The 288358-nt window shown below is 40.4% G+C and overlaps 6 protein-coding genes across 14 annotated transcripts; 2 read left to right on the top strand and 4 right to left on the bottom strand.

Moving 5' to 3' along the window:
- Window positions 1–10794: 10794 nt before the first annotated feature.
- LOC136158188 (olfactory receptor 6C74-like) lies at window positions 10795–14599 on the top strand. Its single transcript, XM_065919962.1, has one exon. The coding sequence runs from the start codon at window positions 10798–10800 to the stop codon at window positions 11812–11814; it is 1017 nt and encodes a 338-aa protein (XP_065776034.1). The 5' UTR covers window positions 10795–10797; the 3' UTR covers window positions 11815–14599.
- Window positions 14600–18812: 4213 nt separating this feature from the next.
- On the bottom strand, window positions 18813–19769 carry LOC136158187 (olfactory receptor 6C2-like). Its single transcript, XM_065919961.1, has one exon. The coding sequence runs from the start codon at window positions 19767–19769 to the stop codon at window positions 18813–18815; it is 957 nt and encodes a 318-aa protein (XP_065776033.1).
- Window positions 19770–37057: 17288 nt separating this feature from the next.
- Window positions 37058–38044, bottom strand: OR13A1 (olfactory receptor family 13 subfamily A member 1). The gene has a single exon (XM_065919960.1). The coding sequence runs from the start codon at window positions 38042–38044 to the stop codon at window positions 37058–37060; it is 987 nt and encodes a 328-aa protein (XP_065776032.1).
- Window positions 38045–69044: 31000 nt separating this feature from the next.
- Window positions 69045–111102, top strand: ALOX5 (arachidonate 5-lipoxygenase). The gene is made up of 14 exons (XM_065919959.1): window positions 69045–69285; window positions 75633–75831; window positions 78035–78116; window positions 88144–88266; window positions 94156–94262; window positions 96208–96380; window positions 100466–100612; window positions 104638–104841; window positions 105588–105674; window positions 107290–107468; window positions 107772–107893; window positions 108255–108355; window positions 108672–108842; window positions 109983–111102. Exons 1-14 carry the CDS (start codon window positions 69136–69138, stop codon window positions 110160–110162), a joined length of 2025 nt encoding a protein of 674 aa, XP_065776031.1. The 5' UTR covers window positions 69045–69135; the 3' UTR covers window positions 110163–111102.
- Window positions 111103–113808: 2706 nt separating this feature from the next.
- MARCHF8 (membrane associated ring-CH-type finger 8) lies at window positions 113809–220530 on the bottom strand. Of its 4 annotated transcripts, XM_065922800.1 has the most exons (9): window positions 220407–220524; window positions 188239–188320; window positions 168268–168447; window positions 136497–136547; window positions 122955–123037; window positions 121882–122727; window positions 120271–120451; window positions 118173–118320; window positions 113809–117527 (listed from the first exon to the last, which is right to left on the bottom strand). In XM_065922800.1, exons 3-9 carry the CDS (start codon window positions 168367–168369, stop codon window positions 117223–117225), a joined length of 1716 nt encoding a protein of 571 aa, XP_065778872.1. In that variant the 5' UTR covers window positions 168370–168447; window positions 188239–188320; window positions 220407–220524; the 3' UTR covers window positions 113809–117222. The 4 variants fall into 4 exon arrangements, with proteins under 4 accessions (XP_065778872.1, XP_065778868.1, XP_065778869.1 ...); XM_065922796.1 differs by lacking the exon at window positions 121882–122727; XM_065922797.1 differs by lacking the exons at window positions 121882–122727; window positions 188239–188320 and having other exon boundaries at window positions 220407–220530.
- Window positions 220531–237383: 16853 nt separating this feature from the next.
- On the bottom strand, window positions 237384–288056 carry ZFAND4 (zinc finger AN1-type containing 4). 6 transcript variants are annotated; one of them, XM_065922795.1, is made up of 11 exons: window positions 287652–288043; window positions 282138–282438; window positions 265013–265088; window positions 264037–264104; window positions 259943–260129; window positions 252893–253040; window positions 251700–251764; window positions 245953–246259; window positions 245191–245245; window positions 239268–239385; window positions 237384–238289 (listed from the first exon to the last, which is right to left on the bottom strand). In XM_065922795.1, exons 2-11 carry the CDS (start codon window positions 282319–282321, stop codon window positions 238154–238156), a joined length of 1344 nt encoding a protein of 447 aa, XP_065778867.1. In that variant the 5' UTR covers window positions 282322–282438; window positions 287652–288043; the 3' UTR covers window positions 237384–238153. The 6 variants fall into 6 exon arrangements, 4 of the variants coding, with proteins under 4 accessions (XP_065778867.1, XP_065778865.1, XP_065778864.1 ...); XM_065922793.1 differs by lacking the exon at window positions 251700–251764 and having other exon boundaries at window positions 245953–247125; window positions 287966–288056; XM_065922792.1 differs by lacking the exon at window positions 251700–251764 and having other exon boundaries at window positions 245953–247125.
- Window positions 288057–288358: the final 302 nt, after the last annotated feature.

Below are 288358 nucleotides of genomic sequence, written 5' to 3'. Positions count from 1 at the left end.
TACAGTCATAGTTTTTCTCCATGACTATCTGATAAATTCTGGACCATTAAGACAATACAAGCTGCACCAATCATCCTCTAGCACTTTCTGTGTTTGGAATACCTAGACATAATTATTTCCATTCTACAATGTATCATGAACAACAAACTTCTTTGGTTGTGTATCCATCCCAGAAGAGAGTCAAAAAGATGAAACAACAAAGGACAATTTCTTGTTTAATGACCCTGTTATCAGTCACTTTTCCGTCAACCAGACACCCCACTTCATATAGGGAAGGATCACAGCAGTCATAAGCGAGAACACATTCATATGCCCTTATGATATAATTATCACAGGCTTATTTACCATCACCAGTGAGGATGCTTGGGGTCCAATGGACACATCTTTGGAACTCTCAAATTCATTAGAGAGGATTTTTTTTAATGGTATAGGAGCTAAAATCACAACAGAGCCCCAGAGGACATTTAACTGCTTCATATTTAGAAATGGAAAATTCCAGCTGACATATGTTATAATCACCCTTTCACTGCATATCTACTATCTTTCTCAATAGGCTGCACAGTCCTCTGTGAAAGTCCTTAAAGGTAGATTTTGCACAACTGCCCTAGAGTTGTAAAATTGACAGAATCACAAATTACATATGTCAAGAAAGGCTTAAACAACAGAAACACTTTTTTACATTAAAATTATCTTTACTTTTTTATCTTTTTAACCTGGTATTTTCTTTATTGAGGTATTATTTGCATTCTATAAAATGTACCACATTTAACTGTGCGTTTGTGCAAGCTAAGTCGCCTCAGTCATGTCCAACTCTTTGCAACCCTATGGACTGAAGTCCACTAGGGTCCTCAGTCCATGGGATTCTCCAGCCAAGAATACTGGAGTGGGTTCCAATGCCTTCCTCCGGAAAATCTTCCCCACCCAGGGGTCGCACCTGCATCTCCTACAACTTCTGCGTTGCAAGCGGATTCTTTACTGCTGAGCCACCAGGGAATCCCACATTTCACTCTACAGATCAGTCATTTTTCATATTTAAACAGCCATTTGACCACCAATGAGTCTAACTACAAACATTTCCATCTCATCAAAAGTTTGCTTTGCCCCTTCTGAGTCACTAGTCCACATCAAGAGAAAACATCTTTGATTACTATCATCAAAATTTCCTTTTGTCTCTTCTAGAAGATCACATAAATAGAACACAGCGTGTGTCCCTTTTGTCTGGTCTTTTTCCTCAACATATTTCTAGGAGTTATCCATACTATTTCATGTATCAATAACATCCTTTTCCATTGCTATGTAGTAGTCCACTACAAACTTTGTGTATATGTACACCACAGCTTTCCATGCCTCCATTGAAGGTCACTTGTTTTCTTTCCAGTTAAGGGCTACTATGAATAAAGCTGTTATAAATATTTTTATATAAATCTTTCTGGAGTTATACCATTCATTTTCTTCTGAGTATATAACTTGGAGTGCAGATACTGAATTAATTATAGGATAGTTCTTAACACTATAAGAGATTGTAAAACAGTTTCCAAAATTTGGTGTAGGGCTCTCAGGAACGATACATGATAAATGGAGGTGTTACACATTTGCCCCAATACTTGATTTTGGAAGTTGTTTTCCTTAAGTATAGTTGATTTAAAACTATTATATTCTGTTCATTTCAGATGTATAGCAAAGTTATTCAATATTTTGTAGATTATATTCCATTATAGGTTATTACAAGACAATTGATATAACTTCCGATGCTATTCAGTATATGCATATTGCTTATCTATTTTTTGTAGTAATTTGTATCTGTTAGTCCCATAACCCTAATTTTCCCCTACATGCTTTCCTCTCCCCTTTGATAACCACAAGTTTGTTTTCTCATCTGAGAGTCTGTTTTTCTTGTGCATATACATTCATTTATATTTTTTTTTAGATTCCATATGTAAGTGGTATTATATAGTATTTGAGTTTCTCTGACATATTTCATTAAGCATAATATTCTTTAGGTCCATTCAAGTTCCTGCAAATGACAGTATTTCATTCTTTTTATGGTTAATATTTCATTGTATATATACTACATCTTCCTAATTCATTCATCTCTTGATGGGCAACTGGTTTGCTCTCATGTCTTGATTATTATAAATAGTGTTGTTGTAAACATTGGAGTGCATGTATGTTTTCAAATTAGTTACATCAGGTTTTTTTGGATATATACCAGGAGTGGAATTACTGGATCATATGGTCATTCTGAGCTAGCCTGATAGCTCAGATGGTAAAGAATCCACCTGCAATGCAGGAGACCTGCATTTGGTCTCTGGGTTGGGAAGATCCCCTGGAGAAGGGAAAGGCTACCCACTCCAGTATTCTGGCCTGGAGAATTCCATGGACTGTATAGTCCATGGGGTCACAAAGAATCAGACACGACTGAATGGTTTTCACTTTGGTTTCCCTGATAGCTCAGTTGGTAAAGAATATGCCTGCAATGCAGGAGACTCCAGGTTGATTCCTGGGTCAGGAAGATCCCCCAGAGAAGGATTAGTTTATCCACTCCGGTATTCTCAGGCTTCCGTTATGGCTCAGCTGGTAGAGAATCTGCCTGCACTGTGGAAGACCTGGGTTTGATCCCTGGGTTGGGAAGATCTGCTGAAGAAGGGAAAGCCTACCCACTCCAGTATTCTGGCCTGGAGAAATCCATGCACTGTCTAGTCCATGGGATCGCAAAGAATCAGACATGACTGAGTGATTTTCACTTTCTTGGTCATTCTATTTTTAGTTTTTTAAGGAACCTCCACACTGTTTTCCATAGTGAATACACCTATTTACAGTATATCAACAGTGTATGAGGGTTCCTTTTTTTTCACATCCTTTCCAAAATGTGTTATTTGTAGATCTTTTGATGATAGCCATTCTGACACGTGTGAGCTGATACCTCATTATGGTTTTGAGGTCAGAGGACACAGAAAAATTGATCACTCAGGCCACAATAGCCCAAGTGAGGTACCCTGTAAGAAAAGTAGACTTCCAAGCCAGTGATTACTATGGCAACAGCTTCCTGTTGGCTCAAACGATAAAGAACCTGCCTGCAATGCAGGAGAACTGGGTTCATCCCTGGGTTGGGAAGATCCTCTGATGAAGGGAATAGCTACCCACTTCAGTATTCTTGCCTGGAAAATCCCTTGGACAGAGGAGCCTGATGGGCTACAGTCCCCAGGCTTGCAACGAGTCAGGCACAACTGAATGACTAACACTTTCACTTTCACACTTCCTTCACAGTGAGTCATGCATCTCATTCTCCTTGTCTGTATCTTGAAGAAATTCAAAACCCACTTTACAAATTCTTTAAAACTGGAGCCCATTATACAGAGTGAAGTAAGCCAGAAAGATAACACCAATATGGTATACTAACGCATATATATGGAATTTAGAAAGATGGTAACGATAACATTATATGCAAGACAGAAAAAGAGATGGATATCTATACATATGTATATGTATGTATATACATATGTATATCTATACACAGATGTATAGAACAGACTTTTGAACTCTATGGGAGAAGACGAGAGTAGGATGATCTGAGAGAACACCATCAAACCATGTATATTATCAAGTGTGAAACAGATCGCCTGTCCAGGTTGGATGCATGAGACAAGTGCTCAGGGCTGGTGCACTGGGATGACCCAGAGGGATGGGATGGAGAGTGAGGTGGGATGGGGGACCGCGATGGGGAATACGTGTAACTCTACGGCTGATTCATATCAATGTATGACAAAACCCACTGAAAAATAAAAAATTAAAAAAATTAAAAAAAAAGAAGTGTGAGGTTAAAAAAAAAAAAAGACGGCAGAGAAATAGGATGGGGAGACCACTTTCTCCCCCACAAATTCATTGAAATTGAAGGGCTAGAAAAGATATCCCATGCAAATAGAGACCAAAAGAAAGCAGGAGTAGCAATACCCATATCAGATAAAATAGACTTCAAAACAAAAGAGGAGAAAAGAGACAAAGATGGACACTACATAATGATCAAAAGATCAATCCAAGAAGAAGATATAACAATCATAGATACATATGCACCCAACTTAAGAGCGCTACAATATGTATGACAAATGCTAACAAGTATGAAAGGGGAAATTTACAACAACACAATGATAGTGGGAGACTTTAATATCCCATTCACGCCTATGGATAGATCAACTAAACAGAAAATTAACAAGGAAACACAAACTTTAAATGATACAATAGACCAGTTAGACCTAATTGATATCTATAGGACATTTCACCCCCAAACAATGAATTTCACCTTTTTCTCAAGTACACACAGAATCTTCAGGATAGATCATTTCCTGGCCATAAGTCTAGCCTTGGTAAATTCAAAAAAAATTGAAATCATTCCAGTCATCTTTTCGACCACAAGACAGTAAGATTGGATGTCAATTACAGGAAGAAATCTGTTAAAAATTCCAACATATGGAGGCTAAACAACACACTACTGAATAACCAACAAATCACAGAAGAAATCAAAAAAAAAAATCAAAATATGCATAAAAACAAATGAAAATGAAAACAAAACAACCCAAAAGCTATGGGACACCGTAAAAGCAATGCTAAGGGCAATATTCATAGCAATACAGGCTTACCTCAAGAAACAAGAAAAAAGCCAAATAAATAACCTAACTCTACACCTAAAGCAACTTTAAAAAGAAGAAATTATGACTCCCAGGGTCAGTAGAAGGAAAGAAACCTTAAAAATTAGGGCAGAAATAAATGCAAAAGAAACAAAAGAGACCATAGCAAAAATCAACAAAACCAAAAGCTGGTTCTTTGAGATAAACATTGACAAACTATTAGCCAGACTCATCAAGAAACAAAGGGAGAAAAGTCAAAACAACAAAACTAGAAATGAAAATGGAGAGATCATAACAGACAACACAGAAATACAAATATCATAAGAGACTATTATCAACAACTATATGCAAATAAAACGGACAACTTGGAAGAAATGGACAAATTCTTAGAAAAGTACAACTTTCCAAAATTGAACCAAGAAGAAATAGAAAATCTTAATAGACCCATCACAAGCACAGAAATTGAAACTGTAATCAGAAAACTTCCAACAAACAAAAGCCCAGGACCAGACGGCTTCACAGCTGAATTCTACCAAAAATTTAAAGAAGAGCCAACACCTATCCTACTCAAACTCTTCCAGAAAATTGCAGAGGAAGATAAACATCCAAACTCATTCTATGAGGACACCATCACTCTAATACCAAAACCTGACAAAGATGACACAAAAAAAGAAAACTACAAAAAAAAGAAAAAGAAAAAGAAAGCTACAGGCCAATATCATTGATGAACACAGATGCAAAAATCCTTAACAAAATTCTAGCAAACATAATCCAACAGCATATTTAAAAGATTGTACATCATGACCAAGTGGGCTTTATCCCAGAGATGCAAGGATTCTTCAATATGTGCAAATCAATCAATGTAATACACCACATTAACAAATTGAAAAATAAAAATTATATGATTACCTCAATAGATGTAGAGAAAGACTTTGACAAAATTCAACATCCATTTATGATAAAAACTCTCCAGAAAGCAGGAAAAGAAGGAACATACCTCAACATAATAAAAGCTATATATGACAAACCCTCAGCAAACATTATCCTCAATGGTGAAAAATTGAAAGCATTTCCCCTAAAGTCAGGAACAAGACAAGGGTGCCCACTCTCACCACTACTATTCAACATAGTTTTAGAAGTGTTGGCCACAGCAATCAGAGCAGAAAAGGAAATAAAAGGAATCCAGATAGGAAAAGAAGAAGTAAAACTCTCACTGTTTGCAGATGACATGATCCTCTACATAGAAAACCCTAAAGACTCTACCAGAAAACTACCAGAGCTAATCAATGAATATAGTAAAGTTGCAGGATATAAAATTAACACACAGAAATCCCTTGCATGCCTATAGGCTAACAATGGGAAAACACAAAGAGAAATTAAGGAAACAATTCCATTCACCATTGCAACAAAAAGAATAAAATACTTATGAGTGTATATACCTAAAGAAACAAAAGACCTATATATAGAAAACTGTAAAACACAAGAGAAAGAAATCAAAGAGGACACAAATAGATGGAAAAATATACCGTGTTCATGGATTGGAAGAATCAATACAGTGAAAACGAGTATACTACCCAAAGCAATCTATAGATTCAATGCAATCTCTATCAAGCTACCAACGGCATTTTTCAGAGAACTAGAACAAATAATTTCACAATTTGTATGGAAGTACAAAAAACATCAAATGGCCAAAGCAATCTTGAGAAAGAAGAGTGGAAATGGAGGAATCAACCTGCCTGACTTCAGTCTTTACTACAAAGCCACAGTCATCAAGACAGTATGGTGCTGGCACAAAGACAGAAATATAGATCAATGGAACAAAATAGAAAGCCCAGAGATAAATCCACGCACCTATGGACACCTTATCTTTGACAAAGTAGGCAAGAATATACAATGGAGAAAAGACAATCTCTTTAACAAGTGGTGCTGGGAAAACTGGTCAACCACTTGTAAAGGAATGAAACTAGAACACTTTCTAACACCATACACAAAAATAAACTCAAAATGGATTAAAGATCTAAATGTAAGACCAGAAACTATAAAACTCCTAGAGGAGAACATAGGCAAAACACTCTCCAAAATAAACCACAGCTGGATCCTTTATGACCCACCTCCAAGAATATTGGAAATAAAAGCAAAAATATACAAATGGGACTTAAATTAAATTAAAAGCTTCTGCACAACTAAGGAAACTATAAGCAAGGTGAAAAGACAGCCTTCAGAATGAGAGAAAATAATAGCAAACAAAGCAGCAAACAAAGAATTAATCTCAAAAATATCCAAGCAACTCCTGCAGTTCAGTTCCAGAAAAATAAAAGACCCAATCAAAAAATGGGCCAGAGAACTAAACAGGCGTTTCTTCAAAGAAGACTTACAGATGGCTAACAAACACATGAAAAGATGCTCAACATCACTTATTATCAGAGAAATGCAAATTAAAACCACAATGAGGTACCATTTCACGCCAGGCAGAATGGCTGCTATCCAAGTCTACAAGCAATAAATGCTGGAAAGGGTGTGGAGAAAAGGGAAACTTTTTACACTGTTGGTGGGAATGCAAACTAGTACAGCCACTATGGAGAACAGTGAGGAGATTTCTTAAAAAACTGGAAATAGAACTGCCATATGACCCGGCAATCCCCCTGCTGGACATACACACTAAGGAAACCAGAATTGAAAGAGACACGTGTACCCCAATGTTCATTGTGGCACCGTTTATAATAGCCAGGACATGGAAGAAACCTAGATGTCCATCAGCAGATAAATGGATAAGAAAGCTGTGGTACATATTAAATGGATAAGAAAGCTGTGGTACATACACACAATGGAATACTACTCAGCCATTAAAAAGAATACATTTGAATCAGTTCTAATGAGGTGGATGAAACCGGAGCCTATTATACAGAGTGGAGTAAGCCAGAAAGAAAAACACTAATATAGTATACTAATGCCTATATTTGGAATTTAGGAGAATGGTAATGATAACCCTGTATGTGAGACATCAAAAGAGACACAGATGTATTGAACAGTCTTTTGGACTCTGTGGGAGAGGGCAAGGGTGTGATGATCTGGGAGAATGGTATTAAAACATGTAAATTATCATATGTGAAATGAATTGCCAGTCCAGGTTCAATGCATGAGACACAGTGGTCAGGGCTGGTGCACTGGGATGACCCAGAGGATGGGATGGGGAGGGAGGTGGGAGGGGGATCTAGGATGGGGAACACATGTACACCCATGGAGGATTCAACTCAATATATGGCAAAACCAATACAATATTGTAAAGTAAAATAATAAATAAATAAATTTTTTTAAAAAGAAATAGTCAGTGAAGAGTCATAGCATCATAATATTGGCAGAGGCAGGAAGATGCTTGAGAGAGGTAAGCAGATTTCTACCATCTCCTTTCTCAGGAACCAATTTATTCCCAAAAGCCTTTCTCACAGCTCTATCACTTCAGCTCTTTCTCACAATAAAATTTGTTTTTTTAACCTCCAATTCTTGGCCTCAGTGTACACATCACATGCAGAAATTTTAGTCTGGAATTGTACTTCACATCAGTAGCAACATTCGAATTGGGATTTAGGAGCCCTTAGGAAATGAAGTCATATGTTTTCTTTGAAAAAATCTTGGGAGAAAACTCTGGACATATGGGAGCCCATGTCATCACAGACAAAAGAAGATAAATACAAGGTTTGTGCAAATAATTTTTATTCTCAGTCGTGACCAGGTGGCTGCACCCAGGGCACTGGCCTTGCCTTTATTTCTGGCCCATGTCCTTTCAGCTCCCAGCAAGGGAGCCTGTCCTTGCTACTCACTGGCTGAGTACATCCTGCTTGGTAACCAAACACAATCTTGTTGGAAAACTATCACAGAGGCCCCAGATATGCATGTCTGGAGCATCTTGACATTAATGCAGTGGACCAAGCAGGCTTCTGCACATGGAAAGGTGAGCATATGGTGGAGGAGGCCAGTGTAACAAAAGGAGACTTGGAGCAGATATGTCAGCAAAATTATATGCTTCAGCAGAAGAATCTTTGTCTCAGCATCACCCAAGCTGGGTTCAGAAGAAGACCCCTGCTCTTATTACCTGATATAGGATGAGGCAGCAGTGTTGCATGTTAGATGCTCTGTTAACCCACTGAGGGAGGCAAGTCCAGACCTACTGTCAGGACTCTAAGTAGTCCCAGAGTCAAGTTCTCACCCAGAATTGCAGGCCATGATATGTGGTTGTTTTATTCAATTCTGCTTCTTTCTGGGACTTCGGTGGTCAAGGCTTTGTGAAGCCTTGTTGTGGTATGAAAGAACCTGGGCTTTAGAAATAGGATTTCCTCGGTCGGGGACACTGGGAACATGGGATGCATATTCACCCAACTCGGTGACAACAGGCTGTGACACTGAGCTTCCTTTTCCTCTACTTTCTGCTCAGCCCAGAACAAGCACAGGATTTCTTGGAAGAGAATCACTGCAGGAGGGGGAAGCTTTACCCCTCATGAAATGATGAGTATATTCCTGGCCTCAGAGACAGTGGTACTTTGGAGGACCGCTGCAGTTAATGGAAGACACGCAGTTGCTCCTCCAGGCTACCCTGGGGGCATTGCCACTCTGGAATGAGCAGTTTGGTTGTATGAGCACAACTTCTCAAAACTTGACCCATGAGAGGTTAGAAAGAAAAATTCACTCCATGTTGCAGTCTTTCAGCTTATCATAAAGATTCTAGAGCCCAACACTCTCAAATAGATAGAATTTAGTGAGGAGACTGAAGAGAGAAAAAGAATGCTCATTGACCATTGATATGAGCGATGCCATACTGGTGCCATGTTCCCAGACCATCCTTTATAAACTGGCCAATCTCGTGAACTGCTATTACACTTCATCGCACTTACATGCCAGCAGGAGCCTCAGAATGACAGGGTCCATCCTGGATTTACAACTTATGCTGTTGAGCAGCCCCAAATACCTCTGGCCTCCAGCCTCTTCTATAAATTGATTGTTCTGAAGAAGATCATCTCTAAGGCCTGTGTTGTTTGTAGGTCAGCGTTAATCAAAGATTGGAGAAGGAAATGGCAACCCATTCCAGTATTCTTGCCTGGAGAACTCCATAAACAGAGGAGCCTGGTAGGTTACAGTCCTTGGAGTAGCAAAGAGTTAGACACGACTGAGCGACTAACGCACAATTAATTAATGATACTAACAGGATGATGGAAAATTCAAGATAAATACACTTAAGCTTCCACTTGGGCTTGGAATCATCAACAATATATTTCTTCATATTTTAAAATATTTTGGTCACAGCGTTTGGAAACAGCAGGAGCTCTGGATCCTAGGAGATAGAGCTAAAGTTCCACGTAGGTGACATAACTCCCCTGGAACTCTCTTAATCCTCAATTTCTCATTTTATAGAAGAACAGGCGAGGAAAACATAATAGCTAACATGATTAAGGTGGATAGAAACAGAAATATTGGATTTTGGCGACCAGCAAAGTATCAGGCAATGGTAAAGTCCTCATCAAGTGATTATTTCACCCATAGAGTTTGTTGTATATTTTAAATTGGATATTGAAAGGAAGTGTTACTACTATTACTGTTGCATATATTTACAAACTGATAATACTGTAAAACATATAAAGTGGTAAAATAAGCCAATGTCAATAAGGGCTTCCCCGGTAGCCCTTGATAAAGGTAATGGTAAATAGTAAAGAATCCACCTGCAGTGCAGGAAACCTGGGTTCAATCCCTGGGTTGGATTAATGAATAAATGTCAATAAGTCCATCTACTGATCCAACTATATTTAAGAGTATAATAATGATCCTAATATTGAAATTTGACATTAAGGGACATATAGGAAATGTGGACATTACATGTCAAGTGAGTTACATGTTCTATCTTACTTAATTCTTGTAAGAACTTGGACAAGCTTCAGAAGGTGAAAGTGAAGTCCACAAAAGAACATTCCAAAGATGATCTGTCTCTACAAAGTTGGACTCAGTATTGAGATAGTATGGAACTGAGCTTCTTCCAGGGCAAGAATTGATTCACTGAACCACGCTGCTAGGTGCCCAATTCCTTTCTGAGGAGCCAAATACGTGTTCTTATGCTTCTCTAAAACTTTTGAGCTCATTGTAATGCCTTTATTTTAGGTGAAGACCAGCAGGTGATGCTGAGTGGAAAAAGATGTCCACGGAAATGAAGAATGGGACAAATGTCCAAGAATTTACCTTGGAGGGCTTTCCTGCTGTCCAGCACCTGGGCAAAATCCTCTTCCTGGTGCACCTGCTGGCATACCTGGCATCCATTGCAGGCAATGCAGTCATAGTCACCATCACCTGTGCTGACTCCAGGTTACAGACACCTATGTACTTCTTCCTACGCATTTTCTCTTTCTTTGAATGTTGCTTCACAAGTGCTGTTATTCCTAAGTTTCTAGTCATCTTTCTTTTCGGCAAGCAAACGATTTCCTTTGCTGCCTGTTTCACACAAGCCTTTGTTTTTGTATTTCTGGGAGCATCAGGGTTCCTCCTCATAGCAGTGATGTCTCTGGATCGGTACCTGGCCATTTGCAAGCCTCTTCATTACACAACCATCATGAATCTGAGGACTTGCTGTCTCCTGGTCACAGCCTGCTTTGCTTTGGGCTTCACTCTCATGGCTTGTCTTGTGGTGAAGGTGTCCCAGTTATCCTTCTGTGGCCCCCATGTCATACCTCACTTCTTCTGTGACCTCAGCCCCCTGATCCATCTCTCCTGCTCTGACACCAGGTCAGTTGAAACATTGCTCTTTGTCCTTGCTTTGTGTGTCCTTTTGACATCCCTCATCATAACCATCACTGCATACACCAACATAGTCATCACAATCATTGGACTCCCATCAGCCAAAGAGCGGCAGAAAGCTTTCTCCACCTGCTCCTCTCACCTCATTGTCCTCTCTCTGATGTACGGCAGCTGTGTCTTTATATACATGAAACCAAAGCAGGTAAACAGGCTGGACTCCAACAAGGAGGCTGCCCTTGTGAACACAGTGGTGACTCCCCTGCTGAACCCTGTCATCTACACTCTACGGAACAAGCAAGTCCACCAGGCTCTGAGGGAGACCAGGAGCAGAATGAAAATATCAAGATTTAAAAAAAACAGTCACCTAGCCTTGGGCTGGAAGGCTTCTAAAAACCATTCATCTTCATTCCAGAATTCATAATTAAGAGTCTCTTGCAGACCTCACTTAATCTGTTCACTCGTCCCCAGTAAAATGGAAATATCTGTGTTCTCAAGGCCACATTTATCATGGTATTTCTTCCTAAATATACCACATATTGATGGCAGCTGACTTTAATTGCCAAATCCTTTAATGTATTTTTACTCTTCCCTCTGTTATAAACCATGTGCTTGAAATTTCCAAAGTTTAGCCATTTTTGCCCAGGTTGAAATGTGTCTATTTTTCCTTCAGAAGAAACACCACAAAAAAAGATTGACATATTTTTCTTTTGTTTGTTTTTTAAACCAATGTCTGAAGTTAGATAATCACAAATACATTTTATGAAATCCATCCCACATCATGATTGGATCATACTTATCTTGAAGTTCCTGTTACAGAATTTATATTTCATCTTATTGACAATCAAGAAATACTAAACTTTCTCTTAAAAAATCACTTATGTGTTATAATTAGCTACATATTATATGCCATAGCTATGGGTGTTGTATTAAAAAGAGATTGGAAATGCCAAGGTCAAAGTAGCAAAGTGGGTACAGAGAGTGTTACAAAAATTGGGAGAAAGAGAACAATAGTTTAGGAAGTAGCAGTGGGAATGGAATACACAAAGACCAATAGTAAATTCTGAATCATCTTGCATTGGACAAGCCTGGGTTCTAAGCTTGCTACTAACTCATCAAATTCCCAAAACTCATCAGGTAACTTATCCATCAAATGTGGAGTTTGGGCTAGATAATCTCTAGAGTCCATTTGAAAATATCATGGAGATAGATAGATTCCAGATGCTGCAAGAATCTGGAAATTATTAATAAGTTCCACTGTGAGAGGTGAATTACCGGAAAATGTATTGAAGTTGTTGAGGTCTAGTATTTCAGGAACAAATCATGACAAATCTACTGAAAAGGGGGTAAGCCAAGATTTTAATCAAGATTTTATAGTAATTTACTTAATTTAAACTAATCAGTTGTACTTTTCATTTACTTGAGACAATGATTAATGTGTGAGTCTGACAAGTAGAAAATTAAAGACCAGAAAGCTCAAATTGAATTTGTGGATCCAGGCTGGCCATTGCCCGCCACAGGTAATACCCAGTGAAGGACGAATTCTAATATGAGGATTAATACATTAGATTCTGGGGATGTAAAATATTTTCTTGAGACAGACTCCTGAGTTAATTTTACACACAAAAAAAATTCCAATAATAATTTTTAAAACATTAAAATATTTCAAGGAGATAAGATTAAAACACAAAAAGCTGTAGATATTTAATGTATGCAACTTGATGTGTTTGGAGATAAGGATACACTTGTGAAACTGTCATCACTCTAATGCCATAAACCTATCTATCACCTCGGAGAGTTTCAACCTGTTGCCTTTGCTGTTGTTTTTTCCTTATATGGTAAAAGCACTTAATATAAGATCTACCATCTTAGAAAAAATTTAAATAGACAACAGAACATTGTTAACGATAGGCTCTATGTCATACAACTGTCCAGAGCCCCTTTATTTTGTGTAACTAAAACTTTGTTCCTTTATTAATACCTCTCTATTTTCTCCTTCCCCCTGCTTCTGAAAACCAACACTCAATTTCCTGCTCTGTGTGTGTGATTAGATTCCACATATATCTGAGATCAAATAGCATTTGTCTTTTGCATCTGGAATATTTTACTTAGATAATATCCCCCAGTTACATCCATATTGTGGCAAATAACAGGAGTTTCTTCTATTTTTAAGGCTGAAAAATATAACACTACATATATATATATATTCCACATATATAATATATATATTCCACATATATAATATATATCTATATATTCCACAAATTCTTTATCTGTTCCTCTGTAGATGCACATTTAGGTTATTTATATATCTTAGCTATGATAAATGCTGCAGTGAACAAGAGTACAGTTATCTCTTTGAAATCCATATTTCAATTTCTTTAAATATACACCATTGCAGTCAGAAAGGGAAACCCAAGTGACATATGGAATTTTTATCAATGTTGATGCAACAGAGACTATGAGCAAACCTTAAAGATACCTGGGTCTCATTAGGAGAATTTACAATACAGTTGGATAGATGCTGAACTTACTATATAAGTCTGAGGAAGTTCATTGGTTGTTGTTGGAAGCAAAATATTGTCATATTAACAGGGAATGAATTGCATGAATTGTGAATGGAAACAGTGTAATAAGTGCTCTCAAAGACTATATTATCCTTGTAGCATCTTCAAATAAAATTAGTCATAATTACCCTAGGGTGTACAAAATACCACACAACACTATGTGTGTAAAAGTACAATTAGATAGTTTCTTATGAACAAAATATCACAAAGAAAAAGTAAAGAAAAAATCCAGTTTAAAATAACACCAAAAAATACATGGGAATAAACTTAACAGAGGAGGTAAAAGACTTACATGCTGAAAACTGTAAAAATTGATAAAGAAAATTGAAGATGATTCAAGGAAATGGAGAGATGTCCCATCCTCTTGGATTTAATTCAGTTTAGTTCAGTCACTCAGTCGTGTCCAACTCTTTGTGACCCCATGAACCGCAGCACACAAAGCCTCCTTGTTCATCACAGATTCCCGGAGTTTACCCAAACTCACGTCCATTGAGTCAGTAATGCCATCCAACCATCTCATCCTCTGATGTCCCCTTCTCCTCCTGTCCTCAGTCTTTCCCAGTATCAGGGTCTTTTCAAATTAGTCAACTCTTTGTATCAGGTGGCCAAAGTATTGGAGTTTCAGCTTCAACATCAGTCCTTCCAGTGAACACCCAGGACTGATTTCCTTTAGGATGGACTGGTTGGATCTCCTTGCAGTCCAAGGGACTCTCAAGAGTCTTCTCCAACACCACAGCTCAAAAGTATCAATTCTTTGGTGCTCAGCTTTCTTTATAGTCCAACTCTCACATCCATACATGACTACTGGAAAAAACATAGCTTTGACTAGATGGACCTTTGTTGGCAAAGTAATGTCTCTGCTTTTTAATACACTGTCTAGGCTGGTCATAACTTTTCTTCCAAGGAGCAAACTTCACTGATGCTCTTCTCAACTTAAATGAATGGTTTATGTATGTGTTTTGTTTTTTTAATTTTCTATAATTACATCCTCGAATTTGCTATTCTGTCATCCGTAATGTCCAATATGCTATTCATTCCATCCAATAAAATTTTCATCTGAGGCATGTTGTTTTGACTAAAAGAAGGTGCACTTTCCATTTTAAAAGCCCCCATATTGAGGTATGATTGACGTATAAAAAGCTGTGCATCCTTAATGTGTACAACTTGATGACATTGAAGATAAGTATGCACTCATGAAACCATTATCACAATCATGGCCATAAATCTATACATCACCTCCAAAAGTTTTTACCAATCCCTTTAGCTTGTTTGCTTTTGTAGTTAAGAACACAACATAAGATCTGCCCACTAACCAACAATTTAACACAGTACAGTATCATAACACTAGGCCCCATGTTGTACAGTGGTCTAAAACTCACTCATCTTGCAGTGTTGAAATTTGCATATTTTGATTAACACCTACCTCCCTCTATCTGGCTCACCTCAGACCCTCTTAAACCACTGTTCTACTCTCTGTCCCTTGAGTTTGGCTATTTCAGATTCCTCATTTTAAAAAAAGATCATATAGTATTTGTCTTTCTGGATCCAGCTTGTTTTATTCAGTACAGTGCTCTCTAGATCCATTCATGTTGTCATGTATTTTAGGATTTCATTCTTTTACAGTTCAATAATATTCTGCTGACATATATACCACATGTTTTTATCCATTCATCCTCCAATGGTCACAAGTTATTTCTATATCATGGCTATTATGAACAATGTTGCAAGGAGTCTGGGAGTGCAGATGTCTCTTCAATATCTGGATTTCAATTCCTCATTTATTTATTCTTGGCTACATTGAGTTTTCATTGCTGTGTGTGAACTTTTTCTAGTTGCAAAGAGCAGGGGCTGCTCTTCATTGAGATGTGAGGGCTTCTCATTGTGGTGGCCTCTCGTTGCAGAGCACGGGCTCTAGGCATGCGAGCTTCACTAGTTGTGGTACATGGGCTCAGCTACTCAGCAGCATTTGGGATCTTCCCAGAGCAGAGATTGAAATCATGTCTGCATTTGCAGGCAGATTCTCAATCACTAAACCACCAGGGAAGTGCCTGGATTTCCATTTCTTGAATACATACCCACAAGAGGATTTGGAAATCATATGGTAGTTCTATTTTTAATTTTTTAATGAACTTCCCTACTATTTTTCACTCTGGCTTCACCAGTTTACATCCCCATCAAAAGTGTACAACAGGGGCTTCCCTGGTGGCTCAGTGGTAAAGAATTCACCTGCCAGCACAGGAAATACGTGTTTGATCCCTGACCTGGGAAGATTCATGTGCCTCAGAGCAACTAAGCCCATGCACCACAACTACTGAATCTGTGCTCTAGAGCACAGGAACTGCAACTACTGAAGCCTGCACACCCTAGAGCCCATCTTCCATAACAAGAAAGCCACTGCAACAAGAAGCCTGCATACCACATCTAGAGAGTAGCCTCTGCTACCTGCAACTGGAGAAAAGCCTGTGAAGCAACAAAGACCCAGCACAGCCAAAATAAATAAACAAATAAATAAAATTACCTTTTAAAAGTGCACAACAGTTTCCCTTTCTCAATATCCTGATCAACACTTCTTGTCCTTTGATTATTTTGGTAGCAGACATCTTCACAGGTGTGAGATGAGATCTAACCATAGTTTTGATTTGCATTTCCCTTTTGATTAGTGATGCTGAGCATTGTTTCATGTGCCTGTTAGTCATTGGTATGTCATCTTTGGGAAAATGCCTACTTAGGTCTTTTACAAAGTGCTTATTTTATCAGGGTTATTTCTGGGGGGTTTGTCACTGATTTGTATGTTTTCTTTATATATTTGGGGTACTTAAGGCTGTGTATGGCCCCAATTCAGCATTACCTCCTCTCACTACCCTGCACACAAGGCTCACCTTAAGCTAGCCCCTCCTAGCCATGCACCTGCATGCCCTCAATACCCCCAACCTCCTCTGCCATGTGCCCTCATGTGAGGAGATCCTGCTGTCAGTAACTACACAGTTCATTAGTAGTTCTGGGGAAAGTCATTGTTGACACAACACCTCAAGCCAAAGGAGCACACCAAGTATGAGAAAAAAAGAGAAGCCTACACACAAAAAATACAGGGATCTTTACATATGCATGTGTTTTTAGTTGCTCAGTCATGTCCAACTCTTTGTGACCCCATGGACCATAACCCACTAGGCTCCTCTGTCCGTGGGGATTCTCCAGGCAGGAATACTGGACTGGGTTGCCATGCCCAACCAGGGGATCTTCGCAACCCAGGGATTGAACCCAGGTCTCCCGCATTGAAAGCAGATTCTTTACCATCTGAGCCACTAGGGAAGCCCAATGCATATGCTTAGATTGGACAAAAATGTGTTCTGTAAGTTGAGTAAATCTGTTCTTCAAATTCTTATATAATCTTGTGCCAAAAGTCTTTCCAACATGGAATTTTATTATGTCTGCAGTTACAGAATAATATGGTCAGAGAAAACCACTGTGGCTATCAACAAACCAAGACAGGTAAATTCCAGTTCTGGAGTTTTTCTCACCATTTTGACCCCAAATCTATCATTTGCTATCAAAAGCTTGACTAATTAAATTACAGTTGTAATTCTTTCATTAAAACATCCTGTCATCTCTCTGCCATGCTCAAACTGTATTTCTATTATAGCATGTACATGTGTCGTATCAGGTAGCAACAGTGTTATTTCACATTAGAACTAACAATGGACACCCAGAGGTTATTGTATCAAATCTCTCATTCATAAATATAGATCCTTGTTATAGATTTACTTGACAAGACTTTCAATTACAGTTAGACTTATTTCCATCTATGATTAAACTTCTTTAAACTTTCTGTAGTTTCCCTTCCTGTGTTCCTTCTTCTTCAGGTCTTCTGTAGTGAAATCAATCTGGCAAAGCAGTAAAACCAATGGGAACTTTCAACTACAGACATATAAATTTTCATCATAGTGGGAACTAGAGTTGTAAGGATTTATATTCTACTTATATACAACATATTCAACATTGAAATAATTTTATTGAATCATTTAAGTAATTTTTATCATTATGACAGTTATGTACATACATGTCCTTCAAAACTCAATATAGTGACTGTGTTACATCTATGCCTGAACCAATTTGATATTCTTAATACTTGTGAATTTTGCTCTCCATCCCCTTGCACTCATCACAAGTAGATACTTAAAACCACATTTTCCCCACTTTGAGATTCCACATGCATCAAATGGAATTATGTATGTTGGGTTCTTCATTAAAATTTGTTGAATGTTATTGATCTAAAACAAATAAATAGGACTTCTCTGGTGGTCCAGTTGTTAAGAATACACCTGCCAATGCAGGGGACACAGATTTGATATCTGATCCAGGAAAATTCCACATGCTGTGGGGCAACTAAGCTCATGTACCACAACTAGTGAGCCTGCACTCTCGGGCACGTGAGCTGCAACTACTGAGCTCACGTGCCACAACTACTGATGCCTGCACACTCTAGAGTTAATGCTATGCAACAAGAGAAGCCACTACAAGGAGAAGCCCACACCACAACCAGAGAGTAGCCCCCATTCGCCACAATTAGAGAAAGTCTGCATGAAGCAATGAAGACCCAGCATAGCCAAAAATAAAAATAAATTAATTTCAAAAACTAATGAATAGACGAAGGTCCAGGAAGATTTTTCATCTGAATATAAAGAAGAATATTAGTAATTGCAAATAGTGGACATTCATAAGACAAAAAATTTATTATAAGAAGAAATAAGCAAAACCTTAAAGAACATATTTGCAAGTCTATATAGGAGATTCCAGAAATAGGAGGGAGACTGCATTAGATGGAAAAGGTGGATTTGCCCTCCACGAGTCTGTGGTTCTATTTCTGTAATCGCACCCTGGTCAGGGCATTCCTCAGAGCCTGGTGGACCTGCTTGTTCCTCAGAGTGTAGATGACAGGGTTCAGCAGCGGGGTCACCACCGTGTTCACAAGGGCGGCCTCCTTGTTGGAGTACAGTTGATTTGTTCCCTTTGGTTTCATGTATATAAAGACACAGCTACCATACATAAGGGAGAGGACGATGAGATGAGAGGAGCAGGTGGAGAAAGCTTTCTGTCGCTCCTTGCCTGATGGGAGATGCATGATTGTGACTACTACGTTGCTGTATGAAATGATGGTTATAATGAAGGATGTTGAAAGAGTAAACAAAGCAAGGCCAAAGGCCAACATTTCAATAGATCTGATGTCAGAACAAGAGAGATTAATCAAGGGCCCCAAATCACAGAAGAAGTGAGGAATAACATGGGAGCCACAGAAGGACAACTGAGAAAGCTTTGTAACTGGAACCACTGTGAGGGAGAATCCCAAAACTAGGCAGGCAGTGACCAGAAGAGAACACATCCTCGGGTTCATGATGGTTGGATAATAAAGAGGCTTGCAAATGGCCATGTACCGATCCAAGGATAATACAGCCATAAGGAAGGAAACAGTTGCTCCCAGGAAAAGAAAGAAAAAGGCTTGTGTCATGCAGGCAACAAAGGAAATTTTTTGCCTCCCCAACAGAAAGATGGCCAGCAATTTAGGAATAACAGTGGTTATAAAGCAGCATTCTGAAAAGGAAAAACTGCTGAGGAAGAAGTACATAGGTGTCTGGAGGTGATGGTCAACCCGAGTGATGGTGATGATGAGTATGTTTCCAGTGATGGAGGCCAGATACATCAGCAGGTGCACCAAGAAGAGGACCTTCCCCAGGTGCTGGACAGCAGGAAACCCCTCGAGGATGAATTCCTGAACTTCTGTCCTATTTCTTGCATCCCCCATTAATGACTTTTCCATTTCTTCAATAAACTCTCTTTGTGTTATGCAGTGTCATGATTAAGGAATGAGGAATCTTATTTTATTACATATATAAAATAATGTAGGTATGGTGACTAGATTTATTATTTTAAACATTATATTTTTGTATAGTTTTTGCCCATTAATAAGTAAAAATAAGTGATTTCTGTCTTTGATTATGTTTACTGAGACACAGCCTAAAATCTTGGATAAATAAGAACTGCATTGTAGCTACACGTTTTCATAAAATCATTTTAACAGAGCTAGTCATTTTTCTAAATAGTCTATTGCCAAGCAGAAAAAAGTCCTTTTAGTTGTGTATCTACTTATGCAACATATTCCTGGTAAGATATCTCTTATACCATGCATCTTCAAGATGAATATAGCAAAAGGAAAATTATAGCCTTAAAAAAACTTATGGTCATGGAGTCTGTCACTGCACAAAAAAAAACCCCCCTTGATAAACTTAGGATTTGACATCTGTATTTATAGCATCACTTGCAGGAAAATTTCTGGTGGTCTGAGTTGTAGCTTTCTAAAGTAAGTCAGATTAGAAGAGTTAACAGAGAGACTCTGATCAGATTGCTGGAGAGCCAACCAAGGTCAGTTTTCTACAAAGCCTGAGACCAGCTAGTAAAAGAGGAGAATTTTTCCTTTGTCCTGTGCAGGCTTCCCAGGTGACACTAATGGTAAAGAACTCGCCTGCCAATGCAGGGGGTATAAGAGACACAGGTTTCCTGAATCCCTGAATCCGTAAATCAGGAAGACCCTCTGGAGGAGGGCATGGCAACCCTAGACAATCCCAGGGACAGTTAAACCTTGCAGGCTACAGTCCATAGGGTCGCAAAGAGTCAGACAAAACTGAAGTGACTTAGCACTCACACAGTGGTCAGTCTAGGGGAGAATCAATATCTCCTGACCCTTTCAGTTTATATATTTGGGGAAATGGGCTTCCCTGGTGGCTCATATGGTAAAAAAAAAAAAAAAAAAAAAAATCTGCCTGCAATGCAGGGGACCCAGATTTGATCCCTGGGTTGGGAAGGTATCTGGAGAAGGACATGGCAACCCACTGCACTATTCTTGCCTGAAGAATTCCATGGATAAAGGAGACTGGCAGGCTACAGTCCATGGGGGTCACAAAGAGTCAAACATGACTGAGTGACTAACATTTTCACTCAGTTTGAGGACAAAAAGAGAGTACATGCTTTGACTCCCGCAATTATTTTCTGATTCATTTTCTCTCCAATTGTCTACCTAAATAAAATAATACCTTTCACTCTCTAATCCATAAATTTCTCTTACATGAGCCTTTCTCATGCAATTAATGTTAATCTTTGATCTCTGAACTAGACCATCTGATACAGCCCAGTATGTAAGACCAGCTTAAAGAGAAGCAGACTTTGCTTCAGTTTAATATAAATAAATTACAAAATTATCCAATCACACTAAGGTCATGTACTCACCCACACACAACTAACAGTAACCAGAGACTTTTCCTCTACTCTTCTAACAAAAGAAGATGCTGGTTTAGGCAGAAGGAAGGGAGGAAAGAAAAAGAAAGAAAGGCATAAAGGAAGAAAGGAAAGAGTGAGAGAGGAGAAAGGAAGAAAGGAAAGAGAGTAGAAAGGAAAGAAGGAGGGAAGAAGAAAGGGAAACACCTGTATTTGAAATAAGCCTAATTTGCCCCAGAGAAAATTTCAACATCTGTATCATGTCTGCTAAGCATTCTTCTTCATATGAATCCGGAGTTTTCCACAATTGGAATAAACCAAAGTGACAGTTCCATGGCAATCTTTCCTGATGAAATTCTGGGAAAGAAAGAAGAGCATATATTACCCGTGACACTCTACTGGAATCTGGGAGTGAGTTCTCTAGGAATTTCAAAAAGCTATCATACTCTCCTTGCAGGCTCCCAGTTCCCCAGACTCCCATTCTGCTCCTACCTCAGCCACCACCAGCAGGAGACGTCCCTGGCTGGGAAACGTTACAGGGCATTGTGAGAGACAAGAGTCTCCTCTCAAACTGGTCCCTGCTACACACACTTCTCTAAAATTTCTCAAAAATGACTTGCAGGGCAGATAAAATGCATTACCACTCCCCACCTCTCCAGTTTTGGGAAAATGCGCATGTCTCTGGGAGCAGAGATGAAAGTGAAATGAATTTTCCCACCTATATTTTAGCTGGACTGTCTCTTGACACCACTTAGGATCCACCAGGCCCAGTGGGCACACCTGACCTCATTAGAAGAAGATAGAAGAAAGCCTTCTAGAGGTCAAAGCTGCTCCAGGATCCCTGGTGACTGCTAATTGGGCACTGTTGGAAATATAAAATTAGAGCACACACATTACAGTTAGTCTTTCATTATGTATGCAACTATAACAATATTGACTCACAAAGGTCTGGATATTCCTCCTGAAAATCTTCAGTGGTGGACTACATATAATCCTCCTAGAGTTTGTAAACTCCCATTGCATTATGTTACTAAGGTGGAGTCAGATGGAGAATTTGGATTTATACATGGCCCTAATAAAGTAATATTCTCCCTTATTCTGTTATAGCAGTGTCAAAGACACCAAATAAAATAAAATATTTCAATAAGAGCTAGGGTCTCATAACTTAATACCAAAAAAATGTCCAGGTTTCAGTTGATAGTAACTAGTCATAACAAGAACAAGGATGATTTCAACTCAAAAGAAAAAAAGACAATAAAATTAACACCAATATCAAGATGACAGAGATACTAGAATTACATGACAAGGACTTTAAAGTGGCATTATGAAAAATGCTTCAACAGGGGCTTCCCTGGTGGCTCAGCTGGTAAAGAAAAATGCTTCAACAATAAATTAAAAACATACTTGAAACAATTTTTTAGAAAATTTCAGTCAGGAAATGGAAGGCATAAAGAGTAACCAAATGAAAATTTTGGAACTGAAAAATACAATAGCTAAAGGTTTTAAAAATTCAATGGATGGGCTCAACAGCACAATGAAGGGGAAAGAGAGGGGAATCAGTGAAATGACAAGAACAATAGAAATTATGCAGTAGGAGCGACAAAAAGAAAACAGACTGAAAAAAATCTAAACACAGTCACATGGGCCTTAGAACTACTTTAAAAAGATTTAACAATTTTATCTTTGAAGTCTATAAAGATGAGAAACGGAGTAAGGAATTTATGTATACAAGCAACAAACATGTGGACATCGAAACTAAAAGTACAAAGCACTTACAATCACTCAGGAAGAATGAAATGCTTCTGTGTGAATCTAAAAAAAACATGTGTAGAACTTATATAATGAAAACTACAAGCTACTGAAAAAGAAAGATCAAAATAATAAAGAGATATACTATGTTCATGCATTTGAAAACTAGAGAGGAGAGATCAAGGTGGCAGAATAAGAATACATGGAGCTCACTTCCCTCCACAAGCACATCAAAAATACATCTATGTGTACAATAATTCTCAGTGAAAACTAACTGGAAACTAGCAGAAGGACTCTTACACAATCAAAACTGAAAGAAAGATATATCCATCATTGGGTAGGAGAGGAAGAAAAGTGAGTTGGCATCTCTGTTCCTGGGAGGGGACTCAGAAGAAAAGGGAGATTGTACCTGCACTGGGGACTGGGCAGGTCAAGCACAAGACTGTGCATCCCAGTTCTGGGATCCCACATGGAGGAGACAAACCCTCTTGCCTGGTTGGAGGACCACTGGCACAGATGGAAAAGAAGCCTAGACTCAGCTCACGAGGAATGTGTGTACAATGGCTTGCCACTAGGTGGGGTGGGAAGACGTCTGCCCTAGTGATCCCTAGGTTTCCCACAACTCCCTCACCACATGACCCAGCCCAAGCTGAGGAAACACTCTAGCCAGGCTCACTCCATGTACTGAATCTGAGGTGGCCAGCGCCAGAGAAAAGGTTTATCCTTAGAATGCAGAGGTGATCCATTCCCACATAAGAGCCTGGGTAACAGTGATCATTGATGGTGCTTTCTCAAGCTGGGCAACCAGTAACCACTAGTTTTGTTTTTAGTGGTGGCTGCACCAATGTACATTTCCACCAACAGCATACAAAGGTTCCCTTTTCTGCACATCCTTACCAACATTTGTTATTTGTGTTCTTTTTGATGATAACCATTTTGACAGGTGTGAGATGATATCTCATTGTGGTTTTGATTTGCCTTTCCCTGATGATTAGCAAGGTTGACCATCTTTTCATGAGCCTATTGGTCACCAGCACTTCCCCTTTGGAAAAATGTCTACTGAGTTCTGCCAGTTTATTAATCTGGTTGTTTCATTTTCTAATGTTGAGTTGTATGAGCTGGTTATGTATGTTGGATATCAGCTATATCATTTGCAAATATTTTCTTCCATTCAGTAGGTTGTCTTTTCATTTTTTCAATGGCTTCCTCCACTATGCAAAAGTTTTTAAGTTATTTAGGTCCCATATGTTTATTTCTGTTTCCTTTACTTTTGGAGATGGATCAAAAAATTTTGCTATTTATGTCAGAAGAATGTTTTGCCTATGTTTTCCTCTAAGAGTTACATAGTATTCAGTCTTACATTTAGGTCTTTAATTCACTTTGGGTTTTTTTGTATATGGTGTTAGAGAATGTTCCAGTTTCATTCTTTTCCATGTAGCTGTCCCATTTTCCCAGCCCCACTTATTGAAAAAACTCTCTTTTCTCCATTATAAATTTCCTCTTTTGTTGTAGACTATTGTTCAGTTTCTAAGTTATGTCCGACTCTTTTCAACCCCATGAGCTGCAGCATCCCAGGCTTCCCCGTCCTTCACTATCTCCCGCAGTTTGCTCAAACTCATGTTCATTAAGTCAGTGATGCCATTCAACTATCTTATCCTCAGTCACTCCCTTCTCCTACCCTCAATCTTTCCCAGCATTAGGGTCTTTTCTAATGAGTTGGCTCTTCACATCTATGGCCAAAGTATTAGAGTTTCAGCTTCAGCATCAGTCCTTCCAATGAATATTCAGGGTTTATTTCCTTTAGGGTTGACTGCTTTGATCTCCTTGCTGCCCAAGTGACTTTTAAGAGTCTTCTCCAGCAGCTCAATACAAAAGCATCAATTTTTCAGTGCTCAGCTTTCTTTATGATCCACCTCTCACATCCATACATGACTACTGGAAAAACCATAGCTTTGACTACATGGACCTTTGTCAGCAAAGTGATGTCTCTGCTTTCTAATATGCTGTCTAGATTTGTCATAGCTTTTCCTCCAAGGAGCAAGAATCTTTTAATTTTGTGGCTGCAGTCACCATCCACAGTGATTTTGGAGGCCAAGAAAATAAAATCCGCAGCTGTTTCCACTTTTTCCCCATCTATTTGCCATGAAATGATGGAACTGGATGCCATATTCTTAGTTTCCTGAATGTTGAGTGTTGAGCCAGCTTTTTCACTCTGCTCTTTCACTCTCCTCTTTCACTCTCCTCAAGAGGCTCTTTAGTTCCTCTTTGATTTCTGTCATTATAGTAGTATCATCTGTGAATCTGAGGTTATTGATATTTCTCCCAGGAATCTTGATTCCAGCTTGTGAGTCATCCAGCCCTGAATTTTACATGATGTACCATGCATAGAAGTTAAAGGAACAGGGTGACAATATACAGTCTTGATGTACTCCTTTCCCAATTTTGAACCAGTCTGCTGTTTCATGTCTGGTTCTAACTGTTGTAGATTAAGTGACCATAAGTGCGTGGATTTATTTATGTGTTCCCTATCATATTACATTGATCTGTATGTCTGTTTTTGTGTCAGTACCATACTCTTTTGATTGTTATAGCTTTGTAGAACAGCCTGAGGTCAGGAAGCACGATTTCTCCAGCTCTGCTCTTCCTTTTTAATTTTTTTTTTTTTTTTTTTTTTGGCTAATCTAAGTCTTCATGTTTCCATACAAATTTTAAAATTATTTTTTCTAGGTCTATGAAAAATGCCATTGGTATTTTGATAAAGATTGCATGAATCTGTAGATTACCTTCAGTTGTATGACCACTGTAACAATATTGATTCTTCCAATCCAAGAACATGATATATCTTTCTGTTTCTGTTGTATTCAATTTCTCTCATCAGTGTCTTATAGTTTTCAGGATACAGGTCTTTTGCCTCCTTAGGGAGGTTCATTCCTAGGTATTTTATTATTTTTGATGTGATGGTAAACATAATCATTTCCTTAATTTTTCTTTCTGATATTTCATTGTTAGTGTATAGAAATGCAACAGATTTCTATATATTAATTTTGTATCCTGCAAATTTATAGAATTCTTTGATGAGTTATAGTTTTCTGCTGGTGTCTTCAGGATTTTCTATGTATAGTATGTCACCTGCAAACAGTGACAAATTTACTTCTTCCTTTCCAATTTGGATTTATTTCTTTTTCTTCTCTGATTGCTATGTTAAGGATTTCCAAAACTATATTAAAAACAGTGCCAAGTGAAAAAAGAAATGAGAAAAATAAAATAATATCATTTACACAAATTAATAATATACACATACGAAACAAATATACCTTTTCACAAGAACACAAATTTTTTTAAATCTATATTAAAAGGGTTGCATATGGAAGAGAGAAAGGACTTACTAAAGGGGAATAAAACTGAATATATTTATAAATAAAAAATGTAACAGAGTTCTTGCATGGATGAATAATGATAATTCATCATGAACCAAAGAAGGTGTTAACTCTCTGTATTCAAGGAAGAAGAAAGAAATAAGGAAAGGAAGGAGGGAAGGGAAGAAGGAAAAGAAAGTCTCTGTTGATCATAATTCATTACAATTCAGGAAAATGAAGCATTCTAAAAGTTCTCAATTTCCTGATTAGTCTATCATAGTCTGAGTACAAGTGTTTAAAAAGGAAAAGACAGTCTATAGGAGCACACAAAGGCAAAGCAACTCAGTATCATACTACCAACATGCTGTGACTCAGATATATGGATATAACAACATGCTAAAAGCATGAGGCTTGCTTACCCCTCAGAAGGAACAAAGCAAGACAGAATCATGACTTAGTTCATGAATGTGACATGGAGCCAGTGTAAAGAAATGTTGTTCTCAGGAACCCAAATTCCCTCCTCCAAGTATGATTCTTTAGAAAATACCAGGAGCACTCTAGCCAGGCTGCCGAGATAGTACAGTGCAGTTGTGATGGCTGGCTGATGGGTAGTGCTCTCCTCTGAGGAGAGTCCTGGGCTCACCCTAGCTGGCAGTAGTGGACCAAGGCCTAGCCACGCTTCTGGGTTATGTCCTCTTCCAGGAGGAGTGAGCCAAATACCTTTTGCTTGCCTTTGATAAAAGTAATCTCCCCAGCCTCCTTTTCCAAAAGAAGAGGGGTTCTCAGAGTATATTTTTTTCCATTTATTTTTATTAGTTGGAGGCTAATAACTTTACAATATTGTAGTACATTTAAAAGATAAACTAAGAATCTGTTTCATGCAATGGAAACTAAACATGATAGGACTTCTCCAGTCTTATGGCGTGCCCTTTCTCTGTAAACAATTGCCTACGCCTGCTGCACAGAGCTCTAAAAAATCCACATTTGGGAAAGTGACTCAAGTATGCTGTCTCTGATAACTGAGTGGCAGACAGCACTGTACCAATTCAATAGATCTGACAAAAGTTAACAGGATCTAAATCTTGTGTCCTTTGCAGAGGCTAGTGTAGTAGCATTTTCCAAAAACTTTCAAAAAGTTTGCTCTTCCAGGTCCATTGGTCAGGTTGGCCAGGAGCTTCAGCAGGTTTGCCACTTATTAACACCTTATTGTCATAACCAAGGACAGTACCAGAAGCTGGAGCTCATGATAAACTATAATATACATTGATGGTTAGGAGCTTATGCCCTTAATTCATGGAGCTTTCTTTCAAATCCTATCTCCAGCACCCATTCATTTTGTGACTTGACCCTGTTACCTAACCTCTTACAGCATTGCTGGAAAACCGGAGAAAAATTGTGGGTGTACTTCATCCCAGATCAGACATACAGAGACTCTCATATTGGATGAAGTTGTCATAGTGGCAAAAGCAGCATAGCAGCAATCATGAACCTTTCAAATGTGAGAGAGGACATCTCTGGTTGGCTGTAGTTCAGAGGTTCTCACCCAGGGATAATTTTTCTCCCTTCCCGCTCACCTCCCAAGATTTGACATCTCTAAAGACACTCTTGACTCTCTTAAACTAGGGTTTGTCTTACTGGCATCTAGGTGGTAGAGGCCAAGTTTGTTGCTAAATATCCTACAATGCACAGGACAACCACCACAGCAATGATTCAACTCAAATGTTCACAGTGTTGAGGTTGACAAACCCCAAAGAAAAATGAAAGCCAGCCTAAAACACAACCATGCACCCACCATAATGTCTTGGCCCAGAGGTCAGTCAGAAATGTGGCTAAGACTGAAGTTCATGAAGCAGCCTCCACAGAGAGGGAGCTGGATGCACCACAGGCCCATATCTTATTTTCATCAGCAGACCCTTCTTTTGTGGGTGTTGGTGCTGGTAGATCAGTCTGATTCCAATCACTTGCAGGAGGTCTGCTTGAGTCAGGGAAACCAAAATGGCAAGGGCTCATGGTTGGTGAATCATTTTAAAGAAGGAAGTGGTCGCCTTTTCCCCTGACTGATATTTATTATCAAAGACAAAAAACAGAGAAAAGGAAAGAAGTGAAATGTTTATCAGTTCCTCTCTGTGACTTTTCAAAGGACTGATAATGTGAAGTCATAGAAAGGGCTGCCTGCTGGATGCCTGTGGGATCATGAGTCTATCTGCATCAAATCACGAAGACTAATAATTTTTAAAGATAACACATGAAAGCAAGAAACACTTCTCAGTATCAGCTAAATGAGGTACATTGGTGTTGTGCATGCGTGCTAAGTCGTTTCAGTCGTGTCTGACTCTTTGTGACCCTCTGGACCAGAGCCAGACAGGCTCCTCTGTCCATGGGATTCTCCAGGCAAGGATACTGGAGTGGGTTGCAATGCCCTCCTCCAGGGGATCTTCCTGACTCAGGGATTGAACCCATGTCTCCTGCATTTGCAGATGGGTTCTTTACCACTAGCGCCACCTGGGAAGCTCTCACATTAGTGCCAGTTCTCACAAAAAGAACAAAGTTTCAGTTGCCAGGTGAGTTAGTGCTCGGGGCTGGTGCACTGGGATGACCCAGAGGGATGGGACGGGGAGGGAGGTGGGAGGGGGATTCAGGATGGGGAACACATGCAAATTTATGGCTGATTCAAGTCAATGTATGACAAAAAACACTACAATATTGTAAAGTAATTAGCCTCCAACTAATAAAAAAAAAAATGGAAAAAAAAAAAGAAACAAAAAAAATAAAAAAGAATCATTTGTTCTGAGAAGACAAACTCCAAGCAAGACAAAACTCAGTAGGGAGGGAGGTGCTACCTGTACCAGAAGGGCTACAGAGAGAAGGAGCAGTTGTTCAAATGGATAATATAACAGAACCTGAGACAGGGGACTCAACTGAACAGGAAAGTGAAAAGTTTGCCTAAAAGCAAAAAAATGGACCTGTTTGAATTTAAAGAGCAGGAAAAAAACATTGGGCCTAAAAGAAGATGGACTTTGGGAGCTGGGAGAGAATCTAGGACTAAAGAAAGGTTGATGATCTATCTCCATCAAGGAACTCTTTTTTTGGCCTTTCCTGGGTAGGGGTGGTGTCCCTCAGGAGCCTGAGGCTTCCTGAGATAAACAGGATCCACTTTACATCGGGGACCACTGAATGGTTTCTCATTCATCTGTCCCAACTTCTTATCCTCACCAGGTCATTTTCACAGTCAAATCCTTGGCAGGCCCAGTGGCCCCTTTCTGTGTGGTCCCGTGTGGTCCTGCCACTTAACCCGCACTCACCCTTTCCAGCTAACCACTGAAAACATCACTCTGAGATAGGCAGGGGTGGGGAGCTGTGACATCCAGGCTTCCTTGACTGCTCCTATCCTTGGTGATCATTCACCAATAGCAACATTTTAAACTCACATAGCACTTAATACTTTCGGCTTAAGTTCTCTCTCTCAGTCTTGGCTGCATCTCTAGGTTGAATTATTGTCCTCATTATTCTTACAAGTAAATGAGAGCTCAGATGGACTGAGTGCTCTGAAAGAGCCCGAACATGAACCCAAATCTTCTTCCTCCCAGTTCAGGGCTCTTTCTACACTATACACATCTCTGGGCATCTGCAGCACCACTACACTACACCCTGTAATGCAGCTCTCTTCATGCCTTTTCTTTTTATATTCATTAGTACGGGTACTAGTGTCTTCTTAATTAGGTTACCAGTTTTCTAAGGATATGAGTCAAGTTTCATATTTCTGTTTTGTCAAATGAGTAATGCTCTGTTAAATACTCAATAAGTGTCTAAGCATTTTATTTGCTTTTTAACCCATTACAAAATGTAGAAAATATAAAAATTATAATCAACCAAGATGAAAAACACGTATATTCTTCAATGCGTGTTGAAAATTAGTGAACACACTGAGTCATTAGTGGTAGTTTTCAAAGCCCTGTTCATTGCAAAGTCTCTGAGACCACTGAGGGCTTGAACGTGCTATTTGGGTGTCAGAATTCCATTAGAGGTGATTAGACTCAGTCCCTACCAACCTATGTACCATTGCCTCAGTCAGCCTGTGGTTCATCAAATTCTTGAATTTCATGCCTCACATCACTATGCTTCTGTTGAAGGCCAATGAGAATACTGGATGAAGAATCATGGACAACTCATTCCTTATAAATCAACGTCAAATTCTACTCTCAGGCTCCATATGCAATAGCGAAAAATATATGTTTTTCTTCAACCTCAAAGATTCAGCTAAATAGTCATGACTTGCTCCTATCATTTTTAAAGGGACATAATAAACAGAATCAATCTTTCAGTCCCATTAGACACAGAGGACTTGTCCACCCTGTAGTATTCTGCAACAATAGGAGTGTAGCATTGCCTTCTTGCAAAACTGTGTAACTTTTAAAGCTAAACCATAGCAGTAGTCTCCACTCCAGGTCAATAACGTAGGTCAGGTACTCATGATTTGAGAATAAAGAAAAGAAAGAATAAGAAATCACAGGCATTTTTCTAAATGCTTAGCCCAGAGTTTATTCTATTTTATTTATTTATTTTTTATTTTTTTCCCATTTACTTTTATTAGGTGGAGGCTAATTACTTTACAATATTGTATTTGTAAGGCCCTGGTTTTTGTAAGGACTGGTTTTTGGATACATTGACATGAATCAGCCATGGATTTACATGTGTTCCCCATCCCAATCCCCCCTCCCACCTCCCTCTCCATCCCATCCCTCTGGGTCTTCCCAATGCACCAGCCCTGAGCACCCGTCTCATGCATCCAACCTGGGCTGGTGATCTGTTTCACCCTTGATAGTATAGTTGTTTCAATGCTGTTCTCTCAGAACATCCCACCCTCGCCTTCTCCCACAGAGTCTAAAAGTCTGTTCTGTACATCTGTGTCTCTTTTTCTATTTTGCATATAGGGTTATTGTTACCATCTTTTTAAATTCCATATATATGCATTAGTATACTGTATTGTTCTTTATCTTTCTGACTTACTTCACTCTGTATAATGGGCTCCAGTTTCATCCACCTCATTAGAACTGATTCAAATGAATTCTTTTCTTTTTTTAATTTTATTGTATTAGTTGGAGGCTAATTACTTCACAACATTCAGTGGATTTTGTCATACATTGACATGAATCAGCCATAGAGTTACACTTATTCCCCATCCTGATCCCCCCTCCCACCTCCCTCTCCACCCGACTCCTCTGGGTCCTCCCAGTGCACCAGGCTCGAGTACTTGTCTCATGCATCTCACCAGGGCTAGTGATCTGTTTCACCATAGATAATATACATGCTGTTCTTTCGAAACATCCCACCCTCACCTTCTCCCACAGAGTTCAAAAGTCTGTTCTGTACTTCTGTGTCTCTTTCTGTTTTGCATATAGGGTTATCGTTACCATCTTTCTAAATTCCATATATATGTGTTAGTATGCTGTTCTTTATCTTTCTGGCTTACTTCACTCTGCATAATGGGCTCCAGTTTCATCGATCTCATTAGAACTGATTCAAATGAATTCTTTTTAATGGTTGAGTAATATTCCATGGTGTATATGTACCACAGTTTCCTTATCCATTCATCTGCTGATGGCCATCTAGGTTGCTTCCATGTCCTGGCTATTATAAACAGTGCTGCGATGAACATTGGGGTACATGTGTCTCTTTCAGATCTGGTTTCCTCAGTGTGTATGCCCAGAAGTGGGATTGCTGGGTCATATGGCAGTTCTATTTCCAGTTTTTTAAGAAATCTCCACACTGTTTTCCATAGTGGCTGTACTAGTTTGCATTCCCACCAACAGTGTAAGAGGGTTCCCTTTTCTCCACACCCTCTCCAGCATTTATTGCTTGTAGACTTTTGGATAGCAGCCATCCTGACTGGCGTGTAATCGTACCTCATTGTGGTTTTGATTTGCATTTCTCTGATAATGAGTGACGTTGAGCATCTTTTCATGTGTTTGTTAGCCATCTGTATGTCTTCTTTGGAGAAATGTCTGTTTAGTTTTTTGGCCCATTTTTTGATTGGGTCATTTATTTTTCTGGCATTGAGCTTCAGGAGTTGCTTGTATATTTTTGAGATTAATCCTTTGTCTGTTTCTTCATTTGCTATTATTTTCTCCCAATCTGAGGACTGTCTTTTCACCTTATAGTTTCCTTTGTAGTGCAGAAGCTTTTAAGTATCATTAGGTCCCATTTGTTTATTTTTGCTTTTATTTCCAATATTCTGGGAGGTGGGTCATAGAGGATCTTGCTGAGATTTATGTTGGAGAGTGTTTTGTCTATGTTCTCCTCTAGGAGTTTTATAGTTTCTGGTCTTACATTTAGATCTTTAATCCATTTTGAGTTTATTTTTGTGTATGATGTTAGAAAGTGCTCTAGTTTCATTCTTTAACAAGTGGTTGGCCAGTTTTCCCAGCACCACTTGTTAAAGAGGTTGTCTTTTTTCCATTCTATATCCTTGTCTCCTTTGTCAAAGATAAGGTTTCCATAGGTTCGTGGATTTATCTCTGGGCTTTCTATTCTGTTCCATTGATCTAAATTTCTGTCTTTGTGCCAGTACAAATGGATTCTTTTTAACGGCTGAGTAATATTCCATAGTGTATATGTATCATAGCTTCCTTATCCATTCGTCTGCTGATGGGCATCTAGGTTGCTTCCATGTCCTGGCTATTATAAACAGTGCTGCAATGAACACTGGGGTACACATGTCTCTTTCAGATCTGGTTTCCTCAGTGTGTATGCCCAGAAGTGGGATTGCTGGGTCATATGGCAGTTCTACTTCCAGTTATTTAAGGAATCGCCACACTGTTCTTCATAGCGGCTGTACTAGTTTGCATTCCCACCGTGTAAGATGGTTCCCTTTTCTCCACACCCTTTCCAGCATTTATTGCTTGTAGACTTTTGAATAGCAGCCATTCTATCTGGTGTGTAATGGTACCTTATTGAGGTTTTGATTTGCATTTCTCTGATAATGAGTAATGTTGAGCATCTTTTCATGTGTTTGTTAGCCATCTGTATGTCTTCTTTGGAGAAATGTCTGTTTAGTTCTTTGGCTCATTTTTTGATTGGGTCTTTTATTTTTCTGGCATTGAGCTGCAGGAGTTGCTTGTATTTTTGAGATTAATCCTTTGTCTGTTTCTTCATTTGCTATTATTTTCTCCCAATCTGAAGGCTGTCTTTTCACCTTGCTTATAGTGTCCTTTGTCATGCAAAAGCTTTTAAGTTTCATTAGGTCCCATTTGTTTACTTTTGCTTTTATTTCCAATATTCTGGGAGGTGGGTCATAGAGGATCTTGCTGTGATTTATGTCGGAGAGGGTTTGCCTTTGTTCTCCTCTAGGAGTTTTATAGTTTCTGGTCTTACATTTAGATCCATTTTGAGTTTATTTTTGTGTATGGTGTTAGAAAGTGTTCTAGCTTCATTCTTTTACAAGTGGTTGACCCGTTTCCCCAGCACCACTTGTTAAAGAGCTTGTCTTTTTTCCATTGTATATTCTTGCCTCCTTTGTCGAAGATAAGGTGTCTGTAGGTACTTGGATTTATCTCTGGGCTTTCTATTTTGCTCCATTGATCTATATTTCTGTCTTTGTGCCAGCACCATACTGTCTTGATGACTGCGGCTTTGTAGTAGGGCCTGAAGTCAGGCAGGTTGATTCCTCCAGTTCCATTCTTCTTTCTCAAGATTGCTTTGGCTATTCGAGGTTTTTTGCATATCCATACAAATTGTGAAATTATTTGTTCTAGTTCTGTGAAAAATACCGTTGGTAGCTTGATAGGGATTGCACTGAATCTATAGATTGCTTTGGGTAGTATACTCATTTTCACAATATTGATTCTTCCAATCCATGAACACGGTATATTTCTCCATCTAATTGTGTCCTCTTTGATTTCTTTCATCAGTGTTTTAAAGTTTTCTATGTATAGGCCTTTTGTTTCTTTAGGTAGATATACTCCTAAATACTTTATTATTTTTGTTGCAATGGTGAATGATATTGTTTCCTTAACTTCTCTTTCTGTATTCTCATTGTTAGTGTATAAGAATGCAAGGGATTTCTGTGTGTTAATTTTATATCCTGCAACTTTACTATATTCATTGATTAACTCTGGTATTTTTCTGGTAGAGTCTTTAGGGTTTTCTATGTAGAGGATCATGTCATCTGAAAACAGTGAGAGTTTCACTTCTTCTTTTCCTATCTGGATTCCCTTTATTTATTTTTCTGCTCTGATTGCTGTGGCCAAAACTTCTAAAACTATGTTGAATAGTAGTGGTGAGAGTGGGCACCCTTGTCTTGTTCCTGATTTTAAGGGAAATGTTTTCAATTTTTCACCATTGAGGATAATGCTTGCTGTGGGTTTGTCATATATAGCTTTAATTATGTTGAGGTATGCTCCTTCTATTCCTGCTTTCTGGAGAGTTTTTATCATAAATGGATGTTGAATTTTGTCAATGGCTTTCTCTGCATCTATTGAGATAATCATATGGTTTTTATCTTTCAATTTGTTAATGTGGTGTACTACATTGATTGATTTGCGGATATTAAAGAATCTTTGCATTCCTGGGATAAAGCCCACTTGGTCATGATGTATGATCTTTTTAATATGTTGTTGAATTCTGTTTGCTAGAATTTTGTTAAGGATTTTTGCATCTATGTGCATCAGCAATATTGGCCTGTAGTTGTCTTTTTTTGTGGCATCTTTGTCTGGTTTTGGAATTAGGGTGATGGTATCCTCATAAAATGAGTTTGGAAGCTTATCTTCTTCTGCAGTTTTCTGGAAGAGTTTGAGTAAGATAGGTTTTAGCTCTTCTCTAAATTTTTGGTAGAATTCAGCTGTGAAGCCATCTGGTCCTGGGCTTTTGTTTGCTGGAAGATTTCTGATTACAGTTTTGATTTCCGTGCTTGTGATGGGTCTGTTATGATCTTCTGTTTCTTCCTGGTTCAGTTTTGCAAAGTCATCCTTTTCTAGGAATTTTTCCATTTCTTCAAAGTTGTACATTTTATTGGCATAGAGCTGCTGGTAGTAATCTCTTATGATACTTTGCATTTCAGTGTTGTCTGTTGTGATCTCTCCATTTTCATTTCTAATTTTGTTGATTTGGTTCTTCTCCCTTTGTTTCTTAATGAGTCTTGCTAACGATTTGTCAGTTTTGTTTATCTTTTCAAAAAACCAGCTTTTAGCTTTGTTGATTTTTACTATGGTCTCTTTTGTTTCTTTTGCATTTATTTTTGCCCTAATTTTTAAGATTTCTTTCCTTATACTAACCCTGGGTTTCTTCATTTCTTTCTTCTCTAGTTGCTTTAGGTGTAGAGCTAGGTTATCTATTTGACTTTTTTCTTGTTTCTTGAGTAAGCCTGTAATGCTATGAACCTTCCCCTTAGCACTGCTTTTACAGTGTCCCATAGGTTTTGGGTTGTTGTGTTTTCATTTTCATTCATTTCTATGCATATTTTTATTTCCTTTTTGATTTCTTCTATGATTTGTTGGTTCTTCAGAAGAGTGTTATTTAGCCTCCATGTGTTTGAATTTTTAATAGTTTTTTTCCTGCAATTGAGATCTAGTCTTACTGCATTGTGGTCAGAAAAGATGACTGGAATGATTTCAGTTTTTTTGAATTTACCAAGGCTAGATTTATGGCCCAAGATGTGATCTATTCTGGAGAAGGTTCCGTGTGCACTTGAGAAAAAGGTGAAATTGATTGTTTTGGGGGTGAAATGTCCTATAGATATCAATTAGGTTTAGCTGGTTCATTGTGTCATTTAAAGTTTGTATTTCCTTATTAATTTTCTGTTTACTTGATCTGTCATAGGTGTGAGTGGGGTATTAAAGTCTCCCACTATTATTGTGTTTTTGTTAATTTCCCCTTTCATACTCATTAGCATTTGCCTTACATATTGCAGTGCTCCTATGCTGGGTGCATATATATTTATAATTGTTATATCTTCTTCTTTAGCCCAGATTTTAAAGCTGAAATTTCTGCATTCAAAACAAAGTAGTAATTGCATGTGTCATACTCATCAAGCTGTATGCATTAAGTATGCACAGTTTTTATACATAAATTATCCCTTAACAAAGTTGTTGAAACAAAGTGATGATTCGAATAGTATGTTTCACTTTGCGTGTGCTGAGAAGAAAAGGGAGAAACAAAAACAACAGCAACAGTTTTCATTAGAATCAGAAACTATTTTTAAAGTGTAATTGGCTCCGGAGGAAATACTTGGGGTAAGATAGCAGGAGTAGGTTTCTTAGGAGCGGGTGGTCACCTTAAGAAATTCTTCAGCCTAGCAATTCTCGAAGTGCTATAAGGTCCACACTTGCTGCCTAACTCTTTTAAGGTCCACACACCTAAATTTTTGGTGTCATTGCAAGATTTACAGTCTGAACATGGTACAAACCAAAGAGAAAAGGAAAACACTTCCGTACAGTTGTAATTCTACAACACAAGGCGCCTTCTCTTCTCCCGGAGATCTTTGTTTCCCTGCCAACATGGTAACGACATTACTTCGGGGTCAGACCATGAGACCTCACGTACTGGAGGCTCACATTCAACCACAGTCTTCATGTCAGCCAGCCTCAGGGCCTCAGAATTTGAAGCTCACCCATTATTTTGGGTAGAAGAGACAAATTTACTTACTTTCCAGGCCAGAAACTCACTCATCAGACCCTTCATAGAAAGGTCAATTCCCACTTAAACTGCAGTCTCAAAGAAGAGCTTCAGAAGACACAGGCTAATTTCTGAAGAAGGGGGAAAGCTTCCTGAGAGCTGCTCTGACCTCCTTGTTTCTCAAAGTATAGATGAGGGGATTGAGAGTAGGGCTCAACATGGTGTATAGTACACCAGCCAACTCGCTCTTCTCTGCACTGTAGTTGGAGACAGGGCTTATGTAGGCATAGAAGACAGCAGTGTAGTACATGCACACCACAATAAGGTGGGAAGAGCAGGTGGAAAAGGACTTCTTCTTCCCCTCCACAGTGCGCATCTTTAGGATGCTGGAGATGATGAAGCCATATGACACGATGGTCATCAGGAAGTTCAATATACCATAAAAGGCATCAGCCAGGACAATCATGATGCTGTTCACATAGGTGGAGCTACAGGAGAGAAGTAACAGAGGAGGGACCTCACAGAAGAAATGGGTGATAACATTGGGGCCACAGAAATTCAAGTGCAGCATCAGGCCAGTGTGGATGGCCGTGTTGAAGGCACACAGTACCCACACACCTGCGGCCAGCGTGCCACAGAATGCCTTGCTCATCAAGGTGCTATAGTGCAGTGGGTGGCAGATGGCTGCATACCGGTCATAGGCCATGACCGTGAGGAGGAGCAGCTCAGAAGATGCAGCCCAGGTGAGGAAGTAAAGCTGGGCCATGCAGCCCCCATAGGAGATGGAGTTCTCCTCTAATACTAGGCCCTCCAGTGCCTTGGGTATGACGGAAGATGTGCAGATAATGTCCATAGTTGCCAAGTTGAAGAGGAAAAAGTACATGGGGGTATGGAGCCCGGGGTTGAAGGCGATAGCCAAAATGATAAGAATATTTCCTGTGAGTGCCACAAAGTAGAGGGAGAGGAAACAGCTGAAGAAGAGCACACTGTATTCTGGGTGCTCTGAGAAACCCTGCAGGACAAATTCTGTCACCAGAGTCTGGTTACTCATGGTCCTCAGGCTGAAAGGGGTTTCTGGGACTATGAGGTGAATCTCCGACCACAGTTTCATGTGATTTCAGGGCTAGAGACAGAAACCAGAGGTGTCCTAAGGAAAGCTGTTACCCTGTTTCATTCATACCCAACAAGATGCACAAGCAATGTTAAATAGATGTATTAAGACTGAGTCAAGATAAACACAAAAATATAACAATAGGCAAAGGGTAAAACATTCAGTTCATAAAAATCAGGTTAAAATGTCCAACTGAACTCATGAAGTATCACTCAACCTCAAAGAAATGCGTGTTAAATAAACAATCCACTCTTTATCAGCCATGATTTGACAAAGTTAGAAATGCATGATATTGGCTGACATTAGCACAGGTGCCAAGATATAGGCCTCTTACAATTCATATTTCATTTGAACCAGAACATTCACTTCTGGGAATTTATCCTAAAGAAATAATGAAGAAGATCTTCAAGTTGTCATTACAGCATTATTTATAATAGTGAAAATTTTAAAGTAACCTATACTCTTAAAGATGAGTCTATATGATACATTGATATAATATATTGCAGTGTACTTATCAGAATGACATTTTAGAATGCTTATGAAATGCTGATGTTTATGAGAATAAATGAAAAAGGTTCAAAGTAAGTGTGTACAATTTTTGATCATTCTGAGTTTTAAAAAGGCATGTCTGTATGTGTACCTGTAGGGAAAAAAACAACTGGTGAGTGATAGACTAGAATTTGAACAGTGAGGATGGATTGTAGTTGATTTCCTGTCCTTGTTTTTGCTGCTCTGTATTTTCTGATTTTTCTATTTACTAACTTTTCTAAAAGGCATATATATCATAGAATTCTCATTCTAACAATTCTTCTGTAGCTCCCCATCACTGACAGATGAAAGGCTCCCACCTGCTACTCCTGGATCCACCTCCTCTTCAGCCAATGTCTTCCCGGTGGTCTCACCCCTCAAAGCCAAAGCTCCAACCACACCCACAACTCCTAGACTTGTCAATGCATGAACTATACTAGGCTTTTGTGGCTTCATTCTTGCAACCCACTCAGCCAGGTACGCCCTCCTTCTAATGAGCCAGCTTTCTTACCAGTACCCCACACTTTTCAAATATCCCTTCCCTAGAAACAAAGGACCACTTTCTCCTTTGTAGCCCTTCAGAATCCTGAACTCACTTCTATTGTAAAATCCATTACAAGTCACTTCGTGATCAAGGTATCCAAATATCTGCCCTATGGTAGGTATATCTGCCTCATTTCTCTCTGGGCATCCTTTTGGGGCACTCAGCCCAAGGCCTGGCATGGAACAGGTGGGCCCTCTGATATATTTGTTGAAATAACGTTGGAGAATAGTCTAGTATGGAGAAGGAAATGGCAACCCAGTCCAGTATTCTTGCCTGGAAAATCCAATGGACAGGGAAGCCTGGCAGGCTACATGCATGGGGTTGCAGAGTCAGCCATGACTGAGCGACGGAGCACATAGTCAAGTATAAATAAAAGCAGAGTCCTTTCTGTTCTCAACACAGGGTACATTCTGTATTGTTTAACATGAAGTGTTTAACCACATTTGTTTCTTCCTTCTTTTCAACTTTTATTTCATTAAAATAGTTAATTAAAGGAAGATGCTCACTTTCAATTCAGCGTTCTGTTTTTTATCAAAATTCAGTGAATGCAACTATCTCTGAAGCATTAAAAGGTTTACATGAAATGACTAAATTTCACCTACAATTGAATTATATCACCATCTTTGTAAGGTGAAAACTGCTTTTTTTCAAGAAGAGCATAAAATTCCTCTGACTCAGAGCAATAGGCTATGTTAGTGTGGAGTCTGTTCAAAACAGATGCAAATGATGGAGCACCACCTGCTTCTTCTCTGCAGCAAGGTATCCTGTCAGTTAATCAGCTTGGTGGATATAACCAACACAATGTGATTCAGCTTATTTCATTTTTGTTTGGGACAGAAAAATAATATATACTACTTTTTCCCAGTTTGTGTTGAGGATCTGGAGATAATATTTGCTTCCTCTGAAACTGTTTTTGCTGCCCACCAATCTGATAAGTGATTCCTGTTTAAGTCCAGGGACTCCTGTGAGCCTGAAAAACTGGGGTAGACTGAAAAGGAACAGAGCTGGGTTTGCCCCCATGGATGTCACTATACAAGGTTTCTGTATTTCCCACTAGTGTCCTCCCTAGAATTCTAACCATCTGATGCTTCCAGTTATCACTCTCAGTCACTCCACAGTACAGACCACAAACCAGAGATTCAAGATGCTGTGGCCACTCCTAGGAGGAGACAGATGCTGAACAGTGGTGTGCAGGCCTATCACGTACCGTTAGTGGAGCATCAAGAGAACCAATTATGAAGGAAACTTTAAGCCTGTTCCTTCTCTGAATTCAGCTCCAGAATGAAGGTTTAAAATTTTTAAATAAACTACAATATAAATGGAAGTTTTGAACAGGTACTGAGTACAAGGATGTTTCAAAGAACTGATTCACATTCAAAGAACAAATAACCTCTCAGATAATTGCCCTCTTATTGTAATTTCCAAGGCAGGTGGACATCCTCTCCATCCAACTGATTAACAGAAAGATCAAAGAGTCAGGGCACCAAGACTCTCTCTGAGAATGACCTTAAAATCTCTGTTGGACCTCAGCAGGTCATTTCCTCTCCTGGAAACTTTTGTCTCCTGAGGTTCAGAGGGCATTGGCTTTAATTCTCATCAAGCATCACAAGATTATTACAAAGATGCAAGGGGGAAAAGAGATTTCAGGTACCAACAGTCAAGTTTTAACACATTCTACATTCAGACAACATGGCTCCCCAAATGCAAGGTGATAAGGCATTTAAACAGTGGTCATTTTCCACACTCACCAGGCCACTTGGCACACCATTTTCAATGAAAAGACAAATGCATCTTGGATGATTTAATTGCTTTAAAGAAACAGTATGCAGTGTCCTCAGAATTCCTGAAATTAAAAACATTTCATTGAGGGTTTCTTTGGGGTTGTTTTTTTGTTTGTTTGTTTTCTTTTTTTTTCCTTTCTTTCTTTCTTTTTTTTTTTTTTTTTTTTTGGGCGAAAAGGTAGATTGAATTTTCTGTGGAAGGCAATTTATTTTTAGTGAATTTTTATCTTAGTTTCAATTTACTACTCTTAATTTTAAAAATGGAGAATTATTACTATTTTAAGATATTTCAATAACAATGAGTAAATTGACTACTTTCATCATTTTCATATCTGAAGGAGTTTAAAGATGTTCACAGACACCATATAATTAATCCAATGTCCTATTATATAGGAAGATAAACATTCTTATTATAAACGTAATCCAAGAACAGAAAACTAAAACTCAGAAAATGTCAAAATCTCATATGTTCAGGTTTAAATCTGAAAGATAGTTTGACGATGACCCAGTTTAACCTACTTATTATAAAATCACAAAGGCATCTAAGTGACTTATCTTAGTCACACAGAGCAGTAGTGATGAACTTGATATCTAGTACAGGGCTTTGGAATTCTATCCTAGAATTTTTTGCTATGTAATTTGTTAGTTGCCCTGCTGATTCCAACCTTGCCAAATGTCAAAAAAAAAAGTCAAGAAAAAGAAAAATCAACCAATAATTTATATGACAATTTATTAGGAGCAAAGTGTGGAAATGCAAACACTAAACTCTCAGCGGGTTTTGTCAACCTATTTGTTCCATTATTTCACTTACTGATTCAGTGGCAATTATACACAGTGAGAAATCCATACATGTTACTGAGTCTGGATCAGCTAAACAAAATTTTAGATCTTTTATACAGTTAATGATCCAAACTAAGCAGACTTACAGTTATGAGCAGAATGAACCACCTTCAGAATATTGTTAATTATTGTGAAAAAATTCCTTCAGCTTTGTGGATTTTAAGTATAGGCGTCCCTTCTCTGTCAACTGCATCAAGGCTGGAAACGTGGTAACACTGAGGCAGTGTGTAATCTAAGTCAAGAGCAGTCTAGACAAGATGAAAGCTTTCTTTCCCTATTTAAGCTGTTATTGGCAAGATTCTGTGACTCTTCAGCAAAGTTTGTCACTGGCTGTGGGAGACACTGGGGAGAGATATTCTCAGTTATTTCTTTCTCTAAGTGGACCCTGAAGGAGCAATTAAATTAAGTGTCTCTTTGCTGGGTACTTAGCTGTCATCACTGTTCATACAAAGGCCAATTCAGACTTCTGATTCAAATATATGAAAAGGGGTATAAGTCTGAGCAGGGGGCAGAACCAAATCTGTCTCCTAGTTCACAGAATCTGGGACAGAGCAGATCCAAGTTCAGGTATTGAGAATAATGTGCTCACACTTGTGGACTGGGGAGAGTGTGCTGGCAGGAAGCCAGCATTTCTGGACTGACACCCTGGAAGATAGAGGCATGTAGCAAACATCCCCATGCTCCCTTGTGTAAAACAGCCCTACCTAGGATGAGCTGGCCCCTCACCGTCCAGCATTCATACCTTGGCTCTATTCCCCAGCTATCTTCCCTTCCCCATCCCCATATTTTCTCTCCCTACCCAAATTCTCCCCAGATCTAACTCTGTCTCCTCTATCAAGCCTCTGTGACTCCCAAAAGGGAAATGATCACTCTGCTGAATTTCAGCCATTGTCAGGGTTTCCTTTACCATGCTTTCTTGGGAATGACATCGGCTTCAGGGTCTTTACAGACCCAAGGTCCAATCCCAACCCTGAAAGTTCCTGGTTATGTGACTGTGGGCAAGTCTCCTAACCACTCCAGGACTTCATTATAATAAAGATAAGACCTACCTCATTATCACATTACCTAACACATGAAAAGGGTTTGGTAATATTTTGCTTCCTTTTCCCAACTTGGCATATATTTACATAGATCTGTTGTTCTATTAGTTAGCAATCAGAGAACAGGCTAGATATCTATTATCTGACACTCTGAAAATTCCTTGAATGTAACTGGCACTTAACACATGACAGTTGGTTAAGTGATTGATTTATTTGGTTGGAGTGTTAAGTGGGTTTGCCATTAAAAGGCACTCCAAAGAGTTCTAGTTTTATAAACAGTATGATATACTTGGACCCAGCTCTAAACTACTTGACTCTGCTGGTTAAGTAGCTGTGCTGTTGTTGTTGTTTAGTTGCTAAGACATGTCTGACTCTTTGTGATCACATGGACTGTAGCCTGCCAGGATCCTCTGTCCATGGAATTTCCCCAGTAAGAACACTGGAATGGGTTGACATTTCCTTCTCCAGAGTATCTTCCTGACCCAGGGGTCAAGCCCACATCTCCTGCACTGGCAGGTGAATTCTTCATCATTGAGCCACCTGAGAAACCGAGTAGCTGGGTAAATTTGTATAATTCTCACAGTCCCTCTGAATCCAAAAATTTTAGTCTACAGAATAGGAATAATAATATATACCTTCAACATATTTCCTTAGACTAAAAAGCAAGCTATATATGAATCAATTTTAGTCATTAGTATGGGTGGGTCGATCATCAATAGAAATAATTACATAGAAAAATTCTGACTTGGCAGTGTTAAGTCCAAGTAGGTTATCTATTTTTCCAAAAAAAAAAAAAACGAAGATATATAAAGAAAGAATCCCTTTTCTATGATGTTACTGATATACTACCATTCAGGAATAAATGTGTATTAGTTAAGGGCTAAACTGCTACAATGAAGAGACCCAAATATGTGGTGGCCTAATTTTTTCTCGAAAAAAGCAAGAGAAAAAAAGAAAAGAAAAGAAAAAGAAAAAAAGAAAAACATCTATTTCTGCTTTATTGACTATGCCAAAGACTTCAACTGTGTGGATCACAATAAACTGTGGAAAATTCTGAAAGAGATGGGAATACCAGACCACCTGACCTACCTCTTGAGAATTCTGTATGCAGGTCAGGAAGCAACAGCTAGAACTGGACATGGAACAACAGACTGGTTCCAAATAGCAAAAGGAGTATATCAAGGCTGTATATTGTCACCCTGCTTATTTAACTTATATGCAGAGAATATCATGAGAAATGCTGGGCTGGAAGAGCACAAGCTAGAATCAAGATTGCCGGGAGAAATATCAATAACTTCAGATATGCAGATGACACCACCCTTATGGTAGAAAGTGAAGAGGAACTAAAAAGCCTCTTGAAAGTGAAAGAGGAGAGTGAAAAGGTGGGCTTAAAGCTCAACATTCAGAAAACTAAGATCATGGCATCTGGCCCCATCACCTCATGGTGATGGGGAGACAGTGGAAATAGTGTCAGACTTTATTTTGGGGGGCTCCCAAATCACTGCAGATGGTGACTGCAGCCATGAAATTAAAAGACGCTTACTCCTTGGAAGGAAAGTTATGACCAACCCAGAGAGCATATTAAAAAGCAGAGACATTACTTTGCCAACAAATATCCGTCTGGTCACGGCTATGGTTTTTCCCATGGTTATGTATGGATGTGAGAGTTGGACTATGAAGAAAGCTTGAGTGCCGAAAAATTGATGCTTTTGAACTGTGGTGTTGGAGAAGACTCTTGAGAGTCCCTTGAACTGCAAGGCGATCCAACCAGTCCATCCTAAAGGAGATCAGTCCTGGGTGTTCATTGGAAGGACTGATGCTGAAGCTGAAACTCCAGTACTTTGGCCACTTCATGCGAAGAGTTGACTCATTGGAAAAGACCCTGATTCTGGGAGAGATTGGGGCCAGGAGGAGAAGGGGGCAACAGATATATAAAAATCAACTCAAAATGAATCAGAGACCTAAATGTATAAAAACCTAAAACTATACAACTTCTATAAGAAAATATAGGAAAATGGTTTTTAATTTTTTGATTAGACAAAGATTTCTTAAATGCAATATCAAAAGTATGATCCATAAAAGAAAAAGAATTAATAAATTGTACTTCATCAAAACTATGTAAGTTTTGCTCTTCGAAAAAAAACGTGTTAAAGGTAAATCCCAGATAGAGATAAAATATGTTTAAATCACAATCCTGGTAAAAGACTTCTATACAGAATGGGAAAGAAAACTCAAATCTCAATAGTAAGACAACAAACTATCGAATTAAAAAAAAAATGAACAAGAGATTTGATCAGATACTTCACCAGAGAAAATATACAAATAAACCTATGAAAACATGTAAATGTGATTAGTCACCAGGAAAAAGCAGATTAAAATCACCATGAGATACTCATACACACCTAAATGGCTAACATTAAAACAACTATACTAAGTGTTAAAAACACACTGCTAAAAAAAAATACACTGCTGATAAAAATGAAGATGGTATAATCACTTTGGGAGACAGTCAATTTCTTAAACACTTACCATCCCATTCAAGTGGGCATTTAGCCAAAAGAAATGAGAATGTACATCCTTACCAAAACTTGTATATAAATGTTCATACAGCTTCATTTTACTAGCCAAAAACTGGAACAAAACTGAAATGTTTAAGGGTGGGTGGAAGAGATAATTAGGGAGTTTGAGACTGACATTACACACTGCTATATTTGAAAAGAATAACCAACAAAGGCTTTTGTATAGCACAGGGAACTCTGCTTTATATTATATAAAAACCTAAATGAGAAAGAATTTGAAGAAGAATAGATATATGTATATGTATAACTGAATCACCTTGCTGTACATCTGAAACTATCACAACATTGTTATCAACTATACTTCAATATAAAATTAAAAGTTAAAAAATAAATAACAAAATATTTTACTAAAGTATTACTAAAAATACTTTAGTATTAAAGGTTTACTAAAAATGCAAACCATCAAAAAAACCACAATGTTTATCAACATGTAAGTGGATAAACAACAGTGATACAATTGAAAATCTCTCAAAAATAAAAAGAATGTACAATGGATACATGCAATTATATGACAGAATCTCAAAGTAACCAGATTGAGTGAAGAAAAAAAGGTACATACTACATGATTCCACCTATATACAAATTCTAGAAAAATATATACTATTCTGTAGTAACAGAAAGCAGATCAATGGTCGCCTGGGGAAGGAATGAGGAATGATTAGGAGAAAGCATAGGGCAATTTTTTATAGTGATAAATATGTTTGTTAATTTTCTTGTTTCTGAGATGGTTTCACCTGTGCCTGAGCTTTTCATATTGTAAACTTTAAATATGCGCAGTTTGTTGTATGTCAATTATATTTCAGTGCAGTCGTTAAGAATTTATTTTTAACCACCACCAACAACAACAAAAACCCTACCTGACAGCAAGTTGCAGTTGTCTAGGAATGAATCAAAATAAAGGACTCAGAATGAAGAAGCTATGGCAAAAAAGAAAAAATACTAGGAGTAAGCATGACATGCATTTAAATATAAAATCATCACTAAGCAACTGTGGAATCTGTGGTTACAGGACAATAAATATAGCAATATAATACAAATGGTTAGAACTAAAATTCTATGACAAAGAATTTTGACACATATTGCCTAATTGCCAAGCAAGGAAATGTTTTTACAACTACACCCATACTGTTTTGGTATTTCATCTTTGCTAAGTGAAAAAATATGTTCTTGTTTTATATTATATTTATTTAATTAGAAAGGTTGAACAGCTTTTCATACATATTAAATTTGCATAGCTATTATTTTTCCTAATTATTTGCTTGGAGTCTTACTATATTTAGAAGTTATTATCTACTGCACATTACAAATAGCTTTTGTTTAGTGTGTGTATCTGTGTGTACAGAAATTTTGAACATTTCATGTAGTCAAATTAAAAAGTCTTTCCTGTTGTGAGTTTTGGCTTTTCTCTCTTGCTGGGAAAAGCATTCTTTACTCTACAATGTTAAAAAATAGTATTTCTACTTAGCAATTTTGAGGCCTACTATTTTATACCTAAAACTATAAGTCAACAATTCCTCAAAACTTTAACATAGAATTATCATGTGACTCAGCAATTCCACTTCTGGGTATATACTCAAAAAAAGCAAAAGCAGACATTCAAACAGACGCTTGTACACACATGATCATAGCAACATTATTCCCAATAGCCAGAAGATGAAAGTATCCCAAGCATCCATTTATAGATGAATGGATAAACATTTGATGCATACATAACATGGAATATTAGTTTTAGAAATGAAGAGAATTCTGGCACATACTGCAAAATGAATGAACTTAAGACATTATGCTGAGTGAAGTAAACCAGTCGCAGAAGGACAAATACTCTATGATTCCCCTTATATAAAGTACCTAGAGTAGCCACCTTCATAAAAATAGAAAGGAAAACTGTGGTAATAAAGTTCTAGGAGAAGGGAATGGAGAGTTATTGTTTAATGGGTATGAAGTTTCAGTTTGGGAAGACAAAAAAGTTCTGGACATGGATGGTGACAATGGTTGCATACAATGTTAATGAACTTAATGTGACTGAATGATATAGTCACAAACGGCTAAGATGGTAAAATATACGTTATGTATATGTATATTTTACCAAAATTTTTTTAAAGTTGTGATTCATCTAAGTATTAAGATGGGAAGATGGTAGCCATTAGTCTAACCATTTATTGAAAAAAATCATCTTTTCACTACTGCTTTGAAATGCAGTATTTATCTTCCTTCAAATTTCCACCATTATATTGAAATTTTCAATTCTTATCTGCCTATTTCTCCTTTATTAACAAACTATTTTATTTATTGTAGTGAAATGATATGTACTAACATAGTATCCAGAATGTTTTTGACTCTTACCTTATCTTTACCCAGCAGGAACTTTAAAATCACCTTGTGTAGTTTCAAATATAATCTTGGTAGCTTTACTGATGTTACAGTGACTTATGAGTCAATTTAAAAGGATTAGACATTTTCACAATATTGATCGTCCTCTCTAAGAGTTAACCATTAACCATGGCTTTCCATTTTAATCTCCTGTTTCATATTTCTTAGTAAAAGATTAAAGGTTTTCGACGTATAAATCTTGAACACATATTACCAGGTGTATTTCTAGTTATTTTATCTTTTTTGTAACTTTTATAAATAGGTTTTTCCTCTATTATCATTCTTACTTAATTTTGCAAAATTTTATATTTCTTGATTCACTTATTGTTTCTAAAAGAAATGAGTTGAATTTATCTGTTTGCACTTATATTTCCTGCAGTTTTACCATACGAAATTTGGTGTTATATTAGTATATTGTATTATTCAGCTATGGCTGTCATATAAAATACCATAGATTGGGCAGCTTAAAGAACAGAAATGAAAAATCTTCTCACAGATCTGGAGTCTAGAAAATCCAAGATCAAATACCATTCAATTCCATATCTGGTGAGAATTCTTCCATCATGACTGCCTCATGGAATAGACTTACAGGGTAAGTCACTTCACACTTCTGAACTTCTTCCCAGTTGTCAGCGGGGAGTAACAACTAGAACTCACCTCTACCACCTCTCAAAGCCATCATGAGAAGCACAATAAAGTCCTGTTATATGAAAATGCTCTGTATTATATGAAGTGTTATGCAAATGTTAGTTGAAACTGTTATCAATTGTCTTGTGGATCAAAAAAATTTAAACTCTAAATCTAATCCTTTGAAGGAAAATATTATTTTTCATTCATTTTACAAATCACACCTACCTTCTCACCCCCATCTTTGGTTAAGAGCTAGGATCCTGTGGTTAGACTGCCAAGATTCAAATCCCAGCTCCATCACTCACTAGCTATGTGACCCTGGGAATGCTCTTCGGTCCCTCTTTATCTCAGTTTTGCCATCTGTAAAATGATGGTCAGAATAGTACCTGCCCAAATAAGATGCTCGGCACAGTGCCTGGCAGCATATAACCCAAGTAAAGGTTAGCTAACATCACACACACGATTGACACTTTCAGGTACTGGGTTTTTAATCATACAGGATGATTTTTCTTCTTTAAGATTTTTTGGAACTTTCTTGAATACTGATTGCACTTCTCCCATACTTTAGACATTTAAATCACACACATCCATATATATACAAACATACACACACTGCTATTCAGGGGATATTTTAATTTGGGCTTCTTTCTCTGTAAAACTGAGTAATTTATTTACTTGCTGGGAGGTTAAAAGCATACATGAGCTAGAGTGTGTAAAATTTCTTAGCACAGAGTACCTAAAAAATTATTAGTTCCCTTTTTCCCTACCTACTTGTCACTACAAGTCATCATGGGGATCACATGTGTGAAAGTGAACAGAATTGTATGTTAAATTTCTTAGCACAGAGTACCTAAAATTTTATTAGTTCCCTTTTTCCCTACCTACTTATCACTACAAGTCATCACGGGGATCACATGTATGAAAGTGAACAGAATTGTTAAGATCTCACATTGCTCAGCCTCTAGTGGGAGATACAGCTGATAAACAAGGAAAAACAGAAGACAATGTTAAGTAAGTGCAATGAAGAAAGTTCATAAGGGTGTTAAGAGATAAAGACAGCCTGTGGTCCTTTCAGATGGCATTAGGGCAGGACTCTGAGGAAAGAGAGAGATGCTCAGATTTTTGGAGTAAATTATTTCTCTTATGCTTGTTCAATCCGAGCTCATAGATTTAGTCTTCTGTGATTAATCTTGGGATAAAAAAAGTTCATAAGGGTGTTAAGAGATAAAGACAGCCTGTGGTCCTTTCAGATGGCATTAGGGCAGGACTCTGAGGAAAGAGAGAGATGCTCAGATTTTTGGAGTAAATTATTTCTCTTATGCTTGTTCAATCCGAGCTCATAGATTTAGTCTTCTGTGATTAATCTTGGGATAAAAAAAATTTAGACACATTTCAGTCTGAGAATTTGACTTGTTCTCTTTTTGGAAAAACACACTAATCGCAATTTGAATTATTCTCTTTTTTGAAAAAAAAAAAACACACTAATCACAAATTCTATTTGAATCTTGTCCTTCATGGATCAACAAGTATCTTTGTACTTAGTTGAGAAGTTCCAAAGGCAAAAACCTTCGTTAGCTTCTCCTTCCGAGTATATAAATAGAGTAGCTGAACTGAGCTGCAGATAGTAAACCTACCCTGGTCTTAGGAAAGGAGAGCATAAGGCAAGGTAATGCAGTGTGGATTCCCCACCCAGCTTCTTACTTAACAGCCTTAAGGGAGAGGAGACAGACCAATCAGCTAGAGTCTGATCCTATTCTGAAAAGCACAAAGGGAGAAAGTGAGGGAAGGGGAGGCTCTCATCAAAAGTGTCTGAGCTCCCATCACAGACTGAAGAAGGTAAAATAGACATTTCATTGCTATCCTTTCAGCAGGATCCTTACAAAGAAAGACACTCATGCTACATAAGACTTAGTTTTATCCCTCTTATTCTTCCTGGGAGAGAACAAATGGCAACAAATAAACAAGGAGGAGTTGATAACATCTACCCTGAGGGGAAGTCGATCAGAATTAAGAAGACATCTATCCTAGGACTCTGGTGCTGGGATGGATGTCTAGACAAGACTTTTTTTTTTTTTCTTTCTTTCTCTAAATCCCCAATGAATGAGCATTTCTTTTTTATGCTCAGTGGTAGACAATGTTTAATTCTGTTTAACAGCAAATGGGTCAGGAGGAACTGAAATGAGCTATAAACATTTGGAGCCAGAAGACAGAGTGGCCCTACAAAATATCCTCCAGAGAAAAAGGACTGCTTAAAGGACCCTTGCCCAGTGATGTTCTTGGCCAGCTAGAGCACCAGGGCTATTGTCCTGCAGGAGTGTTGGTCCTGTTGCAGTTAGGAATGCCGTCGCTGCAGGGCTTCCTGTGGACGTGTCACCAGTTCCACTCCATGATTCATGGCATCACATGACCAACTAGAGGGGAAGTTAGAGTTATTCTCTTGAGTTTAGGCTCATGCTGCCTGTCTGCTCTGCCAACCACAAAAACCATACTTTCCAAAACTTTCCTGGTGGTCCAGTGGTTAAGACTTCACACTTCCAATGCAGCGGATGTAGGTTCAATCCCTGGTTGGGGAACTAAGATCCCACATGCCACACATCATGGAAAAAAAAACAACATACTTTCTTAGCAGATTTCAGGCTCTCCAGTAAGAGCCTACCTAGGAATTATTTACAGCTTCTCTATGACTGGCATTGTGCTGGAGACCAAGACATGAATAAGACAATCCCTACCCTCAACTACTTCAGAATACGTCAAAGGAGATGGAGACAATAGCAAATACTGACAAGATGGAGAGGCAATGCTCCAAATTATGGCAAGAGCCGAAGTCGTGAGAACTCAGAATACATGCAATTAACTCTGCCTGGGGAAGTCAAGTAGGGCTCCATGGAAGAAGCAACATTAGTGCAGGTTTTTGGAGGAGGAAATCCAGAGGCAAAGAAGAATAGGAGTATTTCCTACCAAGGGAAGGAAATGTGCCATAATTTCATGGGATAAGAAAATGTAGAGTGTTCAAGAAAGAACAGAATAGGTGAAGCAGAGTAGGTCAGCTTTATTCATCAATGTGTCTAGGCTACAGTACTTAGTTATTCAGTCAAACTCTGGTCTAGGTATTTCTATGAAGATATTTTGAAGACATAATTAATATCTACAATCAACTGACTTTATGTTAGAAAACATTATCCTGGATTATCTGGCTGGAACTGATTCAGTCCTTTGAAAGGCTTTAAGTACAGAAATGAGTTTTCCCTAAGAAAACAGACATTCCAGCAGCATCAGCACCTGCCTGAGAATTTCCAACCTGCCTTCCTGATAGCCTGACCCACAAAAGTCAGGCTTACCCAGCTCTTACAATCACATAAGACAATCTTTGTAATAAATCTCTTCATTTGTACACATATCCTTCTGACTCTTTCTCTGAAGGAACTCCTTCAGATATACATGGAAATGTAAAGGAGTGAGTGGATGAGGGCAGGTAGAAGATAGTAAAGGTCCAGTGCACAAAGTAAATACTTTATCTTAAAGGCAAATGATTCTCAAAGTGTGTTTCCACCTGCATAAATGACCGAGAGGATAGGGATGAGGGGAAGGAATGAAACAAGGGAAAAGCCAAGAACATTAGTTGACTTTATATTCAACCAGGGTGTCTCCACTTTTATCTGTTTCCTTACAGGATTTCATTTGGGGAAAATAAAATAAGGAACTCACTCTTTAGGTTATGGGAGTAAGGATGCAAGAAATATTTCCAAAACAATAACATGAAGAGCTCCACAAACATTCTCCAGAGTGAAACAATCATAACTTGTGAAAATTAAAACAAAACAAAAAATATTAAAGTGAATGGAAATTGTCCTAAAGGCATGTAGCAAATGAAGACACATTTATCCAAGAAAATCTGTTAATTGCAGTAAGAGAAGTGAGAGTCTGTGACATTTAAGCCTTGACATGCTTTCTCCCTCCTTTCCACCCAGCCCAGTGAAATCAAAATTCTACTCTGATGATGTGTGGCGAAGAAGATAGGACTGCCCTGTTACCCGGTTCCCAGACTAGAGTTATAGTTTCACCCTGAGGGGCAATCACCATTTCTCATCTCATCTGGCTCTACATTGCAAAAGGTCTATTCCAGGCAAGCTTGGCAGAAAAGTCTTGAAGCTCGTTTCTTCCACTCAACCTCTACATTTAGAAACTATCCCAGGTGCAGCAGACTGAGAAGGATGGACCTTGAATGATCTCACCTTGGATCACTTATAGGGTGGAAATTACATGCCAAAAGAAATGGTTCCATACCAGGAGATGCAGAAGAACAAGGGCTACTGCCCTACTCATAAATAAGGAAATCCATCTGAGAAAAGTACGCCACTGCCTCCAACCCAGGTCAAGAGCAGTGGCATGGAGAATCTGCTCACAGAGAGAGAGGTAGGACAACAAAGACCTCCATGCATCTCCCTAAGGGGACTACCTTTATTTGGAGGAGACCATGGGGAAGTTCAACCCTATTCTGTTCAAAAACGGGAGATTTTGGTGGTAAGCAATTAAGAAGAGGATGGCAGCTTTATGAGAACAACAGTCTAAACCATAAACCAACTAGACATATGTAAGAGAAACTAAGTAAGGAGACAGTTAAGGAGAGACTTCCTAGGTTTAAATAAAATTCAAAGGCAGGTTTCAAAGACTACTCCTGTAAGTTCAGCTCAGTTCAGTCGCTCAGTCGTGTCTGACTCTTCATGACCCCATGGACCACAGCACACCAGGCCTCTCTGTCCATCACCAACTCCCAGAGTTCACTCAAACTCATCTCCAGTGAGTCAGTGATGCATCCAACCATCTCATCCTCTGTCATCTCCTTCTCCTCCTGCCCTCAATCTTTCCCAGCATCAGGATCTTTTCAAATGAGTCAGCTCTTCGCATCAGGTGGCCAAAGTATTGGAGTTTCAGCTTCAGCATCAGTCCTTCCAATGAACACTCAGGACTGATCTCCTTTAGGATGGACTGGTTGGATCTCCTTGCAGCCAAGGGACTCTCAAAAGTCTTCTCCAACACCACAGTTCAAAAGCATCAATTCTTCTGTGCTCAGCTTTCTTTATAGTTCAACTCTCACATGACTACTGGAAAAACCATAGCCTTGATGAGACGGACCTTTGTTGGCAAAGTAATGTCTCTGCTTTTTAATACACTGTCTAGGTTGGTCATAACTTTCCTTCCAAGGAGTAAGTGTGTTTTAATTTCATGGCTCCAGTCACCATCTGCAATGATTTTGGAGCCCAAGAAAATAAAGTCTCTCACTGTTTCCACTGTTTCTTCATCTATTTGCCATGAAGTGATGGGACCGGATGCCATGATCTTAGTTTTCTGAATGTTGAGCTTTAAGCCAACTTTTTCACTCTCCTCTTTCACTTTCATCAAGGGGCTCTTTAGTTCTTCACTAATTCAGGTTAGACTGTGGAGCAATTTATGCCTCAGAGAGCAATTAACCAGTGTTCAGTGGAGCTTAACAGTGGAGTGTGATGCAAAAAGAGGCAGAAAAATTGAACAGATCAGGGAGACAAAGAAAGCACTGCTAAAATCCTGTCATCCGACCTTAAGAATACACATGCCCAAGGCTGTGCCCCTGAAGAGTGACATCAGAGCATTCCCCACATTGCAAGTGAAATAGACTTCACATATGTTACAAGCAAGTCAATCAAATCAATAAAAAATAAATAATCAAATGACAACTCTGGATGATGAGACAGAAACGAGTATCCAGAATTTCTTTTTTTTTAATTTATTATTTAAAACATCCAGTTCTGAACATAAAATGACCCATACAGAAGAAACAAGGCAAGCAACAGAAACTGCCTTTGAAAGAGTCCAGATATAAGACATAGCATAGACACATCAAAGCAACAATTTTTTAAATGTTCAAAACACTAAAGGGAACCATGCTTAAAGACTAAAGGAAATTATGGTGAAATGTCTTGTTAATTAGAGAATATCAATAAAAACACAAAAATTCTAAAGTTAAAAAGTACAATCAAAATAAAAATTTCACTACAAGGGATCAATAGTAGACTTGAGCTAGTAGAAGAAATAATCAAAGAACTTGAAGGCAGACCAACAGAGACTATAAAGTCTGAAGATCAAAAGAGAAAAAAGAATAAAGAATAATGAACAGAACCTCCGAGTAATATTGTTGTTGTTTAGTCGCTAAGTAGTGTCTGACTCTTTTGTGATCCCATGAACTGTAGCCCACCAGGCTCCACTGTCCATGAGGTTTTCCAGGCAAGAATACTGGAGTGGGTTCAGAGTAATATGGGAAACTATTAAACATACCTACATACACCACTAAGAACATTCGAAGGAGAGGAGAAAGAGAAATGTACAAAAAAAAATTCAAAGAAATAATGGTTGGAGATCCCCAAATTTGATGAAAAATATTAATCTACACATTCAAGAAGCTTGAGGAAATGTAAGAAGGGTAAACACAACGAAATCTACACTCAGATACCTCATGGTCAAAATGTTGAAAGGTAAAGAGAAAATGTTGAAAACAGCAAGAGAAAACAACTTGCCACACACAATGAAACCTCAGTTAGGTTAACAACTAACTTCTCACTAGAAACAATAGTGGCCAGGAGGCAGTGAAATGGAGATTCAAAGTATTGAGGGGAAAAACTGTCAATAAAGAATCTTACATCCATTAATATGGTATATGAAATGCTAGCCAAAGTAATTAGGCAAAGAAAAGAAATAGAAGGCATCCAAATTGGAAAGGAAGAAATAAAATTATCTTTCCTAACACATGACATGATCTTATATGTAGAAAACCCTAAAGATTCTACACCCCCCAAAAAATAAAATGTTAGAAAAAAATAATTGAATCCAGCAAAGCTGAAGCATACAAAATCAACACACAAGAGCTTCCAGTTCAAGGTGGTGGAGTAGAAGGGCATACGCTCATCTCCTCCTACAAGAGCACCAAAATTGCAACTAGTTTTTGAACAACCATTGACAGGAGGATGCCGGAACCCACCAACAAAAAAAAGATACTCCACGTTCAAAGACAAAAAAGAAGCCACAGAGAGATAGTAGGACAGGGGCAATCATGATAAAATCAAATCCCATACCCTCTAGGTAAGTAACACACAGACTGGAGAACAATAATTCTAAAAAGAAATACTCACACTATTGTGAAGGTTCTGAAACCCACATCAGGCTTTCAGCCTGGGGATCCAACAAAGGGGATTCCCTCCCCAGGGAACGGCCTTGAGAGCCAGAAATATTTGACTATAGGCCTTCCAGAGGACTGAGAGAAACAGAGACTCCAGTCTTGAAGGGCACAAACAAAACGTTGCATACACCAAGACCCAGAGGAGAGGAGCAGTGACTCCACAGGAGACTGAACCAAAACTACTTGCTAGTGTTGGAGACCTCCTGTGGAGGCGTGGGTGGACAAAGGCTAACCACGGGAATGGGGGCACTGGAAGCTCCCCCTTGTGTAAACCCTCTTGGAGTTTGCCATTAACCCTACCAAAGAGCCCATAGACCCTAGGACTGGATCACCTCAGGCCAACTACAGGGAGGAAGTGCAATCCCATCCATCAGCAGATAATTGGATTAAAGCTTTACTGAGCAAGGCCCTACCCACCAGAGCAAGACCCAGTTTTTCCCATCACCACTCCATCCCATCAAGAAGTTTACACAAGCCTCTTAGCCTCATCTCTCAGAGGGCAGACAGAAGAAACAAGAAGCACAGTCTCACAGCAACGAAAACAAAAACCATTTTACAGAAAGTTAATCATGATGAAAAAGCAGAAAATTATGTCCCAGAGAAAGGGACAAAACCCCAGAAAAGCAACTAAATGAATTGAAGATAGGCAACCTTCCAGAAAAAAATTCAGAACAATGATAGTGAAGATGATCCAGGATCTCGGGAAAAGAATGGAGGCCAAGATTGAGAAGATGCAAGAAATGTTTATCAAAGACCTAGAAGAACTAAAGAACAAACAGAGAGGAATAACACACTACAAGGAATCAATAGTAGAATGACTGAGGCAGAAGAACAGAAAAATGACCTGGAGGACAGAATGGTGGAAATCACTGCCACAGAACACAATATAGAAAAAATAATGAAATGAAGACAACCTAAGAGACCTCTGGGACGAAATTAATTGCACCAACATTCACATTATAGGGGTCCCCGACAGCGGAGAGAGAGAGAGGACCTGAGAAAATATTTGCTGAAAACTTCCTGAACATGGGAAAGGAAATAGTCAACCAAGTCCAGGAAGCACATAGAGTCCCAGAAAGGATAAACCCAAGGAGCAACACACTGAGAACACAGTAATCAAACTGATAAAAATTAAATACAGAGATAAAACATTAAAAGCAACAAGGGAAAAATCACAAATAACATAGAAGGGAACTCCCAAGGGGTTATCAGCTGATCTCTCAACAGAAACTCTATAAGCCAGAAGGAAACGGCATGATATATTTAAAGTAATGAAAGGGAAGAACCTACTACCAAGAATACTCTACCCAGCAAGACTCTTCAGATTTGATGGAGAAATCAAAAGCTTTCCAGACAAAAGTTAAGAGAATTCAGCACCACCCAACCAACTTTACAACAAATGCTAAAGGAACTTTTCTAGACAGAAAACACAAGAGAAGGAAAAGACCTACAGAAAATAACCCCAAACAATTAAGAAAACAGTAACAGGATCATACATATCCACAATTATCTTAAACATAAATGGATTAAATGCACCAACCAAAAGACATAGACTGACTGGGTGGATGAAAACATGTGCATGTATGCACTTCCACTCACCACATCACTCTGCTTGACGCCTGCCCCTAAGTTGTATGCAATTATTCTAAATTGTTAATCATGTTCCCATTATGGCTTGCAGTTGTAATTGTCTTTTATTTTTGTCTGGCTATTGATTGTGAAAACCGATAAACATTATGATTATGTAACTATACTCACTAAACCATTGTATCATGATTGGTCAACAGAAAAATAATAGAACTCTACATCACCAAAACTAGGATCTAAGAGAAAAACCTGTAATCACTTTTAAAAATCTAGATACATATCAGAATTATCTTGAAATTTTTGAAAAATACAATGTCCAGTTATTGCTTTTTTTCACCAGAGCTCCAGATATGTTTCTCATGAGCAGTCATGTTTAAAAATAACTGGACTATATGATGATCTTTTACTTTTATCTAGTTTGTTTCACTTTTTCTATTTCATATTCAGGGCTCCCATTTCATTTAGTTTATGTTCTCCAATTTCTCCATCTCTTCTTTTTTTTTTTAATGTTCTTTCTCAAGCTTTTATCAAGTGTAGTAGAAAGCTTTTGTATACATATATATGTATCAGTTTAGTTCAGTTCAGTTGCTCAGTCATGTCCGACTCTTTGCGACCCCATGGACTGAAGCACGCCAGGGCTCCCTGTCCATCACCAACTCCCGGAGTTTACTCAAACTCATGTCCATTGAGTCAGTGATGCCATCCAACCATCTCATCCTCTGTTATCCCCTTCTCCTCTCACTCTCAATCTTTCCCAGCATCAGGGTCTTTTCCAATGAGTCAGCTCTTCCCATCAGGTGGCCAAAGTATTGGAGTTTCAGCTTCAGCATCAGTCCTTCCAATGAATATTCAGGACTGATTTGATCTCCTTGCAGTCCAAGGGATTCTCAAGAGTCTTCTCCAACACCACAGTTCAAAAGCATCAATTCTTCTGCACTCAGCTTTCTGTATAGTCCAACTCTCACATCCATACATGACCACTGGAAAAATCATAGCCTTCACTAGACGGACATTTGTTTCAAAGTAATGTCTGCTTTTTAATATGCTATCTAAGTTGGTCATAACTTTCCTTCAAAGGAGTAAGCGTCTTTTAATTTCATGGCTGCAGTCACCATCCGCAGTGATTTTGGAGCCCAAAAAAATAAAGTCTCTCACTGTTTCCACTGTTTCCCCATCTATTTGCCATGAAGTGATGGGACCAGACACCATGATCTTTGTTTTCTGAATGTTGAGCTTTAAGTCAACTTTTTCACTCTCCTCTTTCACTTTCAAGAGGCTTTTTAGTTCTTCTTCACTTTCTGCCATAAGGGTGGTGTCATCTGCATATCTGAGGTTATTGATATTTCTCCCAGCAATCTTGATTCCAGCTTGTGCTTCATCCAGCCCAGCATTTCTCATGATGTTCTCTGCATGTAAGTTAAATAAGCAGGGTGACAATATACAGCCTTGACATACTCCTTTTCCTATTTGGAACCAGTCTGTTGTTCCATGTCCAGTTCTAACTGTTGCTTTCTGACCTGCATCCAGATTTCTCAGGAAGCAGATCAGGTAGTCTGGTATTTCTATCTCTTGAAGAATTTTCCACAGTTTGTTGTGATGCACACAGTCAAAGGCTTTGGCATAGTCAATAAAGCAGAAATAGATGTTTTTCTGGAACTCTCTTGCTTTTTCAATGACCCAGCAGATGTTGGCAATTTGATCTCTGGTTCCTCTGCCTTGTCTAAATCCAGCTTGAACATCTGAAAGTTCACGGTTCATGTATTGTTGAAGCCTGGCTTGGAGAATTTTGAGCATTTCTTTACTAGCATGTGAGACGAGTACAATTGTGTGGTAGTTTGAGCATTCTTTGGCATTGCCTTGCTTTGGGATTGGAATGAAAACCGACCTTTTCCAGTCTTGTGGCCATTGCTGAGTTTTCCGAATTTGCTGGCATATTGAGTGCAGCACTTTCACAGCATCATCTTTTAGGATTTGAAACAGCTCAACTGGAATTCCATCACCTCCACTAGCTTTGTTTGTAGCGATGCTTCCAACGGCCCACTTGACTTCACACTCCAGGATGTCTGGCTCTAAGTGAGTGATCACACCAACATGATCATCTGGGTCATAAGGATATATATGTATAAGTGAAAGTGAAAAGTGAAAGTGAAGTCACTCAGTTGTATCCGACTCTTTGCAACCACCATGGACTGTAGCCTACCAGGCTCCTCCATCCATGGGATTTTCCAGACAAGAGTACTGGAGTGGGTTGCCATTTCCTTCTCCAGGGGATCTTCCCAACCCAGGGATCAAATCCAGGTCTCCCGCGTTGCAGGCAGATGCTTTATCATCTGAGTCACCAAGGAAGTATATTTTAGAAAACTTATGAATTTTTGCCTAACTAAAAAAATTATGACATTTTTATTCCACTTGTTTGACTTAGTATGAATAGAATGCTAGATTTCTAATTCAAAAATAGATATGCAACAAAGGTTTGCTGTATAGCATAGGAAACTATAGTCAATATCTGTAATAACCTATGATGGAAAATAATTTAATAAATAATATATATGTATTTGTATAACTGAATCACCTTGCTGTGCACTGGAAACACTTAAGTCAACTATACTTCAATAAAATAAATATATTTTAAAAGTACAACCACAGTAAAAAATCAACACACAACAACACAACATGCAACAACTGTTGCATGTCCATACAATAATGAACTATCTAAAAAGGAAATAAAGAAAGCAATTCCACTTACAATAACATCAAAAAGAATAAAATACTTTGAAATAAGATCAACCAAGGAGATAAAAGACTGGTACACAGAAAACTACAAAACATTGTTGGAAAAAAAAAAAATAGAGACACAAATGAAATAAACATCTCATGTTAATCTTGTTAAGATGACAGTACTACCCAAAACAATGTACATATTCAATCCAATCCCTATTAAAATCCCCACAAGGTTTTTTTACAGAAACAGAAAGTCCATCCCAAAATTCATATGGCATGGCAAGGGACCTTGAATAGCCAAATAATCTTGCAAAAGAAAAATAAAGCGGGAAGCACCACAATTCCTGATTTAAATTCTTATTCCAAAGTAATCAAAACAATGTGATATCAGCATATGTTGAAAACTTATCCTACACCACATACAAAAATTAAATCAAAATGGATCAAAGACACATAGGAAACAAACTTATAGTTGCCAAAGGGTCAGTGTGGAGAAGGATAGATCGGGAGTGTGGTATTAACAGATGCACGCTGCTATATGCAAAATAAACAGCATGCGCTTACTGTTAGCACAGGAAACAATACTCAATATCTTGTAATAAACTACAAAGGAAAAGAATTCAACAAAGAATATAGATACATACATATACATGTATAATCAAAAAAGTTAAACACAGAATTACCATATGATCCAGCAACTCCACTTCTGGGTATACATTCCAAAAAACTGAAAGCAGGGATTGGAACAGATATTTTACACCAATGTCCATAGCAGCAATATTCACAATAGCCAAAAGGTAAAAACAGCCCAAATGTTCATCAACAGGGAATGGATAAACAAAATATGGTATACTGGAATATCATTCAGCCTTAAAAAAAGGAATAAACTGACACATGCTACAAAACATGTTAGACATTATGCTAAGTGAAGTAAGTCAGACACAAAAGGACAAATACTGTATGATTCACATCTAGGAGGTATTTAGAATACTTCAAGTTCATAAATACAAAACAAATTGGTGATTGCCAGGGGCCATAGACAGGAGGGAATAGAGAGTAACTGTTTCATAGATACAGAGTTTCAATTTGGAAAGCTGAAAAAGTTCTGGAGAGGGAGGCAAAACATCATAATGTACTTAAAGCCACTGACTGTATTGCCGGGAGAAATATCAATAACCTCAGATATGCAGATGACACCACTCATGGCAGAAAGTGAAGAGGAACTAAAAAGACTCTTGATGAAAGTGAAAGAGGAGAGTGAAAAAGTGGGCTTAAAGCTTAACATTCAGAAAACTGAGATCGTGGCATCTGGTCCCATCACCTTATGGGAAATAGATGGGGAAACAGTAGAAACTGTGTCAGACTCCAAAATCACTGCAGATGGTGACTGCAGCCATGAAATTAAAAGACGCTTACTCCTTGGAAGGAAAGTTATGACCAACCTAGATAGCTTATTAAAAAGCAGAGACATTACTTTGCCAACAAAGGTCTGTCTGGTCAAGGCTATGGTTTTTCCAGTGGTCATGTATGGATGTGAGAGTTAGACTGTGAAGAAAGCTGAGCACCGAAAAATTGATGCTTTTGAACTGTGGTGTTGGAGAAGACTCTTGAGAGTCCCTTGGACTGCAAGGAGATCCAGCCAATTCATCCTAAAGGAGATCAGTCCTGGGTGTTCATTGGAAGGACTGATGCTGAAGCTGAAACTCCAGTACTTTGGCCACCTCATGCAAAGAGTTGACTCATTGGAAAAGTCCCTGATGCTGGCAGGGATTGGGGGCAGGAGGAGAAGGGGACGACAGAGGATGAGATGGCTGGATGGCATCACTGACTCGATGGACATGGGTTTGAGTAAACTCTGGGAGTTGGTGATGGACAGGGAGGCCTGGCATGCTGCGATTCATGTGGTCACAAGGAGTCAGACACGACTGAGCAACTGAACTGAACTGAACTACAGTTTACACCTAAAAATTTACACCTAAAAATCATGCAAATAGTAGTAAATTTTATTTTATATGTGTTTTGTGACAGTAAAAAGAAACTTTCATTAAGATAAAAATTTTTAATTATAAATTTAGTTTATGTATTTGTTCATAATAATTAAAAGAATCTCACATCTAGCAAAACTACTTTACAAAGATGAAGCTTAAATAAAGACACTCACAGAGAGAATTCATAGGTATCAGGCTAACCCTAAAAGAAACACTAAAACAAGTTTTTCAGGATGAAGCAAGTGACATCAGACAATAATTTGAACCCACCCATAAAAACCAAGAGAACCAGTAAATTTAATTATATAGGTAATTATAAAATACAGTATAATTCAGTACAGGCATATATTTTTCCTTTCTCCTTTTAACTGATTTAAAAGACACATGTATTAAATCAGGAACAAGACAAGGGTGCTTGCTTTCAACACTTAGATTCTGTCTTGTGCTGGAGATTCTGGCCAAGGCAGTTAGGCAAGAAAAAAATAAAAGGCATTCAGAAAGATAAATAAGAAGCAAAGTATCTCTACTCTCACATGACATGATCTTGAATAAAAGGAATATGCACATACTCACTTGCAAAGCTATTTGAATCAATAAACAAGTTTGGCAAGTTTGCAGAATACAAAATTAATACACATCAATCAAATGCTTTTCTATAAACTAGCAACAAGCAATCTGAAAATAAAATTATAAACCAGTTCCATTTACAGTGATGCCAAAAGAGAAAAAATACGTACTGATAAATTTAACCAAGGAGGCAAAAGATCATCAAAAACTGTAAGATTATAATAAAAGAAATTGAAGACACAAAAAAATGGAAAGATACTCCATGTTCTCAGATTAAAAGAATTAAAATTGTGAAGATTTATATATATATAAATATATATATATTTTATATATATATATAATCTTATATATATAAATATATATATATATATCTGATAAGGGATTAACTTCCAACCTACACAAAATAATGTACAGATTCAAGGTAATCCCTATCAAAATTGCAATAGGACTTTTCCCAGAAATAAAGAAAGTGATCCAAAAACTCATATGGAACCACAAACAGCCAAAGCAATCTTGAGAAACAGGAGCAAATATGGAGGTATTTTTGGTATCAAATTGTATTACAAAGTTATAATAATCAAAACAGTATAATACTGGCATAAAAACAGACACATAGATCAATGGAACAGAGTAGAGAGTTCAGAAATAAATGTGTGTGTGTGTGTACATATATATGAATATACATGTCAACTAACCTATGAAAAGGGTAGAAAGAACACACAATGGGGAAGGAAAAGCCTCTTCATTAAATGATGTTGGGAAAACTGGATATCCATAAGCAAAATGAAGTCAGATCCTTATCTTACACTATATGCAAAATCAACTCAAGATGGAATAAAGACCTAAATGTAAGATGTGAAGTCACAAAATTTAGAAGAAAATATAGGGGAAAAGCTGTCTAAAATCGGTCTTGGCAATGATTTCTGGATATGACACCACACAGGACAATAAAGGTAAAAATAAAATAGGACTATATCAAACTAAAAACTTCTGCACAGCAAAGGAAACAGTTAACCAAATGAAATGGCCACCTACCAAATGGGAGAAATATTTGTAAACCATGTATCTGATAAGAGGGGCTTCCCTGGTGGCTCAGATGGTAAAGAATCTGCCCACAGTGCAGAAGATCTGGGTTAAATCCCTGGGTTGGGAAGATTCCCTGGAGAAGGTAAAGACAACCCACTCCAGTATTCTTACCTGGAGAATTCCATGGGCAGAGGAGCCTGTCGGGTGACGGTCTGTCTGGTTAACCTTCAAGCTATACAAGGAGAAGAAATTCATACAACCCGGTAGAAAAACAAAACAAAATGTCCAATTTAAAAATAGGCAAAGAATCTGAAGATGACAAAGACGAACAAATGGTCAACAGGTACATGAAAAGATGCTCAGCATCACTTAGCAGAGAAATGCAAATAAAAGCCGCAGTGAGATACCACCTCACACTTGTTAGGATTATCAAAAAGATAAGTGTTGGTCCAGATGTGGAAGAAAGGGCATCCTTGTACATTGTTGGTATGTAAATTGGTGTAGCAACTATGGAAAACAGTAGAGAGTTTCTTCAAAGAATTAAAAATAGAATTACCGTATGATCCAGCAATCCCACTTCTGGGTATATATCTAAAGGAAATGAAAGGATCTTGAAGAGATATCTGCACTTCAATGTTCATTGAAACACTATTCACAATAGCAAGAAACAGAAACAACCTAAGTTTTGACAAATAAATGAATGAATAAAGAAAATGTGATATATACATACATATATATGTGTATGTGTGTGTGTGTGCGTCACCCAATGGAATAGTGTTCAGCCATAAAAAAGGAAATTCTGCCAGTTGTGACAACATGGATGAACCTGGAGAACATCATGCTAAGTAAAACAAACTAAACACAGAAAGCAAACACTGTATGATTTCACTTCTATGTGGAATCTTAAAAAGTCAAACTCAAAGCCAGAGAGAACAGCAGTAGTTACCCAGGGTAGTGGTAGGGAAAATCAGGAAAGGTTGGTCAAAGGATACAAACTTTCAGCTATAAGATGTATAAGTTCTAGGCATCTAATGCACAGCATGGTGACTATAGTTAATAATACTCTTTTGTATACTTGAAATGTGCTAACAGAGTAAATCTTAAGTGTTCTTGCCACAACCAAAAAAAAACAAAAAAGTAACTAATGATGTAACAGATGTGTTTACTGGTTTGACTGTGGTAATCATGTCACTGTTGGCTTTTATTTTTTGCAGAAATTTACAAGTTGATCCTATAGTTTATATGAAAATGCAATGAACACAAAATAGGCAAAACATTCTTGGAAAATAAAGAACAAGGGCAGATTCACACTTCTCAATTTAAAACTCACTAAAAAGTTACAGTAATCAACACAGTGTGGCACTGACAAAAGACACACATATTGGTCAATGGAATAAAGTTGATAGTCCATAAATAAACCCTTACATTTATGGTGAATTCACTTTTTACAAAGATGCCAAGGCAATTCAGTAGAGAAAGAATCTTCTTTTCAACAATCCAGGACAACTGTATATTCATATGCCAAAGAATGAATTTGGATCCCTATATTATACCATACATAAAAATTAGCAAATGGACCATAGGTCTAAATGAAGACTCAGGTGATAAAATTCTTAGAAGAAAACATAGGAGTAAATTTTCGTGACTTTAGCATAGGCAACAGTCTCTTGGATATGGCACTAAAATCACAAGCAACAAAAGAAAATATATATAACTTGGGCTTACTTAAAATTAAAAACTTTTGTGCTTCAAATATAACCATTTAAAAAACTGAAAAGAAAACAACAAACTATCTATAAAAGAGTTGATAAGGGGCTTCTACCAACAATGTATGAACACATACAACTCAATAATGAAAAGATAACTAGCTAAACATTTTAATGAGTCAAAGATCTAAATATACATTTCTCAAAAGAATATATACTAGTGACCAATAACATGAGATAAGATGCTCATCATCATTAGCAATTGCTGCTGCTGCTCCTTAGTCGCTTCAAACTCTGTCGTATCCAACTCTGTGCGATCCCTTAGATGGCAGCCCACCAGGCTCTGCTGGCCCTGGGATTCTCCAGGCAAGAACACTAGGGAAGTGTAGATCAAAACCACAGTGAGATACCCCTTCACAAAGAATATAATGTGTTGATGAGGATATGGAGAGAATGGAACTTTGTATATTGCTGATGAAAACACGGAATGGTACGACCACTTTGGAAAACAATCAGGCATTTCCTCAATATGATAAACACATCAAGTTATTTGTACCCCCTGGATCAAGGGGAATGATCCAGCAATTCTCTTCATAGTTATTTCCTGAAGAGAAATGAAAACATAAGTATACACAAACATTTGAATGTTCATATCACCATTATTTATAATAGCCCTAACTCAAATTTCCATCATCTGATGAACAGATAAACACAATGTGGTATATCCATAAAATGGAATATTATTCAACAAAAAGGAGTAAAGTACTGATACATGATGCAACATGGATCAACCTGGAAAAAAATGATACTAAGTGAAAGAAGTCAGTCACAAAAGGTCATATATTGTATGATTCCACTCATATTAAATGTCCAGGACAGGCAAATCTGTAAAGATAGAAAATAGATTTGTTTGCCCTGACTGGAAAAAGGAGGAGAGAAGGAAATGGCAACCCACTCTGGTATTCTTGTCTGGAGAATCCCATGGACAGAGGAGCCTGACAGACTATAGCTCACGGGATCACAAGAGTCAGACACGACTCAGCGACTAAACCACCACCACCAATGGGAAGTGGCTGCTAATGCAGATGATGAAAATATTCTGAAATTGACTGTGGTGAAAGTCTCAGAACTCTCTGAACATTACATTACTAAACACTGTTGACATGTATCCTTTAAATGAGTGAAATGCATGGCATGCTAATTACATCTCAATAAAGCTGTAAAAAAAAAAAAAGAAGAAGAAAGGAAGGGAAGGACAAAGGGAAAAAAGTAAACCACCTTGGACTTTAAGTAAGGCAATAGATGACTCCACCTATGCTACAGAGAATTGGGGGATGGGTTGGGGGGATGGCAGTTAGACTAGAGATAAAGATAGTAGATAGTCACTACAATCCATACAGAAGATGTGAAAGGCTGAGCCAGGGCAGAGCAGCAAGGACAAGATGGAGATATTTTGGGAGATACTATCCCAAGATGGCCAAGTTTCTGTTGAAACAGACATTTCATTTCATTTTCTGCATGAGAGTAAAGGGCATGCGTGTAAATGAACTCAGTGCTTGGGGAAGTAGCTTAATAACATGTTACAAAGGTTTCAAAATGTTCATACACTTTGGTCCCTATATTAAGAAAAACTTTTTTTAATGTATTAAGCACAAAATATGTACTACAGCATTATTTATGAAGGAAAGCAATAATAATGGATTAACTAAGAGAATGATGGTATATCCATATAATTATAATTAAATATTACACAGTTGACAAAATATTTAAAACATGAAATTACATAACAAAATAGCTTATAATAGTAAGGAGAACAGAAATATGATAGGAGATTACACATACAATGTGCTCTTAATGTAAAAATATATAAGGCAATTAGTGTTTACTAATTGCTTTTTCTGCACATTGTTATGTTTTATTTGTGTATCAAACTTCTACTTCCTACAAAGATAGTTCATTACTTTCATCAAAAAACAAACTGTATTTCCCTTTTCTAAAAAAATAATGGCCATTTTATTCTTAGATTTGAAGAACATTTCCATAGCCATCCTGCATACCTTCTCCAGAGTTCCCTGCAGCACATATTTTGGCTGGCAGGGGCTGGATCCCACTTTTGTGCTATCATCATCCACCCTATCTCAACTGTGGCCAGTCTTTCATGTCCTACAAGTTGATTCCCAGAGAATCCCTCTGGTATTTGTCCTCTGACAAATAAAGCCAGTCCCACTGAAATCTGCCCTCATCCCCACCTGTAGAGAATGGCAGGTACTGACTCTCTCTCTCTGCCCAGAGCGGTGGTCCTACCAGGCAGAGGAGGAAGCAGAATTTGCCACAGGTAGTCTCAGCTCCCAGAAATGAGAGGTCTGCCTTTGGCCTGCCTCTGCCTGTCCCCAAAAGTGAGTGTGCGAAACAGGCAATTTTAGGACCCACTACCTCAGGTGGAATGAATTTATTTTTAAATTTAGTTCAACTCATTACTGAATGCATACCACAGTCAGTTTTGCAGTTGGGCATGGGGGAGGTGTAGGGGAATACAGAAGACTTCTGAGATCAAGACACAGCAGTTAGAAAGCTGACCACCAGCAGGAAGTTTCCCTCTAGCACTGCTGCTGCTGCTGCTAAGTCACTTCAGTCGTGTGGGACTCTGCGACTCCATAGATGGCAGCCCACCAGGCTCCCCCTTCTCTGGGATTCTCCAGGCAAGAACACTGGAGTGGGTTGCCATTTCCTTCTCTAATGCATGAAAGTGAAAAGTGAAAGAGAAGTCGTTCAGTCGTGTCCGACCCCTAGCGACCCCATGGACTGCAGCCTACCAGGCTCCTCCGTCCATGGGATTTTCCAGGCAAGAGTGCTGGAGTGGGTTACCATTGCCTTCTCCTCCCTCTTGTACACAAAGCCTTTTACTACCATCCCTTCCGGGCCTCTGCCCATCATCAGTTACAAAGCCGATTAAAAAATTATTAAAATAGATAAATGAATAAATAAAACTCTGCCAGGCAGCGGGTTTTCCAAAACCAGCCCTAACTCCTGGGACATCCTTGCTATGGAGTCCACATCATCTTCCCTAGACTTCCGGCCATGCTTCCACTCCCAAACCATCTCCAAACAAGTCTTATTGCGCGTCCAGCCTCCCTGCCCCCAAGTTTCTGCAACCCTTCCGAGCGCCAGCCCCCTCCACACACCCTCCTAGGTGTCCGAATTCCAGTTTTCCTGTCCTGGCCTCCCCTCCCTCTCTGGCTGCCCTGCCTCACCGACCATCTCCAGGCCTGAGCGTGGCTGGCACCTGACTCCCCTCTGGGCCCCCCTACACCCGGCCTATTGTGACCTTCCACCAAGGCCGTGGAGGAAGTCAATGCCCACGGAAGTGTCAAAGTACCTACTCAGGTGTCACCCCTGAAAAGCTTGGCTGACGCCCCACGTGGGCTCCTCTTCCCGCCCTAGACTCCCAGAGCACCTCTGCTCTCAAGAAGCACAGAACTGCCTCGGTCGCGCGGCTTCCCACTCCCCCGGGGACTCAGTGAGGGCAGGGGCTATGTCTGGTTTTCTAGGGGTCCCTGGAGCCCCGCCGTAATGCCTCACGGGAACTCGGGACTGAGGGAGGCCGAGGCAGGAGGGAAGGGTGAAGACTGGAAACAGCGAAGGAGAAACTGAGTGAGTGAACGGAGGGACAGAGAGAGGGAGAAGGGGGAGCAGTTGGGCGGCCCCAGTTCCCCGACTGCTAAAACTGACGCCAAGTCGAGGACGTGAGGTGCAGGCTGGGGTGACGCTCTCGGAGCCCTAGGCGAGTCCGGCGGGGCCAGAGCCGCGGGAGGGCGGGCCCGGGGCGGGGCGGGGGCGGAGTGGGGGGCGCGGGGCGGCGGGGACCCGGGGCGCCCGGAGGGAGGAAGCTGCGGCGCCGGGCGGGAGAGGTGCCGAGGCGCGCCGAGGCTCCCCGTGCTGGCTGCGCTCGCGCCCCGCGGCCCCCGCTGCGCGTTGCCATGCCGTCCTACACCGTCACCGTGGCCACGGGCAGCCAGTGGTTCGCGGGCACCGACGACTACATCTACCTGAGCCTCGTGGGCTCCGCGGGCTGCAGCGAGAAGCACCTGCTGGACAAGCCCTTCTACAACGACTTCGAGCGCGGCGCGGTGAGCGCGCGCGGCCGGGACGGGCTGGGCGGCCGCGGGACGGGGTGCGCGCGCGTCCAGGACCCATGGGGTGGCGGGGACCCGAGCTTGGGGGCGAGGGGCTCTAAGAGAATCCTTAACTGGGCAGTGCTGTGACCAGTACTTGAGCCTACTTCGTGGGACTCCATAGACGGCACCTCAGCAGTGGGGAGAATGGGTAGGGCAAGGGATCCAGAGATCTGAGTTCCACCAGGGCCTGATCCCTAGCTCGCTCCGCCCCCATCCCGGGCCTCAGTTTCCCCAGACATAAAGTGCAAGGGTGGGCTTCCGGCTGGTCTAGGAGTCCCGGGCGGTGGCTCAGTGTGGCACTAGCTGATGTCTCCACACCTGGGCAGCTCACATTCCCAGGCCAGTTCCCAGAGGGAGGCAGAGCGAAGGAGCGAGAGACCGAGGCCAGGAGAAACCTTTTGCAAACCTGGAGGTCTTCACTGGGCCCCCCGTAAATTGTACACCGGGGAACACTTCCCCCCGGGGTGTGAGTATTCAGAGGAGGAAGAGGGAGGAGGGCTTCCCCTTTCCCACCTCACCGGAGACCCTGGCGCCTTGGGAGTACAGGCAGCAAAGGGACCCCGTGTTGACTGCACCTCTAGTCTGTGATAAGACGCGCTGCAGTGAGGTTTCGTTCAGAAGTGGATTCCCAGTGCCGACCTGGGAGTGAATTCTAGCCTGCAGCGTTTTCTGTGAGCACAGAGGTGCCCACAACTGGTCCTTACCAGGTGCTTGGTGTCCAGTCCACTGGGTTTATTACATGATCCTTACTTAAGTGCTCATTAAATGTGCTGATAGTCCCAACACATTACAGGTACCCAGAAAATATCTGTTCCCTTCTGCCACTCCCAGCTTCTGAACTGGACCATAAAGATTTAGATTTCATAAAGCTGTCTTTTTACCTCTTCATTATTTTGTTTAACCAAAAGGAATTACTCATAGTTGACTATTTTTGACAAATAAAACTGGCAATTTCATATGGTTCAACCAAACACTTCTTGGGTAATATTTACAAAGCATGTTTTAGGTTTGCAGAGCCTAAAGTCAGCCAGTAATAGTCCATTCCTTTTCCAGACTGGAAACTCAGAATGGGCTTGATTCCTACCCAGGAGCCTCAGAACCTCGCTCTATAAGCCCAACTGACACTTAGCCAAGTTCAGCGTACTTACGTGGCTAGAGAATACTCTTACGGAAGAGTTAGGCATTGAGTATAAGAACTACCTCCTGTTGTTGGGCTTCCCCAACCAGGGACCTGACTGAGAGGATGGTGGTGCAGGAGGGCTAATGAATCATCCATTCAGGATGATGACACTCTCAGCTATTTCTGAAGCACCATTTTTTATTTCCATTATTTTGTGGATTATGCCAACACGTATGCGAGATTATGCCAACACGTATGCGAGGAGGACAGGGTACAGACTGCTTGATCTTTATAATCTGTCTTCAGGGGGTCCGCTCTTCTTCATACACTACGCATATCACCTATCGGTGTGCTCATGCTGTTTGGCATGGGACACCTGGGCGTGGCTTCTCAGAGGGGATATAAGGATGTGACCATAACAGGAGAGATGAAAGCAACCCTCTGTTCATTATTTCCCCACCCTGACAATTCATTCAAATGACATTGTGATTAAACACCTCAGTGAGAATCCCAGAAACAAATTTCAGGAGAGATTTGCATATCACATTTCCATTAGGAGAAGGGGCACTTCAGGAAGGGCACTGCAGGGGACTTGCTGTCTCCGAAAGGCTCTTTGGAAAAAAATCAGCTTTTGAGAAAGTTCCCGTTGATGCAAAGTTACTCCACACTTGGTCTTGCACAGCCCAGAGCTACTTCCTCATTCTCCAGCCAATGTCTCTATAAGGACAATCTGTCCCTTTGTGGTAAAGGTGAGGGAGAAATCTTAGAGGAAATATTTGTGTAGAAGATAATGCTATCCCATTTAACCTAAAAAGTGTTACAGTCATCATAGATAATAACCGTAATGGTAATAACAATAAAGACTTTTTCCAGGCAACCAATTCAGACATTTCCAGGTCATTGTCAGGTCAACACCCCACTCCCCTCACTCAAAATTCAGTCCCTGTAATGAACAGGATTGCTTTTTTTCCCCTGCAAAAAATTTAGTCACAAATCACTGGTTATTCTCATCAGAGTTCTGCAGAGTGATTCAGGACTGGAGTGGGAATCAGAGTCCTTCACAGGTGAGATTCTCCTGTCAAGGCAAATTTAGCAAATTGGTGTTTCTTCAACTCTGTCCATTTAAAGTAATTCAAGTCCAGGTGGGATGACTTTCACAGATCCAAAGACTTCTGGGAAATCTTAACCTGAGCCTTTTTCATTCCCTGGCAGCAAAGCAAAGGTCATAGGGTGATATTTAGTATATCTCCTTGAACGTAGTCAGTAAGTGTGAACAAGTCTTACAGCTTTGCTTCTTAAATATTTTCAGGGAATATTCTTACAATATGTTCATGAAGAATACATTCTAGAATACTGCCTTCCCAGAAAGGCTATATTACTGAAGAATAAGAGCTTCCCTGGTGGCTCAGATGGTAAAGAATATGCCTGGAACGCAGGAGACTCGGGTTCAGTCCCTGGGATGGGGAAGATCCCCTGGAGAAGGAAATGACAACCCCTCCAGTATTCTTGCCTGGGAAATCTGAAGAAAAAGTATTTCCTTCTGATCCTCAGTCTATCCTTCACCTTCCCTCTCTGCACCATCTATTCCCTACGTTCTGCCTCTTCCTCCTCCTTCTCTTCCTTCCTCTGCTCTGTTTTCCTCACAGTTCCCCAATGCCCCGAATCTCTTGTCTTCTTTTCTGCTCCAGTTTCTCCCTTCTGCTGTCTCCTAGATTCCCGCACGCAGCTCACCAATTCTTTGCTTCTTTAATCTCCCTAGCCACCCCTTTTCTCCCTCTTTCTGCCCTAGCCTTTCCCTTATCCACCCCTTAATCACCTCCCTCTCTCTCTCTGCTCCACAACCCCCTCCTCTCCCTTCCCACCCCCATCAGCCCCTCGTTAGCCCCCTCCACAATAGGCAGTCCAGGCTGGACCACATCATGACTGTTCTCTGTCCTTGCTGTAGCAGGAATCTGGGGCAGAGACAAATGGAACCTTTCTTTAAATGCTGATATAAAGATCAAAACAAAAACTGAACAACTAATACTTTGCTGAAATATTCCAAAGCCTTAAAGCTATGTGGCCAATGTTGATTTGAGAGCAACTGGATGAAATCAGCAAGCTGGCCCTTCTGAGAAAGGAGACTAGTGAATATCACATTTTCCTGCCTCCACGTCTCTGTCCAGTGCCTGACTGCTGCACCCACCACTTCTGCCCCAAGAACTCCATGCACCAGACTCCTCCTCCCACATGTGAATTCCTCACCTCCTTTCTCCACATTCAGAATGCCCTGCTTATTCCCCTTCTCCACTCAGCTCACCTCCAAAATCTTACCAACTCCTAAAAGCTGCCTCAAATGCCATCTCGTAGGAAGCTTTTCCATGTCCTCCACCCCATTCCACATCACCTTCATACTCCATGGAGGGCTTGAACCCAGGCTCAAAGCCAGGTCACCTGGCTCCCAGGCCAAGGCTTTTCCCATGATATGATCATCGGGAAAATTGAGAGGAACCCAGACTGGGCCATCACACAGCTATGGGTTCTAGTCATGGGGCCACCAGTTACTTACTAGTGTGGTAGCTGCCTGACCTCTCTGAACCTCAGTTTCCAGCTATAAAATAAGATAATCATCCACTCGGCCATGCACATGTACTATATTTATTGTGCATCATGCCATCCACTGTTGGCACTGTAGAATGTGCAGAATGGACATGTGATGTTAATGAGTCAAGGCAAATGAGTCAACAAACATAGTATCCATCCAGCATACTGGCCCAGGCAGAGGAAGAAGGAAGGTCATTACACCTTCTGGCTCTTTGTTCCTTCCTAAGACCTGACTTTCTGTTTGATGTACAGGACCCTGAGATCTTCCCAGAAGCCCCCTCTATCCTCTGTGACTCTCCAGCAGTAACTCCCTGAGAAGCCAGTGCCCAGTCACCGGACTTTGTCCCTAGACAGCCCGAGTGAGGACTGAATTCCTCGGACCCTCGTTCACCTCCTGGGGCACTGCTCCAAAGCCAGGGCCAACCGGAGACCAACCAGACTCTCAGGCCTGTCCTTCCTGCTCCCCGTCAGATAGCATATTGAGTCCCTGTAAGTCTGTCCACTGATTCCATCCCAGGTGAAGCTCCAGGGCCTCCCACCAGGTACCTGTAGGGGCCACTGGGGCCGGGGGACCTGAAGGGTCCATTCTCCTGTGACTGCACATAGGCGTGCACAGGGTGACCCTGCTCTCCCTTCCTTCAAAGAAGCTATTCTGTCCCTTCTTTATCAGTCCCTACCCACAGCTGGACGTCTGGCCTTCCCTCTGAGAATCGCCCTAGAGAGGCTCCCCGGGCTCCATCCCACTTCCCTGAGAATGTCCACCTCAGAGGCTCATGGCTCTTCTTACTGGACAGTGGCTGTTCTCTCCCCCTTCACCTCAGCCTTCCTGCATCAGCCTCCAGACACCTGCAGCCCCCCACCCCCACCCCTGCGGAGCCACAGGAAAGCCACTTCCCCTGGAGCCGCCACCCGGGGCCCAGGATTCACCACACTTCGCCACATGTTGACTTCCCTCTGCTGGCTCTGCGCTGCCAGCAGCAAGATGCCTGCAGATCTCACTCGGCCTCAGTGGGGTTCTCAGTGAGAAAGAGTTTCTGGCAACAGAGTAGCCAGTCCGTGTGGTGGGTCCCTGACAGGTGAGCCAGCTTATCTGTTCTGCCGGATGCCCCACCCTTCAGGCAAAAGAACCCTCCTGTCCCACAGTGTTTCTCGTGAGAGAGCAGGGATCTCAGAAAAGTTCACAGAGAACGGTGACCCCCAGGCCCGTGGGGCCTTGGGCAGGGAGGGGGCTGTCTGTACTGGGGAGACTGCTGATCCCTGGGGAGAAGGTGGCAGGCCCCAGGTTGGGAGAGGAGTCCCAATGAGGGGCTGGATGACCAGAGGAGCTGGGAGGAGGGAAAGGAAAGGCCCAGACCACAGGAAACTGGCAAGAGGCTTCCGCTTTCTGACCATAAGCGTCTAGCATCCGCAGCAGCAAAGACACGCAAACAGCTCCCTGTGCTCGGAGCCAGAGGGTTTGCTGAAAATATCCAACTTCCCACTCTTCTTAAGAAGTCCTCCCAGGGGTGTCCTGGCGTTTGAAGGGCGAGGATGGAAATGGGGATGCACAGGGTCTTTTGCACGACGAACACCCGTCCCCTCCACTTATCTCACTATTGCACTGAGAACTCTTTAAGTTCTGCCACCAAGGAAAAACTTCAGAGATGGGTGAATTCTGGCTTAGAAAGTGCCTCAGATGGCATTGAGTCTGGGGCTTCCTGAACTTGCTGGTCTTCAGAACACCCGATGCAGTGTTTGAGCCCCCATCCTTCTCTCCCAGCTACGCATATGGAGAGGAGAGCCTCCAGCAGTGCTGCCACCATGCCAGCTCGTCTTCTGGGGTCAGGAGCCTGGCAGCAGCCTGGGTTGCAGTGCTGCACGTGGCCTGGGGCAACAAGGCCAGCCTCAATCCCCCGCTATGCCTGCGACGTAGTGGGAACCACTCATCTGATTTTCTTGGCATCACTGTGGCTCAGGGAACTGCATTGGCCCCAGGACAGCTTGAATCTGTGTGACTTCACTTTTACCTGAGCCTCCTTATTTTCACTCAGTTATTTGCCCCACTGATAATGAGAGACATATGGAAGGGCTTGGATTGGAAGTCCAACTCTGCCAGTTAGCAGTGGAAGTGGGTCTGAGTCTCACTGTCCGCATCTGAGACACAGGTCCTAACCCTCCCTCCTCCCAAAGTGCCTGTGGAATCGATAGCAGCTCAGCGAGCCCTTTGCCAGTTGCACCTGTGTGCAAGGGCCAGTTTGCCTGATCCAGCCCTACAGGGTAGTAGGGCCAGCAGCCTGCTGCCCTCGTGAGTGGGGTCAGCTGCAGAGGCCCTCACTGAGCCTAGCCTGGAGGAGGGCATGCCTGCCTGGAGCCTCCACCTTCTCCACCCTGGGCCTTATGAAGACAGCAGAAGGTCACCCTCCGAGCAGCACTGTCACTTATTCACTTCCATCTCCTCGGGGCAGAGTTGGGGGACTTGGCCATCTCTGTCACCCAGGGAGCAGCACAGAGCCATGCCAAGGGCAGACATCAGCAGACATCTCTGCTAAATGAACTGAGGATGATACAAAGGCTCAGGGGTTCCCAGACTGTCTGATTCGCCTTTTCTCCTTCTCAGGTTGATTCTTACGATGTGACAGTGGATGAAGAACTGGGCGATATCCAACTAATCAAAATCGAGAAGCGCAAGTACTGGCTCCATGACGACTGGTACCTGAAGTACATCACAGTGAAGACACCTTGTGGGGATTACATCGAGTTCCCCTGCTACCGCTGGATATCGGGCGAGGGCGAGATTGTCCTGAGAGATGGACGAGGTGAGCGACTCAGGCCCCGTCCACCTCCCGGGTTTCCAGGAAATGAGAGGGTTTGCAGCCCCTCCATCCCCGAAGATCTGTATCCATGGGAATAATAACAGTGCTGCCCATGGCTGAGCACCTGCTCTGTGCCCTGATGCACCTGCAGGAGACATGACTTCCTCTGATAAGTCCCAGGCTCAGAGGGTGGAGTGACAGGCTCCAAGCGCCATCCAGCCGTGTCCCCTCTCTGCCATACAGTCCATCAGGGGGAAGATTATGAGCCCCCCACTTTTGTCAGAGGATAACCAGGATCTCTAGTAGCACACACCCCTAAGACGTGTCCCTGGATGGACGGTTCTCCAGTTTAGTTCTTGGCTCTCCTCTCTGAGCGGTTACGGTGGGACTTGGGCTCCTAGGGATCCCACTCAGGCCAGGGAAAGGAAGGGGGTGACCAGGAGTGCCTATGCGCCAGCTCAGAGGAATCATGGGCAGAGTTCATGTTCAGTGGTCACCAGCCATTAAACCTGAAGTCTCAGTTTTTGCTGAAAGAGAGAAGAACCTAAAATGTGCCCTCTTAAGCAAGACCCTCAAATGTGCAGACTCCAATCTGACACTTCCTCACGAGGCCATTCTTGGCAAGAGACACACGGCTGGCTTGCTTGGAGGTGGAGGAGAGAGAAGCAGATGGTGGGGTGATCTCAGGCCGCTTTCCCTCTGAACAATGCATCTCCCCACTTGGCTCACCAGCCTCTTGCTGCTGCTAAGTCACGTCAGTTGTGTCCAACTCTGTGTGACCCCATAGACGGCAACCCACCAGGCTCCCGTCCCTGGGATTCTCCAGGCAAGAATACTGGAGTGGGCTGCCATTTCCTTCTCCAGTGCATGAAAGTGAAAAGTGAAAGTGAAGTCACTCAGTCGTGTCCGACTCTTTGCATCCCCATTGACTGTAGCCTACCAGGCTCCTCCGTCCATGGGATTTTCCAGGCAAGAGTACTGGGGTGGGGTGCCCCAGCCTCTTATCTTGATTCAAATCCATGCCTGGTGCTCTTAAACTCTCAGACCACATCCCGTTTTTTCTGATCTGGAATTTAACTTAAGAAAGAAAATTTCAGGAGCATTTCTGAACTACATGATTGGGGCAAGAAGGATTTTTGCCCTCTGTCCTCATGGCAGGGAAAAGATCACAAAAGTCATTCTATCTTTTGGTGGCCACCAAAGGTTGCAGACATGGCACTTCTCTTCCACCAAGATTTTAAAATCACGAGCTCCACTTTCTGCTACCCACCTGCCACCCAAGGTCTCAGCTATAAAGTCCAATCCTTCTTCCCACAGACCCCAAAGCTCTTTCCAGCAATAAAATATATGGCACATTCAAACTGGGATATTTAGAAGGCATAGACCAGTGTGGAAGGCCATTAGCACTGCTAGTCCTAATGGCCTAGGAGAGTGGGGGAGGGAAAAAAATGCCAAAATAATTCAGAAGGAGAGTGTTCTGGAGCCAGAGCTGCCTTGAGAGGAGCTGTAGCCCTCAGCAGATATGCAGACAGTCTGGGGAGAGACTCCAGAGAGGCTGGGGAAGAAATGTCCTCTCTTCACTGTCCCATGTGCTCCACTCTCTGGCAAGGGTTCCCAGTGGCTCGACCCAACGTGGAGCCCACTGATGCACTGATCAGGGACCCTGAGGGATAGGACAAGATGAAGGGTGGCTCTGGAGAGGAAGCCACCCAGCATGTCTCACTGACCCATTGCTGTGTAGCAATCTTAGTGGCTTTAAATAGCCATTTTACTTTGCTCATGATCTTAGGGGTCAGGAAGTTGGGAAGGGCTTAGTTGGGTGGTTCCTCTGTGAGCCATGGGCATCCACTGAGGGGGGAGGGCTAGAGGATCCACTTCTAGGATGGTTCTCTCACGTGGCTAGAGCTTCAGGGCTCCACGGTCTCTTGCTCTCCACATGGCATCTCATTTTAAAGCTTAGACGTCTCACAGTTTGGTGGTCTCAGGGGACTCATGCTTCTTAAGTGGTGGTGGACCTCCAAGAGCAGGTATTCCAAGAGTCAGAAAGTGGATGCTGCCAGTTTCCTGACGCCTGACTCTGGAAACTGGCCCAGTGTGACATCCCCCATATTCTATTGGCACAAGCAGGTTTCTGCGGGAAGCCTGAACGCTGGATGTTGTGTCTGTCCTTCTCTAGGCTCATTTTATACTTGTGCTTTCTTCACAGCGAAGTTGGCCTGTGATGACCAGATTCACATTCTCAAGCAGCATAGACGCAAAGAACTGGAAACACGACAAAAACAGTATCGGTGAGTTGTGACGTCAGGCCAAATAGCTGTGGAGCCTTGGTTTCTTCTATCTCAGAGGCATAACTCTGCCCACAGTTTGTGGCCCATCAGTGTTGGTACGTGATGACCGAAGCGCCAGATCCCTTCGATTCTCCTCAATACCCAAGCTCCACCTTACCACCACTCCTAGCAGAGATGGTGAAAGAGTTACAAAAAACATGGAATCAACCTTACTGACATTTAGAAGGAATGGGACAGCAAAGGCTTGAACTCACCTTGGTATTCTCTCACTTCCCATTGTAGGGATTAACCCTCACTTTTTATGTCTTCTTATCATACTTAAGTTATAAATGTGATACATGATCCACAAGAAAATGGACAAATATTTAGCAAATAGACCAAGAAAAAAGAAAGGACTCAAATTATTAAAATTAGAAAGAAAAGAGGGAACATCAATACCAACCTCACAGAAATTAAAATGAATGAAAGGGAATAGTATGAATAACTCTATACCAACCTGTTAGATAACTTAGATGAGGCACTTCCCTGGTGGTCCAGTGGTTAAAACTCTGCATTTCCAATGCAGCAGGCACTGGAACATCCTCTCAATGGCATTGAATTATGAATACATGCTAAACTATAGATGAATCTCAAAAACATTATGCCAAATGTTATTTACCAAAAGGCTGTATGTTATGTGAATCTATTTTTGTGAAATGTCCAGTATAGGCAAGTCTATCGACAGACATTAGTAGATTAGTCATCAGCTAGGGCTGAAAGTTGGGAATGGGACATGGGGAATGACTGTTACTTGGATACAAAGTTTCTTTTGGGGGTGAAAATATTCCAAAATTAAATTATGGTGATGGGTGCACAACTCTGAAAATATACTGAAAACCTTATAATTGGATACTTTTAAGGGATGAATTTTATTATATGTAAATTATATCTCAGTACAGCTGTTTTTCATGTTTATTTTTATTTATTTATTTGGCTGTGCCTGGTTTTGTTGTGGCACACAGGATCTTTAGTTGCGGCATGCGAACTCTTAGTTGCAGCCTGTGGTATCTAGTTCCCCGACCAGGGATTGAACCCAGGCCCTCTGTATTAGGAGTGTGGGCTGTTACCAACTGGACCACCATGGAAGTCCCTTAATACAGCTGTTTTAAAAAAATAATACACATGAGCAAGTGTTCACATCTGGAAAGTGATGCTCAATGTGCTATATGCAGCCTATAATTTAATGCGTCATTGTGGAATTCTGAGTGAATGGGACTTTTATTATCTTTCCATTTTTGTGTGCATTTTTAAGTATTTCCTCAGGATAGAAGCCCAGGAGTGAAATTACTAAATCAAATAGCAGAAATTATTAGTATATATTGACAAATTTCTTTTCAAAAGTCTTTTAGCTAGTTTTCAGGATCAGTGTGTGGGCATCTATTTCACTTAATACTTGCCAAAGCTGAATAGTATCTTTCATTTTATTTTATTTTATTTTATTTTCATTTACTTTTATTAGTTGGAGGCTAATTACTTTATAATATTGTAGTGGTTTTTGTCATGCACTGACATGATATCTTTTTTTTTAGCTTTCCTAATTTGTGAAAGCATCTTAGTTCCTTATTCTTCCCCCGCTTCTCAGAGACCCACTTCTGTCCAGTGGTTGAGAAATCCCCACTGAGACCACTGATTCCCCCAGTCTCAAACTTATGTTTAGCTCTATCCCCCTTTCCTTCAAAAATTTACATTTCCATAAAACAGAATGGAAAATGAGAGAGTCATACACATGTGGATATATTTGATATATTATAAATATATTTTGATGTATTACAAAGGCACTGATGATAAGTGGTGTGGGGCTATTAAGCATCATACAAAATGGAAAGAAAGAGGCAGAGAAAGAGGACAAGGAGACTAAACTCATGTTGTTCAGAAAACTTATTTTTGGATTGAGTAGGTTTAAATATTAAAGGCAAAACTGTTAACACTTTTAAACCATAAAAGATTCTTCTCCATGACCTCAGGAAAAAAGATTTTTCAAATAAGACTCAAAATGCCCTAACCATAAAGGAAAGAATAATCTCAGCTATTTCAAAGTGAGGAAGTCTTGTTCCCTACAAAACAGTACAAAGAGAATTATTATTCACCGTGTACCAAGGATCTCTACAAATCTACAAAAAGAGGATTGTCAGTTCAGTTAAAAAAAAAAAAAAGCACTTGTAGTCACTGCACAAAATGTTAACAGCAAGTATACAAAAAGGTGCTTAGCCTCATTTGTAATCGGAGAAATCAGAAGATCACAATGAACGATTGCTGCTACTACTATACTATACACACACAGAGTTGAAACAACTTGACAATACCCAAGTGTCAAAGAGGGTATGAAGGGATGGGAAGGCTCATGCACTGCTAACAGGGCTAAAAAATGAAACAGCCTCTGTACAACACAGTTTTGTAATATCTGATAGAAGTCAAGCTACATTTGATCTATGGCTCAGAAGTTCTACTCCTGGATCCAAATCCAGGTGTGCGGGTACACCTGGATACATGTACAGAGATGGTCACAGTATTATTTATGAGAGCAAAAAAATGGAAACCACCCAATGTCCATCAACAGTAGAAGAGAGAAATAAATTATGATAACTCTACCCTGCAAGGAAGAGCAATGAACTGCTGGTACACATAGCAACAGGAACAAACCTCACAGTGCTGAAGAACAGAAGTCAGCCACATGTCTGGCCTGTGGTTTGAAATTCATGAGGTTTGAAATTATGTTGTTTAGGGAAACTTGTATAACAGTAGAAAATAAATAATAGCAGGAAGTGATTATTACAAAGTTGAGGTGATTGGAGAGGTTGAGTGGGCATGTGGGGGGCTGAGGCTACTGGCAATGTTCTGATTCTTGATCTGGATGTTGCTTATACAGATGTTTTGTGCATTTTTCATATGTGAGTATGTGTGTGCATATATATATGCATATATTTATATTTTCTTTTCCATAGTAAAAAAGATTTTAATGAAACTTCTATGATTTTAGTACCACATATAGGAGAATAAAGGGCTTACCAGGTGGCACAGTGATAAAGAATACGCCTGCCAATGCAGGAGACACAGGAGATGTGGGTTCGATCCCTGGTTCAGGAAGATCACCAAAACAGCAACCCACTCTAGTATTTTTACCTGGAAAATACCATGAACAGAGGAGCCTGATGGGCTACAGTCCATGGGGTCACAAAGAGTCGGACATGACTAAGCAACTGAGCGTGCATGTGCACGTGCACACACACACACACACACACACACACGGGAGAATAATCTGATAATGCAATGTGTGATGTTAAGCATCTGTGAATTTGCGACTTGCTGTAGAATATTTGTGAGTAAGCCTCTCAGCTCAGGCACCATATGAGCTTTGAGAATTTTGTGCTTGATGCAGTGCACAAGGCATTGGCCAGGAGCACTGCACCACCCGTTCCCATCCTAAGGGATTGGTGTTCTTATACCCCTTCCCTTCCCATTTCAACCACGGTGGAAAGCCCCTACAGCAAGGACTCCACGTGCTTATGGAAGGAAGGAGTCCTATACTATGGTGAGTTAAGCAGCTTCCAGAGAATCTGCTAGTTTATGTCCAAGTAAGAGAGTGGAGAGCAGATTTTATCAGTTCCACACTAATTCAGACTAAGATGTTAATTGTTATAACAGGCATTTTGTCTTAACCCAGTGTTTTCCAAAATGCACCCTGGAGCGTTGGTCCCCAAACTTTCTCTCCAGAAAAGGGTTCCATGGTAAAACAAGTTTGGGAAACTGTTTATCACATTCTCCTGGAGGTTCACAGTGCACATAAGCACTGAGAATACTGAGACGTTTTGGGGTAATGATCCCTGGTTGACCTTTTTTAACCCAAGATTTCCCAAGAGAATTTGATGTAGAACTCAATGTCCTGCAGAAGGAGTGCTCTGTGAAGCCCCTTTGGGAAACACCCCTCCCCCAGGGAGAGGTGGGTTCAGTGGTGTGTTGGTCTTACAGGGATGGGGCTTTGGCAGGGTCTAGAGAAGCCTGGCGGGCTACAGTTCATAGGGTCGCAAAGAGTCAGACCTGGCTGAGCACACACCACGCACGAACGCACAGGGACACAGGGCAGGGGGTATTCTGATGAGATTGTTTGCCCCTTTCATAGATCTAATCATCATTTTTCTTCTTCCTTCTGCTCATCTGTTCTTTTCAGACCTCCTGCTCTGTTTCCGTTTAGGAAACACTGAACTTTGCACTGTCTGCGTATTCTTAGAGTTCCTCTTTCACATGAACCCTCAGGCTTCCAGATAAGAGTTTGAAAGTAAAGTTAACCGCTAAGAATAGTCTCCAGTATGTCAGAAGCTGGCAAATTCAGCTGATTCTCTTCACTCAATCAGCCAAGCTGGAAGATGGAGAAGCCCACACAGTTCATAACCCAGCACCCATGTTCTCTCACTGTGTGTGTGGTACACAGTCACACATACACAGAGAGCAAACTGTAGAGAAGTGGGTTTTCATCTACATCATTTAATCTAATCATTCCATGACTTGCTTTTTCTTCCCCCATTATTCTGTTGCAAAGAGCTGCCAATTGATAGGTGCCGTGCTTTCATTTAGCTTCTGTGTAGCACACCATTGTGTGAATAAACCGTCATGCTCCCCCACTCCCCTGCTGGTGGACATGTTGGAAGTCTTTAATTTCTGGCTGTCACAAGCCAGTGCAATCAGTTTCCTCATACACCTTGTCTCCTGATTTCTTTAATGAGTTGCTCTAGGGAACATACACAGGAGCAGGCACGCAGGGTTGCAGACCACATGTTAAATTTCCAAAATATTGCCTATTGTTTTCCAAAGGGATTCTGCTGATTTTCACCCCAGGCGCTGTTCCTGAGTTGCTGTTTCCCTACATCGTCCACCCACTTTACACCTTGAGACATTTTCATCCTTGTCAATCTAATGTGTGTGCAATAGCATCTCTTTTACTGTTTTCCTCATCCTTAAGTTGCCACTGTTTCTTGCTTTATGTGACAGCACCAGAGTTTATTCAACCATTCGCCTATAGATGGGCATTCAGTTTGTTTCCCATTTGTATATTGGATTATATTTTGTATTAAAACCAGTGCTGCAAGAAGCAACCTTGTACAAACATATTGATGTACTGGTGCTTGAATTACTGTCAGATTAATTTCCAGAACTCACATGCCTGAGTCAAATCATCAGTTTTCACTTTAAGAAATAATGACAAAATTCTCTTCCCAAAATTTTACAGCAGTTTTCAATCTCACCAATGGTATATGAAGATATACTATTACCTATACCTTCACTAATGCCTGATGACATCAATCTTTTAAATTTTTAACAAAACAAAAGGCCCTTACCCTGAAGTAAGAGCCCACTGCTGTCTTAATCTGCATGCCTCTGGCCACTGGTGAGTTTAGCCTCTGCTTTGCTTCTTGTTCAAATTGCCTGTTTATGCACTTTATTTTTCTATGAGTTTATTATTAATCTAAAGGAGCTCTTCATATATTGGGATAATATCCCTTTGTTATACGTATAGTATATTTCATTTGTCTTCTGTTGCTCTTACCACAGATTTTAGCTCTTTATTTTCTTAATATATGCATTCTTTTTCTTTGTAAATTTTGGGTTTCCTGCTTTGCTTAAGAAGGCCCTCCCCATCCCAGTGTTACATAAGTACTCATATTTTTGTCTAATATTTTTTATAATTTTGTTAACTTTAGGCTTTTAATTCATCTGCTATGCATTTTTATACATGATGTGAAATTGGAATCAAATGTTTCTGATACCATTTATTAAATAATAAGTTTCTCCCTGCTGCTTTGGGATGATACCCACGGCACACGGAGCTGATATGGCAACCACGTGTGCAGGCCCTGCAGTCAATGCCTGGGCTCAGCCCACTTACTGCCACTGTGAAAGCTGTTCAATCTCTTTGCGCCTCAACTGCCCCATCTGTAAAGTGGGAGAAATAATAATACCACCTCTTAGGGTTTTGAATTAAATAGGTTGCACTATGAAAACACATAGACTAGTATTCGACACATAGGAAACACTGGGTACGTATTAGCTAGTTTTGTATTATATTCACATTTTTTCTTGAGTCTGTTTTTCTACCCCATGACCCAGCACCATCTTTTGGTGATCAGGACTTTCTAATAAAAGTGAATGGTTGTTTTGTTATCTCATTGTTCTTTTTAGTTTTTCATGATGAGAATTGCTTTGAATTACAAATAAATGTGTCCCATACTGGCATTTTAATAATGTTCCATCTTTCCACCCACTTAGATCTATGTGATATCCTTCAGTAGAATTTCTAGTTTTATTCATGAAGTGCTTTCACTGTTCCAATTGCTTTATACCAATGGAAACTGTAGCTCTTACAATTCTAAGTGGGATATTTTTCCATTTTAAATGAATATTGCTGGGATAAAGATGAATTACTCATTTTTCACTATTTACTTTGTATTGACACCTTGCTAAACCATTTTATTGGTTCTAATTATTTTTAAGTGAGTCTTTTTAAATTGTCTGGTTATTTGATCATGTTATAAATATGATGATACTTTTGTGTCTTAGTTTACATTATTTACATCAGTGATTTTTTTCTTATTGCCAGAACAAAGTAACGTAGCAAGGATGAACATCCTTTATGAGTCTTGATTTTTGAGAAAATATCTTTGATATTTTTATTTGTTCAATATGTTTTCTAATAAACACTCTTTGCTTATTTATTTGTTCAATATATATGCTACTGCTTTCTGATAAACAGTACTTCATGGTTCATTTTAACATCATGATTGTTTAGCTGAACTTGTTCAATTAATATGGGGCTTCCCTGATGGCTCAGCAGCAAAGAATCCTCTTGCAATGCAAGAGGTGCAGGTTAGATCCCTGAGTTGGGAAGATCCCTGGAGGAGGGCATGGCAACCCACTCCAGTATTCTTGCCTGGAGAATCCCATGAACTGAGAAACCTAGTGGGTTACAATCCACAGGGTCACAGAGTTGGACATGACTGAAACAACTGAACATGCATACACGCACTTTCAATTAATTATATGAAAAAGTGGGTAATATATGTGGGTAATATAATGTCCCAGTCCATACTTGTCCCCACAACCCCTCCCCAAAAAAGTATTTCTCCTGCCCTCACGAATTTCTTGACTTGATATAAGAGGCTTAAATGATGATCTAAAAAATGTCCATTAAACACCTAACACTGTCTCCCGGTCGTCACCATGGCAAATAAGAAACCTAATGATGGTTTGGTTAGTTTCCTTTTCCCAGAAGCTTGTGAGTTTGTAGGAACATCTCTCCTCCCTCTTTACTCCTTCCTTCCTCTCCCCTCCCTCCCTCCAACATTTTCCTCTTTGACATTTACAGTATAGCCAGAATATATCTAGGAATGCCTTTTTTCCCCTTTGTTATTTTTTTCTGTATAGGATTTACTCAGAAAATTGAGGTCTCTTCAGCTTAAGGAAGTTTTTCTCCTATTTCTTTGATTTTTACTCTTCCATATATTGCTCTCTGTCCTTTGGAACTCTGACTCTCCACAAGTCAAATCCTCTATACCCAACTTTCATGTCTCCTGAGTTTTCTTCCATGGATTCCATTTCTTTGTATATCGGTGTTACAATTTCTTCCATTTGGCCCAAAGCAGTTCCTGTCATATAACAGTGCTAATAATGAAATAATGAATAGATTATTGTCTTCCAGGAGACTGATTAGATCTCATAGTGACTAGTATTCTCTTCCCATTTTTCTATGGAATTTTCAATTCAGAAAATCATGTTTTATGGTTGCAGAAAGTCTTTTTAGATTCTAATTACATCTCCTTAAGACCTCTCTAGCCCTCTCTCTTTTTTAAGAAATTAAATGTCTTTTCTGCTTTTTCCTTCTGGTTGGTTGTTCAACATGGTCTTCCTAGTGGAGTGTGATTTTTCTTGGCCTATTTGTCTGCGGATGGGAAGGTCTTTGGGCCTTGCACAGGTCAGCCTGTCAGGTCTCTCAGGCAGTAGTCCTTGAGTCGAAGGAATATAGCTTTTGGTTTCAGGTGCCAGTTGTAAACTAGCTGGCAAACTGTACTGTCTCCTTGCACTGAAGAGGCTGTGGTCTCATGACCACCCGAGGTGGAAGCATTTTGGAGGCTGGGGTCAGCGGGAGTCAGGGAGGTCTTAAGGAAATGTGCTCCAGGTAAACTCTGCACTTAAAAAAAAAAATGGGAATGCATTAGCTGGCACATCACCCCTCATTGGGCTCAGTGCTTGCATCCTGAAAAAAATCCAGCTCCACTAAGCTCTTAAATGATTAGAGCCCTTGGACTTCCAGTGGCTAAGAGAAAATGTTTAGTGATGTTTAAGTTGATTTGACCAACAGTAATTGGTGGCACAGTGATAAAGAATTTACTTGCCAATGCAGGAGACACAGGATACGGGGGTTCAATCCCTGGGTCCGGAAGATCCCCTGGAGGAGGAAATAGCAAGCCACTCCTGTATTATTGCCTGAAAAACCCCATGGACAGAAGAGCCTGGTGGTCTATAGTCCATGGAGTTGCAAAGAGTCAGACATGACTGAGCAAGTGAGCAGGCATGCACCCACAATTGATAGTTAATACCAGCTGGGCTACCAGATAACCGTTTCAGTTTTAGATGTATATCGGAGATGCCTTGAATAATTTTTTAAACAAAGGAAAAAAAATCAATAAATTGGTTGATTTATTTTGTACATTCACCTGCATTTTTAGTCTGGTTAGTGTCCCAGCATTGGTGTTAATACAAACAACAAAAATAGAAGGTTTTCTTAATGTCTAAGAAAATAGAAGGTTGTAAGTAAACCAAGAGCAGGAAATGTAAGGTTCTGTGCAACAGAAAACACTTTTCAAAATGCACTCTGAGTGATTATAAGAGTGCTCATATCCAACTCCTGTTCACCTCTAATGATAATAGTGAGAGGCTTACTGGACAAACAGGATGACTCAAAAAACACTGGGAATTTTTGTGACAATGAAAGTGCAAGACAATACTAAAGGGCCTTACAACTTTTTAATGACCTGTACACTCGGTATTTTACTTCCCTCTCATAAGAGAGATTAAAAAGGAAAGATAATTAGGAATACAAATGGAAAAGCTGAAATCCCAGAATGTAAATTTTGGCTTTTAAACAAATATAAGATCGTTCTCCTTGCCCTAAAGAAGTTAACAGGTTTTTGGTTTGGTTTACTTCTGCAGTAAACAAAAAGAAAATTTTAAAAAGACTTAGAGAATTCTCTGGCAGTCCAGTGGTTAAGACTCTGAGCTTCCACTGCAAGGGGCTGGGTTTGATCCCTGGTTGGGGAACTAAGACCCCACAAACCGTGAGACATGGCAAAAAAATAAAATGAAATTTAAATGCCCAGTGCTGCGGGATAAAGTTCAAGGATAACAGACTCTAAGGTCTCTGGTGGGGTAGAGTACATGGCCTGTGTTTGAGGGGAGCCCTTTTGACTGTAGCGATGTCTGAACCCACTGCTGGCAGCAGTCTGTGCCTGGAGGCCCTTGCCCAAGCACCGTGCTGTCTTGTACCCTGTGTGTGAAGGCATGGCCACTGTCCCCTTTCCCCTGACCGCCACACACAGTACAAGGGAGTTGACCAAGCTGGTGAGACTTTGGATATCCAGGTCAGATGTGGGGGGCTACCACTTCCACCTCCAGTGACCTGCAAGGCAGCTCTGGCCTGGGGGGACATCACCCTTGAATGTCATCTCAAACAAATGAGGTCTTCTGATGCTCTCTGTATGCACCTACCATCCACTCCTCTGCTGGAAGCCCAGCCTCAGGTTTAGGAGACCTCAGGCCTCCCACTGGGAGGCTCAGGACACAGCAAGGTGGGGGGCTACCAGACCCTGGGAGGCATCCCCATACCTCACCGGGCACACGCTCAGTCACAACGTGGTGACCTGACGGGCAACCTTCAGCTTCAGGGGTGGGCCCAGAGGTCAGACATTTAATTCTGTTTTTTCTCCTTCGCTTTCACGCTCAGATGGATGGAGTGGAACCCTGGCTTCCCCTTGAGTATTGATGCCAAATGCCACAAGGATTTACCCCGAGATATCCAGTTCGACAGTGAGAAGGGTGTGGACTTCGTTCTGAACTACTCCAAAGCGTAAGTGTGTGAGAGCTTGAGCAGCTGGGGCTGGAGGCAGGACTCGCACTCCTCCCCTCGTGGGGGTCTTGGGCTGAGGGAGCAGCTCTGCTGAGCAACTCCTCCCAAATCACTTGATTCCATCTTGGTCGTAGCATGGATCCTGAATGTGCAATCACAGGGGAACCTGTATCTAAACAAAGTTACAGCACATAGGGCTCCAGACACCAAACAGAGCTGTTTTCAGCCCAGAGTGGAGGTCTTTACTTGGGAGTGCCTCGTCTCCCCTCCGGCCAGTTCCAGGGTAGACCAGGTGTAAGCTCTCCCCTAAGTGGTAGGGTCCTGCGGTAATAACGGCCAGCGTGCCTGTGCTGGTGACTCACCTGCATCTCTGTTCGTCTTTCACTGCAGCCCCATGTGGTGGGCGCAGTTCTTAACCCCATTCTGCAGTTGAAGAATCTGCAGAAGAAGGAAGTCAGATATTTGCCCGATAGCTCCTGCTAATAAATGGCAGAGATCTGACTTCTGTGCTCCTTCTTGGCGGCTGAATTACTGATGGTTTTCAAAGACTCCTTGGGTGCTTGTTACCAACATGGAGCCCCATGCCCGCCCCGGGGCTAGCGGAGGGGTCTTTGAATCAGTACACTGACACTTTAGGGAATTCTCCCAGTCATGCAAATCTGGAAAACCCTAAATCCATGGACGTGCTACCTGACCAAGCCTTGGACTGCCCTGAGGAGCTTCAGCACCTCCTGGTGCCAGCCACTCTCTACCGCTAGGGTGAGAGTTCCCCCAAGTGGGCCCTAGCCTTGGGTTGGCATAACCAGGAGGCAGACAGGTTGAGAAGTACTCATTCAGTTAGCTTCTGTGGCAACGTTTGCTTAGTTGCAAAGCTTCTCCCCTCAAGAAGTTGCCTCATTTGGTCGAGCTTCTGAACTTCTGTAAAGAAGGGGTGGGAGGCCACACCCCCAGGTCTTCTTCCTTGGGACATTTGAGAAAAACCCTACACAGACACACACACAGCCTGACAAGCAAACTCTGCCAGGAATCCCCCTCATATCAGAGAGATCCAGAGACCCAGTTTATCTGTCTTCCTGAGGCTGTGTCTCTGGGAGGAAGAAAGTAACAAGGGCCTGACACTCACCAAGCCCCTACTCAGTGCCAGGCTGTGGGTGTGGGTGCTTTCTCCATAGAATTGTCTGTTTTAACCATCACGGCAATGCTGGGGGGGGGGGGGATCTATTAATCTATTAAAATTATAACAAATACTATCTCATTTCTAAGTACCCTTTACAAGCAAGAGGTCACCTTTTCTAGAGCCTGGAAAGCAGTGGCCATTTCAGATTCTAGCTGCATCATCTTGGGAGAGGTTTTTAACTTTCCTGACTTAAAAGTTCCCTAACTATAAAGGAAGGCCGATGCTGCCTGACTGCTAGAATTGTTGTGAGGTTGAAATGAAGTCCTGTAGGCACTGCTGCTGTGGGGAGGTCTAGCACCCTGTAGGGGTGTGGCCTCTAGTAGCTCCGTTCTGGGTGATTGGGGGGGACCTCCTTCTCCTTCCTGAGTCCAAGGAAGGAGACTCGCCAGGGAGTTGCCACCTGAGGCTCTGTCACTGCCTGTTTGCTGGTTCCTCTGGGCTTCCTCCACCCCCGTGGAAGCTGGCCCAGAGCAAGCTATCTGCTGCTTATCCTTTGACAAATGTTTATTGGGCTCCTGCGAGTGGGGACCTGAGATGAATCAAAAGCAGTCCAAGAAGCTCACAGTCTATTGGAGACCGAGCTGTGGACAGATCATCACGATGGCATGTGATGGATATTCCTTAGGAAAGGAGCACTTGGGAAGCGGGAGGCAGGGAGGAAGCTCTGAGGAAGCAGCATCAGGAAAGAGCTTTCTAAGAGGGAAGCCCAACCTGGGTCTTGAAGGATGTATAGGAGTTCACTGGGCTGATTGGAGGAGTGGAGGGGTGGCATTCAGGGCAGTGAGAACTCCATGATCCATGAGGACTGGAGTGGGGGAGCCTGTGTGGGGAAGTGGGACTAAGGCTGCCAATGCAGGGAATGGGGCAAGGATCCCAGCCTTTACTGGGATGAGACTGCAGGACCATGAGGGTTTGAAGCACGGATGAGGTCCATGGGGGTCAGCATTTTAGTGTCAAGGAAAGAGAAGTTGGCTGTCAGATGCTTCGGGGAGATCAGGGGAGTTTAGAGCTGACTCTGGATATAGTGACTAGGATATGACACCCAGTTTCATGGAGGAGAGCACTCAGGGGCAGCAGAGGAGAGGAAGCAAAGAGGAACCAGTACGTACAGATTCCTTGGTGAACTGAGTGTGAAGGAAGAAAGGGATGAGTGAATTAGACAGCAGGACCCCAGGAAGGAGAGGGCAGGAGGGAGGGGGCAAGTACTGTGCTGTAGCCTGGATTGTGAACTTGCCCACTGGTCCCCCCAGAACACCATAGCTTAAGGCTGCAGACTTTAATATTAACAGTAAGTGATAATCATATATAATATATGATATAATATAATATATGATATATATATATAATATATGATATCATATAATAATAGTCACTAATATTTGTTGAACTCATTTTACATACCAGTACTTCTTATATATCATGTCAGCCCTGTGAGGCAGGGACAATCGCTATACCCATTTCATGGATGAGGACACTGGGGCACAGAAGGCTAAGGATTTGTCTGAGACTGCACTTCTGGGAAGAGATGGGGCTAGGATCTTCAGCCAGGCTGTAGTGACCTGCATCCATCTCAACTGTCCTCTTTAGCCTTGGCCTGGGCTTGCATATGGACTCCAGCCCCACTCAGGATTCTTGTGTCCAGACCCCAGCAGTGGAGCTGGGGCTCCAAGAACCTCTGGTCCATCCCCTCAGTGGTCTGAAGGGGAAGAGGTGTCCACCCTGCACGTGGCAGCCCTACTGCCCTGAAGGTCCCTGATCTGACCTGACCTGGGGCCTGGCCAGCCTCCCCATGGAGGCCCTCCCTCCATGAGGCGCCACTCCGCCCTTTGCTAACCTCGGCCGGCGTTTACTATGGAAAACAGACTCAGGGAGATCTTCAGGGCCCTTCCTTCTTGAACCTCCGCCTCTGGACAGCTCGGTTTCCGCGTCACTTCTGGGTAACTGGCAAGTTTCCTCGAAGCCACCTGCTCTGCCTGGAACGCGGCTGGCCCTGTCCAGTAAGCTTGGCCCCCCCCACCCCAAAGAGCAAAACCATGAAATGGGAAATGGAGAAGCTGTTCAAAGAAGGAAAGGGGTGGAGGGGGCGGAGGAAGCGGGAGCTCCCGCCTCTGCCAGCGCAGGCCCCACAGCTGGTGCCCAGCCCAGGCCAGCAGGCGGCTCCATGTGAGTTCCCGCCTGGCTGTGTCTATATCTGGTTCTGTTTTTACCTGGCTGTGCCATTACCTGTCCTTGCTGTCACCTGGCTGTGTGACCTCAGACGAGCCAGGTGCCCTCTCTGGCCACGGGTTCTGCTTTGTGTGATAACACATCTTTTTATGTAGCAATATTTTGCCTCTAGATGACTTGCAAATAATTTTCCTCCTAACTCCTCTTCTTCCTGGATCTCTGGCTTCCTCTGGGTAGTCCTACCACACCCCACCCTGTGTTCGGTGCCAACCTTCTGTTTAAAGGTCAAAGAGACCAACTAGAGAGACCCGTGACCCACGTGGGGCTATAACACCCTCCCAGTCCCCCACAAATTGCCCTCTTTCCAGGACAGTGTGGTGCTGGGCCATCCTCCAGGCAGAGAGGATTGTACAGGCCTGGGAAGGCCTCTCCACACCCAGACACCAGAGATCATTAGAGGTTTAGTCCTCCACCTTCACAAGGATTCCTGTCCCAGGGAGCTCAGTTAACAAAGGAGGTTGGAGGAGGAGGGCTGGGTGCTGGGTGAGGAAGGAGGAATGTGGCTGGTAGAAGCTTAGCTGGGGGCATTCCTGGAGGCCTGCCTGGCAGTGGTGAGGCTGCAACAAGCACGTGAGTAAAGCAAGTATGTGGGTAGAAGCTCCCCCTTCCCCAAGAAGGGCTGGGATCAAACTGCTGATGATGATAGACAGAATGAAACCACGGTTCTTCTCAGGCTCTGAGGCGCCGAGCACCTACTGTGTGCAGCCACCACAGCCCAGGCTGTGCTGTAGCACATTCCAGGCCTCACAGTGTATCCACCATCCATAGGAAGCTGATTCCTCTAACTTGCTGAGGTCATTGGCCTCATGGCCCCAGGACCTGCCCTCAAGCAGAGTGGGCTCCCAGGTGTCCAGGTAGCCAGGACCAGCAAGAGAAGTATTTGCTAAATCAAGGCAGGACCCAAACAGGAGTCTTCAGGCAGGTGTGTCCTTTTCTGCTTGTGACCTTTGCTGTGACCGGCAGGGCCAGGAGGGGCCCCAGGGTCTCCCACTTGTCTGCCGAGTCCCCATCTTTAGTCGCTGGGACTTGCTGCCCTCCTGCGTGCTCATGGGTGTCCCCCCGATGATGCCATCCAGAGCACTCTGTGCCCGTCAGCCAGGTTCACTCCAGACAAAACACCCAAACCTCAGTCCTTGGAAGGCGTGAGGAGGCTCCAGGATTCCCAGACCTTTGAGGACACACTCAGTCCCCGCCAGCCCACTGCCCCAGGAGTAAATGCAAGGATGGGGCTGGAGCCTCTCCGTAAGGGTTGCTTTCGGGGGGAGGCACCCTTGGGGAAGATGGGTGGGCAGGACAGGCAGCCCACTGGAGGAGCACCGGCAGGGTCCCCCACCCCAGGCCCTGACTATGCTGTGACCATGCACCCTGAGCCCACTGTTGCCCAGAGCCCAGGCCCAACAGAGCAATGCAGACCCACCTTCACCCTCCTGGTGCTTGGGCAGTAGGCAGGTTTTCATGTGAATGTGTTTGTACTTAACCTGCCATCAGCGATGTGGAGGTAACATCACAGGCCTGTGGGGAAGGGGAGGCTTCATGAGATCAGAGGAGAAGCAGGGTTCACTAGGCAAGCCCTCCAGAGACATTCACCCCATATGCTCAGGAGGAGGAGAAAGAGGGGCACAAGGCATTCCAAATGGGGAGACTATGCTCGCCAATACCACCAAGTCAGGATAAAAGAGACAGAGCTGGTGGGGAGGCCTGAACCCTGGAAGACTGGACGGCAGGCAGGAAACAGGGTGACTGCTCGTCATTCTCAGCTGTGCATGTGCCAGAGAGGGAAAATGAGGCAGAGGCTGTCACCATGAGCACTGGCCAGAGTTCCCACAACTCCGTCCTGCACCTTGCTTAGGTTATGTATGAAAGCCTGGGATACCCCTTCCTGCCTTCTCCAGCTTTCCCAGACCCATCCCACACCTGCCTCCTCCAGGAAGCCCCCCGGGTTGCTCAGGCCACTCAGATCTCTCTCCTTGTTGCCTGCAGCCTGCCTTTTGAATTTAGTAAGTTCCTATCCTGGGTTACTTTGCTTTCCTGTGTCATGAATATTTGGAAGCTGTGTCCTCCTCAGCACCAGGCAAAGAGCCAGAGTTAGGCAGACAGTAAAGGATGGCTAAACTCCACTGAACCGCTCATCCTCCCAAATCCAGGAGACCCAGGAGAGCAGCTGCAGAGGAAATAATAGTGCTCTGTCCCTGGAAACTTGCATTGATCAGGGGAAGCAGCAGTTTGATGACTGAATGAAGGCATGAGCACTGTAGACTGTTGTTGTGGGCAGGCCACTGGGCTCTTTCTTAGGGGAGTGCAGAAGGAAGCACGTGGGCATGGGTGCCAGTTTCATCCTGCTTTCCACAAGGCCAATCAGCTGCCCCTTGGAGCTGCCCTGGGTTCAAGGCCCCTAGAGGCCCCATGAACCCCGGGTGCAAAGGGACCTGGCAGGGGGAGGCGAGGCCAGAGCGTGTGCAAGGGGGCCACCATGTCTCGATCTGCAGGATGGAGAACCTGTTCATCAACCGCTTCATGCACATGTTCCAGTCGTCCTGGAGCGACTTCGCCGACTTTGAGAAAATCTTTGTCAGGATCAGCAACACTATTTCTGGTGAGTGTGTTTTGGGGCACTCTCATGGTGCTGGGGGAGCCTTGCCTGGGCATGGGAAAGGGCTGGCCACCTGCTCCAGTCCAGGCCCTCCCTGTCCCCCAGGCTGGCACCGCCTGCACCCACACAGCACTCTCTTCTGGGGACCACTCCCCTGGCCAGAGGTTTCTACTCCTTGGATGTTCAAGGCTGAGCACCCTCAACCTCATTCCACCATCAAAAGTCCTGAAAATATCAGAATTTTTTCTTTACATAAATCAATCATTTTATATGTTTCTTAACAAAGAAAAGGCAGGAGTTAGAGTGGTTTTTTAAGCATTTACATGAAAGCAACAATGGGTTCCTTTGGACTAGGATGTGTTTGGTACAGCAGTAGCATCGTATACCTGCCAGGAATGGCATAGAATGGACCATGCAGCAACAGAAAAGTTAGGAGACAGTAAGGAAGCAAGCACAGGGAAACGGCTGCCTTCACCGACTCCTCCCCGGGCTGTCCCCCTGCCCCCCTCCTTCTCCCGCATCCCGGGCCCCCATCCTTCCTGGGCACAGGACCTGGGTTCTTTTTCTTTCTGTAGGTACCGCATTGCACAGCAGATCTCTAGAACTTATTCATCTTGCTTGATTGAAACTTCATGCTCATGGATTACTAACCCCCCCCTCCCTCTTAACCACCACCAGGCTATGCTGCTTTTTGTATTGATGTTTTCAAGACTTTTTTTTTTTTTTATGTAGACCATTTAAAAAGTCTTTATTGACTATTTTGCATTATTGTTTCTATTTTATGTTTTGGTTATTGGCCATAAGGCATATGGGAATCTTGGCTCCCCGACCAGGGATTGAACTCACACCCCCTGCACTGGAAGGCAAAGTCTTAACCACTAGACTGCCAGGGAGGTCCCTATGCTGCTCTTTGATTCTATGAGTTTGACTAATTTTGATTTTCCCTGTAAGTAGAATCATGCAGTATTTGTCCTTCTGTGACTGGCTTTTTTCATTGAGCATAATGTCCTCCAGGTTCATCTATGCTGTCATATACTGCACATATACTTTTTTTTTAGGCTGAATAGTATTCCATTGTCTGTATACACCACATTTTCTTCATCTGTCTGTAGATGAGCATTTACATGGTTGCCACATACTGGCTGTTACAGATTGTGCTGGAATGAACACGGGGATGCAGATATCTCTCTAAGATCCTGATTTCAATTCTTTGGGACGAAGACCCAGAATTGGGATTGCTGGATCACGTGGTCATTCTATTTTGAACCTTTTGAGGAAGCTCCACACTGTTCTTCAAGACAGTTGTGCATCCTGCCTTCCCATCAACTATGCACAAGGGCTCCAGCTTCTCCACAGCCTCACCAATACTTGCCTTTAAAAAAATAATAATAGTGTCCTGACAGGTGTGAGGTGGTATCTCATGGTGGTTTTGATTTGCATTTTGCTGATGATTAGTAATGTTGAGCATTTTGCCATATGCCTGCTGGCCATCTCTATGCCTTATTCAGAGAAATGTCTGTTCAAATCCTTTGCCCCTTTTCAATTGGGTTATTGGTGTTTTTGCTGTTAAGTTGTAGGAATTCCTTATATATTTTGAAATTTAACCTCTATCAGATATATGGTTTGCAAACATTTTCTCCTGTTCTGTAGGTTGTCTTTTCACTCTTGATTGTTTCCTTTACTGTGCAGAAGCTTTTTAATTTGATGCAGTCCCATTTGTCTATTTTTGTTCCTTCTGGCTAAGGAGCTAGCTCCTTAGCCTAAAGGCTAGCTCAGGGAGGATGGGGTGGTGCCCTGGCCTGACTGAGTGGTCAAGCAGTTTGGCATGGTGGGCTGTGCAGTGAACGCCTGGGAGAGGGTACCAGCAGGGACTCTGGCCCTCGGTCTGCATCAGGACGACCTCAGCCCGGCTCAGAGCTCAGGCTGAGCTGCAGTTCTCTCTCTGCAGAGCGGGTCATGAATCACTGGCAGGAAGACCTCATGTTTGGCTACCAGTTCCTGAACGGCTGCAACCCTGTGATGATCCAGCGCTGTCTGAAGTTGCCAGACAATCTGCCGGTGACCACAGAGATGGTGGAGTGCAGCCTGGAGCGGCAGCTTACCCTGGAGCAGGAGGTCGAGGTAGGATCTGGTCAGCTGGAGACAGTGGCCCAGGCCAGAGGCAGCTCGGGTGGCCGGGTCACACTCAGTCAGGCAGAAACCACGTACTGCTGGCCCATGCTTACTGGCCTCCAGGCCACTATCTCCAGGCTCTGGTTGATGGTCAGATTGGCTGCCTTCGGTGAAGTGGCCTCTTCCTTTTCCTGAGCATTTATGAAAATGGTCTTGTCCAACAGAGGTGAAAGAATTGAGAGTAACATTTCTCCATGATGCTCAGGTCTGAGAGCGTAAGATCAATGTTTTCAGTATCAATATCACAATTAAAAGAGCTCCCTCTAAAAAATAAATAAATAAATAATAAATAAAAGAGCTCCCTCTAACAAAGGACCTGTTATGGGTCAAGTATTCTGAGAGATGCTTTACATGCAGAACCGTCAATTGTTACCCACCTTGCAAAGGTAAAGAAACTGGAGAAAAAGCTAATCTCACATCAGGAAAAAACAAAACAAAACAAAAACAAAAGGAGAAAACTGATGGAACTCTGACTTTTTAATTAGAAGTCTTGGTCTTCTGCTCCTGTCCTCACCCTCTTCCCACCCCTCTTCTTGGCCCTCATCTTCAGGGTCAGCTCTCTCCAGTTCCAAGACTCATCTAGTTTTGAGACAGAAAGGGTTCAAATCTGCTCCTCTGGAGGGACTTGATGTCAACCACCTCCAGGCCGGGAGCTTGAGGCTCTGGGAATGGCCCTTAGTCTCTCGTCAGCTGGCCTCTTCCCACTAGAGCCAGGATGAGCAGGCCTCCTGCCAGCAGCCCCTCAGTGTCTAGGGGGTCTCCTACTGTTTCTAGGCACCCCATGTTGCTTGCTCGGCTCATCTTAGGAGGCTGGCAGGAGAGGGATGGTCAGTGCTGTTTGAAGGTAGACCTCCTAGCCCTCACACCCTGCCCACCGGACTCCAGAGGGCCGCCTGCCCAGGTCAGGTCCCCAGGCAGGGCTCCTGCCCAGTCACATGGACAGGTGACAGCACATACCTCCACGCAGACAGGCACACACAGCAGTGCTTCTCTGTAGACTTAATTGCTGGACATGGTAACATTGATTCAGTGATACTGATTTCAAGCTTCAAGTCAGAGAATCACTGAACCCTGAAAGTCAGCGAATCCTAGAACTGGGAGGGACTGAGCAGCCACCCACGTACCCAGCCACCCTGGCAGGGGGATCAGCCTCCACTTAGGAGTCCTTGCCACCATACTGGTCACCTTTCCTTTGAGTAATGGTCTTGGTGCTCAGCTGTGGTTTCAAGGGTGAAGCAGTAATCCAATAGCCACCATTGACTGGATCCTTAGACATGCACCACCCATCTCTTATGCATACATGGCTCCATCCCCCATCTCTTACGCATACATGGCTTCATCCCCCGCAATGTAGTTCTCAATCCCCACAATCTTTTCTGCTACCTCTCTTTGGCAGCATCTTATGAGCTACAGAGATCATAGATTTGTGGCCAACTAAAACTCCAAATTTTTTTTTCATCTTTACCTATGCAATTATTTTTTTGCAATATGAATAGGTAAATTCTACCCCTATTGTTGTTTTTGAGTCATTATCACAACTCTTCAAGAGTGTTTTAGTTCTTAGACTTTATATTAGGATTCTGTGGTTTCAAGTTAAAACCAATTTAATCTAAGAAATGCCTTGGTTGGGGCAACAGCATAAAGCAGACTGAACTAGCTGGGTCTAAGATTCAGATAATCCATTAGCATCATTTCTCCAGTTATCAATTTTCTGCTGCTGTTGGAATTATTTTTTTTTCTGAGGGTGTCCTTATGTGGAGATAAATATGACCACTAAGAACTTCAGACTTACCTTCCATCCTTTTAGCAAACACTGCTGAATCCCAGAAAAAAAGTCCCTATTTCCCAACACTTTTAGCAAATGTCATGGGTCCAGTTTGAGTTGTGAGACAATTCCCTGAGTGACTACTGGCTGTAGCCAGTCACTACAGCCAGGAGAATGGAGAATGCTGACCAAAAGGAGAGGACAGGGACACCAGATAAGCAAGACCACCTGTATCTTCTACAGAACCTAGAATATCAGAACTGAGAGATACAGTTGGCTCCTCACTTTCCAGAAGGATGAAATCACAGTCCAGAGAAAGGAGGTGGCCTGGAATGACAGAGAAATTCCCTATAGGCAGCCCCAAATCCCAGGCCTCCTGGTTCCCAGGGTCTCCCTTTAGCCTGTCATTCATCAAGTTAAATAATTTGGTCTGCTCAAGAGTTGATTGGCAGCCATTTCTTCTGCACAGTGGTCACTGATGGCCACTCTGCTCTGAAAGTCCATTTGTCCAGCCCATCTCAGAAGCCCAACCAGCCCCGTGACCCACCAGGCCTGGGTGTCTCCAGTTTCTGGCCAAGGTGTCCTGAGGGACCATCACATACTCTCCTGGAGGCAGCCTATCCCCACCTTTCCTCTGCCCTGACTGGCCAAGGGCACCCTTACCTCTTTCACCGACCCTGTCCCCTTCCTGCCACTCAGGCTGATGCTCAGAGCTCATCACTGGTGTCCGACAACTGCCAGGTCCTGCAGCTGGTGTTCCTGAGGCCTGTGAGCTGTGGTCACCTGGCGCCCTCTGCTGGCAGACATATGGACATGCAGCTGACTTGAGCACCTGTTCACATGTCTCTATCTACCACATCTACCCTGAGCTTCCCCAACCAGATTGTAACCCCTGCCTCCATTTCTAGCTTAAAACACAAGAAGCACCATTTGTCCTCCACCCAGACTCTGCCAGCTCTGGCCTGAGCAGGCCCCGGCCCTGCAAAAGGAGCCCTCACGACGCTCAGGTTAGGCTCCATCTTGGTAGCTCAGATGGTAAAGAATCTGCATGCAATGGAGGAGACCCCAGGTTCGATCCCTGGATTAGGAAAATCCCCTGGAGAAGGGAATGGCTACCTACTCCAGTATTCTTGGAGAAGGCAACGGCAATCCACTCTAGTATTCTTGCCTGGAAAATCTGATGGACAGAGGAGCCTGGTAGGCTGCAGTTCATGGAGTTGGGAAGAGTCGGACACGACTGAGTGACTTCACTTTCACTTTTCACTTTGATGCACTGGAGAAGGAAATGGCAACCCACTCCAGTGTTCTTGCCTGGAGAATCCCAGGGACGGCAGAGCATGGTGGGCTGCTGTCTATGGGGTCGCACAGAGTCGGACACGACTGAAGCAGCTTAGCAGCAGCAGTAGTCAATATTCTTGCTTGGAGAATTCCATGGACAGAGGAGCCTGGAAGGCTACAGTCCATGGGGTCACAGAGTCACACATGACTGAGCGACTAACACACGTAGGGGACTCAAGTGTAACCTGGGGTGGGTGACTTGCTACCTTCCCCATATGCATTTTTGTTTTATATTGAAGTGTGATATCTACAGGAACCAAGAGTGGCAGCAAGCTCAATGATGGCTTGGTAGCACCAAGTTACCCAGCCATGCCAGAAACTCACACCAGGACACAGAACACACACTACCCCTGCAGACCCCACCCCCACCCTTGTAGACCTCCTTACCCCTGAAGACCCTCCCTTAAAACCTCAGGGCCCCCCAGCCCTGACTACCCCTCCTGACACGGTGGACACCCGCTTTTGAACCTCAGAAGCTCCCTCCTGCCACCTTTCCATCTCTCCTCCCAAGGGTAACATTTGTCCTGACTCCAACACTCGAGTTTGCCCAGCTTTGAACTCTTGTAAGTGGAATCCTGCAGCATCACTCTTGGCATTTGACTTCTCTCATTTATTTCATCTAAATTCTGTCTTCTTTCTTTACTATCACTCTGGGTGGTCTTTCATGAGGCTCAACATCTTTCATGAGGCTCAGGCAGACTGCAGGTACAGCAAGTGTGTTAGGAGCCCCTGCATTTCTTCACCTTGCTGAGCCCCACCATAGCCTATGAAAACTGCTGTCAATCAGCCTTGGAGTCAGAGGACTCAAAGAACTCTAAGCTCTGAACTCCACTATGTTGACTGGACCTCCTATCCCTCCTACTGTGCCCAATCCCTGGGGTCTGTCTCAGACTGAACCTGATTTGGATGTATTTCCTCTTACCTCCTGCAGCAAGGGAACATCTTCATCGTGGACTTTAAGCTGTTGGATGGCATCGATGCCAACAAAACAGACCCCTGCACTCTGCAGTTCCTGGCCGCGCCCATCTGCTTGCTGTACAAGAATCTGGCCAACAAGATTGTCCCCATTGCCATCCAGGTAGGCGGCCCGGCCTGGTTCTCATCCTGGGTGGCTCCTTCCTCAGTAGCCAGGGCTCAGGGAGAATTTCCTGGGTGAATCCAACAAACCTCCAGGAGGGAAAGACAGCAACCCTGCCTGGAATCTCCAGGGGGAGATTAAGGCTTTGCCAGGGGGACAGGACAAACGAGAACATAGGGCTTCCTGCCAGTCGTGGGAAGGGCTGACCGTAGTGGGCAGAAAGGGCTCCACTCCACAAGATACCCTTGAACACTTCCTGGCTCTAGGGAGGACCTTCCCTGGGATGGTATGGGCTCCCCACTGCAGCATTCTGACCAGCCCCAAATCAAAACACCAGTAGGACATAGAAAACCCTAAAGATAGTATCAGGAAACTACTAGAGCTAATCAGTGAATTAGCAAAGTTGCAGGATACAAACTCAATACACAGAAATCACTTGCATTTCTATATACTAACAATGAAAAATCAGAAAGAACAATTAAGGAATCAATCCCATTCACCACTGCAAGAAAAAGAATTAAATATCTAGGAACAAACTTACCTAAGGAGACAAAAGAACTGTACACAGAAAATTATAAGACACTAATGAAAAAAATCAAAGATGACATAAACAGATGGAGAGATATTCCACGTTCCTGGGTAGGAAGAATCAGTATTGTGAAAATGACTATACTACCAAATGCAATCTACAGATTTAATGCAATCTCTATCAAATTACCAATGGCATTTTTCATAGAACTAGAACAAAAAATTTCACAATTCATATGGAAACACAAAAGACCCTGAATAGCCAAAGCAGTCTTGAGAAGAATGGAGCTGGAGGAATCAACCTTCCTGACTTCAGATTATACTACAAAGCTACAGTCATTAAGGCAGTATGGTACTGGCACAAAGACAGAACTCTGGACCAATGGAACAAGATAGAAAGCCCAGAAATAAACCCAGGTACTTATGGGTACCTTATTTTTGACAAAGGAGGCAAGAATATACAATGGGGCAAAGATAGCCTCTTCAATAAATGGTGCTGGGAAAACTGGACAGCTACATGTAAAACAATGAAATTAGAACACTTCCTAACACCATACATAAAGATAAACTCAAAATAGATTAAAGATCTAAATGTAAGACCAGAAACTATAGAAGTCTTAGAGGAAAACATAGGCAGAAGACTCAATGACATAAATCAAAGCAAGATCCTCTATGACCCACCTCCTAGAGTAATGGAAATAAAAACAAAAGTAAACAAGTGGGACCTGATTAAATTTAAAAGCTTTTACACAGCAAAGGAAACTGTAAGCAAGGTGAAAAGAAGCCCTCAAGAATGGGAGAAAGTAATAGCAAATGAAAAAACTGACAAAGATTAATTTCCAACATATACAAGCAGCTTATACAACTCAATACCAGAAAAACAAACAACCCAATCAAAAAGTGGGGAGAAGACCTAAACAAACATTTCTCCAAAGAAGACACACAGATGCCTAATAAACACATGAAAAGATGCTCAACATCACTCATTATTAGAGAAATGCAAATCAAAACTACGAGATATCACCTCACACTGGTCAGAATGGCCCTCATCAAAAAGACTACAAACAATAAATGCTGTAAAGGGTGTAGAGAAAAGGGAATGCTCTTGCACTGTTGGTGGGAGTGTAAACTGATACAGCCACTATGGAAGATGGTATGGAGATTCCTTAAAAACTAGGAATAAAACCACCATATGACCCAGCAATCCCACTCCTAGGCATATACCCTGAGGAAACCAAAATTGAAAGAGACACAAGTATCCCATTGTTCATTGCAGCACTATTTACAATAGTTAGAATATGGAAGCAACCTAGATGTCCATCGACAGATGAATGGATTAAGAAGTTGTGGTACATATACACAATGGAATATTACTCAGCCATAAAAAGGAATGCATTTGAGTCAGTTCTAATGAGGTGGATGAACCTAGAACCTATTATACAGAGTGAAGTGAGTCAGAAAGAGAAAGATAAATACCATATTCTAACACATACACGGAATCTAGAAAAATGGTACTGAAGAATTTAATTAAAGGGCAGCAATGGAGAAACAGACATAGAGAATAGACTTATGGACACGGGGAGAGGGGAGGAGAGGGTGAGATGTATGGAGAGAGTAACATGGAAACTTACATTACCATATGTAAAATAGACAGTCAATGGGAATTTGCTGTGTGGCTCAGGAAGCTCAAACAGGGACTCTGTATCAACCTAGACAGGTGGGATGGGGAGGGGGATGGAAGGGAGGTCCAAAAGGGAGGAGATACATGTATACCTATGGCTGATTCATGTTGAGGTTTGACAGAAAACAGCAAAATTCTGTAAAGCAATTATCCTTCAATAAAAAATAAATTAATTAAAAAAAAAAAAACAAAACACCAGTAGGGCCTGAGCAGGTGAAGCTGTGAGATGAGCTCGAAGCTGAGGTTGCCGAGGGAGGACCATGGAGGTCAGGAACCATTGCAGTCCTAAGATGCTCCCGGTTCCTGTCTCCACCGAGGATGATGGAGGAGGAGAGGGGTGCAGTTTGGAGGAGGGACAGGCGGGGCCAGAGCTTCCTCTCTCCCCGTTCCTGGCTGCATCTGCTTTCTCAGGGTATCACGCCACGGCAACACTGTGGGAGATGTTACACCAGCAGCAGGAAACCACGCCGAGGCCAGGACCTGGCGTGGGTCTGTGAAGGAGCGAGGCTTCACAGGGCCCCCAAGGGGAAGGCAGACAGGCACTCAGCAAACAGCACCCTAAGTCAGTCATGAACCCGGCAGTGGGTGCCATGGGCATGAGCAGCTAGTCTTGCCAGATGTTAACCGCCTGCCAAAATTATCCCAAGGGTTTGCCCACACAGTCCACAATCCCTTACTCTCAATTCTGAAATCTAAAACTTCGATTCTCAAAAAATTTGCAGCAGATTCATTGGCAGCAAAGCTTGCTCTGAACCAATGTGCATGCATTCTCCATCGCTCAGTCATGTCTGAACCTTTGCAACTCTATGGACTAGCCCACCAGGGTCCTCTGTCCGTGGGGTTCTCCAGGCAAGAATACTGGAGTGGGTTGCCATTTCCTCCTCCAGGGGATCTTCCTGATAGAAGGGAATACTTAAGAGGATTTCTCCCACTCAGTGTGAAAGGTGTGTTTCATGCAGAAATATTAGCATGATTGAGTGTAAAATATTGTGTTGGCGCAAACCCAGGGAGAGGAAGACAGGTGTCACATAATGATGTGTAAACGCTGCTAAAAATCCTAAAAATCCTGGATTCTGAAACATTTGGCCATCAGGGTTTCAGACCAGAAAACCTGCCTTTATTTACATAATTGTCACTACAACCCTCTGAGTAGGCAGGCACTCCATCTGCTGATCATTTTAAGCAGATAAGGGAACCGAGGCACCAGGGCACACAGTCAGTGGCAGAACTGAGATGGGGCCAGGTCATCTGACTCCAGAGTTTGTGTCCCCCTCCCCCGCCCCCCACCTCTAATCAATCAAGGGCAAGAAGGGGATTCAGAAGCACCCAGACAGAGGCTGGGGAGCAGCAGCATTTAAGGGGAGAGCCAAGGAAGGAAAAATCAGGAGACCAGAAAGCAGCTGCAGAGAAGTGGGTGGGACCGGGAGGCAGGGGCAGAGATGGGGAGCGGGTGGAAGACCACTGCCCACACCTTCTCACACCACAGCATTCACCCCGTGTTGTCGCCTTCACCCCCTTTCATTCACTTCCCCTAGTAACTGCCAGGCGAACAGACCCTGTCCCCTTGTTAACGACAGTGAAGGTGGAGTTCGTAAAGGCTAAGTTGTCCAGGGTCCCACAGGTAATAAATGATGTAGCCGGGAGGAGAAATTGTTACAAACCCTGGGCCTCTGCCCTCCTCCGTGATCCTCTCATGATGCAAAGTCTCTGTTTAAGAAATCTGGATTCTCCTGGGATTTCCTGAGAGGCCAGACTCTCCTATGGTTACAATCTGGAGCAAAATATTGCAATGCCTTCTCTTTCTCCAACGTATCAGCTCAACCAGGTGCCGGGAGAAGAGAATCCCATTTTTCTCCCTTCGGATGCAAAGTATGACTGGCTCCTGGCCAAGATCTGGGTGCGCTCCAGTGACTTCCACGTTCACCAGACCATCACCCACCTTCTGCGCACACATCTGGTGTCTGAGGTGTTTGGCATCGCCATGTACCGCCAGCTGCCTGCCGTGCACCCCATTTTCAAGGTACAGCAAGCTCCTGCCTCACCCTGGAGGGAGAGGTAACAGATATGGGGGTAGAGGACAGAAGGAACGGAGGAGGGGCCCCGAAATCCCCACAGGCCTGAGGCTGGGAGAGGCTGTAAGAGAGCCCTGGAGAGGCTGGGGAGGCGGGGAGGCACCCCCAGGAAGAAAGCAGCTCAGAGCCTGCTGGGTCCTGCGGACATGGGGCGGGGGCTGGTACCTGGGCCTGCCCTGGCTCTGGCTAGCCTTGGGGGAGGCAGCAGAGTCTGAAGAGACAAATGAGTTCAGTGCTGCTCTGTCTGATCCCAGGGGGCAGCCCCACATTCACTGCCCTCCTCTCTCCTGAATCATGCGGACACTGACTGCTGGAGCGATTGCAGGCTTAAATTACCTCCATTACCCCTGCCCTCTAGGATCACTGTCAGGGTTGACATAGTAGACAAATTCGGAGAATTTCAAAGAGTGCCCAGCGCACAGTTGTGCTCTGTGCAAGCGCTGATGATGGTCATTTCGTCATGATCACTCTTGCTGAGCATCAGAGTGGCAGTCCCCAGGCTGCCATGCCAGCAGCTCTCAGCAGTGCAGGTCGACACGCCAGCTTCACTCCCTCCATGAGCCCTGGCATCGCTCCTCCAGAGTGCACTGGGGTGGGGTGGGGCTGGGGGACCTGGGGACCCCGAGGAGGCGCAGACCGGGTCGGGAGCACCTGCCCGGGCCACCTCTGAGGTCTGCTCCTGTCGCTGCACCAGCTCCTGGTGGCACACGTGCGGTTCACCATCGCCATCAACACCAAGGCCCGGGAGCAGCTCATCTGCGAGTACGGCCTCTTTGACAAGGTGAGGGCCCACCCCAGGGCCGGAAGCATCTCAGTGGCCCCCACCCGACCTGAGGCCCAGATTTCCTCTCCAGAGACCAGCCCCCTAGGCACCACCTGGGTGAAGGCCTGGGAAGGGTGGGAGGCTGGGTGTGCTCTGAGTGAAGTCTCCCATGTTTTCTGGCTGGGGTCCACCCCTTCCATCCACCCTCTCTTCCTCCTCACTTTGTCACCTCCTCCCATCCCTCCCCTCCCCTCCCCCTGGCATGTGGGTGTAAACCCTGCCTGCCTGCCCTGTGGCCCACACTAGTTTCCTGCACCTCCCCACCCACTCTGCCGCCCATCACTCTGAGCACAGCCTCCCACCCTTCCTCCCTTCCAGGCCGTGGCACTCCCAACCCACTCTTCCCTTCAGTGGGGCCTTGGGTCCCCACCCACCCATCACGCCCTCTCAGGCAGTACCCCTTGCTATGACCCCTCTGGAGGCTTACTGAGCCTGGACCCTCCCACAACCTTACCCCCAACCTTGCTCCTTTCCCACCTCCAGTTAGTAAGCCAGCCAGACCATCCCAAGGGTTGAGTCACCATTTGGGTGGAAAATGACAAAACTCATCTCAGGCCAGCTACAGCTGGAATGGGACTGTGTCGTCTCACACACCGGGACACATTTGGGCACTTCAGCTCCTCATTCTATGTTCCCTTGGGCAACGCTGGCCCGTGGCCTCCACCTCAGCACCTGGTGCTGGGCCCAAAGCCCCCCAGGCGACCCCTGTCCTCTAGGATGCCTCATACACGGCCCGGGACTCAGTGTCCCCAGGGTACAAGCCCACTGGCTGGCACTCTTCCTCTCTTTAAACTGTGTGGGCCTCACTCTCCGAGTCGGGCTCTGCAGACAGGCTTCCCCCAGTGGGAGGGGGACATCACAGTGAGCTCCAGGCTTACATTCCCACATAGTGACATCATCTTCCATGCAAAAAGAAAGTACCAGGGAGCAACTCTGTTGGTTCTGCTTGGGTCAAACACCCACCGTGGACCAGTGTCTGGACCCAGCCGCCAAGTTCTCCTTGCAAGATTCTGTGCCCTGAGCACTCAGCCATGTGTGTGCCTGCCTGCAAACACGTGTACCAGCATCTCTGCAGCTGGGATGATGACCAGCAGCCCTCACTAGGCACACAAGAGACCCTCAGCAGAGTGGTGTGTGTCCTGGGGTCCAGTGTATGCCCCTGTCTTATGCTCAAAGATCAGGTCTCTGAGAGCAATGCGCAGCTCCAGGCAGCTCAGAACTAGCTCAGAACCTGTGCTCAGAACAAGGGCAGGTCTGGTCCAGGGGTTGCTCTGGCCTGGATTCCACACTGCCTGCTGTCCTCAACTGCACCACTTGGGTGGGGAGCTCACCCCTCCCTCCTGCATCTCAGCCCCTCATATTTGGATCAGGACGAGGCTCCTCCCCATAACCTCCTCCTGGGGCTGCCCTGGGCATGCTCTGAGTTAAATGTCCCTCCCACTCCACCTCACTAGATGTGGGATTGCTCTGGTGGGCCTGGGCATCTCCCTGCCCTTTCACAGTTTCTCATGATGAGCTCTGGCCCTGGAGGAACGCGCCTTGGCTCACAGCACTTCCTCCCCTCCTGCTCAAGGCCAATGCCACCGGGGGCGGTGGGCATGTGCAGATGGTGCAGAGGGCCATGCAGGACCTGACCTACACTTCCCTGTGCTTCCCTGAGGCCATCAAGGCCAGGGGCATGGACAACACGGAAGACATTCCCTACTACTTCTACCGGGACGACGGGCTCCTGGTGTGGGAGGCCATCAAGACGTGAGTTACAGGGCTGGGGGGTCAGCTCTGGGCAGCGGGAGTTGAGGGCCTGCAGGAGGAGTGGGCGGGGCTCTGACGGTCATGACCAGGGGTGCTGGCCCGCTGCCTCAGTGGGCCGGGAGGCCTGGCTCATTGTCAGGGCAGTGATGGGGGAATGGGGCTATGGCAGGTTGGACAGGGGTGGGGGAGAGGGTGACCTGAATCCAGACATCAAGTGACAGGGTCACGGATGGGGCCAAGGGGACAGTTCTGCAGACCCTGGCTGGTCACCCACTCTTGGCTGGGCCTCTCCTCCTGGGCCAGGTTCACGGCCGAGGTGGTGGACATCTACTACGAGAGCAACCAGGTGGTGGAGGAGGACCAGGAGCTACAGGACTTCGTGAAGGACGTTTATATGTACGGCATGCGGGGCAAGAAGGCCTCAGGTGGGGACCACTCTCCAGCCCGCGGCCCCCTCTCTCTCCCCTGTACCACTGAATTGCTTTAGGTGATGCTGGCCGTTGGCCTCCATCTTCGCACCTGGGGCTGAGCCCACGGTTCCCAGGGGACCCCTGACCTTCAGTGTACCCCACCGGGATATTTCAGGGGCTTTCCAAGAGCCAGGGCAGAAGCAACTGGAATACTGGGCCAAGCAGCCGTGTTCTTCCAGTGCATCTTGCTCATGCCCGGGCCCTCCCAACACTGGTGTGTGGGCACCCGGGACCTGTATGCGTGGGAGTGGGTGTCTGCTGGTCGGGTGGCCTTCCCTGGGGTTGGGGCCTCAGCCAGCCCAGGGGTCTCCCTTAGGCTTCCCCAAGTGCATCAAGACCAAGGAGAAGCTGTGTGAGTACCTGACTGTGGTGATCTTCACGGCCTCAGCCCAGCACGCGGCAGTGAACTTCGGCCAGGTGGGCAAGGACAGGGCAAGCCCTCTGGGCGGGAGATGGCCAGGGCCAGCTCGGCTGCTTCTGAGGGCCCTGGGTGGGCCGCCCTACTTTCTCAACAGGAGTGGGGACAGAGGGGCGGAGGGGCCAGGAGTCTGGTGTTCCCGGTGGCCAGTGGAGTTCGGTTCTGTGCTAAGCACTGGATGCCAGTATGAGGGAGGGGGCTTCCCTAGCCCCACTGGAGTTGGAGGAAGGGGCTCGGGGAGGTGGCTCGGGAGGCAGAGGTGGGTGAGGGCTGCCCTGCAGGGGCACCCAGCCGGGTCGGTGGCTGTCCCTGCAGTATGACTGGTGCTCCTGGATCCCCAACGCCCCCCCGACCATGCGAGCCCCGCCACCGACGGCCAAGGGTGTGGTCACCATCGAGCAGATTGTGGACACGCTGCCCGACCGTGGCCGCTCCTGCTGGCATCTGGGCGCAGTGTGGGCACTGAGTCAGTTCCAGGACAATGAGGTGAGACCGGATTTAACCCCTTCCTCAGTCCCAGGGTTTTGTGATTCAGGGCTCAGGCTGTACCCCTGCTGGCCAGGAATCCTGACTTGCAAGGCTGGAGGGACCTGTGAGGTCCTCAGGCTAGAGCCTGGATGGAGCTCAGAGTGGGATGGGGCAGGAGAGCAGGGGTCACTGCTCCACCGTGATGCTCCCCACAAGGGCACACCCCACCCGTCCCCACTGTTGGCAAAGCTCATCCATGTGGATTTCTCCCTGGCACCCCACAGGTGAGGGCTGAGTTGACTGGTTATCTTTTGAGACGTTTCCATACTCATACAACCTGTTGAACCTAATTCCAAAGCCCCAAAGCTGGCTCTCAGACACCACCCCCTGGTGTTAGCTCAGTGCTGCCAAGAATGACTGGTCGGTGGAACTGGCCCCAGACCCACCGGCATTTGTTGGCAGTGTGTTGCTTTGGGACCTTTGTCTTGGTCCCTAACATCTTCACATATAGGTCTCAGCACGTGTGTTCAACAGAACCAGTACATTCCTTGTAGAGGAATTCCTTGGTCAAAGAATGCTGAGACTGAATGGCCCTCCACAAACTGAATCCAACATCCCGTCAACAGTGCAGAACACTTCTCCCATCCTGCCCAGCCCTGGCTATGAAACTTCCCAATTTTAACATTCTCGGATCTTGTTTCTAAAAGATACACCTAGTTCCAATTTGCAGACATTTGTGTGAGCGTGCAAATGGGCACACCACCCCAGCAGAGCCTGGTTGTGACTGACCTGGGCTGGAGAGAAGGCCAGACTGGCCCTGTGCCCCTGTGGCCCCGACACCAGGCAGGAGTGTGCCTGGGGACTGGGCCACATGCCCACCACAGCCAGGACCACTCCAGCCTCCATCCACATCTGCCTGAGCCATTACCGGTCCTTATAACCTCCCTGCAGCGGGGCATTGATCTGCATTGATCTGTGAGACCCCAACCCAAGAGCATACTCGGGTGCTCTGAGCAGGTGGCAAGGGGTGGAGATGCGGGGAGCGGTGATGAACACAAGAATTGACTCCCAGAGGCTGGGCTCTGGGGACAGGACGAGTCCTGTCGGTTTACATCGCCTCATCACAGGTTAACCTGTCTCTGTCTGTCTGGGCCTCAGCTGTTCCTGGGCATGTACCCGGAGGAGCATTTCATCGAGAAGCCAGTAAAGGAGGCCATGGCCCGGTTCCGTAAGAACCTCGACTCCATCGTCAGCGTGATCGCCGAGCGCAACAAGAATAAGAAGCTGCCTTATTACTACTTGTCCCCAGACCGGATTCCCAATAGCGTGGCCATCTGAGTAGCCGCCTGAGCCCGTCTCATTGCAGGACGCCCAGCTGCTCGAGGCTGGGCTCGACTGCCAGACCGCAGCCTGCTGGGTTGGGTGGGTTCCCAGGGTCGCCAAGGGGAGGGCCTTCGGGTTCCTGGGAAGTGGCCTGTGGGACCCAGGCTCCTGGCTTCAAACCAAACACTCCCGACTGGACCACAGAGTAGCTCAGCTTTGGAGTATTTTCCTGTTTGTTCATCAGTCTTTAGCAAGTGCCATACTTTGATCAGAGCATGTTAGGACTGCAGGGACCTTTCCTACACAGAACAGGACTATGCCCCTTCCAGCCCTTTCACCCAGCTCGGCGCTTCATGGTAGGCAGCCCAGGAGAGCAACACAAATGATGGATGTTCTTGCTGAGAAATGGGAAGATGATTTTCTGTTCTATTTATGCTTAGTCCCATCTCTTGCATTCAGTAGGTACCCAGATAAATTCTTGTTGAATGAATTAAGAACTGGTTGTTATAAAAATAAAGGAGTTGGCTCAAAACAAGTCTTCAACATGCTATTGGGGTTCCAATCACCCCAAACAGCTCACATCCCCTCCCAAACCCCTCCCAAACAGCTCACAGCCCAAACCCCTCCCCACACAAAAAAGCCATAATCTTTGTGATCCCATCTAGGCAAAGCTGCCCCCGTTCCGTTTGGAGAAAAGGTACTTTTCTCTCCTCTTTGCCCAGAAAGTTCCTACACTTCCTTCAGAACACACTTCCTTCAGGACACCTCCTATGTCTGTGAACGAGCCCCAGGACCAGGGCTCTCAGGTGACTAGATTTTATGGACCAAAAAAGTTTTGCAGGAAAAATCAGGAGGGACATTGTTACCAAGTTTTTGTTGCTATGAACCACCCAATCCACAAAATCACCCCCACCAGAGGGAGGTTCAAGAGGGAAGGGACAAACTCTACCAACGGCTGATTCATGTTGATGTTTGGCAGAAACCAACACAATTCTGTAAAGCAATTATCCTTCAATTAAAAAATAAATTAAAAAAAATCACCCCCACCAAGAGCTACCATCTGCTCTCATCACTGTTCTGTAATAGGGCGTTTAACAACAGAAAAGTGGGAGAATGAGGGTAACAGACTACTCTTTCTCGCAACAACTATGTTGTCTTTTTCCCATCTAACCCCTGGTCCCCCCACAGTGGTGCCAGGCAACACAGTGAGGCCAGCTCCCCTCTGCCAAGACCCTGGCTCTGTGTGTCTTGAATGAAAGGGTGGAAGCTAGACGAAGGGACCAAAGTGGAACCCAGTTCGGCTCCCTGGACCACTGGACCTCCAGACACCTACTTCATGCAGAGGGGACCCTGCAACGCCCCCACAGAGCCTGGACTCTCTCATTTCAGCTCCCAGAAGCAGCTTGGCGAGGCAGGCCAGATGAGGCTTCTCTGACAGCTGAAGGGCCGAGGGAAGCTCTCAGCTCAGGACAGCAGGCTCATCCCTTCGTCCTTTTACTCCTGAACTAACCTCAGCTCTATCCAGAACCAGCAACAGAGATGCATAGCAGGACAACTGGTCATGGGGACCTCTGAGACTGGGAGAAAGGACAGGCCCTAGAAGAGGCCGTCTACACCTCTGTCACCACATGGGCTGTGCACCAACTCCAGGGGCACCGATCACACAGACCAAGGGCTGGAAAACTTTTTCTATAAAGGAGCATGTAAATACTGTAGGCTTTCCAGGACACAGGGTCTGCCAGTGTAGCAGGAAATAAGCTGAACACAGCACAGCCACGAAGGGACAAGGCTGTGTGTCTGTATTTACCAAACAGGAGGCTGGTCTGTGAGCACCAGTGGCCACCCCCTGACCTAGAGGACTGGAAGTTCCCCTAGCAATGTGCCTTAACCCATCATTCTGTGGCTCACTTCGAAGGGCGAAGAGGCTTGGGGGTGGCGTTGTTTCAAAGCCTCGCTGCAACAAGACCTTATTCGGTGTCAAACTCACTAAAATTCATCGGGTCCCCAAAGAATCGAAGCCCCTCACATTCTTACAGATTTCTCTTCCAGCTCCAGGCTCCCAACATTCCCTCCAACCAACAGTTGACAGCAAGTGAGCCCAGGGGGGCACTAGTCTCTGTCCCTCCTGCAAGCACACTCCTGAGCAGGTTCAGATGTTCTGCGGCCATCCCCTCCTTTAGGAGCTTCCACAGCTGCGTTCAGTTCCCAGGACCTGTTCTCCCAAGTCAGGCAAGAAGGACGTTAGCAAAGCAACCCCCTGAGTAGCTCCCCAGTCTCCTGGCTGCCCTCTGTGGTGCCCTGAACTTGGGGGCCAAGTCTCCCGGCTCACCCACACAGTATGTTGGAGCAACCTTGGCCTCCCTCCTTTCATCTCCTGAGCACAGGTGAAACCAGGCACCCACCCTCAGCACTCCCAGCCCCAGGAGTGGTTTGCAGTCCCAAGACTGGAGGATCAACCACATAGGCATTATTCGGGGAAGCCCCGGCAGTGAGCGGGTAACAGGCAGGAAGGCCAGGGGTCTCCAAACGGAGGAAATAGGCTGCAAGTGTCAGACACTTTTTCTCTCTTAAGGCAGGAGGAAACAAATCAGTGTCGCACTTTTTCCCCTTCTCTATACAAATTTAAAAAGCAGTTTCTCTTAAAACTCTGTGTTACCATAACGACACCTGGCTCCACCCTAACTTAACTTTGCTCAAACTTTGAGCTAACCAATGCATTTTTATGGAAATGTTTGTTTTAAGATATGTTCATGTACTATGCATTTACCCCAACTGTCTTCAAGTCGGTTCCGCCTAAAGGCTCAGAACTAATTTGACAAACCAGTAGGTTATATTCACAGTGTTCTCATACATGTTAATGAAACTATTTCTTTGGTAATCTGCCTTTCTTCAAGATTCATGTCAATCATTCTATGGCCCTGGATGACTCACCTGGTGCCATTCTCTGAGTTTTGAGACATTTCCTTTCTTTAATTAGCAGACTGCTAGTAGCTGTATAACATCCAGCTAAAGACTAGCAGTGGGGTATTCTTTCTGCCCCCTTCTGATGTCTATGTCAGAAGCTTTCTCTATCTCTTTTATACTTTAATAAAACTTTACTACACAAAATCTCTGAGCGATCAAGCCTCGTCTCTGGCCCCGGATTGAATTCTTCTCCTCCAGAGGCCAAGAATCCCAGTGTCATTCGTGGTTCAGCAACAACCTTTCACCAGGAGCCAGGAAGTACAGCTAGGCTCAGCTATCGCCGGCAATCCTACCAGCCCTGCTGCACTTCCTCACTCTGCTGGACGGTATCAGTCAATGATTTAACAGAAATGAGGCCAGTTAAGCCCTGGACCGCTCCAGTGGTCATGGTGCCCATACACACCCTGAACTCAAGTCTGGCTTTCCTCAGCGCAGTGAGTCCAAGTAGGGTCCAGATATTTGGAACAAGCACACTTGTGAGAATGACTTCAGCTTTCACTCCCATGCTCACCCACTCTCCAGAACCCACTCTTTCCCACTGACCGCCAGCGTCTGGGGGATTCAGCCTCCCTTACAGGGACAGACCAAGGCTGCATGATCTTCTCTGATGCAGAAGCCAGAGGAAAGGGGATCAGACCACTGGAGGGGCTGCCAATATTCCCAGCTTCCTGGCAGGAAAACACTTGCATGGCAAAGCTCCTTTTTAAAGAAATGCTTTATTGCTGCAATTAGACACTCCGTGTATAGTACAAACACCCCCCCACCCATACAGAGAATTATTCAAGCAGTAATACTGAGAAACAGTGAACATACACAAAATGATACAAAACTAGACATTTAGATAACTAGAAAGTTTCTAAGTTGAGAAAAACTTCAAGTGTGAAGTGCCTGTTAGAAACTACACCACACATGCCAGTGTAAATTTGGTCTTTATTAACAATCAACATCCTATAAACATTGCATCTAAATAGGTGATGAGTTGCACAATTCCATTACTGTCAAAACAAAGACAAATGCTTTTGTTTCCCTATGTTTCAGTCTTTCCTTGGGCTAGAGATAGAAGCTGCAAACTTCAAATCAGATCCAAGAGGGAAAGTATCTCAAAAGTGGTTTGCGTCAGGCCAAATCCACACCATCGTGGATCTTTATCCTGTGTGCCCTATCCTCCTCTGGCTCCAGGGCCAACCACCAGTCAGGGGGGCAGCTCTACACGAGGCTTTCGGACCCCCCCAACTGCCTAGGGCCTGTCTATCTGTAGCCAGGTTAGGGGACACCTGCAGGATTTGAAACTGGACCCGTAAGATTGAAAAGAGTGGACCAAAGCAAAAAAAAAAAAAAAAAAGCAAGAGACAGTACAGGTCTGGAGGATGAAGAGATCTTTTATAATTTTCAGTAAAATTTTAAACTCAGGCACAAAAGTGCTTCAGTGGAACTACAGTTTGAGGGGAAGCAGAGGCCGAGTCAGAGATGGTTGGCTGGTGACACCCCAGGCTGCTTCCCTCTCCTCTTCGCCTGGCCTTCAGATTACCAGCCCTCCAGGCCCTGAGACCTGCAAGCTCACCCCACGTTTCTGTAATTTGTTCAGTCAGGTGCAAAACGATGAGGAAATGGGGAATAATTAACTCTTCCAGGAACCTAGAGGGCAAGCTGACAGACTAAAGGAACGCCTGGCAGATCCACAGCCCCCACTCGGCGGCAGCACAGTGCCACTTCACCAGGGCCTCGCACGTCACTCAGCCCCTGCGGCGGGGGGGCGGGGGGTTAGTGCTGAGACTAAGTTGAGGGTCAGAGGTGATCAACAGAACCCGCGAGGACAGAAGAAGGCAATGGGGAGCTGTGTGTGTGCCATTCCAGGAAAGAAAAGGAGGACACGGGGCGGACCATCCACAGGCAGAGGCTTTCAGGAGCCTGGCTGGAGGTGACGAGACGGTGTGAGAGAGCTTCCCGTGACAGCCTGGGTGGGCCATGGGAGCAACACAAGAGGGCTGGTTATGAAGTCACCTCTGCCACAGGTGGGGCGCCAGCCACACTGGCTGGGCTGTCCCGGGGCCATCCCCACCTGAGCACACTCTCCTCTCTACCAGAAGTCTCAGTGCTTTTCAGGGACAGCACAAGGAGCGCCACTGGGGAAAAGGGGAATGGTGCCCACTTAGAAATCTCTCTCAGTATCCCCTGACGACTCACCTGCCGTCAAGAGGGACAAGGGGTCTTGCCCGGGCAGTTCCTAAAGGGCACCGGCAAGCCAGACCTGGGATGTGGCTCTCCTGAGCGGACCATCTGTAGCTATTTGGTGTCCCCAGGCTGGGAAGGGGCGTAGGTAATTGCACTTTGGGGCACAGTGAGCTCAGGCACGCGCTGGATGTGGCCTTGGAGATGGAGAGGATGAGCTGACCTATTTCCAGGGGTGGGCTATGGCTGGATAGCACCTGCCAGGCCAGAGAAGCCATGGCAGGGCAAAGCCCTCCCCCAAGGGCTTAAGAACCTCCTGGCTTTCGAAACAAACCATAGGGCTTGCTTCCACGCTGAAATGCAAAGGAATCATCTTCTGTTTGCTTCCTACTCTAACAGGTTGGATGAAACACCTGAGGCTCAGAGGATGGCGGGCAGGACCCCAGGGCCTCCCACCCAAGACATCCAGAGAGCTGCCTGGAGAGTAAGTGCCTGGGCACACTCATCTCACACTGCAGAACTCCCTGGGCTATTTTTCTGGAGTTGACTCTCTTTTGCCTGGTATGATGAAACTGGTCTTTAAAAATAGAATTTTAAGCAGACCTTTTTAAAGGTACAAAGGCCATTTGATGGTAGTGATTTTGGTTTTATGAAAAAATGGTACAGGAGATAATCCCTGATGACAGAATGGACTGAAAGCAGGGCCAGGGGTTCAGTCCAGTTAAGGCGACAAATGGGCAGGGATGTGGCTGGGAGCAGGGACACGGTGGACCGTGGCAGTCTGCTGCTCACTCCTGGCCCTCAGCCCAGAGACAGCCCATCTGCCTCTCTGCTCTGGGCAGCGACCCACAGAAGGTGCCAGGAGCAGGGGCCCCTGAGAGTACCTTCAGCGTGTGCCCCAGCTGGGCGATACACGCCTACTCCTTCAGTGTGAAGTCAGCACAAACTGGAGAGGTCTGTCTGTAAAGGAATAGTTTTTAAATATTTCATTTTGTTCTGACGCCTCACTTCCTTTCATTTAGATCTCACGAACCCTTCTTCTTTAGGACTGACAAAAAAAGAAACGTTTAGGGCAGCCCGATGACATGAAGACTTGTCATAAAACAGGCTCAAAACCACAGGAATTACGCTCCAACTGCCATTTACCATCCAGTCATCCCCACAAAATGTTATGAAAAATGCCTCCGACCTGTTTGTTCTGCTTTACAAGTCCCTTTTATGGACACAGAGTGGAAATCACATTTCTTAGCATATATAAGGCAAAAAGGGTTTCAGATCTATTATAATGTCAAGGAGATAATCAGGGTCATGAAAGGAAGGTTTCTAAATGAGACGTTCTTTCAAATGTCAACCCCACGTGACACACGTATTACAAAATAAAGGTTCTCTTTTTGTAAAGTGCTTTGCTTTGCTTAGTGAATCACTCACCACCACGCACAGAGCACCACGGCCCGTCTGCTCGGGAACTGTCAGTGGCAGCCTCCCCGGACCCTGACTAGTGGTGGAGAAGCCTCTCCCCAAGGCTGGTCCTTCCCAACAGTTCACCGAGCGGGCAGGAGGCGGGGACCTGCCCACCAGAAGAGGCACGGCAGGGCCCAGGCACCACCTGCTCCTCTTCTTCCCTCAGGTTTGGCATCCTGTTCTCTCATTCTGCGCAAGACTATGAGCCAGAACCCAGCCAGCACCCCATCATGGTGTCACAGGCTCGTCCACCCTCCCTTCCTGTAGACTCGCTGGCAGAAGCAGAACCCAGCCAGGCACAGCTGACGTGAGGGTTTTCCAGGAGAGTCACTAAGGAGGGTTTAGAAAAAAGAGAAGCCATTAAAAATAGTCACCTGCCCAGTCTATGCTATTCAAGAACATAAGAAAATGTATACAATTGGCAGTAAACAATTTCCTTCGGCTGTTCTCAGCAGTTCAAGAGAACACAACCTCTGCGCCATCAGACGTGAATGATCTCTGCTCCAGTGTCTTCAGGTTCTGTGCAACAAGAAGAGTTTGTATCGGAATGACAGACTCCACGTCCATCTTTATTTTCAAAGCTGGGCTCTGTTAGTGCAGATTTTTCAAAAATATTCCTTTTGCTTGTTTCTGGACAGTTTTGGACATAGATTACTCTGTTATAAGCCTTGAGTCTCCTCCATAACTGTACGTACACTTTGCATTGAACGTACATGAAAAGAAGTCCACCAGTAAAGCCAATGGCCACAACCACCAACTTAGTCCAAAAGGGCCACTCTAGGATTCCTGGAAGGGAAAAAACCCAGTTAGCCTATCAGTAGACCTTATTCAAGACGTGAAGTAAATAAAGCACAGTTTCTGAATCTGTCGCAGTTGCAGATTCTTAACTCACCAAATCCAGTTTTGTTGGAGGAGGCATGGAAGAGCTCATCCATGCCCTTTCATTCTGTGCTTCCAAGGGGCATTCATGGAAATTCTCTCTCTCCATGATTTGATCTCTCCTGACTGGGTTTTTTTTCTTTTTTTAAAGTTTTTTTTTTTTTTTTTAATATGAACCATTTTTAAAGTCTTTTTATTCAATTTGTTACAATACTGTTTCTACTTTATATTTTGCTTCCTGGCTGCAAGGCATATGGGATTGATCTTAGCTCCCTGACCAGGGATCAAACCTGTGCCCCCTGCATTGGGAAGGCAAAGTCTTAACCACTGGATTGCCAGGGAAATCCCCTGACTGGGTTATACAAACTACCACCACAGCACAAGAAACATCCAAAAAGGATGTATGGTGCATCATAACTGATATCTCCCTCCAGAAGCCCAGACATTGGAGGTTGGACTTGGAAATCAACATGGAGTAATACCCCAATCCTAAGACCCACTGTGCCATTCAGGATACCCTGGCTGGGCACATCTTTCGTTCTGACCACGTACCTGTTGCCTGACCCTGCCTGATCTCCTCGGCGGTGCGGTCGATGAGCACATACAAGGACCAGACCACACAGGTGATGGCAATGACGTGGAAGGTCACGGAGCACATGATCTTCCTGCGCTCGCTGGACGTCATCTGCAGCTTCTCCCACTGGAAAGACAGCACAAAGATGTGAGGCTCAGGCTCCCAGGCCTCAGGGGCTATGACGGGGTGAGAGCTTTGTTGATGGCAAGACCGGCTTCCCTCCCCGCTACCCCTCGCCCAAGCTAGATGAATTTCCCCAGACACTGAGTCGTTCCCTTTAAACCACGTGGCTTCAACCAGGTACCAGGCTCTGGTATTCTGTCGACAGCCAACTTTCTATGCAATGAAGAGAAGCCAGGGTCGAGATGAGCTATGAGTCACCACCAGCAATCCAATCCCCCTGGCTGCTTATTCCTGCAAGCAGGCATTCACTGGCTTGATAAAAAGATTTTATGGTTTTGGTCCAGATGAAAACAGCATGTTGGGCCAAGACCCAGGTGGCACATTTCTGTTTCCCTGACTTGCTGACTGGCGTGAGTGAGGGGAAGAAGGGGGGCAGATGACCACAACACACTAGCAGATGGGTGGCCCTATGGCGTGAAGGTGATGGCGGGAGGCGCTCACTCTTTGATCCTCTGCTACTTTGGCAGCAACACCGTGAAATCGATGCTAAGAGTTCCTGGTACAAGCAGTCTGTCCCAGTCCCATCTCCTCTAGGAGCTCATTAATTTACTCCAAATAGCCAGATTTTCTTTTTCATTTACCGGTTTCCGAATCAGAAGAAAACACATAAAGGTAGAGAAAAAGAACAAGTGTGAACACTGCATATCCTCTGCCAGCCCTAGTTAGTCACAGCCTTTCCAGATGGTTCTATGCAGGATAAGCTGAAAGTAGAGCCTCGTGGACTACCTATATTGGTCACAGTGCCATAAGCCTCACTTGAGGGATCAGTCTAGAGTAAGGTACCTGATAAATGATAAGGCTTTTATGGGGAAAAGCGTTTTTTTTAAAGTAGCTTGGGCCTGTCTTCTCTAACATCTAGACTGCTTTCTGCTGTGGTGTGATACGGTATCTTCACCTGTTTCCCTCCTAAAACACTCCCCTGAGTTTCTAAGATACATTCAGTTTCAGCCTTTCACCCTCCTCTGAAATGCTCACCTACCTTTAGGTTGGATGCTTTCCTCTGGAGACAATGCAACCTTTCTAGACTCCTTTCACTTTCTCTCTAAATCTTAGTGATCTTTCAAGAACTGCTTCAACACCAAACATTCTATGATGCCACCCCACTCTGCTTCCCCAGCACTTCAATCCACAATGAACACTTCCTTCTCTGAATATCTGATATGCGCTGTCCCCATGGAAGTTAGCGTTTTACTGGCACATCAAGTGCTATTGCTTGATTATGTGACTCTCCCTGCAATTTACGTACTGAAGTTCTGAGATAAGAACAAGTCTTTTATTCTTCCAAACAAAACCTCTCCATATGCTAGGTACAAAGACACATAAAACAGCCAGTGTTTACACAGGAGGGGAGAGCCGGATGAGGCTCCTCTCAGAAAAATTAAGGATACAAGACCTGATGAGAGTTGTTTCATGTAATGCCTGTGGTTCCTTTCTTTTCCCATCTGCCCCCACCTCCTATCTAGCAAATATTCGTCACAAGTGTATAAAAATAAATTTAGTACATTAGGCTGTGTTTCGTGCAGGGGAGGCACTAATCTCCACAATGTGGTCCTAATTAGAGGCAAGGCCTGAATAGTTAATACATATAAAGTCTAATGCTGACTAAGACATCACAAAGCGGTGTGTGGTCAAGGGCCAAATGACTGATACAGACAAGCAAGCAGTCTTAGTTTCAAGGAAAAAGAAAACATGATCACTGAACGGTCAGAAAGAGCTTGTTCTTGAGAGAGTGGACTTGGAAATCGGTACCAGTAACATGAATGTACACACTGGCCTCCACTTCCGAAAGAAGTGAACACAGGTCGGCTGTGGCCCACCCAGCCCCAAGTGCTGACTCTTCAGGAGCTCGTCTCTGTGAGACTGGATCACCACCAAGGGCGGCCCCGCACGTACTTTTCTCAGCGGCTTCAGCTTGGTCTCCATGATGAACTCGTACTTGCACAGCTCACAGCAGCGCGTGTCAGAGCTCTTGATCCACTGCTGCAGGCAGGTCTGGTGCACGAAGTGGAGGCTCCCTGTGCAGTGGCAGGGCGTGATCAGAGGGCTCTCGTCATCCCCTTCACAGTGACAGATCCTGCAGCGGAAGGAAAGTCGATCCTTAGAAGGAGGGCCACACGACAGGGAAGACGACGCTTCAGTGGAAGGTCAGTCCACCCAAGAAAAATGTTCAGAAACAAACATCACAAAATGACTATAAGCACGAAAACATACAAACACAAAAGAAAACCGCTACTACAAACTAAAACTTTCTAGCTTACCGCACCAACACGGAAAGTCTGGATGGCATTTGGCATCAGAGAGGAAAAAATGATATAAGAAATGACAAAGCAGTCATTTGGGTAAGACTTTAGAACTTCACTATAAGGTGATTTTAAGGCAACGTGGAAGCATCTTCCAGAACTTATGACATTAAAATAATCAGAGGTAAAATTCCTGTGTAAAACAAAACCAGCACTCTACCTTTCAAAAATACCAGGAACTTGGAAGGATGATGAACATTGCTTGTTAGCTACAATCACTGACTTCACCTTCACACACCACACTACATATTCCCATCCTCTATCAGCAAGTAAACAGAGAAACCACAGAGCTTCTCCTGGACCTGAAAAACCATTATAAGATACTACCATTTCAATTCTTTTTCAGGACCACTCAGCAATGAGTGAGAAATTTAAATCATTATTTCTAAGGGTGCATGCAATAGGATGTAGGCACTAACCTCAAGAAATTTAACAGATTTTTGAGAAACAGAAGGGTCTTTTCCAGAAGCTGGAGAGCAGGTAGGGATACCTGGCCTAAAAGGAGCTGGGCTCTGGCCCAGGCCAGGCTCTCAGCTGTTTGTGTCTATGAGGGGGGTATCTGATCCAGCTGTTGAAAGAAATGATAATAGCTGATCCTGAGGGGACGCTGTGGAAAGGTTAGAATGGGGAAGAAGGCTAAGAGTGGTGACAAAAGGAAATTCTGAAAGCTTTTGGAGGCCTGACAAGGATGCTACACCTGGGAAGATAAAGTTGGGAAGTGGGTGAGGATCTGGGCAGAGGTGGCTGCATCCAAGTTAAAGAGAAGGAAGAAAGCAGCTGCTGGAGAACAGCCTTTCCCCCACACATGGTGCTGCAGGTGGAGCAGGGGGTCAAAATGAGGCCTGGAGGGGAAGCCAACACTTAACATCTAGACCATCAGGCTAGAAGACTGGAGGTACTATTCCTTCTTCCAATTTCTTTATGCAAAGGCTACTTATTTTTGGTTGAGAAGAGTCAGCTTGGCCTTTAATATGTGTAGCTTCTTCATCTTTTACCATCTATGAGACTATCTTGGGTACCCATATCATAGAAATTGGATTTTCAAATGATATCAATAATCTATCTTTCTGGAGAAAAATTATTCATCTGTAATTGTGTACAACTGCCTATACATTCTCCGGAAACTTCACATATTAAAGCAAGATGAGGCCGTGGAGCTATGGGGAGCAGAGGTGGCCAGGATGGTGGTTCTCGGCAAACCAACCTGCAGGCATCCCCTGATGTTGACACAGGAGAGATGCGGGGGCCCTTTTCAGAGGTGGGGGAAGGACAATCCAGATCACTGTCCTTCTCCACGGAGCAGAGGGGCGCCCGCAGCACCCTACTCTTCAGTTTTGCAGATGTGCTGTCCTCAAAGACATCGTCATCCCCCATCTCATCGGAGTAGAAGCCGGCACTCCCGGCCAGCCTGCTGGAGGACTTGGCGGGCTGTGGGCTGGTGGCACGGCTCTCCAGCTCGTGGAAACGGTGCAGGCTGCTGGTGCTCGAGCCGTGTGAGAGTGACAGCAGGTACCGCAGCAGCCTCCGGCTTCGGGACAGGGCCTCGCCATCCGCCTTCTCATCCAGAAGCAGGACATGCATGCCCCCCTTGCTGGCACCTGCTTCTGAGGCTGCTGAACGATTGGCAGAAAGGGATGAGACACAAGAATGCTTGGAACTGCCCAGGGCTTTGCGATTCAGTATTCTTCTTTCTCTCTGGTGGAACCTATTGGTTCTGAGACATGGGTCCTGAGGGAGTACCAGTTTCCCTTCAGAGCAGGTTCTCTCCACAAAGTCAAAACTTTCCAAGGTATCCCAGGCATTCTCACCCACATCGTTTAGGGATTTTGAGAACTTTAGTGTTCTTCTGGCTTTGGTATTCTTAGTAGGCTTCAAGGCCTGGACCCACTCTGAACGACAGGAATTTCTCTTTGACGCCTGCGCTGTGTCTTGACAGACAACTGTCACAGTGAGCCCTTGGGTCAGAGAACTCTGGCAGGGAGGAGCTTTCAAGACAACAGCAGATGGCACGGGACTGTGGTGACAACACTCAGAAAACACTGCACTGGAACTGCATGCAGAGAACAGTGGAATAAAAGCACAGAAAGTAAAAACAATATTAAAAGAGAATAGACATCAAAGTGAAGAAATGAGACTCGCATGGTAACCTGGTGAGCACACAGCACATAAAACCAGGCTGACTGTTCAGAGCAGAGGCATACGGAGAATCAAGAATCTGCAGACATTAACGCGTATTCCCAGGACGCACACGAGCCACGGCAGCGTGCAGAGTGTTACCTGCAGATGTCCTGATTGGAGGGCGTGACGGAAGTGCGAGCGAAGGAGGACACTGGAGCCGACGCCACCGAGGAGCCCCCAGCCTGCAACACATACCTCTGGTCAGTTTTTAGGGAGAGCCAGGGGACCACGAACACCTTCTCCTGAATGGCACTGGGTCTGCTGCTGCCCACTGCTCAGTGAGCATACTCGTGTTAGGTCCCTACGAGCCAAGCCAAGAACAGAACAAGCAGCATTCGTTTTTTCTCAGATGAAGGTAAAACTGTAGTCAAGAGTATTTGAGACCGTGGAGCAGCAGCATTCACCTTGTATGGATTCAACGGTCATTCATCTTCTAAGCATCTAAACTTAAATTAGTTCATACATAAGCCAAGAAACCAAGCACCACAGGTGCATGCAAATACAAAAGGAACGTGAGGTGCCTTCCCTGCCAGCCTTACTTCCCCCCAGCCAGCACTCTCTAACCCTGTATCTGGGGTCATCCTTGTGGAGGCTGGCAGGACACAAGAGCTCCTCCGCCCTCACCACCTGGCAGTGGGTCCACGAACTCCCAAGCCCCTGCCAGCACTCCTTACACAGAGGGGAGACTCCGTGAACATGCCAAACTTAGAGAAAAGACCTGGGAGGGTGAGGAAATACCATGGTGGAAAGAGAAGCAGAGGAGAGAAATAGGAACAGGGAGTACAGCCGAGTTGAGGTTGTACATCTACTGTTTAGGGCGTCCCCCAGCCTCCACTCCAGCCTCTGCAGGGCACAGCCTCAACAAGTCATCAAGACTGACCCCTGAGCTGCCTTGGCCCTCACAGCAGCAGGTGTGTTCTTCCCTCCTTAGGACAGTTGTTCTGAGGGAGCATCTGCTCTGTGCAACCTCAGGGGCCACGTGGAAATAGTACGGAGTCTGTTATCAAGGGCAAGCCAGCATCTCCTCCCCACCCTCCCCAGGCCCACTCAAAAGGCCCTCAGCCCTTTCCCTTGATTCGGGAAAGCCCCACTCTGGCCACCATTCCCCAACTGAGGCCAAGCCTCCACTCTTGCGAAGTGTCACCCCCAGGGCATATTCTCATCCTGGCACTGCAGCTAAGGAACCCCTGACTTGCATCACCAACTCCCCTGTTAGCATGTACAACAGCCTGGACAGAACCAGAGAGAACCGGCACTCTGCCTGAGGTTCATTGGACAGTGACTCCTGTTCCTCAACACGGAACTGAAACATCATCATAGACCCAAGTCAACCTAATGAAACTTGATCCATGAAGTTATACGTTATCATGGCACGTGTATATGCTAAAATTATGTAATATTACTCAACAAGCACATCTTCAGAGTCACCAAAGAATCCACATTTATTTTCTAAAAGCATTTTTGGTCAAAGTTCTTAAGAATCTAAAGTTTATTTGGAGCCAGAAAAATGACATTCCCCCAAATAATCTTGCACTACTTGGTTAAGATTCTTTCTAAAACAAAAGTGGGGGGTCCTCAACACTTTGCTACCACATTCCCATTGCATGAGCTACCCACTCCCCACAACCCTTTCTCCTGCACCCTCCTCCCAGACAGCTGTCATGGGCCCCTCTATTCTCCCGAAATGGGAACAGGGAGCCTTTACTGTTATATCACAGGAGGCGGGCTAAGGAGAACCACACTAATGTCCCTAGCTCCTACTATTGGCCTGGTCTCTAATATTCAGTCCCAACCCTACTCTGAGATGGACAGCCTCCTTGAACTTCTCACTCCCTTCTTTAACTTGTGAGGGTGACCAGTTTTGTTCAGTATCTGTAGGCGGGGCCAAAAGCCAGTCATGGTGTAGAGAAGGAGCCTCCCCAAGCAGACCTGGGAGGAAGGGAGGACAGGAAAGTAGGTGCGCATCCCTGTGCCTTCAGCTCTCATTCCTCAAGGCTGCTGGGTCAAGCTGAGTCACTCGGACTGAGGCAGAGAAGGAAGTGCCCTCCCCACGTGAGGAATGGCCAAGTACATGCTCATCCAGACACAAGGCAACATCTTGTCATCTCCTCCCCTGTTACATTCTGAGGACAGGAGCCTCATGAAACATACATACTGTCTATATTCTGAAAAGAAGGCAAACCCTGTGAAAGGAGAATTGGGTCTCATCTGTGGAATGAGATGCTCCCAGGGTCAGTGTCCTTGAGAGGAGGCAGGAGTCAGATGGGAAGCTGAAATCAAGACAAAATGTTCTCTTACTCCTGTTCTGAACCTCAAGTAATTCACATGAAAAAGGGACATCCAGGGTGACAATTCACATTATCCCAGGCCCTGAAGGGGGCAAGGCTTAGCAGTAGGAGGGAAGAGCCTCAGAGCGGAACAAAAACCTGCACTGAGGCGGCAGCCAGACTAGCCACACACTTGACATCGGTCATCCTCTCCCTGGGAGTCTCCTGTCTCAGATGTGCCATGGGGACTCCCACACAGTCGTGTCTGTGCTTGCAGTGGCCCCGAGACCCGGCTCTGCTTCTTCAGCAAACAGGAACAGCTCCAGCTGCCTCCATCTGTGCTCCTACCCTCACTCCATCCTCTCCGATCCCACAAAGGACAATTCTCAGCAGGTAACATCCAAGCCTCAACAAGCCTCCCAATAGCAGAGGTAAACTCTCCCTTCTTATTAGATCAGGAGGTTATGGGAAAACTGCTGCTTTACATACATACAAACCAACAAATGCCTTACCCTTCTCAAGAGCAAGAAAATGAGCAAGACTCACAGGGCCATCACAGCCCCTGGAGAGGTTCCTTCCATTATCAGCTAGAGAAGAGCACGTGATGAAGGTCAGGACCAGTCCTCGTGCAGAATGATCCCCGAGCACAGCGACAGCATCTTTCAAGAGCTCAACTTGTTGCTGGTATCAGGCTGAGTAAAATCTATCAATCTACCCACAAGGACTTAATGGTGACAATGAAATGAGGAAGACAGCTTCAAACACAGTTCCAGGGTCTAACCAGAGGAGTCTAGGTAAGTCAAGAGGCAGCAGTCCCCTCTCAGAGGCTCAGCCAATAGCTCCCTAGCTCCTCTGGACAGCAACAGCGAGTGGGGTGACGTGTGGGAGGTTGTGGGGCAGTGCTGGCTTAAGGGAGAAGGAGACTCTGTGCCCACACAACACCGGGGAACATACTTTCCCCTCCTTGAGGGAGGATCAGGCCACACACGACTCTGCAGTTACTGACAAAAGGTGTGAATGTTCATGATGAGATAATTCAAATGTGTTGAGAAAACTGAAGCCCTCTGTTCCTCAAGTTCTTTGTTGGTTCTCAAACAAGAGACATTCCAGTCATGAAAAAGAATGTAAAGCAATCTCACTGCAAAAAAATTTTCATAAAAATCCCCTTTTTTTTTAAGATGTTGTAATCAATTATGCCCAAATAAACCTCTGGATTCTGTCTAGGCCTAAATCCCAGTTGCTCTTATTTCTTAGGAATGACAAGTTTGTTTTGCTGTCCTCAAGTCACTTAATGGTGGCTTTTCTATCAATGCACTGTTCTAAATGATTTTATCAAGGCTGCCAAACACTTGTAGCAAACAGAAAACTTATCACATATCCCTGGTAGAAGTTGGCATGCCCCCCCACCTCTGTTTCCCTTTAAGAGAACAAACGACCACTGGCAGGCCTGTCATAACAGACTCAACACGTAGTGTTCTCAGTCCCTGGAAGGAACTTAGCAATTTGACGCTGGAGAGGACTTCCTCCCTGAGGGACACCAGCTGTACCTTCCCTCACCCTAACCTTCCCCACATGCTTTTTGCTTCACTTCCTTCCCTTGCTCCTTTTACTACATTACATCCCAACCTCCCTCTCGGCCACTTCCTCCTCCTTCTCTATTGCAAAACTCCACTGGGCCCTTTTTCATTTACCAGCAAAGCTATTTTTAATACATTTTGTGCTCTACTAAAAGTGAATCCGTCCATCTGATTTTCATCAATAGGTGTAGGACCACAGGAAATGGTCTGGTTGGGCCTGCTTTTTAAGCCAGAAGGAACTTGAGAAAGGACTAGAGAAGGAGGGCAAGATACAGAGGGCTTGTGTTTACAACGGATCTCAAATTATAACATATCAAGCAATGACTTAATCAAAAAATGGGAAAGGAAATACAGACGGCTCTTACAACATAAGAAGATACTTAGCCTTTCTCACAATGAGAAATACAAATTAAAGCTCAAATGAGAAATGCCATCATTAACAAGAGTTTTTAAAAAAATCAAATACCCACATTGGCAAAAGTATGAGGTAACAATCACTCTCACACATTGCTGGTGTGAAAGCAACCTGGTAAACCTCCCACCTAAGATGGCAATTTGACAATTTCGCTCGGAATTACAAATGCATGCAAACTTTGTCCCAGCAACTCTTCTCTTAAGAATTCATCTTTATACATATGCACAAAAAGGTTTGTACAAAACTGCCTGGGAGCAAAGGGCTGGCATAACCTCATTGCCTGTGGGCTTGGACCTGAATGTCAATACTAGTGTAGCAAGTCACTGCACTACTATATTTCTACCAAAAAAACAAAAACCCAAAACATCAAAATCAATGTTCTAAGAGCCATGTATATTTCTTCCTTTAGAAGAATATGGCTAAATTAAGAAAACATGTTACATTGTCAGCACAGACATTTTGGAAGTGAAAAGCTCTGACAGCTACCAAGAAAGAGGTTTTTTCTCCACAAAGATGGCATTTGCCACCTGTAACAGATTGCTACTGTCCTGTTAACAAATTACCACAAACTTAGTGGCTCAATATCACAAATATGTCATCTGACCCACAATGCAATGGGACCCTCTGCTCAGGGCCTCCCTTCTTTGCAGAGGCTCTGGGGAAGAATGCACTCTCATGTTCATTTAGGCTGCTGGCAGAAGGCAGTTCCCAGCAGCTTTAGGACGGAGGACCAATTTACTTCCTAGATGTCAGCCAGGGGCTGCCTGCATTCCCCATCCATCCTTCCTCATATTCAAGCCCACTCTTGCTTCCAGTCTCTGCCGCCAGGCAGGGAAAGCTCTCTGCCTTTAAAAGCTCACGTGATTCCTTTTGTACAATGATCTTGTCAGCAATATCTCTCATCACAGTGACAAGCTTCGGGCATCAGGGTGAGACATCTTGGGTGGGGAGGGGTGGCACTTTAGAAATTCTGCTTACCAGACCACCTTACCTTTACTTTCTGCTCAGGAAGTTACTAAATGCTTCTGCCCTCCTGCCCTCAAAGCAGGAGATAGAGATCGGGTCCTTACTGCCACTCAGCAAGTCTGACTTCAAATAATAAAACCAAATAGCATCTCACTTGGTGTTTAGACACTGCAATGTACAAACTGAGACAGCATTTCAGCAAGCTTTCTGCTTAGCACAGAAGTTTCTCTGTGAAAAGAAATGCTTCATTCTGAGAGATTCTTGATTTCTAAAAATAAACACCCAGTTGTATTCAACTTCCAAAATGATCTACAATTAAAGGACAGGCCAGTTCTGTGGCTGCTCTGGATAAATACATGTTGACTCCTGATGAAGGGCTGTGCCAAGAATGAGCTTTCTCGATAGCAATTAATTAAAACTGACCATTAAAAAAGTCAATATAGAATATGTACAATATAGAATTCATGGAGGAGAGTGTACTGAATTCTAAAATGATTTCCATCACAAATGACTCTCAGTATTGTCTAGTGAGTAGCACAAACACTGAATTCTTTTCTTTGGTGGCCTTTTAGAGAGGGTTGGAATTACGTGAATAACAATATATCCCCAGCATAATGAGGGGCCTATGTCACAGCACTGCTAGAGGGAAAGCAACAGCTGAAGGGGCTCTATCATGGCCCATCTTACAAAGCAGGTCTTTAAGCTACTGTTGGGAATCTTGCTAATATAACTTGTTTTCAATAAATTACATTGAAGGCAATCGTTTCTGAGCAAAGATGGATTTACATTCCCAGAAGCTCTAATTGTAACCATTTAAAGACCCTCAAAGTCACCAGAGATCAAATTGCCAACATTCGCTGGATCATAGAAAAAGCAAGAGAGTTTCAGAAAAACATCTATTTCTGCTTTATTGACTATGCCAAAGCCTTTGACTGTGTGGATCACAACAAACTGGAAAAATCTTAAAGAGATGGGAATACCAGACCACCTGGCCTGCCTCCTGAGAAATCTGCATGCAGGTCAAGAAGCAACAGTTAGAACTAGACATGGAACAACAGACTGGTTCCAAACTGGGAAAGGAATACGTCAAAGCTATATATTGTCACCCTGCTTATTTAACTTATATGCAGAGTACATCATGAGAAATGCTGGGCTGGATGAAACACAAGCTGGAATCAAGATTGCTGGGAGAAATATCAATAACCTCAGATATGCAGATGACACCACCCTTATGGCAAAAAGCAAAGAAGAACTAAAGAGCCTCGTGATGAAAGTGAAAGAAGAGAGTGAAATAGTTGGCTTAAAACTCAGCACTCAGAAAACTAAGATGATGGCATCCAGTCCCATCACTTCATGGCAAATAGATGGGGAAACAATGGAAATAGTAACAGACTTTATTTTGGGGGGATCCAAAATTACTGCAAATGGTGACTGCAGTCATGAAATTAGAAGACGCTTGCTCCTTTGAAGAAAAGCTATGACCAACCTAGACAACATATTAAAAAGCAGAGACATTACTTTGCCAACAAAGGTCTGTCTAGTCAAAGCTATGATTTTTCCAGGAGTCATGTATGGATGTGAGAGTTGGACTATAAAGAAAACTGAGCACCAAAGAACTGATGCTCTTGAACTGTGGTGCTGAAAAAGACTCTTGAGAGTCCCTTGGACTGCAAGGAGATCCAACTAGTTCACCCCAAAGGAAATCAGTCCTCAATATTCATTGGAAGGACTGATGCTGAAGTTGAAATTCCAATACTTTGGCCACCTGATGCAAAGAACTAACTCATTTGAAAAGACCTTGATAGTGGTAAAGATTAAAGGCGGGAGGAGAAGGGGACGACAGAGGATGAGATGGTTGGATGGCTTCACCGACTCAAAGGACATGAGTTTGAGTAAGCTCCAGGAGTTGGTGATGGACAGGGAAGCCTGGCGTGCTGCAGTCCATGGGATCGCAAAGAGTCGCACACGATGGAGCAACTGAACTGAACTGAACTGAAATCACCAGAAATACCATGGTAGAAGGGCTGGGTTTCCGAGTCATTTACTACTCAAAAGGACCCTTTACTATTACAGACTTCCTTTAAGTATTTAACTTTTCAAATATAATTTAAATACATTTTTATTTCCAATAATTCTTGGAGAAAATTCTGAGGTGGTAGCAAAAGCAGTGGCTTTTGACTCCAAAGTCCTCAGTCTGTGTGTGTTCTGGGGCTACCCGGCTAAGCACACCACCTCCCAAGAGCACACCAACTGGCACAGGAATTTAATTATTTAAAAATCAGGTCAATAATCCATAGGGCTGCTATGAGGACCTTATAAAATCAGAGATGCAGAAATGTGACACACCATTCTCGGAAAGCCTCCATTGAGAAGAAGGCTTCCAGCTATACTACTAACCGCTGCTTACTGGTCTGCAGAGTGAACCTGCAGGTGTTTCTGTGATGAAATGCCCCCATTCCAACAGGCTACCACCGTCTACTCACTTGGGATGAAAAGAGTTTCTGCTCAGGCTACTCACCTGTCAGGTAAACCTTTGCCCTGGGAAATGCAACTGAGAGGAACTCAGGAGACAAGAAGATGAACTCAAACTTAATGCTAAGGCTCTTCCTCTAAAGTCAACATGTTAGGTAACAAATGAAATCAGTAATCTCTTTAAGCACATGTCCTCCCCAACCCAAAATCTAAAAGAATATTCAGAGACTGCCTGAAACCCCACAGCTGCCTCAACATCCAGGCCCCGCCTCCCTCTCTGCCCTGCGATTCGGCATTGGCCACCACCTAGCACGTCACCCCCTCCTTCCTCCTCCTGGGGGTGCTCTCACACGCCACCCAGCATGACCGGCCCTTCCTCGAGTTTCTTCTCAAAAAAGGCTTTCTGGGAGGACCCTGAGGAGTCGGGTGGGGAGGGAGGTGGGAGGGGGGATCGGGATGGGGAATACATGTAACTATATGGCTGATTCATGTCAATGTATGACAAAACCCACTGAAATGTTGTAAAGTGATTGGCCTCCAACTAATAAAATAATATTAAAAAAAAAAAAAAAAAAAAAAAAAAAAGGCTTTCTGCCCCTATTATTCACTATCTATGTACCCTGTTCACTTCTTTCCTGGCACTGTCAAGGTTTATAAAAGACGTTACTAGAACAATACATTCACTCAGAAGTTGCTGCTATTTAGTCGTGCATGGTGCCTTGCACACAGGAGGTGTAAAATGAACACTTGTTGAATAAATAAAACAAGGACACTCTGGAGCAACCGCATCTCTATTAATACGTCTAAAACAGAGGTTCTCAAACTAGTTGGTCTCAGGGTCACTTTACACACTAAAAGAAAAAAAGAAAAATGAATGAGGGCCCCAAGGAGTGTGTGTTTATGTAGGTTACATCAACCAAAGATTGGAAATTTTTAAAACACAAGACTACCAGCACACATTCTGTTAGTGACAGGCAGAAGATACCATCTTGCATGCCACTCAGACTCTAGAAACTCCTCTGTACACTTGTGAGACAGTGAGAGTAACACAAGCAAATCATGTCTTCATATTATTATGAAACCAGCTTTAGCCTGGTCCCTTGCTCCACCAGGGGGTCCAGAACAAAACTGAAAACTGTTAGTCTAAAGCTATAGCCAAAAACTCAACTGTAACAAATCAGGAGGAAAAAAAAGAAAATAGAGTCAGTCAATTTGTGCAAAAGGAGAGCCAAATAGCAAGACATTGACCATGGAGCTTCATCAGGACCCAAAGTGAGTCTACATGGTATTCATGATGCACATGAAGCAGGCTATCACCACTTGATGCCATTAACCCTGCCAATTCATTCTCCTTGTTTCTATTCAATGAAATAAGTACACTGTCTTTGAGATAGCTGCTTTCTTCAGTATAAATTGAGAAAGGCACATCTGCCTTATACTTAACCCATAGGTCTGAGTAAACTGTCTATCACTGGTTAACTCTGTATTTAGAAACAGAGAGAAGAACTTGGCTGTGACAATCAAATCAAGGTGTGTGGCCAGCGAGTCATGACCCTAAGGCTGTGTTTACATCTGACATGTGACAACTCCTCATTCCTATCTAATGGCAACATTAACAGGAAAATATTAAATGCTCAAATTCACTGAAATCTGCTTGCCAAACAACAGAACAGCTATAATTTTAAGTGTTCATTAAATATGTCCAATCTGACTTCTCCCCAGGAATATGTGATTAACCAGAGGCAGGCACATGATTCTTGAGATATCTGAATAAAATTATACAGAGCTCTAAAATATTCTGCTGGGTACCAGCCTTTGGAAACTGCCAGAGCTTAGTAACCTCACCTCGCTGCAGGAGGAGGAGGCACATATGTTCCAGGCTTCATGAGCAATGCGCAGCTTGCCACTGCCATCTCCCCATGGGAAGCACGGCTAGTCATGAACTTGTTCAAGAAATTGTGTCACCTGGACCAAATCCAGTTCCCAGAGTTGAATGAGAATGCTTCCCTCGGGGTAAACTAATGCCGTGTCTGGGTGCTGCGCTTTTCTGCATATAAGTCTCCCAGAGAGGTGTCAGCAGAGGCTCGAGGAAGTACAGCCCCCACAGTGAACCTGGCCTAAGCTGATTCCATGTATCTTAAAAAATTTCATTAGGACAGAGTGAATTCAAGCCTCCTCAAGGAATCCCAATCTTCCTCTAAAGGATTTCTGTTCGAAGTAAAGTGGTCCTCAGGGCTTCCCTGGTGGGTCAATGGTAAAGAATCTGCATGCCCATGCAGGAGATGAAGGTTCAGTCCCTGGGTCTGGAAGATCCCCTGGAGAAGGAAATGGCAACCCACTCCAGTATTCTTGACTGGGAAATCCCGTGGACAGAGGAGCTTGGCGTGATACAGTCCACTGGGTCACAAAGAGTCAGACATGACTTAGCAATTGAACAACAACATGCTAAGTTGCTTCAGTCATGTCTGACTCTGTGTGACCCTATGGACCATAGCCTGCCAGGTTCCTCTGTCCATGGGATTCTCCAGGCAAGAATACTGGAGTCTGGTTGCCGTGCCTCCTCCAGGGAATCTTCCTGACTCAGGGATCCAATCTGCTTCTGCCTCCTGCACTGACAGGCGGGTTCTTTACTACTAGCACCACTTGGGAAGCCTTAAACAGTGATCCTCACTGGAACAGCCCCAACCAACACAGCCCCAGGGTTTACAGGTACCTGCAATTGGATGGGTGAGATAGCCATCACTCCTACTGACTAAGGTTGCAAATACCTTCCTTTTATCTCTACCTAAAGCACTGGATTTCCCAAGGAGGTGACAGACCAGTTTTCTACTACAGTGTAACCTCATCCCGGCCAGCTGCTTTCAACCCTCTACATCCACATCCCCTCCTCAGCCAGATCTTCCCTGAACAGCCCTTCCAACTCTGGGGCCTCATCATTTTGTACCTTAGCCGCTTTACTTTCCCATTCATGATTCTGCCTAAAGGTATTTTATGGACATCTGCTTATTCCTCTCTCCTCTGTTTAGTTCAGCATTCAAAGCATAATGTCTGGCACAGAGTTATGTGCGGACAAAATCTGAACTCATGTAATACTCCTAAACACCGCACTGGGCCTCCTTGTACACCTTACAGTTGAGGGTACTTTATGCCAGGTGATGAGACAGCTTGCAGGTGGGGGGCAGTGATGGTACACTACCCCTGGACAGGGAGTCAGGTCATCTCACCCTTACATGGTAGGCGTTCCAGGAGCAACTTCTGTGACCACCCGAGTCCACCCGAAGGCCATGTCATACTTGGGCGCATTCCCCCACCAGCTCGTGCTCCAAGTAACCCAGGAGTGATGGCCACCAGTCAGAGGCTGCCCATCACTCCGACAGCAGAGACCCACTTCACTCCCTCCCTTCTCTCCAACACAAAGCCTCCCAAATCCCACTGTCTGTCAGAGCTCTAGTTCACAAAGGGCAGAATCAGCACCAGTGGGGGTTGATAGAATAAGAGTTTAGGTGCATGACGAAGAACATTTTGTAAGCTTTCTAATAGGAGTGTAACGCAGACTGCACATGACTGACTGACACGGGCAGACCACCCTGAAACCAGGGTACAGGCCGAGTTGGCAGGAAAAGTCTCGACAAAGACAGAATCTCAGGTAGCATAACCTGTCCACAGACTGACCTTCCCTTCTATCATGGCTGATGTATTGTTGCTCACAGATGTTGCCAGGGACCCAAGCTCTTTCTGCTTCCTTTGTGCCATCTTCCTTGGCACACTGTCATCCTCTTTGACACCTTATGGTCTTGGGGTGGGAGTTGGACCTTAGCTGACGCTGTAGCTTATGCAGTCTGTCAGCTGAGAGTGACTCTTTTCAGCCAGAAGGCAAAAGCTTTCCCAGAAGCTCCACTCAGTTGCCTGACTTCTGCTTACATCTCACTGGTGAGAACTGGATCACAAGACCACTGCCAGCTGGAACATGGCTAGGAAAAGGAGGGCAGAGAGGGTGAATCAGCCAGCCAACAGCACCTGATCACCTGTGAGATAGTCAGTTGGGTAGTCTGTCAGGAGTACGTCAGATGCTCGGGGTGACCCCAGAGCCTAATTTTACTCATCAAGAAATTAAAGTTCAGAGGAGTGTCCTTACTCAAAGTCACATGTCTGGTAAACCTTTGTTCACCTTACCCTAAAACCCTCACCGAGTAACTCTCAGAAGGCCCACACCCCAGGTCTGTGCCAAGCCCATAAAATGTTCCTCTAGACACTGTTGGAGAGTTGTGTCTAGAGGAACATTTTGGACAGCTCCTTCAAAAAGTCAGAAGTCAAAACTGGCCATTTCACTCTGACAGTAATGATGTACCACTGCACAGTTCTACAGCTCCTGCATTCCTGGCTGAAGGAACAGCAAAGAAAAGGAGGTTGGAACAGCAGAGAGTATTCACTGAAAGGTATTTATATGAGGTGGCTAAAGCCACCCCCACTGATCTGGGGGAAGGCTTCCTAGGCGGCACAGTGGTAAAGAACCTGCTTGCCAATACAGGAGACATAATGAGATGCGAATTCAATCCCTGGATCAGGAAGATCCCCTGGAGAATGAAATAGCTACCCACTCTGGTATTCTTGCCTGGAAAATCTCACAGACAGAAAAGCCTGGGGGGCTATAGTCCATGGGATCACAAAGAGTCGGACAAGCCTGAGTGACTTTACACACACACACAGGTCAGCAATGAACCAAGAAGCACTCTGTAAACAGTGTTCAGGCACACTAAGCACTATGGATTTCCTTTTTATGCAAAATTCAGTGGCAGAATGCCATGGTCAGATCACAAGCATGCCTAAGAACAGACTGATTAATGTCTTAAAGGGTTTTCTACTCTTAATTCCAAAGTATAATACAGAGTGATCTGAATAAAAAACATTTAGCATATAATGTGACTATTTTAAAGAAATTAAAGACCTGAGGCAGCAGGCCAGGTTTTGCCATACTGTCCAGACCTGACATAGACTTGGGGAGAAAGTCCACCTTTGCCAGGAACCTTCACAGACATACATACACGAACAAGGGGTGGGTCGGAGCCTGTGTCTGGGCTGAGAGATGAGCAGGGCATGTGAGCAAGCTCACGGCATGCGAGACACTGTCTGTAGGCTCTGGGGTCACCCCGAGCATCTGACGTACTCCTGACAGACTACCCAACTGACTATCTCACAGGTGATCAGGTGCTGTTGGCTGGCTGATTCACCCTCTCTGCCCTCCTTTTCCTAGCCATGTTCCAGCTGGCAGTGGTCTTGTGATCCAGTTCTCACCAGTGAGATGTAAGCAGAAGTCAGGCAACTGAGTGGAGCTTCTGGGAAAGCTTTTGCCTTCTGGCTGAAAAGAGTCACTCTCAGCTGACAGACTGCATAAGCTACAGCGTCAGCTAAGGTCCAACTCCCACCCCAAGACCATAAGGTGTCAAAGAGGATGACAGTGTGCCAAGGAAGATGGCACAAAGGAAGCAGAAAGAGCTTGGGTCCCTGGCAACATCTGTGAGCAACAACACATCAGCCATGAACCATTCACCTCCAGACATCTTGTCATCAGAACCACATAAATCCATGATTATTTAAGTTAGTAGAACTGTTGATTTGTTACTGTCTCTCAAATGCATTCCTAATTGAGGTGACAGATTCTCTGATAGCTCTCTGAGAATTCTTTTACCTGAAAGTAAATGATTTCTACCGGAAGAAATAGGGTTTTCTTCTATTACTCACTCCCCTCAAACACATGCTCAGAACTGCCTCCCTAGAAAAATATGACTGTTACATACCTCACATATAATCTGGTTCCAGAGCAGATTAAAGCAAGGTATTGAGATCTTTATGTCTTGAAAAGAGTATAAAACACATGCCAGGTATAAATATAAAAGAATATAAAAACCCCAAGTTACAAAAATAACATATTTCAGAGGCACCCTACCTTAGAAATGTTGCTTGAATGACTCATGGAATGTCCCAAAGTCTTCTCATTCTGCAAGAGAACCAAACAGGTTTACTTTACCTAAGGCATCAAGTTTTGATTAAAATGGGCAAACAAGTAACTGGACATAACAATTCTACCAACAAATTGTTCCCTCAATTAGAATTTGCTGTGCACCAACTACTGTGTACAGGGCCAGCTATTAGACACTGGAGAATTTGGCAAATATGAATAAAACAAGCCTTTTCCCTGAAGGAACTTATTAATAAGAAAAGGACAGGAATTTAGAGCTAACTGTAAAAATATGAGAGCAATACGTATCTTAAGAAGCATTCAAGAGGAGGTTCAGAGGGGTTAAACTGTGTCTTCAGTTGTGTATGATGTGGTCCATGCGATGAGGAACTGCCATAAGACAGGGACAAAAGACCCTAACAAAGGATGGCTGAAAAGTGCTAATACTCTGCAGGGACACTCCACAGCTCACACCTACTCCCTCAAGCCTATTTCTCTTCCTGGATTAGCGAAAACAGAGTCCTGCTAGTCTCCTCTCTCTCACTCTCCTCTACCTTCAAGTTACAAAGTCTTTTTATCAAGTGCTTCCCCACCAGTGCCTCTCAATCTCAAATCCCATCTCTGTTTCTACTGTCAATGCCTTTACGCTCCCTTCATTTCTTACTTGGAATTCTTGAATAACTTTCCTTCTGGTCTTTCTGCTTTTAAATTGACCTCCCTGATACATAATTGTTATAGACTGAATTGTTACCCCGCCCACCTCCAATTATGTTGATGCCCTAACTCTAAATATTGAGAATGTGACTACATTTGGAGATGGAAGTCTTTAAAGAAGAAACTACTAAAATGAGGCCATTAGGGTGGGCCCTAAAGCAATATGACTGGAGTCCTTATAAGAAGAGGAAATTAGGACACAGATACACGAACACAGAAGATGTGGGGAGAAGATAGCCATTTATCTACATATTAAGAAAAGAGGTCCACAAGAAAAACCTAACCTGTTGTTGACACCTTGATCTTGGACTTAAAACTTCCAGAACAATAAGAAAATAAACTCCTGTTGTTTTAACTATCCAGTCTATGGTACTTTGTTATGATATCCCTAGCATATGAATACAGCAATATTCCACACTATAAAATTGTAAAAAAAAAAAAAAAAAAAAATGAATACAGTAACTTTCCCTGCATCCACTCAGGCTTGCTCCAAATCAAACGAGCAAAAAAAAAAAAAAAAAACTACTGGAAATGGAAGAGATGATCTTATGTGTATTTTTAAGATTATCTATTCTCCATTCAGTTCACATGCCAGAAAATAACCACAGCAAAGACCACAAAATGCTGAGATGGAGGCAGAATTCTTTTGTCATAAGGAAGTACAAAGGGGCGGGTAGATCATATAAAAACTCCTTTGAGGAAGAGCTGATTCCATTCCACTACGGTTCTCCTTCAAGAAAGCTGGCCACCAAGAAAATTCTGATTTTCTCCTTCCCCTCAATCCATCAAGTCACAGACTGCTTTGACTTTCGCACACTTTGCTTCTGTACACTTGGTATCACTAAAATGATTCTGAAGAAACGTTTCAAGACCTCACAAGTAGCCTGCCACTCAGCACATGTTTTGGCAATACTGTCTTGTCTTCATAGTAGTGTGTTTGTGTAATTTGGGGAATGATTTTATTATATTCTCCCTTACTTTATAAATCTGAGTACAAACAGAAGTTCATATCTCTTAAATGTAATACAACATGACAATGTTATTAAGTGTTTAGTTTCATGGACTGTTTCTTGGTCTTAAGCTCATCACTTAGCTAGCTATAAAGGAAAAGAATAAAATTATAAACAATGTTCAAGGTGTTGGCAATATATCACCAATATCTATTTTTCTGGAAAATGAGAGTCCACATGAAACATAAATCTACAAACATCGAAGTTTCATTCATGAGTCAAGAATGCACTAGGGACAAACACAGGACACTGCTGCAAATCCAACTTAAAGGCTCAACTACTGGCAATTTACTACTAAATTTTAAATTAGTCTACTATATTAAAACAAAGATACCATATGCTTTGTATTATTTGTACAGAAAATCAATTATAACTGCTATCAAATTACCTGCCACCTTACAAGAAATAGCCAGTTTAATACCATATGGAAATCTACAGAGAAGTTCCAAGCGGCAATAATTCATGTCCTAGACCTTCCCAACATCCATTATTACATAGAGAATGGTACCGAGTGGGGAGAGCCTAGCTGTTAAGCTAGGTAACATTATAAATCAAGATTGAGATCTAAAAATTGCTCTTTACCTTATGAACTCGAGAAATAACCTTAATGATGCAAACTTTATCCTGTTTTCCTTGTTAGAACAATTCAGTATTCTACAGGGTAAAAACAAATAACTAGCCCCAGAGCACCGAAAGATAACAGATGTTTTAAAGCCTCGATATTTGGTATTGCTTCTCCACTATTTGGTAGGAAATTAACAATTCAGTTCCAATAGACCATAGTTTTTTAAAAAACATTGCCACATTTATTTGGACTAACTGAAAGGAAGCAAATTCCAGGATTCATTCAAATCAGCTTCTCATTCATTCCATATTTATTTACTATGTGACTGCTATATACAAACAACTGTATCAGGCACAGAATACTGACAAAAATAAATCTAACTCTGAGGCCTGCACCAATGGTAACATTACCACAGAAGTGCCTAGAAATAATGTTTCATTGAGGAATGTACAACTAGGGAAGAGGCAAAGAATGACACAAAAAAGCACATACATAGATTCCAGTGGGTAGAGTGGGTGACATCATTCTCTCCTACAGTCAAAGAACATCAAGTTTCTACATGAGAAGAAGGAAAGTTTACGGAACATCAATATCAAGAACTGGAATGAGGAATAACAAAGAGAGAGAGTTTCACTGCAGCTCAAGCTGAAACTAAGCTTCAGTGCCCAAGTGATAAAAACCCTGGCAAACTGTCTTCACAGTCTCTAACACATTCCGTCACTGCTCACTGGGTACCACCATCTTGACAGGAGACAGCCTCACTGCCTGCTCCTTCCTCAAGGAAGCACGGAGATAGCATACCACACACCTCCCCAGCTGACTCTCATCTCTGCCTCTCTTTATGGGCTCTTTTTCTCTACATTAAACAAGAAAACTCAGAATACAGTTCCTCTTCTCATCTGTTGCCTCTCTCAGACCAGTCCTTCGGAAACTTTGTACATTTGAATTACTTAGGGATCTTGCTAAAATGCAGACTGTTAGGCCTGAGGACAGTTGGGATTCTGTGTTTCTAATGAGCTCCCAGGTGACTCCCATGCTGCTGGCCCCCAGGCCACATTTTAAGATGTAAGTCTGATTGTAAATCCTGGGCCAGAATAATCCATATAGGCTCTGACTCTTTTTTTTTTTTTTAAGTGAATCATGACTCCTGACAAAGTAAATTTCTCTTTAAAAGATGACAGTGAGCTCATAATTGAGTTAATACAAATAAATAAATCAGTCAGGAATCAGACTGATAAACAAGTTTGAGAAAAACAGTTTAACGGTATAAGAAAGCAAAGTTTTGTTAATGTTAAGAAGTTACCAAATCACAAAGATAAAGAGAATCTCTGTTGAAAAACATGGGACATTTCCCAATTTAATCACTTCTGTCAATGATTTTGCAAGTTTATGTGTGACTCCAATAAAATGGACCTGGGGGCAGAGCCTACTGAGACCAAACACACCATGGAAGAAGCCAAGAATTAACAAGACAATGAAGTGAGATGTCTAAGCAAGTCTTGGGGAATCTGCACAAAACAGTCAAATGACAGAACTTCCCTGAAACTCTGACCATGACCAGTTAAGTCATTAAACACACACACACCCCAAATTATGTGTAAAAGACATTGGTTACTATCTAACCAAAACCCATCATCTCCAGCAGAACTCCAACATTGTTCTGAGCAGCAACAGAACCCAAAGTTCTCACTTTCTCACACTATTTTGCAGGTAAGGGTAAATACATAAGACAGTTCTAAAGATATTACCCTTGATGTTTTCTGGGAGCACATTTTTCTTTCCTGATGCAGCTGCTATTCCATTCTCTAGCATTCCTCCTGCCCTCCTCCACCCTGGAATATATATGCCATGCCAGGGGATACAGCAGTACCTTTAGTCTCAGGACTCCTTTACAACATAAAAAATTATTGAGAACTCCAAAAACCTTTTGTTTATGTGGATTATACCTATGGATATTTACTATATTCAAAATTAAAATGGACAATTTAAAAAATAGGAATCTCTTATTTCATTTAGAATTAACAATAATAAACCCAGTTAAACAACATTTCTATGAAAAACAACTATTTTTTCCAAACAAAAAAAGTTAGCAGAGTAGCACATTTTTACATTTTTATAAATCTTGTTATTTTCTAATTAATAGAAGACAGCTGGATTCTCATATCTACTTATGCATTCAATCTCCTCTGATATGTTGTTTTGATTGAAGTAAAGACTTTGGCTTTATACAGTTATGAAGTTAGAAAAGGAGTGTGTATTTTAATAATCATGAAACAAATGTGGATATTACTTTGTACTACACAAAACTCAGTAATTACCTGGGATTCAGACTCTGATATTAATGAACTTTTAAAACTCCAGTAAAATCAACTGCTCAATCTTTCTTTGAAACAATATCTTAACCATGCATGACTTTGTAACATCACACACTAGCCATTTAGAAATTACTGGCTCACTGAATTATGCAAATCTCCAAGATTAACACATTGTACTATGCAATATCAAAAAAACCACACTCATTAATATGACCATCAACTGTATCAGAAGAATCTTTAATTATCGAAAAGCTACTAAGCTCACAGTGGTGGATAATGTTTATCATCACTTTTAAAATGAGTAGTCATTGCTTTTCAAGTACCCATGATCTGATTTCTCTTTTAAATGTTCAAATCTCCTGAAAACTTCTGGGTTTTGTCTACACAAAATCAAATCCTAAATGTAAAATAAAATACAATAAAAATTCCATGATATCTTTTGCTCCTAAACCTATCTTTGAGATTTCCCAAGGGGCCCTGAAAAATGACAAAAATGTATCTTTTTTTGTATTCCTATCCTATGAAGGGAGAGGTACTGAAACTCAGTTTACTTGATTTGTTACTACTGATGAAATGCATAAGAAGTTATGAGTGACAAGAGATTCATGAGCAAGATATATTCATGTTCTATACTACATCATTGCTATCAGACGTGATTTCTGTTTTTTTAATGTTAACTTGGTCACTACTTTAAATATTTGAATCTAGCATCATCTAGGCCACGGTTTTCAGTTGGGGATTCCCAACACTTACTATAGAGTTTCATTAATATACAGAAAACTTAGGACCTATTCCAGGCTTACTGAATCTTTTTACTTGACAGTCCTGATAAATCTGTGCTGTATTCATGGTATGTTAATGTCTAAGGATTATTATATCTCAAGATTTTTTCTCTGAAAAGTTCATGCTCACTCACTTTTATACACCAGATATACTATTCACTGCATTCTTTGAACACAGAGTTAATTGTGTTTATAATTATTTCTCTAAAATTGGGGAGTTGACTTAATTATCGTGCTTTGCATGTGAGAGAAATAACCAAATTTCCCTGCCAGTTACATTTTTTCTTAAAAGAAATTCTCTCATCAAATATTCCATTTTTATAAGGATCACTAACAGAGTAAGCAGAGCCACTTAAGTATTCTGTCATCTACAAATACTTTCTATTTGTTTATTTTAGTCTGATGCTTCCCTGAAACCCCTTGCAATCAGCTACAGGCTGGATGGCTGTGTCAGAGGCTCAATGAAAAGGACTCTGCCAGGTACTTTTCAGTACCGCCTTCTGACAGCATCGTTTAAACAGCTCTGAGACCACACCAGTGGACTAGGTCTTGATTTCCAGAACTCATCAAGATTCAATGGAATAAGAATTAATCGAATAAGGTTAAATGAATTGCTGGAATATTGTTAGCTTTGTTTTAAGCTTTCTTGATACTGTCTGAATGTTCTATTTTCTAAATATATAAGGAAGCCCTTTCTCTTTCCTTTAACTCACAATTCAATAGACTCTGCTTTCATAAACTGAAACAAAATAATCCCTGTCAATGATCTGATTCTTCCTGTCTGAGCCCTCCAGATTTCAGAAACTCTTACTGCATATTCCTATTTTCATAGAAATAAAGTTATCTGCATAGGTTTCAATGAGATCTGTCCTCTTTCTTACCAGGACATAATTGGAAACACAGAGTTTGCAACCAAGCTCACATTTGAGGATGGTGTTCATTCAATCAGATACAATAAGGCACATTTCAGGAACTTAGGTTGCATTCTCAGAGCCATGAATGCAAAGCCTTTTTGGGAAAACTGGCTTAGAGGATTTCCAGCCTTACAGATAAGGAAGGAAAGCCACTTCCTGGCAGGCCTGGAAAACTTGAAATATTTATGAAATCTCAAGAAATCAGAAATTTTTATAGGTACTGTAGGTGAAATTGGAGAGCAAGTTCTTGGCTTGGCATCCTACAGTTAGGACCACAATTAATGAAGTTTAAAAGATCCAATCTGATATTCCTTAGAAAAACTTACAGTAAAGCAAACTTAAGAAAGACTGTAAGAGAAATTAACTTTTACTGTGCATATATATAAATCATCAGGCCAAATATAATAGTATCTTAATTTTGATTAATAGTAATTCTTCTTTGAGATTTTATTTTTTTTATCAAAAGACAGAAGGAAAAAATGTTGAGTTTCAGTGGAAAACTACTGAGCTGTGTGCAATTCTTTCTACACTGTAGATACCTGATATATGTCCTATCTGAGAGTGACTTTGACTTCTATCCCTCAACCCCATGGAAAAACCAGTTTTATCTCCATTTGAAATTTTCTCAACATTTCCTTTACACAAATTGACGCTCTTTTGACTCTTCCTTTGAACTGGTTAGGCATCGACTTAGTTCTTTCACATCACATGAATATAATAAACTCCTTAATATGTGTTCATGAGAATTATTATTTTAACCTCTCCTGAAATATTTTTTCTGCTTTTAAGCTCATCTTATCTGTTTCATTCTTTTTGTATGCAGTGAAACACATAGAAAAATTATCATTTCAACCATTCTAAAGTACACAATTCAGTGAAATTTAGTACACCTGCAACATGCAGCAACCATCTTCACTCTCTAGTTCTAAAACATTTTCATGCCCCTAAAATGAAACCCCACTCCTCTCTTTCAAGCCCCTAAGTAACAATCATTTATCGCTTTCTATCTCTATATTTTACATAAATGGAGTCAGACAAAAAATAATGTGGCCTTTTGTACCTGGTTTCTTTCACTTAATATAATGCTGTCAAAGCTCGCTGATGCTGCAGTATGTATCAATACTTTATCCCTTTTGCGGCTATATAACATTCTATTGTTTGGATTTGCCATATTTTGCTTATTCCTTTGAGAAGGGAAAGAGAAAGAGATCCTTCCCTGTCTCTATACACTTAATGTTTTATTAAGGTAGCCCAAGCAGACTAACACGGTGGTAAAAAGGATTTAGAAAAATTATGCAACAATCTCTACCTGAAAAATAAAAGCAAAACCTAGGCAGTTTTAAGGAATAACAAAAACAGCACAAAATATCATTTTACAAAAAAATTCAAATTTAAAATAAAATTTAGGGCACATTTAGTCATTACAATTTTAACTCAGAAAAAAAAACGGTGAAAAACCTACAATTTCTAAAACTGTATTTTAACAAGTAGACTAACGCAATAAGTAATGCAAAACAGTTGCCTTCAGTGAAATACAGTCCAAATTCATAATAGTGTGATTATCTGCTTCATTTCTTAAAACTTTACTGTGACAACAATAAAGTGACAAGCAACTAAAAAATTTGAGCTTGTCAAGCATAAAACCCTATCAGCTAACCAACCATTTGTTCTTGGGCCATTCCTTTGTGTTTTCTGGATTTAGTTTTGTTCTTTATAAAGTGGGTTTGTGTGGGAGTGGGGAGGAGAGAGAGGTTAACAGAGATAACTTCTTTTTATTGCACAGAGCTCTCAAATGTGATATTATCTATGAGGAATACGTTCCCCTGCTTAGTTCCACTCAGCACCACACACACTGCCGTCTTAAACTTACCCTAGAAGTTATGAATAAACAGGTTTATAGTTTAAAAAGCCTCTGACATAGACAAATAAATTCAATACCTTTTAAAATGTTACATGTAACATGGCATGATTATATCCCTAATAATGTATTGATGAAAATAATCCTTTTCAAATCTATTTTTCCATTAAGTAATTTTCATTTTTTGAATATAAAGTAAAATGAACAATTTTAATTCCTGCTATTTTAAAACTCTTTATATATCCAAAAATACATAAATCCTTGAAGTCAGCTGAAAAACCTTTATCAATAAAATTCAGACTATATCTTTATAAAAGTTATTATAAAACGGTTTCCCTGATATTGGGTTTTTGAGATGTTTGAGTAAGTAACTGTTGCTTCAGCTTATTCTCTTTGCTGGCTCAGAATATTATGCACTCATTTTCACATGTAAGTTCATGCCAGTTTACATATAGATATGTGTATGTATAGATATCCATATAGATATGACTAATAATAAATACTACTTATTACTTTAAAAGTTACAGAAATTGTAACACTGTGACTACTATACAACCTTTGTAGGAATGGTTCTAACCATTCTTTAGTATAGAATGTTCTCATTTAGGGAACACATTTATCAACCACTATGTGCCTATACTGTTCCAGGCCCTTGGGAATGACGAGTGAACAAAATAAAGATCCCTTTCTCTTGTAGAGCTTAAGAAATGATGCAGGAGACTGATGATCTTCTCTGATTGTGTCAGAGCTCACAGTGCATGTGTTTAAGGGATGTTTGCTTACTTAAAGAGTTTCAAAATATAAATAGTATTTCATGATCAAATACATATATCCCATTTGGCCCAGGTTCCTGGACACTGACTTTTTGCATCTTTACTATTTTTGTCCCTCCAGCTCAAGAGCATTTCATAGCCTCAGCAAAGTCAATAGACAGAGCATCCACACAAAATAAGACAGACGTGCAAATGGCAACATTAGAATGTCCCTGCCAAATGAAATTACATGTCTGGCTTACTGAGAAAGATAGGGCAAGAGCGAGACAGTGTACGCACACAGACACACAAACACACAGTAAATAATACCAACAGACAGAACAAAGGCCCTTTGTTACTGTTCCATCTTTTATGCATTTTCCATCTTACAAGAAGCTAAAAGACCTTCCCAGAATGAATGATCCGGCAGAAAGGACCAAGGTGCTTTTCCTCTAGAAAACACAATGGACTCTGCAGCTGCGCTCACTCACATTATAAACTAAGTGGTCTTTCTCATGATTTTCTAAAGCCATAGTTCCATGATTTTAAATTACATGACCAATATTAAGTCAATAAAAAAGCTGTGTTTTTTTTTTAAAAAGCCACGTTTTTTACACCAGGAGTAGGAGATAGCATTAAAAAATATACTATAACTTATAGACTTACATGTGTATTTGAAGCAAGAATACTTTTCACAATTTCAAAGAACAGTTTTGTCAGAAACAAAGTACACACTTGAAAAATGGAAATAATCTGCTAAGCCTCTCTAGCTGGCGACCTTACTAATGAGGCACCCTTGGTGCAACTCCAGTTCTATGTAGTCTTGTTCCATGAGGCCTACTGGCATCCCTAAGATGGATGAGAAATCCGGCGACTGTGAGCAGGGCAGTTCTCCTACCTGAAGCTTCATCTTCTGGCAAGAAGCATCAGGGAGTCCTCAGGGAAGCTCTCTGCCAGTAGCATGCTCCCTGGTTCCGCCTGCAGTGCACGGCAGCTGCCGCCCGACAGCCAGCCGCCAGCAGAAGCACACAGTCCCTGCTGCCGGACTTGTGAGGGCTTGCTGGAGCCCGCGGCATACCACTCCTGTGATCAAACTGGACTAACCACTTCCTCCAGCTGATTTCCTAGGAACTAGGTAGTGAATGAATAATTCATGACAAGTCCATTCCAGCAACCAATTTCTGCTCTACGATCCACTACTACCCACAGCAATTTTATAGTGTAAGGATTCTAAACCATACTTGGGGACATGCAAGACACGAAAGTTCAGTATTCTGGTCAACTAAAGTAAACGTTAGTGGATTTGTTTGCTCATCTTTCATGATAACCTATCACCCGGACTTACTTGAGAGATTTTTTTTTTTTTAATGTAGAAAATGTCAATGATTAACCATAGATGTCTGACAGAACACACACACACAAAAAATTTTTTTTCCACAGAACCTGTCCTATAAAGTGAGTTCTGGTTGTAGGAAAAACAGTTTGCCCTGAGTTCAGCAGGTCAGGATTTACATTTAACAAAAGACCAGTTCCTGCAAAGCAAAGAAAATCATCGTGTGGTGGGGGAGGGGATATTTTAGTATCACTGCCAGGAAACAAATTGCTTCAAAGGGGAATTTTCCTGGTCTCTCAGGCTATAAATAAATCTTTCATCTCATTGGTATTCTTCTAGGAAGAACATGAACATTCATTTTCACCATTTGTCAATGCTTATACATTTCCAAATAAGTGCTGTCTAAAGTGGTCTGTTTTCTGCAACAAAAAAGAAACCTAATTCCAAGAGGAACTTGAACAGAAAAACTGAAGGCCCATACTTCTAGTTCAGCTCTGCCTCCAGGAACTCCAATGCCACGCCTATCATTTTCACCTGTTTCGATCTTTGTTTTTTTTCTTCTGCACTCACCTAATTTCTCAAAACTGCGCTCTGTCAGTAAGTTAATTTTTCAGCCATGATCATTCTATCCCTTTTGTTGTTCAGTCAGTAAGTCATGTCCGACTCTTCAAGACCCCATGGACCACAGTCCACCAGGCTCCTCTGTCCATGGGGTTCTCCAGGCAAGAATACTGGAGTGGGTTTCCATTTCCTTCTCCAGGGGATCTTCCCAGACCAGGGATTGAACCCATGTCTTCTGCACTGGCAGGTGGGTTCTTTACCACTGTGCCACCAGGGAAGCCCTAAAAAATGATCTATGAGGAGTTGACGTAGTTGTTTAGTCACTCAGTGATTCTTTATCACTGAGCCACTAGGGAAGGCTATTCCATTCCTAGTTGCTTCTGTGTGTTCTGCAAACTGGTTCTCACTGAGTCTCCCTGGCTCTGCATTTTACCCTTTCCACCTCATTCTGTTATTTTATTATCATCATCATTTCCGAGCCAATGTTCTATGAAACTCAGGTTCTTAATAGCTCATGCAGGAATTCTCTTCTTTTTTGAAGGGAAATTATTATTTCTTCCAGAACAGACTGCATCTTCTCTCCTCAGGCACTGTGCCTTTCTCTTTGCCTTGCTCTGAGTGCAGGGGCCTGGCTGTGTCTTCTGCTTGGCTCAGGACATTCTTCACAGGACGCTCTGTGGAGCACTTCTGTTGGTGCTACTATGTAGTCTAGGGGAACCCGCCCCCTCCCAGCCATATCCTCAGCGGCTAGCGGCTTTGTGCAGGTGTGCTGAGCGGAAGGGAAGTTTGGGAGTGTGATGAAGGAGAAAGCTCAGCTTGGGCTAGGGCTCCAAGCAGCCTCACTCTGCTTTCTTCTCCCAGGGATGTATTCTAACATTCTCCAATTTCCGCAATCCTTGTGAGATTGCATTCCCATCAGAATCAGGTTGTTCCTTTGTAATTATTCCCTTTCCTCCTAATCCTGACAACCCCCTGCACACCCCCACCTCAATCATAAGTGAGATAAGGGAGCCCTGTCACCCTGGGCTCACTCTGTGCCCCTTCCTCCATTTACTGTGCTCCAGAGACTGACTTTATGAAGGCTACCTTCTGTCAGGTGTCCTGTTAACTCCCGGTTTACTGATGTAGATAATCAGCACCAGGGTATAGTGTCAGTCTACCTTTCTTTTCTACTTCTCTCCCAGCCTGGACATCTCAAAGTGATGATCTCCAGTTTGCTTGTCTTTGTCACCCAGGGCAAGGTTTCCAGTGTCCTGGAAATCCCAGTGCTCCTACAGCACAGCACTGCCTGTCCTCACCTGCTCTCCTGCTACACCTGATTGTGATTTTGCAGTATTTGCTCACTCTCCTTTTCTCTTATAGAGCTTCTGCCCAGGGAGAGGCTAAGAATGACCCTGAGCCAAACCCTCTGAATTTGTGGAGACTTTTCATTTCTCTCACTGACCATCAACTGTGTTCTTTAAATTTGTTGCTAGCATATTTCTGCTAATTTTTTATCCATTTGTTGTTCATAGATTTAAGTCTAAAAGGACGGATATTTTGAAATTTGGCTTCACTCTGCCATCTTAAAACAGAAGTCACACTACTCAGAAAAAAAGAAAGACATCTGACATGGCCACATAAAAAAACAGTTTTAACTCAAAAACTTTATGGCATAATAGACATCAAAAGAGTAGCATTAAAATGACTAGAGTGAGTATTATTAGCCTGTCTCCCTGTCTTCCTCCTCAACAGAGCCCCAATTCTCTTCAGTATTCCTCTCTCCCCATTTACCATCTCAGGATGCTGACCTCAGCATTTTTTCCTGGAGCAGGTGGACTGGCAAGAACCCTCTTCTTGGCTCAGGAGGTGAGATCTGCAGGAGGCACCCAGGGAATATGTTCTCAGCCTCAGAGAGAGCAACACGCTCCTCTTTTCATGTACAGCCATGAAGGCTGACAACTAACTACAATATCAGTGAAAATCTGCCTTGAGATGAAGTACACCCCATTAATGGCAGAGCAGATGGACAGATAGAACCCAGGTCTTTACGTATGTCCCTGATATGCTGGATCAACCGCCCCTGAAGCCCATCATGATGGCATTAACAACGCATACCACAGACACCAATTTTCCCTAGACTATCAGTCAGCTGGTAGCAGGATTATGATACTTCACTAGCATTTAACCAGGTTATTAAAACTCTTTCTTATGGCCCACATACATGTATAAATCTACCCTAGGTTCTAGAGGCTTCTTCTACTCCTTACTCCAGGAATGATAATATGTATATAGCTGTCCCTCTGTATCCACGGAGGGTTAGTTCCAGGACCTTCATGGATATCAAAATCCACAGATGCTCATTCTTTATATAAAATGTATTAGTATATAGTCTATATACCCCCTTCCATATACTTTAACTCATCCCTAGATTAGTTATAATACCTAATACAATGCAAGTGTTGTGTAAATAGTTGTGACAAATTCAGTTTTGCTTTTGGGAAATTGCTGGAATTTTTTTCTCAAATATCTTCGATCCAAAGTTGGCTGACTTCACAGATGTGGAGCCTATGGATACAGAGGACTGAACGTATATTGTAAAGGGAGAACTTCTACATGAAGGGCCTGGAACTGTTGTAAGAAACTAAAACTTCACAAGGGAAGGTGCTGGAACATAGTGTCATTCACATTTTCCTGAGTTTTCCATGTCCTCCCTTAGTAGGCTAAGGCTTAGGTGAACACATCTTAAATATATTTAACACAGGAAAGGGTTTTCAACATTCTCCCCATGATAAAACATCAGAGAGGCACAAGGAATGGTGAAGTAATACATGAATTCTATGTGATAAACTAATTCTCCAGTTTTAAGAAAATCATCACCATGATCACCAATCCACTTTCTTCTATATTTTAAACTGTAAAGTAAATTTACTGAGTTATCATTTTGTTTGTTCTTACTGTCTCTCAACTACTATCATCTATTCCTTGACTCATATCCTCTTTTCAAATATCTCTGTCACTGGGTTTAAAATTACCACTGACAGAACCATCCTTGAAGACCTTAAAACCTACGTGTATACAGGTAAAGGTATTTTTCCACAGAGTAGCCTCCCTGGCAGTTAATACAAGTGATGGACTCACACATATTCCAAGTATTTCATAAAGAATTCTGATTCCCTTTGGGTGTGTGAGGTGAAAGGTTTGATTATGGAGGGCCAAGTTTTTTTAAGAATGCTGAAATAGGGCAAGGCAATAGTTGTCAGGCAAGTCCTTTCAATTTTCATAAGAACTCTACATCAAGGTTGGGGCTGCCCCAGAGCACTTTTGATTCTATGATCATAGTGCCACATGAAACGTAGAAAAGAGAGACTGAAGTGAAACAGAATGTAGAGTCCACACTTGAGGATATGTGTATTCTCCTTACTACTGACATTCCAACCAAGACCTTCAAACTCTTAAGACAAATGCAATCACACATCCCTGAAGCAGTAGGAATTATAAAAGGGAAGTATCAATAACCCTGCCTGCCTGCAGTCAGCACCCAACGGACTGGTGAATTCTCTGCCATTCTCTGCCATTGTTCATCAGACCTTTCATCTGATGAACTTTTACTCCCCATAATCTCCAAACTCGGTCCCTCAAATGTTGCCCAAAACTCTGAACGAGATATCCCGTTTGCTCTGACCTTTATTATAAGCTTATCTGAGCATTTCAGGAGGACTGGACTTCCTCAGCTATTAACAGGTTGCCTGAGGGAGGAGAACCCTGTGGGAACCTTTCCACATTATCTCTATAATGTCAGTCCTGACCTGGTCAGTTGATTCCAACTCAGCTGGAAACCATGTCCTCAGACACTGGTATAGTTTTCTACCTAGGACCCTTTTCTTTATATGCCACATTCAACAGCATTCTTGAAGTCATCAGTATCGTATCATTGCTCTAGACCACAATGCTTCTAATAAAGGGTGCATCATACAGTAATTAAAATGACTTAGCTTTCAAACCACTGAACTTGTCAGAGACCTGGAGAATAGGTCAGGTTTATAACAGAAGAATTGAGAATCCCACAGCTATGGAAGCTCTAACAGATATATTGGCAGGAAGTTTAAACAAAAAAATTTGCCAGATTTTTCCAACTGCCATCTTATATATTTTTTGACCTATCTTAACATGAAAATATAAATATATGTTTAGGAATTACAATTATCATTCACAAAAGATTGAGTATATGTTCACTCAAACATGGATACCACTATCCTTAGTTACAAGGGATTTCTGTTGATGAAGAAGGTATCATCCCTACCAGTAAGGAATTCATACTCTACTATGGGATATAAACAGGTAAACAACTAACTGGTAACAACTACATAGCAGAATTTCTTGAATGCCACATCAGAGACAGAGATGCTAGCTTCTCTCTTTCTCTTTTACAAATCTACCCACCACCACCCACCCATGGAGAAAGAGAATAGAGAATGACAAGGAAGAATGGAGTCTCTATTGAACATACACATTACAGAGAGTTTTCAGAGAACCCACTTAAAGAGAGGAAAAACACAGTCTCACAATAATAACATTCTTAAGCGTTTAAGTGATCCTTGAATACTTGACATAGTACATGGCACTTTTAATCTAAATTATATTAATAGCAGGTTAAATCTCCTCAATGCTGGAAAAATCAATGCAGAAGTAGTCTTGGCCAGGATAAAATGTATGAATGAAGATATATGTGATTTGGGCAAAGTCAAGTCAGACTTAAGGACTAGGACTAGGGTCTAAAGGTGTAAAGGACTAGGGTCTAAAGGACTAGGGTCTAAATTGGGTGTCACATAGGAATCAGGCTTGGGCCAATAACCAGGTTTCCAGGAGAACTCAATCATGTGCTTCTGTTATGATCTAAAAACTTATGTAAGCTATGAATTCCATTCTACCACACATAAGATAGTGTGGAGCAAATACAAGGTGAAATTACTAATAACTTACTGTAATTACAACATTGATAAAAATAAATCAGTCTGGCAGCAAGAATAAAATTTCATTTTTTATTAATAGGAGGTAGAAAATATAAACTACTTTCTGAGAATTAAGTATAATTGAAATAGATATTTCATGATATAACTCAGTAAAAGAGGTATTAACTACTTTACTGAATGACATATATTTTATCAGAAAGATACAAAAACATTTTTACCCTCATATTTTACCTGGAATATCTTGAAAAACTGTATAGAAATATTCCATATTCCAAGAAATATCACATTTAAAACAACTGGTTTCACTAGCGAGTGCTACTTCAGCTGTTCAAATGTGCACTACTCTAAGCTAATGACCATCCTAGCAATTAAGAACCAAGAATAGCTAAAAAATCAGCTATTTTTAAATAAGTTACACTTTTTAAAATTTAGGTCTAATAGGAGGATAATTGCTTTACAATGTTATATTGGCTTCTGATGTACAACAACATGAATCACCCGTAAGTATACACACATTCCCTCCCTCTTGAACCTTGCTCCCACTCCCTTCCCTAACCCACCACTTCAGGTTGTCACAGAGCACTGGGCTGAGCTTCCTGTGTCTACAGTACTTCCCATTAGCTATTTATTTTATGTATGTTAATGTATGCATTTCAATGCTACTCTCTCAATTCGTCCCACCCTCTCCTCCACCCTTCCACTCCCCAGACTGTGTCCACAAATCTGTTCTCCCATGTCTCTGTCTCTACTTCTGCCCCGCAAATAGGTTCATCAATACCATTTTTTTAAAAGGCCACTTTTGTCACTTGAAGTTTCCTTTGCTTTGCTCTTAAAGATTTTAAAGGTTTCTCCCTCAAAAAATCTTCATTAGAGAATGGCATTTTGGGGGGATGGAAGAGATGAAGTTATTTTTTATACCAACCTGTGTCTATAGTGTATCTGAGTTCAGAACATGTAATCACAGGCCAACATACCCTACTTCTGAAGCCTCAGAAATATAGTTTATATAAGACAGGAAGGGACAAAATAACCAGGCAGGCACACAGTCATTTGATTATTTAGTAAAAGGAGATTCCCCAAAACAGTAATTCTGATTGTCCCTTTGATGACTTGAGGTTTTTATTTCCTAAGACAATGTTGCTGAGTGAGTTTTCCACTTGTGTCTCCTTTCTTCAAGTAGAAAAGGAGACGCAAGTGGAAAACTCATAGGAGTAGTTTTAGCTCAAGTATATGTCGAAAAGGAAGATCTGAACACAGATCCTCTTAAGCCCACCCATGCTTGTTTGCTCTTTGGAAAAACTGCACACGCCTCCCAGCCTTGGTCACACTAGTTTGAAGACTCTTCTTTAGTATATCACAGAAGAAAGGGCAGCAAGAGACAGAGTAAGACACACATCTGAGAACACCTCAAGTACAGATATTCAACAGCATGAAAATCTGAACAAAGGAAGTACACCTCCTCAAATACAACACAGAGAAAATCTCATCTAATCACAACTTACATTTTTAATATTCTAATGAGATGGATGAGAAACATCAATGATCAGCAATAAACAATTTAAAAATAGAACTCTATTTTTTTTTTTAGAACTCTATTTCAACAACTGGACATAAATACCAACCAATGATAGCACAATCCTAAAACATCTGGAATCAGACTTTTAAGTATCTGAATACCTACGAAGCAACTCATTAGATAATTCATCAACTGGCTTTTTTAATGATCTATCAACTCTAGCTTTACCTCACATTAGAAAATGGCCTACTCTTTTATCTCCCAAAACTTTTTATTTTGAAAATTTTAAAAAGCCACAGAAAAGCTGAAAAAACAGAATAATGAATACCCTATTATCCTTCAACAAGATGCAACAACTGTTAAAGAATTTGCCACAATTGCTTTCTTCCTCTCTTTCTCTGAAACACACACACACACATTTTTTCTTTTCCTTGCTGAACCATTTGAAAGTAAGCTGCAGACACACGATACTTCTACATACTTCCGCATGCATGTCCTAAGAACAAGAACATTCACCTGTATAACCACAGTGCCATTTTCACATCTAAGAATATTAGCCATAATTCTATAATTATCATCTAAAATACAGACAATATTCAGATTTCCCATCTGTCTTAAAAAACTCAGCTTATGGCTGCTAATTTTTCCTAGCAGGTTCCATCAAGGTTTATACATTATATTTGGTTGCTATGCCTGTTTAACTTCTTTAAACCTAAAGTAGTCTCCCCACAATTTTTCTGTTTTTCATAATAAATACTTTTTAAGTAAGGGGCTTAAATCTCAAATTTTCTTCAAAAATCTCTCAGCATTATCTTGAGCTTTAAGGAATAATTTTTTCAAAAGCAGTTTCAAACTTCATTTGGTAAAAGATTCTAGTCTCTACACCTCTGAGTTAGATTTAGGATGACAACTGCTATGTGGAGGTTGGTATGAGAGGGCCACTGATGCCCAGAGAGAAAGATAGTGCCACTGAGTGGCCACAAGCACCATGCTGGCAAGCAAATGTTCACAGAGCAAATCTGAAGAGAAGATCTTCGCTCTCAGGGAACAGATAGGGATGAACCTTAGGGTACTGGACAACTGACCTGATCATGTCTTTCACAATTTGGGTGGTGATTCTGCTACATATTATAAGAGCTAATACGGCAGCTAGCAATACACAAGCATTATGCCTTAGTCAGCCTAGTTTAGTTCAGTTCAGTTCAGTTCAGTCGCTCAGTCATGTCCGACCTAAGCCTAATTCAAAAACCAAAACCCTGAGGGAAAAGATATTATTAAGATGTTCCTGTAACTGCAGTCTCTGATAGTTATTCACATATACTCAGATGTTGTGAATCCAGAAGTAGCCTCCTGATGCTTTAAAACAGACAGGCTTCTGAAACGTGGTCAACTGAGTTCACAAACGAACACAAAAAATGCACAAACAAAGCACAAGGACAATTGAATGAAAGGGGTGCCTCTTCTATGCAGAAGAGGCATGGAAGAAAGATATAAAATACTCTGAAATACAGCAAGCACCAAAGGTAACTATCAGCACAGGGTGTCTGTGACACAGTGATGCAGCATGGTGACTCTGCTTCCTTAGGGTCCGATCACATATCCTGATTTCTCCTCAGGCTCTTCATTCTAAATGAAAATTTTATCTATTCCTAGGGTATCCTTAGTAAAGGACAGTAGTCTATATGTTACCAACTCTAAAATTTCTATCTCTGGCTTAGAGAGACTTTCCTCCAGAGATTCAGACAAAACTGAATTCTGGATACTTTCAGCTGGACACCCCACAAGTACCTCATACTTGCACATCTGCCACCTCTCCTTTGTCAAAGTGAATGATGTTAGCCTTTAATCTGAGCCAGAGGCTCATTTATCTGGCCCTCTATCTGACCACCACAATCTATCAGCCACCAGCACTGTTGTTCCAGTCTTCTGATCTCTTGATTATCTCTTTGCGATCTGCTCACTTTTCTCATCCTCAGCACCACCTCCTTGGTTCAGACCATCATCACCCAGTCTTAGCACTACCATAGAGCCTATAGGTGGAGAAGGCAATGGCACCCCACTCCAGTACCCTTGCCTGGAAAACCCCATGGACAGAGGAGCCTGGTAGGCTGCAGTCCATGGGGTCGCTAAGAGTCAGACACGACTGAATGACTTCACTTTCACTTTTCACTTTCATGCATTGGAGAAGGAAACGGCAACCCACTCCAGTGTTCTTGCCTGGAGAATCCCAGGGATGGCGGAGCCTGGTGGGCTGCCATCTATGGGGTCGCACAGAGTCGGAAATGACTGAAGCAACTTAGCAGCAGCAGCAGAGCCTATAGGAGCTAGGGCTTCCAAGGTGGTGCCAGTGGTCAAGGACCCAGATGCCAATGCAGGCTACATGAGAGACACGGGTTTGATCCCTGGATGGGGAAGATTCCCTGGTGGAGGGCACGGCAACCCACTCTAGTATTCTTGCCTGGAGAATCCCCATGGACAGAGGAAGCTGGTGGAATACAGTCCATAGCGTCACAAAGAGTTAGATTGAAGTGCCTTAGCATGCAGGCAGAGCCTGTAGACTCCAGGACTGGAATCAGGCCAAACAACTAATGTGGAGGGAGTAAAGCCCCAACCATCAGAGACAACAGTATTAAAGATTTACTGAACATGGCCCTGCCCACCAGAGCAAAACCTAGTTTTCCCCATAGCCAGTCCCTCCCATCAGGAAGCCTAAAAAAGCCATTTATCCTCATCCATCAGAGGGCAGACAGAAGAAGCCAGAACTATAATTCCACAACCTCCACAACAAAAATCACAATCACAGAAAGCTAACCAAATGATCACATGGATCAATCTTGCTAACTCAATGAAGCTATGAGCCATGCCTTACAGGGCCACCCAAGACAGACAGGTCCTGGTGGAGAGTTCTGACAAAGCAAGGTCCACTGAAGAAGGGAATGGCAAACCATTCCAGTATTCGTGCCTTGAGAATATGAAAAGACAAAAAGAATATGACACCGGAAGATAAGCCCCCCAAGTTGACAGGTGTCCAATATGTTACTGGGCAAGAGCATAGAAATAGCTCCAGAAAGAATGAAGAGGCTGGGGCAAAGTGGAAACAACGCTCAGTTGTGGAAGAGTCAGTAGTGAAAGTAATATCCGACGCTGTAAATACTTCATAGGAACCTGGAATGTTAGGTCCATGAATCAGCATAAATTGGACATGGTCCAGGAGGAAATGGAAAGAGTGAACATCCACATTTTAGGAATCAGCCAAGTAAAATGGACTGGTATGGGCAAATTTAGTTCAGGTGACCATTATATCTACAACTGTAGGTAAGAATCCCTTAGAAGAAATGGAGTAGCCCTCATAGTCAACAAGAGTCCTAAATGCAGTAGTTGGGTGCAATCTCAAAAATGACGGAATGATCTCAGTTCCTTACCAAGGCAAACCATTCAACATCACAGTAATCCAAGTCTATGCCCCAACCACTAATGCTGAAGAAGCTGAAGTCAAACGGTTCTATGAAGATCTACAAAACCTTCTAAAACTAACACAAAAAAAAAAAAAAAAAAAAAAAAAAGATGTCCTTTCATCATAGGGGATTGGAATGCAAAAGTAGAATTCAAGAGATACCTGGAGTAACAGGCAAGTTTGGCCTTGGAGTAAAAATGAAGCTGGGCAAAGGCTAACAGAGTTTTGCCAAGAGACTACAATGGTCATAACAAACACTCTCTTCCAACAACATTAGAGATGACTTCACATATGGACATCCTTAGATGGTCAGTACCAAAATCAGACTAATTATATTCTTTGCAGCCAAAGATGGAGAAGTTCTATATGGTCAGCAAAAGCAAGACCAGGAGATAACTGTGGCTCAGATAATGAGCTCCTGTGGCAACGTTCAGGCTTAAATTGAAGAAAGTAGGGAAAACCACTAGGTCATTCAGGTATGACCTAAATCAAATCCCTTATGATTACACAATGGAGATGAGAAACATATTCAAGGGATTAGATCTGGTAGACAAAGTGCTGAGAGAACCATGGATGGAGGTTCATAACATTGTACAGGAGGTCATAACCAAAACTATCCCAAAGAAAAAGAAATGCAAGAAGGCAAAGTGGTTGTCTGAGGAGGCCTTACAAACAGCTGAGAAAAGAAGAGAAGTAAAAGGCAAAGGAGAGAGGGAAATGTATACCCAAGTGAACACAGAGTTCCAGAGAATAGCAAGGAGAGATAAGAAAAGCCTTCTTAAGAAAACAATGCAAAGAAATAGAGGAAAACAATAAAAGAGGAAAGACTAGAGATCTCTTTAAGAAAGTTAGAGATACTAAGGAAACATTTCATGCAAACATGGGCACAATAAAGGACAGAAAAGGCAAGGACTTAACAGAAGCAGAAATGATTAAGAAGTTCAGCTCAGTTCAGTTTAGTGGCTCAGTCGTGTCCGACTCTTTGCGACCCCATGAACCACAGCATGCCAGGCCTCCCTGTCCATCACCAACTCCCGGAGTCCACCCAAACCCATGTCCATTGAGTCGGTGATGCCATCCAACCATCTTATCCTCTGTCATCCCCTTCTCCTGCCTTCAATCTTTCTCAGCATTAGGGTCTTTACAAATGAGTCAGCTCTTCACATCAGGTGGCCAAAGTATCAGAGTTTCAGCTTCAACATCAATCCTTCCAATGAACACCCAGGACTGATCTTTAGGATGGACTGGTTGGATCTCCTTGCAGTCCAAGGGACTCTCAAGAGTCTTCTCCAACAACACAGTTCAGAAGCATCAATTCTTTGGTGCTCAGTTTTCTTTATAGTCCAACTCTCACATCCATACATGACCACTGCAAAAACCATAGCCTTGACTAGACGGACCTCTGTTGGCAAAGTAATGTCTCTGCTTTTTAATATACTGTCCAGGTTGGTCATAACTTTACTTCCAAGGGAATGGCAAACCACTTCAGTATTCTTGCCTTGAGAACCCGATGAACAGTATGAAAAGGCAAAATGATAGGACACCGAAAAATGAACTCCCTAGGTCGGTAGGTGCCCAATATGCTACTGGAGATCAGTGGAGAAATAACTCCAGAAAGAATGAAGGGATGGAGCCAAAGCAAAAACAACACCCAGTTGTGGATGAGACTGGTGATAGAACCAAGGTTCGATGCTGTAAAGAGCAATATTGCATAGGAACCTGGAATGTCAGGTCCATGAATCAAGGCAAATTGGAAGTGGTCAAACAGGAGACGACAAGAGTGAACATCAACATTCTAGGAATCAGTGAACTAAGATGGACTGGAATGGGTGAATTTAACTCAGATGACCATTAAATCTACTACTGTGGGCAGGAATCCCTTAGAAGAAATGGAGTAGCCATACAGTCAACAAAAGAGTCCAAAATGCAGTACTTGGATGCAATCTCAAAAACGACAGAATGATCTCTGTTCATTTCTAAGGCAAACCATTCAATGTCACAGTAATCCAAGTCTATGCCCCGACCAGTAATGCTGAAGAAGCTGAAGTTGAACAGTTCTATGAAGATCTACAAGACGTTCTAGAACTAACACCCAAAAAAGATGTCCTTTTCATCATAGTGGACTAGACTGCAAAAGTAGGAAGTCAAGAAACACCTGGGGTAACAGGCAAATTTGGCCTTGGAGTATAGAATGAAGCAGGGCAAAGGCTAATAGAGTTCTGCCAAGAGAACACACTGGTCACAGCAAACACCCTCTTCCAACAACAAGATTAAGAAGAAGTGTCAAGAATATACAAAAGAACTGTTAAGAAAAAGGTCTTATGACCTGGATAACCACAATGGTGTGGTCCTTCACCTAGAGTCAGACATCCTGGAGTGTGTACTCAAGTGGGGTCGGCCTTCAGAAGCATTACTACAAAGTTAGTGGAGGTGATGCAATTCTACCTGATCTGTTTCAATTCCTGATGCTGTCAAAGTGTTGAACACAATATGCCAGCAAATTTGGAAAACTCAGCAGTGGCCACAGGACTGGAAAAGGTCAGTTTTCATTCCTATCCCAAAGAAAGCAATGCCAAAGAATACTCAAACTACTGTATAACTGCACTTATTTCACATGCTAACAAGACAATGCTCAAAATCCTTCAAGCTATGCTTCAGTAGTACGTGAACAGAGAACTTCCAAATGTACAAGCTGGATTTAGAAAAGGCAGAGGAACCAGAGATCAAATTGCCAACATCCACTGGATCATAGAAAAAGCAAGAGAATTCCAGAAAAATAATCCACTTCCACTTCACTGACTATCCTAAAGCCTTTGACTGTGTAGATCACAACAAACTGTGGGAATTTCTATAACAGATGGGAAAACCAGACCACCTTACCTGTCTCCTGAGAATCCTGTATGTGGGTCAAGAAGCAACAGTTAGAATCAGACATGGAACAACTGACTGGTTCAAAATTGAGAAAGGAGTACATTAAGGCTGTATACTGTCACCCTGCTTATTTAACTTATATTCAGAGTACATGATGTGAAATGCTGGGCGGGATGATTCACAAACTGGAATCAAGATTACTGGGAGAAATATCAACAACTTCAGATATCCAGATGATACCACTCTAACAGCAGAAAATGAAGAGGCACTAAAGAGCCTCTTGATGAAGGTGAAAGAGGAGAGTGAAAAAGCTGGCTTGAAACTCAACATTCAAAAAACTAAGATCATGGCACCTGGTCCCATCAGTTCACAGCAAATAGATGGGGAAACAATGGAAACAGTGACAGATTTTATTTTCTCAGATCTCAAAATCACTGTGGATGGTGACTGCAGCCACGAAATTAAGACATTTGTTTGTTCTTTGGAAGAAAAGTTATGACAAACCTGGACAGCATATTAAAAAGCAGAGATATTACTTTGCCAACAAAGGTCCATCTAGTCAAGGCTATGGTTTTTCAGGTAGTCATGTATGGATGTGAGAGCTGGACTATAAAGAAGGCTGAGCACTGAAGAACAGATGCTCTTGAACTGTGGTGCTTAAGATTTTTGAGAGTCCCTTGGACAGCAAGGAGATCCAACCAGTCCATTCTGAAGGAAATCAGTTCTGAATATTCATTGGAAGGACTGATGCTAAAGCTGAAAATCCAATACTTCGGCCACCTGATGCAAAGTTCAGACTTGCTGGAAATACCCTGATGCTGGGAATGATTGAGGGCAAGAGGAGAAGGGGACAACAGAGGATAAGATGGTTGGATGGCATCACTGACTTAATGAACATGAGTCTGGGCAAATTCCGAGAGATAGTAAAGGACAGAGAAGACTGGCATGCTGCAGTCCATGGGGTTGCAAAGAGTTGGACATTACTTAGCAAATTAAAACTAGTGGTCTCCTCCCCAGCTTCCCTCACCAAACTACACAGTCACCTAACTAAAACAGAACTTCAACTCTGGACTCTATACCTGCATTAACATCTCAGTACCCTCAGCACCAATGTGGCCACTCCTGACTTATCTCACTGCCTGGCCTGCACACTTCAAGTTCCAGCACAGTGAGTTTTTTCTCAGTATCTCAAACATGCCATGTGTTCTTCTATTCCCTAGGAGTTCTGGCCTTCTACCTCTCTCTCTGCCTTAAGCACTGTTCTCCTTTATCTTCACCTAACTCTTACTTTTTAAGGACTCATCTTTGACATTTCTTCTTCCAGAAAAGCCTTCCTGGTCACCACGAGACTTGATCAGGGGTGCATCCCTGGACTATGGCACCTACCATACTACCACTGAACTGTATACTCTTTTCCCCATCAGCAGTGCCCAAGGCAGGAAGAGACTGGCTAAAGCATGGAGACCAGTGTGTTAGCTGCTGCAGCAGTAGAATAGTGAGGTCCTGGACCACAGCTGTGATGGGGGCTGACAGAAGTATACGGCTTGAGAGAGATTTAAGCAGCACACAGAGTGTCTTTGTGTTTATCCCACATTTATACTGAAAGCCACCGTGTAACAGGTGCTTAAATACTTTTCAAAGAACGAATAAATTAATGAAGACATGATTTAGACATACAAAGTAAACAGAATACCTAAAATTGGCTCAGTACAGACTTATTAAGTGCTACAGGAATGTAGACACAAAGGGAGTGGAGCTGGGTGAGGTGCATTAAGAGGGACATGTGGCTTGAAGAGATAGTGGCTGGCTGAGTGGCATGCAAAGAGCAAGTGAGTGAACAGCAAGGGTGTGGAGGCTGGATCTGAATACCAATTCCACAACAGGCCAATCATCAACCAGGGAACCTTGGGCAGCTCATTCAATTTTTCTGTGCCACACCTATAAAAAGACAACAACAATACCTACCTCATAAGGCTCATATGAGGATCAAATGAATTAATATTTGTAAAGCTCTTAGAAGAACAGTGCCTTGTACAGAATAAACATGATATAAGTATATACATGTGCTAAGTTGCTTCACTCATGTCCAACTCTTTGTAACCCCATGGGCTACAGCCCACTAGGCTCTTCTGTCCATGGGATTCCCCAGGCAAAGATATTGGAGCGGGTTGCCATTCCCTCCTCCAGGGGACCTTCTTGACCCAGGGACAGAACCCGCATCTCTCCCGTCTCCTGCACTGGCAGGAGGGTTCTTTACTACTAGCACCACCCGGAAAGTCCAAGTATATATAAGTATACTATATTAAATTAAATAAAACAAATCTTTAGTGGTGCCTTCACCTATTCAGATGCTGTAAAAATGGTCACATGTGAAGTGAGTAATTAATTAGTGGACAACTACACACCTCTACTTATTAGAAGGTAATGTATCAAGCATATTTACTGCAAACCATGAAGAAATTTCTTATAATCTAGAGTTTCAGGTTTTTATACATAAGCACAAAAATTCATAGTACACTGGGAAAACTAAAGGAAAGAAACTTGAATTATATGTTCACAGAGATAAGTGAGAAATAAGAGAACATAATGCAAATACCAGAAATTATGGGAAAAAATATGTGAAATAAAAACATGTAGATCTTAAAATCTCAATGGAAGGTCTAGACATGGCCAAGAAGAGTATCTGCGAACAGAAGAAGCCAGTGCAGAAATCACCCAGAGTCCAGTGCACAGACAGCCATGAAACACGGCAGAAGACACAGAGAGCTTTATTCCCAGGAAAAGAATGAAGAGAACGCAGGGGAGGCAATATTTGAGGAAATAATGGGTGGAAAAATTTCAAAAGTGAAGAAATGTTTGGGTCCTCAAATTCAAAAACTGAAAAAGAACACCTAAATACCAAGCAGAAATGAGATAAACAAAAGCACAGTTACAGCGTCATAGATCAAAAAGTTCCTGCTACAACACACTGAGGAGGCTGCCATCAGAACATTCACTGCATTCTGTAACATGCAGTGTTACATGTCTCCCTGCTGGATGACAGGCTCCGGGAGGGCAGGATCCCTTCCAGTATATTATATTCTGTGAATACCCGCTTGATATATAATTGAGTGAAAGAATAAATGTGTGGAGGGCATTTGTATTCACGTGAAACTATTTTTAAAGAGCAAATAAAATAACCTAGAAAAAAATACACAAATTCAAGTGTCCGTGAGCAAGACATTTCTCTTTAGACGTGTTTCTCCATTTGTGTAAAATACAGGCATTATCTTGATGACATCAAATATAAAAGTCATTAACAACTATTATAGAATGCTACAGCTATATTAATTTTTGAAACCTCTGCATTTAAAAACAAATTTGGATCAGCAGAAGAATGGATAAGAAAGCTATGGTACATATACATGATGGAATATTACTCAGCCATTAAAAAGAATACATTTGAATCAGTTCTAAAGAGATGGATGAAACTGGAGCCCATTATACAGAGTGAAGTAAGCCAGAAAGATAAACACCAATACAGTATACTAATGCATATATATGGAATTTATAAAGATGATAACGATAACCCTATATACAAGACAGAAAAAGAGACACAGATGTACAGAACAGACTTTTGGACTCTATGGGAGAAGGCGAGGGTGGGATGTGAGAGAATAGCATTGAAACATATATATTATCAAGTGTGAAACAGATCGCCAGTCCAGGTTGGATGCATGAGACAAGTGCTCAGGGCTGGTGCACTGGGATGACCCAGAGGGGTGGGATGGGGAGGGAGGTGGGACGGGGGTTCAGGATGGGGAACACATGTAAATCCATGGCTGATTCCTGTCAATGTATGGCAAAAAACACTACAATACTGTAAAGTAATTAGCCTCCAACTAATAAGAATAAATGGAAAAAAGTAAATAAACAAAAACAAATTTGGGTGGTTTTCTTATTTCAATAGCTTACTGACAGAAAATCTGAAAAATGATCTGCTTCTCAATCATTTAATTAATAGGACATCTGTAAGAGAAAAGTGACAACCAATAAACCATAATCACTGAGCCCTGCATTGGTACCAGACATATATATTCATGTGCCTTTTTCACTCAATTTATACATAACACTCTGAAGTCAACTGCTAGTGCTTCACTCCCATATGCCCTAACTATACTCCTGGTTTGACCCACATGACATAAACTCTTATCAGGCAAATTCTCAACAGACCAACAACACAGAGGTCAGCTACAGTTATTCTGCACATCCTTCCAATTCTATACCCCAAATAAGTAAAGAGCAAACCAACCGTTACCAGTTTAAGACTTATGTGAGAGGTGGCTGGGAAAGGTAAGTTGCTAATACACAAAACAGCTAGAACCAACACTGTTGGCTTTTGACTAAGAATATTTAAAATGGTCAGACCTCATAGTCGTATATGATTTTATCTACATTTAAGCTTCAAAATCTATGCATGTAGATTATAAGAAAATGTAGTGGTTCAAACAGATCAACTTGTATTTCATGTTTGATAATGTCATTACTGAAAAATATCTAACCTTATTTCTTCATTCTCAAAGAAAATAAGTATATTATATTATATACTTCTCAAACTGGAACCATGCTATGACTTCCTGTGTGTACTTGAGCAAACTAGAATAGCCCCCACCATTTGGTTGCTGGACAGGAAAAACATGCTTGGAAGCAAGTTTGAAAAAAACCACTCCAGGGACCAAGAAAAGATAAACAGATGACAAAAGAAATTCTGGTTTCTAGGTATGAAGTTAAAACTCATGGGACTCTTGCAGGTAAAGCAGACAGATGATTCAAGAAGCCATACAAATGATCTCATGCTAGATGACACCCAATCAAAGGCAGTAATTTGGGACAGGTACATTTTAAAGATGTATATTCACCTCTTTATTTAAACGTATTTCTAGGAAAAAAACTAGGCATGGTCTAAAACCCTATACCACGTTTGAGATTTAAAAAAAAATACACTAAGTAGAGTTAACAGCAGATCAGGCATTGAAAGAGAAAAGATTACCCTGGTGGTTCAGAGGGTAAAGAAATTGCCTGCAATGCAGGAGACCCGGCTTCGATCCCTGGGTCAGGAAGATCCCCTGGAAAGGGAATGGCAACCCACTCTAGGATTCTTGTCTAGAGAATATCATGGACAGAGGGGCCTTATGGGCTACAGTCCAGGGGTTGCAGAGTTGGACATGACTGAGTGACTAACACACAATGAACTTAAAAACACAACAATTAGAATTATCCAAAATAAAATATCCAATGACAGTGAAATACATTTTTTTAAAGTATACACATAATATTTACCAAAAGAGACCACATTCTGTACTTTGAAACAAGTCTTGATAAATTTAAAAGGATTTAAGTTATTCAAAACATGTTTTCAGACTAAAATGGATTTAAATTAGAGATGAATTAAGAGCGAGATCTCTGGAAAGTCCAGAAAATTTGGAAATTAAATAGCACACTTAAAAATAACCCATGGATCTAAGAAAAAATGAAAAGGGAGATTAGAAAGTATTTTGAACTGAATGAAAATTAAACTCAACATAGCAGAATTTGTGGAATGCCATGAAAACAGAACTTGGGAAATTTATAATCACTAAATCCTATGATAGAAAATAAGAAAGATCTCAAATAATCCTGACTTCCACCTTAAAAAGCTAGAAAAGGAATAACAAACTAAAGGAAACAGAGGAAAGGAAATCATAAATACCACACCAGAAATGAAAGAAACAGAAAACAGAATGACAACAGAGAAAAATCTATGACATCAAAAGAATTCTTTAAGAAGATCAATAAAATTGATAAACCTCTGGCCAGATCAAGGGGAAAAAAAAGAGAGAAGATACAAATTACCAGTATAAAAACTCTCAGGAAACTAGAAATAGAAGGGAACCATATGTTGAAGATTATCTACAAAAAACGTAACTATCATCATATCTAGTGCTGAAAGAATGAATGCTTCCCTCTAAGGTCACAAGAAACACAAGGATAACTACTCTCACCACTTCTATTTAGTATATTACTAGAGATTTTCACTAGGAGAAGAAAGATGGAGAGAGGTATCCAAAGAGAAAGGGTAATATAAAACTATCTTCATTTACAGATGACATGACTACTTATGCAGAAAATTCAGTGGACTCTACAAAAAATTTACTAGAACTAATAAGTGAGTTTGGCAAAATTGCAAGATATAAGATCAAGACACAAAAAAATCAATTTTATTTCTCTGTGCTTGCAATGAACAAGAGGAAGTTAAAATTTTTAAAGCAGTATCATTTACAATAGCATCAAAATTACAAAGTACTTAGGGATAAATCTGACAGAAGGTGTGTAAAGACCATACACTGAAATCTACAAAACAATGCTGAGAGCAATTAAATAATTTGGGTTTCCTTTGTGGCTCAGATGGTAAAGAATCAGCATACAGTGTGGGAGACCTGGGTTCAATCCCTGGGTTGGGAAGATCCCCTAGAGCAGGGAAAGGCTACCCACTCCAGTGTTCTGGCCTGGAATGGACTGTAGAATCCATGGGGTCGCAGAGTCGGACACGACTGAGTGACTTTCACTTTCACAAGAAGATACACTTGGTTCATGGGTTGAGACTCAATATTGTCAAAATGTCAGTTCTCCCTCAAACTGAACTACAGATTCACTACAAATTCAACAAAAATCCCAGTAGACTTTTTTGTGTAAAAACTGACAAGCCGATTCTCAAATTCATATAAACATGCAAGAAACCTAAAATAGGCAAAACAAGTTTGCCAAACAACACTATCTGATTTTTAAGACTTATAAAGTCAGAATGTTCATGACAGTACTGTCATGACAGTTCATGACAGGTACTGATGTAAAGATAGGCAAATACCTCAATGGAACAGGAGACTCCAAAAATAAGCACACCCCTATATAAGCAACAGATTTAAGGTAATGTGGTAGAGAAAAGACAATCCATTCAACAGATGTTACTGGCCACAACTGGATATTCATATTAAAAAAATAACATTGGATATATATTTCATACAGTCTAAAATAATTAATTCAAAATAGATCCAAAACTATAAATCCAAAAGTATAAAACCATAAAGCCAAAACTATAAGACTTTTAGAAGAAAATACAGAAGACATTATTTGCAACCCTAGGTTAGACCAAAATTTCTTAAATAGAATGCCAAAAGTACAATGCAAACAAAGGAAAAAAAAATCAATCAAATTTGACTTGACCAAAATTAAAAACCTCTCATCTTTGAAAGATACCAGCAGAAGCATGAAAAGGCAATCTGAACATTTGGAGTAAACACTTGTTAAGCACACATCTGACAAAGGACATGTAGCTAGATTACATTAGAAATGCTCAAAATTAACAGTAAGAAAACTGGTGGTTTTTTTTTAAATGGACAAAAGATTTGAATAGACAGTCCAACAAAAAAAGACATATGGATGATAAATAAGCATATGAGGGAAATGTTACTTGTTTAAACCTTAAAAATTCCATCAAATAGATCATATCATTCAGTAAGTATTTACTGAATACCCACCTACAACAAATCTGCAATAGGGTTTTATACAAAAGACATCCCTCTGCTACAATGTTGGACACTTTCCTTTCTGTTTCCACACAAATATGTACAGCTTCCACATATAAATGCATTCTAAGAAATTCCTATCTGCTACTCATTCAACACTACAATGAATGAAGAATTAACAGCCTCAGCATGGTATTGGCAAGTACTCTAGACCAAGGAAATGTTCTACCGAGTGGTATTTAAATATCCATTTGGGCTAAGAATAATTATAAGAAGAGGCTATTAACTTAATTGAACCTTAAATGAAAACTATTAACTTAAATGACAAGTGATGGAATATGGGAAACATATTTGGAGATGTTTTTGCATCTGCAGCAAGTTTTTTAAAAAAGTACTGAACATATGACATCCAGAAACCATGTACTCTACCACTAGAGATGACTGCAAAATCTGAAAACTTAGAAACCTACAAAACGACAACTTCTTCTGAGTAAAACTGTTCACACCATATGCTTTTATAAATTATTATCAGAAAAAAACTGGATCACCAGAGCTTATTCTAGACTGTTTTAATACAAAGAACAAAAATAATAAAGCTAAAAATGGTATTTCCCCCCATACCTGTTCTTCCCTCTCCTTTTCTTTGGTTTTACTTCTGTAGACTCTAGCAGAAGTGGCATCCTGGGATGGAATGGCAGAGATCTGATGCAGTGGCATGTTCATCCCAGCCTCCTGTCTGATCTTCCTCTTTACGGAAGAAAGTCTCCAGTGGTAGAGTCATTTTGGGCCATGGACTTCAAGCTGAGAGAGAGAAGGGAAGGTAAGACATAACTGGTCTGAAATACTTAAAATTTCCAACAGTGAGATTAGCATTTTATATTTATATTCATATTTATTTAAATAAGTTACAATGTCTAACATAAATACTTCATCTTCAAAAATGACAGAATATAAATGCCTATGTGGGGTAAGAAGTACAACACTTTTCTCACATAAGATGGGAGCACCTGAAAAAGTCTGGTGGATCAGGTACATGTATGCGTGTGTGCATGCTCAGTTGCATAGTCCTGTCAACTCTTTGCAACCCCATGGACTGTAGCCTGCCACACTCTTCTGTCCATGGAATTTCCCAGGCAAGAATACTTGAGTGGGTTACCACTGCCTTCACCAGGGATCTTCCCAACCAAGGGAGAAAACCTGTGTCTCCTGCATCTCCTGCACTGGCAAGTGGATTCTTGACCACTGAGCCACCTGGGAAACCCCCAGGTACGTGTACAATCAGATATTAAACTTAGTTTTTAAACATAGCAGTGTCATCCTTTATAATATTTTTGAATTTACACATTTTTTCTTGAACCAACTGATATCAGTAGTGATCTTTCTTTAAAACCACAGAACTTGAGTCCATATAATGGTGAGAATAAAAGTTAAGAAGTCTAAAATAAGTTTAAGATATCTATGATCCATGCTTAACCTTCTGAAAGTCTAGACTCTCTAGACTTGTTACTGGCAAAGGTCTCCTACAGAGAGCCAGAAGCAAGTATTTTCTACATTGTGGGCCTATTTGTTACAGCTACTCAATTTTGCCAATGTAACATGAAAGTACCCATAGTGAGTATGTAAACAAATGAGAATGGTCACATTGCAATAAAACTTCACTTACAAAAACAGGTGGCAGATTAGATTTGGCGCATGGGCCTGGGGTTTGCTAATCCTGCACTAAGAATATTATAGGGAAGATGAGGGTCATCCCAGGCATTCCTGGAACCATTGAAGGCTGCCTATAGGTAAAGTAACATGTCTGAATAAGCTATATTCACAATTCCAGGCAGCCCTTACTCTTTTTTCTAGTTTTCTCCTACATTCCTCCAAAGTGCCTAGCAACTGAATTATATGTTCTTTATCTCTGCCTACACAGAGATCTATCAAACTCTGTGTACAAAACCAATTAAATATAAATTATCCAAAAAATCCATAATGTTTAACAAGATAATGTTTGATGTTGCTTGAGTTTTAACAAAGGATGGAAGCCTTAATCCAAAAGAATGAATCTCTAACTTGGGGATTTTCATTTATTAAACATGTACTGGAGCTGGGGAGGTAGACAGGGCGGGTGAACAACTTAGGGCCTGATAACCCCAAGCTCACACTTATCAAGCAGCCATTTGTTACCCCTCTCCCCTAACTGTGCTCAGGACCGAAGGCAGGTGTTTGAGCGGCTGCTCCCACCTCCGCAGTGTTACTAACCAAACTGAAGAGCAGCAGGACTCACAGAATTGATTTCTTCCACAGGACTCTGATCAACCAGCAACAGGAAGGGACAAGAAGCCAGAGAGACTCAACACATGTGAGAAAACACGCCAAAAGAAAATCCTGCTTTTAAAGAGCCTAGTTTAATAACTGGCAAGTAATCACTGATAGCCAACAGAACAGGAAAAGAGAGTCGGTAACTTTGAAAAAAGTGAAAGTTGCTCAGTAGTGTCTGACTCTTTGAAACCCCATGGATTTTAACCTGCCAGGCTCCTCTGTCCACGAGATTCTCCAGGCAAAAATACTGGAGAGGGTAGCCTATTCCCTTTCCCAGGGGATCTTCCCAACCCAGGGATTGAAGCCTGGTCTCCAGCATTGCTGGCAGATTCTTCACCTGTGTCTAGATATTATTATATTCAATAATATATAAAATGTTAAAGTCTAGACATTATACATCACATACTCTATTTCAAGGCTTTGTATGAGGCTGACCCAAGATAGAGCACTGTGCTCAAACAAGTGGTCTGAATACATGTATTCACATTACATAAGACAAGAGGCACTGACCTACTGCTGCGATGTCTTACACTAATGAATTAAATTCCTCTGTGAGAGATGACAAACTCCATGTGGCCTCAGAACAATTACTCAAACTAACCATGCCTGGAGTCCCACCACAAGGCATACCAAGAGTAGCCTTTGGTGTGTCTGGTATAATCATCATTATTACATCATTGGTACCTGACCATGTCAAGCTTGAGAAGACTATTTATGCCACAGAAACACAAACTGAGAGTGTTTTAAATTTTAAATTTTGTTGCAAAGTTTTACAGGACCTCCCTCGTTACAGCCACATAAGTTACTCTTCTGTTATACACCCCTACTCCAGATGCTATACCTGAAAGCTTGCCTGAAGCATCCCTGTCCTATGCCAGACATACTTAGGATAAAAAATGATAATTTAAAAAACCAACCTACAAAATAAACCATGCCACTTTGCATGTGAAGGTTCATATGAAAAGCATAAAACAGGTATTACTCATACTATTTTCTTCACATAATTTCCAAGAATCATTTTATATCAATTCAAGTCATGCTTAATTAAGAGCAACAGTTAAACCTTTGCACCATGCCTGACAATCCAGGCATGAGGACTTTAATTTCACTAAAGTTACCTTACAAAATACAACACACCTAATATGAGAACCCATTAATTAGAAGAACTGAACTGAAAAAACTGATTGCTGAAGAGAATATGGGAATGAATACAGCATGTTTATGGATCGGAAGCCTTACTATTGTTAAGATGGCAGTCCTCCCAAAACTTAGCTACAAATAAAGTAATCCCATCGAAAACTCTGCTGACTTCTTTGCAGAAGCTGGACAAGCTGATCCTAAAAGTTATATGGACCCAGAATATCCAAAACAATCTTGAAAGAACAAAGTTGGATAACTCATATCTCCTGATTTCAAAACTTACCTCAAACGGATGGTAAGCAAACCATTGTGGAATTGGGTTCAAGATGGCACATAGGAAGATCCTAAATTCACCTCCTTCTACAGACACAACAAATAGACAGCTACACAGGAGGGTAAATTCCTCTGAACAGAACCTGAGAACTATGTGAACACCAGTTCCACAACAAAGGATAAAGGGTCACACTGAAACGGGTAGGAAAGGCATGCTCTCACTGAAAACTCCACTCTTCGTGTGGTGATGCACAATCAAGAGAAATCTTAATAAATTAATCAACAAATCAATCAACAGACAAACAAATAAATAAATGGACCTTCTCCCCAAGAAGTAAGGGGTTTATACCCACACCAGGCACCACAATCCTTGGGTCCTACATCAGAGAGAAGAGACTCACCCAAATGTCTGGATCTGAAAACCAACAGAGATTATCTTATGGAGAAACTCAGGACTGCAGGGGATAAAGATTTCACTCCTCTCCAACAGAACCACTCACCCCAAGACCCAGAGCAAAAAGCAACAGTTTCTAAAGAGCTTAGACCATATGTGAAGGAAATTCCCTTACTGATCTTACAGCATCTGTCAAAGGGGCAAAAGTCTACCGGGATTCTCCAGGGGCGGAATGCTGGCAGATGCCATTTTTACAGGCTCCCTCTACCCAGCCAGCGCTGGCAGGCACCATTTTGCACTCTCATTCTAACCTGCCAACAGTGGCATGTGAACAGTCCTGTTCAAGTCACAGCACCAGTACATGCCGTTGGTGAGCAGTCACACACCCCCATTCCACTCACACAATCCCATGGGAGCCAACAGGCATGCACAGCCTACACAGGGGATGTCCCTTGAGTGCCAGGCTCAGGCTGACAGGAGGACTGTGTTTCTGGACACCACAAACCCCAACAAGTACAAAGAGAGTTCAAGAAACAAACAAAAATTAGGGCAAAGGTTAAGCAATAAGGTTCATCTCCCACACAGAGCCACCCCTTGGAGACAGGGAGAGACAGCTGCTTTACATGATACACAGAAAAAACACAAGAGAATCAAGCAAGATGAGGAAACAGAGGAACATGCTCCAAATGAAGGAAAAAGGTAAAACCCTAGAGAAAAAAAAACTAATGAAATGGAAATAAGCAATTTACCCGATAAAGAGTTCAAAGCAATGGTCATAAAATGCTCACTGAACTTGGGAGAACAGGGAGAAACACAGTGAGAAATTCCACAATGAGATAGAAAATATAAGAAATTTCCAAACAGAATACACAGAGCTGAAGAACACAAGTGAACTGTAAAACACTAGTGGGAATCAACAGCAGGCTAAGTGATACAGAAGAATAGACCAGTGACCTGGAAGACAGGGTAGTGGAACTCTCCAAATAGAAAGGCAAAAAAGAGAAAAGAATTGTTAAAAAATGAGGATAGTTTAACGGACCCAAGCGACAACATAAAATGCACTAACATCCACATTATAGAGGTTCCAGAGGGGAAAGAGAGAAAGAAAGGGACAGAATACCTACTTGACATAATGGCTAAAAACCTCCTTAACCTAGGGAAGAACAGACATCCAGGTCCCACAGGCAAAGAGAGTCTCAAACAAGATGAACCCAAAAAGAGCCACGTCAAGACACATTATAATTAAAATGTCAAAAGTTAAAGAGAGACTCTTAAAAGCAGCAAGAAAAAAATAACTATGCACAAGGGAATCCACATAAGGCTATCAGCTGATTTTCAGCAGAAATTTTGCTGAAAAGAAATATGGGTACACACTACAACATGGACGGCCCTTGAAAACAGTATACTAAATGAAACAAGGACCACATATCATAAGATTACATTTGTGTGAAATGTCTGGAGTAGGTAAATATATAGAGACAGAAAGTTAATTAGTGATTGCCAAGGGCTGAGGTAAGGACTTAGGGGAAGGCAGCAGTGATGGCTAAAAGGGTTTCTTTTTAGGGCAAAGAATATGTTCTAAAATCTATTAAAACATAACTCTCAAAAATATTTATTATGGTGATGGCTGCATAACCAAGTATACTAAAAGGCACAGAATTGTACCATTTAATGAGTAGATTGTAATGGATGTGAATTATATCTCAATAAAGTGAAAGTGTTAGTCGCTCAGTTGTGCCCAACTCTGCAACCCCACGGACTGTAGCTTGTCAGGCTCCTCTGTCCATGGAATTCTCTAGGCAAGAATACTGGAGTGGGTTACCACTCCCTTCTCCAGGGGATCTTCCCAACCCAGGGATCAAACTCAGGTCTCCTGCATTGCAGGCAGGTTCTTTACCATCTGAGTCACCACAGAAGCCCGTATCTCAATAATAATGTGTAGAAATATGAAAATGACATGGATTAAGACAGATTACTTTTTATTTTTCCTTTGTGCTATCCCTAATGTAATTTATCTGATGACATGGAGATGGCCACTGTTATCACTCTTCTGGTTTTAAGAAAGGTAAAAGGGAGTACATAAAATTGGCAATCAGAAACCTAAGTTCAAGTCATGATTCTATTAAATATTAACACTAAGTACATGATGTTGGGCAAACTGATGAATTTCAAAGGCTGTTTCTTCATCTGTAAAACAGAAAGGTAATAATCTCTACTCAGTTCACAGAGTTATTGTGAAGTCAAATAAGATTACGTCTACATACACAAATATCAGGGTTTTTAGCATCAGCATATTTTCCAGTCTGCTTTTTCAAGCATCTGAAATGATGCCTCTTACTGCTTTACATAAGTCAGTTTATTTGCTTTGTCTTTCCAGTACTATTTTCTGTCCTTCTACACCTCAGTCTGACACAAGATATACACCACTGGGACCTCAAATTTCTGACATTTACTTAGGACCTCTAGCAACATGACTCCAAGGGGGAAGTGTGGCTGACAATGCTATCCCTTTAAGGGGAGAGGCAGGAAGGCCCAATCCAGAAGACAACGAGAGTAGCTTAATAATCAGGCTGTTCTGTGTGCTTCCCAGATGGTCAAGATAAGCGAAGGATTCTGCCAACAATACTGGGGACAAATACAGATGACAAAGAAGGCAGCCAGGAGAAGACACAAGATATCAGTGGCAAATCCCCTAGGAGACGATCACCCCGGGTCTGCATGCCTCCATGAATCCCGGCACACAGGGTACCAGTCTCCAGCATTGCCCTCCTCCTCCCCATTGTGAGCTGCTGAATCGCAGGATCCTGACTGGCACTCTAAACAAACAACTTTAAGTTAAGCCTGTTTTTATCAGAAGAATGGTTCATATAAGAAATGAGAAGCCTATGAACAGCAGCTAGCAGACACATACACACACACAAAAGCATTAGAAGTGAGGAAACCAGTTGTAACTCACAGCACTGAATGACCAAGACCAGGCCTAGAACAGAACTTGGGGGGAGGAGAGAGACCATTAGAAAAGGAGGACCAACATGACTTAGTGAGGAGTCTAAACTGTCCCTGGGATTCTGGCTGTGCCTTCACAAGACTGGAATGCAGAGAGGACTGGGAGATGCACAAGGGTTTGGCCATGGGCACACTGAGCTTGACCTGCCGGTGGGAAACCCAAAATATGTACACAGTGGACACTGGGAGTCACCAGCATGTTGTCACATCTGAGTACACAGGAATAGAATCTGGTTTCCAAGGAAAACCTGCAGAATCAAGCATTTATGTCATTAGATGCTATTAACATAATCAAATGATAAAAATCAACACAAATACAGGATTTTAAAACCTTCTAGGAAAGAGCAAAGGAAAATGCCTAACTATAAAAAAAAAACCTATCTCAACCAAAACTTACCATTATATTCAGACAGCAAAACTCTTAGAGTTTTAAATAAGTTTTAAATTAAAAAGCAAAATAAGCATATTCCTGTCACTATTATTTAATATTAATACATAGTTAGATACTAGGAGAGAAATTCATAAAAATGCTAACAGCAGTTTAATGATGTGGCAATACTAATGACTTTTCATTTCTCTATTTTCTAAACTTTCAGTAACAATGTAATACTTTTATAGTTTAGATACCTATTTTTAAAGTGTTAAAAGCACAAGTCATTCCACATACGTCGGTCATAGTCAGAATTTTACGTTATTGATGAATGTATACAACCGTAAGAGGACTCATTTTCTGTGATGCATACATTTCTGAAGACCTCACAGAAATCAAGCCTAATTTTCCTTTAGGAATAAAGTAGAAAGTGCATTCTCAGGACACTAACGTTTTCAGCTACTGTAGTGTTTGTTTTATGCTCCCTTCAGATTTTTTACAGCAATTCCTCTAATATTTTTGCAGAGTGCTTTTCCTTAAAAAAAAAAAAAAAGGCAGTGTATTATGGGACTAGCTTGCCTTTCTTTTCAGGGTTTTATTACATCTAACATCACTGCAAAGTTACTGATTTTGAAGACTGCTTTCTTACATATCTTATGCATAGTAAGCCTTTATTGGACTTCCCTGGTGGCTCAGATGGTAAAGAATCTGCCTGCAATGTGGGAGACCAGGTTTGATCCCTGGGTCAGGAAGATACCCTGGAGTAGGTAATGGTTACCCACACCAGTATTCTTGCCTGGAGAACTGCATGAACAGAGGAGCCTTGTGGGCTGCAGTCCATGCGGTCACAAAGAGTTGGACATGACTGACAGACTTAACACTTTAGCAACATAAGACTTTATTAATATTTCAATGTCATATCACTTTCAGTTCACATATTTCCCACAAAATGCAACTGCAATGGAATGGTCTTTATACATCCTTAGAAATGGCGGCTCAGAACATGCAGTGCTAGGGACACAGGATTATTAACAAGGCAGACAAGGGGAGGTTAGCACTTGTCCACCATCAATAAATCTGAGCATCTGCCCAGCACTAAGACTATCTGTTGCTTACATTGCTTTTCTTCCAGTATATGTTTGTCCCTGTTGCTATGGCTAAAAAAAAATCTGCAGCAGGAACCATTATCTTTCACAAAACACAGAAAAGAATAATAAACATGGGCTATTAGTAAATGTTTTTTTCTTTTAATGATGGTTATAAAAGAAACCTCTTGTTCCAAAATAGTGAAAGACTTCTTTCCACCAGAGGAAAATAGACTGTTCTCTCTCAATAACAGATTTCCTTGTGTGAAGAAAGCCCTTGTGTATCTGACCATGAGATCAGGCACTTTTGCTGTTTAAATGACAATTTATTGTAAAAGTCCCTCAATTTCCCGCCACCAACCATATAAACCTGCCCATTGCCCTCAGCCCTTTCATGAATTAAATAAATTATATTATGCAGTTCAGGGAAGAAGCAGCCCCAGCTCTGTTAGGTACCTGGGCTCTTTGCCATCCTCCCCATCTGGCTATTCAGGGGCCTCACTCTAACAGCCACCCCCCTTACCCCATATTGTCATCCCATCCTTTCTAAAGACTCCTTCATGTCAACAAAGTAACAGAATCAGTTTTCCCCAAAAATGCATAGAACACTAGTTTATATCACTAGATGCTGTAGAAAAATAATAAAAATCTACACTGATACAGAATTTCAAAGTGCTTTTTGGGTCTCTCATCTTTAAAAACAGAAGTAGAAGGAAAACACTTTCAATGCTCCTATTCGCTCTCCCTCTATAACCACTTTTTAAGTTACATTTCAGTGCTCTTCACTTTCTTGAGTTCAATGCAGTCTATCTAATCTCTGCTCCCTGTTCTTGGCCTTTCTCCCTTAGGAGAAGAGCTCTGAATGAAGGAACCAAAATAATATATATGCACAAAAAGGAAAAAAAACCTCAGGGAAATAAAAACAACTTTCTAAAGTTTTAAAATTCCTTTTAAACAAGTCAATCAACATCCCTATAGATGTACAGCCAGGCAATAAATTTCCCATGCACACTTTTACGGTAAACTCCTGGAAGATGTACTCTAGCAAAATAAAGGACTAAATCAAGGAAGAGAAAAACAAAGAATGTACAAAACAGCCATTATAACTTAGGAGGGGCACGAAATGCAAGTTCCAGGATTGCAACTGCACTGCTGGCCTAGAGACTCCTGGTACAGAGTGGAGCGGACACAAGGAACACTTCCAGAAGCAAATCTCCAGAACAAAAGAAGTCTCAACAGGGAAGACGGAGTGACAGATAATGCCATGGACATCTTAGAAGAACTAAGATCGTCTAATAATGATCATACCAGTGAAAATATAAAGTAACAACAACAAAACTACAGTAAAAAGATAGCATAATCATTTGGTTCTAAAGTGAACAATAAATAGTTCAATACTGATTACGGTGTAAATATTATAATGATATAAACAGCATCATGACATAACTAAACCGGAGGATAGGGAGAAGAGAAGTGGGGTACAAAAGGAAGTCAAGAGATAAAGTCTAATATTTATAAAAGTCAAGAAATAGCACGAGTGTATCATCTGAAAACATGGAAGCAACAATCAGAAGATGCAATGATGCCATATACGTAGCTGCCTCTGTGGACCAGGACAAGGGCTGCAGAGGAGTGGAGCAAAAGATTACTGTTTTTCATTATAGGAGGTTGGGTACTACCATCTCCTACACACACTTCTAAAATTCAGAAAAATACCAAAACAAAACTAGCTTTTACTTACCTATATTTAGTAAAGAAATGTATAAGTCTTATTTAACATTAAGACCTAATCTTAAACTCTTTAGGGGCCAAAACCTGACCTGAACTAATAGGAGGCTACTTATAGTTTCTATTAATACTTATGCAACTCAGTATAAATATTACACTTCAATAAGGAAATATTAATGAGTTTTATGGGTATTACCCCAATACAGGCACTCACTATTACATACCATGTATAGATTACCTTTCCAGAATCTGAAAATTTCTGAAGTTTAAAGTATTTCTGACCTAAGATGTCTGGATGAGAGAGTCTGGGCCTCCATTACATTTTTTTAAAAAGCTGTGTGCATTTATTACTTTTTTCATTTTGAATATATTTTTAAGAAATAAATGGAGAGAAATTATAAACAGAAAACAGGAGACTCACGTGACCTCAGATAGAACAATACCTATATCACATATTTTTACCAAATGTGGCATTATATCTGGGTCACAATTTAGGTACTGAATAAGGATATTCACTCTCTCAATGAAAAGTTTAAAAAGAAAGGGATAAAACTTCATCTGACTCATCGTTTGTCTCCTGGGACCATCCCATCTATCTTGCTTTTCTAGAGCAAAACAGGGCTCTTCTTCTATACCCTAGAGCTCTTCTACACTCAAATTGACATTTTTTTACCTCCCATGCACATTTCATCTCATCACAATCTAGCTTCAGTACAGTAAGGTCAACAGCCATCTCCATGGCAGCTAAGCCTAAAGGACATTTTCTGGGCCCATGTTATTTGACTTGACACATTTACTTTCTCACATGACAAGGAATCTTCTGGTTCCTCAAAGCTCCGTTTTACCCTCTCCCAGTCTCTGGGCTTTCCTGGTAGCTCAGACGGTAAAGCATCTGTCTACAATGCGGGAGACCCGGGTTTGATCCCTGGGTTGGGAAGATCTCCTGGAGAAGGAAATGGCAACCCATTCCAGTATTTATGCCTGGAAAATCCCATGGGCTGAGGAGCCTGGTGGGCTACAGTCCATGGGGTTGCAAAGAGTCAGACACAACTGAATGACTTCACTATGTAGTGTGAGGATAGTTTGAAATACTACTTTAAAATTGGAAGTGACTGGAACTGTCAGCCTCACACTTCTGAGAACAGACTTGCAAATTGCAATAAAATCAGCAACTTGAACACTCATAGATATTTGTCTCTGAGATCATGAGATCTCTCTGAGTCTCATTCTGTGTTCCCTTCTCCCAAGTTATCAAATCCATATCTCTGGCTCCAATGACCACCTCTATGCATTTTACTCCAAAAGAAAATACTGATAAATCAGATGATCAAATTTAATAAGACTTTTGTGCTCTAAAAGTCATCATCAAGAAAGCTAAAAAGATGAACTGGGGGGAAAAATCTGACAATCATCTATCTGATAGACTTGTATCTAGAATATCTAAAGAACACCTACAACTTAAGACAAACAACACAATTTAAAGATGGGCAAAAGTTTTTAATAGCCATTTCACCAAAGAAGATAAATGAATAGTTAGTAAGCTCATGAAATGATCTGCAAATTAAAACCACAATGAGGTAATACTATATCCCTCCTGGGCTTCCCTTCCTGAGCATCCCTGGTAGTCCAGACTGTAAAGAATCTGCCTGCAACGCAGGAGACCCAGGTTTGATGCCTGGTTCGGGACGATTCCCTGAAGAAGGGAACAAATACCCACTCCAGTGTTCTTGTCCGGATGATCCCATGGACAGAGGAGCCTGGCAGGCTACAGTCCGTGTGGACACAAACAGTTGGACATGACTGAGTAACTAACATATCCCCTGTAGAAGGGCTATAAGCAGAAAGACCACTGATATCAACTGTAGCATGTGGAGAAACAAGCCCTCATATACTGCCCTTGAGAATGCGGAGTGCTTTAGAGACCTTGGGAAACAGTCTTGACAGTTATTATAAGTCAAACGTAAACTTAAACAACAATAACAACATCCTCAGGAAACCCCACATTCACAGGTCTTTATAGCATTGATGAAGAACCTCTACTTCATTAACAAGGATCACAACTGGAATTTTACTTTTGTTAAATTCTTTAATTAATGACATTCACCTTTACTGGGCAGTAAGCTCCCTATAGGCAGAAATCCTATCTCACTTTGCTCACCTTTGTATTAGCACTCTCTAGCCCAATGTTGTCACAGAATATCCATTCAGTAAATACTGACTAAATCAACTTTTCTCCCACAAGAGCCAGAACTAACTAGGAATTTCATTTATAACTCAAACTATAACTAACACTGTTTACTGTCTCAAATGCTGATCAAGTAGCACAGTGAAAATTTAGACAACATAAAAATTCAGTATTTTTTATCCTGGTACAATTCATATCAATTGAGAAGAAACAACTGATCTTTAAATATGTGCAACAGTTTGACCACATCAGACCAAGTCCAAAATTGTAATAATTCAAAATGCAATCCAAGTATTTTTAACAATAATTCTAAAAGGTTACAATTGTAAGTTGTTAAGAAGTGAGGATAAGAGTTCTTTTAAGAAAGAGAAAAAAAAAGAGAGAAAAACAAGTTTCATAAAATTCAGTTTAGCAATTTCAATCTTTGAGTCAGAAATACAGTGAAGAATAGGTGGCAAGTTACTAAAGAAGGGCGTAAAATATGCTACTTCACTAACAGTATCCTTGAAAGGCCTATTCCCCTCACTCAACCAGGGAAGAATGCTCTCTCACAAGCAACTCACATCTGGCCACTGTCATGCCCACACCAGACCAATAGGTAACAAGGCATCAAGATCACCCTATTCCCACTCTTTATTGAAATTAAAATCAGAATTAAAGTTCAGGGTTCTGAGAATTTTAGGGAAGATGGTAGAGTAACACTACAAGGCCTCCATATGCCACCCATTAAGCAGTCTGAGACAAAGCTTTGACTTGGTCTGTTTAACACTATGATCTTCAAGAACAATGAGCTCATTAAAAATATCAAAATGAATTTTAAAAGGTTAAATGTGTCAAAATAAAGTAGTAACTACCAGAAAATATAGATGCAATTACTAAAAGTGAAGAAAAAAATGATAAAACACACAAACACATCCCACAGACTAAATGAAGTTTACTCAGAAACAAACAAACAAAGATTTTGTTAGTTTTAAAATCCCCTAGAGGGTATCCCTGTTACCTACCTCAGTGGTAAAGAATTCACCTGCCAATGCAGGAGACAGGGGTTCGATCTCTGATTCAGAAAGATCCTACATGCACGGAGCAACTACACCCGTGCTCAACAACCAAGCCTGTGCTCTAGAGCCCGCGAGCCACAACTACCGAGCCCACGTGCGGCAACTGCTGAAGACTGCGTGCTCTAGAGCCTGTGCCCCTGCCACAGGAGAAGGCACCGCATGAGAAACAGGCACCGCAACTAGAGGTTAGCCCCAGCTCACCGCAGCTGGGGAAAAGCCCGCACAACAACGAAGACCCAGCACAGTCAAAAATAAATAAATGAATAAAATTAAAGATAGAAATGTTAAACAAAATAAAATCCTCTAGAATAATTCAGAGTATGACCAGAGGTAATAAACAATAATTTCAATGTTACATGAAGAATAACAAATAAGCAATGCTGAGGATAACTAGAAAATGAAATCCAAAGAATAAAAAATTTTAAAATGATAATGTAAGAGAAACAAACTGAGAAATACAGAAATAGAACTTCTGAATTGTAATTTTCTGGAGAAAAACACAACAGATGAAAGCACTGACAAATGGTAAATGCTTTACACGAATTATCTCATTTGATTCTCACAGCAGTGCCGGAATATAGAGAAACTGTCTTATCTTCACTTCACACATGGCTCAGAGAAGTTAAGCAACTTGCCTAAGGCTGCTCAGCCATATTTCACTAGATGTAGTAGCTTGTGGCAATTTACAAGGTGAATCTAAAATATGTAGGTTTTTTTCTTTTTCATCTCACTGTAGCATAGCTGTTAGAAAAAGACAAAACCTGGTGTGTTGCTGGCTTTATTATGATAAAGAAGAGGTATGATCAACACAGATACAAAAACACAGAATCCACAGTTTTAAGTATTAAATAGCAACATGCTTTTTGCTGCAATTTTGTCTGCATAGGGGGACATCTGACCAAAGTTAATGGATATACTTGTTAAAAATTTGACAAAATAATAATTTATATACTTCAAGGCTGTAAGACATGCCTGAAAAGTTAAGTCCAATTTATCACAAAAATTGGATATTTATCATTTTGAGTTGATTTACAAATATATATCACAAGCCACAGAAAAATACTGCATTTTAAAATTATAGTGCATATTCTATGTTACACATATATTACATATAAATAACATAACCTTAAACCACTACAACTATTTAAAACTAAAGCTGTATCTTTAAACTACTCCAGTAGATTATTCAAGATTAATTTTCTAACACGAAACCTGAAAGGCTGGTGAAAAGAAAGTGTTAGTCACTCAGTTGTGTCCGACTCTGCAACCCCATGGACTGTAGCCTGCTATGCTCCTCTGTCCATAGAATTCTCCAGGCAAGAATACTGGAGTGGGCAACCATTTCCTTCTCCAGAGGATTTTCCTGACCCAAGGGCTGAACCCTGTTCTCCTGCGCTACAGGCAGATTCTTTACCATCTGCCACGAGGCAGCCAAGAAGAAAGACAGAGTGGACTCTAGGTATCCCCCAAAATGCTGGCCAGCAGAAGGAGAACGGGCCGCTAAAGAAAACTGAGGGAGCCTGGTGCTGGAAGTCTTGAGCAAACCCAACTGGGCCAGGAGAGGAGAGTGCTGCAATGTGCAGTTTAGAATCTCAAGGAACAGAGTAAGAGAGGGGCAGGCCAAAGCTGACGGTGAGTGAGGAGCAGATAGGTGAGGCAGGCAGGACTCAGATCCAAACAGTGCATGCCATCTGTGACACAGACAGGCCTCAGCAGAACCACTCACCGTGTGTGTGAATTAGGTGAACCTGAGATGATTACAAGAAAAGGGCCTGGACTCTAACGTCTGAATTTTCCAGAAGAGTCTGAACCTGAGGAAAGCTAAGGAGGCATACCCGTGGGCATTCTTCAGGACAAATACAAGGATACTGAAAACAGCAGTTCTTAACAAAAGGCAAAGAGGAGACTTGTTGGGGTTCTTTCAGCATTTCACTTCTGAGAAAGGGAAGTGTGAGTCTGACAGACGTAACAGACGGAAAATACCTTCAATGAAGTACAGAACTAATCTTCCTCTAGTTTCTCCAAGCGTTCTTCAATGCTTGTCCTACAGAGAAAAATCTAACCCTTACAGATGAGGAAAGGGAGACAGAGAAAACGTCAAGGCTGCAGCAGCCCAGAGCCCTTCCTAGGCATGCACCACACTGTACTGGAGTGACTTGCTTACATTTTTGCCTCCCTCACCGCACTGTGGGCTCCTTGAGGGTTCAGGAATGAAGCCTGAATTAGAATTACAGAGATGAATTCCTGCTATTAGTCACAGGATGCTTCTGCTTGCCATTGCTGGGTAACAAACTAACCCAGCCTTAGCTGCCTAGACATCTGCGGTTTCCTATTTTCACAATTCCATGGGTTGACTGCACAGCTCTGCTGCTGCTCTTACCTGACTGATGTGCTGCTGCACTGCGCCCAGGTCAGCTGGGGACCGGGCTCAGTGAGGAGGTCTGGACCTCCCTCTCCAGCTGGCCTTCCTCTCAGCCTTCCTCACAGAACGGCAGCAGTGGGCAGAGAAGCTGACCCATTGCACGTGGTGCCTCTGCCTGCATCGTGTCTGCTTATGACCCCCTGGCCACTTCAAGCCACATGGCACAGTCCAGTACAAACGGTATGGAAACAGACTCTACCACCTGATTGGAAAAACAAGCAGACCCACACTGCAAAGGGGGAGAGACATGGAGCGGTGGTTCATTCAGGGGCTATTTTGTGCCATTATTTAACATACATTGTTTGTGCTATTCTTCTCTCTGATAACTACTTTCATTGGTAGAATTTTTATTATAAAGTGTCGTTACACCTATTACATCTAAAAATTTGATTATATTCCTTAATTTGTAATATGGGGGGAGGGGAGTTACTGGGCTCTATTTCTACTTCAGAATGGATCTAAAAACATTTCAAGGCTTAAAGATTAGAATTACTACTGGCAGCAATTCACATCATTTGAAGATCTTATGTTTCTTCACAAACACATACATCTTTCGAAGCAATTCATTAAACTAACTGAAGAAAGAATTCTGGGCACATTTTATAACAGAAAAATCTAAGGCAGCTCTATCTCATTTGAAATGCTTTATTCAGAAGAATTCTCATCTCATTACACTGTATAATGTAGCATATAATGCTGGTGGTACAGACAGCCCTGCACCAGCCATCTGTCATCTCAGGCTGGAGCAAGCATCTTCTCTACTTAACGCAGTAAGTAAGGTAGAGAAGTCAGAGCAGGGCCTGCCTTACCATCTAAGAAATATCTCTCCAGCCAGGACAAATCCTCTCCTGCCCATTCCATGGTCAGCTCCACCCTTGTTCATTCTAATCCACCCTCTTGGGATGTTGCACACACTCCATACACTAGGCCAAAAACCTCCTGACCTTCAGAGCACATTTTAAAATTTATCTCCTCTGTGAGCAAAGAAACGTCAAAACAGGCTCCCCCACTCTATCTTAGCACCCACAACACATACCCAATATTCTTCACAGTTTGACATTTAATTATACACAAAATGCTTCTTCAATATATGCGCTGGCTAATTTTATGTACCAACTTGAATAGGCCACAGTACGCAGATATTTGGTCAAATATTATTCGAGATGTTTCTGTGAAGGCATATTCATAGATATGATTAACACTTAAATCAAGAGACTTTGTGTAAAAGATATCACTATCCACAGTGTGGGTGTGTGTTAGTCACTCAGTCATGTCCAACTTTTTCCGACCCCGTGGACTGTAGCCTGCCAGGCTACTCTGTCCATGGGATTCTCCAGGCAAGAATACTGGAGTGGGTTGCCTTCTCCAGGGATCAAACTCGGTCTCCTGCATTGCAGTCAGATTCTTCCCTGTGTCAGCCACCAGGGAAGTGCCTATAGTGTGGATAGTACTCACCCAGTCATACGAAGGTCTTAAAACAAAAACCCCTAGCCTCTCCTGGAAGAAGAGAGAATTTTGCCAGTAGACCTGTGGTCTCAAATTTCAGATTCAATTCTTCTCTCAGTTCCCCAATCTGCCAGCCTAGTTGGCACACTTGGCAGCCTCTACAATCACATGAGCCAATTTCTTAAAATCTATCAATAAGAATCTTTCTCTATCCACCTATCTTTTTTATACTATTGGTTCTGTTTCTTTGGGGAACCCTAAAACAAAATACTATCTAGTTACAAATCATTCCTTACAGTGTAGAAATCTTGGCCTACTAAAAAGGATGAACTCTCTTTGGACCATTACATATTTCTTTAGCATTCCCTACAGTGTTCTGGATCATCATGTATTTCTTTTAAGCATTCCCCACAGTGTTCTATATAAAGCACGAGTAAAATATTTCTGAAAATTTAACTGGTGTTTCTTTATGACTAAACCTTGAATCCTCCCAGTTTCCTAATCTCTCTGCCTTAATTACTGTGATCGGCATGATAATGTATTACAAAGCATAAGCTGAAAGAAAGAAAAGCAACTCTGGCCCCATTTTCCTCTGGGTAAATCCGAAAGGTGGTTAAAGTCTATTAAGAATTGGGAATTTTAATATTAATTTGCACAAGTGGTACAATGTAAAAGTCTTCAGTTTATTGTTTGCTCTATGATCCTGAAACTCAGTTTCCTCCCTCTAGATAGCACTTTTCAGTGGAAAAAACTATAGTGAGAAAAACTTTTTAGTCAATCATCAAAGTAGTAACCCAGTGCAAGTTGCTCAGTCATGTTCGACTCTTTGCAAACCCATGGACTATACAGACCATGGAATTCTCCAAGCCAGAATACTGGAGTGGGTAGCCTTTCCCGTCTCCAGGGAATATTCCCAACCCAGGGATCAAACCCAGATCTCCTGCATTGCAGGCGGATTCTTTACCAGCTGAGTAACAAGGGAAGCCCAAGTAACCCAAGATCTAATTTTAAAATAATATAAATGCAAACCAGGAAACAGTTATTTGTTTTTAAAGTCAGCTATCACTTCTCAGAGATTTTCACCTCATTATAAAACCCTTCTCTTTGGGAAGACACATAAAACATCTGAATCAAAAAAACAGACAAGGATGTACTTTCATACAGACAAGAAAGTCAGCATAACCCAAACAATGAAATAACTCATCTAATATTTTCTGAGCACCCATAAATTCTGTTTGCTAAACATCTCCTCTGCTCTGGACCCTCCAATAACTCCAATCTGTTGATTCAATCTGTGGTAAAGGATGAGTAAATAGAACCAAGTACAATGAATAAGGTAAAAAAATTCAAAACTCTGCCCTTAACCGTTTAAATCTATATTCCACAAAAGATACTTTTTCTTTTTTTACTGTAGGGGAAAAAAGTAACAAAATTTATGAAATTAGCCATTTTAGGTGTACAGTTTGGTAGATATATTAATATAATTACTATTATTAATAATATAATTAATTATTATTAATAGGTTGGTGTGATTATTAATCAATATAATTATAACGAATATATTATATGTTGTTAATATTTAATGATATATTATAATTTATATATAATGCATAATTAATATATTAATATAATTAACACTAATCATTAATTATATGCACATTGTCAGGAAAAGATTTCCAAAACTTTTTCAATTTACAAAACTGAAACTCTATACCCTTTAAACAAAAGATGCAATAAATTCACCAAAGTTATGGCAGTAATCATTTCATGATACATGTAAATCAGATCACTTTTCTGTATACCTTAACCTTATACAATGCTGTATGCCAATTAGAACTCAATAAAACTGGAAGAAAAAAAATAAACCAACAGCAAAAAAGATGCTTATTCTTAATAGTTCCTACCCACTGCCTATTTTATTCTATACATGAAGTAAAATTATTTTCACAATAAACATTACGGACTACTAGCAGACTAACAGCAGATTTAAAAGATAATCATTCAAGGAAATGGAAGAGGTCAGAAGTACGGCCATGAACAGAAGATCCATATGAACCCCTGTGTAGAGAGAGGACACAGCTGGAATATGGCTTCACGGTCCCTCTGAATGCAAGTGAGGAGTCAGAAGAGGGGGCCCACAGCTAAAGCGAGTCAAATGAGGCAGCACCAACCACAGGAGCAGTAGCCCTCGGTGACTGCACTCAGTAGGGGTTGGCCACTCCTGCGGCTGCCCCACAGGAAGGATGGCAAGACTGCCGGGAAGTACACAGAGCCAATCTAACGATGCGCTGTGCCACCCCTCATTCAACAGACTTTCAGCTAAATAGGCCTATTCAGGCCTACAAGATAATTACAATAATAGCAATGACTTAACTATAAATCTAGTAAAATAACCTACCACAGTATAAGTGCTTAACAAATTAAAGTATTGCTTATATTTTTCTGCCTGTTACTATACTTTAAATGTAACTTTGGTGTTTCTGTTTTAGAAAGATGAACCCTTATTAAATCACTAGCTTTGAAAATCACTTACATACATTTTCTTCCAAAGCCTGACTCCCAGCTGAGCCTGCACTGGGACCACTCCAGGAAAGATAAGAGGGATTTTGCACATGACTAAGGTTATGTGCAGGGTCAGTCCTGCTAAAGGCCAGTTTACAGAAGTCTGGGAACTCTCAAAGAGGTGGGGGGACTGGGGGTGGGGCACCATTCATTCTAAATCAAAAGTCTAAGTTTAGTCCAAAGAAAGTCACAGAGCATGAGAACAGAATGTGGCTTGGAGAACATGGTGCCTGTCATTCACACTACACTGCATAAGACAAGGGAGTTATAAATACAGAGTTAAGGCACGTCTCAAAAAGACTGTAGAACAATGAAAGTTCAAGGAATAGGCAGCACAGGAAGCAGTAGCTGTTAGTCACAAAACTGAGAGTGGCATGGGTGATAATGACACTGCAGAACTTCCAAAGGTCTGAGGAGTTAACACTGGACAGCTCCAGATAGAATAAGGAGTGAAGGTACAGTTAGAATCAGGAGGGTAACAGATAAGCCAATCAAGAAATTATTAGGACCCCTTTTCACTCACAAGGTCAAGGGAATAAAATGTGCCTGTGACGAGTAGTTAAGTACTGTACTCTGAAAAGTGGACAATGTTATCCATGACAAAGGTACACCCTACCTCCTGGCAGAATTCGTATTCAAACGGTCTCTTGAGGAAAATATCTTCAAATTAAGGTCCTCTGGACTCTCACAGATTAAATCTGAATAAGAAGAAAAGCTCACAATCAAAATTTACTTAAAACTGCTAATCAAAATACAACTTATGAGATAATTTTATAAAATACAAATAGTTCCAGTTATACACTGCTTATAGAAGACACATGATGAATAATAACACAAAAAGTTAAAATAAAAAAATTTTAAATGTTAAATATTAACCAAAAGAAAACAAAAATAGCTCTAATAACAAAAAATAAGCCAATTTTATCTGTTACTCACTGTAAGTGAGAGAATGTTGAGAAAACATGGTCTTAGAGAATGGAAATCTCAACTGAGAAATGAAAATTATGAAACAGAACCAAATAAAAATCCTAGAATTGAAAAGAATGAAAACTTGGATGATCTTAACAGTAGTTTGGAGATGATGGAAAAGTTAGGAAACTAGAAAACAGACTAATGTAAATTATACAAGCTGAAAAAAAAAAAAGACTGTAGAAAAAGAAACACTCTCACAAAACTGTGAAATAACATCAAACAGAATAATACATGTATGATTGGAGATCAGATGGCAATGAGCGATACTGAAACAGAAAAAGCAACTGAAGGTCCAACAGCTGTAAACCTCCAAAATCTGATTAGAAGACACTGACTTACATTATAAACCCAAGAAACTTAGTGAACCCCACATTCAGTTTGTTCAGTCGCTCAGTTGTGTCTGACTCTTTGTGATCCCACAGACTGCAGCACGCCAGGCTTCTCTGTCCATCACCAACTCCCAAAGCTTACTCAAACTCATATCCATTGAGTTGGTGATGCCATCCAACCATCTCATCCTCTGTCATCCCTTTCTCCCCCTGCCTTCAATCTTCCAGTATCAGGGTCTTTTCCAGTGAGTCAGTTCTTCACATCAGGTGGTCACAGTATCACAATTTCAGCTTCAGCATCAGTCCTTCCAATGAATATTCAAGACTGATTTCCTTTAGACTGGTTAGATCTCTTTGCTGTCCAAGGGACTCTCAAGAGTCTTCTCCAACACCACAATTCAAAAGCATCAATTCCTCGGCACTCAGCTAAGCATCAATTCCTTGACATTCAGCCTTCTTTATAGTCCAACTCTCACATCCATACATGATTACTGGAAAAAAGATAGCTTTGATTAGATGGACCTTTGTTGGCAAAGTAATGTCTCTGCTTTTTAATATGCTGTCTAGGTTAGTCATAGCTTTTCTTCCAATAAGCAAGCGTCTTTTAATTTCGTGGCTGCAGTCACCATCTGCAGTGATTTTGGAGCCCAAGAAAATAAACGCTCACTGTTTCCATTTTTTCCCCATCTATTTGCCATGAACTGATGGAACTGGATGCCATGATCTTAGTTTTTTGAATGTTGAGTTTTAAGCCATTCTCCTCTTTCACTTTCACCAAGAGGCTCTTTAGTTCTTCACTTTCTGCCATAAGGGTGGTGTCATCTGCATATCTGAGGTTATTGATATTTCTCCTGACAATCTTGACTGCCAGAAGAAGCTTGTGCTTCTTCCAGCACAGCATTTCACAGGATATACTCTGCATATAAGTTAAATAAGCAGGGTGACAATATACAGTCTTGACATACTCCTTTCCCAATTTGGAACCAATCTATTGTTCCATGTTCAGTTCTAACTGTTGCTTCTTGACCTGCATACAGATCTCTCAGGAGGCAGGTCAGATGGTCTGGTATTCCCATCTCTTTAAAAATTTTCCACAGTTTGTGGTGATCCACACAATCAAAGGCTTTGTCAATAAAACAGAAGTAGATATTTTTCTGGAACTCTCTTGCCTTTTCGATGACTCAATGGATGTTGGCAATTTGATCTCTGGTTCCTCTGCCTTTTCTAAATCCAGCTTGAACATCTGGAAGTTCATGGTTCATGTACTGTTGAAGTTCAGGCTTGGAGGATTTTGAACATTACTTTGCGAGCATGTGAGATGAGTGCAACTGTGTGGTAGTCTGAACATTCTTTGGCATTGCCTTTCTTTGGGATGGGAATGAAAACTGGTCCTATGGCCACTGTTGAGTTTTCCAAATTTGCTGGCATATTGAGTGCAGCACTTTCACAGCATCATCTTTTAGGATTTGAAATAGCTCAACTGGAATTCCATCACCTCCACTAGCTTTGTTCCTAGTGACGCTTCCTAAGGCCCATTTGACTTCCAGGCATTCCAGGGTGTCTGGGTGAGTAATCACACCATCGTGGTTATCTGGGTCATGAAGATCTTTTTTGTATAGTACTTCAGTGTATTGCCACCTCTTCTTAATACCTTCTGCTTCTGTTAGGGCCATACCTTTTCTGTCCTTTATTGTGCTCATCTTTGCATGAAATGTTCCCTTGGAATCTCTAATTTTCTTGAAGAGATCTCTAGTCTTTCCCATTCTGTTGTTTTCATCAAATTCTTTGCATTGATCACTGAGGAAGGCTTTCTTATCTCTCCTCGCTCTTCTTTGGTACTCTGCTATTCTTTGCAGAACTCTTTTATTGTTTGCTATTCTCTGTAATTCTTTGGATCAGTGGAGAAATAACTCCAGAAAGAATGAAGAGATGAGCCAAAGCAAAAACTACACCCAGCTGTGGATGTGACTGGTGATGGAAGTAAAGTCCAGTGCTGTAAAGAACAATACTGCATAGGAACCTGGAATGTTATGTCCATGAACAAGGCAAACTGGAGTGGTCAAACAGGAGATGGCAAGAATGAACATCAACATTTTAGAAGTCAGTAAACTAAAATGGACTGGAATGGGTGAATTAACTCAGATGACCATTATATCTACTACTGTGGGCAAGAATCCCTTAGAAGAAATGGAGTAGCCATCATAGTCAACAAAAGATCCAGAAATGCAGTATTTGGATGCAATCTCAAAAATGACAGGATGATCTCGTTTGTTTCCAAGGCAAACCACTCAGTACCACAGTAATCCAAGTCTATGCCCTGACCAGTAATGCTGAAGAAGCTGAAGTTGAATGGTTTGATGAAGACCTACAAGACCTTCTAGAACTAGCACCCAAAAAAGATGTCCTTTTCATTAAGGGGACAAGAATGCAGAAGTAGGAAGTTAAGAGATACCTGGAGTAACAGGCAAATTTGACCTTGGAATACAAAAAAAAGTCAGGGCAAAGGCCAACAGAGTTTTGCCCAGAGAACGCACTGGTTATAGCAAACACCCTCTTCCAAGAACACAAGAGAAGACTCTACACATGGACATCACCAGAGGGCCAACACCAAAATCAGCAGTGTTGTATATTCTTTGCAGCCAAAGATGGAGAAGCTCTATACAGTCAGCAAAAACAAGACCGGGAGCTGACTGTGGCTCAGATCATGAACTCCTTATGGCCAAATTCAGACTTAAATTGAAGAAAGTAGGAAATACCACTAGACAATTCAGGTATGATCTAAATCAAATCCTTTACGATTATACAGTGGAAGTGACGAACAGATTCAAGGGATTAGACCCGATAGAGCGTCTGAAGAACCATGAACAGAGGTTTGTGACATTGTGTAGGAGGCAGTGATCAAGACCATCCCCAAGAAAAAGAAATGCAAAAAGGCAAAATGGTTGTCTGAGGAGGCCTTACAAATAGCTGAGAAAAGAAGAGAAGCAAAAGACAAAGGAGAAAAGGAAAGAACCCTACGTAGGATGAATATAAACAGAACTGCATCTGAGCATCATAAAATGCTGGAAACCAAAAATAAAGAGAAAAGTCTTGAAAGCACCTAGAAAGAAATAGTAACAACAATAACAGTAAATACAGTATGATTATCACTTTCTATCAGAAAAAAAAAGCCAGAAGACATGAAATGATAACCATAATGTTGAAAGAATTCCATATGCAGCAAAAATATCCTTCAAAAATCAAGCAAAATAAAGAAGTCCAGATGAACAAAAACTAAGGAAATTTACTCCCAGCAAATGACACCTGATAAAGACTAGAATCTACAAAAAGAAAAGAAGAGTACCAGAGATGGAAATATGTGGATTAACAAAGAACTGTCTTTCATTTTCTCCTCTTAACGTAGCAAGTGTAACATGCAGGCTTACAATGTAGATTTATGTAAAATATATGAAAACAACAGCACAATGAATGTGAGGAGAAAGGGATTATATTGTTGCAAAGTGTTTCTATTTTACAAGAATTGGTAAGACATTAATTATAAGAGTAGGACAGACTGCAATAATTTGAGGATGAATGCTGCAATTGCAGCCACTAAAAATAAGTTATTAAATGGAATATCAAAAACAATCAATAGAGTAAGGGAGTAACAGAGTAACAGAAAAAGAGAGGGGAAAAAAAATCTAAACCTGACTTTAGTCAGTTCTCACTCTGCACAGTTATCTTCTATAAAGTTGGCAGGAACATGGAATTAGTGAACACAGAACCATTGCTCCTAGGAGAAATACAAGGTTAGGTTCCAGGGAGTCTCTGGTCACAACACTTCAGCCAACCATCAATACACAAGCTTGTGTTAGTTTGCTTGTGTTAGAAGACACCTTATTTAGCAAACATGTTTTGTCCATTCATTAACACTGAACTCATGATCAATAGTATTTTAACTCCTGCCTGAGGAAGCTTACCTAATAACAAGCCTATTTTCTCTGTAAGGCACATTACAGTCTTCTTTACTTAGGAACATTAAGCAGCACCTCAGCACTATGCTTAGGGGCAATTTTAAACAGTGAAATCATCAAAAAAAACCAAAACACAAAATGTGAAAATCATGGCACTGAATAGATCATGAAAAGGACATATGTTTACAGTGTGAGAAATGAAACAAGAAGGTAGAGTATGACTTGTTCAACATCAGTTCAGAGCCTGAATACTAGATGACTCAAAAATTTCACTGCTTTGTGCATGTCCGTGAATGATGCTGAAAGCACTGTCAGTACTGATTTGGGGATCAGATTTAAATTTTAGTGAGTAGCTTTATAGATTCTATTCTATATTTGCAGATATAGAATACATGAATAAAGAAAATCAACTGTGTATCAATAAGTACATTAAATATAAAAGGACCAAATAGTCCAATTAAAAGGTAGAGACTGTCAGAATGGGGATAAAGAAAAACAAAAACCAAAAGATCAAGACCCAACCATACCCTGCAAGATATGCAGAGATACACTTTGAGTTTAAAAACACAGGTCTAAAGTAGAGAGAATGGAAAAAAAGAAACACAACTTTCCACAACTGACACACGTTGAAATTTTAAAAATCTGAATCGCAATATATCTGTTAAACAAATTAACTGGTTGGTCTACCCTTCTGTAAAAAGAAAACTCAAAGCTCAAATGGTTTCACTAGTGAATCCTATCAAACAATAAGGAAGAGAATAATTCCCACCTCATTTACATGCTTTGCATAAAACTATCAGAAAAAGCTAAACAATTAAAAAAAACAACTACAAATCATGAACATAGTTTATGCTGCTGCTGCTGCTGCTGCTGCTGCTGCTGCTAAGTCACTTCAGTCGTATCCAACTCTGTGCGACCCCATAGACAGCAGCACACCAGACTCCCCCCATCCCTGGGATTCTCCAGGCAAGAACACTGGAGTGGGTTGCCATTTCCTTCTCCAATGCAGGATAGTTCATGAACCCAGATGAAAACATCCTTAGCAAACTATTGGAAAAATCAACAAGTTAACAAAAATAATAACATATAATGACCAAGTGGAGTTTATCCCAGGAACATAAAGTTACATTAATATCTGAAAGTCAGGGTCATGTCACAGAATAACTGATGCAGCAAAAGCACTTAACAAAAATCAACATCCATTCTGAGTTTTTTTCAAAAAAAAAAAAACACCTCAGCACACTAGAAACAGAGAAACTTCCTTAATCATATAAACCTACAGCAAATAATACACTTAACAGTAAAATCCTGAGGCCCTTTCCACTTGATTGGCAACAAGGGAAGGATGCCCACTCTTACCACTTCTACTGAACAACAGACAGAAGGTCCTAGCCAGACTAATTATGAATCATCTTTACAAAAGACATGCATGTCTCATATACTGAAAACTAAAAAACACTGATGAGAGAAATTAAATTTCTAAGGGCATGGAAACATACACCTTGTTTGTAATTTGGCAAATTCATTACTATAAAGATGTTGATTCTGCACAGAATTCTGTTCATATTCCAAACGGATGTTTTTACAGAAATTGGCCATTTGATTCTAAAATATACCAGAAAATGTGAATGATGTAAAAGAGCCAAAACAATCTTAAAAAAGAATAAGTTGAAGGACTTACACTTCAAGACTTATTCTAAACCCACAATAATCGTCAAAGTATGGTCCTGGTCTAACAACAGACAAATCGATCAAAACAGAGAGTCCAGGAATAGACTCACACTGACACTGTCACCCAATTTTCTTAAGAGGCACAAAATCAATTCAACAGAAAATGGAAATTCTTTTCAACAAACAGTGCTGAAGCAACTGGATGTTCATATAGAAAAAACAATCAACTTTAACCCCTGTCTGATATCATAAACCAAAAATAATTTCAGATGGGATCCCAAATCTTTTTCACATTTTTGATGCATTTACTTTGACAAATAAAATAGTCTTCTGATGTCAAAATTTATAAAGTAAGTTTCACGCTCTGAATTTTACTTTTTTTTTGAATTTTACTTTTAATATGCTATTTTTCCAAGTCAGTTTCAAAGTATCAGGTTTTAATGAGACAGTAAACTTCAAAAGTTTTAGTTCAGTACACACAGCAATTCTTTTTTCCTTCTAGTCTTACTGAGGTATAATTAACATATAGCACTGTGTAAATTTAAGGTATATAGCATAATGATTTGACCTACATCACAAAACATTACCACAATAAGCTTATTGGACATACACCACTTTACACAGATACAATATTAAAGAAAAAGAAAAATACATTTCCTCCCTTGTGATGAGAACTCTTAGGACTTACTCCCTTAACAACTTTCATATATAACATATAGGAGTGTTAATTGTGTTTATCATGTTGTACATGACATCCCTAAGTATCTTTTACATGAATGTCTGTACCTTTCAACTACCTTCATCCAATTTCTCTCTCCAGCCCCCATCTCACCTCCAATAACAACAAATCTCATCTCTTTTTCTGTAAGTTTGTTTGTTGTTGAAGTATAATTGACCTACAACACTATGTTGATTCCTGGTACACAACACAGTGATTCAATATTTCTAAACATTTCAAAATGATCACCATGATAAGCATGTTATCATGTCACTATATAAAGATATTATATAATTACTGATTATATTCCCCACACTGTGTATTTTATACCTATGAATCATTTATTTTGTAACTGAAAGTTTTTACCTCTTAATTTTAACCTAAAGCCAAAACTACGAAACTCCTAGAAATAAACACAGAAGAATATATTTATACCTCATGTATAAACAAGATGCAAAAGCATATGACAAATTCAACATAAGGAGGGGCACCAGAATGTTTTAATTAACATTGGGTAGTATCAATACGAGCTGACAGTTTTTTAAAAACCTAAGTAAAAACCGTGAATGTATGTGTACATGTGTATGTGTATCTACACACCCACAAACACATCCTAACTCTATCCACAAAACAGGAGAAGTAATGATACAAGTTGCATGCACCATGCACTAATAGGAACAAGGCTCCCTGAAGAAAAGCTGATTTGAGGGCTGAGGCACACAAAATGGGCCCAGAGTAGCTTCTTGCATCAGAAATCAAAAAATGTTCAAAGAATTATGGCGATATATAAAATAATCTGAGTAGTGAATTATAGGCCACTAAGTAACAAAGTGCTACATCACTCAGTTGTGTCCGACTCTTTGTGACCTCATGGACTGTAGCCCATCAGGATCCTCTGTCCATGAGGATTCTCCAGATAAGAGTACTGGAGTGGATTGCCATGCCCTCCTCCAGGGGATCTTTCCAACCCAAGGAATGAACCCACGTCTCCTCCGTTGCAGGCAGATTCTTTACCATCTGAGTCACCAGGTAAATCCCAAATAAGAACAGATCTATGAATAATTCAAATAGATAAATAAACAGGGGTGAAGCTCTTCTTTGCAGCAGAATACCAACTAATAAATACAGAAGTGAAGTCGCTCAGTCATGTCTGACTCTTTGCAATCCCATGAACTGTAGCCCACCAGGCTCCTCCATCCACGGAATTTTCTAGGCAAGAGTACTGGAGTGGGTTGCCATTTCCCTCTCCAAATAAATACAGAAGTATGTATTTCATCACTGATTGCTAAAATCATCACTGGACGTGAAAACATGTGGGTGAATATTCAAAAAGGAACAGGATTCCCTGGTGGCTCAGTCGGTAAAGAATCTGCCTGCAATACAGGAGACCCAGGTTCAATTCCTGGGTCGGGAAGACCCTCTGGAAAAGGGAATGGCTACCCACTCCAGTGTTCTTGCCTGGAGAATTCCATGAACAGAGGAGCCTGGCAGGCTACAGTCCACAGAGTAGCAAAGAGTCAGACACCACTGAGGGACTAACACTTTCACTTTTCGATACTTAATAATGTCAAAGGAAAAATCTGTATCTTGGCAGTAGAGAAATCTGGAAAATATTGACTTAATCAAGTGTCCAATGTCATCATCAATATTGGAACAAACTAGCACTGGGGGCTCCAGACATCTTGTGCTGAGAACAATAAAATCACTCTAGTGTAATTCTGTCTACAATGTATACCCTGAGTCTAACCAGGAGGAAACTTCAGAGAAACACAAATTGGGAAACATTCTGGAGGGGAAAAAAAAAAGAAAAAAACTGGTCCATAGTCTTCAAAAACGTCAAATGTCAAGAATGAAAAATTCAGGTTAAGGAACTATTCCAAATCAAAAGAGGTTAAAGAAACATGACAATCAAATTCAGTGTTATTCTGGATTGGACACTGAACAGAGAACACAAGAACAATAAAGGACATTATAGGGATAACTGCTGAAAATGCAATATGAAGTCTGAATTAGATAACAGTACTGTATTAATTATAAAATTTTTATATGGTCATATAAGAGATTGTCCCAGGTCTTAAGAAATACACAACTTAGACTCAAATGAATCATAAAAAATGTATTTATATATATGCATAGAGAGAGAGTGATAAAGCTAACGGGCTAAATTTCTAACAATTGGTAAATCTTAGTAAAGGATATGTGGTAGTTCTTTGTACTCTTACACTTTTTCTCTAAATCTGAAATTATATCAAAATTAAAAGCCACACATAAAGCAAAAGGCACAACTGTAAAACTGGAAAAGTGTCTGGATAAACACGAAGGACAAATGATCACTTCCCTCAATATATAAACAAACTATATAAAGGAATCAGAAAAAAGCAGTAACACTCCCAAAAGATTAATGGGAAAAAACATGTGCAGCCAATTCACAAAAGGAACTAATGTACTTTTAAAGGAAAAACAATAACAAAAAGCCAACTAATAATTTAAACAGGCAAAGGAAGATAACAATGAGATGTTTTCCATCTGTTAAATCAGTTATTTTCTTTTTTAAAACACCCAACATTGGCAAGAATATTCTAAAATGGCCACTCAACGTCCTGCTCGTGGGAATGTTAATTAGAAACTTTCAGCAATGCACTTCAGCAATATAATCTAAGAATCTTAAAAATATCCATACCACTTCACCCAGTTCATGACACTATCCTAAGGAAATCATCTGAACTGTGGATTTAAGTGTATGCCCAAAGTTACTCATCAAAGGATATTTCCAGTAGCAAAGTTCTTTAAAATAAGCTATATGTCAAGAGACAGGGAAGTGGTTAAACAAACTGAGATATAATCATAAAATACAATATGCAGTCCTTAAGAAGTACTAAAAATGGGAAATGTCATGCAATAAATGTTAAGAGAATAAAGCTTATAAAAACAGGCATTCAGGATGACTCCAATTAGGTAAAAAACAATCAGTAATACCCAGAAAAAAAGTACTAATAATGAACACTGTCTGAAAATTAATAAAACAAGGACTGCAAACACTTGTTCTAGTCTCGTTTATCTATCTTGCCCACCCCTCACCACCTGCCCCTACCCCAGACAAAGCCACCATTCCTTCCAAGGTGGTACATCTGCAATGACCTGTTTCTTGTTCCCTCTCAGCACCCTGAGCATTTCTTGAGGTCATGGCACCATCCCCAGTTGCACTCATTAAACATTTGCTGCTTAATATTTACAAATTCTCCCACCTCATTTCATACACATTAAAAAAAAAAAAAAAACAAAAACTGGCTCTATCCAGCTACTGAAGTCACCTCAAAACTGAAATCTAAATTGAATATGGAAGTTCACCAAGATGCAGCTTCTCTTTCCTTTGCTTCTTTCAAATAAAAACATTAAGGAGAAAAGAGCTTTCTTTCAACACTCCAGACTCCCAAGGCAGGCTTCAGGAAACATAAAAGACATTACATACCTGATTAGTGTTGTGTGCCAGGACCACCAGTGTCATTGTCATCTCAGGCTTGCATCAAAGAACATTTGTTTTTAAGTTTAATCATTAGCTGCCACCAAAAAACACACCCATCTGCATGTTGCAGTGCTCAGTCACTACCCAGGGCCACACCTGGCTCCAGCCCCACCCTATTCCCCACTGAATCCACCTTCCACTTGGCAACTTTCCACCTAATTAGATGAGCAGAGCACAGTCAGGAGGAAGAAGCTCTAAGCAAGGCTGGCAACATGGAGAAACCAGAAGGGGGTAGAATGACCACAACTGTGGCACAAGGCTGACTGAGAGGCATCATAAGTCAGTGGTCTTCAACCGAGGTGACTTTTGCCACTCGGGGGACTTTCGGCAAAGTCCTGGAGATATTTTTGGTTGCCCTAACCCTCGGGAAGTTACTGGCATCCAGTGTGAAGAGGCCAAGAAAGCTGCTAACCATTCTAAAATGCCGGACAGTTCCCACAACAAATTATCCATACCCAAATGCCAGCAGTGCTAAAGTGGAGAAATCTGCCATAAATTGATTTATCCACCAATACAGCAGAATCTAAACCCAACTCAGCAGGAACAGGACACACAGTGGGTAAAGGAGATTTGAGGCATTTTAGGAAATGTAAATACACACACACATGCACACAAAGCCTTCTCAGCCAGATGCTTAAGGCAGACTGAGAGAGTTGTTCCCTTGGACCAAAATTCTACTGCAGGAGTTGGGAACAAGAAAATTATAATTTAATAAAAGCAATAAGAATACCTCTTCTTCCTCAAGGGCTTGCTCTGCCACATGTCACATATTTCTTCAAAGGCTGCCTCACAGCAGAAACTGTAAGAAGATAATACTATCAAAATTGCCCAGACTGGTAAACATCTCCAGAGAAGTTGGCAATGCACCCACATAGTTGATGACAAATTTAGCTGCCTATCTCAAGGACCTAAGAACCCAAACTCACAGTTCCCAGCTTAGTTTAAAAGTGGCAAACATTCAAAGATCATTCAAGGAGAAGAAAATAATAATGCTCCTTTCCCCACACAAATCATCAAAAACTACATAAGAATTAAGAGAAGCAACATCTTCAAAAACTGAGAACAAAAAGTATTTAGTCTGCACTTCAACAACAACAAAAACCTGCAGATAGAAAGGAATTTAGCATATAAAATGCCATTATTATAATTCAGTTCAGGTTAGTGACATCTGTGGCATACCACAGTATCTTTTTTCTTGATTAGTTTAACAATTTCATCATGTCATGACTTCCACCCACGGGAGGCTAGAAAGTTAAGAGAAGTCATCCAGCACCATCCCTGGCTGAGACTTCAATAATTTTGACCTGACTCTGATACATCATTTGCCAGTCTGACCTTGACTCTCGTCCCTGCAGGGTTACGAAGCATCCAGCCCTAAGGTGGCCCATTTCAATGTTGGACAGGAGTATCAATAAAGGTTAGAAGTGTGTCCATTACCCTGAGACAAGAGTGGCCCTCCTTCCATCCACAGGCATTAGTTTTGCCCTCAATTAGAATTGCGAGAAACAAACTTACTTTCAATACATTAGTACTTAAAAGTTTCTGTAAAATTATCTTGTCCTCCTCACCCCAAACCCTTTTCTTCTACAGGCTGTAAAATGCACTCTCCTGATGAACTCAATTATGATTCACTGAAACAAAAAAAAAAAAAAAAAAGCCCAGAATGGAAGAAATAGAAGGAATATTAAAGATCAACCAGTTCAAACTCAATCCTACCTTTATAAATGAGTAAAACAAGATAGAAAAGGATGAAGCAAGGCTGCTTGCCAAAAGTCAAGCAGCTATACAGGAAAGCTTGAAGTGGAACTCAGGTTTCCTAACTCTTAAGTCTAATCTCCACAGAACTGTATCAAATTGTATTAGATGCTGTTACTAATAGAATGGACATTTTTTTTAAGTTTTATGATAAAACAGAAAAATATTTTCAGTTGTCACAAGTTCAAAACAACTTATATCATCACAATCACCTTATGAACTAGTGTAATTGTGACCATTCACACTATGGATGGAAGAAACCCAGCTCCGAGGTCACCAGTAAGCACTGAAGCTCTAGAAGCCAAATTCTTTGTGTTAATTTTATATCCTGCAACTTTACTATATTCATTGATTAGCTCTAGTAATTTTCTGGAAGAGTCTTTAGGGTTTTCTATGTAGAGGATCATGTCATCTGCAAACAGCGAGAGTTTCACTTCTTCTTTTCCTATCTGGATTCCTTTTACTTCTTTTTCTGCTCTGATTGCTGTGGCCAAAACTTCCAACACTATGTTGAATAGCAGTGGTGAGAGTGGGCACCCTTGTCTTGTTCTTGATTTCAGGGGAAATGCTTTCAATTTTTCACCATTGAGGGTGATGCTTGCTGTGGGTTTAAACCACTATGCAACCTGGGTAAGCACTAGAACATTCCTAATATTATCACAACTGAATTAACAAACTTAAGACTTCCAGTAATTCTTTAAAATGTTAATGTTTTGATATAATCTAATATAAAAGATACCATTCCTGAGAAAATATTTAAATTATTTTTTAACAAATCAAGATAAATTTAAAGATTTCCAGTTTATAGCCTCCTGGCATAAAATAAAAGGTCATTTTAACTTAAAAATTAGGTTATAGTATTACAGTATCATCTTCTACATCAACTACCCTAAAGAAACTCACCAAGAAGCAAACTAATCTTTTGGGGAGTAACACAGAAGGAACTCATTTATCACAGGAAGCTTTTTGAGAAACCCTAGGCAAGCAAAGCTTCACGCTCTCAATTATTTCCCAAAGGCTCTTCCACATAAGATGTGTGCCATGAATAATATATAAGCACTAAGCAAATAATATATTCAATCTGCCTAATTCACACAAATGTTATGAAATATTAAGAAGTAATAAAGGTGTGGATAAGTTCCTTTTCCACCAAGATCCTATTAAAATAATAAAAGGATTTTCTTAAAAAGAAGAAGCTTACACTTCTCAGAAGTTAGAGTAAATGTACTTTTCCAATAAGGACAAGTGAAGACTCTGCATATTTTATATAAAACTAATCGAAGATTTTCAAAGGCGGAAAGAAGAAGGCAGACTAGCTAGGGATCTCAGGATTCAAGGAATGATGTCTTGTTAAGTCTCCTGAGTTTTCTCTTTGCCTCATACAATCCAAAGTTGGAGCCAAAGAATTGGCAAATCCAGAAACATCAAGAAGTGAACAAAAGCTCTAAGAAAAACTTGCTCTTTCTAACCAGAGGAGTAGGAGAGTCAGCCTAGAAAGTAAAAAAAAAAAAAAAAAAAGCAATCACCTTACTGCAGACAAACGTGTGCTCATGCTTTGCTGCGCTCGGTTGCTTCAGGCATATCCGGCTCTTTGAGACCCTATGGATTGTAGCCCACCAGGCTCCTCTGCCCATGGAATTTTCCTGGCCAAAATACTGGAGTGAGTGGGCATGCCCTCTTCCAGGGGATCTTCCTGACCCAAGGATCAAATGTGTGTCTCCTGTGTCGCCTGCATGGCAGGTAGATTCTTTACCACTGAACCACAACACCACAGGAAAAAAGCCTGTGGTCACACTCTACCCATGCCAGCAAAGACCAAGGATAGATAAGACATCTTCTCTCACCAAGATATAACCAAGCATCCCAACATCCTCATCAGGGTGGTGTCAAGAGGAGGTTGGGTAAGTAGCTGGAACTTTCTTCCTTACTACTATTGTGTCTTGGTTTAAAAAAAAGGGTGGGGGATGCTCAGCAAAGATATAAAGAAGAGCCAAAAGGAAATTTCAGAACTGAAAAATACAATTACCAAAATATAAAAACCAGCAGAATGGTGTAGACAGAAAAAAGCAGTAACCCAGAAGATAGACAAATAGAAACTACCCAATCTGAATGACAAAGAGAAAAATAGACCGCAAAAGAAAAATGAACACAGCCTCAGGGACCTGTGGGTCTATAACTCAAGAGTTAACATTCATGTCATTGGAGAGAACTGAGCTGAAAAGTACTTGAAATAATGGCTGAAAGTATTCAAAAGTATTCAAAATGTAAAAGATACATTTACAGACTCAAGATTCTGAGCAAACATCTGAGCAAACAGGATAAACTCAAAGAAATCCTCAGTAAGACATGTAAACAGTTAAACTTCTGAACACTAAAGGAAAAAAAAATCTTGAAAGCAATGAGACAGAAATAACACCTTACCTATAGGGGAAAAATTATTTAAATGGCAGCATATATTTCATCAGAATATAGAGAGGTCAGAAAGACAGAACAGTTTTCAAGTACTGAAAGAAAAGAACTGTCAACTCAGAGCCCAATATCCAATAAAAATATCCTTCAAAGAGGAAGAGGAAATCAAGACATTTGAGATAAAAGTAAACTAAGAGACAGTGACACCAGCAGATGTACCCTGAAAGGATGAAATGGCTAAAGGAAGTTCTCTGAACAGAAAGAAAAATCCTTAAGGTATTAGCAAACAGAATTCAGCAAATACAAAAAGAATTATAAACCATGATCAACCGAGGCTTATCTCAAGGATACAAGATTTTTTCAATTTTTGAAAATTAATCAGGAGAAGGGATAAATTGGGAGATTGGGGCTGACATATACACACTACAATACATAAAACAGGTAACAAATAAGGACCTACTATATATCACACAGAACTGCACTCAACACTCTGTAATGACCTATATGGGGAAATCTTTAAAAAGACTGGATATATGTTATATGCTATATAACTGATTCACTTTGTACAGCAAAGTGAATCAGTTATACAGAAAGTAACACAATAGAAAGTATACATAAGCAGAAAGTAACACAACATTGCAAATTAACTTCAATAAAAACTTTTTAAAAAAAAATTAATCAGTGTAATCTACAGTGTTAAGAGGCTAATGAATAAAATCATAGGATGATACCAATAAAGAAAAAGCGTATGACAGAATTCAACATCAATTCATGACTTTTTTAAAAAGTCTCAGAAAAATAGGAATAAAAAAGAACATAATTTGAAAAAGAGCATCTACCATAAAAAAAAAAAAAAACAACCTACAACTAACATTACACTTAATGATGAAAAAAATCACTGCTCTGCCCCTAAGATTGGGGAAAAAGCAACTCTTATTTTATATAGTGCTAGAAGTTCTAGCCAATGCAGTAGAGCAAGAAAAGAAATAAAAGGCACACAGGTTAGAAAGAAACAAATAAAACTGCACCTATTTTCAGATTACAAAGAACATCCTAACGAAACTACCAAAAAAAAAAACAACTCCCAGATTAACAAAATTCAGCAAAGTTGCAGGATACAAAATAAACATACAAAAATTATCTGTACTTCTAAATACTAGCAATGAAAACAAGGACATGGAAATTAAAAACACAACATCATTTACAATCATGGAAAAAACAGCATATTAGGCGTAAATGTAAGAAAGATCTTCTATGCTGAAAACTATAAAATGCTTGTGAAAGAAATTAAGAGAATAAAAAAGTAATAAATAACTGTGTTCATGAACAAGGCTCAACAAAATAACAATGTCTATTATTCCCTAATGAATACACTAACTCAAGATTCCTGTTAAATTCTTTTAAAGACTTTTGTAGACACAGACACAAATATTTTTAAATGTATATGGAAAGACAAAAGCTAAACCACCTTTGAAAGATAATAGAATGGGAGAATTCAGTCTACTGAATTCAAGACAAGGTCTGTAGAGTCAAAGCTATGGTTTTTCCAGCAATAATGTACAGATGTAAGAGCTGGAGCATAAAGAAGACTGAGTGCCAAAGAACTGATGCTTTCAAATTGTGGTGCTGGAGAAGACTCTTGAGAGTCCCTTGGACAGCAAGGAGATCAAACCAGATAATCTTAAAGGAAATCAACCCTGAATATTCACTGGAAGGACTGATGCTGAAACTGAAGCTCCAATACTCTGGCCACCTGAGGTGAAGAGCCAACTCACAGGAAAGATTGAGGGCAGGAGAAAAATTGGGCAAGAGAGGATGAGAGGACTGGATAATACCACTGACTCAACAGATGTGAGTTTGAGCAAACTCCAAGAGATGGTGAGACAGGGAGCCCAGGAATGCTGCAGTCTACAGGGTCACAAAAAGTAGGACGCAACTTAGCTACTGAAAGACAACATACAGCAACCCTAATCAAGACTGTGTGGCATTAGCAGAGAGAGAGACATACAATTCAATGGAATAGAATAGATAACACATGAATAGACCCACACAAATATGCCCAAATGATTTTTGATTAAGCAATTCAATGAAGGAAAAATAACTTTTAAACCAATGGTGCCAAAGCAATAAGGAAAAAAAAATAACGTCAAGTGAAGTTTCAATACCTTAACTGAAACAGTTCATTCACTTATATGTGCAACCTGAAACTAAAAAGCTTTTAGGGAGAAAAAAAGCATTTTAAAAAATCTTTAGTATTTAGGGCTAGACAGTTATTAAACTTGACACCAAAGACATGATTCCCAACTGGGAAAATTTATAAATTGAACTTCAAAGGGTGAAAAGATAAGCCACAGACTGAGAGAAAATATTTACAAACCACTGACAAAGCACTAGTATCTAAAATATTGTATATAAAGGACTCTCAAAAGTTAACAACAAAAATCCAATTAGTAAATGGGCAGAAGACATGAAGAGACTTTCACTGAGAGAATATACAAGTGACAAACACATCAAAATATGTTCAATCTTACTAGCCATTGCTGTTGTTCAGTCACTCAGTGATGTCCAACTCTGCGATTAGGGAAAAGCAAGTGAAAATCACAATGAAGTATCATTACATATCTACCAGAATTACTAAAACAAGAAATGGTGCCAACACCAAAACGTGGGCAAGGATAAGGAGAAACTGAATCATCCTTTCAGTACTGGTAGGAATGTAAAATGGTACATTCTCTCTGGAAAACACTTGGGCAACTTCTTAAACCAGGTGACTATCATACAGCCCAGCAACTGCACTCCAGGGCTTTTATACCAGAGAAATGAAGTAATATGATTACCAGAAAACGTGCACACAAATGTTAGCAACAGCTTTATTCAACTAGATGTTCTTCAGCAGGTGAATGATTCAACAAACTATGACACATTCATATCACAGAATACTACTTGGAAATAAAAAACGAATAAAAAAGAACTATTTGGACATGAAACAACCATGAGCAATCTCCAGAGAATTATGCTGTGATAAAAGCCTATCTGAAAAGGTCACACAATGTATATTTCATTCACAGAACATCCTTGAAAAGACAAAATATAGAAGCAGGAAAAGAGATTAGAGGTTGCCAGAGGTTAAGACGTCAGTGGGAGTAGGGAGAGTAGGGGGAATTACAAAGAATAACATAAAGGATCCTTGTGATGACAGACATATTCTACATCTGAACTACACAGATGTCAATATTACAGTCATGATATTGTACTAAAATTTTGCAAGCTGTTAACTTTGAGGAAAACTGGATCTCTTAAACAGGATCTCTCTACATTATTTCTTACAACTGCATATCAACCTACATTTATCTCAAAATGAAAAATTAAAATTTTTAAAAAGGAAAGAAAAAAGACAAATCACAAGGCCACAAATGAGGTAAGAGAGCATTCAAGCAGATGAAAATGATTTCAACTGTTTTTTAAAGACAGAAAATATGGGAATAGTAATTAAATTAGCAAGATGGAGAAAGTCATAATAAAAGTATATGAAATAATAAAGATACATAATGGTGAAAAATTGAAAGCATTTCCCCTGAAATCAGGAACAAGACAAGGGTGCCCACTCTCACCACTACTATTCAACATAGTGTTGGAAGTTTTGGCCACAGCAATCAGAGCAGAAAAAGAAGTTAAAGGAATCCATATAGGAAAAGAAGAAGTGAAACTCTCGCTGTTTGCAGATGACATGATCCTCTACATAGAAAACCCTAAAGACTCTTCCAGAAAATTACTAGAGCTAATCAATGAATATAGTAAAGTTGCAGGATATAAAATTAACACACAGAAATCCCTTGCATTCCTATATACTAACAATGAAAAAACAGAAAGAGAAATTAAGGAAACAATACCATTCACCGTTGCAACAAAAAGAATAAAATACTTAGGAGTATATCTACCTAAAGAAACAAAAGACCTATACATAGAAAACTATAAAACACTGATGAAAGAAATCAAAGAGGACACAAACAGATGGAGAAACATACCGTGTTCATGGATTGGAAGAATCAATATCGTCAAAATGGCTATTCTACCCAAAGCAATCTATAGATTCAATGCAATCCCTATGAAGCTACCAACGGTATTTTTCACAGAACTAGAACAAATAATTTCACAATTTGTATGGAAATACAAAAAACCACGAATAGCCAAAGTAATCTTGAGAAAGAAGAATGGAACTGGAGGAATCAACCTGCCTGACTTCAGACTCTACTACAAAGCCACAGTCATCAAGACAGTATGGTACTGGCACAAAGACAGAAATATAGATCAATGGAACAGAATAGAAAGCCCAGAAATAAATCCACGAACCTATGGACACCTTATCTTTGACAAAGGAGGCAAGGATATACAATGGAAAAAAGACAACCTCTTTAACAAGTGGTGCTGGGAAAACTGGTCAACCACTTGTAAAAGAATGAAACTCGAACACTTTCTAACACCATACACAAAAATAAACTCAAAATGGATTAAAGATCTAAATGTAAGACCAGAAACTATAAAACTCCTAGAGGAGAACATAGGCAAAACACTCTCCGACATAAATCACGGCAAGATCCTCTATGACCCACCTCCAAGAATATTGGAAATAAAAGCAAAAATAAACAAATGGGACCTAATGAAAATTAAAAGCTTTTGCACTACAAAGGAAACTATAAGTAAGGTGAAAAGACAGCCCTCAGATTGGGAGAAAATAATAGCAAATGAAGAAACAGACAAAGGATTAATCTCAAAAATATATAAGTAACTCCTGAAGCTCAATGCCAGAAAAATAAATGACCCAATCAAAAAATGGGCCAAAGAACTAAACAGACATTTCTCCAAAGAAGACATACAGATGGCTAACAAACACATGAAAAGATGCTCAACATCACTCATTATCAGAGAAATGCAAATCAAAACCACAATGAGGTACCATTACACGCCAGTCAGGATGGCTGCTATCCAAAAGTCTACAAGAAATAAATGTTGGAGAGGGTGTGGAGAAAAGGGAACCCTCTTACACTGTTGGTGGGAATGCAAACTAGTACAGCCACTATGGAAAACAGTGTGGAGATTTCTTAAAAAACTGGAAATAGAACTGCCATATGACCCAGCAATACGACTACTGGGCATACACACTGAGGAAACCAGATCTGAAAGAGACACACGCACCCCAATGTTCATCGCAGCACTGTTTATAATAGCCAGGACATGGAAGCAACCTAGATGCCCATCAGCAGATGAGTGAATAAGGAAGCTGTGGTACATATATACCATGGAATATTACTCAGCCATTAAAAAGAATTCATTTGAATCAGTTCTAATGAGATGGATGAAACTGGAGCCCATTATACAGAGTGAAGTAAGCCAGAAAGATAAAGAACATTACTGCATACTAACACATATATATGGAATTTAGAAAGATGGTAACGATAATCCTATATGCAAAACAGAAAAAGAGACACAGAAGTACAGAACAGACTTTTGAACTCTGTGGGAGAAGGTGAGGGTGGGATGTTTTGAAAGAACATCATGTATATTATCTATGGTGAAACAGATCACCAGCCCAGGTGGCATGCATGAGACAAGTGCTCGGGCCTGGTGTACTGGGAAGACTCAGAGGAATCAGGTGGAGAGGGAGGTGGGAGGGGGGATCGGGATGGGGAATACGTGTAACTCTATGGCTGATTCCTATCAATGTATGACAAAACCCACTGAAATGTTGTGAAGTAATTAGCTTCCAACTAATAAAAAAAAATAAAGATACATAATGAGCTAATTTACCTATAAGATTCCAAAGAGCCTGTGCCTCAGGTTATGAGTAGCAGTAAAATACTGGCTAAAAACAGAGATAAAAAAAACAACTGGTACCTTGGCCACCTCCCCAGAAGAAACCGCTACCAGAAGTGGGGTGCTATCATAATGAAAACCTGAACAAGTTGTATTTTCTTAGTCACCATTCTGTAGGCAATGATAAACTTCATATTAGAAGATGAAAAGATGATGATCCACTTTTAGTGACTGCAAAAATAATTACAAAATCTGTTGATGGCTATAATTCAGAAAACAGATCATACACATGATGACTTTAAAACTGTTTGGGGAACAACTGGAAAATGAAATTTTATTTTCTATTGGCTGCTATTTACTATTGGCTGTTGCTAGCAAAAACCAAAAACATGTTTGGCTACTGGTACTCTGAACTGTCTAGAAATATCTTTACTGCTGACATGGAGAAAGTTTTAGTGGTCTGTACAGAAGATCAAACTAGCCACATGTTCTTAAGCCAATGCCTAATCCAGATAATTAATGAGCCTGCTACAGTAAATAAGAGATTTCAATGAAGATGAAACAGCATTATATTGGAAGAAGATGCTATCCAAAACTTTCATGGCTAGAAGGAAGTCAATGCCTGGTTTCAAAACTTCCAAGGACAGACTCACTCTTATTAGGGACTACTGCAGCTGGTTACTTTAAGTTAATTAAAGTCAATGCTCAATTATGAAAATCCTATGGTCTCTAAGAATTATGCTAAGTCTACTCTGCCTGCGCTCTGTAAATGGAAGAACAAAGCCTGGGTGACAGCACATCACTTCACAACATGTTACTAAATATTTCAAGCCCACTATTGAGACCCAATGTCCAGGAAAAGAGATTCCTTTCAAAATACTACTGCTCTTTGACAACACACTTGGTTACACAAGAGCACTGGGGGAGGTATACTGTAATGAGATCATTGTATTGTTGTTTTCATGACCATTAACACATCCATTCTGCAGCTCATAGATTAAGGAGTCATTTTGACTTTCAAATCTCATTATTTAAGAAATACATCTCAGAAGGCTACAGCAGCCATAGACAGTGATTCCTTTGCTACATCTGGGCAAAACTGAAAACCTTCTAGAAAGGATCTCATCATTCTAGAATCACTAAAAACATTCATGATTCATGGAAAGAATTACAGGGCATTTGGAAGTTGATCAACTTTATCAAAATTAAGGAGAGTTTGCAAGTTGGCATTGTATTCCCAAGTGGCACTAGTGGTAGAGAACCAACGTGCTGATGCAGAAGACACACAGACAGGGGTTCAATCCACAAGTCGGGAAGATCCCCTGGAGAAGGAAACGGCAACCCACTCCAGTATTCTTGCCTGGGAAATCCCATGGACGGAGAAGGCTGGAAGGCTATAGTCCACGGGGTTGCACAGAGTCAGACATGACTGAAGTGACTTAGCACACATGCATGACAAAACTTTAATGGAAGAGTTACTTTTATGGATGAGCAAAGAAAGTGGTATCTTGGGATGAAATCTACTCCTGGTGAAGATGCCGTTGAACTGCTGAAATGACAACAAAGGATTTAGAATGTTACATACACTTAGTTAATAAAGCAGTGGCAAAGGTTTAAGAGGATGGACTCCAATTTTGAAAGATGTTCTAATGAGGATGAAATGTTATCAAACTGCACTGCATGCTACAGAGAAATGGGTCATGGAAGGAAGAGTCGATCAAAGCAGCAAATTCCATTGCTGTCTTATTTTAAGAAACTGCCACAGCCACTCAGATTCAGAGATGCCTCCGTCATTGTCAGCTGTAGCCATCAACATCAAGGCAAGACCCTCCACCAGGAAACAGACTGTGACTCACTGGGGGCTCAGATGATGGTAAGCACATTTTAGCGATAGGTTATTTTTAAATTAAGGTATGTAAATTGTTTTTAGATAGTATTATGAGTATGCTCTTGCATACTTAACAGATTACAGTATAGCATAAACATAACCTTTATGTGCTTTGGGAAACCAAAAAAAAAAAAGTGATTTGTTTTATCTCAACATTTCCTTTATTGCCTTGGTCTAGAACCGAACCCACAATATGTCCAAGGTATGCCCATACTTTGAACTGAGAATGAAACAGTTTGGGGACCAGAATGGACAACTGAAGAAAAGTCAGTGCTACTTATCCACTACACTGTTCCCTGTTTCTGGGCCAACTGGAAGACTATATTTGCCAGTCTCACTTGCAATTATGTTAGAGTTAATGTGACTGATTTCTGACCAATATAATATGGGAAGAGTAACACTAGCCACTTCTAGACCTGGCCTTTAAAAACATTCATTGAGTTCCTCCAGCTCTCTTCTACTGCCATCTTGAAAGTCAGATGGTACAGCTACAGAGGGAGGAGTTACATCCAACTTGTGTTAAGACTTTGCATAACAAAAAATATTTTGTTGCTATTATCGCTGTTGCCATAGCACAGGCTAGCACTTTCAAAAATGTTGCTGCAAATAAGTCATCTTGTTCTGACGCAGGTTCATGATGTGGTCTGAGATCCTACATCTTGAATAAGCACTGAGATGATACTAATGTGGACAGTCTATGGAATACTCTGTGAAAAGCAAGAGCCTTCAACTACCAAGACGAATACACAGTGGGAGAACAGATTCTCTGGAGAAATTGAATGACCCAGAGAAAAGGCCTCCCACAGGGACTGAGCAGTAAGACTAGAGAATTCAGATTCACATTAAAGCAAGATGATGAAAGGCTTTACAAGGAAAAATATCCAGGAGAGTATAGATTGACAGGAAAGGTGATATTACAGATGATGTGATACAGCATCTGTTAAAAGTAATAATATGTCTATGAAAAGGTATATGAAAAATGGAATGTATGTAAAAAAGTGAGGTAACAACTTTATTCTGTCAACAAAGGTCCATCTGGTCAAAGCTATGGTTTTTCCAGTAGTCATATATGGATGCGAGAGCTGAACCATAAAGAAAGCTGAGTGCTGAAGAACTGATGCTTTTAAACTGTGGTGTTGGAGAAGACTCCTGAGAGTCCCTTGGACTGCAAGGAGATCCAACCAGTCCATCCTAAAGGAAATCAGTCCTGAATATTCACTGGAAGGACTGATGCTGAAGCTGAAGCTCCAATACTTTGGCCACCTGATGTGAAGAACTGACTCATTGGAAAAGACCCTGATGCTGGGAAAGACTGAAAGTAGGAGGAGAAAGGGATGACAGAGGATGAGACGACTGGATGGCATCATCAACTCAACAGATATGAGTTTGAGCAAGTTGGTGATGGACAGAGAAGCCAGGCGTGCTGCCGTCCATGGGGTGTCAAAGAGTCAGACACGACTGAGCAACTGAACTGAAGAAAGGAAATGTAGTCACAGACTACAATTTGGCTCTATAGTTTAAAAAGAGTTTAGTCAGTGACTAAATACTAATTGGAGAAGGCAATGGCAACCCACTCCAGTGTCCTTGCCTGGAGAATCCCAGGGATGGGGGAGTCTGGTGGGCTGCCGTCTATGGGGTTGCAAAGAGTCGGACACGACTGAAGTGACTTAGCAGCAGCAAATACTAATTACTGATTTCAATAAAAATAGGCCTATAACCATAATTGAAATGGAGAAAAGGTAAGTGAGGAGAGTTCAAGACGCCCACATTCTCAAAACAGGACGGCAATGCCTAACATTTAAAGTTGATAAATCATTAACAGTGAGATAAGCATTAAGTTATGGAATATGGAGGTAACCACCATAACAAACAAGAAAACAAAAGGTGCCTCTGTTTTTCATTACAAGCATTTATGCTTACTATTTTTAAACAATATCCAAGTATTACTGTGATAAAAATTTAAACATTAATTTTAAAATACAGAAAAATAAAGAGATTGGCAATAGATAGTATGGGCAAAAAAAACGGGGAAAAGTTCAACATTATCAGGGAAATGCAGATGAAATAAAAACTGAGACACTACCACTACTCAATTTAAATCCCCTTAACCAGACAATTCCACTTTTAGCATTCTATACTACAAGAACACTCCCACAAATATTCAAAGACATTTACACAAGAATGGTTAGTGCAATACTGTTAAAAAAGAGAAAAGTCAGAGCATAATAAATATCCACTAATAATAGGGGAAGAGTTGGATTAATTACGAATAAATGTACCCAACCTGGGGGCTTCCGAGGTGGCGCTAGTGGGAAAAAACTCCCCTGCCAATGCAGGAGACATAAGAGAAGAGGGTTCCATCCCTGGGTGGGGAAGATCCCCTGGAGAAGGGCACGGCAACCCACTCTAGTATTCTTGCCTGGAGAAACCCATGAACAGAGGAGCCTGGAGGGCTACAGTCCAAGGGGTCACACAGTGTCAGACACAACTGAAGCGACTCAGCATGTACTCACCCACTCAACTTGATTTCAGCCTTCTAAGACAAAAAGCAGATAACCCAGGCAAGCCAAACTCACTTCTGACCTACAGAACTATGAGATTAAAACATGTCTCGGTTTAAGCCTCTAAAGTTTGTGGTAATTCATTAGAGTTCAATAAAAAACAAATACTTCTAGAAAAGCTGAAGAAATGCATTACTCTACAACCCAGCAGCTATGGTTAGAAGTAATTATATATTCAGAGAAAGTCTTGCCCATGTGTACCAGAAGACACACACAAAATGTTCAAATCACCACTGCTCATGACAAAAAAAAAAAAAAAAAAAAATCAACAACCTATTCATTCATCAAAAGTATAAAGGTAAAATGGTGGAATATTTATATAAAATAATGCAATACAACAATGAAAATCAATGACCTACGACCACACATGAATATACAGATGAATGTCAAGTCATGTTATGTAAGATAAGAAAGCAAGTGACAAAAGTGTACACTCAGGATAATTCTAGTTAGAAGTTCAACAGTGCATGGACAGAAACAACAAGGCTTAGAGGTGCACATGTGGTAAAACTATTTTAAAAAAAGAAATAATGAACATAAATCTTAAGAGTAGCAGTCATGTCTGTGGGGAGGTAAGAGGATGGGGTGAAGGGGAAACCAAGGGATAATGAAGGTAACAAAAGGTTTTTGTCTTAACTGGTACTGATTACAGAGTAATAGTGTTTAATCTAAAACATAGTTTAGAATTATTACTATGTTTATTCAGTATTTAGAGGACAAAATCATCCAGGAATAAAATATCTACATGACAAAAAACAATCCTTCCTTTTCTTTTGTCAAGATAAGTTCATTGAAAAAATAATTCAAATAATATATAGAAGTCCAATCATTTTTTTTAATCACCTAAAATTCCACCATCAAGACACAATTGCTAAAAATCTGACATGCTTCAGGACATTGCATGTACATGTGTTTACACACTAAAGTATTTTAAATAAAATCATTACATATACACAAATATATTTGCTTATTCTATAAATGCTGTTTAGACCCCTGCTTTTTAAAAATCAAGTGTATTAAGTTACACTTTACATGAAATGAACCCATATTAAGTGTTGGAAAAGCTTTGACAAAAGTGTATGTAGTGTAACAACTACCCAATCAAAATTCAGACAAAACATTTTCATCACCACAAAAAGTTCTTTCCTGTGCCTCTGCAGTCAATTCCCTCACCTCTGACTGCAAGTAATCATTAAACTGCTTTATTATAGATTAGTTTTGCTGGCTTAGGATCAACGTGAATGGAATTATACAGTATGCATTCTTTTGTGTGGGGCTTTTGTTCAGCGTAAAATTTACACTATCAGTAATTCCCTTTATACTGCTGAGTAGTACTTCATTTGTAAGGGAGTCATTAAAAGACATTTGGCCTATTTCCAGTTTTGATCTCTAAACATTGAGGTGTAAGTCATTTGTGATATTAAGTTTTTATTTTATAATCAGGGATAGAATTGCTGGACCATAGAGTATATTTCTTTTTTTTTTTTTTTTGAGTATATGTAACTTTAACAGAAAACTGCCACACTGTTATTCAAAATTTCTGTATCATTATACAATCCTACTAGCAATTTATGCAAGTTTTAGTTGTTCTGCATCCTGACCAACACTTGCTACTGTCAGTCTTACAAATTTTAACCACTCCTGTAGGCAAACAGCTGTTCATTTTTATTTCCATTTCCATAAATTACTAGATACGTTGAGAATTTTTAAAGTGCCTATCAAAAAATTTAAATGTCTTCTTTTGTGAAGTGTCTGTCCAAATCTTTTACAAATGTTGCTATTTGGGCGCTGTCTACCTTTTTATTATTGATTATTGTTGTTGATTAGTCACTAAGTCACGTCCAGCTCTTTTGCAACCCAATGGACTGTAATTGGCCAGGATCCTCAGTCTATAGGATTTTCCAGGCAACAATACTGGAGTGGGTTGCCACTTCCCTCTCCAGGGGAATCTTTCCAAACGAGGGCTCAAACCCATGTCTCCTGAATTGGCAGGTGGATTCTTTACCACTAAACCACCAGGGAAGCTCATTATTGATTATGGAGGTCCTTTCTATACACTGGATAAAGGTTCTTTGTCAGATATATGAATCGCAAATATCTGTTCCCAACTGGAGCATGTGTTTCCCTTTTCTTAAAACACTACATGTGTACATGCTCAGTCACTCAGTAGTGTCCGACTCTTTACGACCCCATGGACTGTAGCCCGCAAGGCTCCTCTGTCCATGGGATTCTCCAGGCAAGAATACTGGAGAGGGTTGCCATTTCCTCCTCCAGGGGATCTTCCTGACCCAGGGACTGAATCATCGCCTCCTGCATCTCCTGCACTGGCAGGCAGATGCTTTATCACTGTGCCACCTGGGAAGCCCTAAAACAGTACAGAAAATTTAAATTTTAAAGTATATAAGCTTTTAATTTTTATTAAGCCTAATTTAACATTAAAAATTTTATAGTTAGTGCTTTATTTTGTATCATGTATATGGCTGAATGTTTACTCCTGAGACTGGAAACAAAATATGGATATCTGCTTACCACTTCTAGCATGATATTGGACTTGAGGTCCTAGCCAGGTTTAGCCACTCAGGCAAAAAAGAAAAAAAGAGAAAGGCAGGAGGGAAGGCAAGAAGTAATGAGTAGAAATGAATTAGTAAAACTGTCTTTATTCAATGATTATATACAAAGAAAATCCTGAAAAACGGACCTAGAGACTACTAGAAATAATAAGTGAATTTAGAAATGCTGTGAGATACAGAGGGAATATACAAAACCAATGCATTTTTACATATTAGCAATGAAAAAGTGGACAGTTACTTTTTAAATCCATTTATAATGACATAAAAAACCATAAAATATTGAAGATATAAATTTGACAAAATATGTACAGGACCTGCATACACTAAAAACTAAAAACATGTTGCAAAATATTGAAGAATTAAATAAATGACAGATTGGGAAATTCACTATTAAGATAGCAATTTTCTACAAATTGATCCAGAAACTCAAGGCAACTGCAATTGAAATTCCAAGAAGTTTTGAAACTAACAAGCCAATTTTAAAATATTTATGAAAATACATAAAACCTAAAATACCTGAAACAGTTTTGATAATAATGAACAAAGCTGGAGGATTTATACTGACCAATTTCAAATCATACATAAAGCCACAGTAAGGCAGACAATATGGTACTGACATAAGGACATAACAAATCAAGAGGAGACAGGGTCCAGAAACGAACCACACACATGTATCGTCAGCTAATTTCCAACAGAAATGAAATTCAGTGGGCAAAGGATGGAGAAATTCAATAGCGAAAGGATAATCTTTTCAACAAATATACAAAAACAACTGTGTATCCATAAAGGAAAATAATGAACCCAAACCCACACCTCACACCTCCATCAGCCCCCCAAAATAGATCACAATTTAAATATATGAATATATGACCTAAAACCATAAAACTTTCAAAAAGAAAACATACAAGAAAACTTCTATGGTCTACATTTTTCATACACTGTCTCAGGTATCTTTTTTCCCCCCCAGGTATCTTTTAATGTTAATAAATATAAATCTTTTGCATTTTTTAAAAAGTAAGAAAAATATAGAGAAAATCCTTAAAATTTTTTGAAACATGTCTTCACTTAAAATAAAATTTCAAAATTCACTGTGAGTTCCTCATTCATACGGTTTCAAGAGTGACATATTTCATAAACATTCTCCCAAAGAGCTACACTGACATCTGAAGGTCTTTGTAATACAGAGATACACACTGAAGCAGTGCCATGCTAATAAACTGAATGCAGATGACGAGTATCACAATGAATCAAAAACTACATGTAAACAAAATTATCAACTATTTCCAATTCAACAAAGTGTATGCTTTGTAGAACTGAGAAGGATTCCCCTGCACTTTCCAGCATCTTCCCACCCTTCTGTAAGCCTGTCTTCCTGACCCCACCTCAACCTCCATGACTCGGATTAAATACCACCTCCTCTGGGAAGTTATGCCATTCAATCTAACCTGGTGGGTAAGGATCCTCCTCTCAACTTCCACAACATTTGTATCACTTCAAGGTCCTCATCACAGTATCCCTGGATTGCACATGATTAAACTCCTCTATCAGATTAAGCACCTGAAGAACTAGAACACTGATCACATCAGCCTGGCTCAAAGGCGGCACCCATGCTTTTGCTGTTATTGGCTGTTTAATGAAAACATGAATTAGAAACTTCAGGAATTTCAGAATGAGTTGAGCAGAGAAACTAGATCAGGCCTAGCTGGTTTTATTTTTTTTTTTAATCCTCAAAAATGAAGAGTTAAAAATTATACTCCTTAAAAAAGAATTTCAACATTAAAAATCTTCAAAACAACACAAAACTGATAAACAGTTAAAACAAATGTCTACAGTGCCCTATATTGCTCACTTCCATACTCACAGGCAGCCAAAGCAAAAGGCCTAAGGACTTCCTGAAGGATTATTTACTACTGGAGCAGTCCACTGCTTTGGAAAAATGTCTTCAAGTCAGTCAGATAACTGGAGAATAAGTGGGATTGTAAAGCACTTTTTCTAGGAAAAAAACAGTATATATCATTTCGTGACCCAATATTGTTGCTTTTAGAAATTCTGGCAACATTTTTTTCTTTCAGTTATTTAAATTGTTTACAACCAAGAACATAAACCTAAAAAGTATGTGATTATAGCAGAAAGGGAACTGCTACATGGGGGGGGGGGGGGGGGGGAGAGAAGCCAATTAGAGCAATTCTTCAAGAACTAGACACTGCTACAGATAACAAACAAGGGGTCTTGACTGCTTGAATCAATTCACCCCTGTCTATGCATCTGGAATTAATTTAAAGAAGACAAAAATGCTGGAGCTAAGGTTGTCAGATCTAGAACTAATTTAAAGAAGACAAAAATGCTGGAGCTAATTTAAAGAAGACAAAAATGCTGGAGCTAAGGTTGTCAGATCTAGCAAATAAAAATACAGTAGACCCAAGTTAAGTTTTAGATAAACAATGAATTTTTAGTAAAGCAAGCCCTATGCAATACTTATACTAAAAACTTACCCATTGTTTAGTGAACTTCAAATTTAACTGGGTGTCCTGTATTTTATCTGGCAACCCTGAGGGAAGCCAAAATCAGTCCAATTTCCTCACTTAGTAAAAGAAACTATGACCCCAAGAAGGGAAGTGACTTGCCTAAACTTAAGCCAAAGATCAAGGAAGTGAGTCTGCTTTGAAACAAGAAAACACAAACCTACAAGGGTCACCTTGGGTTCCACTTATGGTCCACTAGACCGCCAATTTTCATACACCTCACTGAAGCACCAAGCAGACAAGCTTGCAACTATGGTCTTCCACTTTTAATAATAAACTGAATTTTAATACACTTACCAACTTTAGTCTTCAAAAACAAAGTAGGAGGGCTTCCCTGGTGGTTCAGTGGTAAAGAATCTGCCTGCCATTGCTGGAGACACAGGTTTGATCCCTGGTCCGGGAAGATCCCACACACCACACAGAGCAACGAAGCCAGGGCGCCACAACTATTGAGCCTCTGCTCTAGAGCTCCAGGGCTGCAACTATCGCGCTCACGCGCTGCAACTTCTGAAGCCCTACTGAAGCCCATGCTCCCCAAAACCTGGGCTCCACAAGAGAAGTCACTGCAATGAGAAGTTCCCATACTGCAACTAGACAATAGCGCCCCCTCACTGCAACAAGAGGAAGTCCACTTGCAGCAACGAAGACTAGGCACAGTCAAAAGTAAATAAAAATTAAAAAAAAAAAAAAGAATGGACAAACAACACAACAACAACAAAATAATAGGAAACTATCTCTCTTAGCTTAAAAAAAAATCCTCCTGGCAATCTTTCTGCCTACACACCACCACCTCAGATTCTGTTTATGTTCACTCACTACATGAAACAGGACCTTCTTTTGTCCCAAACATAATTCTCTCACAATCCAAAAGTCTCTTGCCCCAGGGTTCCAAATTTGGAATGTGTTCACATTAGTCCATGGCTCTAACAATTTTAATTCCTATACTCTCCCAACTTTCCTATTTTTCAGAGGAAATATCCTAGTGCATTCAGTTGGTCTCAAAAGTCTCGCAAAGTCCTCCATTCCCATTGTGTCCAAGCTAAACCAGCAAAAAGGCATGAGGTCTCACTATCACAACACGCTTCCTTTCCCGGGACGGGGATGCAACAAAAGATGGAAACAGAAAGGTCTTTCTAGGAAATCTAGGGCCTGCTTCCACTATATACGCGGAACATACTACAAGACATAGAGCTGGACAAAATCAAAGGAAAAAATAGAGAACTTCATATACTCATTACAGTCATCTTCCGGATCCCATCATATTAACAAATACATAAAACAGTCGCTCTGTAACAGCACTTCTCAACCTGGGATCTCTGGGGGCCTCAGGGGTAATGGGAACCGGGGAAGGGGGAGGAAGGCAGTAGGCAGATAAAGATTTTGCTTTTGACGTTATCAGGGTCCCAAACAAGATTTTAAGAAAGAAGGTTCTGTTGCCGGGGGCGGGGGAAGTAACATACACCACTATGACTTTCTCTAAGTTTTCTATTAAAAACTTCACCCTAGTGAACAACAATCCAAATCGTGTCAGATGAAAAACTGAAAGTCAAACAGAAATTCAGAAATTAAAGGACAAACTATCTACCTATCCTTTCTCTCTGGCAGCTGCAATGTATGCAGGTCTCTCCCGAGATCATACACGTCAGAAACGGAAGGTCCTCACAAATCATCTAGTCCAGACTTGCATTTTACAGATGTGGGAACTCAGGCCGAGGGGAGGGCTGACTTGCCCAAGGTCTCACAGTCCGTCGGGGGCAGGACTTCAATTGGGACTCCACGTTGGCAGCCCCGGGCCCTCAGCTCCCGATGGCTCTTGAGGCCCCCAGCTTGGCCGGATCCAAGAGCGCTAGAGAGCCTGGGCGGAAGAGCCCACATCCCGGGGTCCCTGCCTACTTTCGACCGGCTCCGCGCCGGGCCCTGGCCCAGGGTGGTACGGAGCGCGGACCTCAACGGCCGCCCCCGACCCGCCCACCTGTCGCGGACCGCACGGTCGGCAGCCACACCCCCTGCTAGGGCCAGTGGTTCGGCTGGCCTCGACGGCGCCTAGCACCAGCTGCTGCGCGCGGCGCGGGGTACGCTGGCCTGAAGGCCGCAGGAATTACCTCAAGTGGGCGCTGAGCTCGCGGCAGGGCCGCCCCCGCCGGCCTGGAGCATGCCGGAGACGCGGACGCAGCAGACGCTGCAGCTCGGCCACCGCAGCGCCTGTTTACACCCCTCCGCGGGAGGACGCCGACTGGGCCGTCACGTGATGCATACGTCACGTGCTCGCCCGGGGTGGGGTGGAGGCGTTGCCCAGCGACGACGGCAGTCTAGGGGCGGGCGACTGCGGCGACGACACGGTTCCTCAGCGCTCCCCCCTCACCTTCGTCTGTACAGAGTCGACAAACGACGCCCCCTGACCGACTCGGCGAGGAAAAGGAAAGTCTCCCACCACCCGGCTTCACCGTTTGGTGACCTCTAGGGCTGACTGCCTGTATTACTCGTGTCTTGGATGGGGGAGGGAATTCCGCCCGGCTTTAAGATGTTGAACTTGGAGAGAAAAATGGAAAACACTGCCTTACCTACCCAAAGATAGCGAACAAACGGAGAGCAGAGGAATAAGTAGTAATGATTTGAGCTTCATTAACGAACAATTGTTTGGCTTTGCTCCCTACTGTGGAATGAAGGTCCTCAGCCAACCATCTCCCCCGTCATAGAAAGGATGTGTGTGAGGATGGCTTATAGGACTTCCTATTTTTATTTTAAATTATATTTTATATTATCAATTTTTCCATGATTAGTGTTTGTATATGTAAGTACAAACATATCTGAGTAAATATTTGATTTGGCGTTGAGCTTTTGTCCACATTAGACTTTCCTCATTATAGCGAAGTCACTCTGATTGTAGTGACTACTTCTCCCAAGTGTAGTTTTTCCTAGATCAAACTTTGCAGAAGCATAGATTCAGCCACTGACAGGTTCTCGCATAATATTCACTATAAACTGGGTAAAAGACATAGTTTATATTATCTTACTGAATTCATGGGTAAAATGTGAACAAATACCCCTAAATATTCCAGAGTCGTTCTGTTGTCAAGGTGTGAACTACGGAATAATCATGTTCCTCCATTTATTTCCGATCACTTTGCATACCTAGCTATCTATGAGCAAATTGACAGGGTCAAAACGGTGGACTCAAAATATTCTCTAGGTCAATATTTACCCCCAGTGTGCTTAAGTGGCTCAGTCGTGTCCAATTCTGTGACCCTGTGAACTGTAGTCCACCAGGCTCCTCTGTCCATGGGGATTCTCCGGGCAAGAATATTTGAGTGGGTTGCCATGCCCTCCTCCAGGGCATCTTCCTAGTCCAGGGATGGAACCCATGTCTCCTGCATTGCAGGCAAATTCTTTACTATCTGAGCCACCGGGGACAATAGGAGAAGGTCAAATACCATCTTCATTTCTATAACACACCTAGAATGCAACACTACAGAGAGTACAAAATATAGTGATGAATCATCTGCATGTTCATCCTGTACTATGGAAAATAGGTTCCAAGGCAAGGTGCCACAACTTGGCTGATTTCCACTGCCTCTGGCAGCAGATGTAGCATGAAAGCAGGAACAGTATCTTCCATTGGTATACCTTATGCCTAGACCATATCTGGGAAGCAAAGAAAGTTGTCTGATCTATGGCCATGGAATCCTGCCATTCTTCTGTAGGAAGTGGCAAAGAACTTTTGTAGATCGAGAAGGATCTGTGAGTTAGGCAGTATTCATAGAGGCAATGCTAAGGAAAGTCCTGGCTCACCCATTACTGTGTAGACAATTTAACATTTGAGCCCCTTTCTCCATCTATCTAAGAAAATACCTATTGAATAAAGATGAAATAAAATAATACTGGCACACCACTTTAAAGTGCCCAGCACATACAGTGCCCATTAAATGCTAATCATATTATAGGCCTTTGGCAAGAGGCTAGTAGGATAGATCAGAGTCCCAAGGGAATGGGAGCTGACAACTTGAATATATCCAGGTCATAGGTCTGGATTCTTGCCACATGGACTGGAGTTGGGGGCTTCCCAGGTGGCTCAGTGGTAAAGCATCCTCCTGTCAATGCAGAGACATGGATTTGATCTCTGGATTGGTAAGATAACTCTGGAGGCAGAAATGGCAACCCACTGTAGTCTTCTTGCCAGGATAATCCCATGGACCAAGGAGCCTGGCATGCTGTATACTCCATGGGATCACAAAGAGGCAGACAAGACTGAAGCGACTCAGCCTGCAGGGACTGGGGTTGAGGACAAGATTGCCAGCAAGGAAATTATAAGCACAACTGGAAAGAAGTCTTTGCACCTAGAATGGGAGTTTGCTGGTAAGGGAAGTATGGGTGACTGGGGGCTCACTCCAAGGGGAGTACAGTTCCAAGTCTGTCTGTGGTGATGGGGACTCCTAATATACTACCTTTCCATTGCCTAAACCCACAGAGAGGCATCGCCTACTTTTTCCTAGAGTTGTGGGCAAATGGTCAGTCCTGAGCTAGGTGACCAGTGTTACCCTAAGAGCCAGTCAAACCTGACCATCCACCAAATGGTTAAACACATGTAACTATTTCTAGTTTTTTAATGTTTCACTGCAAACAAGATATAAGATATACTGCAATTGAGTAGAACTCTATAGTGGCATTTCATCTGACACAGTGGCTATACAAGTGTACCCAGGATGATGACTATAAAGGAATAATGGGGGACTTTCAAACAGAGAGTGAACAGTAACCTGCTAAGGTGCTGCAAGGCTATGAAGTGGTAGCACCAGCCCTTGTATTTATGTTTCCTGATTTTAAGTGTCTTTATTAATAATTAAAAAGTGCGTGGTTTCATCATGCTATTTGCCTGTTCTTTCTTGATTTTGAACTCCCTGTAGTACACTGGTGACAATTTTCTTTCACATGTTGTTTGGTGTATTTCAAATATAGAGTAAATGGGATTTTCAGATTGATTAGAGGTGGATGTGAAACAACAGAGTGAAGATGACTGGAAGGCTTCAGACCTGCACATCCAAAGGAAGAGAACTATCATTTAGATAGAGAAGGGATATGTGCAGTTTTGGGGGGAAATCAATAATTTGATTCTGAACAGTTAAACTCTACATGCCTAACAGACATTGAAATGGAGCTGTACAGTTAGCAATGGATTATAAGATAGTGTAACTCTGGGGAGACACACAGAGATAAAAATTGATTGGTCAGTGTATTAAAGAAAGCCACAGGATTGAATGAGATCCACAGAGCACTAACTTTGATACCTTCTGACCTCAATCCAGAATACAAAATATATTTTCCATACTGACCAAATATATGTGTATAACTTAAAAGTTTCAAGAAGCAAATTTACCCTCCTTTTATCTTTATTTTATTGGGCATTTTTGTTTTTTTAAACTTCTGCTCCCAACTCAATTGACTTTTTAACTGAGTACTTGTTGTGTCCTACAGTTTGAAAATCACTGAAAGTTGCTGACCAAGGACATTAATTACATAATTTCTGGCAAAAAAGAAATCCAAAGGCTAGTCACATGGCACTTTAGAAATTAGAAGATCAGCAAAGGAAACTTAGGAGCAGCCAGAGGTAAGAGGAGAAACAAAAGAGAGGAATCCTAAAGCCTGAAGGAAGAAAATGCTTCAGCTGTCATTGGTCCTGAGAAGTTGAGTACAGTGAAAACTGACCTTTGGGTTCGGCAGTACTACAGTCTGTTGAGAGCTTAAGAACAGAGCGTTTAAGACAGTGCCAGTTTCATTTCTAATTTTGTTAATTTGGTTCTTCTCTCTTTGTTTCTTAACGAGTCTTGCTAATGGTTTGTCAATTTTGTTTATTTTTTCAAAAAACCAGCTTTTAGCTTTGTTGATTTTTGCTATGGTCTCTTTAGTTTCTTTTGCATTTATTTCTGCCCTAATTTTTAAGATTTCTTTCCTTCTGCTAACCCTGGGGTTCTTCATTTCTTCCTTCTCTAATTGCTTTAGGTGTAGAGTTAGGTTATTTATTTGGCTTTTTTCTTGTTTCTTGATGTAAGCCTGTACTGCTATGAACCTTCCCCTTAGCACTGCTTTTACAGTGTCCCATAGGTTTTGGCTTGTTGTGTTTTCATTTTCATTCATTTCTATACATATTTTGATTTCTTTTTTGATTTCTTCAATGATTTGTTGGTTATTCAGAAGCGTGTTATTTAGCCTCCATATGTTTGAATTTTTAACAATTTTTTTCCTGTAATTGAGATCTAATCTTACTGCACTGTGGTCAGAACAGATGACTGGAATGATTTCAATTTTTTTGAATTTTCCAAGACCAGATTCATGGCCCAGGATGTGATCTATTCTTGAGAAGGTTCCATGTGCACTTGAGAAAAAGGTGAAGTTGATTGTTTTGAGGTGAAATGTCCTATAGATATCAATTAGGTCTAGCTGGTCCATTGTGTCATTTAAGGTTTGTGTTTCCTTGTTAATTTTCTGTTTAGTTGATCTATCCATAGTTGTGAGTGGGGCATTAAAGTCTCCCACTATTATTGTGTTACTATTAATTTCCTCTTTCATACTCGTTAGCATTTGCTGTACATATTGCGGTGCTCCTTTGTTGGGTGCATATATATTATAATTGTTATATCTTCTTGGATTGGTCCTTTGATCATTATGTAGTGTCCTTCTTTGTCTCTTTTCACATCCTTTATTTGAAAGTCTATTTTATCTGATATGAGTATTGCGACTCCTGCTTTCTTTTGGTCTCCGTTTGCGTGAAATATTTTTTTCCAGCCCTTCACTTTTAGTCTGTATGTGTCTCTGGTTTTGAGATGGGTCTCTTGTAGACAGCATATATAGGGGTCTTGTTCTTGTATCCATTCAGCCAATCTTTGTCTTTTGGTTGGGGCATTCAACCCATTTACATTTAAGGTAATTATTGATAGGTGTGGTCCCATTGCCATTTACTTGTTGTTTTGGGTTCACATTTATACAACCTTTCTGCATTTCCTGTCTAGAGAAGATCCTTTAGCATTTGTTGAAGAGCTGGTTTGGTGGTGCTGAATTCTCTCAGCTTTTGCTTGTCTGTAAAGCTTTTGAATTCTCCTTCATATCTGAATGAGATCCTTGCTGGGTACAGTAATCTAGGTTGTAGGTTATTCTCTTTCATTACTTTCAGTATGTCCTGCCATTCCCTTCTGGCCTGGAGGGTTTCTACTGATAGATCAGCTGTTATCCTTATGGGAATCCCTTTGTGTGTTATTTGTTGTTTCTCCCTTGCTGCTTTTAGTATTTGTTCTTTGTGTTTGATCTTTGTTAATTTGATTAATATGTGTCTTGGTGTGTTTCGCCTTGGGTTTATCCTGTTTGGGACTCTCTGGGTTTCTTAGACTTGGGTGGCTATTTCTTTCCCCATTTTAGGGAAGTTTTCAGCTATTATCTCCTCGAGTATTTTCTCATGGCCTTTCTTTTTGTCTTCTTCTTCTGGGACTCCTATGATTCGAATGTTGGGGCGTTTCACATTGTCCCAGAGGTCCCTGAGGTTGTCCTCATTTCTTTTGATCCTTTTTTCTTTTTTCCTCTCTGCTTCATTTATTTCCACCATTTTATCTTCTACCTCACTTATCCTATCTTCTGTCTCCGTTATTCTACTCTTGGTTCCCTCCAGAGTGTTTTTGATCTCATTCATTGCATTATTCATTTTTAATTGACTCTTTTTTATTTCTTCTAGGTCTTTATTAAACATTTCTTGCAGTTTTTCAATCTTTGTCTCCAGGCTATTTATCTGTAACTCCATTTTGCTTTCAAGATTTTGGATCATTTTTATTATCATTATTCTAAATTCTTTTTCAGGTAGATTCCCTATCTCCTCCTCTTTTGTTTGACTTGGTGGACTTTTTTCATGTTCCTTTACCTGTTGGGTATTTCTCTGCCTTTTCATCTTGTTTAGATTGCTGTGTCTGGAGTGGGCTTTCTGTATTCTGGAGGTCTGTGGTTCCTTTTTATTGTGGAGGTTTCACCCAGTGGGTGCGGTTAGACGATTGGCTTGTCAAGGTTTCCTGGTTAGCGAAGCTTGCGTCAGTGTTCTGGTGCGTGGATCTTGATTTCTTCTCTTTGGAGAGCAATGGAGTGCCCAGTAATGAGTTTTGAGATGGGTCTATGTGTTAGGTTGACGTTCAGGGCTGTGTTCTTAACACCACACGCAAAAATAAACTCAAAATGGATTAAAGATCTAAATGTAAGACCAGAAACCATAAAACTCCTAGAGGAGAACATAGGCAAAACACTCTCCGACATAAATCACGGCAAGATCTTCTATGACCCACCTCCAAGACTATTGGAAATAAAAGCAAAAATAAACAAATGGGACCTAATGAAAATTAAAAGCTTTTGCACTACAAAGGAAACTATAAGTAAGGTGAAAAGACAGCCCTCAGATTGGGAGAAAATAATAGCAAATGAGGAAACAGACAAAGGATTAATCTCAAAAATATACAAGCAACTCCTGCAGCTCAATGCCAGAAAAATAAATGGCCCAATCAAAAAATGGGCCAAAGAACTAAACAGACATTTCTCCAAAGAAGACATACAGATGGCTAACAAACACATGAAAAGATGCTCAACATCACTCATTATCAGAGAAACGCAAATCAAAACCTCAATGAGGTACCATTACACGCCAGTCAGGATGGCTGCTATCCAAAAGTCTACAAGCAATAAATGCTGGAGAGGGTGTGGAGAAAAGGGAACCCTCTTACACTGTTGGTGGGAATGCAAACTAGTACAGCCACTATGGAAAACAGTGTGGAGATTTCTTAAAAAATTGGAAATAGAACTGCCATATGACCCAGCAATACTGCTTCTGGGCATACACACTGAGGAATCCAGATCTGAAAGAGACACATGCACCCCAATGTTCATCGCAGCACTGTTTATAATAGTCAGGACATGGAAGCAACCTAGATGCCCATCAGCAGATGAGTGGATAAGGAAGCTGTGGTACATATATACCATGGAATATTACTCAGCCATTAAAAAGAATTCATTTGAATCAGTTCTAATGAGATGGATGAAACTGGAGCCCATTATACAGAGTGAAGTAAGCCAGAAAGATAAAGAACATTATAGCATACTAACACATATATATGGAATTTAGAAAGATGGTAACGATAATCCTATATGCAAAACAGAAAAAGAGACACAGAAGTACAGAACAGACTTTTGAACTCTGTGGGAGAAGGTGAGGGTGGGATGTTTTGAAAGAACATCATGTATATTATCTATGGTGAAACAGATCACCAGCCCAGGTGGCATGCATGAGACAAGTGCTTGGGCCTGGTGCACTGGGAAGACCCAGAGGAATCGGGTGGAGAGGGAGGTGGGAGGGGGGATCGGGATGGGGAATACGTGTAACTCTATGGCTGATTCATATCAATGTATGACAAAACCCACTGAAAAATTAAAAAAAAAAAAAAAAAGACAGTGCCAGGCTGGGACAACCCTGAGGGATGGGATGGGGAGGGAGGTGGGGGGGGGGGTTCAAGATGGGGGACACATGTACACCCATGGCTGATTCATGTCAATGTATGGCAAAAACCACTACAGTAAAGTAATTAGCCTCCAATTAAAATAAATTAACTTTTTTTAAAAAGTGCTAGGGATACAAGCTTGATTTTTTTCAAATTTGATTTTTCAACATAGTAAATGGTGACACCAAGTAGCTGTTTTTGTTGTAAAGAGGAGCAGGGGAATGGCACAACAGCAGGCAAAAGATGTAAATGTTAAGGTTTTTCTGTTTAAATGTTTATATGCTAATAGAAATAGCCCAGTGATAAGGAAAGACTGTGCAGGAGAGTGACAACCGTAGGAAAAAACTCCTCATGAAGGGGTTGGTCATCTGTAGATGGGTAAACAAGGGCTGGTGAGCAGACAGACATGGTTAGCTTGGTAGACTTATTTGAAGCATGTGGAATTTCTTCTTCAGTTATTCAAAGTTTAATTAAAAAAAAAAAAAAAAGGTTGGGGGGGGAGATGCTGTTTCGAGAGGGTGAAAATCATCCAGGAGAATGTTGCAGCCCCACCCAGCCAAGCCCCAAGATTTTTCACATGGATGACTGCTATACCTTTCCATTTCCTGACTTCAGTCCTACAGTCTTTTTTCTACACTATCCCCAGTATGAGTTTTCAAAACTTTAATCCAGTTTTCTCAATTCAGAATAAAGCCCAAAGTTCTTGCCTATAGACCCCTCCATGAAATAGCCCTTTATTTCCTGTCATCTCCCTCACTTGCTTTGCTCCAGCCACCAGGCTTCTCTGGTATTTCTTCATTCAGTTCAGTCACTCAGTCGTGTCCAACTCTTTGAGACCCCATGGACTGCAGCACACCAGCCTTCCCTGTCCATCACCAACTCTGGGAGCTTGCTCAAACTCATGTCTGTCTAGTTGGTGATACCATCCAACCATCTCATTCTCTGCCATCCCTTTCTCCTCCTGCCTTCAGTCCTTCCCAGAATCAAGGTCTCTCCCAATGCTAAAGCTATTTCTCCACTCTTCTCCAGTAGCATATTGGGCAAGTACGGACCTCTCAGTGTCATCTTTTTGCTTTTTCATACTGTGAAAAAGTCATCCCCTTCTCCAGTGGACCACATTTTGTCAGAACTCTCCACCATGACCCGTCTGTTTTGAGTGGCCCTACACGGCATGGCTCATAGTTTCATTGTTAGACAAGGCTGTGATCCAAGGGATCAGTTAGGTTAGTTTTCTCTAATTGTGGTTTCCATTCTGTCTGCCCTCATTTCTTCATTACCTCAGGCAAAGAACACTTTCTCCCCATTTCTTCACTTTATGACTCTCCTTAAATGTTAACTTTCTCATAGTGACTGTACATGACCACCCTTTTTAAAACAGCACTCATATCTGTCACCCTTCTCTGCTTGGCTTTTGTCTTAGCACTTATTACCATCTGTGGCTGAGACATTTCCAGCTCATGAAATATCCATTCCCCACCCCCACAATTCTTACAATTAGGTAGGGCCATATGCCTAGCTCCAACCAATGGGCTGTGAGCAGAAGGATGCTTCTATGCTTCTAGGCAAAAGCATATTGGAGCCACCATGCAACCCTCCAGCTCTCTTCCGCTGTTGCATCAATCTCGGAGACCACATGTTGCACCAGCAGGCCATACAACAGAAACAGACTGAATCACTGAGTCACCTCATCAGGCAGTTAGTTGCCTGAGAAGTTGCAGGGGGGTGAGGAATAAACTTTGTTGTGTTAAGCCACTGAGCTTTGGGGGCTTTATGTGTTACCACGTCATAACAGCATCTATTTATTATGGTCTGAATTATATCTCTTTAAAATTTATATGTTTAAGTCCTAAGTTCCAGTACCTCTGAATGTGACTGTATTGAAGAAAGGCCCTTTAAAAAGGTACTTAAGTTAAAATAAGGTCCTTCAAGTGGTCCCTCATCCATTATGAGTGGGTGTCCTCATAAGAGGAGGACAGATGCCCACAGAGGGAAGACCATATGAAGACACAGGGAGAAGACCCCTACCTGGAAGCCATGGATAGAGGCGTCACAGGAAACCAACCCTGCCAACTCCTTATCTAAGACTTCCAGCTTCCAGAGCTGGGAGAAAATAAGTTGTTTAAGCCACCCAGTCTATGGTACGTTGTTATGACAGCCTGAGTAAACAAATACCTCCTAACACCAATGCTCCACCTGTTTATTTCTGTTGTTTCCCTTCTCTAGAATATAAGCACACAATGAAAGCACACTACGTCCTAACGTCCACAGCCTTTAGAGTAGTATCTGACACCTCACAGAGGCTCAGTAAATAATGAATGAATGAATCTGTATTTAAATGAAATTTAAACTAAGGGGAACCCTTAAACTATTATGAGTAGAGATAAACTGGTAAAACCTACTTTGGAAAACTCATTAATATCATCTAATAGGTCTGTGATCCAGCAATTCTGCTCTGAGGCACAGACTGCAAAGAAATGGGTATACATGTGCTCCAAGAGACATATGTACCTATGTCCACAGCAGCACTGTATGTAATACTCAGAGCTAGAAACAACCCAAATGTCCATTAACAGTAGATGGCAGAATTGTGGCACAGTCATACATCGGGTTGGCCAAACCGTTCAGGTTTTTCTGTAACATGGCACAAAAAACCCGCATGAACTTTTTGGCCAACCCAATAAAATAATACATTGATGAAAGATTCAGTACAACTACATGCAACCCAAGTAAGTCCCACAATCAACATTGAATGAAAAAAGCCATATAAATACATGCCATACAATTCCACTAAGTAAAGATTTTTTGGCTTTTTCTCTTTTTTTTTTGAAAAGCAAAACTGCAGGAATACATGCTTAGGTGGTAAAACCATTTTAAAACATGCAAGAAAATTACTATCACAGCAAGAAGAATGGTGGCTACCTTTAGAGAAGAGGGGATAGTGACTGGGAAAGGGCAGAAAGCAGGAATGAGTTCTGGGTACTAACAATGTTTAATATTTCTTAATGTGGGCAATAGTTTACACAGTGATTTGCTCCTTGGTAAGTCCCTGAACTACATATATTTCAAATATATTCACTTTTGTTTTTAAATTTTTAAATGGTTAAAAATGAAAAAAATAATCAAAATGCGGGCTTTGTCTAGGGGACCAACCATCCAACAGAATTATCATAATAGAATAGAGGCAATGCAGAGGTTAATTTTTTAAATTAAATCCCTGAGCTATAGAAAATGTTGAGAGTTCAAAACAAGTAAACAGATCAAACATCAAGAAAAATTGATGCAAGTGAAATTTCAGATGTCTAAAAACTAAGACAAAAATTTGTAGTCTCCAGAAACAAAAAACCATCCAAGACCTACATATTAGACTAGCACTAGGGTTCTGTCAGCAACACTGCATACACAAGTCAGTGGTCAAGGGTCTTCAAACTTTTGAGGGAAAAGAATTCTAGACCCAGGCAAGCCACCAGTCAAGTGTGAGAGCATATGAAAGACACTTTATACATGTCAGGAAGGCCTCAAAGCTTCTATTTCCTAGGCCCTTTGAAATTTTCCTCAAGGATCCTGAACCAGAGATGAAAAGAAACATTGTTGTCTAAGTTGGTGAACTTTGAATGGGGTGTGTTAAGACTGGATGGTAATATAAAAGTCAATACTGATTTCCTTTTTTGGAGGGTTGGATGGAAGTTGTATAGGAGAGTGTCCTTAGAGGAAATACACTCTGGAATATTTATTGCTGGATGTGCATCATGTCTGCATGTTACTCTTAAACGGTTCAGAAAAAGACTAATGAAAATGGTTATATACACTCAGTTCAGTCGCTCAGTCATGTCCGACTCTGCAACCCCATGAATCACAGCACGCCAGGCCTCCCTGTCCATCACAAACTCCCGGAGTTTACTCAAACTCATGCCCATTGAGTCGGTGATGCCATCCAGCCATCTCATCCTCTGTCGTCCCCTTCTCCTCCTGCCCCCAATCCCTCCCAGCATCAGGGTCTTTTCCAATGAGTCAACTCTTCGCATGAGGTGGCCAAAGTATTGGAGTTTCAGCTTCAGCATCAGTCCTTCCAATGAACACCCAGGACTGATCTCCTTTAGGATGGACTGGTTGGACCTCCTTGCAGTCCAAGGGGCTCTCAAGAGTCTTCTCCAACACCACAGTTCAAAAGCATCAATTCTTCTGCACTCAGCTTTCTGTATAGTCCAACTCTCACATCCATACATGACCACTGGAAAAACCATAGCCTTGACCAGATGGACCTTTGTTGGCAAAGTAATGTCTCTGCTTTTTAATATGCTATCTAGGTTAGTCATAACTTTCCTTCCAAGGAGTAAGCGTCTTTAATTTCATGGCTGCAGTCACCATCGGCACTGATTTTGCAGCCCAAAAAAATAAAGTCTGACACTGTTTCCACTGTCTCCCCATCTATTTCCCATGAGGTGATGAGACCAGATGCCATGATCTTAGTTTTCTGAATGTTAAGCTTTAAGCCAACTTTTTCACTCTCCTCTTTCACTTTCATCAAGAGGCTTTTTAGTTCCTCTTCACTCTCTGACATAAGAGTGGTGTCATCTGCATATCTGAGCTTATTGATATTTCTCCCAGCAATCTTGATTCCAGCTTGTGCTTCCTCCAGCCCAACGTTTCCCATGATGTACTCTGCATATAAGTTAAATAAGCAGGGTGACAATATACAGCCTTGACGTACTCCTTTTCCTATTTGGAACCAGTCTGTTGTTCCATGTTCAGTTCTAACTGTTGCTTCCTGACCTGCATACAGGTTTCTCAAAACACTCAAAGAGAGTACAAATATGAAAAATCAACAGCTAAGGAATCAGTGAAAGGACTGTGGGCATTTTTTTCCCTGTCCTTACAACTTTTCTATAAATTTGGAAGAATTTCAAAATAAAACAGACTAAATTAAAACAGAAGGCAAATGATTATGTGAAGAATGTCTTCAAGAATAATTCATAGGGAATTCCCTGGCAGTCCAATGGACTCTGTGCTTTCACTGTCAAAGCTGAGGGCCATGGTTCATTCAATCCCTGGCTGAGGAACTAAGAACCCATAAGCCACGTGTGGCATGACCAAAGTGAATGAATTAATTAATAAAAAATTAAAATTATTTTTAAAAATGAAGAATTCATAACAAAACAATATGATTGAGAACATGAACATTCTTAATCTGATAAGAGCAAGTACATTTTCTTTTTTACATTAAGAGAAAAGCAAAGCAACTGAAAACAAAACCCCATGGGCTGTACAAAAAAGGAATAAAAATGACAAAAAAACATATATTTTTAAGCCAAAGAATGGAATTAAAGGAAAGCCCATTCTAGCAACCCTGGATTATGAAAAAGAAAATATCATACTATCATGCTATTTGTGTCTTCAATAATATTTCTATAAATTTAATATTTTAACTTATTTGTTGCCTTTTAATGTAAAATCAACCTAAAAGCAAAGCAGAAAAGACTATATAATCACTTAAAGTTGATTTAACAAGGGTTTATATGCAATGCTTAGGAACAAGGATAGACAGGCAGGAAGGCAATTCCTGCCTTCACGGACTTGCCATCTTGTGCAATTTAAAGGATAGCACAAGTATCAAAATAATACCATGTGTCTCTTTTTCTGTTTTGCATATAGGGTTATCGCCACCATCTATCTAAATTCCGTATATATGTGTTAGTATACTGTAATGTTCTTTATCTTTCTGACTTACTTCACTCTGTATAATGGGCTCCAGTTTCATCCATCTCATTAGAACTGATTCAAATGAATTCTTTTTAACGGCTGAGTAATATTCCATGGTGTATATGTACCACAGCTTACTCTGGGGGAGAACGTGAGGGTGGGATGTTTTGAAAGAACAGCATGTATATTATCTATGGTGAAACGGACCACCAGCCCAGGTGGGATACATGAGTCAGGTGCTCGGGCCTGGTGCACTGGGAGGACCCTGAGGAGTCGGGTGGGGAGGGAGGTGGGAGGGGGGATCGTGGGAGGACCCTGAGGAGTCGGGTGGGGAGGGAGGTGGGAGGGGGGATCGGGATGGGGAATACATGTAACTATATGGCTGATTCATGTCAATGTATGACAAAACCCACTGAAATGTTGTAAAGTGATTGGCCTCCAACTAATAAAATAATATTAAAAAAAAAAATAATAAAAAAAAAAATAAAATAAAAAAAAAAAAAAAAAAAAAAAAATAATACCATGGTATATTCCATGAAGCAAAAGTATTAATGTAAAAGAAAGGGTACTGACTTAGAGAGAGATCAGGGAAGCTTTCCTTCAGAAGATAATGATCGAGCTGGCATCTGACAAAATAGAGTAGATGTTAATGGGCAAACAAGCTAGGAAAACTAAAAGTTAGTGTGGGCAAATCCCTGAAAACGTGGATAAACCAGTACAGCATGAGGCTGGAGATGCAGATGGAAGCCAGAATACAGGGGTCTTACTAGTAAGAAGGGTTGGGATTGGGGTCTTAGAATAAGAACATAAGAAGGGTCACTGATACATTTTGATGTTGATGTGCTTAATTTTTTTGGTTCTGCAAGCACAGTACATTTAAGAACATAAAATGGGTCATGAAGGACATAGAACTAAATTCAAGGAGCTTGGTGAGGAAGCTATTGCAATAGCTCAAGTGAAAGCTATGGTAACATGGGCTAGGGTAACTGCAGAGGAGTAGGTGAATTTGAAATACTTCCCTGGTGATTCAGATGGTAAAGAATCTACCTGCAATATAGAAGATCTGGGTTCTATCCCTGGGGTCAGGAAGATCCCTGGAGGAGGAAATGGCTACCCACTCCAGTATTCTTGCCTGGACAACTCCATGGACAGAAGAAACTGGCATGCTATAGCCCATGGGGTCGCAGAGAGTCAGACAAGACTGAGGGACTAACATTTTCACTTTTATCAATGTAACTCAACGACTGCTGTGGGCTAAATATGTGTCTCCTCCAAAATCCTATGTTGAAGCCATAAACCCAATGAGGATGTACTTGGATAAGATTAAATGAGGTCATAAGAGTGAAACTCTGATCCCATGGTATTAATGTGTGTTTTTTTTAATATTTCTTGATTTGCCTTCGATGGGTCTTAGTTGTTGCTCACAGGCTTCGCTGCTCTGGAGATGTGGGATCTCAGTTCCCTGAAGAGGGATCAAACCAGTGTCCCCTGCATCGCAAGGCAGATTCTTAACCGCTGGCCCGCCAGGGAAGTCATGCTATTGATGTATGTCTTTATGAAAAGAGACGTCAGAGTTCCACGTGTACACACTAAGGAAAGGCCATGTCAGAAAGCAGCTCTCTGAAAGGCAGAGAGAGAGAGAGAGGGCTCACCAGAAACGCACCCTGCTGAACCTTGACCTGGGTTCTAGTCTTCTAGCCTCCAGAACTGTGAGAAAATTAATTCTGTGGTTTAAGCCACACAAGTCTGTGGTATTTTGTGTTATGACAGCATGAGCAGACTAATGCACTAAAAAACTGGCAAGTAAAAGTCTTAATGTAAAGTATTATCATGCTAAATTCCGTACCTGTAATAATGTGGTATCAAAAAATAATGTCTATTTACCTTGGCTATTATGATGGTAACTACCAAAAAAATTAGAACTCATTAAGAGATTGGGGAGGTATTTGGTGAAATCTTTACTTTCATTTTTCACCCTTTTATAGTTTTCCTAAAAATACGTAATTTACTTTCATCGCTTTGAAAGTTTAACATAAATTTTCAAAGAAAAGTGAAAACATCATACCTTTTTTCCTAAATTCCTGCCACTCATATCTACTTTTACAATTTTTGTTGTATGTAACCTTGTTTGTCAGTTTTCAATCAACTATATCTATTTTCTACTTGTTACTTAGTTACATTTTTTTTCTGATACACATTAAAAATATAATTATTCTTAAAATGTTCACCTGTACCACTTAAAATCATCTCATGTTCCAGGAGTGGTATTAGTGAAGTCGCTCAGTCGTGTCTGACTCTTTGCGACCCCATGGACAGTAGCCTGCACCAGGCTCCACCGTCCATGGGATTTTCTAGGCAAGAGTACTGGAGTGGGTTGCCATTTCCTTTTCCAAGGAGTGGTATAAGGGTTATAATTTGGAAAACACTGCTAAATGTAAGACTGAATTATCTGTCATAATGGCATAAAACCATATTATTAAACATCTATCAGAAAATTAATTCTTTTTTCATAATTAAATACCTCCATAAGTCACAACACTTATAAAATTTTAAAACATCCTAGTATGTAAAATTTCCATATTAGAATGACTAAAATTCACTAAACTATGTGAAATGTTTGCAAGTTAAAAGTTAAAATTTTTCAGACATTTTTAGTGCTGCTAAAACCAAATGCTTACTGTTCTAAAAAATCCAGAAGCTAGATTTTATTAAAGTCAGTTATATAAACAGTATAAATGCATTTATTTTTATCATGGTTAAACTGTCCAATACAATTAATTAATTTAACTAATGTTCAACCAGTGCCTATATGTAAGGCATTCTATTTACTAGCAATTCAAGGATAGATCTGAGGTCTCTAAAAATTATGATCACTTTCTCATAAGAATTTAAGATATAAAGAAATGCCTCCCAATAATGATATAATTTCTTGAATTAAACTGGTTTAATTCTCAGTGACTTAGAAATTAGTAAAAAGACTCAACTTTGACCAAAATCTCTGGTAAACTTAAAGCAAGATTGATTTCTACTATGCATGGTCTTGGTTTAAAAAGCATAGTGCACTAAGCATATATCAAATATGTCCTAAGCATTCATTTTTATCTATAGAATAAAATGTTTTGGTCCATTTTTCAGCAGCCTATCTACATAACAGAGTTCTTAAGAGTTTAAATATCTAAAACACAGGTGGTCTTAATAAAGGGAAGAAAAAGTGAACTATGCTACACAGAAATATTTTTCACTAGCCTATACAGATAGCCCCCCTTAAAAAGTATGCTATTAACCCCTAAGAGGAGAGGGAAGTAGAGGGCTTCCCAGCTGGCACAGTGGTAAAAAATCTGCCTGCCAATGCAGGAGACATAAGAGATGCTGGTTCAATCCCTGGGTCAGGAAGATCCCCCAGAGTAGGAAATGGCAACCCACTCTAGTATTTTTGCCTGGAAAAAATCTCATATACAGAGGAGCCTGGTGGACTACAGTCCATGTGATTGCAAAGAGTTGGACACAACTGAGCACAAGAAATAGAGGAAGGGTAACAGAACTCTCCATTTTGTTCACCTCTGTTAGCCTCTGGTACCCATGCACATCCCACCTGGGTTGGACTAGAGTTGCAGAGTCCACTTGGGTTGCCTGTTAGCTATTTGCCAGGGTTCAGCATCAGATTCAACTAAGCTTCCATAAAGCAAGTGGCCTCCTCAAAGCTTGAATGTTGTATTAGCTGCATCTGGGGAGCAGGATCCTTATACTGTAAAAGAATTCTTTTATACTGATAGTCATTTTTTCCAAGCAGAATAAATTACTGATTTATTTAAATGGTTTTATCTTTCAAGTATTTATAAGAGAAAATTATTGTAAGTAATCAAATCAAAATCATAATGAAATTGAATATTTATTTGAATTTTTCCTGGTAATAGCACTCAACATAAGAAAAACAAACCAAGCTGTGAGATTTTGTTTTCAATATACTCATTTTTCAAAAAGTGAAAAGTTGGGTTCTCTATTTAATGGCAACAAGTGGGACTACCATTCAAAAAGCAATATTTTAAGAAATATATACTATGATTTACATGATGTGTTTTATATTGTAGAATGGATACATATCCAAATGCCAGTCTGAATATAGAAGAAATACATATGTTAAAACCACACTGGAAAACCAAATGTTCGTTTTTTATAAAAAGCTTGACATAAAAAGGAACTTGCCAGTAAACTCAATGAACTTTCAGGTATGGGTTTTTTTTAAATCCCCACCCACACCACCCCCACAAAAAAACTGTAGATTTGAGTAGAGCCATTATATGACAGCTCATTTCTGTAAAACATGGAAGCTGGTTACACAGTCAATGTTAACTTCCTAAAGTGCATCTTTTGAAGACTTGTTTAGTAAAATTGCAATATCAAATATAAAATACTTAACACAAGACATGTAATAACAAAGCTACATCATTATAAAACTTTTAAAACTTTTTGATTCACCAAAGAATAAAGGTGTCATTCTCATTCTCCAACAGTATGCATAATAAGCTTTTGTTATTTGGCAAGTCTTTTGGAGTCGAACAAAAATAATGCAGTCTAAACAATATTTCTTCTGTCACTGTAATACGATTCCTTGTGCAGAACAGTTAGGCGCAGAGCAAGAGTTAGATTTTTGGAAGTTTTGGTGCATTAACCACAGGATTTGCCTCCTGTAAGTATCTCCTCCCTGCACTCTTGTAATCATAGGTGCAGCTGTGAGTTTCTGCATAGCGATGAGATGCACAGAAGTTGTTTCCACATCTAAAGCACAAAAAAAGTTTATGTGAATAGTCGCATTTCTCTAAGAGCCTCCTCTCTTTGGGAGATCAAAGCTTGACTTCAGGTAGTCCAACAGGAGCCCTTTGGTTCTCTTTAGCAATTTCAGAATTGACATTTTCCCTTCTACATATAAACAAGCACAGGCTTCCCCCAGCTCCAAAGAACAAGTTAATTGTCCATGAATGTGGAAGTGTATAATAAAGAATCTCTTCTGAAGTGAAAGAGGATGTAGACCTTTATGAAGTAGTAAAACTGCGAAAGCCAACAGATATGTGTACCTTCTTTCATATCTAGTAAGCCTGGGAAAACTGTGAATTTCTGAGAAATTCAGTCTAATAAGAAAATCAAATTATGTAATACCTAACTATGCCATGAAAGGATTTTAAAGTATTTCAACAACAAGGTAAGTTGTTTCCATTTGAACAGAATACACTTTAGAAAGCAGCAGCTTTACTTAATGCCTGGCCTCAACCTAAGGGCAGACACCATCCTTGGAGCATATTAATCAATACTACTAAATAGTTATTGGTAGAAAAAACTCATTATTTTTGTAAACATATTATTCATCTCTTTTGAAACAAAAGTGTACCATATAATTAACAGTACATTAACATTAAATTTAGTCCTTTTTATTCAATTTAAAATAGAATCTTGGAAACAGGCATTCTCCCAAGCTACATTCAAGGAAAAACCAAATCTATCTATCACAAGACAAAGAGAACACACTCTTCCATTGGCTTATATATCCTACTTTAGAGGGCAGGAGAGGATCTCAGGAGTTTGGAAATGCATAAGCTACCTATTTGCTCTTTACTTCAGCCAATAAAGAGTTTAGCTGAGGGCTGCTATTTGAACATCATCTAAATGATATTATGAAGAGGCAATTTAGAGAACATTTTCTATTGTATCCCTAAGCTGGGTCACCACAAAGCATCTCAACTTTTCAGCTAGCCAACCTGCCTGCATTCGTAGCTAGTAGCCAGTCCAGTTTTCTTTCCACAAAGAAAACAATGCTTTGTTGTTTTCTTCTTTGTTTGAATAGGGGCTTTCACAGGTGGGAGGTGATGAGTACGCTCTCCTGTTCAGAGAAAGGACACCTTGATTAATACAGAAATAAAATTCTAAATGTGAAATGCTATAAAACAAAACACTAAACACATTCCTGTCACAGCAAACCTCTAAGCCATAAATATTAATTTGTGCTTTTTTATATCTAAAATTATTTACAGAGTCTGTAATAAAGATGGACTAGAACTGTTATTTCTCTTAAGACATGGTAATTTCTACTGACTAAGTCATTTTTATACATACCAACACTTTTCTGATTATTTCTGAGGGCAATATGTATATTTAAAGTACACTAAACTTTGACAGATAATCAAGAAAAATGTCTGGCTCAAAATCGTTATTTAAGGAAAAACATAGTATGTATTAAAATCACCCTGTTCTTTCACACCAAGAAGGAGAATGAGAATATCATGAAACTGATTTCTTAGTACTAACTATACCATAGAAACTAAATTCATCGAACCATGAGCAAATTATTTAACTTTAAAACTTTAATTTGTTCATTTTTAAGATAACAGGACATGTATTTTTCTCCCTAAGTTTCTAACTCCCTAAGTTTCAAAGGTCAACTCAGTTCTCACAACAGAAAGCATTCTGAATTTTTAAAGCAGTATCACCAATAGTGGTCTGTAGGGTGCAGTGTTCAATTTCACAGTACTACAACCGTTCCAAAAAACATTTACTAAATTCTGGGCTATAGCAACAGGTTGATTCTTTATCTTAAATATAACAGCACATCTGCTATTATATGAGAAAGAATTAAATCAGTTTAATACTAAGTGAAATGCTTTTAAAAGTGAGCAGAACTCCAACAAACCCCACTCATGAGCAGAGGCTCAATGTCCTCATCCATAGTTGTCACACTAAAGTACAAGTACATGGTGCTTGGTGGCACCCAGAGGCCAAAAAGGAAGAAGCAAACAAAGCAAAAACAAAGGGAAGGAGTGAGAAGAAAAACAGTGTAGAGTGTCAATGGAAATGGGACCCATTCTCTACTACCAAAAAAGGTTTGGGAGGCCTGGGCTTAATGCTACTAGCAAGCTAAAAGTAATCCTTCAAGGGTTCAAAAAGTTGGAGCTACAGTTAATTGGCAGTATGCCTTTTGCCACAATCCAGATTGGGTTCTGTATATCAAGCAGAATAAAATTAATGCTTTATGACTAGCCTAAAATACACTCCCAGATCTTACCCAAAACTGGGGGAAAAAAAAAAAAAAACTGCCCCAAACCGGAAACTAACTTATGACTTCTAATGGTGGTCAGGTACCAACTCAAGCCAATAAGCACTTTCTTCTTCAAGGGCACTTAAGAGTTATCAAGAACATTTCACAAAGGTGACGGGATACTTTCCTCTTCTTAAGCAATAAAAATAAGACAGGCATTTGCACAGGACACAGAGGAAAGGCACATACTACCAGATATCCTCTGAAGTTCATCCAATAGCAATTAATCTTTGGAATTCAGGCTTAGGATGTTGTTCCTTAAACAAAAGTTAAAAAAAAAAGAATCTGTTGACAAAAATTTAGTTTAGTGTAATCATATTTTCATGTTTTTGTTTCCTTGGGGTACGTAAGTTTCCCAACCCTTTTTTCATTCAGGAATTCTTGCGAATGTGCAGAAACAGCACCCAGCAGCGACCAGAATGAGGTGGCACATAAACATAACTGCAGTCCTCTCCTACAACAACGGTTTCCATTTATCCTCCTCCCCACTAGAGAAAAAAAAATTTATTAGTCACATGCTCCATGCTGGGAACCAGCCCAAATATAAGTTCCCCTCCTACAAAGAGGAAAAATTCAACTTCCACGGACTGACATTCAAGGACTTATGTGTCCAATATGCCTTTATAACTTTTCAGTGTCATGTTCTATCATGTGCCACATCATTCCCACCCTGAATGATGCACCAGATCCATTTACAAGTGCCATCTCCTCTTCTAAAATGCTCAGTAACTTTTGTCAACTTAGTAAAATTCTACTTATCCAGTAAGAAGATATCACCAATTATTAACTCTTCTCTGAAGCCTTCTCTCTAATATGTAACGAACGTATATGGAAAAAGAAAAAGTCAATAAAATAATGCCGATGTGAAGAGCGGCTTTTCAGAATGAGAGTAAAGATATTTGGATTAAGGCACGTGTTTGGCACTTTCTACTTTAATATTTGGTCTAACACGATCTATAAAAATTCACCCAACAGAAAAGTCAGCCAATAATGTAATAAGGCAGTGTTTGTGATACAAGTTTGGTAGTCATCTGCCTAAAAATGATAACTAAAATGATGAAGATGGGTATGATTTCCAAGGAAGACCTTACAGTGAAAAGCAAAGATAACCAATGGAAAAACTTAAACAAAACTTATGCCAGAATTTTCAAAAACTCTTCTACGTAACTGAGAATGATACTGTTATTATTGTATGGCAGGAAGGAAATGGCAGCAAGTTACATAGCTCTAGTTTGGGTAGCTCAGTCAGTAAAGGATCTGCGTGCAGTACAGGAGACCTGGGTTCGATCCTTGGGTTGGGAAGATCCCCTGGAGAAGGAAATAGCAACCCACTCCAGTATCCTTGCCTGAAAAATCTGATGGACAGAGGAGCCTGGTGGGCTGCAGTCCATGGGGTCGCAAAGAGTCAGACACGACTAAGCGACTAACACACATGCAAACTGCAGGTAGCAGTTGACGACCTAAATGAAATCAATCAAGAGTATATATCTGGGGACAAGCAGAGGGGCTGGTAAAACAAGTTCAGAAGAAACCGGAAGTTTAAAAAAACACAAAAACAAAAATCTACAAAAATGTTAACAGCCCAGAATAAAAAAGAAAGGAAAGAGAAAAACTCTTAAGAAGAAGGGCCATAACAATAAAGATAAGTATACAGAATCATCCATTGAATTGAAAATTATGAAGATCTTTTCAGCAACAGCAGTTTCAGAAGAAAGCACTGTAGCTTAAATTAGAGTTTAGAGAGAGAGAATAAGTACAACCCAAACTTCCAAGAGGCTGAGCTGTGGATTAGTACAAGACAGATTTAAATAGATGTCAAAAGAAAATTGACATCTATTTATGGCTTTCCAGGTGGCACTAGTGGTAAAGAACCCACCAGCCAATGCAGGATATGTAAGAGATGCAGGTTCGGTCCCTGGGTCGGGAAGATCCCCTGGAGAAGGGTATGGCAACCCACGCCAGGATTCTTGCCTGGAGAATCCCATAGACAGAGAAGCCTGGCGGGCTACAGTCCATGGGGTTGCAAAGAGCTGGACACAACTGAAGCAACTTAGCACACACGTACAAAGGAAAATAATTGTAAGATTAAAAGTAGATACATTAATCAAAAACAGCATGGCACTGGCATAAAGACAGACATAGAGATCAATGGAACATAACAGAGAACTCTGAAATCAACTCTCACAAATATAGTCAAATGATTTTTGACAAGGTACTAATAAGACCATTTGATAGGGAAAAAGACAGTTTTTTTTTTAAACGAATACAGCCTCCAAAACTGAATGAAAAATTTGCAACCCCATGAGACTATACAATCCATGGAATTCTCCAGGCCAGAGTACTGGAGTGGGTAGCCTTTCCCTTCTCCAGGGAATCTTCCCAACCCAGGGATAGAACCCAAATCTCCCACATTGCAGGTGGATTCTTTACCAGCTGAGCCACAAGGGAAGTCCAAGAATATTGGGGTGGGTAGTCTATCCCTTCTCCAGCGGATCTCCCTGACCCAGGAATCAAACCAGGGTCTCCTGCATTGCAGGCTGACTCTTTGCCAACGCAGCTATCAGGGAAGCCCTGAAAACTGGATATCCACATGGAAAAGAATGAAGTTGGACCCTTATATTACACCATGTATAAAAATTAATTCAAATGTATTAAAGATCTAGTGTAAGACCTAAAACTACACAACTTCTAGAAAAAAACGTAAGGGAAAAGCTTCATTAACAGTGGATTTGGCAACAATTTATTAAACACAATACCAGGCACAGGCAACAAAGAAAAAAAAACAGACAAATTGAACTTTATGAAAATTAAAAACTGTTGAGCATCAAGACATAATTAACAGAGTAAAAAGGTGACCTATAGATGGGAGAAATATTTGCAAATCATACATAAGGAATTAATATCTAGAATATATGGAGACAAGAAAACCAAGAAACAAATTCAAAAATGGGCAAGGTATTTTGTTGTTGTTGTTGTTGTTTCCTGCCTCCAGGACAAGGAATTTGAACACACAATTCTCCAAAGATCTCCAAACAGCACATTAAGAGATACTCAACATAACTAATCATCAGGGAAATGCCAATCTAAATCACAATAAGATACCACCTCATATCTGTTAGGATGCTCACTATCAAACAAAACAGAAAATAACAAGTATGGTGAGAAAGAGAAATTGGAAACCTTGTACATTGCTGCTGGGAATGTAACATAGCACAGCTACTATGGAAAAGAATACAGCAATTCCTAAAAAAAAATTTTTTAAATTAAAAACAGAACTACCATATGATCCAGTAATGTCACTTCTGGATATACACTCAAAAGAATTGCAATCAGAGTCTCAAAGAGATACTTGTACACTTGTGTTTGTAGTAACATTATTCACAGTAGCTAAAATGTGGAAGTGACACGTGTCCATTCATAGATGCATAGGCAAGCAAGATACTGTATATATAACAATGGAGTATTATTCAGCTTAAAAAGTATGGGAATTTTGACACATGCTACAACATAGATGAACCTTGGGAACATTATGCTACATAAAGTAAGCCAGGTACAAAAAGACAAATACTGAATGATTTCGCTTATGTGAGGTACTGAGAGTAGTTAAAATTATAGACAGAAAAAAGAACGGTGGTTGCCAGAGTTTAGGGAGAGAGAGTAATGAGGAATTAAAGTTTAATGGATTCAGAGTTTCGATTTTGAAGATGAAATGAGTTCTGGAGATACATAGTGATATTGTTTGGCTAAAAATGTGAATGTACTTAATACCATTCAATTGTACACTTAAAAATGGTTAGGACAGCAAATTTTATTACAATAAAAAATTGAAAAAAGTAGATATATTACAACTTCAGAACCTTGGGCTTTATACAGTAGTGGAAACAAACCTTAGTTATCTCTTTAAAGACATGAAACTCACATGACAATCATAATACATAATGTATCCTTTAGAACCTTGGGGCTACAAACGTGGTACATATTTGTTAAGAGTTTCCATCTCTAGACTGGGTATTAGAATACAAAAGATGATTGTAATGGCTTCTTCGGAAGTATTTGGCCAGTATACCTTTAAGAAATTACTGGTAGAAGTAATGCTAATAATACAGTCATTTCTGCTAGTATGCCTTGGAAAGGGCTAGTCAAAGAGACTGTCCCTTTCTTTTATCCAGAAATAACCAGTTCATCAAACCAGTTCATCTTACTGTCCTTGATATTGGACCATGAGTTTAAGAAACACCTTTCTAGAGTATTTTCTCAAAATTCATCCTGTACCCAGCATGGCTCTAGAGTGGCCAGGGACTAGATAAATTGTGAAATACATGTTAATTTTTCAATCATCTTATCTTTTCACATAGACCATATCCTTTTCCAGACAATAGAGACCTCAGTTTCAATTTTTGTTTTATTCTTCAAATATGCCCTACAGTCAGTTCTCTTAATCATTTTCTTTAGTGAAACAAAGTCTAAGGAAGTTTACTCTGTATATACCACAGAGAATGTTCTTCTCATTACTCTTTGAAAATTCAAATTCATAGTATGCATAATGCTATGATTATTAGCCTTATATTGTTTTTAAAATTATCTGTAGCTTACCTACTCTTTTCCCTGATGTTGTATTATTTCCATTCATTCCAATACCACGGGCAGACTACAATTAAAACACAAAACATCTACAGAGGTGAGTTAATGAAAAACAGAGATTACCTAACATGATATAATTATATTTTATGACAAAAATGTTGATGAACTTTCATTTTAAATTATTTAATCTATTTTTAGGTAAATTAACTTGGGACCTGGCTGTCACATCCATCAATATTGTACTTATTCTTTACCTTCAAGAGAGTAAAAGTTGTCTACGGCCATATGACTATGAATGTGCCTGATCCTGTCTGAGCCTAGAAGCTAAGCAAGGTCAGGTCTGGTTAGTTCTGAACGTGCCTGACCCTGTCTGACCTTGGAAGCTAAGCAAGGTCAGGTCTGGTTAGAACTCGGATGGAAGAGAGTAAAATTTGATGGCTCAAATAAAAATTCTTATTAGGGAAAAACATTAATTAAAATATCTAGCATTTTAAAATACATGATAAATTGTTTAAAATTAAAATCACCTTAAGGCACTATAAAAAACTAGTTTATATTAAATTACTTTCAAATTACAGTTCTAAATTTAGAACTAAAACATTATTTAAAATTCAACTATCAAAAAATTTTCTATATACTAGACAGACATTTTAAGAGGAAGTTATGAAAAGAATTCAACCTTAGACTTCTTTATTTAACATGTAAACAAAAAACAAAGTATCCTGAATCACTACAAGAATAGCTAGTAGAACATATTGAAAGGCAAATACTTACTAAAAAAAATTCTGTAGGTTCTAACTGAGGAGAACTTTTCCTAAGGCTTTCTTCCTGAAAATGCTGGAGGTTTGCAGACAGCCCAATTCCAGAGGTCCGCAGCCTGCCTGCCCCACGTGCACTCTGTAAGCTGTCTCTGCTTGCGCTCCGGGCCAGCGAAGCAAGAAAACCTATATTATTTACAAAACCAACAGGCTCTTTGGATGCCCTGTTAGCCATTTCTGTGATATCCCGAGCCTCAACTTTAGAAATAATATCAGATCTTTTCCCAGGTGAATCAACTTTAACAGCTCGAAAGCGAGTAGTCCTAGAGAAAGAAGAATCAGTTATATTTCGAACATCCAAGGACCGAAGCACGTTTTGTGAAGCAGAAGACTGGAGGCTCCCAGACTCAAAACACTTGGACTGTCTCTGTGGTTTCACCAGAGGATTATGGAATGACATTGGTGCAGAACAGCGAAGAGGTGATAAGAGTCTATTCTTGTGAGGACTTAATTCATGGTGTTTGAGAACTGAAGCCTCTACTGATTCACCATTCAACACTTTTGCAACATGTTTAAGCTGCTCTTTAGCTTTCAACCCTTTATCACCATTAATGAGAGAGAATTCTGGGTTTACCTTCCGTGTGCCTTCTACACCACTGCTCTGTTCATCAGCATTTCCTTCTGTAATGGAAGCAAATGAACCCACTTCAGGTAGAAGTGATTCTTCAGTTACACGCTCTTCTGAAGTTGGAAATAAAGCAGTGTCATCCTCATTGTTAGATGACAGATTTCCTGAAAAGTGCTTTGTCCGCCTAGGCAGGGATGATCCAAGATGGAGAATAGTATCAGCAAGCTCTTTGTCAGTTTCAAACTCCATATGAGGTACCTGAGGTGGCAGTTTGAAGCCACTACTGGAATGAGACAGTGTGTAACTTTCCCAGTTATCATCTTCCTTAAGAAAATCACTAGTGATAGATGATACGGGTCTATCAGCAGGGGGCAGAGCTGCCAAACTTGAAACTGCACTGCTGGCCAAGTCAGGTAGATATGTGTTCCCAGGAGAAGGTAAACAAGACTGCCCAATGTGGGGAAGAACTCTTAACAATCTATGGCGAGCAGGTGCTGTGGAACTACTAGAAGGTCGAGGAGCTATGGGTGGACGAGGTTTTACCTTGACAGCTTTCTTAGGCTAAAAGAAAGGAATGAATACATAATTCTTTACACAATCATTTTCTCCACCCATTAACAAAAATTATCGAAGTAAGAAAACGTTACTTACATATTGGCATTTGGATTACCTCAATCTAAAATATTTAAAAAGATTAAAATCTTCAGCTTATGATTGAGAAGCATTTTGCTATCTTTCCTCATTGAGTATAATTTCCGACAATGTTAAAGAAAACCAATTTTCTTTTTCATCATTATTGATTATTTGTCAGTTTTGTTGAGAAGAAAATTGATTATATATGACACAGCTGACCTATTTCAGATCCCCAACAACTTTTCCTAGTAAGATGAGTCAAGTGTTTGGATAGGTAGCTACTGCAGAAGAGAGTTAATAGATGACCTCAACTGCTATCCTTGAAAATGCCTGCTTGCCAATAAATGCTGGAGAGGGTGTGGAGAAAAGGGAACCCTCTTACACTGTTGGTGGGAATGCAAACTAGTACAGCCACTATGGAAAACAGTGTGGAGATTTCTTAAAAAACTGGAAATAGAACTGCCATATGACCCAGCAATACCACTTCTGGGCATACACACTGAGGAATCCAGATCTGAAAGAGACACGTGCACCCCAATGTTCATCGCAGCACTGTTTATAATAGCCAGGACATGGAAGCAACCTAGATGCCCATCAGCAGATGAATGGATAAGGAAGCTGTGGTACATATACACCATGGAATACTACTCAGCCGTTAAAAAGAATTCATTTGAATCAGTTCTAATGAGATGGATGAAACTGGAGCCCATTATACAGAGTGAAGTAAGCCAGAAAGATAAAGAACATTACAGTATACTAACACATATATACGGAATTTAGATAGATGGTGGCGATAACCCTATATGCAAAACAGAAAAAGAGACACAGAAATACAGAACAGACTTATGAACTCTGGGGGAGAACGTGAGGGTGGGATGTTTTGAAAGAACAGCATGTATATTATCTATGGTGAAACGGACCACCAGCCCAGGTGGGATGCATGAGTCAGGTGCTCGGGCCTGGTGCACTGGGAGGACCCTGAGGAGTCGGGTGGGGAGGGAGGTGGGAGGGGGGATCGGGATGGTGAATACATGTAACTATATGGCTGATTCGTGTAAATGTATGACAAAACCCACTGAAATGTTGTGAAGTGATTGGCCTCCAACTAATAAAATAATATTAAAAAAATAAATAAATTAATTAATTAATTAAAAAAAAAAAAAAAAGAAAATGCCTGCTTGCAAGTTTGGCCCTTGGCTGGCTTCTAGAAACTTGTATTTCAAGAAGATTCCTGCTACCCTAACTTGTAAGAGATACTCATTGTGCCTAACTTGTTTGTGCAAGCAATACGGTTTTTATGCTGAACATCGACTTTTCTTCTGGGAATCTGGAATTTTGGTACATGCTAGGCAGAGGGTGCCTTCATTAAGAGCTCCTAATGAAATCCCTGGGCACAAAGTCTTTAATAAGCTTCCCTAGTAGACAACATTCCACATGTGCTGATAAAATTCACTGACAAAGTAATTATATACATCTTATGAGACTTCATTGGGAAAGTTTGTACCTGATTTCCTCTATACTTCACCCATCATGCACCTTTTCCCTTTGCTGATTTTGCTTTGTACCCCTTTGCTAAAATAAATCTTAACCATGAGTAAAACGATATGCTAGTCCTATGAGCCCTTCAAGCAAATCATCAAATCTAGGAGTGGTCTAGGAGTTCCCAATACAGTTGATTTTAATAGAAGTGTCACAACAATTCATGATGTATGGCTAAAGTTAAAAATTAAAAATATAAAGCCTTAGCACTTATCTTTAAGATATGGACTGATATAAGCATAACAAAGAATGGAATACCTGATGAAATACCAAAACTCCCAACCTAGAAATATAGGAAAATGTAGATAATGTAATATCCAGCCAAAAATGTTTGACTTGCATCTAATCATGATGAAACAATAAGATAAATTCAAATTGAGGATATTCTACAAAACTAGCCAACACTTCAAAACTATCTGACATGAACGTTTAAAAAAAGGCTAAGAGATAATTCTGCATAAAAAAGCAGACCAAGAAAATATTACAACTAAATACAACACATGATTCTTGATTGGATATCAAACTGAAAAGAGAACAAAAAATCAAAATAAAACAAAATGCTAGCAAATACATTATTGAGAAATGAAGAAATATGAATGTAGATTATATAATGTGTATCAGTGATAAATTATGTGTATGATAACTGTATTGCAGCTATATAGGAGAAGACTCTATTCTTAGGAGTTATATATTGAATATTAAGGGGGAAATGTCATGATATTTGCAACTAACTCCCAAATGAATCAGGTAAAAAAAACAGAGAAAGCAAATGTAGAAAAAATGTTAGTTGTTGAATCTAGGTAAAATATCCATGGATGTTCACAGGTGTAACATTTCTGAAGGACTGAACATTTTTCAAAATAAAAAAAGGCAAAGTAAGGGTTCAGACAAAGACTGAGAGATTTATTTGCCAAGAGTCATAAATGAAAAAAAAAGGCTAGAAGATTCAGAAGAAGGAAAATCATCTTTAAAGGAAGCAAGTAATTGCAGGAAAGAATAAAGAGCAACAGAAAAGGTAAGTATATGGATAAATATAAATAATATTGGCAATATAAAACAACTTGAGGTGTTCAAAATATATATAAATTAAAATGCATGACAAAAACAACACAAAAGATGTATGTATATCCTCATATGTATAACTGGAGTTAGTGTTCTAAGATTCTAGCATTAAAAGAAAAGGGATAAAAATCATTTTTATTATACTATAGTCAAGAATGTACAAATAATTTCTAGAGTAACTATTTGAAAAAACTAATAATAAATAAAGTAATAGGATAAAAACTGAAAAACAAAAAGTAGACTAAAGAAAGGAAAAAAGAGAGAGGAAAAAGAAACATAAAACAGGTGGTTAAATAGAAAACAAATAGTAAGATGATAAAAATCCACATGTATTGGTAATTATATTAAATGTTACAGAATGAAAAGCTTGTCAGTTTGGATAAAAAAAATAATAAAAAGTCCATCATCCACTGATTGTAAGAAAAATTCTTAAAATATAGAAACATAGAAGGACTAAAAGTAATAAAATAGAAAGGATATACAATAGAAATATAAATCAAAAGAAAGCTAGCTTAGCTACACTAATATTAGACAAAATAGCTTTTAAGACAAGTGCATTACAAAACAAACACATTTATAATAATACAAACTACAAGAAAGATACCATAATTCCTTGGATATCAAACAAATCTGTACTAGATCACTTGACCTAGTTTGACAGTTTCAAAATATATAAAGCAAAAATAAACATACTAAAAGAATAAACACAAATTCACAACCAAAGGGGAGATTTCTAATAAACTTCTCTCAATAACTGATGGAAAACAGACATACACAAAAATCAGGAAGGCTCCAGAAGACTGAACACAAATAACACTTACCTAACTGATACATACAGAATACCACACACACACACACACACACACACACACACACACACACACACACACACAGTGACAGACTACAGTCTTTCCAAGTGGCATTTACCAATATGCTTAGTCACAAATCAATCCTCAACTTATTTAAAAGGTCTGAAATCATTTAGAGTATGTTCTCTGACTACAGTGATATTAAACTACAAATCAATAAAAAAAAAGATGTATTAAAAAATATATTATTCCACATATTTGTAAACTAAGGAGTTCAGAGCCATGAGGCACATGGATCTAAAGATTAAATATAACCCCTATCAAAATCCCAATGGATTTTTTTTTTTTGCAAAAATATAATAATCCATCCCAAAATTTGTAAGTGACCACAAGGAACTCCAAAGAGTCAAAATAATCTTGACAAAGAACAAAGCTGCAGGTCTCACACTTCCTGATTTCAAAACCTAGTACAAAGCTCAGTAATCAGAATAGTACTGGCATAAAGACAGACGTACTGGCCAATACAACAGAATTAAGAGCCCAGAAGTACTCTACAAGTCCATTCTTAGCTACATATCCCAAAGAAAAGAGTACATGTGTCCACATAAGACATGTATAAAAGAATGCTCAAAGCAGCTTTGTTGATGAAAGCCAAAAAGGTCAAAAGGAGAAAGAATAAACGAAGTACAGGCATACCTCGTTTTATTGCACTTTGTAGATATTGCTTTTTTACAAGCTGAAGGTTTGCTGCAACCCTGCATTGAGCAAATCTATATTGATGCCATTTTTCCAACAGCATTTGCTCACTTTGCATCTCTGGGTCACATTTTGGTAATTCTTGTAGTATTTCAGGCTTTTTCATTATTATTATTGTATTTCTTATGGTGATCTGTGATCAGTGATCTTTGATGTTACTACTACAACTCACTGAAGGCTCAGATGATGGCTAGCATTTTTTAGAAGTAAATATTTTCAATTAAGGTATGTACATTGGTTTTTAGACATAATGCTATTGTACACTTAACAGACTATAGTATAGTGAAATATAGATTTTATATGCACTGGGAAACCAAAAAATTCGTGTTGACTCACTTTATTGTGATATTCGCTTTATTGTGGCGGTCTGGAACCAAATCTGCAATATCTCCGAGGTATGCCTGTATAGTCATACAATGGATTAGTACACAGCAGTAAAAGAGGATGAACCGATACATGCAACAAATGGATGAACTGCAAAAGTATTATGTTGAGCAAAAGAAACCAGATCAAAAAAAAAGAAAGTATATTACATATGATATCATTTATACCAAGTTCAAGAACAGTAAAAACTAATTTGTGACGACACATGTAAGAATAGTAGGTATTTGGGGAGTAGGGAAAGGTAGGCATTGACTGGGAAAGTCTATAAGGAAATCTGAAGAGAAAAACAGGTCCTATTTTAATTTGAGTTGTACCTACATGACTATATAAATGTAAAAATTCATCAAGCTATATTAAAGACTTGTGAATTTTATTTTATGTACATAGTACATTTCAATAAAGAAAAAGTTACCAACAGAGTGAAAAGCAAAGTTACAGAGTAGTGATATACATATGACAAAGAACTAATAAACAGAATATATAAAAATCTCCAAAAAAAATCAGTATGCAAAATGAACACAATCCAATTTTTTAAATGGGCAAAAAATCTGAATACACATTTTTACAAAAAAGGATATCCAAATACCCAATAAATATATGAAAGGTGCTCAACTTCATTAATCAGAGAAATGAAAATTAAAACTATAATGTAATGCCACTACACACCAATGAGAATGATAAAAAAGAAGAACCATATCAAATACTGGTAAAAATCCATGAAAACTGTAACTCTCATTCAGTTTGGAGAGAATTCATTCAATTATTCTGGAAAATGGACAATATCTAAGATAGCTAAACATTCCTTATCAACACCCAGACAGACCTATCCATATTAAGTAAATATTAACAGCATTTTAAAAAGTAACTTGCAAAATTAAGGTTAGACTCTCTTTTATTATCCTTCTTAGTTCTAGACCCATGAAATTTTTTAAAGCCATGAGTTATTTTGAGTGCAATATTATCACATTAAATACACTGCTGGCTGAAAAAAAATTAATTCTTTATAGTTAATATTTCAATAAATGAGGTCAGAAACTTGAGATGAATAATATTTTATATAAATTTCTTCCCCAACAATTACCAACAGACCTCAATGCTGCGAGCCCTGCAAGGATAAACTCAAGAAAGACCTGGCCAAGCTTCACCTTTTTGCTGAGATTCATGTTCTCCATCTTAGCCTTCAGCAGCTTCATCTTATTCATAGTTATTGAATTTTCAATTATCTGTTGCCCAGAAGGAGAAGGCTCTATTTCCTCATCTTCATCAGCATACAAACTATACACAGAACCACTACTGCAAAGAAAATGATAATTACTATTGAAATGCACCTGATACCTGCCCAATGACTAAAAATATTTAAGTATAATATAAAGCTATAGATGCTACTAATGATAAAATAAGTTCATTTTCTCAATGGAAATTCAAGGCAAATGTACTTCAAAAATGTATTTCTTACGAGAAAAAATAAATGGAGATAAAAATCATGATTTAACATTATCAAAAATCTAGTACAACTGAGCTTTTCTAAAGTTAATATACCAAAAGTGAAGATCTTTTATGTTTGGAAATGGAATCACTCAGAATAGCATAGATTTTACAATGAAAAGACACACTTTGGTCAAGTCATGACACAAATTATTACAAATGTAAAACACTCCAATTACTAATCAATTACAATAACATTTATTCATATCTTATTATCTGGAATCCCTTCTGAGTACATAATGCCATAATATAATGGTACTATCACACTGTCCTACTATTATATGTCTATCTTTCCCTCTTACTCCTCTATATGTAAGCAAGTTGAAAGCAGATATTAATATTGGGCTTTTTTCATCTTCCCAGTCTTAGCACCTGGCACAGTGCCTGGCACATATTTAATAAATGTTTGCTAGATTTATTAAACATTTAATAAATGTCTGTTAGAATGCAAATAATTGTAATTTCATTCAACTTTTTCAATAATGGGAAAACTTAAATGGTTACATAATCTCAGTGTATTTGAAGAATGATTGAAATTTTAAATAGAGCATAGCAAGAATGTATACTAGTCACTGTGTCCAATGTACTATAGGAGAACCTGAGTATGTATGCTAAAGCAGTATGAGAATTAATAAGATTTCCTGTACTATACTATATGATTGTTAAGAAATGGAAACAATTTAAGATAACCCTACCAAGGCATATTCCATACCACTTCTGAAGGACATATTACTATCACACAAAGGTGAAGCTGAGAGTGGATATGTCCATTCCTAAAATTTACATTTAGGAAACTAAATGTGAAACTGGTGACATTTTTAAATCATGGGTTAATTAAACTACACAGCAACAATGGGTATCAGGAGGAATAATGATGGGAATTGGTCTCCATAATCAATTCAGTCCCTCTGCTTAATCTGTGACTATCATTTCTACCTAAATACAAGAGATGTCTAGTATAATATGAAAACTGACACAATGACATAAGACCAAATTAACATTGCTACTATTTACTGAATGCCTAATCTGCCAGGCACTTTCCACATAATATTTCTAATACTCACAAAAATTACATAAAGTGATATTATATCCCATTTTTATAAATGAGGAACCTGTAGCTGAGAGAAGTTAAATGATTTTGTTCAATCATTAGTAAAATCAGAGCTCATAAATGATGCACCTAAGATTAAAATCCTTCATCTCTGGTTCCAAAGCCTATTCTTAATACTACTTCCTGTTGCTTCCCCAGGCACCAAACTACAGACCTTACTGCATCATGCTTATGTATCCAAATAAGTGACAGAACTTATAGTACGTGAAGGTTCTCATCTTGAGGTTAACTACACCTGAAGAGGGCTGAGTGAAGATTTCTGCCAGTTGTTCCTTGGAGTTGGAAGGAATAACTCAAGTAATATTCTATTCTTGCTCACCTTATAATACTTTAACTTCAACTACTTCTCAGTATATCTCATGGCATTTTAAATTTATCCATATTGAATAATGAAAGAGGTTTCTGACTCAATCTTCCTGTAATAAAACACTGGTCCTTTACCGTTTTCCTACAGAGATCAATCTTTCTGTGACACACACACACACGTGAGAAATATTTCATGGGATGCATTTTAGCAGATAAAAAACACTTTTAAGTTCACCTAATTTTTTCAAGTACCACATTATTGTATTTTCTCTCATGAAGCATAGATTCATGATTCACTGAGAAGCCAATCTCAATTTTTTTCTAAATGGAAAAATGTAACTAGGATAACACATTAATTTATCAACTTAATCCAAGAATATCTTTCTTTATATTTAAATGCTATAAATATTTTCTTGAATGCTGTATTTAACTTTTTCTAAATCTTTTAATCTAATATGATTAAAGAATAAGAGATGAGCAAATGCAATATTTATTTCAACAAGAATACTGTTTATCCTGAGGCCAAGTCCTCATGTGACTTTCACAGATAAGTTACCATTTAATTAACCTCTGCAATGCTTCCTTTTATTTCTTCCCACTTAAAAATGCAGTAAGGTGGAAAATTTGAGATTAACAGTGATGACTGATACTAGGTGTTGCATCAAAACAAATCAAATAATTCTATTTCTTTTTTAGAGCAAGAATTGGCAAACTGAGACCAAGATCAAATTTAGTCCACCACTTATTTCTTATTGGCCCATGAGCTAAGAATAGTCTTTGTAAACTTTAAATGGTTGAAAAAAATCAAAATAATATTTCATAATGTGAAAATGTGAAATTCATATTTGTGTCCAGTAAAGTTTTACTGGAACATAATCACACTCAATCACACATTACACATACTGCATACTACTCTTGCACTACAATGGCAGAGTTGATAGCTACTACAGAAATTGTATGTGGCTCTCTCATTGCTTTGTACTGTGGCTTAGCACTATAAATCACAGGGGCACAGTCAGAATTTGAGTGCCATGTGTATCACTGTACAATGATATTTTATTACTAGTACATACTCAACATGTCAAAACAAAGAGAAGAATGAATTTAAAAAGCTACAGTTTTAAAGCAATGCAGAGAGTGCTCAGTCATGTCTGACTCTGCAACCCCATGGACCATAGCCCATCAGGCTCCTCTATCCATGGGATTTCCCAGGCAACAGTAATGGAGCAGGTTGCCACTTTCTCCTTCAGGGGATCTTCCCAACCCAGGGATTGAACCCAGGTCTCCTGCTTGGCAGGTGGATTCTTTACCACTGAGCCACCAGGGAAGGTCATTTTGCTATCAATTAAGCAGCAGAGTATTGTGTTTATGATACAAGGACACTACAGGTATGCTAAAGCAAAACAACATATTTGGACATTATCAGATTAAGGAATCATGACAACATGCCCAACTTGCAGGAAAGCAATGATAAGAACGAGCAGAAAATTAAAAATGGAATATCTCATCACAGTATGAAAATGAAAATGAGAGTGCAACTGAAAGAAGTTTCGAAGTGGTTTATTTACTAGCCAAACAAGGAAATGTTTACCAATTGTGAATTAAGCAGTTGATCACAGCAGTTGAAAAACTGTGGCCAGAGAAAATAAACTTGTTTAAAGACTATTTTTTTTTTGGCAAGAATAATTTCTAGAAGAACTGAAAACAATGGAAGCAACATCAATAGTCAGTTAAAAGATGAGGCAAATGAGTCACTTTCTTCCTTGGCTTTTGATAAGTTAATATAAGCCAGATGTTACTCAGTTGTTTTTGTTTATTCAGGGTATCAGTACCAAATTTGAAGTGACTGAAGAACTAGACCCAATGTACAGTCTGCATGAAAGGTAAGAATATTTTCAAAGAAATTGCTAAAACACTAAGTACAACTTGAAGTGAAACAAGTGAAAGTGTCAGTCACTTCAGTCGTGTCCCACTCTTTGAGACCCCATGAACTGTAGCCTGCCAGGCTTCTCTCTCCATGGATTTCTCAGGCAAGAATACTGGGAGTGGATTGCCATTCCCTTCTCCAGGGGATCTTCCCAACCCAGGGAAAGAACCCCAGGTTTTCTGCACTGTAGGTAGACTCCTTACCACCTGAGCCATTAAGAAGTGAAACCTGCTACAACTGATAGAACAGGAAAAAACTGTTGAACAAACTTACAAAGCTAATGAAAATGTGAGGTGTTTAAAACCTATGGTTATTTGTGTTATTCATCAGAAGGTATTCTGCAGTAAATATTTGAATCTATCACATATTACTTAACCAACAGTGTCAATGGAAGTTAAAGGAAATCTGTATATTTCAAAAATCTATTTAAATGTGCAGTTGAGAAGCTCCACCTGTGTTCTACTGGAAGTGCAACATAGTGACACACTAAAGGCAAACAGCTGAAAAGGACTCTAAGAGTATTCTATAAATGCCTTCCTAGTGATGAAAGTGCTCAATTAAAATCATATGCTACCAGTATTTGGAAGTACAAATTTTAAAGATAAAATATATAAAATCTCATTCCAGATCAACATTAACAAATAAATTTTCACAACTGATTCCACAAATTTGACAGGTAACGCTAGCTTTCAACCCCAATTAACTAAACTATTACTCCCATAAAAAAAGAACTCCATTCTTCTCGTTAGTAGACCTGAATTAGATATACACACACTCAATTATTATATTTTGAATTTTATCTGTAAAAATTTTGTGAAAATTTGTTTTATCTGGTTATGTAAGTACTTTTACATGGTATCCTTAGCTTAATCTCTTGGCCTGAAAACCCTAAAATAGTTACTATCTGGCCCTTTACAGAAACGGTTGCTGTCTCCTATTATAAGAGTTAAGAAAGCCTCTCTCAGGATAAGAAAAGAGCTTTCTGCTCTGCTTCCTCATCCACCATATCCCTTGTCCAATTCTGGTAAGTGAAGAGAGAGGAAAAGAAAAAGAAACAAAGAATATATTAAGAGGAACAATAATACAATTTTAATTGAAATCCATAATAACATTTGGATTATGTCTTAAACACAAATAGAAGTTTTGAGTTTACTCTTAGTAAAAAGAGTAAGTGATGTTTCAAGCCAATGGAGAAAGAAGCACAAAAGCATGGCATAATAAACACGAGCTGTAAAAATGATAACAGGTTGTAAAGGGCCTCCATGCAAAGCTATGGAGCTTAGACCCTCTCCTCTAGGAAAGGAGAGCCAAAAGAGGATATCCTGAAGAGGAAAACCCAAATAACAGTAAACCAGCAAATGGAAAGACTGCTATAAAGAAATTCTACTCACAGTCTAAAGCAAGAGATGCTGGATTAAAGCTGCAGCCTCACTGCTCCCTCTTCTCTACTTTTATGTTTAAGGCATGCTTGCAGTGCTAACCAGATTCTGACACATACAGCCAACAAAAGCACCATTCGTGATGTCTGCTCTCTGCCAAAACAATAAGTATAATCTCTCTTCCACATAACACACTTAGGTGAGGTGAATCCTAAAGGAATTCCCTGATTCCCAATTCCAGGTGCTCACACCCTGTATATTCTCCTAACCTTGAGCTTGGCACAGAATATGGCAAAAGTAGAGGCGGTTTTCAGATATAATTCAGGCTCCAAATCAGCTGATTTTGAGTTAATCAAAAGAGAACTGAAGGCAGCCTCTACCCAAAAGCCAGCAAAAAAACCAGGGCCCTCAGTCATATGACCATCAGGAAATAGGCCAACAAAATGAATGAGCTTGCAAGCAGATTATCTTCCTCACTGAAATTTCCAGGTGGGGGTGCACCTTTGCCAACACCTTGACTGAAGCTTTGTGGAAACCTGAGAAGAGTACCTGGCTAAACTGTGCCTAGACTCCCAAGCCATGGAAACTGATTTCAGACTGCAAGTTAATTTTTGTATGAATGGTATTGCCACCAGGTTTTAATGCTGTGGAATTAAATTTTAGTTACCTGTAATACCTTTCCTTTGTTGCCTGTCCTACTCCTCTTTTAAGGTCACTTTTTCTCAGAGGTTATTCCTAACTCCCCACCTTTCAGATAAAATGAAGGCCCTCTTATCTGCTTTTCCAGAGATTTTAATGTCTTTTTACAACTGACAAAATTATATTATAGATACAATTTATAGCAGATTTCATGTTCCATAAAGGAAGGAATATAATCTTTATAACTTAGTGTGTAGTACAAAAACTGACTCTAAAAGCTCAGTTAAACGTTTAGTGAATGTTTTAAAGTGAAATAAGTTTAAAAAAAACATAGTTAGGCAGAGTGCACAGAAACTTAAAACTTACCTTATCCAATTTACTAAGTTCTCTACTGCCTAGCACAAGTACCTTTGTTTCCTTCTGACTTTAAAACAACCCTCCTTCCTTTTTCTAAGGATTCTACATTACATAATTTTTTATTTTATTTATTTATTTATTTTTGAGGCTGTGCCCCACGGCTTGTAGGATCTTAGTTCCCAAACCAGGGATTGAATCTGGGCCCTTGTCAGTGAGAACACTGAGTCCTAACAACTGGACCACCAAGGAATTCCCCCTCCTCCTTTTACAGAATAGGAAAATAGGACTAGAGAAGTAAAGATTTATCCACCTTTAAGCAACAATTAAATTTTGGGGGGAAAAAAAAGAGTAACTTTAGGCTTAATCCTTTATATTACGCCACGGCTATACTGATATAACATCATACTATTATAACAAAACTCAATAGTCTAGTAGGCATCTTAGAGTTTTAATGACAAATATTTTTACAAAGAATCCTACTCCATAAAGAAATTTCAGTTTTAGAAATTACTCCTATCGATCATGCTGCTGCTGCTAAGTCACGTCAGTCGTGTCCAACTCTGTGTGACGCCATAGACAGCAACCCACCAGGCTCCCGTCCCTGGGATTCTCCAGGCAAGAATACTGGAGTCGGCTGCCATTTCCCTGTCCAGTGGATGAAAGTGAAAAGTGAAAGTGAAGTTGCTCAGTCATGTCAGACTTCGCGACCCCATGGACTGTAGCCTACCAGGCTCCTCCGTCCATGGGATTTTCCAGGCAAGAGTACTGGAGTGGGGTGCCATTGCCTTCTCCCCTATCGATCAAAGGAAAGACAATTTCAGAATTACATAACTGAGGTGGGATGGGGAGGAGGGGAGAATGCATAAAATTTAGCTAATCTTGTGACTATAGTAAGATTATTCTGACAACACAAGGTAAACATAAGGTTTATGGGTGTATCATATGATATTCTCCTTTTCTAAGTGAGACATGTAAATGAAAACCTATTTACCTTAAAGATTCAGATAATGGTGTTAGAGTGCCGTCTCCCCTGTCTACTACACGGAAGAAATTCAATTGATCTCCTTCTTGGTATACCAAAAGTGTAACTTGCTTGTTGCAGGAGGTCTTCTCCCAGACCTCATCTCGACTGGAATCCACGTACTCAGCCATCTCCTTAAGGGGATCTTCCATAGGAACTACAAATGGAAACATTAATAGGTAAGCTTTCAATTTATATCAAGTTCAATGCATTTTGGTACACCATCAGGATATAACATGTCAAATTGAACAACAATCCTGTGCATACAATACATATATATATTACATTCCTCAAATAAGTTTTTGGTCTTTTTACAGTTAATACAACATTTTCTATGTTGTATTAATATGAAAGAAAAGAAATATGTTTTTATGTACAAAGACAGGGTTTAACTAAATACATGAGGTTTTTCCTGTGCCACTGGAGTGTATAGTCATTGATTCTATGACATAATTATCTATAACTATTTTCACTTCATATCTTCCACTCCCTATATGTTCCAATATTGGTTTCAACAATCAATCATTAAAAATCAATGTAAATTCCACTTACTTTAGATTTAAAAAAACAAACACACACAACTGGGAGACATATTTTAGAAATTAGAAGTGAATCCCTTTTTTCTTTCTGGTTTTATATAAACGCTGATTCTTCTCAGAGTTCATTCTTGACATGAAGACAGGTAATTTAAAAAAAGGAAAAGTGAAGTCGCTCAGTCATGTCCAACTCTTTGCAACCCCATGGACTGTAGCCTACCACGCTCCTCTGTCCATGGGGTTTTCTAGGCAAGAGTACTGGAGTGGGTTGCCATTTCAGTACATGGTAACTCAAGACCACAAGGGGGCGACTTATTATACAAAAATTGCTGTGTCTGTAATGATTAATATGTTGTTACTTGAAAGCATCATCCCAGGACCCCACTTGTTCTGGTATACACCTAAGTGTCTAGTCAGCGCACATGGCTCTAGTGGTCCAGAGTAGTCGTCAGATTTGAATGATATTGCTACCATCATCTCACGCCACTCTCATCCACAGCAGCCACAGATTCTGCTCTTGTGGTGGGAACAAGCCTCAAGAGGTGGCCAGCTCACAGGCTGAATGTTCTCAAAGCCCCTGATCCCCAGATCAGGGGGTCTAAGTAATGGCTACAGCAAAAAAAAAGTTCATTCCCCAAGACATTTTCATGTCAAGTTGCACAAACACTGTTCTTTCTTAAAAGAGGCAACAATTTCTCAAACTCTGTAACTTTCTTTCAAGTAGCTTATTTATTAACAGAATCACAGTGCTGAACTACCCTTTAGAAAGTCACAACAATAATAAATATTAAACTCTGAAGCTAATTAACCATTGAAGATGTCCCCATGTCCTAAATTCAATACCACCACTATTAATAAAACACAGAAACTTCAGAAACACAGTAAGATTTACCTTGTTTTTGATAAGACTTTCATATACACAAAATGTATTTATGCTACACTTTCCACATTACATTAACAAGACACAAAAACTATGCTGCTGCCATTACTAAAACCACACAAAAGTCTTGTTTAAACCAACAGAGTGTGCCTTATTTCGGGAGTCATTGGCATTGACTATGTGTATGCACTTGTGTCTATACACACACACATCCCTCTTCATAATAGAAAAATCATTTAGATTTCATCAAGTATAAAATATTATGCATACAGTTTAGGATAAAATTTAGTTTTAGAAAGGAAAATATTTTTCTTTTTTGGCTGTGCCATGCAGCTTTCGGGATCTTAGTTCCCACCAGGAATCAAAATCATTGTCCCCTGCAGTGGAAGCACAGAGTCCAAACCACTGGACTGCCAAGAAAGTCCTTTTCTAGGTTGCTTTGATAATGCTTAATTCAAAAAACAATTTTAAAAGCTAATTATTACTAGAATTCACATGATAAAGATATTTTCTAAACCACGAATTTCAGGTAAGACTCAGTAGCTAAAAATAAGGTTTCTGATATACAATATGGAAAAGTTCTAGATTTGGGTAATTTTTCCTTTTCACAAAGTTTTCAATGATGTAAAGCAGACAACTGGAGAAGGAAATGGTAACCCACTCCAGTATTTTTGCCTGGAGAACCTCATGGGGAATGGAGACTAGCAGGCAATAAAGATAGTCCATAAAGTTGCAGAGCTGGATACAACACAGCAACCAAAGGAACAAAGGTAGAAGAACAGCAAGCTGTTAGATTTTAAAAGCTGATTCAATAAAGGCAAACTTATTAAAAACCTAATCTAAAATATCAAATAAGACAAGTTCTAGGGTCTGATTTTCTCAGTTACAAACAAGGCACAGGAAACTGTAGGAAAAAAGTATGACAACACTTCAACTACCAAAGGGTAGTGATAACTTTCACTTACTTTAAATTAAAAAATACATATATTTTAAATTCAGAACCTGTGGTGCTCATACTCATCCTCATATATATAATTGTAGTCCTAGTAAGAAAAGCAGGTAATAAATATAATAATAATAATAAATAATAAAACATCCGTGTTTAAAGACAATACTATACATAAATAACAAACTCTGAAAATATAATACAATGGAATTCACATGATATTAAATTCACGTCTCACCATAACAGCTCAGTAAATGCATTAGGGTTTTTGTACTACTCTCACAACCAGTAGTACAGACATCACATGTCACATGGGACAATTTAAGTCCAATTAACAGGAAGTCCCTGATATTACGAGTCTGGTTAATCAGCTCTCACAGTATTATCTTTGTTTTTTTCTAACTTATCCATGAGAGTTCAACAGTCACAGTAACCTATCTCAAAAAATCCTCTTGAAATAGCTAAGAAAAAGACGGTGATAACCCTATTTTCTAATCAGGAAGCATGGAGATGAAATCTGACTTGTGGAAGAAGTATTAAGCCATCAGTGGAATCAATACTTAACATTCAATTTTCTGGTTAGTAAAGGATCAAATACCAAGACCTTCCCCAAAATGAGGCCTACAGAGCAGGATTGCTCTGAGAAATCGAAGGATGCCTCTACTTTGTGGGGATTCATGTGATAAACCTGAATCAAGGAGAAAGGTGAACACTTCCAGTTTTTCCCAAGTTTAGAATTTTCTTGTTAATCAAGTCTTTGCTCACATCACCATCTCCAAGTGCTCTTGCACAACTGTCCTCCTACTACCCTACTTCCATAGACACTGTCATGCTACTACTGCCCCCACAGCACTTAGAACTCCTTGAAGCAACATCAATTCTTCTCACGTCTATTGTGGGCACTGTAATGAAGCAGGAACATTCTCTCCCAAGAAACACTGCACTGAACATCTAGGAGATACTCAAAATGTACTTCCTGAATGAATGAATGAATGAATGGACTTTCAGAGACACCCACATTCTGAAAAAAGGACTTTAACAGGACCATGATAATACCTATAAAATCCAAACGCATCACAAACCAGGCTAAGAGGTATCTTTGGAATTTCCTATAACAATCATTACCCCAGGAGTTGAAGACTTGGTGGATTGAAAAAAGCAACAAGACCAGTAAACTGCACCTAAACACAGGGATAACGATGTAATATTTATACTATGCCATCCCATTGTTCTTTCCTATACTGGTGAGGTTTATATTTAAACTTTCTGGACTGAATGAGGAATCATGAGATTTTCTGGAGTATGAGTTCCTGCCTCTGTGCATTTAAGCTTTAAAAAACAATGCTGAAGGACCTATTATATGGCACAAGGATGTATACTTAATATTTTATAATAACCTATAAGGGAAAAGAATCTAAAAAAGATACATACATATACAAATAAACACACATATAAATATGTATGACTGAATCACTTTGCTAGATACTTGAAACTAACACAACACTGTAAATCAACCATACTTCAATAAAAATAAATAAATTTTTAAAAAATTTTAAAAAATGCTGAGAGAAACAAGTGTGGTTCTTCTAAGACATAATAGAAGGGAAAAAAACTGAACAAAACCTAAGGCTATAAGATCATCTGGCTTGAAGATTACTACTGTCAAATTGCTTTAATATACGTAATTTTAATATATGCCTACCTCTACTAGTGTTTATAGGTCCACCGCGCATAGCCAAAACCAGCTTCAAGGTACAACCTTCTGAAATGCTGTGGATAATTAACACACACAAAAAAAACCACAAACATCAAAATACATTCAGTGTTAAATATACACATACTTATGTGTTGTTTATCAGGCATAGTGCTTACTCTAAAAGATTTTTTAAAAGATATAGTAATGTGCATAAATATAAAATGTTAACTTATTTACTTGCATAAATAATGAAAACATGAAGTTCTCCTAAGACTTAAATATGAAATGGATAAAAAGTATGAAAAGGACCTCTGTAGTTCAACCTCATCATTTCACATGTTAGGCCCTAAGAAGAAAAGAAGCTGTTAAAACCCAAAGTGTCAGAAATAACAGATCTAACTAACAAAATAGAAAAATTGCAAATCTACAAATCTCCCAACGCCCACTGCTCTCCCAGCTATTCCACATGGCCTCTGATCTTTTTGTTTTAGGAAAGAATGAAGAATGATGTGAGAGAAGGGAGAAAGACAAAAGGTCAGACAACATATTTGCAATCACTGATGCACACAATGTCACTTAGTGTCACATCAGGAAAGCTTAAGAAAAATGAAAGACATGAAGAGCAATACTCTCTTACCCAGTACACTTGTGAAAATGAAAGAAAAGGAACGAAGCCAGGTGGTAGTAAGTCAATATTCAAAGAAAGGAGCAAAGAAAGTAAGATAAGAAGAGGAAGTCTAAAAATGCAGGGGTAAATAGCTTGGTATAAATAATGAAAAGGTAAAGCAAAGAAATCAGAGGACAAGGATCATAGTATGGGTATGGAGCCAACACATCTTAAAGTTTGGAATTTACACTGAAATTCAGGGCTAAGAATTATTCAGAAGACGAGACATGATTCAAGGATTCAGAAGAAAAACAATGGCAAATGAAGTCATAATTCTGAGCATCTATAAAACATCTGATGTGCAATTACACTCACTTGTAATAATTCAAGCAGTAATCATCTTCAAGTTCCATGTTATTCCAAATTAAGTGCTGCTGACAGATGGGAATACCTTAGGGAAAGGTTATAAAGAAACTGGTTAAAAATTCAATAGAATCTTTGGAAGAGTATGATACAAATCTATTTCATTAAAGAAATAAGAAACACAATTCTAAACTGAATGATAGGTGCTTAGCTAAAATGTACAGCATTGTAGGTAAAAGTCGTGGCTAAAAGTAGATATGGCTCTATCCACTCACTAGAAAAGAACAGTGACAACAGTATGTTTCAGTAACTCTCTGGCCTTGAAACAAAGTTTAAGAATAGGAAGTCATTTAAAAAAATATCTTGAAATCAGTTCTGAACAGTTTAAGATCTAAGGCCTAGAGAACAGTTCTCAATATTGCAAAGTACAGCCTCCATTTAGCTATATTAAGTGTTAAAAGTGTATTATGAGTAGAAGGTGAGCAAAATGGGTGCAGGGGGTTAAATGTGTAAACTCCAAGCTATAAAATAAGAAAGTCATGGGAATATATGCACAACATGCAGACTATTGTTAATAAGACTGTGCTGTATATCTAAAAGTTGCTAAAAGAGTAGGTCCTCAAATTTTTCATCATTAAGAAAACAAAATTTTATAACTGTATGGTGATGGATGTTAACTATTAACCAGACTTACTGCATTGATCATTTTACAATACAGCAGCCCCTGGGTATCCAAGGGATACTGGTTCCAGGTCCCCCACAAATACCAAAATCACTGGATGTTCAAGTACCTGACATATAAAATGACATAGCACTTTTTGTATATATATACATATATATATACATATATATATGTATATATATATATATAACCCATATATATATAAGGTTATATATATAACCTTATACTCATCCTCCTGTATACTTTAAGTCATCTCTAGACTACTTACAATACTTAATACAATATAAACACTATGCAAATAGTTGCTAATGATGCAAATTCAAGTTTTGCTTTTTGTTATTTTCTGTAATTTTTTCCCCAATATTTTCAATCCATAGTTAATTAAATCCTGCAGATCCAGAGGGTATGAGGCACCAACTTTATAAACAAAATCAAATCATTATGCTGTATACCTCTGAAATAATATAATGTCAATTATATCTATATTTACAAATACAACATTTAATTTAGTTTACTTAGCCTTAAGCATTTGTATTCTAAAAGTCTGTTCCCAGAGGAGCATGTATGCATGGAATAATGATTGTTTATATGTGACATTATTTAGTGATTCAGATGGCATCTTTCATATTTCTTCCAAATGGAAAGGTCAATAATCTTGAAACAGGGCACAGAATATAATTTACCATAAAACATTAATATATGAGGAAATTCCTTCCACCTTGAATGTGATTATAGTCCATAACTGCATATTAACATGCCTTTAGTCTGAACACTAAGTAAAGAATAATTTAATCTTGAAAAAAGAGTATATTATGGATTATTTTCAGGCTTCCTTGGTGGCTTAGATGGTAAAGAATCCAACTGCAATGCAAGAGACCTGGGTTTGATCTCTGAGTTGTTAAGATACCCTGGAGAAGGGAATGACTACCCACTCCAGTATTCTTGCCTGGACAAGAATACTTGAAAAAAGTTGGACATGACTGAGTGACTAAGTATACATACACATGGGCAATTTTCAACGCTGAAAATTATGGTCTACAAGACAGTATCTTTGCATTTCCATGATGTTAAAAGAATGTTAAGGTAGATTCCATGTCTGTGAGTGTGTGTGTGCATGTGCTCAGTTGTGTCCAACCCTTTGGGACCCAAGGACTGTAGCCCAACAGGGTTCTCTGTCCATTGTATTTTCCAGGCAATAATACTGGAGTGAGTTGCCATTTCCTACTCCAGGGGGTCTTCCCAACCCAGGGATCCAACCAGCATCTCTTGCATCTCTAGCATTGGCAGCTGGATTCTTTACCACTGCAGCACCTGGGAAACCCAGATTCCATACCTCAGCATAAACTTTTTTTTCTGCAAACTCCATATTTGAATGCCTGAAGACTATACTAGCCAGAGTGAGCATTATATTCAATAGAACATTTAATGGTTGACATGTCGATGAATATATTTTCCAAATATTTCACATACTGCCTTCTCAAGTTACTTTTGCTTATGATGCTACAAAATAAGTTGACTAGAATGATAGCAGTAAGTGCAATATGTGTTAGTTTTTATTATTATAAACTAGGCACTGTTATAAATGCTTGACCTGTATTATCATAATTTACTGCAACAATAATAATCTTCTGAAGCAGGCAACACTACTATGTATATTTCACAAATGCTAAAATTGAAGCATTGAGAGATTAAGTGACACCTAGAGAATGTGGATTAGAGATGTAAAGCCCCAACAGGCTAACTCCAGAGACTGCAGTCAACCTTTATGCTAATCAGTCTGAAGACAGACAGTCTCCACAAAGCAAAAGTAGCTGTCTGGGTGTATGTTTAAGTAGTATTGCCTGTTAGCAGACCTGACCGTCTACTAAACAGCCTTCAAATGTTCCAAAAGATCATCCTGAAATATAGCCCATGGGCTCAGTAGGTGGATATACATGTATCTCCCAACTGGAAACAGTTCACCTTTTTTGCTTCCAGTTAAAAAAGAATGCCAATGAGGAAAGGCTTTTAAGCTAGAAATTATTTCATGTTAAAAGTACTTTAATATTTTAAAAAATTTAGTGCTTCCCTGGTGGCTCAGTGGTAAAGAATCTGCATGCCAAGGCAGGAAACAGGGCAGGTTCGAGCCCCGTCTGGAAAGATCCCACATGCCACGGGTAACTGAGCCGGTACACCATAACTATTGAGTCTGTGGTCTAGAGCACAGGAACTGCAACTGCTGAGCCCACATGCCCCAGAGTCCATGTACCACAACAACAGAAGCCACTGCAATGAGAAGCCCATGCACCACAACTGGAGAGTAGCCCCCACTCAGCACAACTAGGGCAAAGCTCAAGCAGCAACAAAGACCCAGCACAGCCAAAAATAAATAAATAAATATTTTTTTTAATTGTTTAATATGCTGTGGTCATCTTTTCAACCTAAATTACAGGATTTCACCAGAATAGCTAGATAAAAGCAATATGGGTAGGTAGTGAAGGGAAGTGAAGTGAAGTGAAAGTAGCTCAGTTGTATCTGACTCATGGCGAGCCCATGGACTCTACAGTCCATGGAATTCTCCATGCAAGAATACTGGAGTGGGTAGCCATTCCCTTCTCCAGGGGATCTTCCCAACTCGGGGATGGAACCAAGGTTTCCAACATTGCATGCAGATTCTTTACCAGCTGAGCCACAAGGAAAGCCCAGGAATACTGGAGTGAGTATCCTATCCCTTTCTCCAGGGGATCTTCCTGACACAGGAAATCACACCAGCTGCATTGCAGCTGGATTTTTTATCAACTGAGCTATCAGGGAAGCCTATGGGTAGGTAAGACCATTATTTATTCAACCAACATTGTATAGCATTATTGTGTTAAAGAAAAAAAAAACTTTAGAACAGGAGTAAAGACAAAGTTACAACACTGCTTAGATTAACTCCTATAATCACTATTAACAGAATTTAGCTATCAGTTAGCAAGCTAAAAATATAGGAGGTTGACAAGCAAGACAGGATGGCAAGAATTGTGCAAGACTGAGTTGAGGTCCTGACGGCCACCTGAGTTGCTGGATGACCTTGAAAAAGTCATCAACCTCTGTGACTCTTAACCTCCTCACTTGCACATTAAAAAATACTAGGGTTCCTTCTACTATGAACACTTTTAGAATCTCAAATATACAAAGCAAATCATATTCCTTTAATATAGAGTGGCCAGATTTAGCAAATAGAAATATGGCATCCCTCTTTAAAGGTGGCCCTTTGCCTTTAAGCCTCAACTCTTAACTTCTTACAACTATATTCAGAAAAATTAATTCCTATTAAACAAACATGTCTTCCCAAAAGACAGATTCCATATATATGATTTTTCCGTTCAGTGTTTTTAGAACTTTTCACAAATTCAAATATTTGTTTATGATAAAAACAACAACTTATTAAGAAGACAACACAGAAATATACAAAAGAAAATTAAAACTACATGCTGTCCTAAGTCCAGTAAAATCTACATTCAATATTTGGGGTAAATTTCCTTTAAAAACTTATTCTTTTTAATAAAATGGGAACATACTTTGAGTATAAACAGTTTTCACTTAATATACTGCATTTATCTTTGATATCAATAAATGAAAATACACATTGTATAATGACTAGATGGCATTCCAATATATGTTTCTGTCATAAGCTTTATTTACCCAGTCCATTACTAAGATATATTTTCACACATCCAATTTTTTACTGTTACAAAAAAAACTATAATAATATACAAGTGTACATGTATCTGTGAATGTGTGTGCATCTGTGTGTGTGTGTCTTGGTCTACTTAGGCTGCTATAACAAAATACAACAGACTGGGTGGTTTAAACAACAGAAATTTATTTTTTCACAATTCTCAAGGCTGGGAAATCCAAAATCAAAGCATAAGTTTCATTCTGAAACCACTTCTCTTAGCTTACAGGTGGCTAACATTTTTCTAAAAACAGCTTATAGGTGGCTGACATTTTTCTGTGTGCTCACGTTTTCTTCTTTATGAGCATGTCCAGAAAAAAGAATTCCCAAGTATCTCTTCTAAAAAGGGCACTATGCCAATTAAGGGCGGGGGGATCCTTACACTTATAACCTCATCTAACCGTGATAATGACTCAAACGTGTTTCCTATGTCTTTTTTAGAATTTTCACACAGATACTTGTATGTTTGAGAACATGTTCATATCTATATTTATAAAATAAACCCAGAATCAACAGCAATTATGGATAATTAAAGACAGTGGTGGGCCATAGCTCCCCTCTTCCAATACTTTCTCCCAAGATAGTACAGAACAAAAAGAAGAGAAGTGAATCTACGCAGAAACTATGCCCTCAGCCCTCATAATTTGAAGACTGAGAATGTCTAAACTCCAAATGACTGGAAATAAAAAGGGGCAATCTGTCTGTCCCAGAGTGGGAAGTCTTATACTCCTGCCCCTGCAAGGCTGATCAAGAAAAATTATGGAGAAGTTAATGCTCATGGTGGTATACAAGTTCAATACAAAACCATCACAAAGAAGACGGAGGCATTTTAAGTCTGAAAAGTCTACAAAAAGGACTCACACCAGAAAACTGCCTGCAAGTAAAGGACTTTTAAGGACAAACAATTTGAGGGAACTTCTATAGGAGGCAAAAAGCAAAAAAGGAAGAGCATCCATTAGTAATTTCCGTGTTCAGGGGGAAAAGAAACAATGGGTAAAAACTTAGAGTCCTGCAGGTAAAAAGATAACCACAAAACTGGAGAAACTCATTTCTCCCCACCATCACCACAAAACAGACATAAAACATCTATGTAAATATCTGGACATTGATAAACTGGTAGAGTACCATTAAACAGAATCTGTAGAATACCTGAATATCACAAAAATCAAGAGGAGAAAAAATAACAAATCCACAGAAAGTTAGTAGTAAAATCTAAAAAAATGAAATTCCGTACCTATCAACCAAGGTAAATTTTACCCAGAACAATAACCATGAAGCAAAACTGTAAGGCCATACCCTAAACATACTAAAGCATCTGAAATATTCAATACTCTGAATCAGAAATTCAAAAATTAAGGACAGAAAATGTCCAAAAAGGTAGAGGAGATAAAATGATTGCTGACAGAACTCAGAAAAGATAACTGACAGTTCAAGCAAAAAAGATAACTGACGGTGCAAGCTAAAAGAAAAACAATGTATTGTGGAGTTTACAACATATGTAAAGAAAATGCGTGACAATAATAGCGTAAAGGCCATAAGGGGAGATATGAAAGCAAACTATTGTAAGGTTCTTGCAAGATATGTGAAATGGTATATCACTTGAAGACAGAAAATAAGTAAAGATGTATATTACAGACCAACAAAGCAACAGCTAAAATAGTAGGGCAAAGAGTTATAATTGATAAGCCAACAAAGGAGAACAAAATAGAATAACAAATACTCAATTTATTCAAAACAAATGTGGAAAAGAGGGAAAAGGGAATAAAGAACAAATGGAACAAATAGAAGACAATAAAATAACAAACTAAAATCTAATCACAACTACAGTAATCTTAAATGAAGTGGTCTAAATTATGCTGAAAGTTAAAAGCAAACACAGATTGGATTAACTAGAAATAAAAACAAAACTCAATTATATGCTGCCTGCAAGAAACAGACATCTTAAATATAAAGACATGAATAAATTAAAAGGACAGAAAAACATTTTATGCTGACTACTAATCAAAAAATTCTGAACTGATGATATTAACATCAGATACGGTGGATTTTAGGGTAAAAATTATTACCAAGGATAAAGAATTTCATCTCACAATAATGAAGAGGTCAATAAACTCAAGAGGACATACAATCCAAAAAATGTATGCACTTGATTACAGAGCTTCAAACCACATGAATCAGAGGGTGATAGAATTGGAAGGAGAAAAAGACAAATCCACAATTCTAGTTGGAGATTTCAATATTCCTCTCCCAAAAGTTCACAGAATAAGTAAATATACAGAATATATACAACACTACCACATAAATTGATCTGATTGACATTTGTAGAACACTGCACACATCAATAACAGGATGCATACTCTTCTCAAGTGCATAGGTAACATTTACCAAGATAGACAATATTCTGGACCACAGAACAAGTTCCTAAATTTTAAAAGAATCAAAATTATGCAGAATTATAAGCCAATGTAAGAAAAATTTCTAGAAATTCCCCAAATTTTTAAAAACTAAGCAATATATTTCAAGATAACCCATGAATCAAAAAAGGTATCAAAAGGAAAATTAGAAAATAATTTGAACCAAATGAAAATGAAAGCACAACATATCAAAATGTATGGAATACCAAGAAGACAGTAGTACTTAGGAGGAAACAAAGCACTAAATACCAACATTTCATAAGAAGAAATGAATCATATCAATAACCGTGGTCTCAAGAAATTATAAAAAGAGTAAATTAAATCCAAAGTAAGCCAAAACATTAATAAAAATCAAAAGAGAATTCAATGAAATAGAAAAAAGAAAAACAGGAGGAAAAAAATCAAAACAAAATCTGATTCTTTAAGAAATTCATTAAAATTAACAAAGGCTAATTTGTTAAATAATATGCAAGTTACCAGTATTAGGGATAAAAAGGGTAACATCATTACAGACTGACTACACAGATATTGAAAGAATAAGGGAATATGAACTCTATGCCAATAAAATTTAACAACAGATCAACAAAATCCTTGAAAGATACAAACTACCCAAACTCACTCAAGAAGAAAAAGATAACCTAAATAGCCCTATACTTATTAAAGAGAGAGCTTCACATCTGACGCTATAACACCAATTCTACTCTATCTAAAAACTGCAAAGGAAAGAACAGCCCCAACTCATTCAGTGAGGACACTACTGCCCTACCAAAACCAAACACAACATTACAAAATAAAATTAATATTCTTCATGAAAAAAAGATACAAATATTCCGACACAGTCTTAACAAAACTTAACAATATATTAAAAAGATAATACAAAAAAAAAAAAGATACCACAACATGTTCAAGTAAAGGAAATTCCAGAAATGCTAGTTTAATATTTTAAAAATCAATGTAATTGGGACTTCCCTGGCAGTCCAGTGGTTGAAACTCTGCTATTAATGCAAGGAGCACAGGTTTGATTCCTGATTGGGAAACTAGTCCTGCCTGCTATGGTGCGACAAAAACAACAAAAAATCAACGCAAGTGAACCTTTACAGGAAAATATGGAAGAAATTTTTTGTGATCTCAGATTGACATATCCTTAGATATGATATCCATTTTCATATTCATAAATTGGACTTCAGCAAAATTAACTTTTTTGCTCTTCAAAAGATACTGTTAAGAGAATAAAAAGACAAACCACAGTCTGGGAGAAAAATCTCAGCAAAATGTGTATCTGATTAAAAACTTGTATTTGGAATAAAGAATACTTAAAACTCGACAGTAAGAAAACAACCAACCAGACTTATTTAATGGGTAAAAAAAATGAATAGACACTTTAACAAAGAATATATAAGGATGGCAAATAAGTTCATGAAGATGCTCAATATCACTAATCATTAGGGAAATGCAAATTAAGTCATAATGAGATATCACTGCATACCTACTAGAATGACTAAAACAAGACCGACTATACCAAGTGAAGGATATAAAGAAAAACAATATTCCTGCTTCTCCCCAACTGCATCCTCTTTACTCCACTCAGGGGTAATCAATGTTCTGAATGTGGTATGATTTATTCCTCTGCTTTTTGTTAGTGCTTTACTTCTAGTGATAGTGGGGGTTTTTTTGCCCCTTTCAGACCTTTATTTAAGTAGAATCATAGTGTGTTATCTGTCTTGCTTTTTTTTAATTCACCATTGTTCTTAATTTATCCATGCATGTACAAAGCTACTACTTCATTAGTTTTCCTTGTTGTCAACTACTTCACAGAATTTGATTGTGCCATATGACACAAATATTTACATATACCACAACTTACACATTCTAGCATAGTCATTCAACTTGTTGCTAGATTTCTGACATTATCAACAAGACTACCAGGGATATGCCTCCATAAGGCTTGTTCACATGTTTAACTTTGAAATGTATTTTACAAAACAACTTTACTAATACACACACACCAGCTTTCTTCGGGTTAGTTTTTCCTGGTATATCTTTCTCAATTCTTCTGTTTTCAACATTTTGAGGTCCTTTTATTTTAGATTAGGTCTCTGGCAAACAGCATTTCATATGATTTTTTAAAAAAACAGTCTGCTAATAGCTTTTCAATTAGAAAGTTGTATCCATTTTACCTTGTGGGGATTACTGACATATTTCTATTCATTTTTACTACCTTATTTTGTGCATTCTAATTGCTCTGCTTTAACTACTTGCCTCCTTTATGTATTAATTCTGAATGATTGGAAAAGGTGAGGCACTTCTGTCATTTTGAAATTAATTCTATTGCTAATCTCAAGTGATTAATTTAGAAATTTAAATGATCATATTTAACAAAATAAAGTCTAAAGCTAATCACATTTTTATCCTCCTCATGAACAATGCTGACAGCCTTAATGACTTCCGTTATGAACAATTTCACCTTGATTTGCATGCCAGTTACTAAGATTTTAATTCAATGTTTTCAAACCTTCAAATACTGCTTTTTAAGTACATGTTTATTTAGATTTTTCCACAAATATGCCATTCCATCTTGCATCATCAACTTCCTTTAGGGATTATATGCATTCTAAGATATATCTTTCAGAAGTCCCTTTGGCAAGAATTTGTTGTTAGGAAATTCAAGCTTTGTTTTTGTCTGGAAATGTCTTTGTCTTCACCCTTGAAAGTTAAATTCAACTCTAAGTAGAAACTGTTACTTTTCTCAGCACTATGAAGATAATATTCCACTTTCTTCTGGTTTCTATTATTGTTGCTGAAAAATCAATTGTCATGCCCAGATCTTGGTTTTTAATACCATACTCCAAAAAGAGGAACCAGAGCTTCTTGAAGAAATGGTTAGTTCTAAGATAGGGCAAAATGTATACAGGATGATCCTAGAGCATCTTGCAATACCAGAAAGCAGGTGGGAAAACAAAACAAAAAAACACAGTGGTTGTGGGGTGTGGAGAACAAAGATTTACATCGGAGCCAACCTCCCACTCTGCTTAGATACACCTGAACTCGTAATGTCAATAATTTATCTCATCAAATTTTTTCTTCCTGTTTCTTCTATACCGCACATGACTTTTTATAGAGCCCCAAGTTGGTATAAGATTCAAAGACAATTGTACACATAAATACCATGCTTACCATAAATATTCTACTACTCTGACCACCTGCAATTAAATTCACAATTAATAATAAAATGAAACTCTTTAATTCCCCTAAGTATGGAAATAAAAGTGTACTTCCAAAACTTCAGGGGTCAAACAAGACACAAGGAAACATGAAAAATTTAAAAACACTAGGACTTTAAAAACACAATAAGACACTGAAATGTTGTAAAGTGATTGGCCTCCAACTAATAAAATAATATTTAAAAAAAAAAAAAAACACAATAAGAAAACAACTTAATTTTAAAAAATGGGCAAAGATTGAATAGGAACTTTACCAAAGAAGATGTAATCAATAGGCAAATAGAAATATGCTCAAAATCATTAGTTAGGGAGATGCAAATTAAAACCACAATGAGGTTATCACCAGTATCTATTAAAAGGGCAAAAAAGAAACAAAAACACCCAGACAATACCATGTTCTGATGATACAGAGCAACTAGAACTTTTAGACACTACTCACAGGAATACAAAATGGTACAGCCATTCTGGAAAAGTTTGGCAGTTTCATATTAAGTTAAAAAACCACTTACAACACAACTCAGCAGTTCTACTCCTAAATACTGACCCAGGTGAAATGAAAACTTATGCACCCATAAAAAACTGTCATGAAACTTAAAAATGGCTTTATTCAAAATCACCAAAAAGTGAAGGGTCCCTGAACTTAAGAATGAATAAGTATAATATATCCATACAATGGAACACTATTCAGACATAAACAGAATGACCTACTGATACACAGAACAATATGAATAAATCTCAAATGTATGTGTATTATGTATAAGCAAAAGAAAGCTGACTCAAAAGGTTACATACTATTGTATACAGTTATACGACATTTTGGAAAAGGTAAAATTATGAGAACAAAAACACATTAGTAGATGCCAGGTACCAGGTTTGAAGGAAAGTTGACCACAAAGGCACACTAGAATTTTGGTGGGTGATGGAACTGTTCTATACCTTGATCATGGTGGTAGTTTTATGACAGTAACGTTTGTCAGTACTGACAGAACTATTAATATAGACCAGCTATGGGATGAACTGTGTCCCCCAAGAGTTCATATGCTTAAGTTCTAACCCTCAGAACCTCAGCATCTGACCTTACTTGTAGAGAGAGTCTTCACAAATTAATCAAGTTAAAATGAGGTCATTAGGGAGGGCCTAATTCAGTATGATTGGTGTCATTATAAAAAGGGGAAATCTGGAGATAGACACAGACATACACAGGGAGATGTAAAGAGATTGGGGTGATGCTTCTACAAGTTAAGAAACAAAAAAAAACTGCCAGAAAACTACCAGAACCTAGGCAAAAGGCATGTTATGGATTTTCTCTAAGAGCCCTCAGAAGGAACTAATAATACCAACACCCTGATCTTGGACTTTAAGCCTCTGAATCTGTGAGACAATAAATTTCTATTCTTTAAGCCACTTGGTTTGTGGTACCTTGTTATGGCAGCCCTAGAAAACGAATATAATACTAGAAATAGTGAATTTTACAATATGCAAAATTGTTTTTCATAATATATAAAATTGCACTTATATCTTCACTAAAAAATGGAGTAAAAGAGTTTGCTAGATCTTGGAGACAAATGAAAACACGTTGTATTATTGGTCAGAATATTGGGAGTGAGTATAAACTACAAAAAGTGATTAAATCATATACAAGCAACTCATGCAGCTCAATACCAGAAAAATAAACAACCCAATCAAAAAACGGACCAAAGAACTAAACAGACATTGCTCCAAAGAAGACATACAGATGGCTAACACATACATGAAAAGATGCTCAACATCACTCATTATCAGAGAAATGCAAATCAAAACCACAAAGAGGTACTATCTCATGCCGGTCAGAATGGCTGCCATGAAAAAGTCTACAAGCAATAAATGCTGGAGAGGGGTGGAGAAAAGGCAACCTTCCACACTGCTGGTGGGAATGCAAACCAGTACAATCACTATGTAGAACAGCGTGGAGACTCCTTAAAAAACTGGAAATATAACTGCCATACAACCCAGCAATCCGACTGTTGGGCATACACACCCAGGAGAGCAGAACTGAAAGAGACACAGTACCCCAATGTTCACTGCAGCACTGTTTACAATAGCCAGGACGTGGAAGCAACCTAAATGTCCAGCGGCAGAGGAACGGATAAGAAGTTGTGGTATATATACACAATGGAATATTACTCAGCTATTTAAAAAAATACATTTGAGTCAGTTCTAATGAAGTGGATGAAACTGGAGCCTATTATACAGAGTGAAGTAGGTCAGAAAGAGAAACACCAATACAGTATATTAACACACACATTATATACATATATGAAATTTAGAAAGACAGTAATGACAAACCTATATGCAAGACAGCAAGAGACACAGATGTAAAAACAGACTTTTGGACTCTGTGGGAGAAGGGGAGGGTGGGATTATACAAGAAACATGTATATTACCATATGTCAAACAGAAGACCAGTGCAAGTTCGATGTATGAAGCAGAGCGTTCAGAGCTGGTGCTCTTGGACAACTCTGAGGGATGGGGTGGGGAGGAAGAGGAGAAGGGGGCTCAGGATGGTGGGACACATGTACACCCATGGCTGATTCATGTGATGCATGGCAAAAACCACCACAATATTGTAAAGCAATTAACCTCCAATTAAAATAAATAATCTTTTTTAAAAAGTGATAAAATGTATCCAATCCTATATCTAACAGAGCCCTTAACATAATTTTTAAATAGTAAAATAAATATTTTTAGCAAAACAAACACTGAGAATTTAATGTCAACAAAATTCAACTTATGAAAACTTGTAGGATTTGGCTAACACAGTTCTTGGAAAGAAATTTTAAATTATAAATGGCTACATTTAAAAGAAAGTTTAGACTTCCAGTCTTAGGTAAAACATGTAAAGGGCATGTAAACTGCCACTCTCATCCTTACAATAAGAAGAGCGTTGAACAAACAAATTCAACAACTTTTCTTGGAGCCACCAGAGATATGAGGCAGGATGGCAAACCACCACCTCCAAATCTACAGATAAGAAAATCCAGAGACTTACAGCCAAGATCTGCTTACCTGAAGCAGAAGCCTCCAGAGACACAAGCTGGAAGGAAAATTTAAATGGTAGTTTCATGATCTGGTAAAGGCTGAGTATGGGCTAACATGTGACTGAGGAATCCCTGAAGTCATAGGCTTAGTGGAACTGTAACACTTTTGAGAGTTTTATCTCTAGAAACTCCATGAGGTTCTTACTCAGGAGTCAAGAAAGATTCCCCTATAGCTCAGGCAGAGGGAGGGGGACATAAACATTATGAAAAATCCCAGAGCATGGAGGCCAACTCACTTTATTAAGGGCTGATCCCACCAATATCCAATATCCAAGGATATTGCAGTGATTTCAGACTCCTCTAGCCTTGCTTTTTCACCTAAGTGATTATATGGTGGGGAAGGTAAGAAGCTAAGAAACACTTTGCCCCAGACACATGGGCCCACTAAAAGATTGAGATTTAATCATTAGACAGCAGTTTCCCCTACCCAATACCTTACCACCACACTAACAGGATTCTAGTATAAGATTACAACAGAAAGAGCTATTAAGCACACAGATTCTTTCTATGGAGGAGTTCTCAGGGAAACCCAAAGAGAACAGAGGAGGCAAAACAAGGAAACTAGAGGAACTTGAAGCCTTACAGAAAGACAGTGTAATACTGGCACAGGGAGATATATCAGGTGATTAACAGTTGTGTATATATATAAATAATAGATGACAGGTATGAAATTAGTGAGAAGAGACTAGACTTAATTCAGTAAGTGGTATTTGTATAACTAATTATTTATAAAGTAAAAAAAAAAAATGGATGCCTACTTGATACTGTATGGGGCAAAATAAAGTAGGTTAAATTGAACTCATCCCAAACCACGCCTAAAATGTCACTTATTTTCTGCATAAGTTACATGTCTACTGCATGTCACGATGAGGGCTCTGCTCACTATAGCCACTCAGCAACTCAGGCTGATAGAGACTTCCATTCATAGCTCACTGGTCAGAACTATTAACATGGTCCCATCTACTCATAAAAATGGCCAGGAAAACAATCCTATCCCATGAACAGAAATCTTTATTAGGAAGCAGTAATGCCAATGACTTGATGGCAAGCCCAGGGAACCTACTGCCCACGGCAATAAAGAACCAGTTGAGAATAATTCCTTACATTTCTTGGCACATTTTTTCTTTCCAAATTCCTATTCTCTGAGTACTATGTACTCTTCTCTACAGATTACTGCTCTATGTAACGATAAGCTCCAAACAATTTCCCTTCTCTGGAAACTCAAGAGAACTAAATCACATCTCTTCCCAAGGGCACAGCATTTATATTCTTCAGCATGTATTGCACTATCTCCATAGACTAAAAAAAGCACAGATGCTCGGCTAAGTGCTTTTCATTCAATTCATCCGATCCTGAGAAAAATTCTTTGAAATAGGTATTATTATTATTATTCCCATTTTAAATTAGCACAATTGAGGTAAAGAGAGGGTGATTTATTCAGTTGGTAATCTGAAATCAGGCAGTGTGGCTTCAGTGCTCCTGTCCCATCAAAGCCCATTTAAATTCCCTTGTAGGTACTGTTCCTTTCTCATTAAGCCTCATCATTTCTATCCAGCACACTCCATCAACCCTTTCTCTGCAGTCCTCTCCATCTACCCTCTTATCTTCTATGATGCTCTAGTTCCCAGCTTCCTAAAGCTGCCCAACAGGAAAAACAGTCCAGCAGAACCACAATTTTCTTGAATAAATAAACCAAGCAGTGTCACCCTGTCCTCCAATCCTACCTATTCCATATTCCTCTATCTTGGGAAAGACTGATCCAAAATGTTATTCTCAAATGTTGTCCAGGGTAGAAATAGAAAGATCACCTATTAAAGGATTAAAATATATTTTACATGAAGGAATCCCTCTTGAAGCCTCCTGAAGAAGAGTGACTGTCCCTGTCCACATGCTGCAAGGAGTTACCAAAGCTTAAAGAACAGGAAGGAAAGAAGGGGTGAGGACTGTAAGGATGGGGAATGGGAACAGGAATTAAGATCTACTGACCACTAGAGGTGCCTCCCACCTTTCCTTCCCTTGATGATGGTCCAACCCTTGGCATAGAGAGTTGATCTTAGGTCTCCAGGTACCTGAGTGAATTGCTCACAAGTGGGTGAGTCTCAGGTGTGAGTTTTTCTTCTTCTGATTGCTAAGAAGAAATCAAGTTGCTTCTCTGATTGCTAAGTATGCTGATCCTGGTTTGGAGGCATTTCCAGCCTAAGCGAGGAACACAGTGACATTTTCTGTAATAAGGATTATCTCTCCTCTCAGGTGGTGCAGTGGTAAAGAATCTGCTTGCCAATGCAGAAGACACAAGAGACTCAGATTCAATCCCTGGGTCGGGAAGATTCCATGGAGAAGGAAATGGCAACCCATTCCAGTATTCCTGCCTAGGAAATCCCATGGACAAAGGAGCCTGAAGGGCTACAGTCCATGGGGTTGCAAAGAGTGGGACGTGACAGCACACAAAGCATGACCACTAGTGGTAAGTGCTATGAACCGAACTGTATTCCCCCAAAATTTGTATCTCGAAGTCTAAATCCCAAAGTGATGGCATTTGGAGATGTGACCTTTGGGAGATTATTAGGTTTAGATGAGGTCATGAGGGTGAGGCCCTTGTGGCTGGATCCGCATCCTTATAAGAAGAGATGCCCATGTGAGGACTGAAAACAAACCTATCGACAGGACAGGAAGAAAGCCTCACAAGAACCTAACCATGCTGGTACCCTGATCTCAGACTTTCGGTTTCTGGAACTGTGAGAAAATAAATTTCTGTTGTTTAAGCCTCCTACTCTATGGTATTTTGTTATGACAGCCCTATCAGACAAAGACAGTAGAGATTTTATGTTACCTCATTTAATCTCCCAACAAGTATATTTGTTTTGTATGTCTAAACTAGGATTCAACTGTCTAATAACTACAAAGTACAGAGATTTTATCCTGACAATGTCTCCTACATCTTGGCTCTTGTCCAACCCTGTCAGTAAATAGTTCCCTTGAATGCGTCTCTAATCTTCCCTAAACCCAAATTTACTCTTCTGACATTAAGATAACTAAACAGGATTCCCTCCAGAGTGCTTTAGCTGCACAGAGATTATGCATGAAAGCAAGAAAATAATGCAGAGATTATTTAGAACACAAGAGGTTTTTTTTTTTTAAATCCTAAATCCTCCTGCTCCTAAAAAGTTACCAGTACAACATCATATAAATAAAAAAGCAGAACAAAGTCAAAAATGAACTATTATTCAGAAGCTCAAATACCAAGATCCTTGACTTTACGAAGATAAAAAATTCCAATCTTCCTCATCTTTCTTTAATTCTGAACTTAAACTGGGCTAGAGGGCAATGCTAGTTTCTGCCTTAAATTATAAGCTAGTTCTAGCTGGCTCAAAATGCAAAGACCCATTTAGTGTTACATAGAACAATTTTCTAGTCTTTACTATATTTTAACAACGGTAAATGGCAAAAAAAAAAAAAAAAAAAAAAAAAAACACTTCTTTCAGAAATCTGCCAACGAAAAAGACTAATTTTTAACACGAAGTAACTCATAACACTTTTCACAAATACACCAGTCAAAAAAAAAGATATTATACAACATTCAGTATCCCACTATACTAAGGAAACTTCAAATCTATGTAAATGTACACCAAAACTCTCCACAGAAAATCTCCACATTAAAAAAAAAAAAGGTATTTGCAAATCACTGTAAAAAAGTAAAAAGAGTCAGTAAATCATTACTGTAAGGCAGTTATGGCAGAATCTGCACATCATCATAACTTGCTGAAAAACCATTTTAAAATATTGTTTCACACCATTAACATAATGCCAGGGATTTGCTTCAAAAGAATCTGGTAGAAAGGGAAGATTGGGGGAAATGCAGGAATGGAAACAAGACAGTTCATGATAACTGCTGAGGCTGAATAGAGTATATAAGGATTCATTATCCAATTCTAATTCATGTATGTTTGACATTTCTCCACAAGAAAAGCTAAAAAGGTATTATATAATCTTGAAAAACAAATTTAATCCTCATATCCTAAAAATTAAAAAAAAAAGACTAGTACCTTCCAATCTTTGAATTTTCGCTTTCACCGAAATAATAGCTTCAAAGGGTGAAACTCTCAACTCAAAACAAGTTCCAGTCAGTGTTTCAATGAAGAGCTCCATGGTATCATAAAAAGGAAGTCTGTAGTAAAGTGGTCCCACGTTATCTTCATTGAAGAATGGAGGATCTTTTCTGTTATCCATTACTTTGACTTTTCTAATTCCTCTGGAATATGCTGTAGGCAACTGTATTCCAGTTCTAGCCAAATCAGCTTTGAACACTGGTTATATATATGGTTGCTCATGTTTTGAGTTTTATACCTAAAAAACAAGAATAATTTTTTTAACAAGCCCATGTGAAAGTCTCATTCCTCCACAAAGATTTTCTGAACAACTCTGGCCTATATCAATCTTCCAGACAGCCCAGAATTCATTTTAGTGCTTACTATGTCTACTCCTAAACTATTCATGACTGTCTTTGAAAGCAATGTCTACCAGTTAGAATGTAAGATTATTAAGAATAGGTATATTTGCTATACTTTATCTTACTAGAACTCAGCAGTTACTTATGTATACTGCATGCTGAACAATTATGTCTTCTTGTTAATGATATTTAAACCAATGACTTCAACATGTAGGTATATACTTGAAAAACTTTGAATGTTATGCACATCCTTTCCTGAAATACACAAATTACATTTATAACCCATATAAAGCATACTGCTGTAACCATTGTACATTTGAATCACACTGAATGGGTAAAACCTCCAAGTGGGAGAAGGATATCTGGAAGACGAGGTGAACAGAATGGGAACATGAGGGCAGTGCAAGAATCAAGAAGAAAAATGAAGGATATATTTTTTACTATTTTTTTTTGCCAAAGTATATATCACTGAACTCACTGCAATTTTCATTAACAATGTGAATAAGGGAGCACTTATTTTTTAAAACATGTGGTTTAATTAATAACCTATATCTCCATTCTATAGACATGATTTTCATAGGCATCTGAAATCCAGATACTAGACAGACACCTGAAATCCAACACATCCAAAACTAACCATCTTTTCTACAAACCTCCTTCTTGTCCTAGTCTCCATCTTGGTAAAGAGTACCACTATTAACCTAGTCACTCAAGCCAGAAATCTAGGAATCATTTTAGATTTTTTTTCACAATCCTCAAGGTATCCAGATGTGACCAATTCTAACAGGACAACTTAACATTTCTATAATACATGACCCTCTCCAACCTCACTGATTAGGACTTAGTTCAGGCCATAATTAGCTCTTAATGGAGAAATTTTGATAGCCAAGCTATCATCTTTGACTCCGGCCCTTCATTCTTCTGATCCACTCTATAATGTCAGTTATCTTTTTTTAAAAAAAAAGGAAAGTTTAATAAAAACTGAATTAAGGCATCATATCACATAGTTCAGAAATTATTTTATTCTTAATTATATTTAAGCAGGGGAAAAGGTCACACAAAATTTTTAAATCACATAATATTTGACTTTAGAATGCACTGCAGTGAAATCACTCATTCAGACTAAATGAGGAAAATGAACCTAAGATAACCTAAAGCCTAAATTTGATTTCTGTTTAAATAAACTAGTTTCAGAGCAGTTTTAGGTTCACAGCAAGATAAAGCAGAAAGTATAGAGTTCCTAGAAAGTACAGTCCCCAAGTACAGAGGAGAGTGAAAAAGCTGTTTTGAAACTCAACATTCAAAAAACTAAGATCATGGCATCCAGTCCCGTAACTTTATGGTAAACAGAAGGGGATAAAGTGTAAACAGTGACAGATTTTATTTTCTTGGGCTCCAAGATCACTGCAGATGGTGACCACAGTCATGAAATTAAAACACGCTTGCTCCTTGGAAGGAAAGTTATGACAAACCTAGACAGTGCATTAAAAAGCAGAGACATCACTTTACCAACAAAAGTCTGTATAGTCAAAGCAATGGTTTTTCCAGTAGTCATGTACAGGTGTGAGAGCTGGACGAGACAGAAAGCTGAGCTCCAAAGAACTGATGCATTCAAACTGTGGTGCTACAGAAGACTCTTGAGAGTCCCTTGGACTTCAAGGAGATCAAACCAGTCAATACTAAAGCAAATCAACCCTGAATTTCCATTGCGAGGACTGCTGCTGAAGCTGAAGCTCCAATACTTTGGTCACCTGATGAGAAAAGCCAACTCCCTAGAAAAGACCCAAATGCTGGGAAAGATTGAAGGCAAGAGGAGAGGCGGGCGGCAGAGGACGCGACAGTTACATAGCATTGGGAACTCAATGGGCATGAATTTGAGGAAACTCCGGGAGGCAGTAAAGGACAGGAAAGCCTGGAGTGCTGGAGTCGGTGGGTTGTAGAGTCAGACATGACTTAGCAACCGAACAACAGAGTTTCCATACACTCTTTGCCCGCACACACACACAGCCTCTCACTACCAACAACTTACATGAGAGTAGTGTATTTGTTACAATCGATGAACACATTGACACAGCAGCATCACTCAAGGCCCACAGTTCACATTAGGGTTCACTCTTCGTACTGCAAATTCTATTGATTGTAGTAACATCATTATAGTAACACACAGAACAGCTTCGCTGCCCTAAAAATCCTTTGTGGTTTGTCTCTTTATCCTTCTCTCCCTTCAATCCCTGGCAACCACTGATCTACTGATCTTTTTACCATCCCCACAGTTTTGCCTTTTTCTAAATGTCATACAGTTGGAATCATACAGTATGTAGCCTTTTCAGATTGGCTTCCTTCATTTAGTGATTTGCATTTAAGTTTCCTCTACGTTTTTTCATGGGTTGATATAGCCCATTTCTTTAGAGCACTGAAAAATATTTTGCTGCCTAAATGTATCAAAGTTTATTTATCCATTCACCTACTGAAGGACACATCTTGGTTGATGCCAGGTTTTGTCAATTATAAATAAAGCTGCTATAAACATCCATGTGCACATTTTTGTATGGACTTAAGTTTAAGACTTACTGGGGTAAATACCAATGAGTATAACTGCTAGATCTTATGGTAAATATAGGTTTAGTTTTTAAGAAACTGTCAAACTGTCTTCCAAAGTGGCTGTTCTATACTGTCTTCCCACCAGCAATGAATAATAGCTCCTACTGCTCTACTTCCTCATGAACATTTGATGTTGTCAGTGATCTGGATTCTGACCATTCTAACAGGCATGTAATGGTATCTCACTGCTTTCATTTGCATGCCCTTGATCACATGCAATGTAGAGCACAGCTATCTTTTTAAAATGTAGAACTGATCATGTTATTCCTTAGCTCAAAGGCCCCACAATGGCTTCCCACTGTCTACAGATTTGACTCCTTAGAAAGGCTCCCAAGCCCTACTTCATTTATACACATACCTCATTCCATCCTGCAATATCTGGCATTCTCTCTGCTAATCATTTGCACCTGCAGCTTCAGAATACATTGGTCTCTATATGTTGCTCCTGTTTTCCTCTCCTCACTGCCATCCCCACACCTGGCCACTTGACAAGCACCTATGACCTTTCAAGACTCAACTCAAACAGTAGCTAGTCCACAAAGCCTTTTACTCCCTTTCACACTCTGACCTCCATAATACATTGCACACATTACAATCAGTTTCATTTTTAAGATGGCTTTTTTACTCTACTTAACTGTAAGCTACTTAAGGGAGGGATTTACCACCCCATCACCTAACACAGTATTTTGTACATACTGGTGCACATTAAAAGGTTGTTCAATGAGAGAGTAAATAAATTTTCACCCTCTCAACTGATTTTTAGAGCAAAACTATAATACAGGGCTTCCCTTGTGGCTCAGCTGGTAAAGAATCCACCTGCAATGCAGGAGACCTTGGTTCGATCCCTGGGTTGGGAAGACTCTCTAGAGAAGGGATAGGCTACCCACTCCAGTATTCTGGCTCATATTTAATATAATGAAGTATATTTAATATAATTAATTGATAATTTCCCTACAATTAAGGAAACTGAATTGCATTGTGCATATACTGCAAAAGGTCCTGAAGATATGATGGAAGAAAAGCTTTTGCTGGCAGCACAGCTGCTTGAAGTGCTGTTATACTATTAAAATAATGACTGATAAAAATAATAACACAAAGTATTGTGTAATACTACTGCTGGCGATACTGCTGGCGATAGTGGTAAAAGACCATTACTTTCACATAAAAGCCAAATAAATGGCTGTATTGCTCAGCCTTAATACATTCACAGGCCTGTAAAAATAACGAATGTATAAAATGAACCCCTAACCCCTTTTTCCATCTCACTGAAATGACTGCTTTTGGATTCAAAATACGGTTTTGGATAGAATGTGGATTCTTTAGAACATACTTATCATGCTGTATCAAATAAGAACATACTACAGAATTATCAATGTCTGTACCCTCAAAGAGCACTTCTATCTACATAGTAAGAGATCTAGTAACAGAGGTCAGGAGTCAGGAATATTAAACTGAGCACTAGAAAAATAAAGCCATGGGTGACCAGTGCCTGCCCAAGGAATTCAGAGACAAGACATAAAAAGCATTTCTTTCACCACAGTAGTCTTCCACAGCAATACCCTGAATATAACAAGGGGTAACATAAAGACAAATTTAGAAACCCTTCATCTACAATGAGAATGGATACAGTAATTATGGTAACTTACAAGAGCATTACTGGTACTAGAATACTACCAAAAATTTGGGTCCTAATCATGCAGTAATTTTCAAAATCCAAAAAGAAGCAAGACTGGTAATCAAACTCGAAACTGAAATGTATGCCTCTAAGAAATAATTACACCTTTCCTCAGCAATAGAAATCACTGCATCAGGACACTTTCTGAAAGTTGTGCGTGAATATGCTTGACTGAGCTTATTATGGAACCTTAAGATGTTGGAAAATGAGGGGCAATGAAGAATCAAAAACAGGATGGAACATGATACAAGGACAGCTTAAAAGAAAAAAAACAGAAGAGGAAAAACGAAGAATGCAGGGGGGAAAATTACTTCCAGAATTTTTACCAATAACTAAAAAAAAAACATACCTAGCTATTAAGAGTAATGACAGCAATCATTTCTTTTTTTTTAGCAATCATTTTTAAATCAATTTCCAAAACATTTATCTCTTGTCTTCTGAAAAAGTTCTTAAAATACCACCACCACAGATGTAAGGGAAATGAAAGACAGGTAATGCAGGAGCCATGCTAAATAACTAATTTCAGTAACTCAAAATCAGCTTTATCCTCTCTGTTCTAAAGAGTACTAGTCATATAAAAGCAGTTCTTTTAAACTCTTCTCCCAACATGAAGAGATTCAGCATATTACGCAGCCCTTAAATATACCAACTTTTAATTAACTGTTTTTACTAATGTCTGGAAATATCCTTAAGTTTTAAATATAAGCTTCCAGAATTACATTCACCACATCACCCATATGTACCCTAAGCTCTGAAATCAATTTTCTACGGGATTGGGACATTCTTCGGAGCCAAAGCCTTCAAAGTACGGACATTTGAAGAGGACGGAATCACCTGCGCAGCCCGTGCTCCTCCAGGATAAACTCCGGCTACCCAGAGGCACTGGCCCGATCAGGACCGCAGAGGTCAGGCTCCGCGTCAGAATCGGCAACTCGAAGGGCAGCACCTGTCTGGCGGGGCGGGCACCCCGCGTCGCGCTCGCGGGGGGACGTAAAGTGGAGACAGTCTCCTCCGCCAAAGCAGCCCACCGCGCCGGTCTCGGGGCAGCGGCGGCGGAGGGGGGGCAGCCAGGCCAGCGACAACAGCGCGGCCCGACTCAGCGGCCCGCGACCCTGGGCGCCCTCCCCATTCAACCCGCTCGCCCTCACCGGCTCTCTTCCACTCGCTCGCCGGCCCGCAGGCCTCTAGGGAGGCGCGGCCCCACGAGCGACTCTGTGGCAGGTACAGACGAGCAACGCTCCGCCGCCGCCGCCGCGACCCCGCCCCTTTGTGACACCACGTACCAATCGCTCGCCGACGCTCGCGTCGCCCTCCAATCAGTGGGGTCGGGGGCGGGACCTGACCGCCGGATGCCGGCGGTTGCTCGGAAGCCCAGGCTTCCTTCGCGTTCGGTGGTAGTTGTCGGTTAGGAGAAGCCCGGATGTTAATCCTTTATTACTAACAGTGGCCGCCTGACTAGGGCCAAAGCGGGAGGCAGGAGACCAGTCGCACAGCCTTCTGGGAACAATAGGGTTGGCCTCTGGCCGGACAAGGGTGTGGAC

The sequence above is a fragment of the Muntiacus reevesi genome, chromosome 2, assembly GCF_963930625.1.
Source record: "Muntiacus reevesi chromosome 2, mMunRee1.1, whole genome shotgun sequence".
NCBI classification, from domain to species: Eukaryota; Metazoa; Chordata; class Mammalia; order Artiodactyla; family Cervidae; genus Muntiacus; species Muntiacus reevesi.
Note: the sequence above shows the minus strand (reverse complement) of the source record. Positions and strands in the feature narration are given on the sequence as shown.

What these genes read in the sequence shown, in the direction of transcription:
- LOC136158188 (XM_065919962.1), top strand. Translation starts at nt 10,798, where the DNA reads ATGTCCACGGAAATGAAGAATGGGACAAATGTCCAAGAATTTACCTTG.
- LOC136158187 (XM_065919961.1), bottom strand. Translation starts at nt 19,769, where the DNA reads ATGGAAAAGTCATTAATGGGGGATGCAAGAAATAGGACAGAAGTTCAG.
- OR13A1 (XM_065919960.1), bottom strand. Translation starts at nt 38,044, where the DNA reads ATGAAACTGTGGTCGGAGATTCACCTCATAGTCCCAGAAACCCCTTTC.
- ALOX5 (XM_065919959.1), top strand. Translation starts at nt 69,136, where the DNA reads ATGCCGTCCTACACCGTCACCGTGGCCACGGGCAGCCAGTGGTTCGCG. An exon ending in ACACGACAAAAACAGTATCG is followed by an intron (nt 78,117 to 88,143) that starts GTGAGTTGTGAC and finishes TTTCACGCTCAG; the next exon opens with ATGGATGGAGTGGAACCCTG. An exon ending in GTCAGTTCCAGGACAATGAG is followed by an intron (nt 108,843 to 109,982) that starts GTGAGACCGGAT and finishes TCTGGGCCTCAG; the next exon opens with CTGTTCCTGGGCATGTACCC.
- MARCHF8 (XM_065922800.1), bottom strand. Translation starts at nt 168,369, where the DNA reads ATGAACATGCCACTGCATCAGATCTCTGCCATTCCATCCCAGGATGCC. An exon ending in ATTCAAGCAACATTTCTAAG is followed by an intron (nt 123,038 to 136,496) that starts GTAGGGTGCCTC and finishes TATGTGTTGCAG; the next exon opens with GCTGGGGGCTCCTCGGTGGC. An exon ending in ACATCAGGGGATGCCTGCAG is followed by an intron (nt 120,452 to 121,881) that starts GTTGGTTTGCCG and finishes CTTCCGCTGCAG; the next exon opens with GATCTGTCACTGTGAAGGGG.
- ZFAND4 (XM_065922793.1), bottom strand. Translation starts at nt 282,321, where the DNA reads ATGGATAACAGAAAAGATCCTCCATTCTTCAATGAAGATAACGTGGGA. An exon ending in CCATTATCTGAATCTTTAAG is followed by an intron (nt 253,041 to 259,942) that starts GTAAATAGGTTT and finishes TTTTCTTTGCAG; the next exon opens with TAGTGGTTCTGTGTATAGTT. An exon ending in GCTACTAGCTACGAATGCAG is followed by an intron (nt 238,290 to 239,267) that starts GCAGGTTGGCTA and finishes TTTGTGCTTTAG; the next exon opens with ATGTGGAAACAACTTCTGTG.